This window comes from Cnephaeus nilssonii (assembly GCF_951640355.1).
Source record: "Cnephaeus nilssonii genome assembly, chromosome: 7".
NCBI classification, from domain to species: Eukaryota; Metazoa; Chordata; class Mammalia; order Chiroptera; family Vespertilionidae; genus Cnephaeus; species Cnephaeus nilssonii.
This window is the reverse complement of record NC_137078.1, coordinates 100341013-100597870: the sequence shown is the minus strand read 5'-3', so window position 1 is coordinate 100597870 and position 256858 is coordinate 100341013. Positions and strand designations below refer to the sequence as shown.

The 256858-nt window shown below is 58.6% G+C and overlaps 10 protein-coding genes across 27 annotated transcripts; 4 read left to right on the top strand and 6 right to left on the bottom strand.

The window, feature by feature from the left end:
* Positions 1-15953: 15953 nt before the first annotated feature.
* Positions 15954-18433, bottom strand: HES2 (hes family bHLH transcription factor 2). Its single transcript, XM_079776573.1, has 4 exons — positions 18299-18433; positions 18123-18218; positions 17670-17769; positions 15954-17568 (listed from the first exon to the last, which is right to left on the bottom strand). Exons 1-4 carry the CDS (start codon positions 18341-18343, stop codon positions 17312-17314), a joined length of 498 nt encoding a protein of 165 aa, XP_079632699.1. The 5' UTR covers positions 18344-18433; the 3' UTR covers positions 15954-17311.
* Positions 18434-23286: 4853 nt separating this feature from the next.
* Positions 23287-52552, top strand: ESPN (espin). 6 transcript variants are annotated; one of them, XM_079777286.1, is made up of 15 exons: positions 23287-23746; positions 26744-26937; positions 34496-34682; positions 34818-35000; positions 35146-35277; positions 37659-37860; positions 39247-39515; positions 41901-42059; positions 42150-42345; positions 43445-43471; positions 44577-44722; positions 44817-45080; positions 50165-50244; positions 50326-50337; positions 51638-52552. In XM_079777286.1, the coding sequence occupies exons 1-15, from the start codon at positions 23453-23455 to the stop codon at positions 51783-51785; spliced, it is 2493 nt and encodes an 830-aa protein (XP_079633412.1). In that variant the 5' UTR covers positions 23287-23452; the 3' UTR covers positions 51786-52552. The 6 variants fall into 6 exon arrangements, with proteins under 6 accessions (XP_079633412.1, XP_079633413.1, XP_079633409.1 ...); XM_079777287.1 differs by lacking the exon at positions 43445-43471; XM_079777283.1 differs by lacking the exon at positions 51638-52552 and having other exon boundaries at positions 50326-51277.
* Positions 52553-52826: 274 nt separating this feature from the next.
* On the bottom strand, positions 52827-57369 carry TNFRSF25 (TNF receptor superfamily member 25). Its single transcript, XM_079777289.1, is given in 10 exon segments — positions 52827-53366; positions 53520-53700; positions 54109-54146; positions 54514-54651; positions 54654-54772; positions 55402-55480; positions 55865-56032; positions 56363-56497; positions 56634-56754; positions 57243-57369. Coding segments are annotated over 10 exon segments (1350 nt in total). The 5' UTR covers positions 57285-57369; the 3' UTR covers positions 52827-53037.
* An 873-nt stretch (positions 57370-58242) lies between these two features.
* PLEKHG5 (pleckstrin homology and RhoGEF domain containing G5) lies at positions 58243-103119 on the bottom strand (the record flags this gene model as incomplete). Of its 10 annotated transcripts, none has more annotated exons than XM_079777278.1 (22): positions 102587-103119; positions 81396-81472; positions 68926-69055; positions 67455-67557; positions 67002-67062; positions 66594-66685; positions 66074-66210; positions 65665-65732; positions 64975-65166; positions 64698-64886; positions 64257-64352; positions 63624-63674; positions 63234-63383; positions 62818-62928; positions 62518-62667; positions 62300-62437; positions 62024-62143; positions 60519-60651; positions 60309-60424; positions 60013-60218; positions 58748-59524; positions 58243-58451 (listed from the first exon to the last, which is right to left on the bottom strand). In XM_079777278.1, the coding sequence occupies exons 1-22, from the start codon at positions 102651-102653 to the stop codon at positions 58442-58444; spliced, it is 3174 nt and encodes a 1057-aa protein (XP_079633404.1). In that variant the 5' UTR covers positions 102654-103119. The 10 variants fall into 10 exon arrangements, with proteins under 10 accessions (XP_079633404.1, XP_079633398.1, XP_079633403.1 ...); XM_079777272.1 differs by having other exon boundaries at positions 65665-65810; positions 102587-103118; XM_079777277.1 differs by lacking the exon at positions 102587-103119 and adding an exon at positions 82316-82436 and having other exon boundaries at positions 65665-65810.
* Positions 103120-103863: 744 nt separating this feature from the next.
* NOL9 (nucleolar protein 9) lies at positions 103864-117972 on the bottom strand. Its single transcript, XM_079777645.1, has 12 exons — positions 117132-117972; positions 116141-116360; positions 115178-115305; positions 113638-113773; positions 113432-113528; positions 112634-112731; positions 111547-111708; positions 111085-111382; positions 110652-110763; positions 108692-108869; positions 107396-107529; positions 103864-106645 (listed from the first exon to the last, which is right to left on the bottom strand). Exons 1-12 carry the CDS (start codon positions 117582-117584, stop codon positions 106496-106498), a joined length of 2166 nt encoding a protein of 721 aa, XP_079633771.1. The 5' UTR covers positions 117585-117972; the 3' UTR covers positions 103864-106495.
* Positions 117973-118168: 196 nt separating this feature from the next.
* ZBTB48 (zinc finger and BTB domain containing 48) lies at positions 118169-125244 on the top strand. 3 transcript variants are annotated; one of them, XM_079777548.1, is made up of 11 exons: positions 118169-118215; positions 118816-119509; positions 119959-120200; positions 121635-121746; positions 122337-122429; positions 122935-123021; positions 123196-123350; positions 123746-123882; positions 123973-124137; positions 124523-124611; positions 124681-125244. In XM_079777548.1, the coding sequence occupies exons 2-11, from the start codon at positions 118823-118825 to the stop codon at positions 124969-124971; spliced, it is 2058 nt and encodes a 685-aa protein (XP_079633674.1). In that variant the 5' UTR covers positions 118169-118215; positions 118816-118822; the 3' UTR covers positions 124972-125244. The 3 variants fall into 3 exon arrangements, with proteins under 3 accessions (XP_079633674.1, XP_079633672.1, XP_079633673.1); XM_079777546.1 differs by having other exon boundaries at positions 118196-118303; XM_079777547.1 differs by lacking the exon at positions 118169-118215 and adding an exon at positions 118227-118303 and having other exon boundaries at positions 118820-119509.
* Positions 125245-126531: 1287 nt separating this feature from the next.
* On the bottom strand, positions 126532-136482 carry KLHL21 (kelch like family member 21). Its single transcript, XM_079777549.1, has 4 exons — positions 135337-136482; positions 132782-133187; positions 129496-129568; positions 126532-128582 (listed from the first exon to the last, which is right to left on the bottom strand). The coding sequence occupies exons 1-4, from the start codon at positions 136355-136357 to the stop codon at positions 128286-128288; spliced, it is 1797 nt and encodes a 598-aa protein (XP_079633675.1). The 5' UTR covers positions 136358-136482; the 3' UTR covers positions 126532-128285.
* An 8977-nt stretch (positions 136483-145459) lies between these two features.
* PHF13 (PHD finger protein 13) lies at positions 145460-153106 on the top strand. The gene is made up of 4 exons (XM_079776250.1): positions 145460-145853; positions 148018-148119; positions 149745-150279; positions 150682-153106. Exons 1-4 carry the CDS (start codon positions 145815-145817, stop codon positions 150906-150908), a joined length of 903 nt encoding a protein of 300 aa, XP_079632376.1. The 5' UTR covers positions 145460-145814; the 3' UTR covers positions 150909-153106.
* Positions 153107-154291: 1185 nt separating this feature from the next.
* Positions 154292-159602, top strand: THAP3 (THAP domain containing 3). 2 transcript variants are annotated; one of them, XM_079777787.1, is made up of 4 exons: positions 154292-154421; positions 156391-156583; positions 157771-157872; positions 158138-159602. In XM_079777787.1, the coding sequence occupies exons 1-4, from the start codon at positions 154348-154350 to the stop codon at positions 158393-158395; spliced, it is 627 nt and encodes a 208-aa protein (XP_079633913.1). In that variant the 5' UTR covers positions 154292-154347; the 3' UTR covers positions 158396-159602. The 2 variants fall into 2 exon arrangements, with proteins under 2 accessions (XP_079633913.1, XP_079633912.1); XM_079777786.1 differs by having other exon boundaries at positions 154335-154421; positions 156331-156583.
* A 758-nt stretch (positions 159603-160360) lies between these two features.
* DNAJC11 (DnaJ heat shock protein family (Hsp40) member C11) lies at positions 160361-206504 on the bottom strand. Its single transcript, XM_079777288.1, has 16 exons — positions 206368-206504; positions 187598-187727; positions 185513-185586; positions 183025-183126; positions 175221-175349; positions 174351-174473; positions 173407-173480; positions 170704-170893; positions 168819-168904; positions 168404-168520; positions 164839-164994; positions 163933-164002; positions 163462-163519; positions 163187-163329; positions 161947-162076; positions 160361-161644 (listed from the first exon to the last, which is right to left on the bottom strand). The coding sequence occupies exons 1-16, from the start codon at positions 206437-206439 to the stop codon at positions 161619-161621; spliced, it is 1680 nt and encodes a 559-aa protein (XP_079633414.1). The 5' UTR covers positions 206440-206504; the 3' UTR covers positions 160361-161618.
* Positions 206505-256858: the final 50354 nt, after the last annotated feature.

Genomic DNA, 256858 nt, shown 5'->3' with positions numbered 1-256858 from the left:
GCGTTCCTTCGGGTCTTGCAGTCTAAAATGAGCCCCGAAAAGAAACCGTCAATAAAATAAAATGCGCCCCGAGAGGAAGTGGCAGGCGGCTTCCGTACACGGGCGTGCAGGGCCGAGCTGCTGTGCGGGTCCCGCCGGGAGGCACGTGGCCGCACCGGCCGGAAAGGCAGGGCCCCCGGGCCCCGCGCGTGCCCTGCGGCCGCCGCTCCGCTCCGCGCCGCGCGGGGTCGGGCTGGGGAGCCGGGGAGCCGGGGAGCCGGGGAGCCGGGGAGCCGGGGAGCCGGGGAGCCGGGGAGCCGGGGAGCCGGGGAGCCGGGGAGCCGGGGAGCCGGGGAGCCGGGGAGCCGGGGAGCCGGTCGGTCTGCGCGGCCGCTGCGAGCAGGCGGGGAGCCAGGCCGAGCCGCCCAGCCCGGTGCGACGGGCCCTGGAGTCTGCAGAGCAGGCGGCTCCTGGATGGCCGCCCGTGGCTGGAAATGGGGAGCCGGTCCCTCAGCAAACACATCCTGAGTCCTGACCCTCGTGCTGGTGGGTTTACAGGGTCCCTCTCCTTACAGTCTCTCTCCTTCCCATTTTGTTTTTTGGGTTTTTTTTTTTTCCTACTTTCTCAACCGACTGGGCCATTTCTCTCCCTCTCCGCAAAACTTCTCGCACCGCTGTTCATACAGGCACCCTCCCCCCCCTCCCAGCTCAGGAACCCGTTCCCTTCTGGGTTTTGAAACTCAGTTATCGAGATCACGGATTCCTTCCAAGTGGCTAAATCCAGCAGTGCAGGTCAGAAGCCATCTTGCGTCACCTCCACCAGCGCCAGCACCCCCATCCCTCTTCTTCCGAAACGTCTCTCCTTTGCCACCCCGGGCACCACACACTCCTGGGTCCCCGGCCCCGCGCTCAGCCCTCCCTGCGGTCCTCTGGGAACTGGAGAGAAGCAGCAGCGTTTGCACTCGAGGTCCCCACCCCCACCCCCACCTGCCCTGTCTCCTGGCTTTGGATCCCATCTATGCGACACCTGCCCCACACCTGCAGCCCAGGCTCCAAATCCCAGACTCCGGTGCTCTCACCTAGGCCACAGCTCACTCGGGTGTGCGCAGGGTTAGGGTTAGGGTTTTAGGGTTAGGGCTAGGGTTAGGGTTAGGGTTAGGGTTTTAGGGTTAGGGTTAGGGTTAGGATTAGGGTTAGGGTTAGGGTTAGGGTTAGGGTTTTAGGGTTAGGGTTAGGGTTAGGGTTAGGGTTTTAGGGTTAGGGTTAGGGTTAGGATTAGGGTTAGGGTTTTAGGGTTAGGGTTAGGGTTAGGGTTTTAGGGTTAGGGTTAGGGTTTTAGGGTTAGGGTTAGGGTTAGGGTTAGGGTTTTAGGGTTAGGATTAGGATTAGGGTTAGGGTGTGTGCAGGCATCTCACGCTCCCCGGAACGTGTGCTGCTCACAGCCTTCCCGGCTTGGAGGTTTACAAATCCTTCCAAGAGCTCGAGCTCACCTCAGACTCATTCTGGACACCCCTGTCCCTCGCACACTGATCGCAGATGATTGAATCAGTATGGGGTTACCTGCTGGTTGGGCATTCCATGTAAGCCTGGAATGGGGTGTCGTCTCCCCGGGGCATTCAGAAGTCTGCCCACACCTGCCTCCATAGTCTGGCCTCTACCACTGTCCCCCCCCCCCCCCGGTCACTGAGCTCCAGCCGCTCTGACCTCCCTGGCTGTCCTTCAATATGCTGGGACCCCTCTTCCCCAGGGACCCACATAGCTTACCCCTCACACCTCAGTTGTTTCCTCTAAAATTACAATTCACTGCCTGGGCCGTGTGGCTTAGTGGATTGTGCATCATCCCACATACCAAGAGGTCACTGGTTTGATTCCCGGGTCAGGTCACATGCCCTGGCTGCTGGCTCCATCCACAGTAGGGGGCGTGCAGGAGGCAGCTGATGGATATTTCTCTCTCATCGATGTTTCTCTCTTTCTCTCCCTTTCCCTTCTCTCTCTAAAATAATAATAATAACATTTTTTTAATTACAATTCCTTAACACTGCCTCATCCTCTTTATTTTTCTCCTAGCACTTAATAGCATTTAACACATATTTTACTCACCTATTTATTGTATCTCCCCCAACTGGAATGTGTGTTCCATGTGGGCATGTGTTTTTACTATGTTGTTCATTGCCATATCACAAGTTCCTGGAAAAGTGCTTAGCACATAATCAGTGCTCAATAAATACTTTACAAATGATTGGTCGGCTTCCAACAGCGATCTATTTAACAGCAGCGGGTATTTAATTTGCAAACTCTCTTTGGACTAGGAATAGTATCCACAAACTGTCATTTTAAAAACTTAAATATATTATTTGTGCCGAAACCGGTTTGGCTCAGTGGATAGAGCGTCGGCCTGTGGACTGAAAGGTCCCAGGTTCGATTCCGGTCAAGGGCATGTACCTTGGTTGCGGGCACATCCCCAGTAGGGGGTGTGCAGGAGGCAGCTGATGGATGTTTCTCTCTCATAGATGTTTCTAACTCTCTATCCCTCTCCCTTCCTCTCTGTAAAAAAATCAATAAAATATATTTTAAAAATAAATAAGTAAAAATAAAAACTTAAATATATTACTTAAATAATTTCTTCTAATATTTATGGAAAGATACTAAAGAAACTGTTGGTACCGGTAACCTTTGGGGAAAAGGACTAGGGGGTAAGGCCTTTACTTTTCATTTCTGTGTTTTTGTATGGTTACCATCTAACAGCTCATGTATTTTATTTTATTATTTTTAAAATATATTTTTATTGATTTGAGAGAGGAAGGGAGAGGGAGAGAGGAATAGAAACATCAATGATGAGAGAGAATCATTGATCGGCTGCCTCCTGCACACCCCACACTGGGGATCGAACCCACAACCCGTGCAGGTGCCCTGACCGGGAATCGAACCATGACCTCCTGGTTCATAGGTCGACGCTCACTCAACCACTGAGCCACGCCGGCCGGGCTGCTCATGTATTTTATATTTTCATGTCAATACGAGTATCAAACATGCAGCTCCGTAGTAGGAATATGAATGGCTACCACCTCTTTGGAAAATAGCTAAAGATAGTTACTGAAGTTGAAAATAGTCCTACCCTTTACCCAGCAATTGCATCTCTAGGTATACATCCTGTATAATGAGCATGAGCACACCCAGATATGCTTCAGACGGGGTTCACAGCAACACTGTGACAACCCCCAACTGGGAATGACTCACCGCCCATCCACAGTGGACTGGGCCAGTAAACTGTAATGTACTCGTCAATGGAGTGGCCGATGGCCATGGAAATCGATGGAGTTCACGTACGCACAACAGGAAGACTCGCAATGCGGAGGACAGGAGGGTCCGGGATGCAGCTGTGCTGCTACCACACAGGGGAGAGCAGGACCTGGCGAGGCTGTGGGAGAAGGGGACGCGTCTGCAGCGGGGAGGAGCGTACCTGGTGCGGCCGCTGTGGAAAAGTCTGGAAGTTCCCCCAGAACCGGCGTCTGACTCACCAGCCCCACCTCTGGGTGTGCCTCGGGAGGAAACAAAGCCGTTTTCTACGCGGCTCTCAGGCTCCGGAGGCCACTCATGCCGGTGCAGGATGGAGAGGGGAGCTCACAGTCAGCCCTCTGCCTCGGGGTCGCACCCGTGGCGACGAAGACTGACCACGGCGCTTGAGCATCCACCGCTTTTGGTATCCGAGGGGAGTTCCTGAAATCAGTCCCCTGTGGAGACAGAGGGATGGCCGCATATGGACAGACATATAATGGAATATTATTCAGCCTCAAAAAGGAAAAAGATCCTGTCATTTGTGACAACATGGATGAATCTGGAGGGCATCATGCAACGTGAAATAAGCCAGACACAGACCGTTACTGCGTGGCCACAGGCGTGGGTGGCCTGAGCTTAGTTCTTCATTCCCCTGTGCCTTGGTTCTCTTATCAGGAAAAGAAAATGGGGAAACAATAACATTTGCCCCATTGGGTTTGTGTTAAGTTTGAATTTATAACTCAGTAGGTATCCTTCCTATCTAATAAAGAGGGAATATGCTAATTGACCATCACTCCGTCACAAAGATGGCTGCACCCACAGCTGAGGCCAAGTTCCCATAAGGAGCAATCAGCAGGGAACTAAGGCTACGCCCTCCCCCGCCCCCATAGGGCTTGACAGGGGACCTCAGGCCACGCCCCCCGCCCGGTGGGGCTTGACGAGGGACCTCAAGGTGCATTTCCTGTCCTGGTGCTCAGCTAGGGGACCTCAGGCTGCTCTCCCCGCCCCAGTGCCAGGCTGGGGGACCTCAGGCTGTGCCCCCCACCAGGTGGGGCTTGACAGGGGACTTCAGGCTGCGCCCCCCACCCCAGCACCAGGCTGGGGGACCTCAGGCTGTGCCCCCCACCAGGTGGGGCTTGACAGGGGACTTCAGGCTGCGCCCCCCACCCCAGCACCAGGCTGGGGGACCTCAGGCCGCACCCCCGCCCCAGCACTGGGTCAGGGGACCTGAGGCTGTGCCCCCCTGCCAGGCGGGGCTTGACGGGGGATCTCAAGGCATGCCCCCGGCCATGCCCCCCGTCCTGGCACCGGGCCAGGGGACCTGAGGCTACGTCCCCTGCCCGGCAGGGCTTGACAAGGGTGGGAGTGGCCAGGTCTGGATCTAGCCCAATGTGGGGGGTGCCGGCCGGGTCTGGGTCTCACGCGATTTTGAGGTGCATGTAGGTGGGCAGGGACTTGACTCTGGGTCCCGTGGTGCGCCCCAGACTCTGACAGGAGGAAGGTTTTCATATACATTTTACTAATTTTCTTTCATCGCTGACACTTCTATTCTAGAGAAAGGGCAAACAGCAATATTAAATTATTTCCTCTAATTAATCCCCTTTTAATGTGCACGGATTTCGTGCACCAGGTCGCTAGTCACTTATAACTCAAAATGTGGAATCTAAAAAAAAGCAGACTCACCCTAGATTGTTTTGCTCAGTGGATAGAGCGTCGGCCTGTGGACTCAAGGGTCCTGGGTTTGACTACGGTCAAGGGCACCTGCCCAGGTTGCAGATTCAATCCCCAGTAGGGGGCATGCAGGAGGCAGCTGATCCGTGATTCTCTCTCATCATTGATGTTTCTCTCTCTTCCTTCCTCTCTGAAATCAAAACTTTTTTTTAAAGGCAGACTCTTAGAGAATAGGAGAATGGTTGCCAGGACCGGGGGGGGGGGGGGGGGGGGGCGGGGCGGGTTGGTAAAAGGTCTGAGGATCTAATGGAGAACATGGTGGCTATAGTTGATGGCACTATATTGTATCATTGAAATGTGCTAAGAACAGCGTGCTCTCCCTCGCCCTTTCCTCCCCGCCCCCCCCCCCCGCCCCCACTTCCCTCCTTCCCCAGGTGACTTACCTTTGCCTTCTCTCTCCTAAGCTCCCCGGGCCCTTTACCTCCATTACCTGCTTCCTGAGCCCACGCAGCCTGGCTGGCTCACTTCTGCTACCTCTGTAACTCTCCAAATAAACTTCCTCTTGTGATTTGAAAACATAATTCGCTAAGAACAGGTACTTCTCTTTGCTAGGAAAACAGAAGTAGATGGTCAAGTTATAGAGAAAAACAAGGCAGCCATTGTGACAGAAAAAGAACGGGTCCCTGCCCTGGCCCGGGGGCTCAGTCGGTTAGAGCGTCGTCCCGATACCAAGGTTCCATCTCCGGTCAGGCCACCGACAAGAAGCAACCAATAAATGCATAAATAAGGGGAACCACAAACCCATGTTTCCCATCCCTCTCTCTCTCCTTTCCTCTCTCTCTAACATCGATAATAAACAAACAAACCAGCAGTGGGTCCCTCTCGAAAGGAATGGAGAGGATTGTCAGGGCGCCCCACACGTGGGGTGAACGAGGGAGTATTGTTCCCCGTTTGACCTGAACAGGTTTCTAGTGATTTGTTTAGACCGCAGACATGCGCATCCCGCATGGTCTATCTGCTCAAAGTCACAGCTTTAATGTATCAGGGAGGTGGGGCCACGGACCCTGTTTTCTGTATAATTTTAGGGAAGTGTGAGCCGAGTGGTCACGGGGGCGTGAGCGATGTGGGTAAATGTCTGCATTCATGTTGTTTCTTCCCTACCAGCCTCACAGCCTTGGGCGAGTTGCTCCATCGGTAACGTGATCAGAGATGGGGCAGATAAGGGGTGAGATGCAGCAAGCGTTCTAGCACATTCGCTATCAGTAAACCGAATGCCTTTAAACATACTGAGTGTGCGTGTTTAAGCAGGAGTCTGGGCTTTGTGTACGTTTGTATTTCTAACTCAGAGGCCTAAGGAACACAGGGCACGTGCCCCCAAACTGCCCAGTTCATCTGACCCACACCTGGGCCAGGGGTGAGGCAGAGGCGGGTGGCCAGCCTGGGCCAGACCCCGGGGAAGGGCTCCCTGGAAGAGCGCTCAGAGCACCGGTGTCCCCCGGGAGGGCGGGGCCTCTGAGTAAAAGGGACCTTCGGTGACCCTGTGTCCAGTCGCACCGAAGGCCCTCACGGTGGCCCCATGGGCTGCCGGAGTCAAGAGACCTGAGACTGAAGGGAGAGGAGCCGAGACAGACGGGGCCAGCAGAGCGGGGCAGCCTGATGGAGGAGCGAGGGGGGTGGGGGGATGAGGGGGGCAGCACCCAGCTCTACTCCTCGCCCGCTCCCAGGCTGTGGGGCTAGATTAACTCCTTTTTAAAATATGTAAATCTTTATTGCTGAAGGTATTCCACGTGTCCCCCTTTCCCCCCATTGACCCCCTCCAGCCCGTCCCAGTCCCCGCCGCCTCTAGGTTAACTCTTATTCATCTGTGCCTGGTTCTCATACCAAGAGAAATGGGGAGACAATAGTATGTGCCCAGTAGGCGTGGGAGGAGTAACTAATTTGATGTTATCAAGCACTTGGCCCAGAGTAGGGCCTGTGGACTAGCTCTGGGTGCAGGCAGGCTGCCCGGGGCCGGGGGCTGCAGGAATGGTTTGACCAGGGGGGTTGGGGTCACCTTGGACTGGGCCCCGGAAGAAGACTCCAACTAGTGCAAGCCGGGCTTCCTTCTAAGGGACCTGGCCTCTGTTCACACAGCCTGTTTCTTCTCATGTTAATAAGATCTGGCTGTTTTACCAAAGACTGTGGCTTCCTCGTAAGAGATGCTGGACACCTCATGCATTGAGGGCCCAGAATGCTGCCAGCAGGAAACGGATGGAGAGTCGGCAGCTCCCACAGGGGCCACGGGAGGCTGCTCCGAAGACGGCCATCCCTCATCTGCCCGCTCCACGCACCGTTAGGGCCCAGCCCCGGTGCCGGCCGGCCGGCGGCTCCGTTGGTTGGAGCGTTGTCCGAGCACCAAAAGGTTGGGGGTTTGATTCCAACTGAGCGATGTTCTCTCACATAGATGCTGTTCTCTCTCTCTCTGTCCCTCCCCCTCTCTCTCAAAATAAAAAATAAAAATCAATTTAAAAAACATGTCCTCAGGTGAGGACTTAGGAAACACCAACCCTGAGGCTGTGACCCCAGAATGAACGACAAAAAGGAACCCTAAAACGGATCCTCAATAGGCGACCCCTTTGAAAAGCGGACCGTAAGCCAAGGACAAATGGGTCGTCCTACGGAGAAGAGAAACAGCCTGGGGTTTAGGACAGACATAGATTCTTCCCGAAGAAGCCCTCAGCCCTGACCGGTGTGGCTCAGTGGATAGAGCGTCGGCCTGCGGACTGAAGGGTCCCAGGTTCGATTCCGGTCAAGGGCATGTACCTTGGTTGCGGGCACATCCCCAGTAGGGGGTGTGCAGGAGGCAGCTGATGGATGTTTCTAACTCTCTCTCCCTCTCCCTTCCTGTCTGTAAAAACTCAATAAAATATTTTTTTTTTTTAAAGAAAGAAACCTAAAACTGATCCTCAGTACGAGGCCCCTTTGAAAAGCAGACCGTGAGCCAATTCTACGGAGAAGAGAAACGGCCTGGGTTTAGGACAGACGTAGATTCTCCCCAGAGAAGCCCTTACAGTCAGCTCTGCCACGCCCAGGGGTGGAACCCGCGGCCGGAAGGACAGCCACGCCCAGTGCGGGCACTCGGTGGGTGAGTGAGGTGCCCAGCGGGCGCCACCCGGCCCCTGGCCCTGAGCCCTAAGCTGGTGGCTCCACCTAGGGGCCGGGCGACTTCCTGGAGGCGCTTCGGGCCCTTTGCTCACTTCGGTGCCGGGAACCCCCTGATGACAACACCAGCCACGCAGAGCAGAGGCGGGTGACTAGCTCTCTCACACACCGGTAATAAAATACCGGGGTAATTACAGTGCTCACGGGCCCTGGAGCTGGTTTCATGCCTCAAGTAATTGCCGTGGGAAGAGCCCAGGGCCCTCATTAGCTGGAGAGGCTTCGGGGAGGGAGCCCCATCACCGCAGCCTCTGCCGGGAGCAGGCGCCCAGAAAGGGCTGCTTTCTAACCAGCCCTGCTGGCCAGGGGCGTGGGGGACCCTCTGCCAGGCACTTCCTGCTGTGTGGCCGCAGGTAAGTTCCTTGCCCTCTCTGTGCCAGCACATTTTCCTCCTACCTTCGGAGAGCATTACTCAAGTCTCCTCCAGCTTATCGATGTCCTGTCACTGCTTTACCCATCACTCTGATAGGAGTGTGGAGTTGCTCTCTATAATGATGGATTTGACGAGGTCTTTCCACTGTCAGTTTTTACTTTGTCTATCGTTTGAAGCCCGATCCCTAAGCCCATGTGCAATTAGGATTTCTGTCTTCTGGGTGAAGTGCCGTATCATTAGGAACTGTCCCGCTTTATCGTTGATAACATTCCTTGTGTGAAATCTCTTTGTTTGATAGTAAAGTGGCTACTCCAGCTTTTTTATTAATGTTAATATTATTATTTTTTTATTAATCAGGGCTCTCCAGGGAGACAAAACCAATTGGCTGGGTGTCATCCCGTGCCGAAAGGTTGCTGGTTGGATTTCGGGTCAGGGCACATGCCCGGGTCTCAGGCCTGATCCCCAGTGGGGGGCGTGCAGGAGGCAGCCAATCCATGTTCTGCTCTCGCATCGATGTTTCTCTCTCTCCCGCTCCCTTCCTCTCTCTCTAAAAATCAGTCTCTATTTAGATAGGTGGATGGATGGACAGACAGACAGATAGATAGATGATATTGGTTACGAGATCATGAGGAAGTGGCTGACATGATGATACGGAGGCTGAGATCCCGTGATCTGCTCTCTCTGAGCGGGAGACACGGGAAGGCTGGTGGTGTGGTTCATCTAAGCCCAAAGCCTGCGACCAGGGGAGCCCCAGGTGAATGCACCTCACACCGGGTGAATGCCCCCCACACCGGGTGAATGCCCCCCACACCGGGTGAATGCCCCCCACACCAGGTGAATGTCCCCCACACCGGGTGAATGTACCCCACACCGGGTGAATGCCCCCCACACCGGGTGAATGCCCCCCACACCGGGTGAATGCACCCCACACCGGGTGAATGCCCCCCACACCAGGTGAATGTCCCCCACACCGGGTGAATGCACACCCACACTGGGTGAATGCACCCCACACCGGGTGAATGCACCCTACACCGGGTGAATGCACCCCACACCGGGTGAATGCACCCCACACCGGGTGAATGCACACCCACACCGGGTGAATGCACCCCACACCGGGTGAATGCACCCCACACCGGGTGAATGCACCCCACACCGGGTGAATGCACCCCACACTGGGGATTTACTGAGTCTATAAACTCGAGTGCTGACCTCACTGGGAAACACCCTCACAGACACACCCAGACATAATGTTTAATCTGGGTGCCCTGTGGCCAAGTTGACACATGAAATTAACCACATCTTCTGTCTTTCTACTTTAACCTTTCTGTCTGTATTTAAAATGTGTTTCATGGAAACCCTCGGGCACTGCTGGTGGGAATGCACACTGGTGCAGCCACCATGGAAAACAGTATGGAGTTTCCTCAAAAAAATTAAAAATAGAACTGCCTTTTAACCCAGCGAACCCACTTCTGGGGATATATCCTAAGAACCCCAAAACACCAATCAGAAAGCATATGTGCACCCCTATGTTCACAGCAGCATTATTTACAATAGCCAGGCTCTGGAAACAGCCCACGCGACCCCCAGTAGATGAGTGGATTAAAAAGCTGGGGGACATTTACACGATGGACACTGTGCGGCATAAAAAAGAAGGAGCTCTCACCCTGGCGACAGCGTGGAGGGACCTGGAGAGTGTCATGCGGAGTGAAGTAAGCCAGGCAGAGAAAGACAAGTGTCACATGATCTCCCTCACAGGTGGACTCTAATGAACAAAATACACTGATGAACAAAATAGATCCAGAGACATGGAAGCATAGAACAGACTGTCAGATGTCAGAGGGAGGGGTGGGGGGACCTGGATGAACGAAGGTGCAGAGATTAGCTGGAGAACATGCACGCATAGCCCATGGACACACAATAGTGCGGTGAAGGCCAGAGCGGGGGCTGGGTGGAGGTGGGCAGAGGGGAGAAGCGGGCACACCTGTAAAAGTGTCAACAATAAAAAATAAAATACAGTGTGCTTCTTCACCAACTCACACTGGGGTTACTTACCGTTACAGTCAGGGGAGAGGAGAGTTTCAAGAAATCAATGAAGGTGGTTCGTTCTCCAAATCCCCCGATCATCTCTAGGCATGTTTGGCTTCTTCTTCCATATCTTTTTTTAAAATATGTTTTTACTAGAGGCCCAGTGCACGAAATTCGTGCACTCAGGGGGTCCCTCAGCCCGGCCTGCATCCTCTCGCAGTCCGGGAGCCCTCGGGAGCCGGCAGTCAGACATCCTTAGTGCTGCAGGGGAGGCGGCGGGAGAGGCTCTGCCACTGCCGCTGGGCTTGCTAGTCATGAGCCCGGCTTCTGACTGAGCGGCACTCTCCCTGTGAGAGCGCACTGACCACCAGGGGGCAGCTCCTGCATTGAGTGTCTGCCAGTTGTTCTGCTGTTTGGTCAATTTGCATATTAGCCTTTTATTATATAGGATTGTTTTTTTAGAGAGAAAGAGGAAGGGGAAGGGAGAGAGAGATAGACACATCAATGATGAGCGAGAAACATGATCGGCTGCCTCCTGCACGCCCGCCACTGGGGATCGAGCCCGGACACCCAGGATGTGCCCTGACCGGGAATCGAACTGGTGACCTCTCGGTGAATGGGTCAACTCTCAGACTTGACCGGATTCCTCCTAATTGACGTTTAGCTTCCTACTTTCTTCTCCACTGTCACCTTTATCGCTCCAGTCAGACTCTGGTGGTCTCACTCCAGACCCTTCAGAGCTGCACTAACCCAATCCAAACATGACAACCTCTACAAAAAGGAAAAAGGAACAGTGGGCTCAGGCGGAGGGCCGGGGGCCCTCAGAAGAAGTAAGCGTGCTTCTGGCAGAGCGGGGGCCTGGCCGTGCCGGGCAGCCGGACACCCCTCGCTCTGGCTGGGAGAGGCAGACCACTCCGGCCCAATGAAATGGTCAGTGTGCTTGGGTTAGGTCTAAAGTTTGCCATTTGTTTTTCTACGTGTTCCCTCTGTCCCTTACTCTTCCCTCCTCTCCTGGCCTCCTACGGATTTTCACGTGATTCCTCATCGTCCATCCCCACATCTGCTTCTTCACCTGCCTGTGCTTTGCCAGCTGTTCCAGGTTGTGCTCCGCGGACCCCTGAGGTAGGTCCCCGAGACCCTTACGGGGGAGGGGACACAAAAAAAAACGTATTTCACAATTATACCAAAGTGTGATTTGCATTTTTCTTTTTTTATACATTTGTGGGGGTTTTTAATCTTACCTTATAATAGAGAAACATGCAAATTGACCGCACCTCCGCTATGCCCACGATTGGGCCGGCAGGAGGCTGGGGCAGGACTCCGGGTGGCATATCCGCCGTTGAGAAGTTCAAGATGGCGGTGCCAAGTGGCCGGGCCCATGCCGCTGCTCCCCGGGGTGCCTGGGGCGATCGGCACCCCGGGGGGGCATGGCCGGACCCATGCCGCTGCTCCCGGGGGTGCCTGGGGCGATCGGCCACCTAGGGGGGCGTGTCCGGGCCCCTCCCACCCCTCCCGGCCCTCCCGGGGGTCCCGGGGTCGATTGGCCACCCAGGGGGGCGTGTCCGGGCCCCTCCCGCCCCTCCCGGGGGTCCCAGGGGCCGAGGCTTTCCTGGCCTTGGGCACCAGCGGGCAGCCTGCACGGATGGCAGGAAACTACTGGGGGTCGGCTCCTGCGATCCTTAGCAAGGATGTTGGGTGCCGCGGAGCCCAAGGCCACCGCCCAGGGCCAAGCCCCGACCCTGAAAAAGGCAGAAGGCGGTGGCCACAGCCAAGGCCTGGGTCCCTGGTGCCGGCAGAAAACTGGTGCAGGCAGCCAGGTGAATGAAGGTCTATTGCACGAATCTTCGTGCAAACGGGCTACTAGTATATATATTTTTTTTATTGATTTCAGAGAGGAAGGAAGAGGGAGAGAGAGAGAGAAACATCCACGATGAGAGAGAATCATGGATCGGCTGCCTTCTGCAAGCCACCACTGGGGACCGAGCCCACAACCCGGGCGTGTGCCCTTGAACAGAATCGAACCTGGGACCTTTCAGTTCGCAGGCCGACGCTCTATCCACTGAGCCACACCGGCCGGGGCTGATTTGCATTCTTCATGGTCATTCTTCCACAAACATATAGTGCTTTTCCAGAAGCGACATGGCGGTGATGACACTGTGATGAGTCACTATTTGGAGCATCCGCGTAACTCAGGGACTGATATTTGTCAGAAGACTAAACACACGCTGTTCCACAACCACACGGGGGTAGGAGAGTCGTTCAAAATGCCAGCAAGGTCTGCGCGGGCTAGTGAAGCAGCAGGAAGAAGTACATCAGGGGGCTTCAGGTTCCCACGGCAGCCGCTCGGAGACACCGCCGCGTGTTGGGTTGAGGTGCAATTCCAAAGAACACCATCCACAGCTTTCTGGAAAGGTGGTTTGTTTTCCAAACCCTCCCTTTCCAACTGTGTGTTTTTGTTGTTGTTGTTCATCCTCACCCGAGGATATTTTTCCACTGATTTTTAGAGAGAGTGGAAGGGAGAGGGAGGGGCAGAGAGAAACATCGATGTGAGAGGGACGCATTGATCGGTTGCCTCCTGCACTCACCCCGACCAGGGCCAGGGAGCCTGCAACCTTCAGTCCTCAGGCTGACGCTCTATCTACTGAGCCAACCGGCTAGGGTGAACTGTGTATTTTTTAAATATATTTTTATTAATTTCAGAGAGAGGAAGGGAGAGGGAGAGAGAGATAAGAACATCAATGGTGAGAGAGAATTATTGACCAGCTCCCCAGATCAGCGTGCCGGGGAAGCTTGCAGGCGATGACAGCGATGCATGTGTAAATATGTCCTTTCTCACATACAGCCCACCGTGAAGGGATGAAGAGGACGGAAGGCACGTATCTTGTGGTTCGAACAGATTCTGTCCAGTCTGTGCACGTGGGTTTTCTGTGAGGCCGATGAGAACTAAGCTTGGGGCTGCTTACTGAGCGAGGACAGAGCCCCAGAATGTTCTGGCAGCAGAGGGGGAGCTGGGGTGTCACCAAGAAGCATCTCTGGCCCGGCGGGTGTGCTCAGTGGTTGAGGGTCGACCTATGAACCAGGAGGTCACAGTTCGATTCTCAATTCCCAGTCAGGGCACATGCCTGGGTTGCGGGCTCGATCCCCATTAGGATGTGTGCAGGAGGCAGCCAATCAATGATTCTCTCCCATCATTGATGTTTCTCTCTCCTTCTCTCTTCCTCTCTTTGAATCAATAAAGATATGTTTTTTAAAAAATCATTTCTGTGTGTCTGGACTGGGATCGCCACTCTGCAGACAGCCCTGGTTGGCTGTGATTTCCATTTCTTTGTTCTGAGTGAGGGCTCCTTCTCATACTCAGTCTAATACATACTTCTGTGTTAGTTTTCTTACAGAGGGTCTCCAATGCAGTCCCCGGCACCCGGGCCTGCTCTGATTTCTGGGGTCTGGAACAGCTCCTCGTTCTCTGCGGACTTTGGGTGTTAGCACCCTGAACACCAAGGCAGACCAGCAGGGGGCATCCATGCAGCCGGGAGTCTCCCTTTTTCACAGGTGGGGTCCTGTGAGCAGCCGCCCGACCCTGCTCTTTGCTGCCCTCCAGTGGATCTCGAGTGACACGACACCACACACACACACACACACACACACACACACACACACACACAGGGCGTGCCCTCGGGTGCCTTTCTCACGCCTCCGAAACCTTTCAAAGCTTTATGATAGGTGCTGTCCACGCCTGGGCTTTGCCAGCGCCTCCCAAAACCCAGAGCGAAACCAGTTGCTCACGTGGAACCCGCAGTAGGCGGCTGCCTTCGCCCCCCTTTACACGCCAGGGCCGCTCTCTGCAGGCTGCAAGGGACCCGGGCACAGGCACGCACAGGCACGCACACGCGGCGCCCAGAGGCAGGGCCGCACGGGGAAGGGGCCCAGACAAGAAGTAAAGCCAAGGAGATAACCACTGGACCTGCCAGAGCAGCCTGGCACGTTCTTAAGAAGTAAATCTGGCCTCGACGGTGGGAGGAGGGGGTGGCTGCACGGGATGGGGAAGGGACCCTGGATCCCGCCACCGGCTTCACGGGTCGCCCTGAGGCATGGTGGGAGGGTTCTGCTGGGCCGCGGGCTTTCCCAGACCCAGCTCTTTCGGCTCCTGCTCCGGACGAACCAGGGGGAGACCCAGCGGAGTCTGGGCTTCATGGTTGGTAGATGTTTCCTGGAGCAGTCTCCTTGGCAACCTGCCTTTATCACCGATCTTGGACAGGAGACTTGACCCCGGGGGGGGGGGGGGCGGGCAGCCCCAGCCTGAGGCTCCCATGTGGCTCCAGGCGCTGGCTGTCACCCACAGGTTTGTAAGAACCCAGGCCCTTTCCTGCAACCAAGCGTGACAGCCAGTCAGTCCTGGGGCCATCACAGAAAGGGCCACCAACTGGGCACCACGTGGGCCTTGCTAAGAGTCATGGGGTGCTCCTGAGTCGGGGGCGGGGGCCTCCCTCCTGCACCAGAAAGGCCCGCCCGGCCCTGTGCCCACCTGGGGCGCCACACGGGCTCCGGGAACAGCAGGGGAGCTGCCAGGAGGCAGGCGTGCGCAGGTGCGGGTGGAGGAGGTTGGCTCCCGTGTCACAAGCCCAGCCCGAGTGCCAGCGAGGCCGCCTGGGCAGCTGGCGCCCCTCCCTGCTGGGAAGCCGGCTTCTCGTCTGGGCCCGGAGCCTCACCCACCTGGGCCTGCCTCCGCTCCCGCCGGGCGGGCGGGCTGCCCAGCTCAGTGCCCGGAACGCCTGGCCCCTGAGTCACTGGCCTGTCTCCACACCTCCGCCCTGCCCGCTCGCAGCACAGCCTGGCTGAGGTCAGGTCGCCGAGAGTCACAGAGCTGGACCCGGGCCGAGCTCAGAGCAGGAAGTGGCAGGTGCGGCCGGAAGGAGAGGGGCCTCTGGACGGCCAGTTCTCAGACGCTGCGCCCGGAGGGAAAGCGCTTCCTGAGGGACAAGGAGCCGCAGTGCACGCTGGACGTTTCCAGGGGCAACTTCACCCACCTGGGGGTGTGGGCCCGTAGCTACCTGCCCCCCTCCTGGCAGCTCCGCAGAGCAGTCCCAGCCTCAGGGCGCCTCGCTCTCCACACCCTCCCCCGCTGCTGTCCTGGGAGCCAGGCCTGCGGAGCCAGGCCTGCGGAGCAGATATTCTAAGTGACGTGAGGGGCCCCGGGTGGGAGTCGGGGCAAAGGCCAGGCTGTCCAGGGTTCAGTACCTCCTGGTCTGGTCACATCACCTGTTCGTTAGCCCCCCGTGTTTACTGAGCTCCCCGTGTGCCCAGTGCCTTGGGGTCACAGAGGTGCACTCAGCCCCGGCCCTGCCCTCTGGGAGCTTCCAGTCCAGTCGGCTGACCCCACAGAGCGGGTAGGACAGGACACGCTGCTGGGGGCTCACCCCGCTGTCTCAGCAGTGACTTCTTTAAAATGTTTTTATTGTTTTTTAGAGAGAGAGGAAGGGAGAGGGAGAGATAGAAACATCAATGATGAGAGAGAAACATCCATCAGCTGCCTCCTGCACACACCCTACCGGGGATCGAGCCCACAACCCAGGCATGTGCCCTGACCAGGAATGGAACCCGCAACCCCTTGCTGCTGGGATGGTGCCAAACCACTGAGCAACACTGGCCAGGCAGCAGTGACTTCTTCAATAACACCCACAGCTTCCCACGTCGTGACATCCAAATCAGTGCCAACGTCATCCCGGGTTTGGTGACCCTTCCCCTCCATCAGCTCCGTCTTCTGCCCCCAGTGCCCTGTCCCTCCACAGGCTGTGGGACTAGGCACGAGGGAAGGACTCCCTTCTTCGTGAGGATGCTCAGCAGACCCTCAGGAAATGGTGGGAACAGGACCAAGTGGGGCTCCCGCCGCGTCTTGGGCACCCAGTCCTGGGCCCCACGGCCCCGCCCTGAGTCTTCGCAGGCTCCCCCGACTTCCACAGGGAAGAAAGAAAAGTCTGAAGAACAAGTCGCTCCCGGTGACCAGCCCTGGAGAGCAGCCGGGAGCAGGCGTCCAGAGAAAACGAGGGAAGGTGCCTCCTGGCCCTTCACCCGCTGCCTCTCTGCTGCGGTGACCGGGCCGGCGCACCGCCCGGGCGCTGCTCTGCGCTGGGCTCCCTGGGGCCGCAGGGCACCCGCCTTCTTGCCCACCCCTTCCTCACACCCGGCACACAAACCAGGTTAGAGTAACGCTCGGGGAGTAAGTCCTCCCCTGCCCACCCAGCCATGCCCCCAGCCCTGCCAGCACCGAGCCTGGCTGCCTCCAGGCGCTGCCACTGAGGCTTTGGCCAGGAGGGCCCAGGCGGGGAGGGGATGGCTCCCCGCCTGCAGAGCCCTCAGGTCACTGCTCCGTCTGCCCAGAGGCTGCCCAGCAGAGCTGGCGAGGAGGCGGCCCGAGAAGGGCCGGGAGGGCAGCGACGAGCCGGAGCAGATGGCTGCACCTGGCTCCGGTGAGCTGGGGCCCAGCCCTTGGATTGGGGCCAGTGCCGGGACAGGTGTGCGGGCTGCCAGGGCGGCTGGGGCTGGTCCAGGCCTACAGCCACGTCCGCCAGCAGGGGTGGGGGCTTCCCCTTCTCCTGCGGCCCAGGCACCCTCAAGTTGGGGGTGAGGCAGGCTTCTCCCCTTATTTCTTCCAGCTGAGTCCCCCCGGCCTGCAGTCTGCCGCTCAGATCACAAACACCCGGGCTGCGGGCTGCGGGCTGATCCCTCCTGGTGGGAAGGCAGCTGCCGCCAAGAGCTTCCTCAGTCCCCGCGCCGTCCGTGGACTCGCCAGGGCTACCAGGGCCGCCAGAGGCCAGGGCCGCGGGGAGACGCAGGCGGCGAGGGCGCGGGGGTGGGCGGCGCGGAGGGCGGGCGTGACCCACAGGAGTCCTCAGGGCGCCCGCCGTCGGGGGCGGCGCCGGACACTCTCCGCCGCAGGTGCTCCAGCAGCCGAGCGCCCAGCGCAGGCTCCAGGGCGCCACAGGCGGGCAGCGCGCGGGTCAGGCGCGCCAGGCAGGCGCCGTAGCCCTCGCGGTAGCCGTCGGAGGGCGCTGCGGACGAGAGGCGCGTGAGGCGCGTGAGGCGCGGGGTGCGGGGCAGGGCTGGGCGGGGAGAGGCGCGGGGTGCGGGCAGGCTGGGCGGGGTCACTTACTGGGGGCTGCCGCCAGGCAGGGGGACGCAGGCAGCTCCTGCAGGAAGCGCACCGTCATCTCCAGGATATCCGCCTTCTCCAGCTTCGAGCAGCCGGAGCTCTGCGACCGGCCACCAGGGAGAGGGACGGAGAGACGGACAGTCAGGACAGATCCCTCTCCGGCCGGCCGGCTGCCTGGGTCCCCCCCAAACCCCCACTCGCAACCCGCTCTGGCCAGCAGCTGGGCGCGCGCGTCACGGCCCGCGGAGGGGCCGGCTGCCCGGGACTAGTCCCACCTGCGCTCGGCCGGCCCTGGGCGCCGGGCGGAGCCCCCTCGCAGGTTCCTGGGGTCGAGGCGACCAGCGCTCCCGCCCTCCTCGCTCCGCGCGCAGGCCCCACCCGGCCCCATGCCTGGCGCTCCCCACCCGGGCCCATGCCTGGCGCTCCCCACCCGGGCCCATGCCTGGCGCTCACCTCCAGGCCGAGCAGCGGCAGGATGAGCGCCCGGAGCTGCCGCAGGCTCTCGTTGATGCGCGCGCGGCGGCGCTTCTCCAGCAGCGGCTTCAGGCTCTGCGGGTGCGGAGACCGCGGTTATGCGGCGCACAGGCACCGCACACAGCACGCCCCCAGGCCCCGGGCCCGGCTCCTACCTTACGCAGCTCCGTCGGCGGTCGCGCCCTCCGAGGCAGCCCCATGCTCGACGGGGAAACAGCCTCGCTGCGGGCCGGCGCTCGGGAGACCTGCGCCCGCGTGGCCCTAGACGCGGAAGGAGGTGCCCGACAGCGCAGCCCCGGCCCGCGCCACTGGGGAGCGCCGCGCCGCCACCGGGCTTTAAGGAGGCGGTGCCGCCCGCCCCGCCCCGCCCCGCCCCGCCCCGCGGAGTCAGGCCGCCCGCGGGCCCCACCTCCCGCCTTTGTTCCCGCCCCGGGGAGCGGGTGGTGAAAGGTGGGAGGGGGAACGGCAGAGCCCCAGGGACCTCGCTCCAGCCCCTCGCGTCCCATCTGCGGCGGGGTCGCAGGCCCAGGGCGCTCCGGAGCCCGCAGGGTGTGTGTGGGCGGCACCGCAGCCTTCGCGGCCCTGACCCGGCGGGCGGGAGGGGCACGAAGGGGGCCGAGCCTCGCCCCGCCCGGGCTGCCGTCCACCTGGCCCAGCTCCGCCCTCTTCATTCATTCATTCATTCATTCATTCATTCATTCATTCACTCAGGTTCAGCGCCTCCTCCTTAGGGAGCTCCCAGGCGGGTTTCCCCTCCCGGGAGGGACTCGCCCCGCCCCCCAAGTTGCTCTGCGGACGCGGGTCCGAGCGGCAGGGAGAGGGGTCTCGGCTTTGCTCACGCCCGGCCGCCGGGAGCTGGCGAGGGCGGGTGGAGGCCCCGCCGGGGACGCCCGGCCAGGGCTCTGAGGACGCCTCGGGGCTCTCCGAGTCAGAGGCCACCTGGTTCCCCGTCCTCGGTTCTGAATGGTAAACTGAGGCCCGGAGGAGACCGGGAAACCCAGGGGCCCTCAGAGCCGTTTTCTTTTCATCTGGCGCCGGCTCCGCCCCCACCCGCGAGACAGGCGGAGCCCACGTGGCGGGCAGGCGCGGAGGTCCCGGGCGCTTTGGCCCCCGCGGCCGCCGGGCCCGCCTCCTCGCCGCGTGGCGGTTGGTGCGGCAAACTGGCTGGGCGTCCCCCGCCCATCTGCTCGGGGCCGCCCACCCCCAGCCGGCTGGCGGGGCAACGGCCGCCCGGCGAACGGCTCTGCGGACCGCCCCGCCGACCCTGGGCGGCTGAGGGCGCACCCACCCAGCGCGGCCTGGAGGAGGCACCTGGGGCGGAGCCAAGCCGGCGCTGTCCAGGGTGCTGACTGCCCCACCCCCTCCGCCAAGCCCCAGCTCGGCCCCATTCCTGTCCCTCGCCCCAAATCCTCCTGCCTCGTGCTCCCCCAGCCGGGCCCGAGGAGGCCCGCGCGTCCATCAGAAAGGGGGTGCAAGCGGCCTGGGCCAGAGGGCCCTCGGGCCACCCGTACCTGGACGTCCTGCGTGCCAAGCACAGGGCCAGGCGCTTTTTGGCCCTCGCGTCCATTAACCCCCATTACAGTCCTGATTAGGAGAATAAGTAATTCAATATATTTGGCCCGGCAGGGCCTGGGGGTGCCTGAGCCCCTGTCCCCCTTGCATTCTTGAGCCCAGGGATCAGAAAAGGACTGTGGGTCCCTCGCTGATGTCCACATGTCACCCTCCCCCACCCCAGCCACACTGGCTCAGGCAGTTCTGTGCCCACAAGCCCGCCCTGCACCAACCCCTACATTCTTGCTGGGAGTCCCTGATACTGGCTCCTGGGGGAAGGGGCTTGGGGGGAAGGTTCTTTCTAGAACACCCCCTCCATGCCTGTGGGCCACCATTGGAGGACCTGTGGGGGGAGCAAACGCCCTTTCCGGTGCGTTACCCCACTCTCCCTCCACTCCCCCGCTGCTGTGCAGGACTGTGACCAGCTCATGCACCACTGCTTCCACCGAGGATCCTGGCGGGGGGGGGGGGGGAGGGGGGTTGGGTTGCAGCGCAAACCTGGAGCAAAGTCATTTATAACCAGAACTTAGCTAAGTCAACTGAGTGTGCAGCATGTGTGGGTTCAGGCGTTAGGGAAGTTGGGGCCTCCTAGGGCCCAGTGGGTACACACTCCACCCCTGGCCCCTGCCCTTGGGTTTGGGCAGAGGTCTGAAGGGCACTTTCCACAGGACCGGTGGAAGGCCTGAGCCCCGCGGAGGGATGAGAGGAGGCCTGCTGGCTGCGGGGGGGGGGGGGGGGTCCATAAGTAGACATCTGGAGGGGAGAGTGAGCAGGAAGTAGGCAGAGGGAACGTCCGGTGCAGAGGGAAGAAGGCACAGCAGCAGCCGCCAGTGTGAGCTCTGCCCTTCCCATTTGTGTCGCCTCAGGCAAAATACATTCAAAACAAACAAACTAACCTCCCTGTGCCTCAGTTTCTCCAGCTGTGACATTGGAATAGTGGCTATACCTGCCGAATGGCATCCCTATGGGGAATAAAGGTGCCAGTGAAGACTGGCATAGTGCCCGGTAAGTGGCAGGACTTCCATAAACACGTTCTTGCTGGTGTGGGCTCTCTCTAGGGCTGCTGGGAGGACAGGAAGGTCTGGATCTCAGGCCAAGTCTGAGCGGTGAGCCTAAGAAAGGAGGCGAAGAAGAGGTTCAGCGAGGATGGGTACACACACACACACACACACACACACGTGACTTCTATGGAAACATTTCTCTTGGTGGGGGAGGGGTTCCAGGACGTCTTGCTTTGCTGAACACATTTTGGGTGGCTCCCAAAATGACAAAACCATGTGATAGATGGGGGTGTCCAGGGCCAGGAGAGCCACCTTGGGAGGGAAGGACTTGAATTGCAGCACACGCTTTCAGTCATGGAGGAGGCATGGGGGTGGGGGTGGAGGGTGCCCAAGATGCGTCATTTCAGCTCCTTGTCCCTGCAGCACCCCTGCCAGTCTCAGGCCTCAGGGTGTGCCTGTCACTGGGTGAGCTGGAGGAGGGCAGCCCCGTCCGTGGGCACATGAACCAGCCAAGCATGGAGGTTGCCAAGATAAGACTCCTCCCTTCCCGGCAGAGGAGGATGGGTAGGTGGGAAGAGATCAAGCAATGAACTTGCACACATATATGCATAACCCATGGACACAGACAATAGGGTGATGAAGGCCTGGGATGGCGGTGGGGGGGGGGCCTAGGAGAGGTCAATGAGGGGGAAAAGAAGACATATGTAATACTTTCAACAATAAAGATTAAAAAAGAAAGAGAGAAGCCTTAACCGGTTTGGTTCAGTGGATAGACTGAGGGGGTCCTGGATTCGATTCCAGTAAAGGGCATGTAGCTTGGTTGTGGGCACATCCCCGGTGGGGAGTGTGCAGGAGGTAGCTGATTGATGTTTAACTCTCTATCCCTCTCCCTTCCTCTCTGTAAAAAAATTAATATAATATATTTTTTAAAAAAAGAAAGAGAGAAAATAAATGTACACTTGAAACCTATTGATTTTATTAACCAACTAGAGGCCCAGTGCATGAAATCGTGCACAGGTGGGGTCCAGCCAGCCCACCCCGATCGGGACCCAGGAGAAGGGACCTCAGGCGGTTGGGAGGCCAGCCCTGCCCCCTGGTCGAACTCCCAGTCAAGGGGGCAATTTGCATATTAGCCTTTTATTATATAGGATGCCACCCCAATCTATAATAATAAAAGTGTAATATGCTAATTAGACTGGACGTCCTTCCAGACGACCTTCCGGATGAAGCCAGGGCTGGGAGGAAAGCCCGGGTCCAGGATGCCAGAGGGAGGGAAGCTGGTCCTGGCAGCGGGGGGAAGGAAGGCTTAGGCCTACTCTTGCACGCATGTCATGCATCGGGCCTCTAGTAGATTTAATAAAAAACAAAGGCAAGCCATCCGACTCCAAAATAAACTAAAATAAAAGCACAATGTAGCAACCTGTTCTAAGAAAATCAATAAATTTTAAAATGTGCCAACATTAAAAAATAAAAAGACTCCTGGCTTCCCTTGTCCACAAACCAGAGTGGCCACAGGTCCCATGGGGGGAGCAAGGCCGGTCTGGCCAGGTGGACGTCCCTGGAAACCCATCCCCACACGGGCCCAGCGCCTCTGGGGTCCTGGGCTCCTTGGAGCTCCGAAGTCACCGCACAGCGCCACCAGGTGGCGGCCCCGGGAATGTACGCGTGGCCGCCACAGGATCCCACGCTGGGACTCACGCGGTTCCTGAAAGCAGTGGAGTCTGCACTTGAGCGCTGACCGGAGCCGCTGGCGAGGCGCTGCGGGGAACAGGCCAGGCCCAGGCCCCTCGGGGCGGCAGGGAGGAGGCGGGGGAGGGGAAAGGCAGGCACAGACTGTTTCAAAGTCACAGGATGTGCCGGCTCACTCCCACGGCGGCGCACCCCCGCCTTCTGGAGCTCTTCCGCGTGTCCAGCCGGCTGTGCCCCCTCCCGCTCCAGGCGGGGCTTCTGGCCACGCAGGCGGGATGGTTTGGTCCACGTGCTGCCCTGGCCAGCTGCCCTCCTGGCGCTTCCTGCGCCCTCTGTGCGGGGTCCTGCCCCCCTTTCCTGGTGACTGCTCTGTGCGCCTCCCCACGCCCTCCGCCCCTGCATCCCCGCTTTCCCTTCTCTCCGCGTGGCAGCCACGGGCCCGCCAGCTCTGGGTTAACTCCCACCCAGACAGCAGCTCCTGGTGCTGCCTGAACCCATCACCCTCTGGATCAGAACCCAGAGCGCACCAGGCCCGTCCCGCCCTGCGCCGGCTCGGAGAGCAGCTCTTGGGGTCTGGTGGGCTCCCAGGGCTGAGGGCCCAGCACCAGGTGCACCCACTGGGGCCTGGGCCCAGAGCCCGGGGAATTGGGGCCTGCTCCTGCCTCGGCCTCTGCCCTTGTGGTCCCCCTGCCTGGACACCCCTGTCCCCCCAAACCCGGCCCAGGACACTCCTCAGGTGGACCTTTAGGAGTCAAGTCCCTGGGCCTGTCTCCTCCGCCAGGCCAGCCAGCCGCGGGGCGGGGCGCGGGGCAGGGGGGCGGGACGGAGGCGGGGCGGGGGCGGGCCCCAGGCTTAAGCCGGGGCCGCGGGGGCCGGGACCCAGAGCGCCGCGGAGGCGGAGCGGAGCGCGCGAGGGACTGCGGAGCAGGAGTCGGGCCGGCAGCCGCTCCGCCTCCCACCTGCTGGGCCCCCGACGGCCGCGCCACGGCCTCTCCCGGCGCCCCAGGACAGGCGCATGGCGCCCCGGGGAGCGCGCTGAGCGCGGGGCGCGGCGCTGCGGGCGGCGCGATGGCCCTGGAGCAGGCGCTGCAGGCGGCGCGGCAGGGCGAGCTGGACGTGCTGAAGGCCCTGCACGCCGCCGGCCGCCTGGGGCCCTCGCTGCGGGACCCGCTGGACGCCCTGCCCGTGCACCACGCGGCCCGCGCCGGCAAGCTGCACTGCCTGCGCTTCCTGGTGGAGGAGGCCGCCCTGCCCGCCGCGGCCCGCGCGCGGAACGGCGCCACCCCGGCCCACGACGCCGCCGCCACCGGCCACCTCGCCTGCCTGCAGTGGCTGCTCTCGCAGGGCGGCTGCAGGGTGCAGGTGGGTGCTCGCGCCCCGGGCTGCCCAGGCTTCCTCCCCTAGAGAGTCTGGCCTGGAGCCCCCCTAGGCTCCAGCGGGGGTGGGGCTGGCACCTCCCCACTGAACCTGCGTCCAGCTCCTCCCCAGGGCCAGGGTGAGGTGGCTCCTGGGTTTAGTAAGCACCAGGGCAGGTGCCGGTCAGGTCTTGGCTGCTGCGGGGTGAGCATCCAGGTGGTGGGGAACCAGAGGGACTGGGCAAACCAATGACTCAGGGGGCCGGGAGCCGGGGGGGGGGGGGGGGTGCACGAGGGCCTGGACACAGAATCATAAGCCCAGGTGGGCCCCCCACCAGGTCTGGAGGGGTGGGCCACGTCTTACAGCCCACTCCAGGCTGAGAGACAGGTGTCTCCAAGGCCCCACCTGGTCTCTGGTCCCCGGCTGGTGGGAGCCTGGCTCCTTCTGAGCTGGGGGAGGAGGCCGCTCAGGCCCTGGTGTGACTCTCCTGCTGGCCATAGAGCACCAACAGGTACGAGGCCGGGGGCTCAGGGGCGCTCCCGCCCCCCTGAAGCTGCCAGTTTACGGGGCAACACACAGCAAACCCACAGGCTAAAGAGTCAACCAGGCACCACCAGGCACTGCAGGGCCACGCGACGGAGCGCCTCGGGGAGCTGTTGGGCGAGGTGGCCCGGAAGGCCCCTCTGAGGGGTGACTGAGGAGGAGGAAGTGGCCAGGTGATGGTCAGACAGTCCCACCCCGCACAAGGAACAGGAAGTGCCCAGCTCCGGCTCACACGTGCCGTCCTGGGAGGAGCAGCGGGAAGGCCAGTGTCGGGAGGAGGTGAGGGTGGAGAGGCCACCAGCGCCCAGAGGGTCTCAGGCTGGAGTCCGGAGCCCGGAAGGCGTTCTGGCCGCTGGGCCCGCCGGAGGGAGGAACCAGACCTGTGGGCAAGACCGCTGGGTCCCCTGGACGTGGAAGAGGCAGAAGCCACTGAGCTGGCGGGCTGTGCCCTGGGGGTGGCCAGACCCCTGCCCCCCTTTTGCCCTCAGGACGGCACCCCCCCACTTCCGCCCTTCCTGGGAGATGGCCCGGCCTTATCTCCGGCTCTGTTATCAGAGTTCCTGGCACGCGGTCCCTGCCCACTCTTTGGGGAGGTGGCGTGCCTCCCGGCCCCGGTGTCCAGCCCTGGCCGGAAGCCTGCCTCGCCTCTGCAGGGGAGGCGGAAGGGCAGGTGGCCTTGTGCCCGGCTTATCTGGGCTCGGAAGTGTGGGGGAGGACGACCTCCATCCCGGCCCTGCTCAGCCCAGAGAGATAAGCAGATTTAGGGTGCCGGCCACAGCACACGAGGCCGGAGCTTCAGGGACAGGCCAGAGCCCCTAAGCCCGGGTCCTCTTCTAACTGCTACCCCCACCCCAGAGGCCAGAGCCAACAGGACCCCCTGGAGCTGCAGGCCCCCGGCCCCCACGGCCAGGAGGAGCCGAGGGCCTTTCTCGAGAGCTGGGCTCGGCGCACACGTCACCGTGGTCCTGCCTGAGTCACCACTAGCCAGCCCTGTCCCCCGGGCTCCAGGGACACACTGGGCCAGACTGGTCCCGCCTGGGTCTCAGGGTCACCCTCCACTCCCGGGGTTCACTCCTGCCCCCTCTGCCTTCCTCACTGCCCACCCCCCTCCCGGCCACAGCCAGTCCACCTGCGCCTGCCCCTCAGCCTCAGGACTACCAGCCACCCTGGGCTCCATGCCCTCCAGCCCCTCGCTGCTGCTCACCTTTCTCCCAGGAGCCTCTCCGCCCGCTGCCTCAGCCACACCTGTGCCCACCTGTGCCCACACCTGGGCGGAGGGGCCCCGCTTCCCCGATTCTAGCAAACCGTGCCCACGGTTCACTACTGCCCAGCCCAGCGCCCTCTCCCCTCCGTCGTCCCACGTGCTTGGCGCTGGGAGCGCGCTCCGTTCCAGAGCCCAGGTGCACCCTCCCAGCCGCCAGCCAGCCTCTGCGTCTCGGGGATTGTCCTCCTCACCCAGTCACGTGCGCAGCACCTGCCACCCCCTCCCACGCAGGCACACACCTGGATGTTCACGAGGACACACGGGCACTTCTGACCATTGCCCCACTCCCTCGGGGAGCCTGGGAGAGGGCTACCACCATCGGCTGACTGCCCAGGCCCTGCCCACTGCCCCACAGGGCCAGAAGGCAGCCTGGGGGCTGGGCGGGGCCTGGGCTGGGAGGCGGGGCCGTTCTCTCCGCTGACATTGGGCTGTTAGAGGGGCACCAACTGGAGAGCCTCCCCGTGTGACACCTGAGGGGGGGCAAGCGTTGGATGCAGAAGGTGCCCCTGATCCCGATGCCAACCTGGTGCAGCCCCAACAGCCCACCTCCCTGGCCCAGCAGCTCTCGCTCCCTCACCCACGTGTTCCTGAGCACCTGGGCGCCAGGCACGGGTCTCGGCCAGACCCTGGAGCGCGTGCGGGGACAAGGGTGCCACGTCCTGAAAGCCCGCGCCGTGCGGGCATCTCAGTCATGGCCTGCAGTTCTCAGAAAGCCCCCGGGGCATGGCTTCCTGGCGCCACTTTGGACCGCTAGGTGCCCGAGGACAGAGCCGCCCCATGGCCGGAGGGATGCGGGAAGGGCCTGAGCCAGACATGGGGCAGGACAAGACTGTGAGGCTGCCCTGGCCGGTGCGGCTCAGTGGATAGAGCACTGGCCTGCGAACTGAAAGGTCCCAGGTTCGATTCTGGTCAAGGACACATGCCCAGGTTGTGGGCTCGATCCCCAGTGGGGGACTTGCAGGAGGCAGCCGATCCATGATTCTCTCTCATCATGGATGTCTCTCTCTCTCTCTCTCTTTTCCTTCCTCTCTCTCTCTCTCTCCCTCTCTTCCTTCCTCTCTCTCTCTCTCTCTCTTCCTTCCTCTCTCTCTCTCTCTCTCTCTCTCTCTCTCTCTCTCTTCCTTCCTCTCTGAAATCAATAAAATATATATATATTTTTTAAAAGACTGTGGGACTAACGGACCCTCCCTCCACAGGACAAAGACAATTCTGGTGCCACAGTCCTGCACCTGGCTGCCCGCTTCGGCCACCCCGAGGTGGTGGACTGGCTGCTGCGTCACGGCGGTGGGGATCCCACCGCAGCCACAGACACCGGCGCCCTGCCCGTCCACTACGCCGCCGCCAAAGGAGACTTCCCCTCCCTGAGGCTTCTCATCGGGCACTACCCTGAGTAAGGACGCCCCTCCCGGGGGCTCGGTCTCGGGTGGGGCCGCTGGGGCTCGGGTGCTTGAAGTTTGCCACCCCCTCCGGCATCTGGGGGAGTGGCCGCGCCTGGGGCCCGAGGGCCAGGCCAGAGGCAGCTCCTGCCCAGCCAGGGCGTCCCCCCTCCTGGCAGGCTCCCTGCCACGTGCCCCAGGCCCTGCAAGGCCCGGGCATCCAGCCCAAGGTCACTGCTCCCCGGGGTGCTCCCAGCCTGCAGGGTGCTCCCTCCAGCCCCAGCCTCATTGGCTGCTGTGCTCATTTGCAAGGCTGTTATAAATGGGGGGCGGGTAAGAGCCCCAGTCAGGAAGGCGATGGGGGAGGAGCCATGGCACTTACCCAGAGGTGGAGGGAGAGGGCTGCCCACCCAGACTCCACCCCCCAGCCCCCAGCCCCCTCGCCAGGCCATCCACAGAGCAGCTGCTCATTTCCTGTGGCCCCTCAGCCAATCCCGACACTGAGGCGCTGGGGTCCCACACCCCAGGGGCCTCTGCTGAGTGGCTGGGCTGAGGAGCCCCTGAGCAGTGGGCTGGGACTCCCCGGGGCGGGGTGGGGCAGGAGGAAGAATGGGGCTCAATGCCCAGCAGGGGAGGCGGGGGCGGTCCTAGGGAGGAAGGGGGCCAGGTCTTCAGCAACTGGGGGAGACAGGAGCCCTGGGGGAAAGCCACCCAGACACGGTCCGAGGGGGGCACCCGTGGCCCTGGGCCCTGACAGGTGGGGTGACCTCTGTCAGTCCCAGTGGGCTCCTAGGACGTGAGCGGCCTCGGAGGACCCCGCCTAAGGACAGCCACCAGGCGAGAGGGTCATCCCCGGCTCACTCCTGAGGCACCCGCAGGGCCGCCGGCCACCAGGGAGCAGGGTGGCCGCAGCAGCCGCCTCGGGCCCAGGCGCAATGGCGTGGGTGTGGGCGCCCTCAGGCCCGGCCGGGCGCAGTGACCTGGCCAAGCAGGAGGCTCCCTGGTCTGGTCAGTGGGGGACCAGCTGGTGAGCCCTCGGGCCAGGGGCCACGTGGGCACGGGTCCGCACCACTGTCGCGTGAACTCTGCTTCTGGACCAGCTGGGGTTCGGGCCAAGTCGAAGGCGGTGGGATTTAGAGCAGGAGGCCCCAGAGACTCATGAGAACGGCTCCCGGCCTGGCACCGTCAGCACCCGGGGGTGGGGGGAACCAGCCCTGGGACATGGCCCCCACCTGGGCGACTCCGATGCTTCTTTCCCTCCCCCCCCCCCCCCGAGGACACAGAGGTCCTGGGAGGGGAGGGGCAGCTATGGCCACCCTCCTGCACCCACCAGCCTCCCCCTCGCACATAACGGGCCCCAAAAGCCAGGGTGGCGCTGATGCCAACCTAGCCCAGCAGTGAACTGGGAGGGCCCTGCCTGCCTCAGGACCTGGGTCAGGGGAGCCCCAGGCTGAGCCCCTCCTCACTAGGAGCCTGGGGGAGGCTCTGGCTGTGCCATGGGTCAGCCTGGGGGCTGGGAGCCTTGGGGACACTGACCCCTCCCAGGCCCTGCAGGTGTGGCCGGGATTGGCGGGTGGGGCTCCGTCCAGGTGGCCTGGACTGATGGCTGCCAGCCCCCAGGCCACCGTGAATCTCAGGGAGGTGACAGAGGGCTCAGCTCTATCCCTCCCGCCAGCGTGTGTCCTGGCTGATAAGGAGGTGCTTTGTCTTTTGTGTGGTCGCCGGACAGGGCTCAAGGCAGGAGGGGTGGCCGGGAATTGGGTGGGCACTGCCAGGGGAGGAGGTGTAGACCAGTGGCCACCCAGCGGCCTATGGGGATGGAGACTCCTGCTCCCCCAGCCTGGGGAGCCCGGCAGGGAGCTGGGGGGGAGGGAGAGGCTGGGACTGCTCCAGGCTGCAGGGCACAATCAGGGGCCCAGGCAGCCGGCTGGAGGCCGCAGCGCCCGCCCACCCGTGAGCCTGGCTGCTGTGGAGCCTGTGAATTATTCACGAGGGCTCAGCTCTCCCTGCGGGGGAGGGCGGGCGGGCTCCCAGCCCTCCCGGCGAGAAACTCGATCCCACCCCGGGAGCTGCATGCCTGGGGCCATGGCAGTGCTGAGCTCCGGAGGAGCAGGAGGGCTGGAGGGGTCCGGGGAGGGCCCAGCCAGTGCCAGGCCGCATTAGGGGGCATCAGAAAGGGCTGGAGACCCCAGGAACACCCTGCCCCCCCACCCCCACCCCTCCTCCAGTCTATCCCAGTCCACTGGTCAAATTCTCCCAGAGGCCAAGGAATGGTCCCAGCGACCTTGGGGTCTGCTGTCCCCGGGAAACCTCCCTCTGAGCCCTCTGCAGAAAGGGGGTCCCCACGCTGGAGGCACAGAGGCTGACAGGGGCTGGCCGGGTCGTCCCTCCTGGCCAGGAGCATGAGTGGCTGGTGGTGGGAACCAGTGGGGACAGACTGGGAAGTGGGAGGAGCAGGGCCCTCAGGGCACCTGACCACCTGCCCGGAGGGTCCTGGGACCCAGGAGCCACCGGGCTCAGCCAGGCCCCCTCCCCGAACCTGAACTTCAAGGCTGGGACCTTGGGGGGTGGGCTCTGGGCCCGGGTCAGAGATTGGAAGTGGCCTGGCCAGGAGCCAGGATGGGCTAGTGGCTCCCAGAAGCTGGCACCAAGCACCCCAGGCAGGGGCCCTGTAATCAGCCCATTTTACAGAGGGGCTCATCCACGCTGTGCTCAGCGGGAGTCTAAGTGCCAGGGACACTTCTAAGTGCCTCACGGAGTGACAGGTACAGAAAGGCGTCTCGTGGCCAGCTGCCTGCTGAGGTCCCCTGGCTCACTGGGCGGCCCTGGCCACCCCTCTCTGTTCTGTCACCCGGGGACTCCTGGCTGCTTCCACAGCCCCGCTGGAGGGGTTCAGGCAGCCCCCCTTCTTGAGCAGGGAGCCGAGCTGCTCACCCCTCAAGGACCCCAGGGACTGTCTTGCTCCCCCTTCGAAGGTAGAGGCTCTGCCTGGGCCTATGTCTGCCACAGGCAGTGAGAGTTCCTTTTTTCTGTTACCACGCCCAGGGCTACCCCAGTGCTTGCTGAGGTCCCTGGGCAGCAAGGCCTGGGTGGAGCCTGGGCTGGCACATCCACGTTGGGGACCCTGACCCAGCTGGAGGCTCTGAGAAAGGAGGGACCTGGTGAAATAGGGGGACCCCTCTCAGTGCGGACAGCCTCCACCTCCACCAGCAACGCCTGGTCCAAGCCGTGAGATCTGGAGCCCGGCGGCTCGCCCCGCCCTGGCCCGGCCCTCTTCCTGCCCAGCTCAGCACACCTTTGGGGACCCATCAGTCTCCCCATCACTGACGGGGAAGCCGCTTCCTTACACGGCCCAGCGACCCTCACTCTGGTCCACCCTCCCCGCCAGCTGCTCTCCCATCGCCTGCTCTGCTCCCACAGGCCAGCACCCTGCGGCCTTCGCCCTGGCTGTTCCCTCCACTCAGAGCTCTTCCCCACAGCGCCCCGCCCTCCTCAGGCCTCTGCTCCTCTCCCTCTCAGTGCGGCCTGCCTTGAGCGCCTTCAAACTGTAACGCGCCCCAGGACACACACCCCCTCCCCGTCTTCCCGCCTCACCCCCGGCACCCTCCCTGGCCCGGCATTGCATTGTGCATCCCTGTGCGCCCCTGTGTCTGCCTCCCGCCAATGAGAGCAGACCTCGTCTCCCCATCCTGTGTCCAGCGCCTGACACTGTGCGTTTTTGTTAACTGGGTAAGGAGTCTGGCATCCAGCTGTCGTCCGGCTCTCAGCATGTGGAGGTCAAGCCGCCTGGCCCATGCACAGGCTCAGGAGTGGGCAGAGGTGGGGAGGGTGCAGACTCCAGGTGCCAGCTGGAGAGAGACGCGCCCCAGGGCCAGTGCCCACCCAGCTGCCTTGGAGCCTGGGAAGTAGATGGCCTCACCAGGGAGAGTGCACTTAGAAAGGAGGCCCTGGGGCACCCCAACATTTGGAGGTGAGGCAGGCAGGTGTTGGGGGAGGGGCACCGTTAGGCAGTGGCCACGTCACGTGAGGATGGGAACACCTCCAGGCTTGGTAGCGTGGCCCAGCGGGCGGGCGAGGGGATGGCAGGTCACCCTCCCCTCAGGAAACACAACGTTGCAAAGCTTGCTCTTCTGTTCTCTCGCAAGAGGCATGGAGAGGCCAGACAGTTATCTCGCCCACTTGCCATATGTGGAAACTGAGGCTCAGAGGGTAAAGAACTCATGGGCCCTGTGCAGTGAGCTGCAGAGTCAGGGGGTGAGCAGAGGCCAGGGCAAAGGGCAGGGGCTGGGAGGGGGGTCCCCGCCGCAGGTTGTCCCTGAGGCTAGAACTTGATGGGCTGGATCAGGGTGTCCCCTGAGACCCCGCCCCACCCCTCTAGGCAGTGACTCCTGCTTGGTGAGGCCTGGATGCCCCCAGCCAGCAGCGCACCCCCCGGGGACACAGGGAGGCGGGGCCTGAAATGCAACATGGCACCAGGCGGGTGCTGAGGGCTCCCGGTTGGATGGGTTGGATGCCGCCTCCACAGCACGATGGCTTTGAGAAGCCAACACACAAGAGGCCAGACCTTGGCGCAGCCTGGAGGGCTCAGCCAGGTCCCTCCCACACCCAGGTCCTTCTCCGCCTCTCTCCCATTGAGTGCCCTTAGCCTCACTTTCCCCATCTGTAAAAGGGGAACAATGCTAACACCTACCTCCTGAGGTCACTTTACAAGGACAAGATGAGAGAGTGTGGGTCATGCTCGTCACAGTGCTTGGAACAGAGAAATCACTCAATAAACGGTACCTGCTACCACTGTTATCAATGATGATCATTGCTCCTCCCATTAGAAACCCATCTCTCCATCTCAGTTCATCCTTTATCTCCTTACGCTCGTGCAGACTTTTATAGCACGAGGGGGCCCATCCTGGCCTGCGGGCTGAGGCAGAAGAGGGTAACAAGGCTAGGACCCCCTCGGCCACCCTGGCCCAGCAGCGAACCTGCCTGTGTGCTGGGGTCTCCCAGGCTGGAGCTGTGCCTCCGAGCGGGGACCCTGAGCGCAGAGGCTGAAGGGCTAACAGCAACGGGGACGCGTCGAGCGTTTCCTGAGCACTCACTGTGCGCCCGGGACTCCGGCCGAGAGCGCCAGCCAGTGGCCAGGCAGGAGGCCGAGGGCACGACCGCCCCCTCCTGCCTGGGTCCTGCTCCGTTCCAGCTTCTCGGGCCTTCTCGGGCCGGTTGGGCACCCCCGGGTCATGGATACCTGCCAAGCGGGGGTTGCTGGGAGGGCAGGGCTCCTGGCAGGTCTGGCGCCCCGAGCTGTGTATGTGCCTCCGGTATCCCCAGGGAGAGTCCCGTGGGCCCGGGGTGGGGGCCCCCTGCAGCCTTCCACGCCCAGGACCCCAGCACTCGCTGTGCCTTGGTGACGGGGTGAATAATTCAGGCCACTGAGTGTCGGTCATGAAATATTAAACGGGCTGTTACTGACGCACCAGCATGTGAATGCGTGTGTGGGGGCGACGCTGGCACTGGGGCGTGGAGGCCAGTGGCCTCGGGCCAGTGTGTCGCCGAGGCGAGGCATGGGTCTCTGTCGCCGTGTGTGCCGTGTCGGCTCGTGGGCACCGCTCGACCCCGATGCTGTGGGGTGACGGAGGGCAATCAGGCCTGGTCCCTGCTGCTCCCCAAATGTGTGAAGTGCTGGCTCAGCATCAGCCCCAGCCAGGGGCAGCTCTGTGTCTAGGGCGGACAGCCCACACCAGGAGGAAGGAGTGCCCTGGGGTCAGGGGTCAGGGAAGTAGACAGAGGCAGGGGGTTAGGGACAGGGAGGAAGACATCGGCTGGGCGTTGGTGGGGGGAGTGAGAGGGAGGGGCCAAGCCATGTTGGCGGTGACAGGATGGGGAGAGATGGGCCGATGGAAGAGGAGCAGGTGGCCTGGTGCCTGTGTTAATGGGCAGAGGGGCTGGGGATTGGACGGGGCAGGGAGGGTATGGATGGAGGGGGGGGGGCATGGGTTTGATGAAGTGAGTGGACAGATGGGGGGAGAACTGCTCTTCCTGGGGCTCAGCATACTAGGGCACAGCACCTCCCCTGAGCTGAGAATCACTGGGGCTGCTGGTGGGCAGCTCCTGGGTCTGGGCCTAGATTGTGGTTCCACCTAGTGCCCAACTCCGGTAACTGCACCCTGGGCTGTCCAGGACCCACTGAGAACTCAGAAAAACTGAGGGTCAGCCAGTGGCCCTGCCGGCTCCCCTGTTCCCAGCGGCGCTCCAGCTCGTGGGGCGAGTTCCCTGTCCCCCAGTAAGGACCCTCTGTGGGAGCTGAGGGGCAGAGACAGGTGCAGGCAAGGCCCCAGGGAATGCCCTCTCTCCACTCCCTGTGTGCCTACTGTGCACCAGGGGCCGCATCGCACAGATGTGACCTCACTCACACGCCACGTACAGCTGTGTGACCTCAGGCCTGTCACAGCCTCAGCCTCAGCTGCCCCTCTGCCGATGGGAACGCATCGGCCCTCAGGGCGTTCCGTGAGAGCCTGCCTGCTGACTTCATAGCACAGCGCCCGGGAAGTGCTCAGTGGACCGGGCCATCCAGAGGGTTGCCAGGTTAACCACCAGGAGATCCAAACGAATGTTCTTTTCAGATGAACAACAAACCAAGTTTTAGTATAAGTATACCTCATACAATATTTTGGATACACTTACAATTTTTATTTTTAAATATTTTTTTTATTGATTTCAGAGAGGAAGGGAGAGGGAGAGAGAGATAGAAACATCAATGATGAGAGAGAATCATCGATTGGCAGCCTCCTGCACGTCCCCTACTGGGGATCGAGCCCACAACCCAGGCATGTGCCCTTGACCAGAATTGAACCCGGGACCCTTCACTCCACAGGCGGACACTCTATCCATTGAGTCAAACCAGCCAGGGCCATATATATATATATATATATATATATATATATATATATATATATTAATGATTTGTTGTTTATCTGATGTTCAGACTTAACTGGGCATTCTGTGTTTACCTGGCAACCCTATCTTTCTGTTCTCTGGGAACTCAACCTTCGGGGGAGGCAGGGGCCAAAATCAGTTACGTTCAACCAGGCAAGACAGGTGTCCACGGAGCGGGGCCAGGGCAGTATGGGGCACAGCGGTGAGAACGGTCTGCCCTGCCTGGGAGAATCAAGGCAGGCCTCATGGAGGAGGGATTTGTCCTGAGTCTTAAAGGGCAAGGAGGAGGAAAGGACATTCTGTAGGGAGGGAGCAGGCAGTAGGTACGGGGCTTACAGGGACAGTGGGTCAGTGTGGCTGGTAGGGAGGGAGAGGCCCGGTCAGGCCTTGGTAAGGGGTGGGCTATTCGCCGTGGGCAGGGCCGAGCTCAGTCCCAGGTGTATTATAGGAAGGAAGGGCTGGGGGAGGAGGGGCAAGCCAGAGGGGCCCCTGAGGGCGGCTGGCACAGGTCTGAGCCCAGAGGGAGCCAGGAACAGCGCGGCCTAGTGACTAGGCCCCCCAGGGTCCCCGGAAGGGACGAGGGTCTTGAGAAGGCCTCGCAGGGGGCGGGTGCTGAGAGCCTCCGTGGGTGCTTCCTGTTCGCAGGGGAGTGAATGCCCAAACCAAGAACGGTGCCACGCCCCTGTACCTGGCGTGCCAGGAGGGCCACCTGGAGGTGACGCAGTACCTGGTGCAGGAGTGCGGCGCGGACCCGCACACGAGCGCCCACGACGGCATGACCCCGCTGCACGCGGCGGCACAGATGGGCCACAGCCCGGTCATCGTGTGGCTGGTGAGCTCCGGGCCCGGGGGGCGGGGCCTGGGGGCGGGGCCTGAGCGGGGTGGGGCGGGGCCTTGGGGACGGGGCGGGACCAGTCAGGGCCTGCGCCCAGCCCCCGCCCCTCTGTCCCCGCCCCCTCCCGCCCAGGTGAGCTGCACCGACGTGAGCCTGTCGGAGCAGGACAAGGACGGCGCCACGGCCATGCACTTCGCGGCGAGCCGCGGCCACGCCAAGGTGCTCAGCTGGCTCCTGCTGCACGGCGGCGAGATCTCGGCCGACCTGTGGGGCGGGACCCCGCTGCACGACGCCGCCGAGAACGGGGAGCTGGAGGTGAGGCCGGGGCCGGGGCGGGACCTGGGGCGGGGGGGGGGCGCCCTCTGCCGGCGCCGCGCGCTCAGCACAGCCCCGGCCGGCGCGGGGTGCGGGGCGCGGGGCGCGGGCTAGCGGCGGGGGTGCCCCCTGCGTGCCCCTGCAGTGCTGCCAGATCCTGGTGGTGAACGGCGCGGAGCTGGACGTCCGCGACCGCGACGGATACACGCCCGCTGACCTCTCCGACTACAATGGCCACAGCCACTGCACCCGCTACCTGCGCACCGTGGAGAACCTGGTACGCCTGGCCCTGCTCCCCGGTCTCTCACCCCAGACCCCCTCGCGCCCCCTACAGGTAGGTTTTGTGAACCCTGTTAGCACCGAGGAAGCTGGAGTGCAGGGACGCGAAGGCCCTTGCCTGAGGTCACACGGGGAGTCAGGGCCCCCTCCATTTCCCCACCTGACTAATCAGCCGGGACCACTGGTCATTGAGGAGTGGGGCGTGGAGGCAAAAAGGTCAAGAGAAGGAGGACCGGGGTCGTCCCGACACGGGCGAAGGCTGGGAGAAATCACAGGACACATTCGCGTGGGGCAGCTCAGTTCATTCAGCTGGCCACAGCCCGCGTGGATCGCTCATGTCACTCTCGCCACCGTCCTCTGAGGCAGGGAGTGTTCGTGTGCCCATTTCAGGGTAAACTGAGTCTCGGGGAGGCCCAAGCTCACACAGTGTTAAGTGGTGGAGCCCAGTGGCCGGGCCGAGAGCCACCTCCGGACCACTCCACTGCATGCTCGCTCACAGTGAGCTGCTTCGGAGCTAGAAACCTGTGCTGTTCTTTGTAAATTACTTCAGCCTGGTTCCACGGCCGGCAAGTAACCCACCGGGACCCGGGCGCCGTGTGGTGGCTTCTGTGTCAGCCGGCGCCATGGCTGCTTTGGGACAAGAGGGAGGGGAGAGGGGCCATCACAAGGGCGCTGACCAGCTTCCAGGGCAGCCTGGCCCGGGAGGGGCTGCCGGAGGGAGGGGGTGGCCCCCTACCTGTGTGACCTTGGCTAAGCCACTGCCCTTTCTTGGGGCCACTTGGTCCTGGGGACTCGGGAGCGCCACAAGGCCCAGGATCAGAGATGAACTGGACCTGAGGAGGCGTCTCCCCGGGAAAGGGCCGCGCAGAGGGCGAGCGGGCCGGCGAGCAGCGCTCCCTGCCCCGGCAGCTAAGCAGGGCAAACACGGTGGCCTTTGGGCGCCGGGAACTCCTCCCACCGGGAGTCTGGCTGGCAGAGCCCCATGTCCGCTCCCGACAGCAGCTGCTCCGTGAGCACCCGGGACCGCTCCTCGCACCTGCCGCCGGCAGGCCCCTGCCCGGTGCTTCGGGGTAACCTCAGTCATCCCCGTGGCAGACTAACAGCTGATGCGTGGCTCTTCCTGGCCACCGTGCCCCTTCACTCACTTTGAGCATCATTTTACAACCTAATGGGCGGGCAGTACTGTTTCCCCGTTTCCAGATGGAGGAACTCGGCCAAAAGAGAGAGAAGTTACTTGCCCAAAGTCAGCAGCCAGTAAGTGGAGGAGGTGACATTTGAAGTCAGCACCCCAGGCCGCAGAGCCCGTGTCCCGAACCTGTTACCCGTGGGGTCAGGCCTGGCGCTCCCAGTGCCCTCTGCTGTCAGCCAAGAAAAGGGCATCTTCAGCTGCCCCGTTCAGCTCCTGTGGTTCCCCTTGGCTCCCGGGGTAGGCAGCAGGGATGCCCCCTGAAGTGTGGGGGGTGTGGGGCCCGGGCCCCTCACTCAGGTGGGCCCAGCGATGGCGGTGGCAGATCCCAGCCGCAGAGGACGCTGGCCCAGAAAAGGCCAACAGGCCCCAGAGCCCCTCATTACAGGCCAACGAGCGCGGCTGCAGAGCCGCTACCTGGTGCCGGCCTGCCTCCTCTCCCAGGGGGCCTGTGACACTTCTCGGGCAGGCGGGGCATGGGGCAGGGAGGCGCAGGCCTGGGCAGAAGCAGCGAGCGAGCGAGCAGGCTTCCGGCAGCAGAGCAGCATGGGCAACGTAAGCAGGGCCCCCACCCCAGCCCACGCCCGTGCCAGGAGGGGCAGGTGGGGGCGGAGCACGGACAGGGGTGGGGGGTGGCTGGCTTGGAAGCCTCAGCTTCAGATGCCCGCCTAGCTCAGCTGGGCCACCCCAGGCCCCTCTCTTTCCCCGAGGGCCCTGTCTGGAGACAGGGACTGGTGCTGGGATTTGCCCAGTCGGGCCAGGAGACAGGGCTTGCTGGCCAGGTAACGGGGATCAGTCCTCCCTGCAAGCTGTGGGCCCTCGCACCCCTCCCCTGCCCCCAGCGGCTGCCAGCACTCTCACCAGCTGCAGAGCCTGGGCCCCGCCCCGGAGATGCACTGGAGCCCAGGCCCTCTGCCCATTGAGGAGGAAGAAGGCGGCTGCCCTGTGGCTCTCCCCTTGGGGTGCACCCAGGGCCCCCCCTTCCCTCAGCCTCTCAACCCTCCTGAGCAGGGAGGGGCCAGGAGTGGGAGTTTCCCAGGAACCCAGGTCCTGCTGCTGGGGGCGGGGCTTGAATCTTAGCCCAGAAAGGGCAGTGGCTCAGCCAACGTCACACAGCGAGGGCTCTGAGCAGACCCTGCCCCGAGCTCCTGGCCTCGGGGCTGGCTGCCCTCACGCCTCCGCTCCTCGGCCAGAGTGTGGAGCACCGCGTGCTGTCCCGGGACCCCTCCGCCGAGCTGGAGGCCAAGCAGCCCGACTCGGGCATGTCCTCGCCCAACACCACCGCGTCGGTCCAGCCGCTGAACTTCGACCTCAGCTCGCCCACCAGCACCCTCTCCAACTACGACTCCTGCTCATCCAGCCAGTCCAGCATCAAGGGCCGGCGCCCCCCGCGCGGTGAGTGGACCGATGGGAGGAGGGAGGAGGGGGAGCAGCCCTGGGCCAACTCTGCCCACAGCTAACTGGAGGCGGCCCAGGCCACCAGGAGAGGGTGCTGGTTCTGGTGAACGACAGACACTCGTGTTTGTGTGTCCCCATCACAACATACATGTATATCCACACGTTTGCACATGCACCTCGCACACGATATAAAATCCTTACTCACACATGCACAAACTGTCCCCAGAACTTACACACTCACGAGTGCACACTTGTGCCCTAGCTGGTGTGGCTCAGTGGATAGAGCGTCGGCCTGCGGACTGAAGGGTCCCGGGTTCGATTCTGGTCAAGGGCACATGCCCGGGTTGCGGACTTGATCCCCAGTTGGGGGCGTGCAGGAGGCAGCTGATCAATGACTCTCACATCATTGATGTTTCCCTCTCTCTCCCTCCCCCTTCCTTTCTGAAATCAATAAAAAATATATTTTTTAAAAAGAGTGCACACTTGTGCCCTGACCAGTTTGGCTCAGTGGATAGAGCATCAGCCTGCGGACTGAAGGGTCCCAGGTCCGATTCCGGTCAAGGGCATGTACCTTGGTTGCAGGCACATCCCCAGTAGGGAGTGTGCAGGAAGCAGCTGATCAATGTGATGTTCCTAACTCTCTATCCTCCTCCCTTCCTCTCTGTAAAAAATCAATAAAATATATATTTTTTAAAAGAGTGCACACTTGTATGTGTGTTGCACACATACAGATATGAGTGCACAACCACATATTGAGCTGTGCAGACATACACACATGCCTACACTACACACAGGCACACAGCTCTCCATTCTATACCCTCGATGTGCTCACACACACCCCACGTCCACAGCCTAACACAGCACATTCATAAACACAAAGCCTGTGACTCACGCACTATCACACAACATGCACAAACGCTCACGCAGAAGCCAGACGCGCACGCACACATGCTGACCACACCCTGAGCACGGGGACCTCCACTTGCCATGCCTGCTTCGTGCCACCAGGTGGTGGCTGCAGGGATGGCGGGCACCCTGAAAAGACTGGGTGTGGCATCCGTATCCCTGCCACCTGCCCTGCCAGATCTGCCTGGAAAGCAGCCCTCCCCCTCCAGGTGGCTCAGTGCACGGGCACAGCTGGAGCCCAAAGCCCCGGGGCTCCCACCCCAAACCCGGGTGAGGTCCATGAGGTGTGGCCTTTCCCCGGCAGGTGCAGGGCTGTGGGAGGGCAGGGCCAGCACCAGGGCGGGGCCACGCTGGGCTGCACCCCTGAGGTCCACTACCCACTTGGCAAGTTGCTTGTGGACAGTAGAGGGTCTCAGCCCTGCGGACAGCCCCTCTGCCAACTCGCAAACCCAGCCCCCCCCTCCCCCCCCCCGCCAGGGCTTCCCAGAGCCAGAGCTGCAGAGATACAGAGCTACATGGACATGCTGAGCCCGGAGCTGACCCTGGCCCAGGGCAAGATGGAGAAGACCACAGCACCACCGCCACCCAGCTTCCCGCCACCACCCCCACCCCCGGGCGCCCAGCTGCCCCCTCCCCCTCCCGGCTACCCAGCCCCCAAGCCCCCCGCAGGGCTGCAGGCCGCTGACATCTACATGCAGACCAAGAGCAAGCTCCGCCACGTGGAGACCACGGGCTTCCGAAAGGAGGTAGCGAGCCTTCGCCCACCGCCCACCGCCTGCCTCCCGGCGCCCGGGCTGATGGGGGTCGTGGAGGCCAAGGAGTGCCCGGCTCCTGGGCACCCGACAGGGCTCCCTGGGCCAGTGGCCTGTTCAAGAGTCCATATTCCTGGCAGCCCCGTGGGGGCTCAGGGCTGGGTACTGGGGACAGAGGGATGGGTAAGACCAAGCCGCTGCCCTCTGCAGAGCTGGGGGGCAGAGAAGGGACTAGGACATACACCCAGACAGTGGGGCCTCCCGGGGCTGGGTCCCCGCCACCTCTCGCACAGAATGGCAGGGTAGTCACGGAGTGGCACTCAGGCGGGGCTGACCCCCGGTTTGGGGCTTGAGACCGGGCAGTGAGGTGAGGTGAGTGAGGTGGCGGGGCCAGGCCTGAGATGAGTCCTGGGGAGAAGGGAGGAGTCCCGTGTGGGCGTGTTGAGTGCCAGGTGCTGGGGATGGCAGGGCCTCTGGGGTCCTGGCTGAGGCTCCGGAGTGGGGCTGGGGGTCAGAGGGCTGGGCTGGGGGTCAGAGGGCTGGGCAGGGAGGCCCAGAGGGGCCCTGCCTACAGGCCCAGGGGACGGAGCACAGCTGCTCTGGGAGGAGGGCAGGGGCGGCCTGAGCCCTCAGGTGGTGGCGTGTGGGGCGGAGGCCCCGGAGGGTCCTGACCTTGCAGGTAGTTCTCTCTCAAGCCCCAGGCAGGCCACTCCAGGGCGAAGCTAAGTAACCAGTTCGCACAGGTGACCCGGTCACAGGCCACTGGGGGGCGGGGGGGAGGCACGCCTGCACAGTGACTGCACCGCCCCTCTCGTGCCACCTCAGACCAAGCTCCGGGTCGGGTTCCCCTTTCATCCCCAGGGGGTGCGGGCCCAGGACTATCCGGACCGGCTTGCGGGCCCTGCCCACAGCCACAGGACAGGTGGCTGGCCTCTGCCCCCTCCCCGAGCCAGAGCGCCCAGACCTCCGGTCCGTTCCCCCTCCCGGCGTGTGCGTGCCAGGCCGCAGGCTCCAGGCAGCTCCACAAAGGGCCCTTTGTGCCCGCGGCCCCCGGCCCGGCCTGGCTGCCTGACCGCCGCCGCGGAGCAGGGTCGCGGCTCTGCGCCTAGGGCTGCGGGGGGCGCGAGGGGCGGGCCGCCCGGGAAACAAATCCTGCGGTGTCCCGTTTCCTGCAACGTGAGCCGGGTCAGGCGGGGCGGAGGGTCCAGGCCACCGCGGGGACAGGGGCTGGGAGGGGGAGGGGGACAGCCCCCGCCCGCGGACTCGGCCTTCGGCCCCACTGCCTCTCGTCCTTCCAGAGCGGGGCTTAGTGGGGGGCAGCTGCGACGGGGCGGGCGCTAGCTGTCACCCGAGCCGCCTCGCGGCCCCTGAAACCCGAGGCTGGGGCGAGGGTGTCGGTGTCGCTTACGCGGATGGCGATGGTTTCCAGATGCGGCCTGGGAGGGCGGGGGCGTGACCCCGAACCCAGGGGGCTAACTGGGGGAGGGGCTCACTGTCCGCAGGGCGGCCTGGGTATTGTTTCGGAGGATGGAGGGGCGGATGGAGGGATGGAGGATGGAGCGGAGGGATGGAGGCCGGGCGCTCGGCAGCACCTAGCGGAGGAGGGAGGCGCAGGGGCGGCGTCACATCTGGCCCGCGGCGGGCGGGCGGGCGGGCGGGGTGCGGCGGCCAGGTGTGCGGAGCCGGCCAGGTGTGGCGAGCCGTGGGCGCCCCCGTTGCATCCCCCACCCCGAGGATTGGCGGGCCTGGGTGATGTCAGGACGACAGAGCTTGGGGCGCGGGCTGGGCGGTAACCCGAGAGGGAGGATCAGGTAGCGCAGGTGTCGGGTCCTTCCGCCCCCGCCGCCAGGTGCACAGCGGGGGCCGCCGGCACCGGCAGAGGTAGGCGCAGCCCCGGCCTCGGGCTGGGCAGCCGGGGCCCTGGGCAAGGAACAGCCTCCTAGGACTCGGGTTCCAGAGAGGGCTCCCTCGGGGCGGATCCCCGCGAGAGGGTTCGGCGGAGACTTGGGGCTGGGCGGGCGGGTGAGGGCGCGGGGACTGGGGTGCGGCTGAGGCTTCCGCGCCGGCTCAGCGGGGAGCGGCCCTGCTCCGGCTCCCCCTGGCGTCTGGGCTGGGCCACCCCGCCCCTGGGCCCGCCCCTTCTAGCCTCAGTGGGTCCTCTGCGCCCCTTGGCCGGTGCCCAGAACACCACCTCCCCGCAGGGCCCACCGAGCCTGCCCTTCCACCGGCCCGGGACCCTCGCCCCACCCCCGCCCTGAGAACAGGAGGGCCCAGGAAGGCGGCCGGCTGCACCTCGACAGCCGCGGGCCGTGCCCCCCGGGGAGGAGAAGGGGGGGAGCACGGGGACCCGGCCTGGAGCCCACGCCCGTCTCTCCGCAGCTGGGCTCCCGCGCCGGCCACAACGGGCTGCGGAGGCAGGACTCCGGCCGCAAGCCCCGCGCCTTCAGCAAGCAGCCCAGCACGGGGGACTACTACCGCCAGCTGGGCCGCTGCCCCCGCGAGCCGGCCGCACGCCCGGGCATGGCGCACAGCGAGGAGGTGCGTGCCCGCCAGCCCGCACCCGCCGGCCGCCTCGGACCCGGCCGGGCGCCCCGCTCCTCACTCGCTGGCCCCTCCGCTCCCCCGCAGGCGGCGCTGCTCCCCGGGAGTCACGTGCACAACGGCTGCGCGGCGGAGCCCAAGCCGTCCAGGGAGCTGCCGCCGCCGCCCCCGCCGCCGCCGCCGCTGCCCGAGGGCCTGAGCTCGCCGCCGCCCGCTCCGCCCCTGCCCTTCGAGGGCGCCGGCCCCGGCTGCGGGCAGCGCCGCTCCTCCTCTTCCACCGGCAGTGAGTAGGGGCAGGTGGAGAGGTGGGCGGCCCGCTAGCCCGGAAGACGGGGCGGGGGGGGGGAAGACCTAGACAACGCCCCCTCCCTGCTGGGACTGCCCCAGCGCCCCTTCTTTTCCTCCTGTTCTTCCTGCAGCCCCTCCCCCAGGGGGAGGCTCTGCCGTGGCAGGCCTGGCTGTGTGACCCGGGGCAAGTCTCCGTCCCTCTCTGGGCCTGCCTCCCATCCAGTGGGGAGGCCGCCGGGTCTGGTGGCGGCTGCCTCCGCTGAGCGGGAGCTAGAAGGGAGCTCTGAGAAGCAGAACCGACTTCAAGGAGGCAGGGCTGCGGCCCCCCTCCTCCCCGCCTCCCTCTGTCCTGAGTCTCTCCTAGACCCGTTCTCCGGGTCCCCCAAGCTAGCTACAGCCCTGAGCCCTTCCCAGGGCATCACAGACTCTTCCCAGCCAGACCTCCCCGGGGCCCCAGCCAGGAGGCCTGGCGACGGGGACAAGGCCATGACCCAGCATGCCTGTCCCTGCTGGTGACTGCCTGGCCTCCTTTTGTAAGAGCCAGACCGGCGGGTGGCCAGTATTCCTGAGTTTCTCTGCTGTCCTGGAGGCGGTCCCAGCCCAGCCACTGGGGCAGGGACCATTAGGCACCGTCCAAAGCTTCCTCTCCCTGACTAGGATGCAAGGGCACAGGTGGGTCCCCTTGTATTGCCCGGGGTTCCTAGGGAGCCCCAGCCCCTGCAGACCCCAGCTCAAGGTCAGTTCCCCCATCTGCAGCCTGGAGCAGGCCTGCGGCTAGGAAGAGAGGAGAGACCCTACTCCCGCCCAGTGCCAAGACGGAGGCCCTTGCTAGGGGACCAGGGCGGTGGCAGCCCCGTCCAGCCCTCGGGGCAGCAGCAAAGCTGGCAACTGAGCAGACCCCCCTTGTGGACCCCAGGGCAGCCCGAGCCAGGGTCCGACGGGCTTGCAAGTTCTCCTCCCCTCACCCCTCCTCTGCACATCTCCCTTCCCCGCTCCTGCCCGCCCACCCCTCTCTCGCTGTCCCTGCTCTCCCAGCCTCACCCAGCCCCTCCCTCCTCTAACTCCGCTGTCACTTCTCTCCTCTCGGTCTCTAGAAGTGAGAGTCCTGAGGCACAGGAAGAGTGAGTAGCTGCGTTCACGCTCCGGCTGAGGCGCGGGGTGGGGGGCAAAGCAAACGCTCAGGGAAAGCGAGGCCCAAGGGACGAGGGACCTGAGGCACGGGCAGAGCCGGGGCCTGCGGCCGGCGAGGGTCCTCGGTGCCACAGTGGGGGGCCTCTGCCCTCCACCTCCCCCCACCCCCACCCCCCACACCCACATGTACACATTCTCGGCCTGGCTGATGGGGCTGGCCCCATCCCTGCCCCTTTTTCCTCCTCCCGACACTGTGCTCTGGGGCCCACAGCCGAGGGAAGCCAGGAGCTGCTGGCCTGTTCCCCCCACCCAGCCCGGACCCCATCCTTGGGCTCTGAAGTCAGCCCTCCCCAAACCCCAGTCACCTCTGCTGGCCGTGAAACATGCAAACTCCCGCCGGGCATTTGCATGCCCCCGCCTGGCCCCCTTCCGGGCGGGCGGGCACCTCCATGTCCTCAGGAAGGGCGCGCTGTCCCGGGGCCCCAGAGCTGAGAGAGCCGAAGCGCTTGCCATACTTGTGCTCCGGGCTTGCAACCAGTGTGTCTGCACGTCTGTCTGTGGGTTTGGGGGCGGGGCTGGCTGGGTGGTGGCATCAGGGTTCCCAGTCCGAATGGCCAGAGAGGCTCAGGCGACTCAGTCCAAGGGTCACTGGGCTTTGCTGATGCGAGAGGGCCGGAGGCAGACTCCGCCCTGGCCAGTGGAGCCAGGGAACGGGGGACAAAGGTCGGGGGGCTGGTCCCAGGTCGTGTTTTGGAGCTAAGCAGTCAATGCGCGGGGTGGAGACGGTCACTGGAGTCCCCAGAGCCAGCCCACGAGCCATCATGGACTCCCAGGGGCCTCCAGGTGGGGGCCCCACGCCCCGGCGTGAGTAGAGCTGGGAGCATGGTGGGGGTGCACGACTTCCAGCGAAGGACCTGGCTCTGGGGTCCCCAAGAGCCGAGCCACCCGCCAGACTTGGCATCTGGAATGCTGCCCTCTGGGCCCAAGGGAAGGCTCCGATCGCCTCCTGACTTGGGGAGGGGACAGCAGAAGGGCAGGTCCCCACCGGCCCCCCACCTCACCCCTTGCCAGCGCCTCCTCTCCTGCCTCCCCCAGGCACCAAGTCTTTCAACATGATGACCCCGACCGGTGACAACGCCGAGCTGCTGGCTGAGATCAAGGCTGGCAAGAGTCTGAAGCCCACGCCGCAGAGCAAGGGGCTGACCACCGTGTTCTCCGGCAGCGGGCAGCCGGCTTCCCAGGTCGGTAGGAGGTCCGCAGGGGCCCAGCGCTGGCTCCCCGCCCCCGGCTCCCCACGCCCCTGCCCGTGCTCAGCCCCGCCACTTCTCCCCACAGCCTGACGCGCAGCTGCCGCCAGTGTCACCAGCACCGTCCCGGCCCCGGAGCCCCACCCCGCCAGCCGCAGGGCCCCAGCCGCTGCTCAATGGCAGCTTGGCGCCGGCGCCGCCCGCCACCCCCGCGCCAGGGGTGCAGCTCGACGTGGAAGCGCTCATCCCCACGCACGACGAGCAGGGCCGGCCCATCCCCGAGTGGAAGCGCCAGGTGATGGTCCGCAAGATGCAACTGAAGATGCAAGAGGAGGAGGAGCAGAGGCGGAAGGTGGGCTGGGTGGGGCTTCCCACAGGGCCCCGGGGTCTGCACCTGGGCCCACCGCCCCTCCCCCCAGCACCCCAGCCTGCAGGGCCCTGCCGCCTCAGGCAGCGCCCATGACCTTTGGGGGAAGGCAGCCCGGGACCTTGTAAACATGCTCCTCGGTTCAGGAGCTCTGGTGGGGCTGAAATTCGGCAACAGCCTCACGGGGAGGCGGGCCATGCTGTCCAGGGACCACACTCTGAGTAGCCAAGAGGCTCTTGGTCATAGACTGGCCCTGGCTCCTTCCCTGCATTTCCACCTGCCAGCCTCATCCAGCCTCAGTTTCCTCATCTGTCAGATGGGTTGATCACCACTGGCTGGCAGGATGGTTTGCCACCGACCCATTGAACATGTTCCCTGGGCGTCATCTGTATGGCCACACATACTGTAGTCCCTTGGGATTCGTGGACTAGATCAAGGTCTGCTCCTGAGGGGGCTGCAAGAGTGGGGCAGAGGGGTCAACCAGCAAGCAAACACGGCACCTTAGTGGAGTGATAAGTGCCCCCAAATAACTGGCTGTCTCAATATGGGCATCGCTGTGGTGGAGCATGCAGAGGGCGGGGGCAGCCGTAAGCCCCCCGTCCTGTTTGGGCTGGGGGTGGCGGTACGGAAGGAGACAGGGAGGTCTAAGGTAGACTTGGAGATGAGAAAGTGCTGGACGGGAAGCGTGGGGCAAAGAGCAAGCAGGCGGGAGGGGAGGGCTGGGAGTCCGTGGGCGTGGCTCGGGGACTGTGCTATGGGAGGAAAGGGGTAGAGCTGCGGGCGGGGGGGGGGGGGGGGGGGCGGGTTCTTGAAGAAAACGGACTTTCTCCTGCAGCTGTGTGTAGTCTGGGAGGGTAAGGCTGGGAAGTGACATCACTGGGTTTGTCTGTGGGGACTGTGGTGGGTCAGGATGAACCGGGAGGGCTGTGAAGAGGTGAGGGCCGCCCTCCACCCTCCACCCTCCACCCTCCAGGCTGGAAAAGCCTGGCACTAGAGTTGCAGCCTAGAGGTGAAGAAAGGCGAGGGAAAAATGTAAGCACAGCCTGGCAAGCCCGGCTCTATCAACTGTATTATTATTAACGGGATGAGAGGGGGGGGGGAATAGGAGTGGAAGCCACAGCTTCAGCCTCTTTTAAAAAAAAATTATCTATACTAATAAAAGGGTAATATGCTAATTAGACTGGGAGACCTTCCAGGAGATCTTCCGGACGTTCTTCTGGACAAAGCCATGGTGGCGGGGCCGAGGTAGAGGCGGTTAGGGACCAAGAGGGGAGGGCAGTTGTGGGTGATCAGGCCAGGATGGGACAGCAGTTGTGGGTGATCAGGCTGGTGGGGGCAATCAGGCCAGGGGGGGGCAGTTGGGGGTGAGCAGGCTGGTGGGGGTGACAGTTGGGGGTGAGCAGGCTGGCAGGCAGAGTGGTTAGGGGCAATCAGGCAGGCAGGCAGATGAGCGGTTAGGAGCCAGCCATTCCAGATTGCGAGAGGGATGTCCAAGGGGTCCCAGACTGGAGAGGGTGCAGGCTGGGCTGAGGGACACCACCCCCGCCCCCCCCGTGCACAAATTTCGTGCACCGGCCCACTAGTATATATATAATTAATTTCAGAGAAGAAGGGAGAGGGAGAAAGATATAGAAACGTCAATGATGAGAATCATTGATGGGCTGCCTCCTGCACGCCCCCTACTGGGGATTGAGCCCGCAACCCAGGCATGTGCCCTGTTATCCAACCAGGACCTTTCAGTCTGCAGGCTGACGCTCTATCCACTGAGCCACACCAGCTAGGGCCAGCCTCCTTTAAGAGCCTGTCGTTGGGACTAAAACACTGACAGCGTGGACTGAGAGGGCTTGGGCCACAGGATGAGAAGGGGTCATCCGTGTGGGGTGAGGAGAGGCCTCTTTGGGATCTGGCCTCAAAATCGCGGAGCTTGGATGAGGTGGGAGGGCCGCCTTGCGTCGCAGCTGCAGTGCCTTTTGCATGTTCTTCGGTGGTGTAATGAGCAACCGAGCCAGGCACGGAGCCGTCTGCCCGCCCCGCCCCTGCAGCAGCGCCCAGCGACCGGCTGTGTCCCCGCCAGCGACCACAGTGGACACTGCCCAGCGCCCGGAGCGGCGGCCTGGGCTGAAGCCTCACCCAACGTAATCGCCCGCCCGCCCGCCAGGCGCGGCTCGTCCCTGCAAACTCAGCCCCGCGGAGCCATTACACCACCTGGGACATGCAAAGGGCGCCCCCCGGCGGCCGCCGCGGGAGCTGGGCCAGAGGGAGACCCGCCTCCCTCCCCTCTCTTGTCTTCCCCGCCTTAGCTGACAGCCGCCAGCTCGTGCTGCTACCCCCGCGAGGGCTGGAGGTACTCCCGCGAGTACAACGGCATCCTCGGGCCCTTCGGCGAGCTCATGACCGAGGCCGACGTCCTCCGCATCGAGCAGCAAATCGAGAACCTGCAGGTGCTGCACAAGGCGCACAAGCTGGAGGCGCGCCTGAAGCAGCTGGAGCTGGAGCTGGAGCAGCTGCTGCCCATCTCGGCCGCTCTGTCGGCGCCGCGCTTCACCGTCGACCCGCGCCGCATGCACGGCCGCGCCGCCAGCCTGCCCGCCTGGTGCAGCAAGATCTCCGCGCTGCTCAAGAGCATGGCCACGCTGCTGGCCGCGCTCGGCGGCCGGCCCACGCACCTGGCCGAGCTGCTGGCCGCCGACACGGGCCAGCCGCTGGCGCCGCTGCCCGACGCGCCCTGGCGGCCGGGCCCGCTCTGCCTGGGCCGCTCGCACTCGCTCAGCTGGTGCCGCGAGGCCGTGGCGCGCGAGATCCTCGAGTGCGGCGTCTCCGTGCGGCACCTCCGCGCCGCCTACGAGCTGCGCGCCCAGGGCTCCGCGCCCCCGCGCGGCCCGCGCCGCCAGCCCTCGCTGTCCCCCGGCGCCCCGGGCCGAGAACCCATTCTCGAGGAGGACTACCTGGCGGCCCGCCCCGGCGAGCCGAGCGCCGCCGCCGCCCACAGCCTGCCGCCGGCCCGGGAGCCGCGGGGCTGCGAGGACCCGCCCGAGGCGCCGGGCCGCCAGGCGGCGCTGCCCGAGCCCGAGCCCGAGCTGCTGGCGCGCAGGCCGCCGCTGCCCACCGAGCTGGGCGGCGTCCAGGACTACATCGACCTGCGCAAGGAGCGCATCGTCTACCTCTTCCTGGAGCACTGGCGCAAGTGGACCTTCGGCGGCCCCGGGCGCCAGGCCCAGGCGCGCCTTCGCAGGCTGCTCCCCCGCGTGGTGGCCGCGGGCGCCGGCCCCGCCCCCGAGGTCGCCGAAGCCCCTCCGCCACCGGCCGGCGAGGGCCCCGACGAGCGGCTGCAGCGCCTGCTGAAGCAGCGGCAGGTGGTGGGGAAGCTGCTGGGCCGCTGGCGGAGCCTCCTGCGGCGGGTGCCCCCGCGCCAGCCCCGCGGCCCCGTCCTGGCGCACGGCCTGTATTGGCCGGAGCACTTCCTGCCGCCCCTGGACGGCGGCGCGCCCCCGCGCTACGACAGCCTCACCCTGGACCTCTTCATGCTCGGCTACTTCCAGCTGCTGGAGATGGGCCTGAGCCGCGAGGAGCGCAAGTTCCGCCACCTGCTGTGCTACGAGATGTTCGACCGGCTGGGCAGCCACCCGTGGGAGCTCATCCGCCGCTTCCACCGCGCGGTGCTGGAGGAGGTGGAGGCCGGCCGGCGGGGCTGGAGCGACGGCTTTGAGGATCTCAGGCAACAGTTCTTTGGAGACGGCCCGGACGCTCAGCGGCCTTGGGAGGAAGAGGCCGAGAAGGAGCAGGAAGGGGAGAAAGAAGAAGAGGAGGTGGTGGAGGAGGAGGAGAGGGAGGAGGAGGAGGAGAGGGAGCAGGCCCAAGAAGCTGCTACAGCTCAGACAGACTGGCCAGAGGGGCAGCCGGAGGCCCGGGCCCCAGCCCCGCAGCCCCCGCCCCCTGCGCCGCAGCCCCCGCCCCCGCCGGCCGAGCCTCCCCCGTCCTTGGACCCTCCTAGTTCCGAAGCCCCGGCTGAAGACCCCCTGGAGCTGTTGTCGGATATGGGCGAGTTCAGCAACGAGGACATCTGCCGCTATATCGACCGCAGCTTCTCCTTCTGGAAGGAGAAAGAGGCGGAGCTTTTTGACATCTGAGCAGCAGAATTCAGAATTTCCCTCAAGCATCTTAGCCTGGGCCTGGATATCTGCCTGGATGCCTGGATGGTGCGCTCCGAAGCCAGAAGCGATCCAAGAACCCTGGAGCGTGGCCTTGGAAAACCCAGGAAGCGCAGGACCAGGCCGCCTGGCCACTGAGGTCCCATCATGGCCGGCTGTGGGGAGTTGGCCGGATAGGCCAGCGTGGCACAGGGCAAACCAGGAGTCCCCTCTGGCCCTGCAGCCTTGCCTGGCTCTGTGTGGAGCCAGGTGGAAGGAGCAGCCCCTCTGGGCGAGGGACTGTGGGTCCCCTTGGGGCTGGGTGGCTCTCCACCTCTCTGGATTTCACTGGGGTTCGCAGCTACCTCTTTGGTTAAGGTCGGGGGAGCCAGGTGTGCAGTGTTCCGTGTGACGTGTTCTCTGTAACGTGCGAGTAATAAAACTCTCCGCTCTGAGCTGCCTGTGTTGGATGCCCCGCACTCTCGGTTGCAGAGTTCATGTCTCCTCCATGTGGGAAGGGCCTTCACGGTGGAACCAGGGCCCAGCCTGAGCCTCTCGGCGCTGGCAGGGTCTGCGGGGGCCCAGGTATGGGTCTGCCTGAAGGTTGTGGGTCACAGCCGTGGGGCCATCGGTCTACCTGCCTGCATGGGGAATCTCATTCCCTGCTCTCACCGCCTGCACTCGGCTCTGACCATTCTGGCGCCGCTTCTAGGACACAGGCCTGAGTTACAGGGGGAAAGGGACCTTCTGCCTCTCGCAAGGGGTGTGTGGCCAGGCTCCTCCATCCATTTGCCCCATAGAAAGGTATCAGAGGGTCTCTTCCTGGAGCTCCGTTTGTGTCCTGTTGCCCCTGACGCCTGCAGGTCCCCCCAGTTGGGGATGCACGCCCTCTTGCCCGTACCTCCCAGCCCGTGCTACCCTGAAGCTTTGTGTGTGTTTCAGGAGGAGGAGGAGGAGGCCCGGCTGGCCAACATGCCTGCCTGGAGGCGGGACCTTCTTCGGAAGAAGCTAGAAGAGGAGAGGTGAGCTGGGATCGGGCAGGGAGTCTGGATCGGGTCCCTGACGTGGTGGCACCAACTAATGCTGTCTCCTTTTCCTTCCAGGGAGCAGAAGCGGTGAGTGAGGGCAGGTCCCAACCTGCCTCCCCTCCTTTGCCCCTTCATCTGGTCCCATCCTGAGCTCATCCCCTTGTCACTCGGCCCTGTAGCGCAGCCTCTCTGCTCCCAGTAATGCCACCACCGCCCCCCCCCCCTATAAACTAGAGCCGGTCCCCAGAGTCTAGCTCTTATGCTGTAATGACCATGTCCCCAATTACCCAGCCCCTCTCTCTTATTAACCTAGCCTTTCTGCTCAGTTAAAAAAAAAAAAAGATACAGGTGAACTTAATTTTCACAAATATATTTTAAATATATTTTTATTGATTTCAGAGAGGAAGGGAGAGAGAGAGAAACATCAATGATGAGGATCATTGATCAGCTGCCTCCTGCACGCCCCCCACTGGGGGTCTAGCCTGCAACCCAGGCATGTGCCCTGACGGGGAATCAAACCGTGACCTCCTGGCTCACAGGTGGATGCCCAACCACCAAGCCACACCAGCTGGGCTACAGTATATTTTATATAACTCGACACATCAAAATTCAATTATATACTTCAGTGATTATAACGTTAATTGAAGTTATGTATTTCAATATATAATCAATATAAAATTATTAATGACAAGCTCTACACTCTCAAGTTTAAGTCTTTGTGATGCCAAGAGCATTTATGGCTGCAACACTCCTCAATCCTAACATTTCGAACCCTCAGCAGCCCCATTTGCTCAGTGGCTACCTTGTCAGCAGTGCAGACCCCCACACTTTTGTGTTTGTTTTTTTTCCTGGAAAACAAAAAGTGCTTTGTTTTTCTAAATTTATCTTTATTGTTGAAAGTATCACAGATGTCCCCCATATTCCCCCATTGCCCCACATTTTAACAATTTGTCCATAATTACCCAGCCCCTGTCTCCCAAAAATGTGGTCCCTCTGCTCCCCAGAGTCCATCCTCAAGCCCCAGTAACTCAGGTCCTCACCCCAATAATCTCATCCCCCGCCCCCATAACCACCCCTCCTCACCCTCAGCCACACTGTGATCAGCACCTGTTCCAGTAACCCCCCAGCCAGCAATAACCCAGCACACCCAGCTCCTAGGAGCGCCCCAATAATCCCAATCTGTCCCCAGCAATCCCCTCTGCCTGCCTGCCTCCTAACCCAACCCCTGTCTCCAGTCCCCCAGCACCTCTGCCCCTAGAAGCCGCTGCCCACCCTCCCACTCAGCAGTCCCTCTGCCCTCAGTGGCGCAGCCCTGGCCACCCCTGAGCCCTGGAGGCGCCGGCCCCCTCTCACCCTGGCCGCGGTTCTGTCCCGACCCCTGGTCTAGAAAAGAGGAGGAGCGGCAGAAGCAGGAGGAGCTGCAGCGGGAAAAGGAGCAGTCGGAGAAGCTGCGGACGCTGGGCTACGACGAGACCAAGCTGGCGCCCTGGCAGCGACAGATCATCCTGAAGAAGGGGGACATCGCTAAGTACTAGCTGCTGCCTCCTCCCGCTCCTCGGGAGCTGGGGGCGGGGTGGGCGCGGAGGAGGCGGCCCCTGCCCCAGCCTCCCCAGCCCGGATGGACCCGCTGGGAGCCATGCCACCTCCCCCCCCCCTCCGGCTCGGCACCCCCTCCCCCGACCCCCGCCCTCGCATCCCCAGCCCCGGAAGATGCAGGAGCGCGCCCGCCCGCCACAGTCGCCCAGAAAAAGTGCCCAAGTTGTTGACGCAAAAGATGCTGCTTATTTGCATGGCTATTTACATATATTTGCATGTTCGTTGAATGTCAACGTGTGCAGAGCTCTTCCCAGCCCCGTGGGTGGGGACTTCGTTTTCCTGCGGGACCCGGACCGGCTGCAGCCCCCTCCCCCGCACCCCGGAACCCGCGTCGCTGGCACATCCTGGGCGGAGGCCGACGGGGCTCGGGAAGGGAAGGGGTTTTCCTGCCGCCCTGACCTAGATCTGCGCCCGGCCCGCCGGGCCGTTTCCCATCCCCGCCGAGGGCTTCCTCTCAGTCATTTGTTTACCAGAAACGATAAAAACTGCCCGTCCCGGCGGAGCTGCCGCTCCCGGCCCCGCCTGCCTCCTGTGAAGCCCGCGCCGCCCCCGCCAGGCCCCAGGCCCTCGCCCCTTTCGCTGCAGTGGTGGGGTGCCTGGAGGACGAGGGGCCCTGCACCCGCCTCTGCCTGCTGCCTCCCGGCCCCGCGCCCCCGCCGGCTCGCACCCCATTCCATTAAAGCTCTCAGACGCCCGGCCTCGCTCACGTTCACTCTCGCTCCCCATCGCCGACGTCCTCCCCCTCCGGGGTAACGGGGCAACCCCCGCAGCGGAGCGGGAGGAGCGGGCTTGGGCGCCAGGGCCCCTCTGGTTCCCACCGTGCGTCCCAGACTCTGGCTGGCACGACTTCCGCCCTTCCGACGCCCCAGGAAGCCAAGCCTGGGCCACTTCATCCCCAGTCCCGTGGAAACACCAGTCTGCAGCTTTTCTGAATAGATTTAATACCACAGCCTCGGCCCCCTCAGGCTGAGCGCCAGCCGAGCCATTGCCTACCCCCCCCCCCTTCCCCGCTGCGCCTTTGCCTTAAGCAGCCCCCGGGGGGCGGGCAGGGCGAGGCCGGCTGGCGCTGCTACGCAGGGCCGTGCCAGAGGCATACAGAATAAGTGACATAAAATGTCTACACGCTTAAGTAACAGTACTTAGGGCTTGTGCAAGGGCCCTCGGGGCCCCGGCTGGCGGGTGGGCCCCGCGTCACGGGCCGCGCTGCAGGCGGCCGCGCAGGTCCTCGGCGCAGCCGTCCAGCCCCATGCGCTCCAGGGCGGCGTAGATGGCGCCCAGGCCCGCGGGCTGCTGCTGGCGCCAGCGCTTGAGCATCTCGTACTGCTGGTCGCGGAAGCGGCCCACCTCCACCTCCACCGCCTCGATCTCGGCCTCGCGCAGCCCCAGAGTCCGCACGAACTCCTTCCAGCGCCGCGCGGGCACCGCGTCCATCACGTCGTAGAGCTGCGGGCCCAGCTGCAGCGTGGCGGCCGCCGAGCCTGCAGGGGGCGCTGGCGGCGGCGGCGGCGGCGGCGGCGGGCCTGGGGACAGACCAGAGAGACCCTGGGAACGCGGTCTGCGGCAGCGGCGGGGAGGTCCTCCCAGTTCGTTAGCGGACGGGAAGTGGGCAAGTGGCGCCCCAGGAAACCGCAGCTTTCACCTGGGACCTGGGCGGAGGGTGTGAGGGCCCTTACCCAGAGCTCCGCTGCGCAGCCGGTCCCAGGACCATGGCACCTCCAGGCCGGGCGCTTCCTGGGTCTGGGCGCAGCCAGGGGTCCAGCTGCTGCCTACCAACTGGCCGGGGCAGACCTTCTCACTGCCGCTGGGTGGCACCAAAAGGATGTGGGCGCTCTCAGGGGGTAAGAGGTGGGTGGTCTGGAAGCCAGGAGAGGCCCCAGGTCAGCCCTGCTTACCGAGCAGGCCCCTCTGCTGGAGCCGGGCCAGCAAGCTCCCCCAGGGCCGCCTGGGGCGGGCCGTGTGTTCTCACCCGCCCCGGGGGAGGGCTGTGTCCTCTGCTGGAGTCGCAGCCCCTGCCCTTGCCATGGTGGCATCCTCCCCCTGAACGGTTAGCTGTTAACCTGAGGCCCGCAGCCCCCTGAGAGCCACCGCCCGAGGACAGGCCCGTGCTGCCCTCATTCCTGATAACTTGGCACACGTGTTTGTGAGGTCCACTCCATGCCAGCCACGCCCCGGGCGCCGGAGTCCTGATAAGGCCCGACCTCTGAGCTCCGGAAGGCTGAGGCCTGGGGACTTGCTCACCCACGTCCAGAACACGATTCTCACCTGCAGGGTGGTCAGGGCCTCCATCCCAGCTCCATCTGCTGAGAGACAAGAGAGTCTGACCAGCAATCAGGCAGGGCTCCTGGACCTGATGCTGGTCCAGCTGCGCCGGGGTTCCCTACACACACACCAGCCCCCCTCAGTTCCCTCTGCATCAGGGCTGAGTGGGCTCCGGCTACCCACCCTGACCCCAGTTCCTAGGAGTGTGTGCATGTATGCGTATGCATGTGTGTGTGCGTATGCACATTGTGGGTATGCACGCATATGTGGGTATGCATGTGTGTGGTGTGCACATGTGTGAGATACGCACACATGTGCATGTGCCTGTGTGTGCATATGCATGTACGTGTGTGCGCACATGCACATGTGTGGGTGTGCACGTGTATGTGCAAGTGTGCATGCACTTACCGGGAACCACGGGCTTGCAGGGCTGGCAGCGGCGGTATGTGTAGGTCAGGGCGGCACCGAGCACGAGTGGAACCACCAGGCCTGCCAGGAGGACCTGGACCCAGAACACTGGAAGAGCAGTTGGGGGGTGCTGGGTGTAGCCACCCCCAAGCTCCCCTGGGCCCTTCCCAGCTCTCCCGCCGTGTCCCCAGCACGCCACCTACTCTGCCTCCAGCCGCAGGCAGCCGCGCAGGGCTCAGGACAGCTCCAGAGGGTGCTCCTGCAGGGGCGGGGAGTGAGGGCCCGCACGGGGGCTGTCCGCGCTGCCTGACATCTCCTTCCTGAGGGCCCTTCCCTGCCAGGCCTCGTCCCTGGGAGCCTCGCTCTACCCAAGAATGTTCCCGAGGTACTGCTGGAATGCCCCGTGGCCCCAGTAACTAGATCAACAACCAGGATTTATCGAGCTGCTCCCAGACCCGATTGAGGGCCACTAGCATGTCAGCTCCATCCGGACCAGGACCGGCCTGTGGTCTCCCTCCGTATCCCCAGCACCTGGAAGGGTGTCTGGAGATGGCAGGGGCTCTGGGGGGACCCACTAACGTCCCCGTGTTCGGATGGGGAAGCCACACATCGGAGTGCAGTCCTTGCCCAGCACCCTCCAGGGAACAAGGGGCGGGTCCTGAGTCTCAGCCCAGGCTTGGGGACCACCAGCGCCCCTCTGTACGCGCCAAAGCCTCTTCCTCACTCCTGCAGCGTCCTTACCTGCCTGGCACAGGTGCATCCACGTCTCCCTATACCTGTTTGCCTGGAGGGGGCCCACCCCCCACAGGGCCAAGCCCCCTCCTCCCTGCCCCTGGCCCCGCTCTGCTCCCCGCTCCCTCCCTCTGCCCAGGGCAGCCAGGAAGTTACGTGGGGCAGGACACACAGCTGTTGCCATGTTCATAGAAGCCAGGCAGGCAGGCGCCACATTCAGTGTCTCTGCTGGAACCTGCAGACCAAGAGACGGGGGGAGGGGAGGGTCAAGGTGGGAGAGAGGGAGGCAGGGGGCGTAAATATGGGAGAGAGGGAGGCGGGGGGGGGGTCAAGGTGGGAGAGAGGGAGGCGGGGGGGTAAATATGGGAGAGAGGGAGGCGGGGGGGTAAATATGGGAGAGAGGGAGGCGGTGGGGGGGTAAATATGGGAGAGAGGGAGGCGGGGGGGGTAAATATGGGAGAGAGGGAGGCGGGGGGTAAATATGGGAGAGAGGGAGGCGGGGGGTAAATATGGGAGAGAGGGAGGCGGGGGGTAAATATGGGAGAGAGGGAGGCGGGGGGGGGTAAATATGGGAGAGCAGGAGGTGGGGGGGTCAATAGCCCGGGTTGTGGGTACTCACAGGGCACCCGCGTGTGGCGGTGCAGGGCCCCGCAGTCTAGGCACGGGTGGCAGAGGAAGGGCGAGCCGGCGATGCAGTGTGGCACCCGGCACTCCACAAACCAGCCAGGCGGGCAGCCACACCTGGTGTCAGCCACTGCCGAGCAGTTCTCCAGGGCCACCTGGGAGGCTGGGGGGGGGGTGCAGGGAGACGGGGGAGCAGAGGCAGTTAGGGGCAGAGACCCCCCCCCCCCCGAGAGGTGGGACAGATCCCCAGAAGAACAGAGGCGGGATAAAGCAGACAGGGCCACCCCAAGAGAACGGGCCAGGTCTGAGGTGTGCAGACAGGACGGTCGCCGGAGGGAAAGGGCGCAAAGGTGCCGCGTGGCAGGGTGGGGAGAGGGGTCTGAGGGGGTGACCACGGGCCCTCGCACCCTACGTGGCCCAACCAGCCACGCCCTTCGGGAGGAGGCGGGCACAGCCTGTCCTCGGGGCCCCACCAGACCCAGCAGCTCCTCACCCAGCTCGTCGCAGGCCTGGCAGCGGGCACAGCGGGTCTCGTGGTGGAGCTCCCGGGCCAGGAAGGTGCCCTGGGCGCACGGGACGCAGGTGGCGTTGCCACAGGGCTCTGTGCAGCGGGCCGCTAGGTATTGCCCTGTGGAGCCCAGGCTGGGTCAGAGAGTCAGCGGGGCCCCCGCCTTCCCTCCCGCCCTCCCCACCTGTGCTCCCTACTTCTCTCCAGCCTCCCCTCCCCCACCCCAGCCCGCCCCTCCCACCCCGCAGCCACGCACCGGCCGGGCAGCCCCTGCAGCAGAGCGGGCCGGTCCTCTTCTGAGAGCCGCGGGCACAGTCACACCGGGGGCTGGGAGTGCCGCCCCGGCCCTGGGCGCCCGGCAGGAGCAGGAGGAGGGCCTGGGGGACGGGGGCCGCTGGCTCCTGCGTGGGCATGGCTTCCCCCCCGCGGGGCCTCTCCCTGCCCAGTCTCCCCACCTCCAGAGGCCCCAAGATTCTGCCCTCAGAGCTGCCCCCTTCTCAGGTTCTTGAGCAGAAGGGGTGCCCATGGGCTGGGGATGAGACAGGGAGACAGGCCAGGCTGGGCAAGCGGAGGGCCCCCCCAGCCCCTCACAGGGCCCCACCCCCGCCCAAGGGACCCTGCTCTCTCCCCGGGGCCTCCAGACCTCTGGGACCCTAGCAGGGTGTTTCCTCTCAGGAAGGGCCCGCCCGGGCTGAGCCTCTAACTAGGTCAGAGGGGAGGGCCTGCCCAACCCCCCGCGAGTCTGGGAGCACGGTTCAGGGTTCAGATATTCGCCGTTCGCGGGACCCCTTCCTCCCCGCGCAGATCCAGGCCCAGAGACTTGAGGCCGCCCCCCACCCCACCCCACCCCCGGACCCCCACTCACTGCAGCCACCACTGCCGCCCAGCGCCGGGGCTGCTGGTCCATGGCCCGGCGCCGCGCCGCTCTGGGCCCTCAAGCGGGACTGGAACCCAGGCGTGTGCCTGCGGGGGCTTCCCCACTCTGCCCGCCCTGCCCACCGCAGTTCCGGCCCAGCACCCAGCCGCAGGGCCCGCCCCCCCGGGAGCCCGCCTCGGGGGTGGGGGTCGGGAAACAGCCCGGGGGCTCGGGAAGTGGAGCCCAGACCTGGGGAGGCGGTCCCCAGCGCAGCGGAGCTCACGGCCTGCGGGCAGCAAGGCGCACAGAGGGCAGGGCTGCCCGGTCCCCACGCCTGGCTTCCGGCCTCAGCCCTGAGACCACCGCCCCGGGGTGAAGAACTTCCTCCACGGGGTTTCAGAGCCAGGCCCCTCCAGGTACCGTAAGGTGTGGGTGCAGGGGCCCCTCCCCTGGAGAGCAGCCCCAGAGAGACTCCCGGGGAGCCCAAGCCAGGTCGCCCACCCTGGCATGAGCTCATGGGGCAGCCCAGGGCAGGCACCACGTGGCGCTGTAATGGTGGGCCTCCTGGCTGTGTCAGGGCATGGCTTGGTTTTGGGGTGTTGGTCTGGTGGCCTCTGCCCCCCAATTCACTGCTGCTCCCCACGGTCGCCCCCGGTGCCCCACCACAGATGGGGGACAAGAGCTCAGTTGCCCGGAGTCCTGAGAGGGGTGGTCCCAAAGCGAAGGCCTCCTCCCAGTGGAGTATGTACAAGTCTTTATAAAAGAACCAAAGCTCAATAAATATGCAACTTTACAGCGAGCCCCGCGGGCCTGGGAGGTGGAGGGAGGCGAGGGCAAGGGACGGTCCCACTCGGGGCCAGAGGAGAGGAGAGGGGGTGGCCCTGGAGTCCAGCGCAGTGGAGGCTGGCGACTTCAGGGAATAGCGGACGAGGAATCCTGCTGGGCAGGCGGCGGGCGGGGGGGGGGGGGTATGGGGGGCAGGTTAGTGACGGTGGGACTGTGGGGGCCATCCTGAGCCTGGGCCTCTGCCGAACCCTCCTCCATCTCCATCCGGTCTGGCCGAGTGCAAACGGCCCAGCGGCGGCAGGGGTCCTGCCCCGCACTGGGCTTGTGCGCACACAGGCAGCAGCCGGAGCGGGGGCCGCGCACCCCCGAGGCCTGCTGTCTGCTGTCCGTGGTCAGTGGCACCCTTGGGGGCCTCCCTCTGCTCAGACCTCCCTGCAGGGGCGGGGAGGGGAGGGGAGAGATAGTCCTTCCTTTGCTGATGCCACTCAGAGGGGCTCCAGCCACCCTCTCCTCCCCGCTATAGTTCTGACCTCTGACCCCTCACCACTGCTCACCGAAGACACCCTCAGCCAAGCTCTGGGGCAGGCCCCGGGCTCCCTCTTCCTCCATAGCCCTGGGTGCCACCTGCTCCAGCCATAACAGCGCCCCTACCCACCCCCAGGGCTCAGTGTCCCCAGTGCCCGCACGCTGGGCCACCTGTCCTCGCTGCCCCGGGCCAGGCCACTCACGAGGCAGTGAGCGTGGAGTTGAGCAGCAGGGTGGTCCTGATGCGGTAGAGCTGGGCCAGCGTCAGCTTCCTGTGCTGGGCAGAGATCCCGGGGGGCGGCTCAGGCTGGGCCCTGGGGGCGGCCCCTGAGGGCAGCTCTCTGCTCCTCCTGGCGGGCCCTTCAGGCTCCCCCGCCAGCCAGGTGGTCCTGCCCTCCATCTCTGATGGCTGGGAGCCACTGCCAGGGCGTGGTGCGCCCCCGCAATGCCAGCGGGGCCCAGCTTCGTGAGGGGAGCCCCGAGTCCTAGTGCCCGTGGCTGTGGCAGCCAAGCAGAGTTCCGACAGGCTGCGGCTGGGGGCTGGGGGCGCCCCCTGGGCGGCGGCCCCTGCCAGCAGCTGGAGGAGGCTGGCCTCAGATTTGGACTTGAGCAGGTGGGGCAGGCGGGGCAGCAGCTGGACAGGGGTGCGGCGGCGGAGGCGGGGCGAGGGCGGGGGTGAAGGGGCTTGTGGTGAATCTAGGGGCCGGGGCACTGGCCCCGCCGCAGGGGCTGGGGGCGCAAAGTCTTGCAAGGAGGTGGGGGAGAGGGTGCCGTAGGCGGAGTCCATGGAGCAGGAGCGGCCGTCCCCGGGGCCCAGGGCCAGCAGCTCGCTGGTCGGCGTGACGGATGAGGCGGTGGTACTGAGAGACATCTCGTCCGACTGGGAGCCGAAGGGGCCGCCCTCGAACTCGGGAGAGGACAGCGGCTCCCCGGGCTCCACCACCACCATGGCCAGGGTCTCCGTGGAGCCGTCCGAGGCGCTGCGGGCCGGGAAGGGAGTCAGCCCCGGCTGGCACAGCAGGTGTCCACAGCCTGGGCCCTGCCCGCTGGAGGCTCAGAGATGGCAAACACGGCACGGGCCCAGACCCCCCAGCGCCTGTGCCCACAGCGGACACCGGCATGGCACCCGTCCCCATCACGGACTCTCTCCCGTGGGACACAGCCTGAGAGCCCTCAGCTCGCTCCCGGCAGCTACTAAGGAAGCAGAGTTGGCGGTCAAGTTGAAAACCCTTTGCCAAACCGCCTGTGGCTGTGGCAGCCACGCTCCCACACCCGCTCCCACAGCCACGCTCCCACAGCCACGCTCCCACACCAGAACCCACACCCGCTCCCGGCTGGGTTCACATGAAGCCTTTCAGAGAAAGGGACTGGAGCCGGGCCCTGCGCAGTGTCTGCGGCCTGGGGGTCGGGAGCCCCAGGCTGCAGTGCCTGCCCGGCCGGGCCTGCCGGGGGTCCTGGGCACGCGTACCAGTGCTGGGAGTCCAGGCTGTTGCTGCTTTTGCGCAGGATGGTGGGGGAGCTGGCGGCGGAAGTGCTGCTCTCCCCACCCTCCTCTTCCTCCTCGTCTTCCTCCTCGTCCTCCTGCTCCTCGTCCTCCTCCTCCTCCTCCTCCAGGCTCTGCAGGTGCTGCTGGCTGCCCGCATGCTCCTGCGCACGCAGCTGCTGCAACTGGTTCTGCAGGCGGGGGCAGCGTCCGCCGGGGCAGGCGGGCTGTGAGCCACAGCCCCGACCAGGCCGCCAGCCCTCCGCCCGGCGTTCTCTCACCTGGGCATTGTAAATGGAGTCCACCCAGCCCCGGCACAGAGCCTGCCCGCTGGCCTGGAACGTGTAGGCCCCCACGGCGCTGTGGAACTCGTTCAGGTAGATGAGGAGGAAGGAGCCTGCTTAGGAAGGGCTCGGGTCAGTGTCAGCCAAGGCCACTGCTGGCCCTGCCCATCACCGCCTGGGCCCAGGGGCAGGGGGCGGGCTCCTCACCGGGGTCCCGCAGCTCCCGGCACACGATCTTGTCCACCAGCAGCGGCGGCCTGATGACCTTGGTCCTCTCGGCCTTCTTCACGGCCTTGGTCACCAAGAGCAGGTCCGTGAAGAGGAAGCAGTACACGTCCATCTGGGGGGGCAGGGGGAGCAGGAGAGGCCAGAGGTCAGAGCCAGGGTCCGGGGGCCTCAGGCAGGGACCCTCCGCCTGTCCGCTGCAGCGCCCTCTCCTGGGGGCACTCAGATTTGTCAAACACCTTCCCTGCCCCGACGGCCATGAACGTGAGAGCAGAATTAAAAGGAAGAGCAAGCCCTAGCTCAGTGGTCAGCAAACCGCGGCTCGCGAGCCACATGCGGCTCGCGAGCCACATGCGGCTCGCGAGCCACATGCGGCTCGCGAGCCGCGGTTTGCCACTCTGTTGACTAATGAGTTTGCCGATCACTGGACTAGACTAAATGTTACCGTGTAGTTGGAAGCTGTGAGGATTAGGCAATTGTGGCATATTGTGTGCAAAGAGGTAAAGGGTAGTATGTGACCGTGGTCGGCAAACTCATTAGTCAACAGAGCGGCAAACCGCGGCTCGCGAGCCGCATGTGGCTCTCGAGCTGTGGTTTGCCGACCACTGCCCTAGCTGGTTTGGCCCAGTGGATACAGTGTCAGTCTGCGGACTGAAGGGTCCGGGGTTCGATTCTGGCCAAGAGCACATGCCCAGGTTGTGGGCTCGGTCCCAGTGGGGGGCGTGCAGGGGGCAGTCCATTGCTGATCCTCTCTCATCACTGATGTTTCTATCTCTCTCCCTCTCCCTTCCTCTCTGAAGTCAATAAAAAAAAAGGAAGAACAAGATGATTTTCTTTCATTGAGCTATAGACTTGTGACTTATTTAAATTAAAACTTGATATTAAAGAGGAAAGGGAGGTAAATTTTATTTTATTTTTATTGATTTCAGAGAGGAAGGGAGAGGGAGAGAGGGAGGGAGAGAGAGAGAGAGAGAAACATCAATGAGAGCAAATCACTGCTTGGCTGCCTCCTGCACGCCCTCTACTGGGGATCGAGCCTGCATGTGCCCTTGACCAGAGTCGACCCCGAATCCTTCAGTACACAGGCCGGCATTCTATCCACTGGGAGGGAAATTTAAAATCCTGACTTGCAGGCTCTGGCTACATGACGCATGACGGATTACTAGCTCAGTGCAAGGGTCTGTTCCTGGCCTGCTAATGGAGTGTGCCCCTCCCTCCCTCCCACCAGAAACCACATGGCATCAAGTGGGCAAGACAGGCACCCTCGGGCCGTGGCCATGCTGCTGAATTTGTAAGGCGTAAACTGCAGGCAGATAATCATCCCTCAGAGACCACAAGGTCACTAGTTCTTGAATCACTGCCCAACTGACTGGGCAGCTGAGGACCACTGGCTCCACCCAGGAGGTGCCCCGGAAGGGGGGTCCAAACCTGCAGGGCCAGCGGGGGCGGGGCAGGGGCCCTGCCCACGGGGTGGCCCCTAGAGTCACCTTGCTGTCCTTTCCCTCCTTCATCCGCAGGCTGCCCTCCAACAGCAGCTGCCGCGTCTCCTCAGGGGAAGCACCCGGGATGGGCGCCGTCAGGTCCAGGTGCAGAAACTCCTTCAGGAGCTGCGGGGGAGGGTGCAGGGGAGGGGGGAGGGCGCAGGGGAGGGGGTCAGGGCTGGCCTCCCGGCTCAGCCAGGAGTCCCCACGCGGGACTCACTCCAGCACAGCCCTTCTGCCAGTCTGGCCCCTCCTCCCTCCCAGCCAGGCCAGGCCGCCCACCTTGTCCACCTCGTCGTTGCTACCCTCCACCGCCTCGTAGGCGTCGATGCGGCTCACCACGGCCGCCAGCCGCTGCCGCTCCTGCCGCTGCCGCATGCACGCGTTCACGTGGTGGATGAAGCGCTCCACGGAGCTGATCTGGGGGTGGACAGTGGCTGGTTCAGGCCCAGGGCCAGGGAGAGGCCCAGCCGCAGAGGGAACCACGCCGCCCTGGTTACCATGGTGAGGACGGCCTCCTTGGCGCGCGGCTCGTCGGTCTTCCTCAGCACGGACTTGAGCAGCAGCGGGTACTTGGTGAGCCGCTGGTGGGGCTTGGCCAGCATGTCGCTCAGCTTCAGCCGCTGGCACTGCTGGTGCTTCTCGGCCCACTGGGCGGAGGGGGCGGGGCTCAGGAAGGCTCCGCCCCGATGCCCAGGCCCCGCCCCGATGCCCAGGCCCCGCCCCCTGCCAGCTCCGGCGCCCCCGCAGCCAAGGTGGGCCACCTGCGCCCCTGCCCCCCGCCAGCCCGGCGCCCTCACCGTCACGTAGGCCCGGAAGAGGTCGTTGTCGCGCAGCAGGCTGCGCATGTACTCCATGCAGCCCTCCTCCTCCATGCAGTACCGGATGTAGGGCTTGAAGAGGGAGCCGAACTGGCGCCGGGAGGAACACACACCGGTCACCGGACGCCCCTGCGGGCCGGGCCCCGCACAAGCGCTCCCTTACGGCTCTTCCGCGACCACCCGCAGGCGACAAGCCTGTCTTCCCCCCCCCCCCCCCCCCCCAGGCAGCAAGGGCAGACGGCCAGGCGGGGTCAAACCCGGGCGACCGACTGGGAATTCCTCGCCTCTGACCACCAGGGATCGGGCGGGGCCGCTACTCCCGGGGAGGTGGGGTGATGAGCAGATGAGATCGGCGCCCCGGCCCGGCCGCCACGTCACCCCGGCGGGGTCCGTACCATCCTGAAGCCTTTGAGGAGGTCGCCGGGCTGCAGCAGCGCCCGCGTGCGCCGCGCCTTCTCCACCATCGGCGCCATCACGCTGCCCCACAGCCCGCGGTGCAGGCGCGCGATCTCGGGGACGTTGCTGAACAGGCGCTCCGCCTCGACCTGGGGGTGGGAGGTGCGCTCGGCCCCGCCCCCAGCCCACCAGCCCCGTGAGCCCCGCCCCTCCCAGCCCGCCTCGGTTCACCCCCCTCCTCCACCCCCGCCTTCTGAAGCCACGCCCCACGCCTCACCTTCTCCACTCGTAGGTCCTACCCTCTCCCAGCCCCGCCCATCCGTCTCCACCCCTGCTCCAGCCCCGCCCCCCTACCCCATCCCAACCCGCTCCCCCAGGCCCAGCCGTACCTCACACAGCAGCCCCGCCTCTTGCAGGTTCAGGAGGCAGCACAGGAACAGCTGTGGGGGTACGGGGCGCTGCAGCTTGGGGGTCCCACTCCCGACTCCCCACCCAGATTCTTAGGCTCCCCTCTACCCCTCACGCTTCCCAGGGGGCTCTGAGGCTCCCAGGGACAGAGAGGGTTCACCTTTTCAGAAAACGCCCAAACCCCACGGCCCGCTGGAGGGTCGCCCTGCCCAGGCCCCACCTGGAAGGAAGCTGTCCTCCACGCTGCCCTGGCTCAGCCTCTGAGTCTCAGCTCAGAGGGGGCCTTCCTGAACCCCCAAGCCCAGGCCAGGTGCTCCCCCCGAGATCAAAGTCCCTACCTACACATTCCCCAGTGCCTACCCACTGTGTCTCCACGGGTAGGGTGTGGGTTGCTGGGCACCTGGCACAGCAGGTGTTCAGGAACGGCCGTTGAAGGAGTGAATCAGAGCACGAGGCCTGTGTTCGTTCACTCAGCCCACTAACCTGCGGAGTTCTGCTTTCCTCCCACTTTGTGGCCTGTCAACTGGTCCTTCTCAAAGGCCCTAACTCTGCTGGGGGGGGGGGGCGCCCAGAGGAAGCAGATGGGGTGGCTCTGGGCCGTGAGCCCCACTCACGTTAGTGATCACCCGCAGTTTCTTAATGTAGGAAACCTCCGTGTGCAGGAGCTCCCACACCGCCTCCTGCTGGTGGCACTGCCTCCGGGTCAGCTTCTGTGGGAAAGGCAGGGTCAGCCAGGAGCTGGGTGCAGGGTCAGCCAGGGAGGGGGGAGGGGAGCAACCTAGATTGTAACCTCCTTTCCGTCCCCCCCTCCCCCCCGGTAGAGACCCAGGGGTCCCCCAAGTTCTGGGCCCTCCTCTACCACTAAGACATCTAAACGGCACACTGTAATTGCACTTTGCCTCAGTTTCCCCAAAGTGGGTTAGTGATGACAACAGCTTAACAGGGCTGTCCTGGGGACAACCTGTCACTGGGTGCTCAGAAGGGCCCAGCGAAGTGGGGGGATCATGTTGTCCTTCCCCCAGAAGAGGGGGGAGGCGGCTGTGGGTGGCGCCCACCTCATGCCCATCGATGAGGTCCCGCCAGCTGTCCTCCAGCCACAGGCAGGCGTCGTCCTCATCCTCTTCCTCGTCCCCCTCCTCCTCCCACGAGTCATGGTCGAAGCGCAGCCTGCGGGGCAGCCGGGGCAGCCCGAAGAGGCCGTAGGCGTGCAGCTTGCCCTCCAGCTGCTCCATCTTGTCCACCTCCTGGAAGGAGGCCAGCGTCAGGGTCAGGGTCAGGGTCAGGGGTCAGGGCCAGCCGCTGCCCTGCCCCCGGGCCCACGGGCCCACATACCCGGCCGAAGACGCTGGCACTGGGGCCCGAGCTGAAGAAGCCGCTGAAGCGACTGGCGGCCCGGTTCTTCCAGCTGTCACCGCCGCCGCCGCCGCTGGGCAGCGAGCAGCTGGAGGGCGCGGGCGGCTCCTGCCCAGGGATGCTCGCCTCGCCCAGGAACTCCGACATGTTCTTGCGGCGGCGGCCAGGGGCCTGGCCAGGGAGGGGGGTCACGGCCAGCCCTGCCCTGGTCCCCACAGCCCCGCCCCATGGGGGGTTTCCAGGACCTCGGGCCAGGCTGTGACGGGACAGGGTCTCTGCAGGACGGGTGGGTCCTGGAGGGCCACTGCTCCCAGGACCCCACGTGCTCTGGGGGCGGGAGGATCCAGACACAGATGCACCTGGACCCCTCCCAGCCTCCCAGCCACAGCGCAGAGCCGGCGGGGGAAAGAGTCATACTCAGTGCACTTAGGAGCACAGCTCCAGGGGATCCATCACACACACACACACACACACACGTGCGCACACGCACACACACACTCGCTGGGCACAGGCAGCCTCTCGGAGACAGACCTACCACCTTAGATCCAAAAAGGGCCCCCTATTCCCAGAGCCAGCCCGTTTTCCAAAGGGGAGATTAAAGCCCCAAGAAGGAGCGGTGAGGGCCCAGCCGACCTCCCGGAGGCCCTTCCCCACCCTCCCCCTCCTCACCAGGATGTCCAGGCTCTCCCGGCGGCTCTGGGGGTCCGCGCGCTCCAGGCCCGGGGGCCCAGCTCCAGCTGGCCGCAGGATGGGCAGACTCAGGGACTTGGAGTCCTTCACTCCCTGCTCCACCTTCCCCTCGTCCCCCGGCTTGGCTGGGGCGGCATTGGGGGGCAAGGAGAGGTCCTCAACACCCAGGGCTGGTGGGAGAGGGGGGCTCGGGTCCTCTCTCCCCCAAGGATCCAAACTAAGGCCGAGCTGCCCTCCCCGAGGCCCCGCCCTGCACCGCCCAGCAGACACCTGTATGGTAATGAGCTGCTCAGGGCCGTTGCCAATGGGAACCTGAGCCTGGGAGAAGGGCTCATCTCCAGGAGGCCCAGCCAGGCCCCAGCCACTCTCCACCCAGCCAGCTGCTCACCTTTGACCCGCAGGTAGTGTCCCCCGAACCTGTAGGCCTCGAAGGTGAGGGACAGGGGCGTGTTGGACTGGTCCAGGTAGATATCCACTTTGCCCAGTGCGATGCCCTTCCTTTCAAATATGGGCAGCAGCACCTCCCTGCCGCAGACGGGAGCTGTGTCTGTGAGGGGGCAGTCACACCCCCCACCCTACCCAGGGCCCCGGCTCCACCCGCCTTCCCAGTGGAAAAGCGAGCACCCACGGAGTCACACACAAGCACACGGACACACAGGTGCCTGCGCACCCCCCCCACACACACACCACAGAGGTGTGTCCTGCACGTAAGGGCCGACACTGCCCCAGGCCCGTCCACCCCCAGGGCCTGGGCCACGCACACAGGGCAGGACCGCTCACACAGGTGCACAGGTCTGTCACCCCACAGGGGTGGGTCCACCCACAGGTGAAGGTCATGCTCACAGACACACAGAGTCATCGGTGCAGGAGCCTGCCCCTGCCCCAGCCCGCTTCCCGCCAGGCCCCACCCCAGGGACTTCTTCTTCATGGCCGGCACAATCTCCGTCTCGATGTCTACGTTCAGGTCGAACTTCAGGGTGAAGCACTCCTTGCTTGGGTCCTGAGAGGACATGGGTCTCAGCTTCTGTGCCCCCTCTTCCTGCCCTCCCCACCCCGGGGTCCAGCAGGGGACCCCCAGCAGGGGAGTGACTACAGGGAGGCCCCAGCCACCTGTGTCCCAGGGAGGCGCTCCTACAGCATCCCCCGCCTGGCTAAGGTGGGCCGCGCTGGGCCACAGGGCAGGTGGCGAGGGAGGGACACACTGGGCCCACCCCTGGTCCCGGAGCTCAGAGCAGACAGGCCCAGGCTCGGGGACGAGGCAGAGCCTGCCGGGCCCTTCTGCCGGGGGGTGTGGGGGGGGGGGGGGGGGTCCTTACGTCGGTGTGTCTCCTCCTGGCTTTCTTCTTGGAGAGTTTCAGGCCTGTGCTCTTCCGGTCCCTGCAGGGAAGCCAGGGAGGACAGAGGTTGGAGGCACAGTGGGTCCTCACCGGGATGTGTGGTGAGTGGGCCCTGGCTGCCTGCCCACACCTCCAGCAAACACCCCAAGAGACCAAGTGACTCAGGTGCCCTCAGGCCGGCGAGGGCCCGGGAGGGGCTGTGCGCCCTCTGGCGGCCACCACAGGAATCACACCCAGGGGCACCCAGCCAGGTGAAGCCTGGAGGCTGGCCCAGGCTAGGTGGCCTCCTCCAGGAATCAGGCAGCCGCAGAGACAGGGAGGGGTCTCCAGTCAGCCCCTCGGAAGCCGGAAGCCGCTGGTCCCTGGATCTTTGATCTCAGACCCAGCCTTGGGACCCCGCAGTGTCTTCTCGCCCCCCTTCCCCTCACCTACCCTTTGCCATCCACTGTGCTTTCCTCCTCCTCCTCCAGGTCCACTGCAGGGCTGGTGCGTGGGGGGCATGACCGCGTGGACACGTTCCGGGCCAGGACAGAGCCTTTAGGGTAAAACGGAGTGGGTTGCGCCCTGGCTGGTTTGGCTCAGTGGATAGAGCGTAGGCCTGGGGACTGAAGGGTCCCGGGTTCGATTCCGGTGAAGGGCACGTGCCTGGGTTGCGGGCTCGACCCCCAGTGGGGGGCGTGCAGGAGGCAGCCGATCAATGATTCTCATCATTGATGTTTCAATCCCTCTCCCCCTCTTCCTTCCTCTCTGAAATCGATATAAAAATATATTTAAAAAGCAAAACAAAAACAAAACGGCGTGGGTTGTGCCTGCTCCCTCGCTGGCCCCCTCCCTAGCCTTCCAACACTGCCACCACGGACCCTGTGGCCGCCCCCCAACTAGCTAGGGCCCCTCGGTTCTGTGAGCTCGAGAGGTGCTCGGTCACTGCTTAGCACCATCACCCCCAGATTCAAAAAGGCACAAGGGCCCCTAGAGGACACTGCAGGGGATGCCCCGCTCTCCATACAAATCCACCTGCGGCCTCAGTTTACCCTTCTGTGAAATCAGGATGAGGAAGCCAGCCTCGGGGATCACCGCAGGAAGGGCCCAAGGTCCACGGCTCTCGCTCTCTCTCAGGCCTCCCCGCCCCCACCCGCGGCCAAACCCACGGTCCCGGGAGGCCTGGCGGAGGGGCAGTCTTTTTGTGCCTCTGACCAGCTGAGGAGGAGACAAAGGCTGCACCCCAGCACAGCCAGCTGGCAGTGGGCCCGGGCCAGGTCCCCATTCAGCAGGAGGGGTTTCTTGTTTCCGGCTACAAGTTCCTCTGACCTGCCCCCCCGCTCCCACCCCGCCGCTGGAAGATTTGCCCAGAAGCCCCCTGCCCGAGGACGAGAAGAAAGGGGCCTTCTCCTCGCTGGCCCCCGTCCAGGCGCAGGGCAGCGTGGAGGTGCAGACCCAGCCCCTGGCAGAGACAGGTCTGCTCCCGAGATGGGGCTCAACCCCCAGCCCTTTCTCTTGTTCAAAAAACTTGTAGAGCCAGGCCGGTGTGGTTGAGTGTTGACCTATAAACCAGGAGGTCAGGGTTCGATTCCTGTTCAGGGCACATGCCCAGGTTGCGGGCTCGATCCCCAGTGTGGGGCCCGCAGGAGGCAGCCGGTCAAGAATTCTCTCTCATCATTGATGTTTCTCTCTCTCCCTTCCTCTCTCTGAAATCAATAAAAACATATTTTAATAAAAAACAAAACAACTTTTGGAACAAAACGGACTGAAACATACTTGCGTTTCATAATTTACAGTCAACTCTTGTCCTTCTGACGGCTCTGTCATGGTGCCCCCAGGTACCAAGACACGGTGCCCCCAGAAAGGGATGTGGGGCAACCCTGGGAACTGCAGGGCCAGGCTGGGCACCCCGATCCGTACTCACCTTGCGGGGGCAGGTCGAAGCGGACGTGCCCGTCATAATGCATGGCGCTGTGGAACTTGCTGTCACAGGCTTGGCAGAGGTTGAGGGGTCCCCGGCGGTGCAGCTGCTGGCAGTCGGCGTGGTGGCATACCTGTGGGCGAGGATGGGAGGTGGGCTGTGGCCAGACCTCGGCCGGGCCCAGGAGGGGCCTCCTGGCCCCTCAGGCGCTGCCCTTCATTGCCAGCCATCCTTTCCCCACGGGTGCCTGGTGCTCGGGAATTCACTCGACAAACAAATGTTTCTCAAGCACTGACTCTGTGCCACTCTGAGGGACGCAGGGAAACCCCACGCCCTGCCCAGCAATGCAGTGCCCAGGGGCAGACTTGGAGTAAGTACCCAGAAGGCGGGGCCGCCAGGGCCTCTTCCTGGGGCGCAGGCGGGAAGGACACCCAGAGACGAAGCTCAGGCTGCCGTTCGGTTTGGCAGCGCCGTGTCTGAACCAGAAGGCCCCCGCCTCCCCCTCGGTTCGATGGCCTCGCTGGTCCTGAACCGCAGAGCCTGCCCGACTCCTAAGTCAGGAGGGAAGGGGTATGGAGGCACCAGGGACAGGTGTCGGCGTTGGGTGCCCATGAGGGGTCCAGGCAGTTGCTTAGTGACAGCCAGGCGGCATCTGCACTCGCCCAGCCGTCTAAATGGGCGCTTCCCCGTACCGGAGCCAACCAGGGTTTGGGCATGCATTTGGTTGTTTGGTTGTTCCTTTCAGAATAGATGCCCCTGTCCCGGCCGGGGAGGGGGGCTCAGTTGGCTCAGTCCTATACACCAGAAGGTTGCAGGTTTGATTCCCGGTCAGGGCACGTACCTAGGTTGCGGATCGATCCCCACATGGAGGTTTCTTTCTCTCTGTCTCTCTCCCTCCCCTTCTCTCTAAAAACAAAAATTGCCCTGACTGGTTTGGCTCGGTGGATGGAGCATCGGCCTGAGGACTGAGGGGTCCCAGGTTCGATTCCGGTCAAGGGCATGTACCTTGGTTTCGGGCACATCCCCAGTGGGGGGTGTGCAGGAGGCAGCTGATCGATGTTTTTCTCTCGTTGATGTTTCTAGCTCTCTATCCCTCTCTTTTCCTCTCCGTAAAAAATCAATAAAATATAATTTTAAAAATAAAATAAATAAATAAACAAAGAAACATGTCCTCAGGTGAGGATTTTTTAAAAATTGTTTTTAGATAAGAAGCAGCCGATAGTTTTTTTTTGCCGGGGGGGGGGGTGTCTTTTGTGACACAGGTGTTTTTTTGTTACTCTCACCCGAGGATACTTCCCATTGGTTTTATAGAGACTGGACGGGACGGGGAGAGACAGACAGAGAGAAACATTGATGTGAGGCACACAGACTGCCTCTCTCCCGAGCCCCAACCAGGGCCGGTGATCCAGCCTGTAAGTGAGGTACGTGCCTTGACCGGATCGAACCTGGTACCCTTCAGTCCGCAGGCCGACGCTCTATCCATTGAGCCGAACTGGCCAGGGCCACACAGATTTTTGAAGTGGCCGAGCAGGGAGCCCCTCAGGTGACTTTACAGAGGACAGCAAGGTCCCCAAATGACCTGGCACGTGGGTGCGTTGAGGCCACGCTGTCTTCCAGGCAAATCACCAAGGGGCAACCTTTTGGTGCACAGACGATACTCCAACCATTGAGCCACCCCGCCAGGGCACATGGCTCCAGATCCCAGGTTTCCACCACACTCCCGCCACCGCCTGGTGCCTGAGAGGGAGTGTGAAGGGGGAGGCGGGCCTGGGTCAGCCGGGCCACAGAGACAAGAGGAAGTCGCTGCTTTGGTTCCTGCGTCCCTCACTCCTCCCCTGGACGAGGCGTAGCTGGCAGGACGCTTGCTCTCGGGGCTCTGGCCCCAGGCAGGCGGCTGTGGCCATTCTGGCCCAGATCCGACGGCAGCCTTCAGCCCCTCTCGGCGCTGAGGTCGGGCTGAGGGCTCCCTTCAACCACAGCAGCTGTTCTATCTACTTCGTCTACAGGAAGGGGGAGAGCCACCGGCCTCCGCCTCCATCCCGCCTGCCCCCTCGGGGCCCGCCTGCCCACCTCGGGGGCCCACCTGTCACCTCAGGGCCCGCCTGCCCCCTTGGGGCCTGCCTGTCACCTCGGGGCCCGCCTGTCACCTCGGGGCCCGCCTGGCCCGCCTGCCCACCTCGGGGCAGCAGGGCGCGCTAACAGGGGGTCTGGCTTTGCCCCCAAGAATCCGGGGAAGGCACCTGCCCTGCTTTAGCCCTTCTCCCCAGGAGGCCCACAGCCAGCCAGCTCGGCAGCCCTCTGGCCCTCTGAGTCCAGCCTGGCACAGGGGCCCCTCTATTTCCCTGAAGGCTCCATTTGCTGGTGCCAGGCCTGCCCCCGCCCCATCACCAAACCACAGGGTCTCCCACAGCTCGCTCCAGGGGCGGGGTCTCCCCAGAGCAAAAGTGGGGCAGCCCCTTCCCCTTCCCTTAGACCAGGTGCCCAGGCCCCCTTCCTCTGCCCACCACCCCACCCTCTGAGGGCAGGGGGAGGGCAGCAGGGTCAGGGACCAGAGCTCCCAGGACTCACTCAGAGGGGGAGCCCCCGGAGGCCCCCCCCTCCACGGCGGACGGACCAGAACTTCACCGCAGAGGGGCCCTCGGGGAAGCAGGTCAAGCCGCTCCGTGGGGAGGGGGCGCCGGAAGTGCCCTCCCTCCTCACCCGCGGGCGAGGGCGGGGCCGCGGCAGGAGCGAGGGGTGTGGCAGGGCCCGGGCAGGGGGAGGACGGGGAGGGGTGCGCGGGGCAGGGCCCGGCCCCAGCGGGGTGCCCGGAGGCAGCCCAGACACAAAAGACCAGGCTGGGCGGTCCGCCTCCGCCTCCAGCCCCCGCGATGGCGGGAGGGGCACCCTCCTCAGGCCCCGGCCCCCCACTTCCCAGGTGAGCGCCTGGAGAGGGTGCTCGGCCCCCCACTTCCCAGGTGAGCGCCTGGAGAGGGAGCTCGGCCCCCCACTTCCCAGGTGAGCGCCTGGAGAGGGTGCTCGGCCCCCCACTTCCCAGGTGAGCGCCTGGAGAGGGTGCTCGGCCCCCCACTTCCCAGGTGAGCGCCTGGAGAGGGTGCTCGGCCCCCCACTTCCCAGGTGAGTGCCTGGAGAGGGGGCTCGGCGGCTGCGTGCGCCCCCCGCCCGGGAGCCGTTCCCCAGGCCCCCCGCGCCCCTACCTGGCCTTCCCGGTGGCGGGCGAGACCCCCGGCCCCGCAGGGCGCCGAGTCCCGGGAGGGCACCCCGGGGCCGGGCCTGGAGGCCGCGCGGCGCCCGGAGACGCCGGGCCCGGTCCCCATGGCGGCCGGAGGGAGCGGCGGGGTGCGCCGCCGGCCGGACAAAGCGCGGGGCCCCGCTTCCTGCCATTGTGCGGCCGCGCCCGCCCGCCGAGCGCTGGGACCCGGGGGACAGCGGGGGGCCGGGGGGGATGGGGGCGCCGGGAACCCCGCCCGCCCGCCGCGTCCGGCCCGCCCCGCGCTGACCCCCGGCCTCCACCCCGGAGCCAGGTCCTCGGCTCAGTGCCCCCCTAGGACCCGCTTCTCCCCGGGGAGCCCCCCGAATGCTGGTGGCAGAAGAGGGGGGGCGGGACAGGGGCACATTCCCCTCCGGGGCTCAGACCCCGCGCCCCGTCCAGCCCCGGGACGCCCCTCTGCTCTGACCTCCAGCTTCCCAGCCACATCCGGAGCCGGCGGCCGCTCCCTCTGCCCGGGCCAAGCGGCGGCGGCCGGACCGCAGGTGCCGCGGCGGGAGGGAGGAAGTGGGGGGGGGGGGAGCCCGGGAGGGAGACGGGTCAGGAAAACCCCAAGCCCAACTCGACTTTCCCCGAGGTCCCTGCGGCTCCAGCGGGGTGCACCCACGTGCCCCGCCGCCAGGGGGCGCACAGGGAGCCCGAGAAGCGGCCACCAGGATGGGGTGTGGGGACCCCAGCACCAGGCAGGGTGTCCAAGCGCGTTTACACTCCTCCCCAGGAGGTGGGCGCGGGCACTGGGGCCTCCATCCAGAGTGTGGGTTCACAGGGGCGAGTCCACAGGCAGGACCGGAACCGAGGCTCCTGACTCTGGGGTCCTGCAATGGCACTCCTCGGTCCCCATGGGTGAGGGGAACATGCCATCACCGCCCCCCACCCCTCAGACAGCCCCTCTCCATCTGTTCCACCGGACGGGGTGAGGAGGGTGAGGAGGGCTGGCCTCTGAGCACGGCCCCGGGGGGGGGCGGGGGGGGGCAGCGGGTGCTCAGGGGCTGGGAGGCCCCAGGGGCTGCCTCAGTCACGCCCAGAGCCTCCTCACGCCCTGTCCACAACAGGCAGACCTCCTGAACACTGAAGCCTGATCATGCCCCCCCCCCCTTAAAATTCCCCAGTGGCTCAGGACAGAACCCCACATGGCCGGACTCCCGCCTCGCCTCCGGGTGAGTCCCGCACGGTGGTCCGCCATGCGGCCTCCTCCCTCCCTCCAGCCCTCCCAGCTCCACGCCGCACGTCTGCCTTCTCTGTCTGGAACAGCATGTGCCCCTGACTTTCCAACGGCTGGCACTGCGCCCCAACCTAAAGGCCACCTCCCCGGGGAGGCCTCCTCCCTCCTCTGGAAAGAAAGAGCCCCTCACTGCCATCCCCAAGCCCCCCAGCACGGACTGCCGCCTGAAGTGTTTCTTCTTCTTCGGCCCCGTTTCCTGCGGGAGCGCCCGGTACAGAGGCCAGAGGCTCTCGGCCCACCCGCACCCTCCGCTCTCCCCAGTCCTGGCACACAGTAGGTGCTCAGTGCAGACTGGATGGCTGGATGGATGAGGCAGAGCTGGGTCTTCATGCCCGAGAAGGCCACTGCCGCGGGAAGTCCACAAAGCCCTCCCCACTGCCGGACCACAGCGGCTCTCCTTCCTCCTGGCACCCGTGACCGTGGGCCTGGACAGGCCAGTTTCCACCTCAAATCCTGGTGGTGCTGCCAGGCCCGCTGCCCCTGCTACCACCCCACAGGCCAGCAGCGGAGCCCTCCCAAGTGCAAGGCCTGTGCCAGGAGTTTGGGGCAGCCAGCCCTGTTCACTCTTCTCCAAGACCCTAAGGAGGAGATACTGTTACTATCCCCATTTAACAGACAGAGAAACTGAGGCTTGGGAAAGGGAAGTCACTTTCCCTAAAGTCACCAGCTGGTAAATGGGAAACGGATGCCTGTGCTTGGACCACTGTCTGTCTCAGGCACGGGCGGCATGAGGTGCTTCAAGACTGGCTAAGTGGGGGTTGGGGCAGCAGTGCCTTGAGGTCCACCCCCTTGGGGACAGGGCAGATTCCAAAGCCAGCTTAGGGGAACCCACTGGCCTGGGGTAACCAGGTCGCATCAAATGGAGACCACCGGGGCAGGCCACCGGAAGTGACCTGAGTGGCCAGGCCCCAGCCATCCCGGGTCACGCTCCAGCCAGGGAAGGGGCTGCCCCCGGCCACGGGTGCGGGTGAAGGAGGCTGCAGAGGTGGGAGAGGCGGCCGCCCTGCACCAGGAGGGGGTGGCCCTCGCGGGTTCCTGGTCCCCACCGCTCTCCACAAGATGGAGCTGAAACAGTCCAGCCCGAGCGCAGGCCCAAGAGGTCCCAGCCCCAGACTCGCTGGGGAGGGGCCCTCCCCGCCCAGCCCCAGCTCCAGGCTCATGAGTCAGGACCGGCTTGTTGAAACTGATACCCAGAAACCAGATGCTGGGGCTGATGAATAATGGAGTCTCCGAGGCAGGAGCCCCCTTCCCACTCCCCCCAGCACCACCTCCCCAGCCCCAGAAAAAGAGGCCTGTGGGCATCCCCACCCCCACTATGGCCGGGGGCCCCTCCTGTCTGCAGTGGGCGAGGGAGATCTCTATCCGGGGCAAGGTCTGTGCTCTGCCCACAGCAGATGAGCCTGGGATCAGGAGTTGGGGCTCCCTGGCGGGAGGGACACCCCTGCCCAAGGGCTTCCCACTGGGGCTCAGCTCCCCTGGGAATCTACCAGCCCCAAGGCCCCATCTGGCACCTGGGAGATCCAGGGGCGGAGGCTGCGTGCGTGGGCAGGTCAGCCAGGGCTGGGCCTGTTCTGCCAGGCTGCTCTCCCCACTCCCAACGGCCAGCCAGCTCCTCCCTCCCCCTGGGCCTGCCCCTCACCCCTTGTCCTCTGGGCCCTGGGCCCTGGGCTGTGCTGGGCAGAGGGCAGGGGGCAGGGAACCCATCCACAGGCCAGGCCTCTGCAACCAGCGCGGCCCCTCCTCCCCAGAGAGCAGTCGGGCTGGGGTGCAGCGCCAGGGAGACAGGCAGAGGCTGTGGTCCTGAACTCCCGCCCTGTCTGTCCCCGCTCAGATGTGCCTGAGCGTGGAGCCCGGATCCGAGCGTGGCAGCCAGCGCCTTCCCCTGGCACCTTCTCCGGCCCCAGACAGAAGGCTCCTCGGGAAGGAAGGGGGAGAGGACGCGTGCGGGGCTGTGAAGACCTGTGCTGGGGGGGAGGGGGGTCAAGGAGGGGGGCTACCACTGCCCTTGCCCAGCTGTGCCAAGCAGGCGCTGATCAGTTCTTAGGAATTTTCCGTCTAGGATGGCTGCTGGGCCCTGGCTGAGGGGCAGAGGAATTGTAAAACCTGCCGAGAGCCGCCCAAACCTGGGGAAGTGACTGGGGAATCTGGGGGCCCAGGGACCCCTGGCTGCCATTTCCCAGCCTTGGTTAAGGCGGCAGGGCCTCGCCAGGGTTCCCTGCTCCTCTCCCCTCCTCTCCCCGCAGCCACCCCACTGACTGAGGTGCCTCTCTCGCCCCCTGCTGGCCGCCAGTTGACTTTCTGCCTGGGACCACTCTGATCCCCAGGTAGGGAGTCCACAGAGACCTCCAGCCACCCCACAAGGCGCCCCCCGCCCCCAGCAACGAACTTCATCCGCGGGCTGGGACTCCGCAGGCTCCTCAAGGCCCGACCTCGGGGCCGTATCTCGGAGCAGATCACCCCCTAGAGCCGCGGGGGCGGGGGCAGGCCCTGGGGCCCATTCATTGCACCCTCAGAGGCAGAGCCCGTGGCGCCCACGGACACCCACCTGCGGGCCTGGGACTGCAGGGGACTTGCCACTCCGGGTCTGTTCATTGATTTAGGGGGAGACTTGGCACCCGAACTTACCCCGTCCGGACCCCAGCTTCCCTGGGAGACTCACCGAGGGACATGGGCCTCCTCCCCTATGGCTGGAACTCAGGCCAAGACTGGCCAATTCCCTTGGGCACACAGGGCGAGGGGTACCGGAGCCGTGGGGCCGGGCGGGCTCAGAGGATCTGTGCCGCCTTGGGGCGCCACACGTAAGGGAATTACGGTAGACGGCCCGGGCGCTACCACCTGGGCGGGGCGGGATGTACCATCATGCACCCCGGCGGGGATGGGGGAGTGCTGGGCCCAGGTGGCAGACCTGACTGGGCCCAGGGGGTGGCAGGAAGCCCCGCTGGCGCTCGGGGAGTGATCTAGGGTCCGGGCTGCAGGGAGCGGAAGGGGGGGGGCGGTTGTCTGTCCCCAAGGGGGCTGGCCCTTTACAGATCTCCGGAAAGTCCTAAGTCCCTGGTCTTGAACCTGGGCTGGAAGACAGGAGCTCGCCCATCGGGGAGGCCTGCGGCAGGAAGCTGTCTTGGCCGGCGAGAGGGGGCCCAGGGGTCCAGGCAGAGCCCGCCCCGGGAATCGCCCCAAGCCAGGCGCGCTCCCTCCCCGTTATAAACGGCTGGATTCGGAACTGCGCCTCTGTGGCGCCTGCGAAACCCGTCTGGCCGTCTCCGTGTCCCCCTCTTCTTTCCTGGCTCACGCATGGCTGCAAAGGGGGCCATTCCGCCCTTGGGTGGTTCCCTCTCTGCGAGGAACTTGGGGTGCAGGCGGTGCGTGGGGAGACAGGGCACCGCTGGGGAGGCAGCAGCTTGCCCCAGGCACGCCTTCCTCCTTCCCCTGAGGTGGGTGCAGGGACCTCGGCCCCAGGGCAGATCCTGGGCCCCCCTGCATTTTCCCAACCACAGGCCACACCCCTCAGCCCTCACCAAGCCCGCCTGGAGCCCCCTCCTGGCAGGGGCTGCCTTCCTGGGGGCTGGGTCCACGCCAGGGCAGCTGGTCTGAGCCCAGTCACATGGACTGGGTCCTCTGTCTCGCTCTTGGGCCAAGTACCCCAGGCCTTCACCTGTGGGTCTCTCCCCTCCCCCCACCCCCCCAATTACTTAGCCCAGTGGTCAGCAAACTCCTTAGTCAACAGAGCCAAATATCAACAGGACAACGATTGAAATTCCTTTTGAGAGCCACATTTTTTAAACTTAAACTTCTTCTAACGCCACTTCTTCAAAATAGACTCGCCCAGGCCGTGGTGTTTTGTGGAAGAGCCACACTCAAGGGGCCAAAGAGCCGCATGTGGCTTGCGAGCCGCAGTTTGCCGACCACGGACTTAGCCAAAGCCCAGGAGTTCCACTGGCATTGCTTCTCTGGTCCCACCCCTTTGGGTACAGACTGGACTGCCACCTTCTACAGCTGACCCGCATCTAAAGAGACCAGTTACCTCCAGGGAACCCCAGAATCAGGCCACTGGCAAGGGCACCCTGACCTCCACCTCTTATCCCCGAGAGTGCTGCACGGAGAATAGGTGACACCTCTCCCATCATTCACTGCATCCTGCTCACTCTTCCTCCACAGGGACCTCAGACCCCCCCTTCCTCTGCCCCGTGTCCACGCGTCTTCATCTGGCCGCCCCTCCCCTCGGCGCGCACACCCCCATCCCTGCCACCGCGCGGCCCCTTGTTCAGCAAATCCAGCTCCCACTCTCTCCGCTTGAATACTTCTAGGCAGGGGGTGCTCGCTACCTATCCGTCGGGGAACAGCTTCAGCTGCTGCTGCAAACTCCGGCCTCTACTGAACCCAAACTCACCTCCCTGCCCGGGCCCTTGGGAGCCGCGCGGAAAAACAAACCTCCCTTTCCTCCCGACAGCGCCTTAGCAGTGGGAGGCGGAGGACAGACTCGCTGGACCTGCCCCGGTTAGTCATCTCCCCCACCCACCCCACCCCCCCCGGCTTCCCCGTGTCCTGTCTGATGGAGGTGGGGTGGGGCCCACTGCAAGGCAGGGGTGTGAGGACCAGCTGGGGTCCCCTGGTGAAGCCGGACACAGGGCCCCCAGCTGAGTAAATGGTGGCCGAGGAGCCAATACCTTTGTCTGAGGATGACGCCTGGGGGCCACTCCAGGCATCCCAAGCTTCTGCCCCCTCCAATGCCTTAGCCCAGTGTCTCCGGGGCCAGCGTCAGCCCTCTTCCAGGTCTCCTTCAGCAACTCTGACCAGAGCCCAGCTCAGGGGGCCAGACCCTGTCCGGCTGGCGGGGCCCTTGCCGGAGAACGGGGACCCCCATCCCATCCACACTGGCCCTCCATGAGGGAGGGAGGAAGAGGACACTTCCCCAGCTCCCAGACTCTGAGCTCCACTTGCCCTTGGAACAGGACAGACGTACCACAAACCTGTGTCCACGGGGCAGGACTGGCCAGGGTCTGGGTGGCACCCCGGGTGTCTCAGGTCTTAGGGAGAAGGAAAGTGCGCCTGAGGCCGGGGGGTCTCTCCTCCTCGGTGGAGGGTGAGCAGGCAGTCGCTGCTGGCATTCTCTTGAACACCCACCGGGCGCCAGTCTGTGCCAAGCACTACACGCCCTTTCCGTCCTCAGCACAACTCATCTGGACACCGAGGTGGGGAGAGATGGAGTGACTGCCCGGGGTCATGCAGCTGGGAAGGAGTGGGCTGTGACTCTGGAGGTCACAGATGTGGGCTACTCTACACATCTTTAAAAAAACCCTCACCTGAGGACAGGCCGACCAGGGGTCAAACCATAAGGTCCGTGCCCTGATTCTGAGTGTCATGCACAGGATGGTGCTCAACCAACTGAGCCTCTCTGGCTGGACTACACATCTCCATCTGAGGCCCCCAAGGCAGATGTCCCTCACGGTGCTCCCACCCAGCTCTGCCTCCCTCTCCCCATCCCCCGGGCCCTGCTCACTCCCTCACAGCCCCAACGTCCCGCCAGCTCACTCAGCTTTCCTCCACCTCATAGCTCCGCACTCCTCAGGATGCCAGCCCTCGGCGTGAACTCCAGGGGAAGGAGGTAGAGGTGGGGCAGCTGATTCATCTCAGAAGCCTCAGCACCCAGGAGAGATGCAAACCAAACCTCCAGGGTGGGCCCAGAGCGGAAGCGTCCAGCCCGGTTGAAAGATGGCTTTGCCCCAGGGCAGCCTGGGGGCCAGTTTGGCAAAGCGGAGTCCTCACTTCCGTCCTCCTCCCAGGGGGACAGGATGTCAGCTCCGGAGGGCAGGACCTTTGTTTCCTGGACACCTCCAGGGTCTAGAACCCGCTGATGCTCAAAGCTGATTTGGTGAATGAATGAATGATGTCATCTCCTTCAGAGCTCATATATCCTGCCAGCCGTTCCTAGAACAGCCAGGGAGGAGGCTCTTGATCTCACTCCAGGCCAAGCTTTGCCAACCAAGCTGTGTGGTGCGGGCAAGTCCTTTCACCTCTCTGAGCCTCAGTTTCCTCACGTGTCATGAGGGAATCTTAATGCTTTCCTCCTGAAGTTCTCACAAGGGTTCAGTGAGGGCCTGACCCCCACCAGGCACATACACGTGTTCAGTCAGTGGTGGTTATTATCATCGTCAACAATAGGATAGTCTTGGCTCCTCCTCTCACCCCCTCCTCCAGCCACCTCATCTGCTTGGCAAGAACTGCCTCTGTACTCCTGCCTGTGGCAGTTCCCCCTTCCTGCTTGCCTATGGATGTTTTCACTTTCACCAGAGGCCACTTCCTCCAGGATGTCCTCCCTGACTAGCCCTCCTCCCTCGGATCACTCAGGTCCCTGAGGCGAGTCTGTGCCAATTGTCCCAAAGTGGGTCCCACCAATGACAGTGCTTCAGCTCTTCCCCCTGCAGGCTGGGCAGCCCTCTGGCTGCGGATGCCACGGTCAGCACTGCCGAGTTCCAGGAGGCCCAGGCTGGGCTTCAGTTAGGACCTGTGGCTGCCCCCCACTTGCTCTGAAACCAGCCCTCATCCACAGGCCTCACCTCTGCACAGTCCAGGCCCTCCCACGCCTGCCCCGGCTCCAGGATCTGCCCCAGGGGCAGCTGCCCACCAGAGGGGGCCAGGACAGTGTGGCCTGGCCCCTCTTGTCACGCCTCAGGGTCAGGCAGAAGCCCCAAGGCTGTGCAGGCCCCTGGCAGGTTGGGCAGTGGGGTAATGAGGCCCATTTGTTGCCAGGAGCCCCCATCTGGGAGCGAGGCAGCCTGCCAAAACCAAAGCGCCAATGCCAGGCACCATCCGTGCCAACAGATTGTCTGAATCACAGACACCCCCTTGCCTGGTGACTACGGCAACTGGAAGCCTCCCACCCGAGAACAGTCCTCCGCGTTCCTTCTGACTGTTCCTTCTAGCCGTGGCCCTCCTGTGCAGCATGTACGCTGTGGGTCTGCGTGCGGGGGGGGGGGGGGGGGGGGGGAGGGGGAGGAGGCAAGGGACCTGAGGGAGTGGCGTTTTTAATTTCCTGCAGCTGGCAGAGCCCAGCTACACCGTGGTTAGCCGAGCTACCCCGGGCTCTGGCATTACACAGATCTGGGCTCTGGGTTCAAATCCCAGCTCCACCACATCCCAGCAACACGTCCCTGGGTGAGCCACTACCTCCCTGAGCCTCAGTTTCCCCATTTGCAAACGGGAATGACGACAGGACAGATCTCGGCCAGAAGGAAGTGACCCTGAGTCCTCTGAGCCCGAGCCCCACGCTGGAAGCAGCGGCAGTTTCCACCTGTCGCTCAGATGCGTGCTGGGAGGAGCGCGACATGGGCTCAAACCCTGGCTCCCTCTCTCTTGAGCTGCAGGGCCTCCCAAGTCCCAGGCCCTCTCTGAGCCTTAGTATCTCCATCGGGGAAACGGGGCCACGATGTCTCCCCAGCAGGGCTCCCCCAGTGGCACATAAGGCGCAGAGAGCGCGTGGCACAGCGCCCGGCACGTCAGGGGCAGAAGCGCGGCGTCCTGTTGACCATGACCCCCCGGTTCCGCCTCACTCCCGGCTCCGCAGGCCTGGCACTCCAGGACCAGCCCGTCCCTCCCCTTCGTCAGCCCCAGGGCCACCGCCACGGTCCCAAAGCGTCCCTGGCCCGTGCCCAGGCCTGAAGAGTGGCCTGGTATTGCAGGGAGGGTGCCAACTGGCACTGGAACAGAACCCGGGGAGGGGGGCTTCCCCCTACAGAGTCTCAGCTGCCTCATCTGTGACATGGGGCCACGGCTCCTGTCCCCCCAGGGCTGCTGCACGAACTGCCGTACAGAAAAGGGCTCTGGGGCACCCCTCTGCCTCCAAAACCAGCCCCCGGGTCCCTACCCACTCCGGAGCCCCGGCGCACTGTGGCGACTCCGCTGCGCCCTTGCCGGGGCCTGGACAGAGAGGCCGGTGAGCGCCCTGCCCTCCGCAGCCACCCCCCCCACCGGCCTCCAGCTCCCTACCTTGGCCGCCCGCCCCTTGTCCATGCAGTCGGGGTTCTGACAGCGCAGGCCCTTCTCCTCAGCCAGGCTCCCGGCATCTGCAGGGGAGAGAGCAGGAGGTTATCAGTGGGGTGGGGCCCAGGGAAGGGTGCACCCCAGACCGGGCACCCAGGCTCCCCCAGGGCCCCGCACCTCCCAGCGGAGGATGGGTGGGGCCGTCAGAGGAGGTCAGTGTCCCTCTTCTTTCAATGCCAGCTTATCTGCTGGGATCTGCAGCTTTCTCCTGCCGCTCCCGGGGGAAGCTGTCCAGATTCCACCCGGAGAGGCTGCGCCGCCCGCCGTCCCTCAGGTCTGGGGGGGGGGGGGGGAGGGGGGAGGGGCGCTGCTCCCAGACCTGGTGGGGCCCCTGACTTCCTGGGGGGTCCTGCAGGACGGCTGGGGGGGGGGAGGGGGACCCCAGGGGTCCAACAGCTATTCCTACCCCTGCCCTGCACGTCACTCTGCATGGACGCCCCTCAAAGGCCCAGAGGGTCCCCCTTACCCACGGTCCATCTCTGACCCAGAACTGGGCCCCCTCCAAGCTGCCTTTCCTAAAAGAGCTGGGGTGCAAGAGCGGAGGGGGCAGGGGGCTGCCACCCCAGACAGCGGGCAGGGCTGGGGGAGAGGTGCTGCTGCCGCGAACCCCAACACGGGGGCAGGGTTTGGACCCCGCCGCCCCGATTCCGAGGCCGGCGTCCACCTCCCACCTCCAGCAGGCCTTCCCCAGAGGAGGGGGCGACCGAGCGCCCCACCGCGGAGCGGAGGGGACGGGCCCGGTCCCCCTCGCTCCCCGCTCCCCGCCCCCCACCGCGGCGCCCCTGCCCCCCCCCCCCCCCCCCGCCCCGAGCTGGCGCGGAGGCGCGGGCCTGCACGGCGGGCGCGGCCAGGGGCCCCGCACTCACCCATGGAGCAGGCGCGGGCGCGGGGACGCGGGCGGGCGGGGGGCGTAGCGGGCCGGCCCGGGGGGCGGGGAGCGGCGGCGGCGGCGGCGGGGCGGGGCGGCGCGGGGAGAGGCCGGAGCGCCGCGGCCGCGGGACCCTCGGCGGCGGGAGGCGGGGCGGGGCAGGTGGGCGGCGGGCGGGGCTGGACGCGTGGCCCCGCCTTCGGGGGGCGGGGCTCGGAGCCCCGCGCTGGCCCCGCCCCTCCCGCGCCCCCGCCCCGCGCCCCTCCCCCGCGGGGCGTCTGCCGCGAGCGCGCCGCGCTCCCCGCCGCGACCCCCTTGGAAATGTGGCGGGTGAGGCCGAAGGCTGTCCCTCCGCCCCCCTCAGCCCCGGCCCCGCACATGGAGCCGACCCCCCCCGTTTGGATGGTGGGGGACACTTTCCGTCTCCGGGGAAGGGGATCAGCATTCTACGTGCTGTTTCTCCGGGTCCAGAGGGGCCGTCTGCGTGGATGCAGGTCAGGACCGCTCGCTGCGCCTCACGCCCACCCCCCCACCGGAGACACCCCCCTTAGACATGGGTCAGGGATGGTCAGGCCCCGTGAACCGGAGTGGGCTTGGTGGCTCCCGCCGGCGTGCTGCCATCTCCGCGCTGGCTGGCATTGAAAACTTCATGGAAGTGCAAACATGTACAGAAGCGCAGCTAACATGAGCACAGCTTGGCACACACGGGCTCACAACACAGCCAGCAGCCGGTCAGGAGGCTGGGCATCCCCAGACCCCCTCCCACCCCAGGCTGTCGCCAGAGACCCAGGCATGGGAGGCCCAGTGGCCAGTGGCACCTGCGTCCCTCTCCCCAAGGCGCCCTTCTCCACGGACCTCTCAGCCAGAGCAGGTGCCTGCCGTACACGGTCGGCCCTGGGGACTCCCGGGTGGCCCAAACCCAGGCCTGCCCTCAGGACCTTCGGCAGAAGGAGCTGTGTGGGGCCCACAGCTTGTGGATTCTGGATCCACTCAGCAAACACACATGTGCCAAGCCCGGGGCGGGCCCTGGAGGGTCCCTGGGTCAGTGGTCCAGCTGGCCCCACCCAGATCGCCTGCAGGAGGTAGCTGGTTAAGGCTGGTTAAGGGAGGGGGCAGGGTCCTTTTTTGTTGGTTGGTTTGTTTGTTTTTTGGTCTTTTTTGCAGCATTCTCCACCACAACTCCAGCAGCCCCCTCCACTATCTGGGTTCCCATGGAGAACTGGGCCCCTCGGTCAGCTTTGTGGGGGGGGCGGTTTTCCCACGCACCCTACTTGGGGCCTATCAAACTCCACCAGACAAGATCTGGATCTTTTGACTCCAGATCCCTGGGTTCTGGAAATGCTGGGCATGAAGTCAAGGTCATACGCCCTATGCCCCAAGAGTTTGGGGTTCTGGCTCTAAATTCTGTGGGCTCCAGGCTATTCCTCCCCCATGGGGTCTGGAACTGCCTTCCCCGCTTTCTAGGTCCCGCCATGACAGCCACTGCAGGGCTGGACACCATGGCCACACCACAGCCACCCCGGGTCGTTGATGTGTGGGGTTCGGACGTTCTTCCAGGCACTGGGGCTCTACCCAGCTGACCTCTGGCCTCTAACTTGGTTTCAGCCCCTCCAAGGTGCTCAGCCTGCTTTCTACACCCTCCTCCCCAGACGGTGGTCCCAGCTCCCAGCTCCCCTGGGACCCAGCCTTCCGTGTGCTCTGAGCCGAGCATCAGCCTCCTGGGGCCTGTAGCTGAGCTTCCCAGAGACGCCAAACACCGGAAAACCGTGAGGACCCTGGCGGCCCCCGGGACAGGAAAGGGGCCTGTGGGGACTGGGGAGGCTCAGGCACAGGAACGGGTCTTCCCCACCAAAGCCTGCCGGGAGCCGCCCTCTGGCGAGCTGCTCACCTCCAGCCCTGCAGAGCGGGTGGGCCTGGTTAGGGGGACATGTTGTACCAGGGGATGGCACGACTTGGACAGAGTCGCTTGGGTCCAAGGTAGCCGCCTGGCCTCGTCCAGCCAATTAGATTCACTGTCTTGGGAACTTGAATTGAGACAGACGACTTCTGGGCCCTGGAACCCTGAGATCATGGAAAGTCAGTCTGAGTGGATACAGAACCCTGCAATTGTTGGGGAGCAAAATGAGGGGACCCACAGAAACAGCTGGTCAATGGAGAGGGCCCTAGAGCAAAGAGGGGGGTGGAGAAGGCAGCTCTGTGCCTGCCCTGGCTTCCCCCCAGCTCCACCCCTCTGATTTTTTTTTTTTACTGATTTCAGAGAGGAAGGGAGAGGGAGAGAGAGATAGAAACATCAATGAGGAGAGAGAATCATGGATCGGCTGCCTCCTGCACACCCCACACTGGGGATCAAGCCCACAACCCAGGCATGTGCCCTGACCGGGAATTGAACCCTGACCTCCTGGTTCATAGGTCGACGCGCAACCACTGAGCCCCACAGGCCGGGCTGCCCCCTTTGACTTGAGCATGTGTCTGGCCACTTGTCCTTAGCCAAGCCCCAGGCAGACCTGCAACCCTGAACTTGCCCCACCGCAGGGTGCCAGAGGCTGGGTCTGGGTCTGAAACAGCCCAGCTGCCCTCCCGGCTCCTCCAGCCCCCACGGTCCCAGGGAAAGCCAAGCCCCCCAGCCGGGCAGACAAGCCCCTTGCCAGCTCTGCCCACCCCCCCTGCCCCCATCTTGGTCACAGGATGCCTGCCCCTCAACATGATCTCCCCCACAACTGGCGACCGGGCGCCTGGGCAGATGCCGCCTGCAGACATGTTTGGTTTGGCTGCGCACGGCGCTTCAAAAGAATTTGAATGGGTTGCCAACTCTGAAAAGTCAGATTTCACATAAAAATCCAGATTTCTGGCTTCTCTGGACAAACCAGAGGAGCCTGGCAGCCCCGGGCCGTGTTTGTGATGGCTCCGGGTTCTGAGCCGTGTCTGCCTCAGCTGCCTCCGGCTGACACACACCCTGCACCCTCCGCGGCCCCCACCACTCCCTCCCGGAGCCCCTCAGCAGGTTCCTCACTGCCTCTCCCGGGAAGGAACTGAGCTCTGACCTTGGCCCAGCCCTTCCTGGTTCTGTCCCCTGTCCCCTGCCGCATCCTCCACACCACCGGCCCCTGACATCCTGCCCGCCTCCAAGGCCCAAGTCAAACGCGGAGAACTCAGGCTCCAGGAAGGCCCGTCCGCCTCAGCATAATCACCCCCCAGACCAGCCTCCCTCCTCGGCCCACTGTCCCGGGCGGCCCTGTGATTTGACCTATTCCTTTCGTTGTTGTTGTTAATCCTCACCCGAGGATATTTTTCCGTTTATTTTTTCTTTAGAGAGAGTGAAAGGAAGAGGGAGAGACAGAGAGAAACATCAATGTGAGAAAGACATTGATGGTTGCCTCCCACACTTGCCCGACCTGGGCCAGGGATCGAACCTGCAACCAAGGTCTGTGCCTTTGACTGGAATTGAACTCAAGACCCTCAGCCCTCAGGCCAATGCTCTATCCACTGAGCCAAGCTGGCCGGGCTACCCTTGACTTTTGACCTATCTTCCCCACCAGGTTGCTCTAGGAACGCTGCCACTGCCATAGCTCTGCCATAACTCACACCTGCAGGGCCCTCTGGCTTCCATGCTTGGTCTCAGCTCACCGCCTGACCCTCTGCAGCAGGTCTGACCCCAGATCGCAGCCACTGGCCCTGTAGCTGCTGAGCATGGGCAGTGAGGCGGCTTCACACTGCGTGCTGTATACACACTGGATTTTCAAGACTGAGTGCAAAAAGGAAAAAAAGGAAAGGAAAGAATGTAGCCCTGGCTGGTGGCTCAGCTGATTGGCACATCGTCCCGCACACCAAAATGCTGCAGTTCCATTCCCGGTCAGGGCACATACCGAGGTTGTGGGTTTGATCCCCAGTCAGGGCAAGGATGGGAGGCCACCGAAGGATGTTTCTCTCTCCCTAAAACCAATTTAAAAAAGAAGAATCAGCCCGGCTGGCGTGGCTCAGTGGTTGAGCATCGACCTATGAACCAGGAGGTCACGGTTTGATTCTTGGTCAGGGCACATGCTCAGGTTGTGGATTCGATCCCATTGTGGGGCATGCAAGAGGTTCTCTCTCATCATTGGTTCTCTCTCATCATTGATGCTCTAGCTCTTTCTCCCTCTCTCTTCCTCTCTGAAATCAATAAAAAAATATTTTTTAAAAAAGAATCAACCAATGAATTAATAAAATAGGTGGAACAACAAATCAGTGTTTCTCTCTGTCCTCTCTCTCTCCCTTCCTCTCTCTCTCAAATCAGTTTTTACAAATCCTATCTAATAAACAGGGAATATGCTAATTGACTGTCACACCCTCACAAAGATGGCGACGCCCACAGCCAATAAGGAGGGAATATGCTAATTGACTGTCGTGCCCTCAAAGATGGTGGCACCCACAGCCACAAGATGGCGGCGCCCAGCCCCCTCAGCCCCACTGGGGAGGCAGGCGCGCAACAAGGCTGAGCCCGCCCTGAGGTGGGTCCGGCCACTCCGTGTGCCTGCCTCCAGAGTCCCCCAGTCCCCTCAGCCCCCCAGCCATCCAGGGCCGGCCCGAGGAGCAGGCAAGCCTTGAATGGAATGGCAGCTACCCAGCCGCCCAGGGCCGCCTGAGACTCAGGTAACTAGGGCCGGCCGAGGCTTGTGCTGCCGGCAGTGGCAGCAGCAGAGGTGTGATGGGGGCGTCGCCTTCCCCTGATCGCTGGGTCACCTCCCGCCCCGAGGGCTCCCGGACTGTGAGAGGGGGCAGGATGGGCTGAGGGACACCCCTCCCCCTGCTTCAGTGCATGAATTTTCATGCACAGGGCCTCTAGTTAAAAATAAAAAGAATCAGCCAGTGAATGTATAAATAAGTGGAACAACAAATTGAAGAAAGCAGAAGCTCCCTGCCCACCACCTCCCAGCCCCAGGCCTGTCCACGCAAAGGGTGCCGCTCCCAGGAAGCAGCTGTGGCCTTGAGTGCCCCCTCCCACGCCGGCCCAGCCCTCCGGGAGCCTCTGCCCGCTGCGCAGCTGCTGCAGGCTGTGCCAGGACAGGACCCCTCACCAGGGCAAGATTTGGCCACATCTGGCCAAAAGCCAGAAGGGCCTGATCTGGACAACTGTCACTGGCCCCGGAACCATCCGCCCCTCCCCCCTCTGACACTGGGCCGAGCGACGTAGGTGGCCTGGGAAAGAAATGTGGTCCCCTTCCCAAGCCCCCGGGCCTCTTGGGGGAGGACTATCAGGTGGGCAGAAGAGGGCACGGACCATGGCCTCTGACGCTTCCCTGTGTGGAGACCAGAGCCATCGCTGGCATCGTCCCCCTGAGGCCTGGAGACTCCAACTATTGCCCTGCCGCCCACAGCCCTCGGCTCAGTGAGGAGAGGTGGGTGGACACATTCAGAATTCCTTCCTGGGGCCAGAGATACTGTCCACCCGTTCCTGCCCCCAGGCCTGAGCCAGCGGCCACTTCCTCTGGCTGAGGCTGCCGTGGGCACCTGCCCTTTGTCCACCACGGGCTCCCTCCCCAGGCCCCTCAGAGGAACCGAGAGTGGCCGAGGGGAACAGGAGCCGGGCTGCAGAACCCGGGTGTGAGATTCCGAGTCAGGACAGTCACTCTCTGGGCATGAGCCCCACCCCCATCACGGGACGAGCTGGCACCGGGGCTCACCACCCACCCTTGATGGGCCCAGGCCAGGGACCGGCTGGCTGCAGAGGACAGAGCCCACACAGACAGCTGTGTGCCTGGCTCACCCCCAGCCTGCCTCAGCTCCCCCGGCTGCTCATGCGCCGCGTACCCACCACCCACTGCGTGCTGGGGCCTCTCTCCCAGCGGGTGGAGTGGGCACGGGGACACACGGTGAGCAGGTGGCTCTGAGGCTGAGGGCCTCACTCACCACCCTGCTGAGGGGACACGAAGAATCGTCCCCATATTTCCCCAAATGGGGGAGACGCGACTGCATAATTTGTGGTTGTGGGGGACTGTGTAAAAAAACCCAAAAAAACAATTATCCCCACCCCCAGGGTGGGCATGCAGATGCCAGGAGCCAAGGCTTTCAAAAGTCTGGCACAGGACAAGCCCCCTCTAAATGCTCGCCGTGGGGGCTCCGAGGGTGCAGGGACCGTCCGGCCTGGGAACGCAGGAGCCGCCTGAGTTGGTGGGGCATCCCGGGCAGAGGCCCAGAGGCCAGCAGGAGCAGAGCCTGGGGACCCAGAGGCCCAGCAGGAGCAGAGCCTGGGGACCCAGAGGCCCAGCAGGAGCAGAGCCTGGGGACCCAGGAGGCCCAGCAGGAGCAGAGCCTGGGGACCCAGAGGCCCAGCAGGAGCAGAGCCTGGGGACCCAGGAGGCCCAGCAGGAGCAGAGCCTGGGGACCCAGAGGCCCAGCAGGAGCAGAGCCTGGGGACCCAGAGGCCCAGCAGGAGCAGAGCCTGGGGACCCAGAGGCCCAGCAGGAGCAGAGCCTGGGGACCCAGAGGCCCAGCAGGAGCAGAGCCTGGGGACCCAGGAGGCCCAGCAGGAGCAGAGCCTGGGGACCCAGAGGCCCAGCAGGAGCAGAGCCTGGGGACCCAGGAGGCCCAGCAGGAGCAGAGCCTGGGGACCCAGAGGCCCAGCAGGAGCAGAGCCTGGGGACCCAGAGGCCCAGCAGGAGCGGAGCCTGGGGACCCAGAGGCCCAGCAGGAGCAGAGCCTGGGGACCCAGAGGCCAGCAGGAGCAGAGCCTGGGGACCCAGGAGGCCCAGCAGGAGCAGAGCCTGGGGACCCTGAGGCCAGCAGGAGCAGAGCCTGGGGACCCAGAGGCCCAGCAGGAGCAGAGCCTGGCTTCTCTGGGTGAGAGATGGAGGGACCAGGAGAGCAGGGGCACAATCTGAGGAGGGGCCTCCCGGGCTTGTGGCCGGGACCCGCTAAGGGACCTCAGGCCAATCCCTGGCCTGTGAGGACCTCGGCCGCCTGACCTGCCTCGGGCAGACGGGAACCTGCGGGGAAGCAGGACAAGCAGGACAACGGGCAGGTGCCCACGGTCAGAGGAAGCGGCCGGCTCCAGGCCTGGGGGCAGGAACTGTGTGCACCGTTTCTCCGGCCCCAGGAAGGATGCCCCCAGCCGGCCCCCAGGCACACTGCCCTCCCTCCCCCACCTCTGCTCCTGAGGGAGCTTGCCGCAGCCTGGCCGCCCCCCCCCCCCCCCGCCTGCCCCTCCTCCATGCCCTGCCCAGAACCACGGCTCCTCCTCACAGTCCTGCCCTCTCAGCCCCCTGCACCCGCCTGGGAAGGTGCCCGGCGCCCCTGGGCCGGTGAGCACTGTGCCCGCCGCCCACTGCAGCCGCAATACGGGAGGCAGAGGGGGCTCGTCACACAGGGGACACCTCAGTCTCCCTCTGGGAGCCGCGTTTCTCCCTGTGCTTGGTGGAATCCATGCCCCACGCGGTCCCCTTCCGTGGGGGACCCCGGGCCTACTCATCACTCTCTGCCCCTTGTCCGCAGGGAGGGTCAGGAGGGCCCACCCGCCGGGGGACGCTGCACCGGGAGAGGCTCCCGCTCCTCCCGACTGGGCGCCCCCCCCCCCCCCCCACAGGAGGAGAGGCCCGAGGCCTGGACCACCCCAGCCGGCCGCTGCGGGCCAGACCTGGCTGCTGGGGTCGCCAGCCGGAAGCCACGTGCCCTGCGGGGCTGCTGGTGGGTTGGCAATAATGACATCCCTCAGGGACTGTGCCTGCTCTGTGTCACCCCAGCGAGTCCTCTCCCTGCCCAGGGCGCCGCTGGCATCGTTTGCGCGGCTTTCCCAACCCCTCGCGGCGGGGAGAAGGCCAGGTCGGCACCCGCATGCGGTCTGTGTGCCTCAGCGTCCCCACGAGCTGACCTGCCCTTCCCGGGCCTCCACCTGGCTGTCTGCAGGGGCCTGACGGGGAAACGACGGTGCCTGGGCCTCGGACATAAACGGCCCAGAAGACCTCGTCCCGTCGCCTGGAGATGGAGGCAGAGGCCGAGGCCCGGCCTGAAGCCCGGCGCCCTGGCTGCCCCGCTCAAGCCCAGCCGCCGGGGCCCACACTGCCCGGCCCAGCGGCTGCCGAGGCCCTCGGGGTGCTGATGCTGGGGGCCCCCTCCTCCGCCAGCAGCGGCTCTCGGGAGGGGCCGAGCGAGTGACTGACAGTGGCATGTGCAGGTGCCGGGCCACAGGCTCCGACCAAAGGGAGGCGGCCAGGGAGACCAGGGGGGAGCCCCCTGACCGCCCCCCCGGGAAGGGGCCCACACCTACCCCCGAGGTCCTCGATGATGTCCAGGGTGGAGCTCCACGAGAAACGCTCCACGGCCCCCAGCTCCAGCCCGGCCAGGGCGCTGGGCAGCGCCTCCAGCTCATAGGCACCCCGCTTCTTCCAGTAGAGAAACATGCCGAGGCCCAGGGAGGCCTCCCCACCAGGCCCGGGCCCTCAGAGGCGGGGCGGCCCCGGGGACCTGGGTCCCCGAGGCCTGGACGCCGAGGGCACAGGGCTGCCGAGGGGCTGCAGGGACCCTGGGCTGGCCTGGGCCGGGAGCTCAGCCTCCCCGGGGAGGGAGCCTGCCTGCCGGGAGCGGCCGGGGGCCCGGAGCTGACCAATGGCCGGGCCGGCCCCACACAAAGCGCCTTTCTTCCCCTCCTACAGCATTTCACAAATTTCCACTTCCCGGCCCCCTCAGAGCCCCCACGGCGGGGATGGGCCGGCGGCGGGGACGCAGAGGCCCGGAAAAGAGTGCGATTGTTCCGCGGCCTCTTTGCTCAGATAAGTTTTCAGAGGAGAAAAATGTGCTGCCCCAGGAGCAATCCCAGCCCCCTGGCCCTGACCTCTGACCCCAGCCCCAGCCCTGGCTGGGCCCTGCGGGGTTCCTCAATGAGGAGAGGAAGCCCCATGAGGGTGCCAGGGAGTGACCCCAGAGCTGTCTTCGGCTGCCCCATCAGGCACCCTCCCCGGGAAGCTCCAGGCGTGAGTCCCAGCTCCGCGGAGCAAAGGCCTGGAGGAGGCCTCGGGGTCAGAGGCCTTGCCCTCAGGCTGCCAGTGAGCCCCGAATCTGCCCTCTGGGCTCTGGTCCAGGGCCCCTCCCCTCCCTAGGCTGGCCACACGTCACCCGGCTGCCCGCCCACCCGTCTCCCTCCTTGCACTGTGTCACCCGCACCAAGGGCAGGGCCACGCAGGGAGCCTCTGGCCCCGCCAGGACGGAGCTTCGGCGCCCCCTGCACTGTGGGCGGAGGGTGGGAATGGAGGGGCGGGGCAGGAAGGTCGGAAGGGCTGGCAGATGGGGGGGTACAAGCCACCAAAAAAGAACCATAAGAAGAATAAAAAGTCCAGCTATGCAAAGCATGAACGTTACCAGTCAGGTTATTCCAAAGCCTGGTAAACACTGCACACTTGTATGTAGTTAGAAACTCAAAATGAGGACTGATGGCTGCCCTGGGGCAGACCTCTGCCCTGGTCCTCGGGAAGGCCTGGCCTGCCACTCCCCGGGTCCCCCACGGCGGGAGGACTGTCCCGCGGCGCAGGTGAGGAAAGGGGCTCAGCGAATGAGCTGCGGAACTTGGATCTGAACCCAGGAGCGTCTGGCTTCAAAGCCACCTCGGGGGCCTGGGCAGCCACCTAGGGGAGGAGGCTGGGTGGTCAGAGGGCAGAGGCCTGGCCTCATGAAGACCCGGAAATGCCATGTTGCTAAGCCGCCTCTGTCTGACCCTCTGTGCCCCCCAGCCTGCCAGGGCCCCGAGGAGCTGGCCTGGCGTTGGGGGCCGAGTCGGGGCAGAGGAGGGCACCCCACCTTCCAGGCACCTGGCGACAGGGAGGCACGGGGTCCAGGCGGGGAGAGCTGGCAGCAGAGGGTTCTGCCCTCCGGGGGGTCGCCCAGGGCTGCGGGGTGCGAGGGGGTGGGTGGCTGTCTAGGCAGCCTGCACACCCCTCGCTGAGGGCTGAGATGCCAAGAGGCAGCGGAGTAATTCAAACCAGATGCCCGCCCACCCTCCTCCCAGGCGCGGAGCCAGGGACGGACACACGCAGGCTCCTCGGTCCTCGATCCCTGCACCCACGTGGCCTGGGCTTGAGCCCACAAGAGGCTGGGGGTGCCCCCCTCGTGTTCACGGGCAAGTGGCCAGTGTGGGGGTGTCAGGCCGAGCTTGGGGAGTGAGACAATGTGTCCCCGGCAGCCACGGCCCCGTCTCGGTGCCCACCCACCTGAGGCCAGGGCTGCAGAGTTGGGGGTGGCCCCGGAGCAGTGACCCAGCCCCGACGCCCTGTGCTGGACCCGGTGGGGCGCTCTGGGTTACGGCGTCAGAACAACCAGCCCCGACGCAGCCTCAGGTGTGGGGGTGGGGGGCGGGGGGAGTAGCAATGATTCCTCCCTACCCTCAGCTCTGGGGTGAACACAGGAGCCCCTGCCCCTGCACACACCCAACTACAGAGGCCAGCGGTGCCCCCCCCCTCCCCCGCTTGCAGGATGCATGCGCCCCATCCCCAGCTCCTCTCTGTCCCCAAATGCTCCTCCTGCTTCCCACCTCCCCGCCTCGGCTACTGCCAGTCCTCCGCCTGATGTCCCCTCAGCGCCCACAGAGTCGCCCACTCTCCTCTGTCCAGGCTGCAGGCCCCCAGCCCCGCCTCCCTCCTTCCTCCCGTGCACGAGGGAGGCCTGCGGGCCCTGCACTGGGCTGGGGGAGCCAGGAAACCAGAGGGCTGGCGGCTGGCGATGCGGCTGAGACAGCGGGTGGGCATGGCTGACCTGCGCGCTGCTCTGTCCCCAGTCCCCCCCCCCCCCCCCCCCCCCGCAGAGTGATGACAGCTACGCTGACTCGGGCCAGAGGCCATGCTGAGCGCGGCTCATATGTTCTCTCCTTTAATCCTCACGTCAGCCCATGAGGCAGACGGGACTGTCACCCCAGGACCGGGGTGCAGAAGCTGAGGCGGGGCGGAGGGCAGGGGTCACTTGCCCAGGGTGCAAGGCACAAGCCACACGGCCTGGCCTCGAAGACACAGGCACTGCCGGTGAGCAGCCCGCGGCCTGAGTGAGCCAGGGGGTCCAAGCTGGGAGCCCAGCCTCCCGGCCCAGGCCCGCTCTCCTGCCCCCTCCTCCCGCCTCCTCCCAGCGGAGCCGGGAGGCCACTGGCTGGGACCAGGACAGACAGGGGGACACGACCTGGAGTGTCGGGGCTGCTTAATCCAGGGCCTGGCAAGCGCCTTGGGCGAGAGGAGGGGCGAGCCGCTTGGCAAGTCAGCTCTTTCCTTGAGGGCGAAGTGCCCGAGGCTGGAGGAGCCGCACAGGCAGCTGAGTGAGGGGCTGGAAGGGGAACAGGTGGTCCGAACAGCCCTCAGCCCCCCAACACCCCTCCCCCCCCCCCGTGTCTCTCAGCAAGCCACGCCACGGCCATCAGGGACCTGGCTGAGCCCCAGACGCCTCCCCCAACCCGCCCTGGAGACCCCTTCCCTGAGGGCAGCTCCCAAAGGGGTGGGACCAGTTGAGGGTCCTCCCTGGGCCTCACTGGCTGGCATCTGTGCGGGGGGGGGGGTTAAGGAGGAGCCCCCACTGTGCGGCTCCCGAGATCCTGCTCACGGGGCTACGCAGGGGCCTGGCAGAGAGAGGGGACGCAGACTTGGGGGGCGGTTCTTGCAGTCTGAAAAGGGGGCCTGCCCCTCTCACTCCCTCTCCCAGGCAAGGTCCACCATGACCCTCTGTGGTCCCCTGAGCCCCCCAGGATCTGGCGACCACATCCTTTCCTCCTCCTGGCACTTGGGGAGGCCTGTGTGGACCCCCAGGGCAGCCAGAGTGCCAGCTGTGTGTGTGTGGGGGGGGCTGGGAACAGAGCTGGCGCTGACAGGCAGTGCCCAGTGCCAGCCGCCAGCTCGCGTGAGAAGCAGCCTCGCGGCTGGGCCGTGTTAAGCGTTCCCAGGTGGGGCTGCAGACGCCGCCGCCAGCCAGCCGAGGCCCATTATGTAACCCAGCCCCCCGCCGCCGGCCTCTGCCGCCGGCCAAGCCCGAGAGGACGGGTCCCTGACCACCCCCCACCCCCCACCCAGCTCCGGGGAATGAGAAGACTCTGTCCCCACCTGCCAGGGGTGCTGGCCAAGGACCCTCCAGGACCACAGCCTGGTGGTGGCCCTGGGGGGTGGAGGCCAGTGCCCGGCCAGCAGGCAGTGCGTGTGCCCAGGCTGGCACGGGTGGAGGGTAAACAGTGGGCCGGGTGTGGGGGGCACAGACCCTTCCTTGCAGAGCAAACCATTCCAGAGACTGGAAACATGGGCCGAAGCCTCGGCCACCTGTGGGCCCGTCCACGTGGAAGGTGCGGGTGGGAATCTGGGCACAGCCACCTGGCCTCAAGCCAGCCCGACCCCTGAGCATCAGCCAGCCCGGGCCGCCTCCCCACAACCCCCCACCCCCAGCCCCGGCTACCATAGCCCCCGCCCACCAGACCGGCTGCAATCCCAGGCAGGGGGCTGAGGCGACCCCGCGGTCCTGTGCTGCCCACATGGCCCGGAGCATGAAAATCCATGCACTGGAGGGGGGTCCCTCAGCCCGGCCTGCCCCCTCTCACAGTCCGGGAGCCCTCAGGGGCAGGAGGCAACCCAGCGATCAGGGGAAGACGACGCCCCCATCACACCTCTGCTGCTGCCACTGCCGGCAGTGCAAGCCTCAGCCGGCCCTGGTTACCTGCTCCTCGGGTGGCCCTGGGCGGCTGGGGGGGCTGAGGGGACTGGGGGACTCTGGAGGCAGGCACGCGGAGCAGCCGGACCGGCCTGGGGGTGGGCCCAGCCATGCCGTGTGCCTGCCACCCTGGCGGGGCTGAGGGGACTGGGCGCTGCCATCTTGTGGCTGTGGGCACCACCATCTTTGAGGGTGTGGCAGTCAATTGGCATATTCCCTCCTTATTGGCTGTGGGCGCCGCCATCTTTGTGAGGGTGTGAGGTCAATTAGCACATCCCCTCTTTATTAGATAGGATTCCATTCTCCCTGGAGCTGGGACTACGTCCAGGCACAGCAGGGCTCAGGCCCGTGGTTTCTGCTCTGTCCCCCGAGTGGCTCCTGCAGGCTCTGGTCGGAGGCTCCCCAGCTGGCCACCCCAGCCCTCGGGGTGAGAATGTGCCATGGCCTGGGCCCTGCGGCCAGGGCAGAGAAGCCTGCACTGCTCTCATCTCCTCCGACGCAGAGGTTCCGGCTGGGCCAGGGACCCTGTCTCAGTGCTGTCTTGGGCTCTGGCTCCTGGTGGGCACACAGTAGGGACACTGACATTGCCGGCCCCCCTGTGTGCCAGGCCCTGTGTGCCAACGATCCTTGTCGCCGTGTTTTTTATTTTATTTTATTTTATTCTAGAGAGGGAGGAAGGGAGACCGAGAGGGAGAGAGAGAGAAACATTGACTAGAGAGACGCCAGTTGGTTGCCCCTCCCCCTGCACGAACTCTGACTCCGAGTCAAACGTGCAACCCTCTAGTGCACAGGACAACGCTCCAACCGACTGAGCCAGACGGGCCAGGGCGGGATCACCCCCATCTTACAGCGCAGGAAGCTGGGGGTCAGGCAGGAGGCGGGTGGGGCTGCAGTCTCCCCACCATGCTCCGTGTCACCTCCTGCCCACAGCCGGCAGCACCCTGACCTTGAGTCCGGAGCGCCTCCCTCCCCCAGGATCACTCTGGGAGCCCTTCCAGCTGGGACATCTCCTTGACCTTTAGGCCCACTGGCCACAGGTCTCAGGAAAGTGGGTGCCTCCCTGGGCTCCCCTGAATGTGGGGGACAGCCAGACAACAGGCCCCTCAGACCCAGGCAACGATGGGGTGGGAGGTCCAGTCACTGTTCAGCATCGGGCCTGACCATTGTCACCTGCCCGTTCACCCACCGCAGCCCGGGGCAGGTGCAGCCTGGGCCGGGCTGGCCACAGAGCAGCTGCCCACGCCATTCTCGGCTCTGCCTCTAGAATGCCCGGCCCTGGCCCCGGCTCAGGCCACCACCATCCTGTCTGGGAGCCCGCCTTGCCTCACTCTCGCCCCTGCCAAGTCAGCCTCCAAAATGCAGCGTGGCACCTGGGTTCAGGTCCCAGCGCAGCCCCTGCCAGCTGTGTCACCTCGGGCAAGTTGCTTAGCCTCTCTGGGCCTCCGTGCCCTCACCTGCCCAGCGGCGACCTCACAGGGTTGCTGTGGGGTCCGCTGAGCTGACTACAGCAGCAGCCTCACCCTCAGGTTTGCTCGGGCGCGGGCACCGAGGTCAGTGTCCTCCAGTCACAGCAAACATGCAAACCTGAAAGTCACTGCTTGGGCTGAACACCTGCCACCCGCCCTGGCATGGCCGCTCAGACCCCCTGGGGCCCAGCCCCAGCCACGGCTCCTGGCGGGTCAATGGTGTAGAACCCGCCCTTGGGCCCTCGTTCTGCTGCAGGTGACACCCTGGAACAGTGGGGTCTCGGCTCCATCTGGACTGGGAGCCCCTTGAAGGCAGCTGCTGGCTTCATGCTCCCCCGAATGCAGGCCCAGGTCCAGCTGGCCCAGGCAGGAGCCAGAGGAATGCTTGTGGACTTGAACTTGGACCAATTCTCCATCCACTGTTTCTCGCCAGGACTGACTTCCCAACACCTGAAGGCGTGGTCCAGCCGGGCCCACCGCAACCTCAAAGGCCAGGGAGGCAGGGCTCCCTGCCTCCAAGAAGGACCCGCTCAGAGGCAGCCCACGGGCCTGGACGCCAAGCTTGGGGTCAGATCTAACCCCCCCCCCCCTGCCCCCAGGAGGAGCCGAGACCCGGGCTTGACCCGGCGCTCCGCCAGCCGGCTGCCAGCGCTCCCCGGCCTGGGTGGGGGAGAGGGGGAGCGGAGGCCTGCTTCCCCAGCGCTGTCTGTGGCCGCGGCACGATGGCCACGGTCCAGCCTCCCCGCTGGCCGCCGCCGCCTTTTAAACCTGGCCAGACAGACTGAGAGGCTGGGCCTCCTCCAGGGCCAAGTCTGTCCGAGGAACAAAGGTTCTGGGCCAGGCCCCTGACCGCAGGGGAGGCAGGCCAGACACACAGGACAGCTGAGCTCCAAACGGCCAGCTCATCGCGGGAGCACGAGTCCCGATGCTCAGGAACGATCGTCACCGCCCCTGGGACACCCCCGCAGAGGCCCAGGTCGCCCAGAGAGGACCCCCGCCCTTCAGCCCCGGAGGCGGCCCAGCCGAGGGAGGCGGCTTCTGGGCAGGGCAGCTGCTGGGTCTCAGCCTGTCTGGGTGCTGTAGCGAAGGCGGGTCCTCGAGGTCCTGGACAGGTACTGACTGGGTCCTATTCACTTGCATCTTCAGAAAAACCAAGCGGGCGAAGGGCAGAGAGCGACTGTGTGTGTGTGTCTGCACGTGCACATGGTTTTGGACGGTCCGTGAGGAAGATGATGAGCAGAGGCGGGAATGATGTGAGGCGGGGCCGTTGTCTGGGAACAACAGCATCTCAGGCAGCAAGTGCAAAGGCCCTGGGGCCCTGGGGCCCAGCCTGTGTTCATGTTAAAGGGACCAGCTGTTCCATTTTGCCCCAGACGGAGAGGCTTCCCCGCACACTGGGATGTCAGTTCTGTTTTTATTTGCTTGTTAACCCTCACCAAGAGTATTTCTCCCACTAATTTTCCAGACAGACTGGAAGAGAGGGGAAGAGAGAAACATCGAAGTGAGAGAGACATATTGATGGATTGCCTCCCCCATGTGCCCCGACCAGGGCCAGGGATTGAACCTGCAACCCAGGTACATGCTCTTGATTGGGAATGAAACCACGACCCTCCAGTGCACGGGCCGATGGTCTAACCGCTGAGCCACACCGCCCAGGGCTGCAATTACAGTTTTAAAACCAGGAGGGGGTGGTTACCCTATTGAGGGGACCTCAAGGAGGCCAGTGTGGCTGGAGCAGGGTCAATGGGGCGGGGGGGGGTGGCAGGGGAGAGGAAGTCAGGCAGGTGACAGCGCATCAGGGCCCGGAGGGCCTGTGAGGACTTGGCCTTTCATTCTGAGTGAGAGGGAGCCGCTGGAGGCTTTTGCAGAGAAGGGGTGCGATCTGACTCGGTTGTTGAAAGGCTGCGATCACAGAAGCGACTGTGGAACAGGGGGACGCGAAGGGCGTCCTGGGGACGTCCTGACCCTCTGTGGCTTAGCTGCCACGGGAAGCCCCTGTCCCACCTCATTGAGTCTCCAGCCACAGAGAGACAGTGCGGCTTCGGGGGGACTGCTCCCTGCAGGGTGGGCTGGGCAAACGAGACCCAACTTCCAACTTGGGGAAAAGCATTCTTCAAAATCTTACAAACATCAAACCAGTCAGAAGGCAGAAGAGGGGCCCAGGAGGTTCTGCTGACGGTTTTGCCTTCCCGGGATCTTCCGTCCTGAAGGAAGAGTGGGCCCTGATGCGCTGTCACCTGCCTGACTTCCTCCCCCCCCCCCGGCCCCCTACCACCTCCGTTGACCCTGCTTCAGCCACACTGGCTCCTTGAGGTCCCCTCAATAGGGTAACCAACCCCTCCTGGTTTTAAAACTGTAATTCCAGTTTTCCTGGCCTTACAGGGAAAGGAGCTGAAAGTCCCCGGAGCCTCAGGCTTGAGTGGATCAAGGTCTTCTCAGACGGGTAGTGTCTCCAGGCATACGACACAAGCACATGCAAACCCTCTAGCATCCTAGGCCTCACATGGTTCTTGCAAATAATTTAAAAAATACAATGTCCAGCACACAGTCAAACATAACTAGGCACACAAGTAGATAACACCCCATGACTGAAAGCCGACAGAAACACACCCACGCAGAGGAGATCCTGGAATTATCACACAGACTCAGCTACCCCTCACCTGATCTCCACAATGACCCTGAGCGGTAGACATTACTATTATCTCCTTCCCAGATAATGAAATGGAAGCCCAGCAAGCTAGTGATTTGTCTAAGGCCCCACAGCCAGTGAGTAGGAGAGCTGTGATGCAGCTCGGGCCTGGTGCCGCTGTGACCTATGCCAGGCATTGCCCTGCACGCCCCCTGCCCTGCACGCTCCCCACCCTGCACGCCCTCCGCCCCGCACGCCCTCCGCCCCGCACGCCCTCCGTCCTGCATGCCCTCCGCCCCGCACGCCCTCCGTCCCGCACGCCCTCCGTCCCGCATGCCCTCCGCCCCGCACGCCCTCCGCCCTGCACGCCCTCCACCTCGAAAGTCCCAGAGGCCTGATGTCAGAGCCTGCAGCTGCCCTTGCACCTCGGCCGAGAGCCACAGCGTTTCAGGAACGGGAGTGACAGGGAAGAGGAATGCCTGGGGACCACGTCAGGGGACACCTGCCAGCCACCCACCCTCTGATGTCGGGGACAGGCCCACGGAGGTGATGACCAGACAGAGCACACCAAGGGCCAGAATATGGGCTGACAGGGAAATAGAGGCATCTGGGTGACGGCCTGGGGCGATCGCTTACAACGCAAGGTGCTCGCACCTTCCCACCCCGCAGCTCCCCTCGGGAACTGGTTCTCGGGGTGCTGCCTCACAGGGGCGCGGAGGGAGGGGTGAGGCTGCTCCCTGCGGCCGTTCACGGGAGCGACAACCCGGAACCGCTGTCCGCTCGCAGAGGGCCGGTGGGAAAAGTAAGGCACACCCCCATCTCACAAAGCCCTTAACAAAACGAGGTAGGTTTTTATGTTCTGGCCTTTTTTAAACGTCTAAAATAGAGTATTAATTGAAAAAAGCAATTGTAAAACTGCATACTTTCTACTAGTTCAAAAATTTCACACACACACACACACACACACACACACGTAGCATGTGTGTGTGATATTCATGGGGAAAAATCTGAAATACAACTGGAACTAACAGAAAGCCGGAGGACTTGTGGCTTCCTTCTTTAGGTACTGTTTGAACCTCTTATAACGAAAATGCATCAGTCGGAGAAGCAGAAGCGAGCGCTCGCGTGTGCGTGTGCGTGTGTGCGTGTGTGCGTGTGTGTGTGTGTGTGTGTGTGTGTGCATTTCATTTGTCTAGATCAGTGGTCGCCACCGGTGGTCCGTGAGGTCCGAAAGGCTGGCGACCGCTGGTCTGTATGCTAACAGAGGGCGCACACGACCACCTTGCACCTGCATTCCCGCAACGGCTCCTGACTCTTCAGCTCTTTATTTGCCAGACTCTCCTCCCCAAACGTCCCGAGTCCACTCGCCAAACTGCTACCAAAAAGGAGTTTCCTAAAAGGCAAGCAGACCATACCACCCACCCTGAGGAAACTCTTCAGTTCTCACTGCCGCCAGCGTGGAGTCTGGAGTAAGGTGCTCCCCCAACCTCTGCACCACCCGTCTCTGCCCCCTTCCCACAGCCCCCCATCCGTCCTCAGAATGTCAGCCCCGTCCCACTGCACACCCCCCCTGCCCGTCATTCTCTCTCCCTGAAGTGCCTTTGACCCCTCCCTTCCCCCCCCCCCCACTTCGGTTTGCCCTGTAGGTGATGTTACTGCTCAGAAAACCCCTACGACTGGTATCCTAAGAGGGTTATCATTCAGCTATGAACTCATCACCCCACAATCACTGTGTTTTACATGCAAACTACTTCTCAGTTCCTGTTTACAACCCTTATCTCTCATTAGTCACTAAGCTTCTAAGGCGGGCATTTACCTTGTTCACCAGCGTCTCCCAGCCCCTGCAATGCCCGACAGTAACTGCTCAATACGTCGGCCCCACACTGGAGGTCAGAGTTCGATTCCCGGTCAAGGGCATGTACCTGGTCTGCTGGTTTGATCCCTGGTCAGGGCCCGTGCGGGAGGCAACCAGCAGATGTGTCTCTCTCACATCGATGTTTCTCTCTCTCTCTCCCCCCCTCCCTAAAAATCAATGGGAAAAATACCCTCGGGTGAAGATTAACAACAAAAAAAGTGCTCAATAAATATTTGTTAAGTGACTAAATAACTATGACACATTCACATTTGTCCAATCAATAAATGGCTTACAGACACAATCAGGCCGAAGCAGAGTAGGTGGCCGTTTTCCGCCTCCCACGTGGCAGGTATGGCTTGGGGGACACTCCAAAAGGCCTGCAACCCAGCTCACCCACGCCTGGGGACAACCCCCCACTCCCCTCAGTGAGTGAGCTGTGCCGGGCCTTCAGTTAACCGGCCGTCGTCACTGGGGCTCAGAGATGAATGTCACCGATCCGCCAGGGTCCTCGGCACCTTCCCGTTCTCCGGCCGCTCCCGGGGGAGCCCAGCGGCACAGTAAGTTGCTTGTGGGGTGAGGAAGGAAGTCGGCAGCGCACACCCCTTCCTGGAGGGGGGGGGCACCCCAGCAAGGGGGGCCTGTGTGGGCGCTGGGAGAATTCTCCGTGACTCACTGTCGGCTTCATAGGTCTGTGCTGGGCCGGCCACAGGTGGGGTGTAGATGACGGGAATGGGGGTGCTTATTTGAGCACGAAGAGGTCAGTGGCCAGCGTGGCCAGGTCATTGCTCTGTGGTCAGGGATGGGGTGTCTGGGGCCAGGGCTCCGATTCTGGGGCGCTGGGAGGCTCTCTGATCCCATAAACACTAGTCCTGATCCCACTCTCCCAAATGCGTCGTGGCGTACGGCACAAACATCGACGGCTTAGGGGGAATCTCACGACCCGTTTCTTTGTTGCTGTTAACCCTCACCCGAGGTTATTTTTCCCATTGGTTTTTAGAGAGCACAAGGGAGGTAGGGAGGGGGAAAGAGAAACATCGATATAAGACAGACACATTGATCAGCTGCCTTGCGCACGCACCCCGATTTCGGGGGCGAGGATCAAACCTGCAACCCAGGTACGTGCCCTTGACCGGGCATCAAACCCATGACCCTTTGGTGTGTGGGCGGATGATCTAGCCATTCAGCAACACCAGCCAGGGCTCACGGCGCTTTTACAAATAGCTACAAAGGCCAAGCTGAGAACCTACTCAAAACACCCTCGTGACGGGACAGGGCTGGGGTGCACAGAACGTGGCCGTGTGAAGGGTCCCGGGCACTTGCCCACCGCCCCTCCGTCTGCCAGCAGACAGCCCCTCAGCAGAGATCTAGCGCTTTCTTCTTTCCGGGTGGGGAGGCCGACACGGAGAGCCCCCAGCTCGGCCTGCCCAGAAGACGGCGTCACCTGGCCATCCTGGCGATGGGGTCAGGCTGAGCGCTGACCCTCCCGGGCTAGGCCACCCTGCCTTCCCCACTTTCACGAACCCCCAGATCAGTGAGGACAAACCCGGCGCAGCCTGTAGGGGGGCTTCCTAAGACCGAGTCAGCAGGCGTGGGACCCAGTGGCCCTCCAAGCCCCCCTCCCCCGCGGCTCCTCTCCTGGCTCAGAGCCACCGGCTCCCCTTCCTGGACGAGAGAGGGAGAAAACATACTCACTGCTCCCCAGACGAAGGCTCAGCCAGCCGCGAGGCGGAGACCCGCACTTTGTGAGGACCGAATTCATGCTTGACCTCTGGTGACGCCTCGCCCGGCCCTCGAGCTGCGGGCCAGGCCCCCAGGTCTGTGTCCCCGTCTGCCCGGCTGCACCCCCACAGCGGAGGGCTTCTCCCAGCCTCAGCCCCGTCCTAGCTCCTCCGGGGGAACCCGGCTGCACAGACAGCCACGGAGCCCGCTGCCCGGCCCAGCCGCTTCCCGCCGACGCGGGCCCCCGGGGCGCTGTATGTTCTAACTACGGGCTTCCTGGCCGCGGTTTGCACTGCGCTTTCCCGCTGGTGGTTTTCTCCCCTTGGATTTTCCATTCCCAGGTACCCATTCGCCCCTGGAACGGGCTCCGCAGGCTGCTGGCCGCCTGGCCTTCCTTCCTTCCCGGAAGAGCAGCGCCGGGACCTGCTTTCTCAGCCCCAGCAGCAGCCCCGCTGGCCGCCTTGGCGAGGAGGCAGGCCTGCAAGTCCGGTGGCTTCTCCCTGCCCGGCAGCCGCTCACCCGGGAGAGCAAGTCAGTTCCAAAGCGTTAGGAAAGCCCAAGCCACAGTCTGCTGAGCATCAGTCACCATGGCAACCCCGGGCTCCCCAGCCCAACAGTGTCTGCCGGCTCAGCTGTTTGCTTACTCAGCTCCGCACTTCCAGGGGACCCGCTGCCCCGACTGGACTCCCAGTGCGGCTCCGTCCAGGCTGTGCCCGCCCCGCCCTCTCTACCCCTTTTCCTGGCAAAACCTGGAAATCTTTAGCTCAGCAAAGCTGTTCGTTCCAGAGGCCCGAGCATCACGTGGCTCCTTCCCCTTCTCGGCACAGATGGCCCCACATTTATTTCAGCCACTGTTCAGGCCCAGCCCTGGGAGGGGAGCCGGGAGCGCGGAGCGGAGCAGTTACAGCCCCAGCCCCGGGCTTCTCTTTCCTTAATTTGAGCTTTTCTGGGAGCAAAACTTTCTCCTTCTAATACACTCTCTAAGACAGCCAGACAGGAGATACCACCCTCTCTAAACTCACACACCTGGACCCAAACAGAAAAATTAAACTGCCACCGCATTCAATACTGCGGGGAAAGCCGCCGGCATTTGCCGGGCTCCCTGCGTCCCGCCCCGGCCCCCGGCCCTCAGCCCCCTCCCCTCCCCTCCCAGGGTCTTATTTTACCCGGTGTTTCTGCCATCATTGCTCCTAATCACTGAAGTAATTTCCTGGAACAAAATGGTCTACGTATGTAAGGAATTACACCAATTCATGTCCTCAAAAATATTTAATGATACAAAAGAGACGTAAGTGAAAAGAGCTGGACAGAAAACCACACGTACAGGACACCAACGTGGTACAAACGCCAAACACAATTTAGAAGGTGCCAGATGAGACAGCATCATGGCACCGACAGTGATTCTCCGTGCAGTGGACTGGAGCATGTTCTAAATGCGTGCACTGTTCATCCAAGTTCAAAAGCGCTAAACGGAGGTTTAGGAAAAACTCCCAGGAAGGGGTCCTTCGCGGGAGCTCTTTAGCGGGACACGTGGCCGGAAGAACAGTTTTAAGGTGAACCTGCTGGAGGGGGGCCAGGTAAGAGGTTTCTGATTCCAACGCTGAGTTTCTGCTTCGTCCCGGTGTGACTGCGAACAACCCGGTCTTGGTCCCTGCCTTCCAGACGGCCGCAGTCACTGCTCGCCTCTGAGGGCCCGGCCTCAGCGCTGCGCCCGCAGGGACCGCAGGGGAAAGCTTCCCTCCCATCTTAAAGGGGGAACGGGCTCCAGTGAGTGTCTCCCTCACAGCCTCACGGAGCCAGCGGTCCAGCCAGGGCTTGAACCCGGAGCTCTACCAGCACAGCCTGCTCTTACCACGACACTGCACATCCAAACCTAAACAGCCTCCACCAATCCATTAAAAACTCAGCACTTTTATAAAAGGAGCCGTGTGTCCACATCGCCGCGCCCCGCCCCGTCAGGCGGACAGCCGAGTGTCCGGCAGGGCGACCACCTGTCAAAGGGCCCAGTGGAGGCGGCGGGGCCTCTGCTCCACCTGGGACCTCCCCACCCCCGTCCTCCCCCACGAGCCACTTCCAGAGTCCCACCTCTGGAAAATCCTAATCCAAGGCACCTGAAGGGCGCGTCGCTGTCCCTCCCCCTCTCTAATCTCGTTTCCAGACCGGGGCCTGGGCGCACACGGACTCCTACCCCCAGGACTAGCAGGGTCAGGAGGGAACACTGAGCTGTCTGTTTATAAAATAAAATAAACCCTAGAATAAGCATGTACTACTTTGGAAATCACACACCGATGATTAAGAATAACTCAATGCAGACTCATTCCTACACACCCTGAACCACAACCGACTAGAAATAACAAGCCCAAACCACCGACATTGGTAAGCAAACGGACATCTACAGCCGGCCTGACCGGAGCCAGGGACCTGGAGGGTCTGGCCCTCTGACCACGGCCGACAACGCCCTCTAGTGGCCCTGTCTGCCTTCCTTACAGAGGGGCCCGGAGAAGGACTGGGGCCTTCAACGCCCGCCAGAGGGGAGGCTGAAGGCAGCCTGGAGTCCTGCAAAGGCAGTGCGACCTGCTGCTAGCGCCGTGCAGACCGCAGTGACTGTCACCGAGATGCAGGGCTGGGGGAGGAGGCAACAAGCTGACGGTGGTGGATTGTCTCACAGTTACTTGCAAAGTCAAAATAGAAAAATGTGTCCATGGTAAACTTAAGTATAAATAAGAGGCAATGAAGAAGTTAGACCTTAAATGGTCTCCCGAATCCTAAAATTCACCCGGTGGGACAAGGCTCCTGGGAGAATGTGCACGCTGAGGGTCTCTGAGAGCTTCAAGGCAGCAATCATCAGCGATTTCAATGGAGAAGATGGTAAAACCTGCGAATCCTGGGGACCTCCTCCAACATGCTCCACCAGGAAGTGACGTTCACAGTAAGTCTGAAATGCTGCCTCAGTTCGGTGTCCCGCTCTCCTCAGCGCAGAAATGGTGTGACCCAGATGGCTCCTCTCTGCCTCCCAAAACCACCCACCTCGGGGGTAAGGACTCGTGAGCACCAGGGAGAAGAGGACAGACTTCGCCTGGGAGAATGGCACCATCACCAGCTCCCGCGCTCACCAGCCCAGAGCTGTCCGCATGTTCAAGTTCAGGTCCAGCCGCCAATGGCAGGAATGGGCCCTTCTCAGAGCTGCCCTGCCAGGCCTCTCCCAGACCGCTCTGCCCAGGCTCGGTCTCGGAGGAGGAGCCAATCAGGGCAAAACCGAGAGGCGCCTGGATTTGAGAGCAAGCTTTTCTTCAGCAAAAAAACCAGTGGATTAAAAAGAGAAAAAGGCTTCTCGAGTCCAAACCTCCATCTGTTAAACCTTGATTACATTTAAAGATGAAACACGATCTTTAATACTTGTCCCACAGGAACGGAAGAGGATGGGAATCACGTGATCGGGGGATGGAACGACCACCAGCGGGTCCCGACCCCGGCCGGCCATCACAGGTGGGCAAGGGCCGAGGTGCGTCCCCACATCCTGTTACGCTCGGATCCCGCTGGCCAGCCTGCCTTCCTCCTTGGTTCATCTTTTGGGGCCCTTGTCTCCCTATTTTCACCCAGATTCCAACAACCAGATTCTTGAAGAACTTTGTTCTTTGTTTCAATGGCGTATCTTTTCCCTTCTGCTTCCTCCCTTTAGAAAATAAAGCATCGTGTCTGATGGGCCACACAGCAGGTGAGGGCAAAGCGAGGTCACGGAGCGTAAGAAGGGACTAAGTGGGTATGACTCCCACGAGCTGTGGAGCAAACGCTGCTCGCCAGGGCGCATTCACAGCGCAGAGCCCACCAGTCTGCTGCCGTCAGGCCGGAGACAGAGTCAGGCTTCCTCGCTCGTTAGAAACGTCAGTGTGCCTTTCGGTAGAACCTAGCTTTTGGATGTTGTCTCTTTCTATACGTCTCCTCAGCTTCTCTTGCTCCAATTTTCCCTGACGCTCCAGGAAGTTTAATATTGTAATCTGTTGTGACGTAAGGAATCGTCCCCTCGAACCCATGCTGAAAGGAAACAGAAAACATGCAAACTCCCAGTCCGCCCAGTCCTCCTCCCCCAGAAGACAGCATGGAGTCTGAGTGAGCCCCGCCCCCTCCTGAGCCCCGCCCCTCCTGAGCCCCGCCCCCTCCTGAGCTCTCTCCCCAAAGGCCTGGAAGCAGCAGGGGCGCCGGGGCCAGGTGACCGCCTCCTGTCTGTCTAGTCCAGTGGTCGGCAAACTCATTAGTCAATGAGCCAAATACCAACAGTACAACAATTGAAATTTCTTTTGAGAGCCGAAAACCGACTTCTGCGCATGGGCCACGAAGTTTCAATCACACTGTACGTGGTATTTTGTGGAAGAGCCACACTCAAGGGGCCAAAGAGCCGCATGTGGCTCGCGAGCCAGTTTGCCGACCACGGGTCTAGTCACCTCCACAAGCACACCCAACAGCGAGTGGTAAGTGTGGGTGTTTCCGTCCCCAACAAGCAGGTAAGAAGGGGAGGGGCAGCCAGGCCACCCACAGGCCCTGCAGTTCGGCTTGGAGGCCACACAGATGCTCTTGGCCACCATGACCTTCCCGTGACCTTCCAGGGCTGCGCCTGAAGATGGCCTCAGCCTCAGGACAGGGAATGGCTCTCCCACAGGCTGGTAAGCCCCTACAACCAAGCGTCCGTCTCCCCAACAATCACCTGCCCACGGCTCCTCCCATTTCGGGTTCTCCCTCTACCACGGACACAGCCAGCTCCCCCGGCTGTCCCGGAGCCACGCTCACCTGGCTCTTGAGGACACACTGTGGAATGGAAATGGCTCCGACCAGCAGACAATTCACATTTCTTAGTTCTTCCGGGGGCACAGGCGTGAGGATGTGGTAAAGCCGCTTCTCCATGTCGATCCCTCTGCAGATCCCTGGAAGACCCGGAGCGCACGCAAGTCACCCTCCGCAAGGCGCCAGGCCTCCACCACGCCCACTGCAGAGCAGCTTTTAAAACAGTTCCAGTTTCAACTGGGTTTTGTTTGAAAATACAAAGTGGCGGGAGACGGAGTGTGGGAATGCTGGAGGCCATGGTAGCGCCTCCCTGCTCGGCTGAGGCACCGAGTGGTCCTCGTGCCAACGTCCTAGACGGCGCCGGCGCGCCCGGGGAGACAGTCTAGTGGGGCAAAGGGGACTCGACCTGTCCCTTCCCCATTCCTTCCCTATGGTCTGCACAGAGTGACACGTCTCTGAAGATGCTTTGAGAAGAACAGTACTGTTTAAGTCAGAAACGTGTCATTACCGGAGGACTTGGCTAGTTTTGGGTCAACCTTCCAGAAACATCCGCTGACGTTTATTGACCTCATGAGCCCAGAGACCAACACCTCCGTGGGCTCTCGGAGGAGACGGGCCCAGGGCTGCGGGTGCCGCGCGGCCAGGCCTGGACCTGTGCTGTGGACACGCCAGGATGTCAGGACGTGACCGCGTCGCTTGTGCTCAGGTCACTCCCGAGAGTGGGGTCCAGTGCAGGGATGAGGATGCTCACACGGGCACGGGAGGACATGACACGGAGGAGCCTGACTCATTTCAAGAACAGAAGCCGCCTGACCTGGCGCGGGTGGGATGTGGAGAACGAGGCGGAAGACCAAACACCAGCGTGAATCTCTGAAGGACCGTTGAAGGACCTCGGGGACAGGGGGTGGAGAGGAGGGGACCCGGGAGAACACCAGGCCTGCGGACCATCAGGACCTCAGTTCTGGACCTGAGTCCTGGACGCCCGTGAGGTATCCGAGCAGAGTGAGTGCACCGGTAACACGGGCTCGGAACCCTCTGGGAGGTCAGCAGGAGACGGACTAAGAGCCCCGCGGAGGGCGAGCGGCCTCGAGGAAACACGCCAGGTGAGAAGGCGCCACCAGGCCTCGGGGCCCGGGGGAGGAGCAGAGGAAGACCTGCTTCCTGCGGCCCGAGGCCCACGGCGCGTGGAGACAGCAGCTCTCTGACCATCGAGCCGAGACAGCCCGCGGTAAGACCGCCATCTACAGCTGCCGAGGTGGGTCAGGTTCAGGAGGTTTATGGACACGTTTCCCTCTCACTCACCAAAGCCCAAACAATCGCAGATCGGAGTCTGCGTGAGCAGGACGGGCCCCTCTGTGTATCCTCCGACATCGTCCAGGATCTTGCAAAGGCCGACCCAGCTGGCGTTCACCGCGTACAGGATATGGGTAGGGGCGACATCAGAGTGAATGACCCGGAGGGCGACGGCACTGAAAGGGACCTGCAAAACCAATGGGCACCTCCCTCTGTTAGCTCTTTTTTTCTTTATTAAGTTCTTTGTGACGTGGGTTAAAAAACTCACGTAGGTTTCAAGCGTGCACTTCCATGATCATCTGTCTATTGCATATGTGTTCACCACCCAGACTCCAATCTTCTTCCGTCACCATATACATGACCTTCCTTCCCCTTTACTACCCCACCTCCCTCTATTAATTCTGAGAAACTACTTTTCATTTGTATCAGCTGACCGGCCAGCTCTCTAAAGTTATGTCTGCCAAAGTGCCTGCCGAAAAGCATCTAAAAGTATGGAAACACCAGCCAGCATCTGCTCGGTTTCACTGCTTTAACGGAGAGCCTGAGAACTTGACACCAAGTCCCTGTGCACCATCCACACTGGCTAGAAATCTAAACCAATGCCTGGAACTTTCTTGTCTAGAGAGACACAGCAGACAGTCTGTAGAGGTCCTACAGGGGTTACAGTCGCCGGAGACTGTGAAGACCCCGTCACGGAGGTCTCTAATGTAAGAAAGCCAAACCCACTCCGTGAGAAGAGCCGCCATTCATTCCCTAATGCAACATATTGAATTAAGACAAATGCATTACACGCCTGGAGCACAAGATAAAGAACTACCTTCAATGTAACCTTCTGGGTAACTTCAACTTCTTACAGTAGAAAAGTATTTTGTTACACGTTATTTAGATTTCAAAACAAATTTGAAGTAAATAGAAGGCAGGTTAGGTTACTGGCAGGTAAGTTCCAAATTCAGTTATACAGCTTCTCCAGGTGAGCAAAGCTCCCGTGAACAAACCGCCTCGGACTCTCAGCGGGGGACGGCTGGAGGCCTAGGGCCAAACGCGCCGTCAGGCTGAGGCACATCCCTGCCGGCAGGTCCGCCGCGCCTGCCTCGAGGCCTCAGCCTTGTCCCCTCCACCCGACTGTGCCCAGGTCGCTAAGCTGGAAACGGAACATACGAGCATCGCCCTCCCAGTGCCATGCAGGCACCAGGCCATTCCTGGTAACGAGCTTAGCACAGCGAGGGCTCAACACTGGACAGGGCATCCAGCGGAGGGCGAATGCTCTGGCCTCTGGAGTCAGGCTGCATGGCCTGCAGCCCAGCCCAAACCTTTACTGTGCCCCTTTGGGTCAGCTGACTCAATGTCCCTGGCCTCAGTCCTATCATCTGTAAAATGGGGATTATAACAGCCATTGTGAGTAAGGAGGAAACACAGGCTTAGGACACAGCACAGCCGAGTGAGCACTTAGGAAATGCTGCCTGTCACTATTTTATTCTTCCACCACCCAGAATTCTAGCATTAAGGTGGTTTCTCCCCCAAATAATTCTGGATCCCAAGATACACACACTCTGGTGCCAGAATCTCATGTTGACAATAACGTGCAAGGCTTTAAGAGTGCCCTCTGGGGGCCGGGCACCGCTGTGCACGCCCGTGGACTCCGCACAGCCATCCCCCAGGCCGGGTACTGCCTCGGCTCCACCAACGACAAACCGAGTCACACAGCTCGGAAGCGGGAGCGCCGGAACCAGACTGCCTGGTTCAATCCAGGGCCACCTCTGGGGTCAGGGAGGACATGCCCACTGGCCCGGAACCAGAGCTGTGCCCAGGACAGCACAGCCTGACGCCCGCTCTGCCACTGCCGCTGGATTCCTCAGCTCCTGTCTGCAAAACGGGGAGTCACCGAGCCCGCCCCGTGGGCTGGTTCTCAGGGTTACGAGGAGCTATAAAGCGGACAGAAGAGCGCCGCACACAGAAGCTCAGCTTGTACCTGATAGGGGGTCAGGCTGTGCAGGGGATGCAGCGGTTTCGGCGGGGGGGGATGCAGCTGGCCGAGGTAACCCAACAAGGCCAAGTCCCGAAGAACTCTGTTATGCGACTCTCTGAAAAGCAAACCAGGAGGAGGTGAGGAGCGGTCCCGACAGGCCCACCCCTCACTTGTCATTACGTAGATCCATTTGCACCTTGGAACCCCCACGCCCTGCCTTTCTCTAAGCCCGTGGGACACGGAGCGGGGAGACTCTCCTAGCGGGAGCCCCCTCTGGACATTCCCACAGGAAAACGTCTGACTGCTCCCCCCGCCCAGCCCACAACTGCGCTGGAGACGGAAAGTGATACAGGACTTACCGCTCTGAAGGAACGGAGGGCAGAAGGCGTGTTAAACTGAAGAAAACGGAATTCTCCAGCCACGACGGTTGACTTACCGATTTCTTGGAGTTTTTCTAAACGCAAAGTCCGACTGGACGCACATCAGCTTGTGTCCAGAAAATGCCACCGGACTGTCCTTTTCTTCGTCACCGAATTCCAAACTGTCTGCAAACTCTGGCACGTAGAAGCCTCGGTCTCTGACCTTGGCCTTGCTCTTTGTGTACAAGCCATCCATGTCGTCGACGTAGCTGGGGGTGAGTTGCGGCATGAATCTGCTCCGGCTAGAACTGAACTGCACCACGTGGCTGGGGGACAGCAAGCGGATCAGATCGACGAGGAGCAAAAGGCCCTGATCTGCGGGAGGGAGAGGACGTCAGCGTCAGTGCCCCAGAACAACGCCGTGTCACTCCGCGACAGCGCTCGGCCGGAGGATCTCCCCAAAACTGGCTCCAGCTGGTCTGAGCCGGGAGCTCACTCCCACTGGTCCTTCCCTGCCCCGTGGGCCTCAGTGGCCTTACCTGTCACCCAGCCCATTGTGTTGATGATGAGAGGGGACTCTCTCTTGTAGGAGCTGAACACATACTTGATGATCTCAATGTAATTCTCATAGTTGTTTTTACAAGTAGATTTCCCAAAATACACCATTTTCTGTGGTGTCCTCTGGTGGGTGAAAGGTGGTCCTAAGAAAATAGATAACAGGAATGAATCCATGCCCTGGCCAGTGTTCCTCATTGGTGAGAATGTTGGCCCAAGCACCAACGGGTCTCGGGTTTGATTCCTAGTCAAGGGCATAAACCTGGGGTTGTAGGTTCTATCCCCAGCCTTGGTCAGGGCGTGCACGGAAGGCAACCAATCAATGTGTCTCTCTCACAAAGATGTCTCTCTCTCTCTCTCCCCCTCCTTCCCTCCCTCCCACTTTTTCTAAAAAATCAATTAAAAAAACAATAAAAACAGCTCTAGCTGGTTTGGCTCAGTGGATAAGAGCTTCGGCCTGCAGACCGAAGGGTCCCAGGTTTGATTCCGGCCAAGGGCACATGCCCAGGTTGTGGGCTTGATCCCCAGTAGGAGGTGTGCAGGAGGCAGCCAATCAATGATTCTCTTTCATCATTGATGTTTCTATCTCTCTATCCCTCTCCCTTCCGCTCTAAAATCAATAAAGATATATTTTTTAAAAATAATAATAAAACAAACAAAAAAGCAATGTGGGATTCTGATTTGGATTTTGAACCAGAAAAAGGATATTAGTGGGTAACTTGTTAATTTTGAATAAAATCTATAGGTTAATAGCATTATATCAATGTTAATTTCCTGGTTTAAATCGTTGTATAAGGTTAAATAAGATGTTAATATTAAAGGAAGCTGTGTTTCTAACTTGTAACAAAATGGACAGTAGGTCCATTTACTAAAACGGAATCCCACAAAGTGTCATAGTTTATTTTTTAATTTTTGGAGGCTGGACAAACAGTTATGGGAAGACCATGATTTTGGAGGGGTATGCTCACATTTATATTTTATACTTTTATATTCTTTGATTTTTTTTTTGGTTAAGTATCATTACTCACACATTTTATAACACCAGAACATTTAGGAATCTACAATACGTACCTAGAAGTGGTTCTGTGATATTAAATAGAGAAATACAGCCTGGAGGAGTAAATTCTGTCTGTCCCAGGTCACATTCCAAATAGTCAACGCAGGAAATACTAAAAATTCAAAAGGAAATCTTAACTAGCTTTACTATGTGGAAAGGATAAATCAGATCTTAAGGGTTTTATGTGCTATACTAGAGGCCCAGCGCATGGGTAGGGTCCCTAGGCCTAGCCTGCAATCAGGGCCATCTTCTGTCCGCTCGCCAGTCCCCAGTCCCGCCCCACCGCCTACATCCACCCCGGTTCCCCGTGGTTCCCGTTCGCCATCCGGCAATTGGAGCCCTCGGTCCGGGGGAGGGACTGAGAGGTGGTCAATGCACCTCATAGCGACTGGTCGATCAGTCGTTCTGGTCGTTGGCCTTTTATTATATAGGATGATTTTGACCCACCGTAGGCAGGCTTTTGGGTGGACTGCTCAATCCATATGGGATGCCTAAAGAGGACATGTGATGGGTCACAGTGTCCGTCCATAATATGGTACATCGTCATCTTCCCTCTGGAAAAGAGCGGAGCTGACCTACTCTGTCTGAATCTCGATGTGGACAAATACAGATGCTGAGACCAAGTGACCCGCCCCGAAGCGCGCTGACAGGCAGGTCAGCACCCAGAGTCACCGCTTAGCCGAGCTGCTGGGCACAGAGTTGTAAGTCCTCTCTTCTGAGAAGCCAAGAGGCATCCCCATCCAGTTTCCTAAATCCAAACTCCTACTTCATGCCCCAATTCGAGCAACCTGTCAAAACAGGAACAGGCTTACCTGTTCAACAGCTGGTTAATCAGGTACCTATTAAAGGTGGACTTTCCGACGTCCTGAGAGCCACAGACCAGAATGATGGGGCAGCCGTCCGCTTCCTCTGGAGGTGAGACAAACATGGCCCTAGAGTTAGCCTCTCCCGGGGGCTCTCCTCACCCGGGGCTCAGGGCTCTGGCGGGAGCACTCAAACTTAGCAACGTCTCGCTCACCACAAGCGACGCTGACCAGCTCCTCCAGGGCCGAAAGGACACTCTCGGTTAACTGAAGGCCGTTTTTTTTCTTCTCTTTTTTAATGCCCACAGACCTCATGGCGAAATACTCAGCGTTAATCTGGAAAGTTGTCCTCTGAAATGAACAACATCAACTTTTAGAAAAGGTGAAGACAAATGCACCCTTTCCCCTCAGTTCTGAATTAATAAGCCTCATGCAACTGTGAGCTAAAGATGTGATCCCTCCCTTTTCCCAACCCCAACCCAACCCTTGCCAACTCTCCTCCTAAAGCACCAGCGCCTGTTCCCACCGCTTATGCTCACTTCCCAGCCGCCATCGCCGCCGAGGACACGTCCAAGAGAAAGAACACGCGTGGGAGTGATTGCCAGAAGGAAAAGGGAACTGGAGGCCGCAGGCCAAGAGCCCGCTGGGTATTTGAACGAAGTCAAGGCAATACCCCAAACAGAGCCAACAGACAGCATATACGCAGACAGAGCGGAAAGGGCGTGGAAGGCGGGTCCACGAAGCCCGGTGGCACCCTAGAAGCACCAGGAAACCGCGGGAAAGCCACCCGAGGAACGAGCCCACTCCCGCGGAAGCAGCTGGAGCCTGGACGGAACACACCACTGCGCGGAAGAGGATCACGGAAGAGACCGCCCAGGATCACAAGGAAAGGGCGTCATAAAGGAATGGGAACCCGCCTGGCCCTAAGGCTTGCTATCAGCAACTCTGGATTCTAGAAAACGAGGGAGCAGGCCTTCAGTCTGGACACCAACGACCACGCTGCTCGGTCTCATGGAGCCCAGTTCTTGGGAGTGTCTCGGGCTCAGACCTGGAACCCTCCCGTTTCTCACTCTATCAACTCCCTCGGTGCTGTTTTCCCACCCTGAGGCCTTTGGATCCTCTTCTGCTCAAAGCTCCAAATTTACATTTCCAACCTCTTTTCCGAATTCCAGACTCGACATCTAATAGGCACCTCAAAGTGCACACGTCTACACCCGCTCCTGTAGTCGCCCCGTCTCAGTTAATAGGAACGCCAAGCACCCAGGCATTTAGCCCCAAAGGCCTGGTTAGTCCTGGATTCTTCCTCACATCTCACCATCCAGTCTGTCCAACAATCTTATGGTTAGGTTCAATTTATTGGCTCATGGGAAGCAATTAAAGTAAAAACTGGACCTTAGGAAATTATCAACAGGGCCAGCAAAATACACAGGTGAGAAGAGAGAGCGGGGAGAAGGTGTAAGTACTTACACTGTCTCATGTTAATGAGTCAAGATACAAGATAACCATTTTTTTAAATGCCAAAAAGCACTTAACCGACTACAATATAAAAGGATGGCTTTTGCTGGGGAATGAAACGAAGGGCGGCCCTTTTCAGGGTACACCTTTCTAGTGACTGTTTTTACTGAGCACACGCACCACAGCCGGTAGGACACACAGCACGAGAGGCTGACCTCCGAGGGGAGCACCCTACAGTCATGTGAGAGGACTGTTTTGGCGAAAGTCATTTGCAAAACTCGGAATGAAAACTGGTTTTACCTCTTGTTCGAAAACGTAAGATAAGCCTGGATGGCTGGTAATGAAGTTCACAGCGGAGTTTTTCAGGGTTTCTAGCATCACAATGGAGCACAGAGGAGAAAAGTTCTTCATCACCCAACACCTGTCATCTGTAGAGAGAAGATTAAACTACCTTACCAACAGTAACTCCATTAAACTCTGTGCCCTTTAGGACCGCCATTTCCTCGGCTAAACTGTGAGCTTTTTGAGGGGGGACATGTTTGAGAGCCGTTTTCAGGGGGCCTTTCTGCATGATAGAAACACACCTGGGTTGAGAAGTCAGTCCAGGTTTGGTACCTACTAGCTGTGTGGCCTTGGGCAACTTTTCTCCTGTAAAATGGTGAAAACAGTATGGTGAAAAGTCACTCAGGACTTTTGCTAGGGTTTATTTTTATTAATTATATTCTTTCCATTGATTTTTAGAGAGAGAAGGAAGCGGGCGGGGGGGGGGGGGGGCGGGGGGAAGGACATGGATGTGAGAGAGACACATCAATTGGTTGCCTCTCGGACCTGCCTGGGGATCAAGGCTGCAACAGTGGCATGTGCCCTTGACCAGAATTGAGCCCGAGACTCTTCAATTGGGGGGTGATGCTCTAACCACTGAGCAAACCAGCTAGGCTGTTTAGAGAGAGAGGGAGGGAGAGGAAAACAAACATCGATAGTATGTGTCCTGACCAGGAATGGATCCCCTCGCCCCCATCCTTTAGTATAAACCAGTGTCGGCAAACTCATTAGTCAACGGAGCAGCAAACCTCGGCTCGCAAGCTGAGGTTTGACGACCACTGGTATAAAGGATGATGATCCAACAAACTGAGCCACCTGGCCAGGGCTGTGAGGGTTTAAGCAGATCTAGTAAAGTGGGCAATCTAGGCCATAGTACTCATCTAAAAGTTATTAGCCTCATCACAGCACACCCTCAGCAGATGCTCCGGTTCTTCTCATTACCCCGGTTAAGATGAGCTCTGAGCAAAGTTCGGGCTTCTCTCTTCATCTCCTTCTTGCTTTTCTCAGGCACCGAGTAATGAACAGCACTGAGAGCCAGGCGAGAGTGGGTGTAGGTAGAGAAGACATCTTGGGAAGGCTGGCCTTGGCTAATGGTAAAACCAAACACCTGCACCTGGCCGTAAAGGCAAGTCACGCGACAGGTCCCGCTGAAAGTAAAAACCTAGCAGGGAAAGAGAAAAAGAAAAGAAATAACATTGTGGATTCTGTTACTCATGACTGAATTTTCTAAAACCTTCATTGCTAGTCACATATCAAAAGGTGGCAGATTTCTAAATAACAGGAGACATTGTAGTGGGTGACTTTCAGGTACTTAATGTTTTTGACCTAAGATTACATCCCATGGCAGCTACAGACCGCTGGTGAACATGAACACATGGAAAACAAGGGGGTCCCACGAGCCCAGCTCTGCTGTCCTCACGGCTCCCTGCCTGCCCAGGTTCTGCGTGGCTGGCTTTTATTTCCCTCCTGCATTGGAGGGGGGCGTCCCAGGCCAGAGTCCAAGTGAACCGCAGGGACCCTGCAATCAGACTGAGGGGCTTTGGATCCTACCACCGTGTCCCTTTTGGGGAGTTCCCGAAGCTAACCCTCAGTTTCTTCCTCTGTCAACATTCACAGCAATCGCGGCAGTGACTCCAGGTGAGCTGGGAGTATTACAAGGGTTCAAAACAACCAAGACACGCAGAACACGCAGAGCCTGACGTTCCTGGGCACCCAGTAAATGCGACCTCTTATCAAAACCATCGCCACGGAAGTCCCTTTCAGCTCTGAAGACCTACATCACCCAAAGCGGAGTCCTTCTGACCCTCTGCTCAGCACCACCGCCTGGAGGACTCTCTCGACTCCCACAGAGGGGCCACGGTCTTCCCCGGGCCCGCCACCCCCGGGGCTGCGTCCCCGCCCTCCCCCTCCGCCCGCCGGGCTCTCGACTCACCTGTTCCCGCGGCAGCAGCAGCAACGCGCGGCCCGGGCCGGCCGGACGCAGCGGCGGGATGGGGAGTTTCGCGGGGCAACTCGGGGCGGTGTCCTCGTCCGAGGTCGGGCTGGAAGCCCGGCTGGAGGTCGGGCTGGGGACAGGTCTAGGGACCGGGCTGGGCACCGCGGTCTTGGGCCTCGGGGCAGCCGCCGAGCGCGACACCAGGCAGCTGCCCTCCCGCCAGTCCGCGCCGGCCGCCTGGGCTTGCAGCAGCCGCCGCCGCAGGAGCCTCCGGCCGCCCCAGCGCAGGAGCCGGAGCCGGCGGCGGGGCCGGCGGCTGAGGATGAGCTGGGGCCGGGCCTTGCGGGATCGCGCCCACGTGGAGCGGAAGGGCCCCCGCTTCTGCAGCTGCAGGGTGTCCGCCATGCTGGTCGCCGGCGCTGGCGGCGCGAAAATCTCGCGAGATCTCATCGCTCCGCCCCTCAGCCCGTGGAGCGTCGGAAAGAAGCGGCCTGGGAGCGGCGCGCGCCCTCTGCCGGCGTTCCTGAGCCTCCGCCGCCACTTCAAAGGCTCCTGCCGGCCAGCGGGCTACCAATAAAGAGGTGACCTGTGCCCTGGCCCGGTGGCTAGGCTGGTTGGATTGGCGTCCTGTGCACCAAGAGGTTGCGGGTACCAACCCTGGTCTGGGCGCCTAGGGGAGGCAGAAACCATTAAATATATCCTCGGGTGAGGATTTAAAAAACACACGTGTGCGTCTTGGTTGCGCTTCCAGGCTGGGCGAGCGTGGGGCGCTACCTCTTCAAGCCTGAAAGTGCAGCGGCGGGCAAACCGCAGCCGGAACCTCAGGACTCGGCCAGAACCGGAGGAAAACCCCGCGCCCAGCTTGGCGTTGCTAGGCAGCTCTGGGAGGCGGCCGATAACGGAAGTCCAGGGCCTGGCCCCGCCCCATTTCCCTTTCTCATCTCATTGGTCGTCTTTTTCGAGGCCCCGCCCCCAAATGCTAGCGCTAAAACCCTGCGCCTTTCAGGTGTTCCACCCCGGCGGGCGCGCCATGACGTCACGTCCGGCGGTGGCGGCGTCTCCGCTCCGTAGTGTGGGCTGGGTACACACGGCCCGGGCAGTTGGCGGGTGGGGCTGTGGCGTGGACGCGTCTGGAATCGGTGGGGTCGGCGCAGGGAGGACCGGCCCGGGTGAGAAGGGCGGGGCGCGGGCGAGAGAGGGAAGGGCTGCGGCCGCTTACGTCCGGCCGCTCGGGAGCCGTGGGAGCGGCGTGGGCTTCGCTCACGCGTCTGCAGCCGCCGCCCTCCGCTGCTACGGGTCCTGTCGCTGTGCCAGGCCGATCAGTTCGTGCTGATCCGCTGCTCCTTTCCTCAAACTTCAATCCCTTCCATCAGCGCCCCTTGACGACCCTGCCCTGTGTCCCACCAAGCCATGCCTCGTCCCCCCACCTAGCCCCCTTGCGCCCCGCCACCCACTCTCTGCCCAACCCTAATATGGGCTGCTCACCGGGGAAGCCCCGGGGAAGCTTTCGGTCTGTTCCTGTCTCTGCATGCACACTCTAGCCTCGATCTGAGCTCTCGTGGTGCTAAATGTGACTTTGAGTAGAAGCCACCTCCCCTCTCCCACTTCGCAAATCCAGGGGCTTTCTCTTACCCCCGGGTTGTGCTGGCCAGGATGTCACTTCTGCCTTCCTCCCCTCCAGACAGATCATGGATGGCTCCTTCATCCAGCACAGTGTGAGGGTCCTGCAGGAGCTCAACAAGCAGCGGGAGAAGGGCCAGTACTGCGACGCCACCCTGGCCGTGGGGGACCTGGTGTTCAAGGCCCACTGGAGTGTCCTCGCCTGCTGCAGCCACTTCTTTGAGAGCCTCTATGGGGTTGGCTCCGGGGGCAGCGTTGTCCTCCCTGCTGGCTTCGCGGAGATTTTTGGCCTCTTGTTGGACTTTTTCTATACCGGCCACCTCGCCCTCACGTCAGGGAACCGGGATCAGGTGCTCCTGGCAGCCAGGGAGCTGTGTGTGCCGGACGCTGTGGAACTGTGCCAGAGCTTCAACCCCAAGACCTCGGCGGGACAGGCACCAAGTGGCCAGAGTGGGCTCGAGACACCTGCCCCCCAGGATGAGAGCAGCCACCCCAAGGAGCTAGCAGGCATGGAGCAAGAGGAAGCTTCCAGGGCCGTGGGTCAAGTCCCCAGGGATCCGGAGCCCAGCGGCAGCACCAGCCCTCAGAGGCCCCAGCTTGGGCTCCCTGCTCTGATTGAGAGCCCGTCCCTGCGTGGGAAACTCAAGCAGGCCCTGAAGCTCTGTCCCCCAGAGGACAAGGAGCCTGAGGATTGCAAAGCGCCCCCAAGGCCCCTGGAGGCTCAAGGTGGCCAGCTGCAGGGCAGGAGCGATGAGGTACTGTATGCAGGGTGCTGGGAATGGGGGAAGTGGGTGTAGGGGGAAGAGATGGACACTTTCCTGGCGTAAGCCGGACCCCAAGGTAGAATCTCTGTTATGTGGGTTTAAAACAGGCTTTTGCCAAACACAGGAAGCTGGCTGTGCCCTGCAGCCTCAGCTGTCCGTGGTGGCCAGCTTCTTGGCGTGGAGTGGGCAGCATTAGGGTTGCAGGCGTTTCCCCAGGGCAGTGAAAGCCAGCCACTTCCGGTTCCCCACAATGGAGCCCCGGCCTGGAGTGCAGGATTCTGATGCTGTCCCCCCGGGGGCCCCGACGGGAACAGGCACAGGTCTGGGGGCTGGTCTGGGGATGGGCCCGGGTGGGCCTCGGGACGGAGCTTGCTGCATCCACCCCAGGGCCCCTGCTGATTAACTGGGTGACACGCCTCCTCCTCCTGCCTCTTCTCTAGTGGGAAGTGGTGGTTCAAGTTGAGGATGACGGGAATGGCGACTGTGTTTCTGAGACGGAGACTATGTTGACCAGGAGGAAATCAAACGTACTCAGAAAGCCCTGCCCTGCCGAGCCAGCCCTGAGCGCAGGCGCCCTGGCAGCCGAGCCCCCTGCGAACAGAAAAGGTACAGCGGTGCCGGTTGAATGCCCCACGTGTCATAAAAAGTTCCTCAGCAAATATTACCTAAAAGTCCACAACAGGTAAACACTCCGTTTTTCTATTTGCTTTTCCTGTCTGCCATTCCCGTGTCGGGGGGGGGGGGGGGGGCTGTGCTCCCCGCTTCTGGGCCATGTAGGGCCAGGGGCTCCGTCTCAGACCCACATAATAAGGGAGTGAGAACCTGGCCTTGGGTCGGATCCCTTCCTCCCCTCCTACTGTGGGCCCTCTGGTTGGAGAGGGTTTGTGTGCAACTGTCAACAGCTCCGCCCACCGTGAACCTTGACCTCCAGCTGGCTTCTGCCAAGGGGATGAGGAAAGCCCGTGAGGCCGCACATTGGGTATTTCTGCAGCCTGACCGAGTGGGCTCTGGGCCGGGATGGTACCTGGTAGGATTGGTGCTGCCGGCAGTTCTGGGAAAACCAGCCCGGGTGGCAGTGGAGCATGATACCGTTTGGCTAAAGCTGTAGTGTCCACTAAGGAGAGCGAATGCCACGGGAGCTGTTGTAACGGAAAATGGAAGTGCGCACGTGAGATGATGTCAGTCCCTCAGACGTGCCAGCCACGGCTCAGCGCTCAGCCCCCGCCCGTCGCTGCTGCCACGGGCTCGGAGCCTTCCCGTCGCTGCAGGGGCTTCTCGTGGAGGCCGCTGCTCCAGATGCTCCAGGGCCCCAGGGGTGGAACCGAGGTGACATGCCTTCCAGCCCTGCCACTCTCTGGCCCAAGGCATCACTGGTCCACCTGGTGCAATTGCTGGCCAGATCGGGCCACACGGGTTTTCTCAGTATGACACTCTGGGAAGCCACTGGCGACCGGCAGAGTGGGAGGAGGGAGGAGGGGCCGGGTCAGCTTGTAGTTGGGAAGGAAGATGTGAGCAGGCTCCGAGCAGGTGAGGAAGGTCACCGGGTGGAAGCTGGGGAGAGCTCAGGCTGAGAGGAGAGCCAGAGCAGGGGCCATGGGGTGGGGAGTGAGGCCAGCAAGGTAGGGGGCATGGCAGCTGTACCCCAGGCCTTTTCTCAGGAAATACGAGGCATTGGAGATCCTGAGCAGAGCGGCACTGAGATCTGCCTCCTTACGGCTCCTCCACCGGCTGCCAGGAGGCTGCTGTGGGGCTCAGGCAGGAGGCTCAGGCCAGGCCCAGGGCCCTGTATGGCCCCACTAGAGGGTTGCCGGAGGGGAGGCGCAGTGGTCAGCTCTGGCCACAGTTTTGAAGGTGGAGCCCACAGAAGTTCCGGGCAGATTGAGTGGTTCCTCCAGGGAATCTGGACCCAGAGATTGTTTCCGCCTTCAGAGAGGTGGGCACGGCTCCGGGCGGCCCTGGGCTGGAGCTGGGCTGGAGCTGGGCCGGAGCTGGGAGGGGGGAAGGTTTCCCTCTCCACCTGCAGGTTCCCCAGCCGCGTGGTGAGAGCCAGAGGGGGCACTGGGTGAGGGTGAGGCTGGAAGTCGCTCAGCCCCACCCCCCCTGTGGCTTCTGGCAGGAAACACACTGGGGAGAAGCCCTTCGAGTGCCCCAAATGTGGGAAGTGCTACTTCCGGAAGGAGAACCTCCTGGAGCACGAAGCCCGGAATTGCATGAACCGCTCCGAGCAGGTGCGTGGCTGGCCCAGGTGCTGTGGGCCGGGGCATGTAGCCTCCTCCGCCCTCGGGAGGGCCCGCAGACTTAGAGGGGACGGTCAATGCGAGAGCCGCAGGGTTCCTGGATGCCGTCAAGTTGGCTGCCTGGTATTACAGGTGGGGACACAGGTCCCAAGAGTGAAAGGGACAGCCCAGGAGGCATTTGGGGTTTGCCTGCCAGGCCCCTGGGCTTTGGAGAAGGGGTACCTTGGTGGGGGGCTGCCTGCTGGGAAAGGCCACCTGGCCACTCCCGTCACCCCCCTGGCGGGCCATGTGGTGGGGCAGCCACATCCTGCCCTTGTCTTCCTAGAGGCCTGTTGCCAGGGCCAGGGGCTGCGGGCAAGGCCGCTAAGCCCCTGCCCGCAGCCTGCCGGGTCTGAGAGGGGCCTGGTGTGGAGGGTGTGAACAGCCAGGCTCAGGGCAGGCAGATTACGTGTTCCCTCTCCACCCTAGCGGCCCCCTCCTCGGGCAGACTCCCCCGCAGCGAGTGGAAGCCCGGGCAGAGGCCGCCGTCGCCGGCAGAGGCCCCCGCTGATGCCGGCCCTGCTTGCCCCTCACACCGCCAGGTCTTCACGTGCTCCGTGTGCCAGGAGACCTTCCGCCGGAGGATGGAGCTGCGGGTGCACATGGTGTCCCACACAGGGGAGATGCCCTACAAGGTCAGGCTCGGCCTGTCCCCAGGGCCCGCCCACTGGGTGCCGCCCCCTTGCAGCTTCAAGGAGCCCTGCCTTCCCTGCCCATCCCGTACCCCAACCTTCAGGCTGGGCCACTGGTCCTTTTGGGGTCCTTGTTTCTTTCCATAGAGGGCAGGCTCCGCATCCCTGCGGGTATGGCCTGGGGCGCCTTCCCAGCTTGGGCATCACCCAGGTCAAGGGGCCTTCCAATGTCTCCGGCTGGGCCCTGCCCTCTGTCCCCCCACCGCCCAGGGTGGCCGGGTTGGGGTGCCCTGCCCTCTGTCCCCCCACCGCCTAGGGTGGCCGAGTTGGGGTGCCCTGCCCTCTGTCCCCCCACCGCCCAGGGTGGCCGGGTTGGGGTGCCCTGCCCTCTGTCCCCCCACCGCCCAGGGTGGCCGGGTTGGGGTGCCCTGCCCTCTGTCCCCCCACCGCCCAGGGTGGCCGGGTTGGGGTGCGGGCCGCCTCAGGTGCCTGCGGGCCTGTCTTCCAGTGCTCCTCCTGCTCCCAGCAATTCATGCAGAAGAAGGACTTGCAGAGCCACATGATCAAGCTGCACGGAGCTCCCAAGCCCCATGCTGTGAGTGCCCGGCGGGGCCGAGGGCGGGGCCAGCGCGCTGACGCTGGGACTGGAGCTGCTCCAGGGGGCGGCTGTGCGGTTTCTGCCATGCGGGGTGTCCAGGGGGTGCGGGCTCCTGGGCAGCCCCGCCCTGCCCTCACCTGCTCCCTATGTCCGGTCCTTTCTGCCCTGCAGTGTCCCACCTGTGCCAAGTGCTTCCTGTCCCGGACAGAACTGCAGCTGCACGAGGCTTTCAAGCACCGCGGAGAGAAGCTGTTCGTGTGTGAGGAGTGTGGGCACCGGGCCTCGAGCCGAAACGGCCTGCAGATGCACACCAAAGCCAAGCACAGGTTGGGGTTGACCCGTCTTCCCCCAGGGTCTGGCCCTGCGCCGGCTCCAGGCCAGCAAGTGGCCGGAAGGCAGAGTGTGCTTACACACGGGTCAGAGTGCCCTCCACCCTGTGTGGTGCCTGCAGGGGCATCAGAGGGCCGAGCAAGTTGGCCAGGCAGAGAGGGGTAGGGGTTCCAGGCTAAGACAGGCCCTGCACCCCCTGGGCAGGAGTTGGTGTCCCCTTGCTGGCACTGCCCATGCCCTTCCACCCGGCTGCTCATCGAAGCCTCGGCCCCTCCGGCGTGGCTCCGGCGGGCTGGCCCAGGCCTTGCTGTTGCCTTGGCTCGGGCCTGGGGTGGAGTGAAGGGGGCGCCTTCCCTGGGTGATGGCCTGTCTGTGTCCCCCACCCGGACAGGAACGAGAGGCCCTACGTCTGTGAGTTCTGCAGCCACGCCTTCACCCAGAAGGCCAATCTCAACACGCACCTGCGCACGCACACGGGCGAGAAGCCCTTCCAGTGTCACCTCTGTGGCAAGACCTTCCGCACCCAAGGTGAGGCGGGCCGCCCCTCCCGTCCCCGAGGGGAGTGTCCCGGCCCGGCCCGGCCCGGCCCGGCCCGCGCTGACTCAGCCGGTCCCACAGCCAGCCTGGACAAGCACAACCGCACCCACACTGGCGAGAGGCCCTTCAGCTGCGAGTTCTGCGAGCAGCGCTTCACCGAGAAGGGGCCCCTGCTGAGGCACGTGGCCAGCCGCCACCAGGAGGGCCGCCCCCACTTCTGCCAGATCTGCGGGAAGACCTTCAAAGGTACCTGCCCCCGTCCTTCCCGCAAGCCCTGGTGGAGGAGAGGGCCGGCGTCTGCACCGGGAGAGGCCGGGGCGGCGTGGCTCCCACACGCTCCTCCTCCTTAGGGACCTCTTGGCGGCGGATCTCCCAGTCCCCATGGAAGGTGTGGGGGTTGCCATCCAGCAGTGATAACAAAGCAGGGGCTCCCGCATTTAATCCTCGTCTCAAACGGGAGGGGGGGCCGGGGGGGAGCTCCCGGGTCCTGTGCAGTAGTGACCTCGGGAGGCGCTGTAGGTGGCAGGGCCCCAAGCAGCGGATGAAAACCCGAAGGACTCCCAGCTCAGGCAGGCCCCCGCCACTTCCCGTTTCCCGCCCTCTCATGCCTCCCCGGGGCCTTCCCTGTCAGCCGTGGAGCAGCTGCGTGTGCACGTCCGGAGGCACAAGGGCGTGAGGAAGTTCGAGTGCACCAAGTGCGGCTACAAGTTCACCCGGCAGGTAGGCCTGGCTCACCTCCTCCTCCCCCCTCGGGCCTCCCGGCCCAGCCCTGAGCCCCGCTCCCCCCAGGCCCACCTGCGGAGGCACATGGAGATCCATGACCGCGTGAAGAACTACAACCCGCGGCAGCGCAAGCTCCGGAACCTGGTCATCGAGGACGAGAAGGTGGTGGTGGTAGCGCTCCAGCCGCCCGCCGAGCTGGAGGTGGGCTCGGCCGAGGTCATCATGGAGTCCCTGGCCCAGGGCGGCCTGGCCCCCCAGCTCCCCGCCCAGAGACTGTGCACGGAGGAGAGCTTCCCGGGCGTCATGGAGCCCTCGCTGCTCATCACCGCGGCCATTCCCGAGGACTGTGACTCGTAGCCTCCACACCGCCCGTGGCCCTGCCCCAATAAACCACGTGGCTCCGCAATCTCGTTCAGCCCACCCGCAGTCTGTCCCAGGTCCGGCCAGGCCGTGCTCTCCCAGCCCCCCGAGTCCAGCCCTTCCCACCTGGTCAGACCTCAGCAGGGGACACCCTGGCGGGGAATTTTGGGGGCCACGCCTCTGGCCCAGGACAGTAATCCGTCTCCCAACCCTCGTTCAGTTGGTTGTAGCATGGGGAGCAGGGAACAGATCCCACAGGAACATGCCGACTTCCCTGAGCCCTGGGGTCAGCCCCCCCCTGCCCCCCTCATGGCCTCACTGGTTCGAGACTCCCGCCCAGGGAGCGTGCGGCCGAGCATAATGGGCCCGAGGAGGCCGGCTCGTGGCTAAGCAGCTCTGGACCCCGCGGGCCGCACACCACCGGGAGGAAAGGGCCCAAGGCTGGTTAGCTTGTCCAGGAGGCCTGGGCGTGGACAAGGCCAGCCGAGAGGTGAGAGGTCCCCTGCCCTGTGACACGGGGACAGGAGTGGGTGCTGCTCGTCATGGCGCGGGAGGCATTATTAGCACTGACCTGGGGCAAGTTACTAACCGATTCATTTTGTCTTTTATGGAGTTAGTAACAGTACACGCTTCATAGATGGGATTAAGAGGGAGAACCCCCATTTTGCTATCGCTGCTAGATAGCAACCCCCCAGACCTTCCCTGATCTGGAGCTGCTCTCCGGGCGGCTCACTCAGCCTGGCAGCTGGGGGCACCAGCAAGAGTCCAGCAGGCCAAACCTGCAGCCTCTGTGTCCCAGCCCTGAAGTCAGGGTCGCCTCTGCCCAGCCCCCGCCCTGGGGAGGCGTCAGCCTGTACACCTCCAGCGGCCCCCGGGGGAGTGCTGCTGCTTGGGAGGTGGTAGCCATGGTCGTGACCCCGGGAGCCTGTCAGGCCCGAAGACCCTTCCTTCCTGGAGGGTCCCTGGAACAGCCCCGCAGCACGCTAAGGCCTCCTGGGGTTTGAGGAACCCACCTCCCCATCTTTCGCTCCTTGACCACCGGGGAGCTCAGCTAATGGGCTCGAGTGCAGTGACTGACACCAGATTGTGAGCTGCCTCGAGAGAGTGAAAAAGGCAAACTGGCCTCAAAACGCCCCTCCCGGCACAGGCACCGGCCTTTCCTTGGGCTCAGAGGGCCTGCTCTTCAGCAGAGGTGGGTGCTCCTGAGCTTCTGGTCCCCAGGAATCAGTCCTTCCCGGGCACCCCCACCCAGGTCCGGGTTCACCCACTGCACAGAGGATCAGGCTGGACTGGGGGAGGGGCACGGGCGGAGTGCCCACAGGCAGGCAGCGAGGCCAATAGCAGCAGGGGGGCCTGGACACGCCAGCTGTGTCCTCACCTCATGCCCGCCTCCACTTCACACCTTGTGGTCATTCAGGATGAGAAAGGGCCAGAAAACTTTGCCCCTGGCATGGCACTCTGCCCTTGCCCAGCACCAGCCGCCTCACCATGTGGCCTCCAGCCCAAGGTGCCAGCAGAGTAAAGGCAACGACACCAAGTGTATAGGAAACATTTTTATTTCAAAAAGTATTGAAGGCGCCCTAAAACCTTACAGCATTCTGGAAGTGACATTTGCCTCCAGAACAGACAATAAATACGCACACCCACCCGCCCTCTGGGGCTGGCCTGGGTGCCGACGGGGGAGGGTGGGTAGTCATAAATACAGAATACGTCGAGTCAGCATTAAATACCATCCCCGAGCTCTCATAACTTAATTTGTCTTGGAGACTGGTAAAAGGGTGTGCCCCCAACACGCAGTCCCACCCCGAGTTGGTCCAGCCCTCTGTCCCCAAGTCAGTACATTCATCTGCAAGTGGTGGGGGCGTGCCCGACCTTGCACCTGCAGGCTTTTACCCACAGCCTGAACCCCGTGCCAGGGGGGCCCCAGGGCAGGGAGCACACGTCTGAAGGCTCGGTCTGATCCCGACCCCTACATGCCCTCCCACGGTGCCTGACCTCATAGTGGGAAGGACCCCAGGGGGATGGGAAGGGCTGGCTGTGAGCTGTGGCCACCCAGCAGGTGTCTGGAACACGAGATCTAACCCACCGCGATGACCACACAGCAGGGCCCAGCCAGCAGCCCTGGAGGCCACAGGCTTCCTCCCCAAACCGGGGCCACGGGCCAACGCAAGGTCTTCAGTGGCATCTGTGAAGTGCCGCGAACCCTTTCTTCTGGGGAGAACGTACAGACATGGCCCCTCCGCAAACATTTCACTTCATCGCACGAGGAAATGCAAACACTGTCCTCACCGGACGGGAGACCAACTCCAGCAAAGCTACGCCAGGCCTGAGGGGCAAGCCCACCCAATCCACGGAAACGCTCACACTCCCCGAGAAGCGTGCCCTGGGCCCTGGGCTCCCACCTCCTGGAACGCCCCCCAATCCCCCGCTGCAGAGGCCTGCAACAGATCACAGATCACCAGCGCTGGTTCCCGCCGCCTCTTAAGCCCAAGCTGCCTTTCAAACCTTGCAACCAACCCTGAAGCCATGCTGCCCGGGGCTGCTCCTGGGGCAGGACTCCTGACCACAGGCAAGGGCAGCCCGCCTGGCTGGGCGTCAGAGGCCAGCTCCCAGCACCCCCCGGAAGGAGCCCGACCTTGCACCCGCAGGCTTTCACCCACTGCACTGAGTCGAACGTGGAGAGGCCTCTGAGCCAGGGCGGAGGGAGGGCGGACATGCCAGCTGGTGGGGTGGGTGGGCAGGGACACCAACATCAGGCTCAGCCCAGTGCATGGACACACACTCAGCAGGCCTCTGGGCTCCAAGGCCACACCAGTCCCCTGCCCTGCGCCCCTGGGTCTGAGCTCAGCTGCTGGAGGCCCGTCCCTGTGGGGGTGTTTTTGTGCGCAACCCCCTTCATCCGGGGAGACGTGCGCTGGGATGCAGCCATCGCCTGCCCGATCCCCAATGCGTCCTGACCCCCTCCACTCATGCCCCAGAGTGGCTCTCCTCCCCCGGAGGTGGGTGCAAGGGGGTGACAGTGGGGAGGCGGGGGTGCAGGGGTGGTGGCCTGTTGGAGCCAGACACGTGTCGGTGAGGAGGCTTCTCTTCCTGGGCCAAGGGAGGGCCGTTCACAACTGGCGTTGACCCCGCAGCTGTGACTCAGAGTCTAGATGCAGAGGGTCCAGGCGTCGGACCCTGAGGCTTGCTCGGCAGCCCAAGAGCCGGTTCCACCTGGTGAGCCCAACCTGTCCTCAGGCACGAAGGAGGGGGTCGCCGCCCCCGAGGTGCTGGGTTACCTGCATCGAGGCCCTCCCTGGGCCAGGCCGGGGCTAGTGCAGCTCGCGGGGGTGCTCCGGTGGCAGCCGGGGCTGGCCCACGTCCATGTCGCTGCTGCTGCTGTCTAGCTCAAAGCCACGTCCACCCAAGGGCGTCTGGGGCATGAACTGGCGGAAGATGCTGACGCTGCCATGCCAGAAGGTGGGTTCGGGGAGCCGCCCCACCACGCTCCAGGCCCGAGTCTCAGGGTCATAGGCTTCTACCACATCCGAGAGTTCAAACGTGTTGTCATACCCCCCCGAGACGTACAGCTTCCCTCCAAGGACGGCCAGGCTGCCTCCCACGTGTACCTGTGGGTCAAGGGGGACAGGTGAGCGGAGGCCAGTAGCCAGGGCCTGGCAGAGCCCCCGCAGTCCCTCTCCATGGAGAAGGCGCCTGGGACCCTTAGGAGCGGCGGCCTCGACACTCCAGGAAGTGATGCTGGGAGCCAGGACCCGCCAGCACCCCACCTCGGAAAAGGGGCTCCACGCCTGGCCCTGCGGGGGTCAGGGGGCTGCAGAGGCGCCGAGTCTCCCTGGGAGCAGCACCGGCCTCTTCGGCAGGTGCGACCGGTCTTCCCCCCTTACAGATGGGGAACCGAGCCTCTGGGACGACCCGAGACTAAGCGCCGAGCCGTAAGGCTGGACCGTCGTCTTCCTCGCACTTGCCATGAGTACGTGTAGCTCACTTTGGGGAAAACGTCAAGTTAATTTCTTAAGGACAAGGATGTCACGCTATGATGCTGTAAACTGTGGCACTGCCACGCAGAGGTATCCTGAGAGCAGGTGTGTTAAGGAAGACAGAAAAGATGCAGGTGGTGCGGGTGGGCCTGGGATGAAGGAAATTTGCCCACGTGGCCAGATGCTGCTCCTGCCTCATGGCTCCATGACACTATCAGGCTCAGTACCTCACTCCTCAACGCGCAGAGAGAAGGCGAGACCCGATCAGGCAACAGCACCAGCATCAAGCGGGTGCCCTGCTCAGAGCACACAGCAGGCGCTCAATGAGTACACTGCCAAGGTCAGCCCCCAAAGACCTCCTGTCTGACCTTGTCCCCTCTGTTGTCAGCTTGCTCACTCTGTACCAGCCACACGGAGCTGAGACCTTGTTCTAGGAACCAGGCTCGCCGTGCCCCAGGGCCTTTGCACGTGCAGCCTCTGGTGAACTCTTCCCCAGTATGCTCTGTGCCTCAGGGCGGCCGGTGCTTCCTATGCAGGCACTTACCTGATTCATAGATGGGATCTTGTCCCATTCGTTCTTCCCGGGGTTATACACATCCACCTCGGCGGAGTCGTCCCTGTTGGGGGGACGAGGGGAGAGTGGGTGGGAGGGACTGGAGAGGAGGTCCTCCAAGGCCCTCACCTTTGGGGACTTCTTTGGTGCCATCTGACAGCCCATTACCTAGTTGGACCCTAGCCCTGATTTCAGGCCCCACCCCCACCTCTGGCCTAGGTTCCGAGGTGCCTGCACTCAGCCTTTCTCCCTGAACCCAAAGATCACACCCTCAGGTGCCTCTTTCCCTACCACCCAGCACCCCGCACGAACCCACTGCCCTCCCCTTGCTGCAGCCACACTGGCTTCAGAGCTTTAACTTATCGGGGTTCTTCCCATCCGCCGCCTCCTCCTCGTCCTTCTGACTCGGACTTGTGTCACCTCTTTAGGACAGTCTTCCGTGGCCGACCACCCGATCGCGCACCCCACGTGGCCCGGACCGATCCTCGACCACTGCCTCACCTCTGCTGCCAGCCCCTATCCCACCCCGTCCACTGTGCATCTTCAGCGCACAGCAAGGTAACCACGGCCACCGGAAGGAAGGTGCCCCCGAGCTACCCTTCCCTTTGGGGGTCACCCTGATTTGACACACTCCTGACCCCTGCATTAAAGGCTCCAAGGCACAGACTTGAAAAGCAAAGACTCCCCAAAATAGAATGATCGCAGACAAGGGTCGGCAGGTGGGCCGGACAGGGAGTATCTGAGGCCCCGCACTAGCGGCCACGGCACCTGCAAACAGAGGGGCCGGCTGGTTCCAATCCAGCTTCCTCGTGGGTCGCGGAAATCTGCAAGTTCACACTTTTCACGTCACAAAACAGTACTCTTGCCCGGCCGGTGTGGCGCAGTGGTTGAGCACGGACCCAGGCACCAGTCAGGGCACGTACCCAGGCTGCGGGCTTGATCCCCATAGAGCAGGGGTCCTCAAACTTTTTAAACGGGGCCAGTTCACTGTCCCTCAGACCGTTGGAGGGCCAGACTATAGTTTAAAAAAAACTATGAACAAATTCCTATGCACACTGCACATATCTTATTTTGAAGTAAAAAAACAAAATGGCAAAAACACCTGAATGTGGCCCGCGGGCCGTAGTTTGAGGACGCCTGCCATAGAGGGTGTGCAGGAGGCAGCCAATTGATGTCTAAGTTTCTTTTCTCTCTCCCTCTCCCTTCCTCTCTCTGAAATGAACAGAAACATACTTAGAAACAAACAAAATAGCACTCTTGCTTGGATTTCCCCCAAGTTACTTCAAAATGCAAAAGCCATTCCTACGTTGTGGCCCGTACATACCACGGTTGGTAATTAATCCTGGAAGCAGCGGGCTGTCGGCCCCGCGCAGAAACGCACACGCTGCAGCCAGCTGGGGCCAGGCTGGGCAGGGCCCCCAGCCAAGGAGCCGCTTAAATGGGGACCAAGGTGAACACGGCTGGGGGGGTGACAGGGGGGAGCCCTGCTCACAGCCTGGACGGGAGCAGGCACGGGATGCGGCCCCGACACAGCAGCCGCCTCCCCGGGGAGACACCCTCAGGAGCGGCCCCACGGGTGGCGCTCCGAGCAGGGGCATGAGGCTCAGGAGGCACCAAAGGGCACGACAGGGAGGCTCTGCGACCAACATTCAAGCGCATCAGAGCGGTGCTGCCGGCACTCAGGTGGGTCACGGCCGGACCCGAGGACAACCGGCTGCCTTTCCCGACCACTCACTCTCTCAGCCGGGCTGGGGGTGGGGGGCAGAGCTGGGCCCCCCTTCCCTAGCCCCCACCCTTAGGTAAACCCTTACAAAGGCTAACAATGCGGAGGCACCCGCGTGGGCGGCTGGGTAACGACAAGTGACTGAGACCCGGGGGCGGAGGACACTCCCAAAGGCACGCGGCCGGCAGAGCCTGCAGGAGGCTGGCGCTCTGCTAAGTTGTATTTATAGCCTCTCCACCCCGCTCGGAAGACACCACCCCGACTTCGGGGAGGGAGAGCTGGGTGAAGGGTCAGGTGGTGTCTGTAAGAGGACGCGGGGCTGGCGAGATTCCAGGGCTTTCTCGGAGCAGCCCCCAGGCTCTGGCACACGGAGATGCCTGGCCCCTCGGCCACCTGCCTGGATGCGCTCACCAGAAAGCCCGGGGAGAGGGAGCGGCAGCTCGGATGGTTCGAGGCTCGGGGGTCAGGGGGGAGCTTCTGAGGCTCCCAATTCAAAGCCCCAGCCGAAGGGGGACAGAGGGGACACGGGCGTGCTGTTCATACGGTCCCCTTCCCTCCTGGTCCGTATACGCAGGACGGCTCCAGGCCGGAGAGGGGAGCCGCGGGGACACAGCACAGAGGCTGTGAGCAGCGGGCAGGGGGTGCTGGCCCCGGGACACCCACCTGCCTACAAGGCGGTGGCACGTGGCTGTGACTAGTCATCGAGACCTGCGGGTACTGCCAGGCTCCAGTGGCTCCACACAGGGACCTGGGCATCCTCGGTTCACACCTTGTACGGCCACGTGAAGCCTGTGGCAGGAAGTCCCCCGCCCCGTAGGCCTTCTCGCCATCTGTGAAACGGGACAACGGGGCCCACCTCATGGGGGCCAACCATGCCAACGCCCAGGGAGCAGGCAGCACAGCGCCCGGCAGGTCCAGGCCCAGCGTGCGCTCCCACTGCCGTCATCCCCACAGACAGCGGCCTGCTCAGCACCAGCTCCCTGCCCGGCCCAGAGCGGCCGCGGGACCGTGGACAACAGCATTCGTTAGGCCAGAGTCATGGGCCCTCCCGGCGCCAGGCCAGGCGGGGAGGGGACAGACAGACCCAGAACCGGCAGAAGCGCACTGGATATGAAAGAGGGGGCGGGGCAGTCCAGCCACCTGGCCGCTGGCCCCACCTGCCTGAGTGGGGTGGACACTCTGCTCAGTGAGCAAAGGGCCGTTCTGTCAAGACCACAAGTTCCCCCAGGTCTTGAGTGTCCAATGTGTCCCCTGGTCTAAGATTCAGAATCCCTCCGACAGGACAGGGTCCTTCCAACGAAGGCCGTGCGGGAATAGCCGGGGCCTAAGGGGCTCCCCCAGGTGGGGGTCCAGGCAAAGGGCTTCTTCCATTTAGCGCCTAGAAGTTCCCTGGAAGGACCCAGCTCCACCCCGGGACCCCTTCCCTACGGAAACCTGGAAGCCCCAGACTCCGCCGTCAGCACAGAGGCCAGCCCTGGACCCCAACCCGGCCGCGTCTTCGTGGCGAGAACCAGGACGATGCGCCTCGCACGGGGCCTGGGCCCGGGGACTCACCTGATGAAGTACATGAGTCCGTTCAGAGTCACTGTCTTGGGGGCAAAGGACCAGGGCGGGAGCGGGCCACAGTCCACCAGCGACCAGAGGTCCGTGTCCGGGTCGTAGCACTGCATCACCATGGTCTCCTTGCCGGCCAGCGAGCCGATGGCGTAGAGCCGGCCGCGGCAGGCCGTGGTGGAGCAGTTGTCCAGGGGGTAGGTCATGGGCTGCAGGGCCTCCCAGGCGTCGGTGGTGTGGTCGTAGCGCTCCGTGCTGTCGGCCGCCACCACGTACAGCAGCCCGTCCAGCACGGAGGAGCTGTGGTACTCACGGGCCTTGAGCATGGGCGCCACCTCCGTCCACTCGTTCACGCTCGAGTTGTACCGCCACACGCAGTCGTACAGCCTGGCGCCGTCGGACCCACCTGCCAGGACACGCACAGCAGCAGTCAGTCCCCGCCCGCTCGGGTGAGTCACCCGCCTACGCCTTCCCGAACACCCCAGAGGGCATCTCCAGGGGGGGAATGAACCTCCCCGACTTTGATGTAAACACAGGACCTCCTGCGCCCAGGCCTGGGCCGGGGCTTCCGGCTGCGGCTGAGGCAATGCGGACGCTGACCGCGGCTCACTGCCCCCGAGGCGCCGGCTTCATGCCACACACACACCGCCAAGAGCTCTGTGGGCAAAGGCCCTGGGGCCACAGTCCTAAGTAAACAACCTGGGTCTGGACCCCACGTACACGTCAAGCACCTCAACTGGACCAGGGCATCAGGTCTCAGAGTCGTTCTCCTGGGGACACGGCACGGAGCGGGATGCACAGGGACTTGTTCCCCAAAGTCTAGGCTGCCTGGCCACCCCCCACTTCATGCCGCAAGCAGGAAACCCAACACAGAACGTAATGCCCGAGGGGCCGTCCTGATTGAGGAAAAACTCATCCAGTTGTACAAATACAGGGCGGGGCAAGAGTAGGTTTACAGTTGAATCCGCTTTCCAACACAATAACTAATAAATAATGACGAGAATAAACTTTCACACGCAGACAACTGTCAAACTACTTTCCCCACCCGGGACACATATACTCCTCTGTCTACATTTCCAAAAAGAACTGAAATAAAATAAGCATCAAAGCCCAACGGCGCTGACTGTAACCATAAAGTAAACAAGTCCACCCAGGACCCAGGACCTCCACGGACCCCAGGGTGAAGGGACCCCAGGACCCAGGGGCTGCATTCCCTGCCCCCGAGGCTGGCGCCACGGGCAGCACAGACGGGACATTCTATCCGGCTGGTGGCCCTGAGCTTTTTAAAGGGAGAAAACAAGTCGGGTAAACGTGGCGGCGTGCGGCAGGCCTTCTTCCTTCTACGGGAGAACCACGCGCCCACGGCAGCTGAGGCGCTCTCTCCCCGTGAAATTCCGACAGGCAGCTGCCTGGGGGGACCGGCCACCTGTCCACACCCAGAGGATCAGCTGCTCGGCTGAGACCTTCGGAAGGGTGTGCAGTCAGGGCCAGTCTGACCACTTTGGGGAGGGACTTCCCCTGCCAGGCTTGGGGGGTGGGGGGGCGGTTCCCAAACGCAGGGCCGACCTCAGACTGCAAAGGGGATTCTGGGGGATGGCAGCAGAGGCTGGACGGGAGCTGCAGGTCAGAAAGCTGTGGCCACAGAGTGGAGTGTCCTCAGGCCGGGAGGCCTCCCACTTGTCAGCTCAGAGCCCGCAGGGACGCTGCCCGTCTCAGAGCCGACTTTCTCCCACATGCCAGGCCCGGCCCGCAGCCTCACCGAGGGATCCCGGCCCGCAGCGGGCCCAGTGCACGCCCCGCCGGCTTCTTTCCTTATATAGCCCTCGAGGAGACCACCCCTCCTCGCCGCACGGAAGGAGGTAGCCTCCGGTTTGAGCCAAGATTTATCCTCCATAAAAAATGTGGGAGAAGCCCAACGTGGGCCCGCCCAGCATGACTCGGCAGTGTGTTGGGGTTTGAGCCAAGTCTCTGCAAGAAAACCTCCCAGCATGTGACTGTGTTTACAGTCACTGGGCGGCGAGCAGCCTACACACCATGTGACCGGCAGGCCGCAGCCCAGGTGCAGGGCCAGGGGGACCTAGTCAAGGGGTGACCCAATGCCAGCACCGGCGGCCTTGAGGCTGGGCTGGGAGGAAGCCCCGGGAGGGGGGTAGATGTGTCACAGGGCGTGGGCCCGGGCCGGTCGCTGGGTTCCCTAGGGATAAAAGAAAGCACCCATTGTGCGGGGTGAATGCCCCAGTCTCTTCCAACCGAATGGGGGGAGTGGCACTTCCTGGGGAAAAGAGTGGGCTCCCCAGAGAGGCCCCGCAGCGCGGGAAAGAAACCCACAAACAGCTGTGTGTCCCGCTCACACAAGAGGCCCTTCTTTCAGGTCGAGAGGACCGGCTTAGGGGAGAACCGCAGTCCAGCGTGCGGGGAAGGGGAGGTGCCCGCTGGGCGCGGTCCCCGGTCCAGGTTCTGTGGGTTGCTCTTGCTCCCACAGGGGCGCGGGAGGCCAACCCTGGAGACCCCTGCCGGGGGGTCGGCCGGCTCCGAGTCCTGCCCAGCCCACTCACCCGTCACGTAGATGTCGTTGCCAAGCGCCACGATGCTGTAGCCCCCGCCCAGGTGGTCCGGGAACTCGGCCAGGTAGCGCCACTGGCCCGTCTGCGGGTTGTAGCAGTCGACGGTGACCAGCTCGTCGCAGTCCTGGTCGCAGCCGCCCACGAGCACGAGGATCTCGGCGAGGCCGGTGGAGGGGCGCGGGCGCATGCGGGGGCAGGGCCCGCGGTCGTGGCGGTCGTAGCGCGCCGCCTGGAAGTCGCGCGCCTCGCGCAGCAGGCGCAGGCAGGGCGGGCAGCGGGCCACCAGCGGCTCGGCCTCGACGTGCGCCAGCAGGTAGAAGCGGCGCACGAAGGGCAGGCGCACGGCCTCCAGCAGCTGCGGCCAGTGCGCGGCGCGGCGCGGCGGGTCGGCGCGCACCCAGCGCAGCGCCAGCTGGTAGGCGGCCTCCTCCTTGGGCACGCACAGCCCGTCGTCGCGCAGGTAGCGCAGCAGGCGCGCCAGCGGCAGCCGCTCCAGCTGCTCGGCGCCCAGCTCGCCCACGTGGCGCAGGATGAAGCGCTGCGCCGCGTGCGCCAGCCCCGCGCAGCTGAAGGCCTCGGCGAAGTCCTGCATGTCCAGGCAGTTGGCCAGGTCGAGCTGCTGCTGCAGGAAGGCGCCGCACGCCTCCTTCACGGCCGGGAACTGCAGCAGGTCGGCGGCGCGCAGCAGCGGCTCGGCGTTGTCGCCGCTCACGGCCACGCGGCCCGTGTAGCTGAAGTCGAGCAGCAGCTGCAGCATGTCGGGCGGCACCCCGTGCAGGCGCACCCGCTCGGCGCGGCTCTCGCGCAGCTGCCCGGCGAACATGGCGCGGAAGTAGGGGCTGGCGGCCGCCAGCACCGCGCGGTGCGCCGGGAAGTCGCGCCCGCCCGCCGCCTCCAGGGTCACGTCCAGGAACTTGCGCTCGGCGCGCAGCTGGCTCAGGCCGCGGAGCAGGCTCAGCGCGTGCGCGGGGTCCGAGAAGGGCAGCACGGCCAGGGGCGCCGGCCGCTCCATGGCGCCTTGGCTGCGGGGCGCGGGGCCGGGACGCGCTACCGGGGGGAGGCCGCGGCCGGGGCCAGCGGGAGAGACGCGGCGCGGCCGGCGCAGCTGCTATAAATACGGCCGGGCGCCGCGGCCTCCGGGGGGCCGGCCTGGGGGGAGGCGGGGCGCCGCCGGCGCCGCCCACTTAACCCCTCGGGGCCCGGCGCCGCCCGCCCCGGCTGGCTCCCTCCCGCCCCCGCGCGCCCGGCTGAGTCACCGCCGCCCGCGCACGTCCCCTCCCCGCCCTTCCGGGGCTTCCTGCGGCCCCGCGCCGACGCCCGGGCCGGGCCGGCGGGTGACAAGTGTTCTCTCCGGGGGCGGCCCTGCCGCGCGCCGGGATGGGGGCCTCCCGGGCCCGCCCACGCCCCCCCCCCCCGGGCCCGGCTGCTGAGCAAACCCGGTGGGGGCGAGCGCGGCGCCCGGACGGCATCACCCTTTCGCGCCAGACTCCCAACTGCGTCCGCCCCGCCGCAGGCCGCTGCGCACAGAGGCTTTAACGCTTTTTCTCTCTCTAGTCCGGAGGGCTGCGGCTAACCCCGCCGGGGCAACATTTCCCAACAGCAGGGTCTGGACAACGGGACCGGAGCAGAGCAGCTCTCCGGGTCGGAGGCGGCTTTTCTTCTCGGCTCCGCACCCGGGGCCCGTGCCGGAATGCGCTCGGCTGGCTCCGCCGGAGTTTCAGGCCGGACCAACGCGGTCATTAACTTTCGTCCGCGTCGAGGCGCGGTTTCAGTTTTCCGATTCAGACTCGGGTTCCGGCGCTGCGCTGCGCTCCGAAGGGGGCCGGCCTGCTCCGGGTTTGGACACCGGGGACCCCCGGCCCCCCTTCCTGCGGATGGACGTGGGGAAGGCAGAAGACGAGGGCAGGAGAAAGTCCTAAGGGTGTATATACTATTAAACAGAAAACCGAAAGCACTGGAAAACAATGCCGGAGGGAAAAAAGCAGTTTTCCTGCTCCGAGAGGGGACACCAGGGGCCCCGGGGACAGTGCCTTCAGCTCAAGGTCAGACAGGAGACTGCCTGCCTTAAACCAGGAATGTGGCCCTTCAGTGCTATCAGGGTCACGGAAAGAGAAACCGGTCTTAAGAAAGGGATCTGTCTCATTTTGGTTCCAGTAGCTACAGTTCCTGGCCGGACTGCGTTTCCACACGAGCAGATGAAAAAGGCCCCTCACTGCAGAGCGTTTTCCTTCAATGAGTGCTTTGTGAGTTCTAGACAAGATCCCTATTTTGCCGGCAGCCCTCTGGTTTTGCAGATGAAACCAGGGTTTCGTATTTAATAGTGTCCCACCCCCTTGCCCTGTGAGCTTCACAAAAACATTCCTGCCCTAGCCGGTTTGGCTCAGTGGATAGAGCGTTGGGCTGTGAACTGAAGGGTCCCAGGTTCGATTCTGGTCAAGGGCACAAGCCCAGGTTGTGGGCTTGATCCCCAGTGGGGGACTTGCAGGAGGCAGCCGATCCATGATTCTCTCTCATCGTGGGTGTTTCTCTCTCTCCCTCTTCCTTCCTCTCTGAAACCAATAAAAATATATTTAAAAATACATATATTCCTGATGAACCCTCCCGCCTGCACCGGGGAGTGGCTGTCATTTCTTGCTTCCAGCCAAAGACATCTTGTTTTCCTTGCGGATCTGCAGGAGAGCTGCAGGCTCTCCCCTCTCCTCCTGACTCTCTCTCATCGGGCTGCCCGGAGAGTGTTTCTGGTCTGACTTTCAGCTTGGGAAGCACAGGCCTGAGGAAGAAAACAGTCAGGTACCAGCGCGCTGCCTGTTGCCCATAGATGGACTGTTCACACAGCTAGTAGCAGCGGCAGCAGCATTCCTGGGCCCAGGAGCCTGGCCAATCGCCTCCTAGCACAGGCTGTGTGACAAGAAGTCTGAGCAGCCAGGAAGTGGGATGTTTGTAGGGAAAAGTACCAAGGTCCCTCAGGTCAGACAGTACTCACCCACCTTGCATAAATCATCTTTCCGAAATCAGTCATGTTTCTATCGTTAAGAACTGAGCCCAGTTATGGGTTATTTCAGCCAATCGTGTTTGAGTCTGACTGTGAAGAATGATGTCGATATTTATTGAAATGGGAAGATGTCCATGCTATAGGATCAAGTGAAAAATGTCACCCACAATATGACCCAATCTGTTATGTTCAGATGCTTACAAAAAAGTGTGAAGGTAACGTTTTCTCTAGGTGGTACTAAATATATAACCTGTGTATTAAAGAAAGAATACAAGTTCAAAATAAAATTTAAAAATTCAGTTATTATGGGGGGAGGAAGCTATATTATTAATATCTCAGACCTAGGAGACAAGTATTTGAAACCAGGTGGGTATATCTAAGTCAATAAATGAATGTGGTTAGAAAAGAAAGGAACAGATTTAGACTTATCAGCTGTTTGGAATTTTTAATAACCTACCAACCCAGGTGTGCTACTTAGTTTTGTGGGTTTTTTTTCTCTCTCATCAATCTCCTAAGTTCAATACGGGAATGTAATGTGAGAAACTCACTCATTGCCGTATGACAGTGTGACAGATACAGTCACCAAACTATTCATTAAGGGGACATACATTCTTCAGACAGCACCCACCCCCTGGCCGGGTTGGAACACTACTACCAGTATTGTTGGGTGGCGAAGATGTTAACATTTGCCAAACAAGCAATAGTTTTTGTTTTTTCCAGTTTTTTTTTCCCCTTAAGATTTTTAAATTGATTTTTAGAGAGAGAGGAAGGGCGAGGGAGAGAGAGAGAAACATCCATCAGTTGCCTCCTGTATGCTCCCTACTGGGGATCAAGCCTGCAGCCCTGGCATGTGCCCTGACCGGGGAATCAAACCAGCAACCATTTGGTGCACAGGATGACGCCCAAACAACTGAGTCACACCAGCAGGGCGATTCTTTCCAGCTTTATTGAAAAATAATGGACACAAGCAATAGTTGGTGGGGAAATGTTTGTATTTAATGGTTAAACTTCAGCCATGAAAGTTTACCTTTTCTAAAAGGAGGAAAATCATCTTTGCCTAAGTAACTTCTTTATGCTAGTGTGATTTCACAAAAGATGGTGCTATGCAATTTTAAAAATCCAAACTACTTAATTTTGATATTTATTTTTAAATTTTTATTTGATTTTAGAAAAAGAAGGGAGAGAGAGGAACACTGACTTGTTGTTCCACTCATCCACGCACCCACTGGTTGACTCCTATCTGCGCCCCGGCCCGGAGATATTTAAATTCTAATTTTAGGCCGACAGGACAAGAAGTGACCGAGACCATTTTAAAGGCTGCTGTTATTTTTTCTTTCTTCTCCTCGGGGAACATTTGGGAACACATACCTTAGCATTTAGTCAAAAACAGACCGCACCTTTTCTTCCTGTTAGACACGGATTTTTCCCTGATTCTGGGCTGCCTACCGTGTGGAGTGTAACACACTTATTATACATCAACTTTTTAAAGGAATTTTACAGTATTCTCTATCCATTAAGCGCTTTATGATATGTAAATGAGATAGATACTATAAGCGAAAATATTTAAGGTGTTTGGCACACAGTGTTGCTGTTAATCTTTATATTTTTTCCTGTATGAACCGTAAGAAATGCATTTGAGCCTTACCGCGCTGGTTTGGCTCAGTAGACAGAACTTTGGCCTGCGGACTGAAGGGTCCCGGGTTCCATTCTGGTCAAGGGCACATGCCCAGGTTGCGGCTTGATCCCCAGTAGGAGGCTGTGCAGGAGACAGCCGATCACTGTCTCTCTCTCATCATTGACGTTTCTCTCCCTCCTTTCCTCTCTGAAAATCAATAAAAATATATTAAATGAAAAATAAAAAGAACTATAATAAAATAAAATAAAATAAAAATAAAACGGGAGGGTGGGTGGATAGCCCTGAAGAATATCAGGCTAGGTGGCGGGAGTGTTTAAAAAAAAAAGCATTTGATTCTTCTATGCATAGGTTACTTTCCTCAGTATAAGAAAAGTTGACAGTATATAATTTAGGAGTTATTTATTAATGGTTTTATTTATTTATTTGTTTTAATCCTCACCCGAGGATATTTTTCTATTGATTTTTAGAGAGTGGGAGCGGGAAGGACAGAGAGAAACATCGATGTGTGAGAAACATATTGATTGATTCCTGCATGAGACCCCAGGCCATTGCAACCTGCAACCGAGACGTGCCCCTTGACTGGAATCCAACCTGGGGACCCTTCGCTCCGCAGGCCAAGGCTCTCCCCACGGGGCCCAAACGGCTAGGGTCATTCATTTATTTTAAAAAAGCAAGAATTTATTGACCGCAGCAAAACACACTTAGGGCAGTGAAACGAGGAAGGGCATAGAAGCCACAGGAGCGCTTAGGCTGGGCTGCGTTGGCTCACTGGGAAGTGGGAGAAAAGGGGGCCTTGCAGACCGGTTCAGGGGTTCCCCCCCATGGCTCCCCTGGTTGTAAGTCTCATGGGGTCCCTCAGAGGTTAGGGGGTATGTGCCTGGGGGGGGGGAAGGAGAGAGGGAAGGGGATGGCATGGGCGTGCTCCCTGAGAGAGAGTGCTATTAATGGTTTTAAGTTATATCAATACAGTAGTCAAGGTACTAAAAGTTGAAATAATATTTTGATGGGTTTTCATTCTTTTCTTCTCCTGGAAATGGAAGTGAGAAAGGCAGGAAACTGAGGGTAGAAAAAAAAAATTCCGTAAGAATAGACTATTAAGTCCTGCCAGTAGCTCAGTTGGGTAGAGCATTGTCCCCGTATGCGAAGGTTGCGGGTTCGATCCTGGTCAGGACACATACAAAAATCAACCAATGAGTTCATAACTGAGTGGAACAAAAAACATCCGTGTTTCTCTTTCTCGCTCCCTTCTCTCTTCCTCTCTAAAAAACAAAACAAACAAACAAACAAACAACAGAACAAAAAGCTGAAACACCAGAAAATAATTTCAGGAAAAATAAACCCTTGGTTATGTTCATACCCACACTCAAACACAGAGTTAAAGTGGGAGGCGCAAACCTTCCCTGAATGTTCCCCAATCTCACTAGCGTAGTGAGATTTAGGAAGGTGAAGCTATATTTGGTAACCCAATTAAAGTAACTACATTCTCAAGTTACTTACTGGGAAACCGTGGTATTCTTAGTATTTTTAAACTTGTCACAACCTGTGCTAATGTTGGCTTTTTTCTTCCTCTTTCCTAAGTAACAATAATCATCGGAGAATTAGCATTCAAGCCGGAGGTGTAATTTATTTTTTAAAGCAAAAAACAAACAAAAACCATAAACTCCAAGGACCTGGCTACTGTGGCTCATGCTCTTGCATGAATCCTGGAATTCTAGTTGCCCTGGAGCCCGGGAGCATGGCAGCATCCCCGAGAAATAAACCACACACTGAAGACACCTACGCCTGTCGGACCGAGATCAGCTTCATTACCCACGCTCTATGCCATTGAGTGTGAGTCAATTACTGGCGTTATAGTCCTTTTTTTTTGAGTTTAGGGACTGGATGGTAAGTATTAATTCTTTTTTAAAAATATTTTTAAATATATATGTATATTTTAATTTCAGAGAGGGAGGGAAAGGGAGAGAGAGAGATAGAAACATCAATGATGAGAGAACCATCGATCCGCTGACTCCTGCACTCGAACCAGAAACTAGGGCGTGTGCCCTCGACGGGACCCTGCAATCCGCAGGCCGACGCTCTATCCACTGAGCCAAACCAGCCAGGGCGGTAAGTATTAATTCTATACCTTCTCCAAAGGGTGACATTTCTAAGGGAAATCAAAGGAAGGAGAGACAAAGAAGGTCCTTCTCCATGACGTTTTCTATTTCACTAGAGCAGCAATTTTTTTGTTTTGTTTTTAAATATATTTTATTGATTTTTTACAGAGAGGAAGGGAAAGGGATAGAGAGCTAGAAACATCGATGAGAGAGAAACATCGACCAGCTGCCTCCTGCACACCCCCTACGGGGGAATGTGCCCGCAACCAATGTACATGCCCTTGACCGGAATCGAACCTGGGACCTTTCAGTCCGCAGACCGACGCTCAGTCCACTGAGCCAAACCGGTTTCGGCTAGAGCAGCAATTTTCAGCTGGTGTGCCACGGTGTGCCGCAAGGATTTTGAAAACATGCAATACCTGCCCTGGCTGGTGGGGCTCCATTGGTTGAGCGTCTTCCCATGCACCGAGAAGTCACCAGTTCAATTCTAGGCCAGGGCACATGCCTGCGTTTCGGGCCTGATCCCTGGTAGGGGGCGTGCAGGAAGCAACCAATCGATGTTTCTCTCCCTTTCCCTTCTTCTCTCTAAAAATCTATCAAATCAAATAAAAAACACATAGTAAAAACAAAACAAAACATGCAATTACCTATTTAGTCAGAGGCTGATCTCTTTTCTCTTAGGCTGTCAAAAAAGTAACACCAGCCCTGGCTGGTGTGGCTCAGTTGGTTGGGTGTCATCCAGTACACCAAAGGGTTGCCAGTTGGATTCTTGGTCTGGGCACATGCCCAGGTTGCAGGTTCCAACCCTGGTGTGTGTGTGTGTGTGGGGGGGGGGGGGCGGGGAGGGAAGGGGGGGTGCAGTAGGCAGCTAATGGATGTTTCACTCTCACATTGACGTCTCTCTTTCTCTCCCTCTCCCTTCCTCTCTCTAAAAATCAGTACAAATATACATATATATATATATATTGTTATTATTATTTTTAAAGGCAACAGCCAATACTGTAATAGCTGTCCGGTGTGAATGCATCAGAATTATACCTATTATTTTTTGTCAGATTGGCAAAAAATGTATTTTTTGGGTGTGACACAGAATTTTAGTAGTTTATGAGCGCCATAAAACGAAAAAAGGTTGAAAATCGCTGCCCTAGAGTGTCAGGCAGGGAGATAAGCAGGTAGTCCTGGTCACATCCATGGGCTAAGAACTATTTACTAAGAGCTACAGGAAATAGTTATTGGATACCCGAAGAGTAAGAGTGATCACTGTCATGTGAAACAGTCCAAGTTGGGGTTTTTCTTTCCTTAGTGTGACTGAGTGGTCCCTGAGTTCTAGGCTGTTTTGTCTGCCATCCAGTCATTATTATGAACAAGTTCTTTATTTCAGTTTCTTAATGGAGGCAGTGTGTTGTTAATGTGTACGTCGTAAAAAAATGGTTTCATCCATAGGGAATAATGATCAGTTAAAAAAATTCCCTTTTGCCCTGGCTGGTGTGGCTCAGTTGGTTGGAGCATCGTACCATGCACCGAAGGGTGGCGGGTTCGATTCCTGGTCAGGGCACACAACCAGATTGGGTACCAGAGGCAACCAATCCATGTTTCTCTCTCTCCCTCTCCCTTCCTCTTCTCTAGAATAATAATAATAATAATAATAATAATAATAATAATAAAATTCCCTTTTCTCCGCTTTGGATTCCACCTCTACTAATTCTTCTTTGGCATCTGTGCTTTTAAACTACCAACAGGACAGTATCCTTCCTTCTTCAGGCAAACCAAGTTGCTCCTGGTGAACCTGACCCTGGTGATTAAGGCTCAAACTCAGGAGGAACTAAGGCAGTGGACGGACTCAGAACATGTGAAATCCCTTGAATAAAAATTCATTAACTTTAAATAAGGGTGCCTATGTTACAAATAATAAAAGCCCTTTATACTTTTTGTAAAGTAAAAAAAAAAAAAGTTGTCCATGCTGTTTGCACAGACCAAGCCCAATGTCTATTGTTATCTGGCTAGCTTTGTAAAGCGCCCAGTGCCCGTTCCTTATCACCTCTGGGGAGCCCTCCAATCTGCCAAGACAGTGCAGAAATAACGTTAAAAAATAACAATGGTCAACTACCACCGCCCGAGGCCAGTACTACCCTGAAATCTTTATAGCTTAGGAAACTGAGGCTCAAGAAAAGCATTTCTAAAATAAAGCCAGTCCCTTAACCACTAAATGTTTCTCTCAGAATTCTCGTAACCACCTTAACGGGCCAAGGCCAACCAACTAGCATTCACTCCCTCCTGGAAAATGATCTTATCTTCCGGGGGCTCTTCCAACCATCCTCCTGATTGAGTGTACCGAAAAGTCAGCTTTCTGATTTAAATTTAAAACGTTACGTTCCTCCTCTTTAACGTCAAGTGTCTGTCTTCGAAGCTACAGGATATGCTACCGAGTCACTGGCACATAGATTTTTCTTTAAAAATGTGGAAGGATGTCAGGCCTCCTCCCGGTAACGGGATCGGAGGAGTTCATTTTCAACAAGGCGTCCGCAGCCAACCAGCCTCCCACGTAAAAGTTGTAAAATCCGCGGCGTCGCAGCCTCACACGGCAAACGCCTCCGTCCAGTGTCGGTACCCAGAGCAGCCACAATCCCAGGACCTCCGGCACGTTTCTGCCTCAACGGCACCCTGTAAGGCACGGACTCCGGGGCCACTCGAAGGGAGCGCGCAGGGGCGGCCCGAGGTTGGGGGGCGAGGGGAAGCAAAGCCAACATCTTCCAAAACATCGGCAACCCCGGGAGGGGCTTTCAGATCCGTAACCCGACACCGCCAAGTGGGTCCTCCGGAGACCACGAGGGTCTCGGTCCCGCGGCCCCGGACCCCGGGCACGGAGGGCGCGGCCAGAAAACCCACGGCCGCGAAGGCAAGTTCGCTTCCCCGGACGGACGCGCGGGGAGCCAAGCCCGGGGGTGGCCCGACGTCAGCGCCGCCACCCCCACTCTCGCGCGGGGACCCCGACCCCACAAAGGAGCACGAACCCCTAATCCTAGAGGAGGAGGCGGAGGAGGAGGCGTCGGCCGCCGCCGCGCTCCCAGACCAAGGCCGTCAGCCCCGCCCCCACCCGCCCCCGCGGAGACAGAGGCGCTGCCGCCCGCGCGGCCCCTCCCCCACCACCCAGCCGGCGCGAGCCCCCGCACAGCCCCCAGCTCCGGCGGTCACCAGTCCCGGAGACACCGCCTCCGCAGCGCCGCGGAGCTCTGTGGGGTTTGGAGTCCTCGAGGCGGCCTTTGTGCGCCTCAGCGGCGGAGCCTGGGACTACGTCTCCCACAATGCGCAGCGCCCGCCCCCGCGCCCCGCCCCCTCCTTATCGGCTTCCCGTTCCTCTCAGACTACATTTCCCGACAGGCTTCGCGGATCTCCCGCCCTCCCTCCTGAGACACGAGCCGAACTGGGCGTCAGGTCGGGGAGCCGGTCGGGTTCCCGCTCGCCGCCGCCGCCGCCGCCCCCCGCAGCGACTCTCCCGCCTCTCCTGCCGCGCCGGCCGCGGGAGCTGCATCGCGAACTCTGCTCGGCCGTGGAGCCGCGGGTCCGGGAACACAGAGTCCGGGACGCGACACGCCGAGCCCCCCCATCACCTCTAGCCGGGGCGACCCCTCCCCGGTCCGCCCTGGTCCTACGCCGGCGCCGGCGCCCCCAGCCCCGAGCGGCCCCACCGTCCGGAGCCCGCATTCCGGCCCCGGCACTCCCGCAGCCGCCGCCCCCCACCCTGAACATGGACTCCGACTCCTGCGCCGCCGCCTTCCACCCAGAGGTAAGAGCTGCGCCCGGATCCCCCCGACCACCCCCACCTCCGTCCTTCGTTCCCCGGAGCCGGACCCCGCCACCCGAGCGCCGCCTCCTCCCCCAGCTTTCCGTCGTCGCCCCCCGGCGCCCAACCCCGCCCCCCACTGGGGCCCCCGCTTCGGCGTCCCTCCCGCGGCCGTAAGCGGCGACCCCTCCCGGGCCTCGGTAGCCTCGGGACCTGTCTGCGCTCCGGGCCCCGCCCCGTAGCCTTGCTTACCCCTTCCCCGCCCCCGGGGACTCGGGCCGAGCGCCGCCGCCCCGCGCTCTCGCTTCTCGGAGGAGCCCCCTCGTCCTCCTTCCGGAGGGGCTCAGGCCCCCCTCGGACGGGGACCCGGCTTTGCGCGCCCCCGCCTGCTCCCCTAATCCCCCGGGCCCAGTGGCCCGCGCCCCGCCCCCTGACTCGCGCGCGGCCCCCGCCCCCTCCGGCTCTGGGGAGCCTAGTCTTTCGGGGTCCCCACCCCTGCGGGGGCCCGAGTCGACCCCCCCCCCGGCCTCCGCGCGCTCGCATTCCCCTCCGGGGCCCCCGCCCCCCGCCCGCAGGCTCTGCTCGCCCCGCCTCCCACTCCTCCTTCCGGGGATCGGCCCTCGGTTTTCCCGGTTGGCGCCCCTGCCGCGGTCCCCTCTCCCTTCCCGAGGCCCGCAGGGTCCGGGGTGCGGGTCGGGCCGCGGGAGGCGGCGCTGGGTACGCTCTCCCGCCGCGCTGATGCCTCGGGGGTTTGCGGGCCCTGCCATCCCCGGATCCCCGATTCTGCCGGCTTCTCGCGCCCCCTCCCCCGCGGGATGGGCCCCGCACCTTCCGGGGCCGAGTGTCGGCGGGGGGCGGCTTCCGCGGGAGGACGGGAGGGGGCCGCACCGCCATCTGCTTTTCCTAAAGGCGGCGGCGCGGCGGGCGGGGTGGGGGCGGCGCAGGTCCCCCCGCCCCGCGCCCGAGGGCGCCGCCGACTGCCACTCGCATCCCGGCTCCTGACCCGCTTCTGCGCGTTCCCCGCCGAAATAAAAGTTTTCCCCGAGAGTTGGAGGCCGAGGGCTGCCGCCTTCCCACCCCGGCCGGAGGGAGGGCGGTCGGCGGCTCCCGGGGGCGGAGGCAGGATCTCCTGCGCTTCCTGCGCGGATCGGCGCGGAGCCCGGGGCTCCGCCAACCTGCGCGCCCTCGGGGGCCGGGGCCGGGGCCGGGGCCGGGGAGAAGGTGATTTGCTGGAACCAAGTTGAGAAATCAGTGGCGCCCCTGGAAGGAAACCCGCTGGTGCCGCGCTGCCCTCAGCCTGTCCTGGTGGCCGGAGCCCACCCCCATTTCTCCCTCCCTCGCCCTAGCGGGGCGCTGGGCCCTCGGGCCGTGGGGAGGGGGCAGGGCGGGGATGGAAGGCTCACAGAGAACCTCGGTGGGCCCGCTGGTACGAAACCAGAGCGAAGTAGGCTTTGCTCAGGAGCAAATAAAGGCTCTTCTCCTTGAGCGGCTCTGCTCTCGAGGGACAGTTCATGGTCGGCGAGGGCACCTTTAGATTGAGATTGAACGGACCGTCCGGGCTCCAGAGCCAGAACTAGGGTTCGTCTGCGGCAGGGAGACCAGCAGGACGGTCCTGCTCCGTTCTGGGAGCGGAGCGCGGGTGCCTGGCCTCTGGGTGTGGGAGTGGGAGAGGGAGCAGCCGGAAGTGCCCGGGCGGGGGGACCCGGGGAGGAGCCCCCAGCAGCCCTGGCTGGGGAGGGTCAGGCTTGAGTGAGCTGGGGAGGGTAAGAGCAGTGGGCTTTTGAAGTCACTCAAGGCTTCAGTTACAGCTGCAGCAGCAGCTTATTTTCAAAATGGAAAACCTGTAGCAGAAAAGTAGTTATTAGCACTGATAGGAAGCGAACAGATAACCAGAACATGCCGGCGAGAGCTAAGAAATGGGCTTTTGGACAAGCTTTTATCTCCTAGCCAGTTTCCCGGTATTGGCACAACACCCCCCCTCCAGCCTTCTGGAAAGGGCTTCTTCCTGACCTGCGCTTACCTGGTGTTGTGTCTAAGGTGTTGGTAAATCTTGCAGCGTGTTTTTGAGTTGCTGGCAGCCATAAAAACTCCAGCTTGCTTGCTTTTTTGTGTGATTCCGCCTACAAGTGTCTGCTTTCAAACACACCCCCTTTCTCCCTGCTCACAGGAGTACTCCCCCGGTTACAAGAGGAGAAGGACCGTGGAGGATTTCAACAAATTCTGCACCTTTGTCCTGGCCTATGCCGGCTACATCCCTTATCCCAAGGAGGTAATCTTCAGCACTTTGGGGACCTTTCTGGCAGTGAAACCGGGGTGTGTGGGAGGACTTCAGATTAGAGTTGGGCAAAAGTCTTCCTTGGAAACTTAGACCAGCCTGGGAAATGGTTCCTCAAACTCTGGTAGAAAGTAAAATGCAGGCTTGTCTAGAAATGACTTAGTAAACTTTCAAAGTTGGCTTGAAAAGAACTGTTTGCGCCCTGGCGGGTTTGGCTCAGTGGATAGAGCGTCGGCCTGCGGACTGAGGGGTCCCAGGTTCGATTCCGGTCAAGGGCATGTACCTTGGTTGCGGGCACATCCCCAATAGGGAGTGTGCGGGAGGCAGCTGATCGATGTTTCTCTCTCATCGATGTTTCTAACTCTCTATCCCTCTTCCTTCCTCTCTGTAAAAAAATCAATAAAATACATTTAAAAAGGAAAAGAAAATAACTATTTGCTATCAGCCTGCTCTTTTTTTTTTAATTTAATTTTTTAATTGCAGTTTACATTCAGTATGGTATCGTATTAGTTCCAGGTGTACAGCGTAGTGGATAGACAGTCAGTCATATACTTGACAAAGTGTTCCCCCTGCTATTCCAGTTCCCGCCTGATGCCGGACGCAGTTATTACAATATTACTGACTATCCCCTATTCTGTGCTACTATCTGCTTGCTCTTAACGGCCAGTATTTCTTGAGTGCTGACTATGGCCAGGCGCTGGGTTTGGCTCTTACAGTGTGAGGTAGGGGAAGTTATTTGTCCCCATTTTAAAGCTAGGACGTGGGCACAGGTAGGGAACGCCTTGCCCTGGGTCCCAGGCCAGTGAATGGTGGAGTCTGGAGTCTGGCGAGCAGCCTCCTGGTTGCTTGCACATCCCGTACAGAATCTGCGGGGACTTCGGCCCAAATCCCACGGGATCTCAGGGGTTTTCCCCCCGTTGCTGATAAATGGGCAGACCTGTGGAGCAGACTGCCATGGTCCTCAAACCTCAGAGCCTCGTTCACACTGACCGAGGCTAAAAGAAGGGACCCAGGACTCCTCGGGGCCAGGTCGCAGCTTGGTTTATCCCTGGCATCGCCGTCTCGGGATCATGCCTGCTTTGTGCCACACAGAACGTGGCCATTATTTGCAAATAAAATGCTTGAATGGTCTGAAGGAACCAGAGTGGAGCTCACTCACTGCTTTGGGGCAGTAATTACCCACTTAAATTTTTGCAATATTTTAGGATATCTCCAGTTTTTAAAAAGTGCACTGGGAAATTCTCAAAACTAATTTAAACTCCCTTAATTAAAAAATGCATCCTGTGGGAGGACAGAGGGAGGGAGGTGCTCCAGTCAGGGAAGGACCCTGGGCTGGAGAGCGGGTGTCCCCTCCGTTCACAGGGGTCCACCCAGCACCAGCCAGGCTCCTGAGGGTTCCGCCACGGCAGGAGGTCCCCTCTCCTGGGGGCACGTTGTCTGGAAGGTCGCAATGAAATGCAGATGCCATTGTTCCTAAAGAGCAGTGCTGAGGAGAGCTGGGAGCCTGGGGTTGTGAGCCCAAGGCTGCGGCCTGGCCCTGCTGGGTGCCTGGGAGGTCTCTGTGGGGCCGGCGTCTGGGGCCGTGGAAGTAACCGGAACCTTTGCCTCCGTCCTTTCAGGAGCTCCCTTTGCGGAGCAGCCCCAGCCCTGCCAACAGCACCGCGGGCACCGTTGACAGCGACGGCTGGGACGCTGGCTTCAGCGACATCTCGTCCGGGGTGCCCCTGCCGGTCTCCGATCGCTGCTTCGGCCACCTGCAGCCCAGCCTCCTGCAGCGCGCCAAGCCCAGCAACTTCCTGCTGGACAGAAAGAAGACGGACAAGCTGAAGAAGAAGAAGAAGAGGAAGCGCAGGGACAGCGAGGTGCCCGGGAAGGAGGGGTACATGGGCAGCTTGCTGAAGCTGGAAGCCGCCGACCCGTACGTGGAGACCCCCACGAGCCCCACCCTGCAGGACCTGCCCCCGGCCCCCGGCGACCCCTGCTCGGGCTGGGACTCCGACACCCCGTCCAGCGGCTCCTGTGCCGCCGTGTCACCGGACCAGGTCACAGAGATAAAGACTGAAGGCAAGCGGACCATCGTCCGGCAGGGGAAGCAGGTGGTGTTCCGCGATGAGGACAGCACTGGCAACGACGAGGACATCATGGTGGACTCAGGTGAGCGGTCCCGGGTGATGGCCACGGGCTTGGCTGTGATTGGAAGAGAGGGGTCGTAAGCCGCAGTCTCGGGGAGGTCCCTGCCTCAGTGCGCCCACCGCCTCCAGGGAGAAAGGTGCAAGACGGTGGGCCCGGGTGCTTAGGGAAGGGGTGATCGCCGCTAGAGACAGCCGGAGTCCCGACCTCGAAATACACAAACAGTGCGGCTCCTGGTGCCCCGTCCCCGTGCTCCCGGACCACGGCGCTGGGCGCCCTTTCTGCGCACCGACCGCGCTGAGCGCGGAGGCGGCACCGGGAGTGGAAGCGGGTTCTGTCCTGCTGCTTGTCCCACTGGAGGGCGGCTCTCCTGACGGGGAGGCTCAGGAGAGGTCTTCCTTCCTCTTACGTGTTCCTCTCTTTCAGACGACGACTCGTGGGACCTCGTCACCTGCTTCTGCATGAAGCCCTTTGCCGGCCGCCCGATGATAGAGTGCAACGAGTGCCACACCTGGATCCACCTGTCCTGTGCCAAAATCCGGAAGTCCAACGTGCCGGAAGTGTTTGTCTGCCAAAAGTGCCGGGACTCCAAGTTCGACATCCGCCGCTCCAGCCGCTCCCGGATGGGCTCCAGGAAGCTGTTTCTGGACTGACTGCTGGCGCGTGGGGAGACGGCGAGGCATCGGAAGGGACGGGACGGTGGGCTTCTTGGCCCCTTTCTTAGTTGAGCACAGAACTCTCAGACCCTGCCGTTCAGGTGCCTACGCAAAAGGCCAGGCCGTCCACGGTGTAGACTGTACACAGCCGGTGACTGACGCCAGTCCTGAGGCCAAAGCTGCTGCTGAGCTGCTCTGCAGCGGAGGCGGACGAGCGCCGGGCAGGGGTGTGGGTCAGCTGACAGTGCGGGTCGTGGTCCTGGTGAATCCTTGCTCTCCTTAACCACCTCCCGCCGATTGGAACAAGTGCTGTTACTCCTGCTTCCCCCGTTGGGGACGATGGTTTCCCCGGCCTGCTAACGAACAGCCATACGTGCAAACGTTTTCCTGAGTGTGTCTTCTACCATAAGTGTCTGTACCGCAGCCATCAGAGCTGCCCTCCCTCAGTGGTCCGCCCTCCCGGCCCGCTGTCCCCGGGGCTGCCTGCTGGACTCCTCGGCCTCACTGAGAGGAGCCAGGGGCGGGGGGCGAGCCAATGGTCCCTAGTTTTCCTTCTGTTTGTTGAAAGGGGTCGTGTGGGGCCACTTCTCTGTAGAAAGAGGGCTGGTTGGGAGATGGAAGTGGCCCGTGTTCATAACCGTTTCCCGTTTTGCACGATGTAAAAACTGTCTTTTTGCACGCTATAGCCAAAAGCATTGGCAGGTTTTTGCCTGGGTGCCCTTTCTCTCCAGTTGGTGTATGGGGGCCTGTGGGTGCCCAGGCAAGGTGTTTTTGAGGGGGGCACTTTGGTTCCTGCGTCTCTCCTCCCCTCACATTATTCCAGTAGCAGCGTAAAGGTGAGGCAGTCACGGGGGAGTGGGGGATGGGTAGAGGAAAACTCGGAGGAGGGCCTCTCCCACGGGTGATTCTTAGTGTCCCCTGACCGGTTGGCCTGCTGGTCCCACAGGCCAAGGTTAGGACTTGAAGCCTTGGTTTGAGTTGGTGAGTGAGACATGTTAACATTGGCCTCCAGGTATATACCAGTGAGCGGTGCGGAGGTCCTCGGATCTGGACTTGGGGGCACCCCTGTGGGCCCGGCTCCGGAGGAAACCTGCGGGGCTCTGCTCCAGGTCTATACTCTAGGGCTCCACGGGAGGAGGGCTTCAGCGCTGTCCCAAATGGCCATGGCGCTCAGCAGTTCAAATACTGGTTCTCGAAAATTGGTGTTTTTGTTTTTTTTGTAAATCCATGGGTGTGTTTTCATAAACCTTGTTTCTTGTAAAAGTGTGAAAAGGGAAGAATGCCCAGGTTGGTCATATTTGTTTACAGCAGGATGGACCCGTCTCCCCTCCACATTCTCACTGAAGCACCACGCGCTGAACCGTAGGCCAGTCAGAGCCCATATTTTGTCCTGGCATCATTCATGCTTGACAAGCCAACTGCCTTTGTTTTGTTTTTAATTCTGTTGCTTTTATTAACACAAAAATAGGCATAATTTCTGAAACCCAGTTTATTGTCAAGATCCCCAAAGGAGAAGTTGTGCAGTAGAGAGAAATGGTAAGAAGCTGGCTCAGAAACAACCTCCTCCCCAGACAGCTGGCTCTGACTCTGGCGAGGGCAAATGTGCAGGAGAGGTTGGGAGAGGAATTTGCCAAAGATCTGCCCCAGGACATGGCCTGTCCAGTGTCTTCATGAGAGTAGCCAAAGTTCCAAAGTGTTTCTCTTGTTTCTTTAAAAACAACGCCACCAAGTTTTAAAGGTGCACTAGGGGCACCTGTGATTTCACGTGGGACAGCCGGCGCTGGCGATCGAGATCTGCTCTTCGAAGGTTCAAGGCCTGGGGGCTCCTGGAAGGCTCGACATTCATCTCAATTTCTGTTTCTTCCTTTCCTTTTGGTTCTTTAACAGGTGCATCCCTGTGGGTGGTGTCTAAGAAGTCAAGACACCTCGTGTTTGTGTGTGTTGTGTTGATTGAGCTGGCAGCTGCAATCAGCTTTATGCAAATTAGGCATGGCCCAGCTAGGGCTCTTGGTTGGTGGCTGATGAAGTGAGGAGGGAAAGATGTCACCCCAAAAGCAGGTCCCTCCCATTGGCTTTGGCCAGGCCAGACACTTAACATCGTTTACATGGTTCTGTGTAATTGTAAAGTTTGTGTAAAAAGCGAAGCTGTTTCTGTGAAACTGTATATTTTGTAAATAAAGATATTGCTACTTTGAGGTTGATGTCTAGCTTCAGGTGTTTTTGTTCTGTGCTGAAGGACAATTGTGTTTCATCTGCCTTCATCACTTCCCCAAACCACGATGACAAGACTTGGGAAGTTAGAGTTCGGTTTAGCCGGATGAAGAATGCTCGCAGCCTTCAACCTCCTTTGCTAGTAAGTCCTCCAGAAACCATAGTATGAATAGACATGAGCAGCTCACAATTTCTTTTTTTAAAAAAATACATTTTATTGATTTTTTACAGAGAGGAAGGGAGAGGGATAGAGAGTTAGAAACATCGACCAGCTGCCTCCTGCACACTCCCCACCGGGGATGTGCCCGCAACCAAGGTACATGCCCTTGACCGGAATCAAACCTGGGACCACCCCCAGTCCGCAGGCTGACACTCTAGCCACTGAGCCAAACCGGTTAGTGCTCACAATTTCTTCATCAAATTGAATTTAAGCCCCAGTGAGTGGTTACTCGGCTTTGTGAAAGCTGCAGCCTCAGGTCCCCTAAGCAGGACTGGGATCTGGGGGTGCACATACCACCCCTTTACACCTGGCGCCCGTAGTGCCTGAGCCTGTTCTGTCAGCTGTATGGACCAACTAGTACCTGTGGTGACATTCGAGCAGCCCAAATCTGAGCATCTCCTAGGGCAGTGATGGCGAACCTATGACACGCGTGTCAGCACTGACACGCGTAGACATCTCTGATGACACGCGGCCGCTGAGGTGGCCGCATGCCGAGGATGAAACATTTGCTGCTCCTGAGGATGAAACATTTGCGAAATAATGTTTTTTCCTCAAAGTGACACACCACCCGAGTTATGCTCAGTTTTTTGGCGAAGTTTGACACACCAAGCTCAAAAGGTAGCCCATCACTGTCCTAAAGTCTTGCAAACACTGGCCAGGCTGGGCATGGAGCCTTTGTTTCCAGTTGTCTAAGGCTGTTGGTGGGTATAAAATTCGAGGGGCCCCGAACGGGGTGAGGGCGACGGTCCTCAGCGAACCGGGGTTTCACGGAGGGGAAGCCCATCTGACAACGCTAGTCGCGGGCAGCACGCAGGTTGCGGCCACGGAGCCGAGCCTGGAGCAGAGCCTGGCCCGCCAGCACCGCCCGGCGGCCCCGCCCCTCCCGCTGGCCCCGCCCCTCTCAGACCCGGCAACGCCCACCGCGCCCTGCAGGCCCCGCCCCCCGCCGCCCACGCCGGCCGCCGCCGCCATCTTTGTTGGGGGCGCCGGGCCTGGGGTCTGGAGATGCCGAAGTCGTGCGCGGCCCGGCAGTGCTGCAACCGCTACAGCAACCGCAGGAAGCAGCTCACCTTCCACCGGTGAGGCCGCGGGCGCGGGTCCTGGCTGCCCGGCCCGCCTCGCCCGGGCCAACCGGCCGCGGCCCCCGCGGGAGCCCGAGGCCTGGCGGCCGGGGGACCGGGACGGACGGGTCACGGCCCGGGTGCCTGGGCCGCCGGGCGCGTGGGAACGGGGGGAGGGCTGAGTAACGCCCCGAGGGCGCAGCCTCCCGCCCGCGGGCGGGGGATGGCGGCGGCCTGCTGGGAGCTCGGGGCTTCCCGGCGGCGCTGAGACGGGCGGGTCAGCCTGGACGAGCGGCGGGGGCGCCGGGGGAGCCGAGCCAGATACGCAGCGGGGAGCGTGCAGCCCCCCCCCCCCCCCCCCCGTAACCCGTCTCCCCGCCCCAAGGACACTTAGGAGGAACGGCGTGCACTTCCCAGATGGCACGGCTCCAGCTGGGGCCATTGCCAGCCACACCGGAGGGCAGGTGTGGGCATAAAGCTGATAGGGATTCTGTTGACTCTCCCTTAAGACCTAAAGCCCCAGCCTTCAAACGCCCTTAAAAACAAATGCCCAGCTGCGCTCTCCCGGGGCAGGCCCGCCCCCCGCCCCTCGCCCCTGGCTCCCCTCCCCCGGCTCCCCTCCCCGCACTGGCCGGCGTCTGCTAAACTCTAGGAGCTTGCAACCCGCACGTGCCCTGACGAATCCCACCGGCGACCTCTGACCTCTGGGCGCAGGAACGACGCCCCATCAGCTGAGCACACGCGCCAGAGCTTTGTTTGTTTTGCTTTCTCCTCACCATTATGTTTATGTCGATGTAAGAAATGACCAAACCTGTAGAGGGTTTTATAGGTTTCCAGGTTTCTTTGATGCATTTGAAATTAAGGAGGGAACGTAAAGATTACCTGAGGGTGGGAGGAAGCTAGGGGGGGTTAGGTTACAGGGTCGATAACAAGGTGTGTTAACTAGATGCACACAAATAAAGGACAAGGCAAAGGCAAACCTCTTACTAAAGAAATTACAGGTTTGGGGCGTGACTACCCAGCATGACCTGCCCAGTTAGGAATTTACGATCGGGTCACCTGGGAGTCTCCATAGAACCCCTTGTTTTTGGCCATAATTGTGAGTCGTGCTCAGTTGCAGTTCATTGCTGCGTAGTATTCCTCCGAGTGCAGAGGCCAGAATTAACTTGTTCTACTGAAGGGCCTTGGGTGCCTCGGTGTTTTGGCCACCACCACCGCCCGGCTCAGCATGTCTGCTGGGACCAGTCTTTCCGTGCATGTGTCTGTTTCAGGCAGGTATTTGCCTGGGGGTGGAGTTGCCCTCGGTTCACTCTCCAACCCATTCCACTTAGACTCTTGTCCCCCCACCCCCTTCCACAAAAGAGCTCTGCCAAGTCCTCCCCTCCTGCAGCGGCGGGCTGGGCTCCGTCATCACCCTCTGTCCAGATCTGCCTGAGACGCGTGTCCTTCGGTCCCACTCTTGCTGTCTCAGCCACATCTGCTCTGAGCGCTCCTTTAACCACCAGGCACACGCCTGCCGCTTGCTTTCCCTCCTGATACCCACACCCGTGAGCTCCCACACGCTTGAGCTCCCGCTCCCAGCAACCTCGGCTCGAACGACAGCTCTCAGGTGGCCGCCCCTGACCGCGTCCTCTCTCCGTTCCCACAGTCTACGTCCGTCCGTTAGCGCCCGCACTGTTCTGGAACGTTGGCTGCACGAGGCCGGGCGTCTTACTCCCTCCCCCCGGCGCCCAGAGCAGGCCCCGCACAGGGCGGGCTCCCAGGGGGACGGGTGAAGGCTCACCTGGCACATGCAGCTTTGGAATCAGCTCTTGGGCCACGTTCCTGGTCTCACGTTTCCTGAGGATGCTGTAGACAGCGTGACAGAAGCTTCCAGAAATGGGGTGTGGTTTAACAGAGAGGTTACTGGACTTTCCCGGTTGTCTAGATACCGTGTGATGATGGGAAAGTGCCCGCTCATTCCTCCCGCCGCCTCCTCTGGCCGTAGGTTCCCGTTCAGCCGGCCCGAGCTGCTGAAGGAATGGGTGCTGAACATCGGCCGCGGCAACTTCGAGCCCAAGCAGCACACGGTCATCTGCTCGGAGCACTTCCGCCCCGAGTGCTTCAGCGCCTTCGGGAACCGCAAGAACCTGAAGCACAACGCGGTGCCCACGGAGTTCGCCTTCCGGGCCGCCGGGCAGGTGGGTGCTCCGCCCCGGCCAGCCCGCGGGACCCGCCCAGCAGAGGCGTGGGGCGGGGGGGGGGGGGGGGGGGCGGGGTGGCGTTTCCAGGGACATCCTAGGCCGAGACCGCCTGCCCCGGGCTCCGTGCGTGGCTGCCTTTGGGGGGAGGGGGGGTGACAGTCCAAGGAGGGAGGCAGGAGCCCGAGGTGGAGTGGAGGGCAGCGTGCTTAGCCTCCGGGGTGGGGGCCCAGGCAGCCCTGATGGCCATGACCTTCGTTTTAGGAGATCCCCAACACAAAGCCGATTTAGAACTGAGTCACGCCTCACACCGGGAGGCTGTTGAAGCAGCGACTGGCGAGTGTGGCCAGAGCTGGTTCACTTATGCCTGGTCCCACGCGGGCTCCAAGCCGCGCAGCCAAGACCTAAGACCTTCCCAGGGGAGGCAGCCCCTGAGCTGCATTCGCACCCCTTCCTAGTAGCCGGCCAGGGTCTGGGCACCTGTGATCAGGAAGCCAGAGGCTGCCACTGCCACCCAGCACCTCTCCCCGAGGTCCTGCCGGGGCCGCGGGTGCTGGCTGAGAGCTCTCTGCGAACGAGCACCCCAACCCAGAGCGTGCTTGTGCCAGAGGAGTTAGGTCCTTTCCTGTGGTCCTGTGTGTCCCACAAGGGATTGCAGTTAACCACTGGGGGGGGGGGGGGCTGGAGATGTGCTTGGTGCCCGGAGCTGGTCTGGCCTGGGCGGCTTGGCTGTGACAGACTGACGGAGGCGGTGTTTCGTACCCACGGCTGCCGCTCATTGAGCAAAGTTTGAGGCACTACTACTCGCCTAGAATGCCAGGCCCTGGGGCGACACACGTTAGGTCCCTGGCTTCTCAGGGCCTCTGGCCAAGGTCTGGGAGCATCTTGGGAGAACAGATACCGGCGGGCAGAGGGGAGGTGGGCTGGGTTTCAAGGCCCCGGATCCCTGGATAAACATGGGCCTGAGAATGAGGTTCTTGGGGTGCAGGTCTCTCACTCACACCCCGACTGGGCCCAACATCAGGCCACTGTCACAGCGGCCCCGGCTCCCAGCTTGTGCGGGAAGACACAGACCTGCCGGCAAGGGTGGGAATGCCGACTCTGAGAAGGACAAGGCCGGTCTGCGCGCCCCGGGGGCCGGTCCTCGCCGGGGCCGGTCCTCCTGCAGCCTTGCCCTGCGTTTCCAGGTCCTCCCAGAAGCCGAGGCCAGGGAGCACGGGCCGGAGAGAAAGACGGATCCTGCCCTCGGGCCGCAGCCGCCTCCCAGCGCCGGAGACCCTGTGGGGCAGGTAAGGCCAGGCGCCAAGGTGCCACATGGCGGGTTGGTCTCAGCAGGAGGGGATGTGTTTCAAATAAAATGAGGAAAACCAGTGCCCAGACGGAGCCCTTGGGGTGCGGCCCTGACGTTAGGCCTTCCCAGTGACAGAAGCGCCACCAGGTGGGCAGACTTGGGGGCAGGAGAGCTGCGGGGAGACCGAGGCCCTCCCACCGCTCCTGGAGGCGGTCTGCGGGTCCGGGCTGTGGCCTCTGGGCTTACCTTCCGCCCGCCCGCAGGTCCTGCCGTGTACACCGGAAGCAGCTGAGGCCCCTGCTCAGCCGGCCAGCCCCCCGCAGCCGTCCGATCACAGCTACGCCCTTTTGGACTTGGGGGCCCTAAAGGAGAAACTGTTCGTGACCCTGAAGGAAAACGAAAAGCTCCGGAAGCGCTTGAAGGCCCAGAGGCTGGCGATGCGGGGGCTGTGCCGCCGCCTGGGAGCCCACGGAGCCCACGGAGCGGGGCGGCCGGGCCCCCGGCCAGAGCAGCAGAGCTGAGCCCGGCAGCCCGGCCTTCTCATCCGAGCCCAGGAGGTGGGCCCGCGGTTCGGGGGCTCTGGCCGTGAGCCTTTCAGTCCTGCAGCGGACGGGGGCAGCGAGGCACGCCATGCGGAGCCCAGCGCGGCCTCGGGTGGTGTGGCGGCGGCGGGCTGTGACCGTGAGGAACGTGGTCATCAGTGACTGCCCCAGCTGTCCACTCAGCACGGGCCAGGCAGCGTCCTCAGAGCCACGGCAGGCTGAGCAGAGTGGCAGACACCCCCGCGGGGAGGGACTCAGTGCAGGGGTCACTCCCACCGCACCAGAGGGGGGACAGAGGACTCGGGCAGCAGGCTGGGCCCTCCATTGCCCGGCCAGCTCCGGCTGACGGCGGCCTCTGTTCTGAGGATGCCTCCCCCCGGCCTGGTTTGATGGAACTGGGCGACCAAGCGTCTTCCTACACTGCAGGGAAGGATCGCAGCGTGCTTAGCCTGGCCAGGGTGCTCAGTTGGTTCGAGCACCATCCCAATACGCCGAGGTTGGGGGTTAACCTCCGGTCAGGGCACCTACTAGAAGCAACCAGAGTGCACAAATCCATGGGACAACAAACCCATGTTTCTCTCAATTAAAAAATAGTCCTGGGCCCGGCTGGTGAGTCTCAGTGGTTGAGCGTTGACCTATGAACCAGGTCACAGTTCAATTCCCAGTCAGGGCACATGCCCAGGTTGTGGGCTCCATTCCCAGTGTGCAGGAGGCAGCTGATCAATGATTCTCATAATTGATGTTCCTATCTCTCTGTGCATCTCTGAAATCAATAAAAAATACATTTAAACAAATTAAAAATAGTCCTGGCCGGTGTGGCTCAGTTGGTTAAGCGTCACCCCATGCATCAGAAGGTTGCTGGTTTGATCCCTGGTAGGGGGCTGTGGGAGGCATCAGATCCGTGTTTCGCTCTCACGTTGATCGATGTTTCTCTCTACCTCCCCCTCTAAAAGTCAATAAAAAAAAGTCTTTAAAGTTAAAAAGTGAAAACAAGCAATAATGCGAAGTTCGCTCTCCTGCTCGCTTTGGTGATGCTGCGGAGACTGACTTCCTGTCTCCCCTTGAAGAGCAGGCAGGGCATGACCGCCTCTGACTACAAAAAAGGTGATTTCAGTAAAAATGACCAGCAGTAAGCAAGCTGCCTGAGAGCTCCTAGCCCTGGACTCGGCCTCCGGTCCCCGCCTGGTGCGGACACAGGCCGGTGTCCCAGTGCAACCGCAGGGTTTGACGAGGGGTGGGCCGCGAAGGCTGAGGGGAGTGAGGCACCTCCCTCTGGTGGCTCACTCCACCTCCCCCCGCTCACTCCACAGTGTACAGATGCACGCCCACCCCCCTCTGCTCACTCCAGTGTACAGATGCACACCACCCCCCCGCTCACTCCCCAGTGTACAGATGCACACACCCCCCGCTCACTCCCCAGTGTACAGATGCACACCCCCCCTGCTCACTCCCCAGTGTACAGATGCACACCCCCCCTGCTCACTCCCCAGTGTACAGATGCACCCCCCCCTGCTCACTCCCCAGTGTACAGATGCACACCCCCCCTGCTCACTCCCCAGTGTACAGATGCACACCACCCCCCCTGCTCACTCCACAGTGTAGATGCACACCACCCCCCCTGCTCACTCCACAGTGTAGATGCACACCCCCCCTGCTCACTCCCCAGTGCACAGAACCCCCCCTCTGCTCACTCCACAGTGTACAGACGCATGCCACCCCCCCACTCACTCCCCAGTGTAGATGCACGCCACACCCCCCTGCTCACTCCCCAGTGCACAGAACCCCCCCCTCTGCTCACTCCACAGTGTACAGACGCATGCCACCCCCCCACTCACTCCCCAGTGTACAGATGCACGCCACACTCCCCCTGCTCACTCCACAGTGTACAGATGCACGCCACACCCCCCTGCTCCCTCCACAGTGTACAGATGCACGCCACACCCCCCGCTTTCAGGAAGTTTATTGGGGGGAGAGGCCTCCTGCACAGTCCCTTCAGGCAGAAGGAAGAGTCGGTGCCGAGGAGCCACCTGCTCGGAGGGAACGGGGTGGGTCCAAAGTCAGACTCGATAAACGCATCGCGTATTGCACGATTCACATCAGAGCAGCAGCTCAGAGGACTTTTAAAATGGAGATAAATATTTCATAGTTGGACAATCTGAATCGTTTGTAAAAACTGGAGGGACAGGAGGGAGGGGTTATTAGCGATTCCACTGGTACCAGCGCCGAGGTGAAGCCTGAAGCTGTGGGAACCACCGCCCACGGGCCTCTCATGACAGGTAACAGACCTGGCTGCTCGGCTCCTACACCAAAGAGGCGAGGGGGGAAGGAGGTCTGGGGAGCAGACACCCAGAAAGGAGTCTCCTGAGGGAGCTGGGCCAGTCGGGGTGCGCAGAGCAGCAGCGCCACCTGCTGGCCGAACGGGCGAGGCGCGGGCCTGGGAGCTGCTAGGGCGGGTTTGGCAGTCTGCGGCGGGTGGTCCAGGCCTCTATGCTTCCCCTCCGCCTCCTGACCCTCTTCACCCCAGCACTGCACCGCGGAGTGGGGCACAGGCAGGTCAGGCTGAGCCGCGTGGGATGGGTGGGCGGGTCCTGGAAGGAAGTGACTTGTGACAGGGATGAGCCTGGGAACAGAGGTCACTGCTCTGTCACAAGCCAGGTGCCAGTGGAATGATTGGAGAAGTTCTGGGAGGACAGAGGAGACTAATTAATTTCCCAAGCCATTTGTTCTCAGATAAAAAGCAGATTTATAAACCCACGCTCCTCCATATTCAGCAGGAAAAGGCGGTTTCCGGAAGTCGACCCCCCAGATGCTCGCTGGACTGGAGCCCTGTTCTTCCCTTCCTTTCCAGGGCAGGTGGTGTCAGGCAGGGCAGTCCCGGTCCTGCCTCAGTGAGGCTGGATGTTCCCGGGACCTCCACACAGACCGAGAACGACGGGGTGGCGCCCGGCCCTTCCCGCGGGGACATGATCCTTGGGAGACAGACACGGCTGTGCTGAGGTTCTGGTCCTGGCGGGGCTGCCTCCGTCGGCCTACAGCACCCACAAAAGCAGGCGTCTGTGTCCCTTCACATAATCGATACGGCACCACCTCCTTAGGAATAATACAAAATAAACTTCTCATGTCTGGGTTTCCCTGCTTCCAAATTTGTAGACTCCCAGGAAAAGATTGTTGCAGCCTCTTTTAATCCTTTTTCTCGAGCAGTTTATCCATCTGTATCGATCCTGTGAGCTGTAAGAGAACGGACAGGCTCAGTGCAGCAAAAGGCAACGGTTTCCACGGCCGGCCTCTACTCGGGTTCAGCCACCAGCAGACCAGAGGCCGGCGGCCAACGGATGGTTCTGGAACGTAAAGGAGCAGCTGGGAGTGCTTCATACCCTGCCACCCGAGCTGCAGTTCAAGGAAAGCGCTCCCTGTAATTCCACCTGAGAAAGACTGACCACCCCCCCCGGGCAGCGCATCCCAGGCCCGAGGGAGTGGCCCACGCCGTCTGCTCCCAGGCGGTAAGGGCGGCACCGCGGGCGGCTACTCACACTGCTTGGGTATCCTGAGCGCCTCGCCGTCCAGCGCCATCACCTGGTGCAGGACGCCCCGGAACTGGTAGAGCACCTTCAGGCTCTTCTCCTCGCCCACACACGGGTCGTAGAACCCGGGCAGCCCAGCCTGGAACAGAGACGCTGATTCGAGGGGGGCCAAGACAGGCGTCCTAATGCGCACGGCCACCGTCTGTTCCCCCCTGCCCCCTCCCCGCAGGTGTGGTGCCCTCGGAAGGGGCTTCCTCCCCGGAAGGCGCACCCTTGGCCGCTTGAGGAGAAAGAAATGAGAATCTGAAAAATTGCCTATTTAGTCCTAGCCTTCCCTCTCAACACGCCGCCCCCCAAATACAGCCCTGTCTTCACAGCAACCCCACCAAGACGCACACTGGAAGGCTTCCGGGGCCTAGAGCGCTTGGCCTTGAGCGCACCGGCACTTTATATGCATTTTGTTCATCCTCCCCAGAGGATATCCTTTCCACTGATTTTAGAGGGTGAGAGGGAGGGGGGAGGGTGAGAGAGAGAGAGACACATCGATTGGCTGCCTCCCACACACACCCTGACCAGGACCAGGACCAATTATTGAACCTGCAACCCAGGTCTGTGCTCTTGAGAATCAAACCCACGACCCTCTGGTGTGCAGGCTGATGCCCTAACCACTGAGCAACGCAGGCCAGGGTGCGAATCTGCACTTTAATTCAGTTTCGTTGTCCACACCCCAGGCTCCAGCGTGAGCTTCAGCTGTGCTAGGCGACCTCACATGCCTCTGGCACAAGGCGAGCAATAGCAGCAGGCGAGCTCCACGAGGGCAGGATGTATATTGTTTTGTTTTTGAAATTCTCAGAGAAAGCTCGTTTAGAGAGCACAGAGGTAGCGGAACGAGGCCGCTGGCCGCTGCAGCTCAGGAGACACGTGACAGAAGCACAGGAAGGGCCCCGGGTGCTCAGGAGGGACAGGCCGAGGCAGTGCACCGGGGAGGAGGGGCCCGCAATGCTGGGCGCGCTCCGGACAGGGAGCGGGGGGTTGTCTGCTGTCGTGACTGGCACACAGTAGGTGCTCAGTGAGGGCTTGCTGAGCGGATGGACGGGGGACAGCGTGAAGTAAACTGCTCCCATGTGGACGTAACTTGGGCATGAGCTTGGGCAGGATTCTGAGGCGATGAAATGGCCACATGGCCATTCCCAGGGGCCAGCTGCCCCCAAAGCCGTTCTGTCCGAGTCCTGAGGGGCCTGGCCTGTACCTTGGAGGCCTCTGTGAGGATGAGCTTCGAGTCCTTCACCAGGCACTGCAGCGGCACCGTCACGTCGATCACCTTCGCCTTCTCGCTCTTCCTGCTCTTGTCGTTGACGAACTTCCCGTACCAGGCGTTGACGATGATGAGGCCTGAGGACGGGCTCGGTCAGAGCGGGGCCCCGGCACCCTCGCTCCCGTCCACCCGCAGCTGGACCGCAGGAGCGGGTGCTCCTTTGAGAACCCCCTGCCCACCCTGTCCCGAGAGAGGCCACGCCTTCTCACCCATTCTGGATTCTTCTGCCTCGATTATTCTTCGGACAGATTCCTGCATCAACCGAACCTGCAAAAAAGGGGGCAGGCGGCCATGAGGCGCTCGCCGGGCTCCACTCTGTTCAGACGCAGCTCCCCTGCCCGCAGGGACCCGGCAGTGCTGCCACTTATCCTGGACGGTCTGTTACGTCACGTAAAACAAGTCACGTGAGGGGAAGGGAGAGGGGCACCACCCACCACGTGAAAACACCTTGCTATGCCTTCCGAGGGTCACCGAGTCTCATCCTCGGAACTGAGCCTGAGGTCCCGGAATGACCCGCCAGTGGCGACATAAAGACGGCGATGCGAGCGCAGCTGCGGGGAAGCGGCCCGAGCCCCGGCCTGAGGCCTGAGACCGAGTGAGGCCCGGGGCCCGGGGCCGAGGAGCAGTGCGGCTGCTCGCAGCGCTCAGGGCACAGAGCCAAGGACGGGCCGGCGGCTTACCGCGGCTTCTGCCTCTTGCTTCTTCTGCAGGACGTCGGTGGCCGTGCTTTCCCGCTGCTTCTCCAGCTCCCTTAGGCGACAAAACACAAGCCGCACGTGAGCGTGGTGCTGCCCTCGCTGGGCCTGTGCCCAGCACGCAGTCTGTGAGCTCACTGCACGCCTAGTCCCAGAACTTCAAAACTATTTCCAAGACAATCTCGAGCCAATCTGCTTGTCACCGGCCATGCAGCTCCGCCGTGTCCCTGGATGGCTCCGCCTCCTCGCCGGAGCGGACGGGAAACCACCGCCAGGCCCCGCGGAGAGAAGCCTCAGCTGCAGTGACTCAGGGACGTGGGCGGTCAGAGCAGGTGCGTCACGGGAGACGCCAACCTTCGGGGATTACCGCTAACATTCTGGGAAGGACGCGCACACGCCTTCAGAGCCATACATACACTCTCCCCTCGGCAACCACAGGGACCCCGGGCAGCGCGCACTGGTCCCGTGAGAAGCCTTGAGCCAGCACATCCTGTTTCAGCCTCCAGCCTCCTGGGAAATCAGGACCCTGAACTCCCTGAATTAACGCACCCTATGCCTTGGCAGGCCAGGCCACATGATTTCCAGGGCCTTACATGGCCTGCGGACTAGACGTTCCCAACCCCTGGTTTCAAGTCTCCACAAATTTGTAAACTAATCCTTTCTGAAAGTAGGAATGCATGATGCAGGCTAAGAGCAGCCCTTCCAGAACAGCCAACATTTACTGACTCCTGATTTTGGACCATGCCCCATGCTAAGCATTTTGCACACATTAAATATGTTTCCTAATATAAATATGGGGCGGGCTCTATTAGTATCATCTCCATGGGAAAGTCGAGGAAACTGAGGCACAGAGTTGTTTAGTGACGTCCCCGTGACACGGCTTACACTCACCTCTCCTTCTGGGCCCTGAGGTATGGCTTGATGATGAGACGGTGCATAGCGAAGTAGACCACGAGGGGCCCCACGGTGGCGTAGAACACGGCGCTGGGAAGCAGCTGATCCGTCAGATGAATAGGGAAGAAGTAAGTCTGACTGGCCCTGTTTAACCTGAAAACAAAAGCAAAGCAACAGGGAAGGCGAGTCAGGTTTCCAGGGAAGTTACGGGGTCTCCGCCCCAGGGAGGGAGCCTCTGACACACCGCACGCCAGGTGGAAGGAACCCCTCTCCTGTGCTGGCCCAAATCCACAGCTTAGCTGCGGGATCTGATGAATGTGACGGGAGAAAGGCCCAGCGCCTGCTGACCTCAAGGGCAGAGCCACAGACTGACGCTTGACCAGAGCAGATGTGGCCTCGGGGACAGGAGTGGGCACTCCGCCAGGTGCCCTGGAGACAGAGCCACTTCTCAGGCCTAGTCTACCTGTCCGCGAGAGCGTGTGAAGACACCCGAAGTTAGCAAGCTGAGGGGTTCTGCTCCCAGTAACGGCCGAGCGGCTCTCACTGGACCGATCATCCCTCAGGCGGACTGTCAGGTTCGAGGGCAAAGAGCGGGCTGGCGCTGGGAGAATGGAGCGGTTTCCTGGTCCCCCAGCTTTTAGCCTACGGGCACCTCTCATCTGTACCCCTTCATTGGCTAAAACTGGTTGCTGCCTGCACACTGCCCTTGAGTGGAACTGGACCTGGGACCCTTCAGCCCGCAGGCCGCCGCTCTATCCACTGAGCCAAACCAGCGCGGGCACAGGCGAGGGTTTAAAGTTTTAACTCTGCTCACAGGCATCTACATTCACCGGACGGCTCCTGGGCCACAGCGGACCCAGCTGAGGAGAGCCAGTGTCCGTGCGGAGGGACCAACGGCAACTATTCAGGAGGCAGAACAGAGAAACGCGGGCGGCCGGAGCAGGTGCTTCTATACAGGCTTTGTCTGCAGTCATCAAACTGTCAACAACGGAAACGGCTTTTCTTAAGACAAAGGGCAGAGCCTCCGGAACCTGCCGGAAGTAGCAAGAGATCGAATACAGCTCTCGCCGGTTCGGCTCCGTGGATAGAGCGTGGGCCTGCCGACTGAAGGGTCGCAGGTTTGATTCCGGTCAAAGGCACATGCCTCGGTTTCAGGCTCGATCCCCAGCCCCTGTTGGGGCACGGGCAGGAGGCAACCAATCAATGTGGCTCTTTCACACCACTGTCTCTCTCTCTCTCTTCCCCTCCTTCCCACTCTCTTAAAAAAAGAAAAAAGAGAGAGACCTAATATACAAGCGGTTAGGGCCCAGAGAGGAGAGAGAACGAGGCAGGATATGTATTTGAAGACTCCATGGCCTAAAAATACCAAATCTGAGGCAGCGCACAAGTTTACAAATGCACAAGGTTTACCAAAGCCCAAGCAGCAGACACAACCAAGCCGCACCCAGTACAGGGCAGTCAGATGCTGAAAAACAGGAGGAAAACGCAAGTCCAGGAGCCAGAGGAACAGACATTATACGCAGGTCCCACTGGGGAATGGGCTCCGTCAGAGTCCGCTGAGGCCGGGAGACAAGCAGAACATCACCTTTCGAGCGGAGAGAAAACCCGTCAACCCTGGATTCTATGTCCAGTGACAACATCCTTCAAAAACAAAAGCAGCTCCAGCATGATCAAGAACACTCAAACTCAAAAACAACCCCAACAACCCAGTAAGAACCCAGACAAAGGATTTAAATGCAGACTTCACTGGCCTGGGGCAGGTGGTGGGGTGGCCTAGAGGGGTTAGTGGGGGAAAAAGGGAACATCTGTAATACTTTCAACAATAAAGATAAAAAAAGATACACGGATGGCAAATATGCACATGAAAAGATGCTCAACTCACCATCATTAGATATTAGGAAAATGCAAGTCAAAACCCCAACAGGAGCCCTGGCTGGTTTGGTTCAGTGGATAGAGCAGCGGCCTGCAGACTGCAAGGTTCGATTCCAGTTGAGGGCACGTGCCCGGGTTGTGGCCTTGATCCCCAGTAGGGGGCGTGCAGGAGGCAACCAATCGATGGTTCTCTCTCATCATTGATGTGTTTTCTCTCTCTCTCTCCCTCCCTCCCTCCCTCCCTCCATTCCTCTCTGAATTCAATAAAAAGATATTAAAAAACCCCACAAAAAATCCATAACAGAATATACCTATACACCCACTCAAATAGGCAAAATTAAGACCGTATCCAAAGGCTGGCGAGGAAGCGGAGAAACTGGAACGCTCACGCTGCTGTTGGGAAAGTGAAATGAAACCTCCGCTTCGGAGGAGGCTGGGCACCTGGTGTGAAGTAAGCGCACACCTCCCAGATACCTCAGCAGCTACTCCTACTGTTTACCCAAGAGAAATCAAAACTCACTGTTCACACAAAACCTACGCGGGAATGTCTAATAGGCTTTGTTTGTAGTCATTAAATACTGTAAACAATGGAAATGTCTTTTTAAAAAATATATATTTGTATTGATTTCAGAGAGGAAGGGAGATAGAAACATCAATGATGAGAGAGAATCATTGATTAGCTGCCTCCTGCACGCCCCCTACTGGGGATCGAGCCCCCAACCTGGGCATGTGCCCTTGACCTGAATCGAACCGTGACCTCCTGGTTCATAGGACGATGCTCAATCACTGAGCCACCCGGCAGGGCACAATGGAAACATCTTTAAACTGATGGACAGACTGTGGACAGCTACACAACGTGATGCTGCACAGCAATCAAAAGAAGCACACGACTGACGCAGGCACCAACCAGTATGGACGTCTCTCTCACATCGACGTCTCCCTCCCTCCCTCCCTCCCTCCCAGTCTCTCTAAAAAAAAAATCAATGAAAATATGTGAGGATTAACAACAACAAAAGAGAAGTCTAAAATTAATAATCTAAGGCTTGACCTTAAAAAGCTGGAAAAAGAGGAGCCAATTAAATAAAAATAAGTGGAAATAAAATCAGAAATCAGTGAAACAGAAAACAGGTAAACAGTAGAGAAAATCAGCAAAGCCAAAATCTGGTTCTTTGAAAAGTAAAGTACCCATTGGCCAGACGGCAGGTCACAGGGGCCCCGAGGGACGCGGGCTTTTGCCCCCGCGGAGGCAGTGCCGGGCTTAAGCAGAGGGCGGCCTCCAGGCCTCACACCGCAACAACCCGTGTCCCCAGCACTCACACAGGAGGCAGCGCGAGGCCATTTCTCAGAAGCCACCGGCCAGGCCAGGCCAGAGGCAGCAGCGGCAGGACGGACCTGTGCTGCCGAGGACGCTGGAGGCGCGCGGTGTCGGTGAGGGGCGAGGAGCTGGCACCCGGCCGGGTGCCCAGGCCGCCGGGGAGGCGGGGCAGTGCGGACGCAGGCCGTGGAAGCTGGGCCTCACTAACGAGGGCGGTTCGTGGGCCCCTGACATCTGCTTAAACACCAAAGACAGAGAGGCAACCGCTCCTTTGAGAACATCACCCAGTGAAACCTGTTTCATCCGCACGTAGGTACGGCCAGGTGAGCACGGAAGCCAGGTAACCGGTGGCCACAAGTATCGAGTCCCACTTACTTGACTTTGAGAGAAACGCCCTGCGGGACACCGATGCTGACAGCGGCCCCCAGCACGCTGTGCCGGGAGATCTTCCTTTCCGCGCCGTACTCCACCACCGTCCCGAAGAAGCCGGCCCTGAGGGCGCAGATGCGACAAGGGCCCTCAGCGCCCGTCCACAGCACCGTCATCACAACAGAGGTGGGTCCCGCACCCGCCCGCCTGCCACCACCCACAGGGAGTGGACAGAACAAAGCCAGGACACTGACGATCCCGGTTGGCCGTTCGACCCCCAGTTCAACCCCTGGGCCCCCACAGGAGTGAATCCCACTGCCTCTCGGCAGGAGGCGCTTGAGAATGTCACACGTGACAGGTGGACAGAGCAGGCTCTTCCACCAACCAGCTCCACCTGCAGACCCCGTGGGCAGGCACTCACTTCAGGGACCCTTTCACGCGAGTCTGATCATCATCCTGGAATTTGTGCTGATAGCTGATCAGGGCGAAGGAGTGAGGGATTCCGAGCTGAGAAGACAGGGAAAGAGACATGGCCGGTGGCCGGGACCCTGTGGCCAGGAGGGCACTGCCCGTGACTGGCCGCTGGGCACACACCGCAGGCCGGCCTCTCGGCAGGGCCACCACCTGGCAGCCCCATGAGGTGTGGGAAAATTTACCCGTAGCCAATATTTACACAAGATTGCACATAAAACCCAGCTTCCTGCCTTCTCATGAGAACGAAGTCTACCAGCTGTATCGGTTAATAATGCGGATTTTTTTCAATAGGTGGAGTTACACATATGTTGATATATATGCGATTTGATATGTATGCTATTTTGTTGTATTGACAACAAGCTTCAAAACTTTGTATGTCAAATTTTCTGAAGGTGTTAACATCATAGATATTTTTTACGCTTAAAAAATGTCGAATTTTGTGCCAAAAGAGCATCTGCGAGAAGTTTTAATTCATTACTTTATTTTGAAGAAAAGTGCTGCTGAATACTTCGGGAAGCTTATGGTGAACATGCTCCATCTCAAGATACTTGTGAACGCTGGTTTAAACACTTTAAAAGTGATGGTTTTGATGTGAAAGACAAAGAACGTCTAGGTCAACTGAAAAAGTTTGAAGACCAACAATTATAAGCATTATTGGATGAAGATGCATGTCAAACTCAAAAACAACTTGCAGAAAGATTAAACGTTGCTCAGCAAACAATTTCTGATCGTTTACAAGCAATGGGAAAGATTTTAAAGCAAGAAAAATGGGTGCCACATCAACTGAACGAAAGACAAAAATGGAAAACTGAAAAGTCATCAGTAAAATGTTGCTTCAACGGCACAAAAGAAAGTCTTTTTTGCATTGAATTGTGACTGGCAATGAAAAGTGGATTTATTTTGAGAATCCCAAACACACAAAATCATAGGTTGATCCAGGTCAACCATCAACATCGACTGCAAGGCCAAATCGCTTCAGAAAGAAGACAATGCTCTGCTTTTGGTGGGATCAGGAAGGTGTGGAGTATTAGGAGCTTCTAAAACCAGGTGAAACCGACAACAAATAATCAATTCGAGCCACGCTTTGATCGTAAAACGACCAGAATGTGCCAGAAGACACGGCCAAGTAATTTTGCTTCATGATAAAGCACCATCACACACTTCAAAACCAGTTAAAGACACGTTAAAAGATCTTGCCTGGGAAGTATTAACCCACCCGCTGTATTCACCAGACCTTGCTCCTTCAGATTACAACTTGTTCCGATCGATGGCACAAGGACTTTCTGAGCAGCACTTCAAAACATATGAAGAAGTGAAAAATTGGGGCTCTGAATGGTTTACCTCAAAACAAGAAAAGTTCTATTGGGACGGTATCCACAAATTACCTGAAAGATGGGGAAATGTGTAGCTAGCGATGGACATCACTTTGAACGAAGCACTTTTGATGTTTCTCTTGAAATTACCGTGTTTTCTTTGATCACAAAATCCGCATTATTAACTGGTACACCTGGTAACACGGAGCTGCCCCTGAGGGGCGGCCTGTCTCACTCCCCTGCCCAGCCCAAGTGGCACCTGAGTGCACACTCTGCTCTGGGTCACCTACCAACCGGGGCTGCCCACCCCGATTCTGTGGGCGCCTCCCAGCAGCAGCTGTGACAAGGCCCCTGGCTTAGGATACCGGACACAGCTAAGCTGCCCTGGGAGCCTGAGAACAGCATTTCCGCCCCGAGAGGGAGTGATGGGGACACGCCCCGAGGCCCCTCCGGGCGCTCGGATGGGGCAGGCTGCCAGGGGCACGCGGAGGGAGCGGGCGGACGCGGACGCGGCCTCACCTGCAGGGCCACGGTGAAGTGGCTGGTTTTGGTGTCCCGGACGATGCTCGTGTTCATGGCCGACTGGATGCCCCACCGCCACTGCAGGTAGCCCACGGTGTTCTTGTCCAGGTTCCGAGCCAGGACAGTGGTGAGGCCAGGCCGGATCCCCCGGGACGAGAACTGCAGCGCACAGTTGGTCGTCACAAAGCTGGGGGGTGGGGGAGATGGGACAGAAAGGTCCCGGATGACGCCGGCTCTCAGCTGTTCCCAGCCCCTTCCTCTCTGCTAAGACCCTGCTCACAGCACGCCCATTACCCCAGCGTGGAGAGCAGGAGGCCGAGCCTCTATCATAAGAGGGAGACAGAGGGCGATTCAGTGGAAATCTTCCCGCTGTCGCCCTGCTGATCTGCACCCCCCATCCCACCCGTCCCCACTTCAGCCCCTCCAGAGGCACTGCCTGCCCCCAGCCAGGGAGCCAGGCCCACTGCAAGTCAGAATCGCCTGGGGAGCCGCACACTAGCCTCACCTCGAGTCTAGAGAACGCTGTGGGTGGGCTCCTGCCGGGGTCCCGGTTGGAGCGTTAAAAGCTGCAGGTGACTAACGGCAGCAGTTTGAGAACCACTGCCCTGAGCCCACCCAGACCAATTTAGCCGGAATGTCCGGGGGGCCCAGGCACGACAAGCCTGCCCACGGGATGCTGACGGCCACCCAGCCTGAAGCTACTTGGGAGCTGGTGCCCGAAGCCCTCCCTCAACATCCTCAATAGGTCCTGTGACTTAAGCCACACGACGGATAACGACACCAGCTTTGCCACAGGCTGATGGACACAAACAGGAGTCCAGTTCCTGCGCCATCTCATTAGTTACAAGGAAAGCGTGTGCGGCTGCGACCTCACGCCAGCCCCCGCACAGCGAGCCATTCCAGAAAGGCCTCTCAGCTTGTTTCCAGGGAGCCAGCCCCACCTTCTGGTCAGAAGGGGTACTTCATTTCAGAAGCAAAGGAATTCACACCATTTCACTCAAGGTGTTCAAAGGTGAGCAAACGGTGCCTTCGCAGCCGCAGGCACTAGATGGCCTAAATCTAGTTTCTCTCTTCTTCCCAAGCTCTGAGACGTCCCTTTTGCCATTAAAGTAACAAATGTGGTAACTCTGATCACATTTGCTCCTCTCACAGACTTCAACGGCTTCCCACAGCCAAGTGAATGAGCTCTGCCCTCCCCAGGCCCAACCTAACCTCCCCTCGCATTCAGCTCATCCTCAAGTCACACCCAAGGGCTACGTTTTCTGCTTTAGTCACAATTGGGAGTAAGCAGGAAGGGAGAGAAAAGTCACCCCTGGACTTTAAGAGAGTGACACAGTGACATTGAAAAGAACCAAAATATAAAGAGCGAGACCCTGTTGATTTTCACCCAGCACGTCCTAGAGAGAGACAGGCCTTGGGGGAGACCGGCAGGCAGGCCCTGCACGGGAGACCGAGAACCTTCCGCAGAACATGCTGCCTTTCTAGGGCCGATTCCACACAATCAACTTCTCATCACTGATGTGGACTCACAAGGAAGCTGAGCTGGGACCAGGGCGCCCTCAGAGCGGACACTGCACACTGATGGCCAGTGTCCTCGTTATGAACCTCCATCAGGTCTGCCGACCTGAGGCTATGCTGGAACTTCCACACCTGCAGAGCTGACGGCGAGCCAGCCCTAGACCCCGGGGACCGCTCTGTGCACACTCTGAGGCTCAACTAGACGAAATGGCCCATGGATCTTCAAGTGTCTCCTCACGTGTCCGATCCTCAGAATGCCCTGCTCTGCTTGCTCAAATTAGGGGTGGGGCAGAGGTGACAACTCTAGGCAGACAAGGCCAGGGCCACGCCGACACGCATAGACACTGCTCACCGGATGCTCTGGTTAAAAGTATGAATCCTGTCCCTTCCAGACCCTGGTCCAAGTCCTAGAGCAGAGGTGGGGAAGCCGGATTCTACCGATAGGCTATCGGGAGCCGGGAGCCCCTCCCCGCGTTCTCTGCCCAGGCCGCGCCCATCTTCCCACACTGCGCTCTGCTCCTGCCCCGGGTGGCGCCCTCTATCGCACACTCCCCTCCGCTCCGTGTGTCCCGTGTGTCGGATGGACCTGCGGAGCCGCTTTCACTACAGACCGCAGGGCAGGGCCGGTCTCCCCCGCAGGGTGGCCACCACCACCCCCATCGGAGCGAGCTCCACCCCAGGCCTCCTGGGGCTACAGGTCATCGCCCAGGAAAGAGCTGGTTTACCTTCCCCTCCATCCCCATCTGAGCTCACAGTACCCCGAGTGGAACGAGGACACCCCTGCTGGTCCAGAAGGGACAGGGAGGGGGTTTAGGAGTGTGACACTAGGGCCCCAGGGCTCAGAGCTCTGGCGCCTTCGCTCCACAGACAGGGGTCTCCCGAGCTCCACTGCTCAGGGGCCCCTTTCAGAGCTTAGCCTCATTCTCGGGGGCAGAGATGGTGCCCGAGCTCATGAATGTGTCCAGCGCTAACCAATGCCCCCTTAAGGCGCCTCCCCCCAGTCTCGGGGTCCTCCCAGCCCCCCAGAGGACTGCAGACCACCGGGCAGAGCAGGCCCACCAGGGCTCTGTGCACCCTGCTCCCACAGCCTCAGCGCCTGCCTAGGGACCGTGACAAAGAGCTCACACAGCCTGTTCTCCAACCCACAAAGGCCTCAAAGAGGGTTAATCTCTGTATATTTACCATCTCGGCGTGAGGTTACGGAACAGCTTTAGACCAAAGAGAGGGCCCTGCAGATCCCCAGCTCCGAATTCTAACTGTTCAGAAAAGGAAGAGAGAAGCGTTAAAGGTGGTTCTTCTCCAGCAGCAGCCCGGGTCCCAGGCCGGCACCGCTGTGATTCCTCCACCCGATGCCGTGCCCCGGCCCGGGCAGGGCTCCAGACTCACTGTCCCATCCTGACCTCCGCCAGACAGACGCCTGTCCACTGAGGCGTGTTTCAGAAAGGAGCCCCTCCCTCAGGCAGACACCGCCCCGCCCCTCCCCCAGCTCAGGGAGGAAGGGGAGACTGGCTCCTGTGTCCGCAGGGCGCCTGCTGTGCGGTCAGGTGGGCCCCCTGCATTTCCATTCCGCTCAGCTTCGCCACCCGCAGGCTCAGTGACTGGCGATGGTTCTCAGGGGCCTGACGTTACACCCGTGAGCGGTCTGACTCACAGCCCGGAAGCCGCCAGCCCTGGCTGCCTCATTTATTAGTCTGGGTGACTTTCAAGGCAACTCTTCAATGTTAATTGGATGCCGTTCAATTTGCTCGGCGGAACTGGCTGTTAAATGACTGCCAACTAGTGGACCAGGCACCGAGACAGAGGCCCTGCCTCTGGTTGTGTGGGGAACGAACTAGCCTACAGGCTTTGCTTAAAGGGAACAAAGCCCCGAGTTCCGGAGGTTCGCTGTCTGGAAGTGGGCGTCTCTGGGAAAGCCGCTGCGCCGGCCTAACGGAGCTGTTCGGCAGTCGGGGTTCCCTCTCAGATCGGAGACGTTTTTCTCTTGGGGAGTTCCCTTGTGAAGTTTGACACCTGGGACCCCGTACAGTGATGAGGCCAACCTCGGTCGTCTGAGGGCCGGCTCTCAGTGTACACGTTCCAAGTCAGTCTTTGGGATGGACGCCATGGCCGCCAGCCGACCTGCTTACCTCTCCCCATCCCTTCGCAGACGTGACCCGTCTGAGCGCGAAGTTAATGGAACCCCCTCCATTCCCATTCTGGGTCGAGAGGCTTCCAGAGAGGATGGCTGTGTCCGTCGCTGTCAAGGGTGCCTAGGAAATGACAGGGGCTGGTAACAGATGAGTCCAAGCAGCAGGAAGTGCCAGGGCAGCAGCCTAGGGACTAGCCTAACACGCCAGTAAGAGCAAGGCCCACGTGCAGGCGACTCCACCGTCAGGGGCGGGGGGAGGCAGGAGCACCCCGATGGCTTCACTTCTCCCCCTTCGCCATCTGAACTGCATGTGGCCACCAAGGTCATGGTTTGTAAAAGCTAGAATGGGCAGATGTCCACACACCAGGGAAACAGCAAACGCAGTGCTGGCCTTCAGTGTGCCACGGCGTCAGCTTGCTCTGTGTGCCTTCCCGTGGCCCCGACTGAGCCAGGCCCTCAGGTTCTGGGCTGATGCGCTTGAGAACAAGTGAGATGAGAGGCAGAGACCCGCTGTCCCCTCAGGAGGATGGCCCGCACTGCCACATCCAAAGAGCAGCCCCAGCGCTCAGCTGAAGAGTGTTCTCAGCACAGGGGAGTGTGGACCCGTCCTTAACTGCCCCCGAGGTCTGCTCTCTCCCCTAGAACCACCACGACCTTGGCGCCCAGGCCACTTGCACTTCCTGACCGAAGCCCTGAGCCCTCGGAGGCTAAGCCTCTGCCCGGCACTGGGGCTGCGGTACAAACAGGCTGGGACTACAGCTCTCTCTTCAGGGCTCACTGCATCCTTTCAGAAATAAAGATGAGAAAAACCCTGGAAGACTCCCTCGTTAACCCAGCCCACTGCACTCGGGGCGTCTGTGCGCTGTACCTCGATGGACTGGGATATGTGCATCTTGTTAATTTCAATCTGCGGAAAGCCACTGCCGGACACATCTTCGTACTCCTCCTCATAGCGATCGAAGAGGTCAGTGGCGTCGATGCCAACGCTGATGGTCCCCTGGGGCAGAGAAGCGAGCAGTCAGCACAGGGCAGGTGTCATGGAATGAGAAATGCACTACCTTCAGCAGTGCCCCTGGGTCCCGGGGCAGGACGCCCCAAGAGCACGGAGCATGGACGTCACGGCTCAGGGCAAGCAGCAGCAGAGCTCCACCGACTTAGTCGGGAAACCTGTCGCCTGCAGGTGAAGGGCATCCAAAGACAAGTGTTAGGGAAAGAAATAAGATCTCCACAGCGTGGCTGCGGGTTCGATCCCCGGTCAGGACACATACAAGAATCAACCAAGGATGTGGGGGAGGGGGGCAATGGGGGGGATAAGGACACACATTAATATCTTAATCAATAAAGAAAAAAAGAAGAATCAACCAATGAATGCATACGTAAGTGGAACAAAAAATCCATGTTTCTCTCTATCTGAAATCAGTCAATCAATAAAAAAATCTACACAATTTGATTTTCAGAGACCAAATAGGACCCACTTCATGGCTCTAAACAGATTGTCTCCAGATTTAATAAAACAAAACTAGCTACACGGATTGAAGATTTTCTTGTAAATATTCTTACATCACAAAACTACTTAAAAACATAAAAATACCTTCCAAGGTAAAGAAGTGCAAACAAAATAAATTTTGAACAAATGAAAAATTGTTTCGCCTGTGAACATTAATTTGAGAATTAAGTTTTGAGAAACACAACACCATATTCTCAAAAAGTACTAAGTTAAAATTTTGCTGACTGATAAAAATGCTCCTTACTCAGAAAATCAATGTTTATTTTTTTGTCATAAGACTTTTCAAATGGGCCTATCTTTTTATTATTATCTCACACAACATGTGTGTGTGTGTGTGTGTGTGTGTGTGTGTGTGTGTATTTTTTTTAGAGAGAGAGAGGAAGGGAAAGAAAGAGGTGAGAAACATGGATGGGAGAAACACCAATAGGTTGCCTCCTGTATGAGCCCCGATCAGGAATCGACCTGGCAACCTTTTGGTGTATGGATGATGGTCCAACCAACTGAGCCATCCGACCAGGGCCAGGGATTGAGCCTGCAACCGAGGTACGGGCCCTTGACTGGAATCAAACCCAGGACCCTTCAGTCCTTGGGCCAGCACTCTATCCACTGAGCCAAACCAGCTAGGGCCATACTGTAGGTTTAAAATATATATATATTAGGAGCCCGTTGCACGAAGTTTCGTGCAATAGGCTTTTCCTTCACCTGGCTGCTGGCGGAAAACTGGTGCCGGCAGCCACGCAATCGGCCACCGCGAGTTCCCCCACCAGCGTCTTCCGCAGCGCCGGCCTAAGCAGCGCCGGCTGTTTAAGCCAGCGGGAGGAGCGGGGGGCGGGGACTCGCGAGTCCCCGCCCCCCGCTCCTACCGCCAGCCAATCGGCCACCCTGAGTCCCGCCCCCCGCGCCTCCAGCCAGCTCAATCGTGGGCGTAGCGGATTGATGGTAATTTGCATATTACCATTTTATTAGGTATGATATATATATACACATTGCCTTGCCGGCGTGGCACAGTTGGTTGGAGCAGCATCCTGTACACCAAAAAAGGTTGCAGGCTGAATTCCCAGTCAGGGCACAATACCTAGGTTTCGGGTTCGATCCCCGGGTGTGTATGGGAAGACAACTGATTGATGTTTTCCTGTCTCTCTCTCTCGCTCTAAAAATTAATAAGCATGCCCCCCCCAAAAAATAAATAAAAAAAATAAAAATAAAAATTAATAAGCATGTCCTCAGGTGAGGATTTAAAAAAAAGCACTAAATTTTCACCTTCCCGGAAAGTTACTGAACTTTGGTAAGCTGACTGTTTCCCAGCACTGACCACCCAGTGCTAACGGCACACATGAACCCGCGTGGGCTTGCTCAGGCAGCTCCCCATCGCCGCCAGCTGCTCTTTAAGAACACAGGTGTGCTCCCTGGAACTGCGCAACGACTTGAGGGAGAGTCCGTGGTCGTTCCTCCATTAACTGCACTCACTTCCCCCTTAAAGTTTGACGCAGGAATTGAAAGGTGAAGCCACCGCTCTTTTATAAAAAATATATTTGTATTGATTTCAGAGAGGAAGGGAGAGGAAGAGATAGAAACATCAATGATGAGAGGGAATCATTGATTGGCTGCCTCCTGCATGTTGTATTGAGCCTGCATCCCAGGCATGTGCCCTTGACCAGAATCATACCTGGGGCCCATTGGTCCAGAGACCGATGTTCTACCCACTGAGCCACACCAGCTAGGGCGCCACCGCTCTTTCTGTGCTGGTTCTAGCAGGAGACCCCACGGCTGCACGTGACGCCCGAGCTCCATTAGATGCTTCAAACAGAAAACCAGTCGAGTTATCAACCTTCGTAATCACTGGGCCTATCGAGGGTGACCTGCTCCTATAAACTTGGTCAAGAAGTCCCACACTGAATGCAGACCTATTTTTGTGGTCGGACTCAGTACCAGCTTTGGGAGGTACAGCATCATGGTAAAATGTTCTTACTAAAGCAAGAAGCCCACGGAGCAGGGCACTGTTGGAATTAGCCACAGGGTGACAGTGCACGCCTGTGCCAGAACCAGCTGCGAGGGCCCACCTCTGGAAAACAGCTGCCAGTGTCAAACTGCACGAGCGTTTCTGTGTATTCAGAGCGACAGTCACCTTTGTGAGCTGCTTCTGAATACAGAAGACCTGCCGTCTGGCACTACGGACTGCAGTAGGCATGTCTGAGTCCTTGCAGAGGCCCTTTTAAAAACAACCACCATAAGCCTGCAGCTTTAAAAACATGTAAGGAACTGCAACCACTGCCCTGGCTGGTTTAGCTCAGTGGATAGAGCGTCGGCCTGTGGACTGAAGGGTCCCGGGTTTGACTCCAGTCAAGGACACATGCTGAAGTTGTGGGCTCGATCCCCAGTAGGGGGCGTGCAGGAGTCAGCCAATCAATGATTCTCATCATTGAAGTTTGTCTCTCTCTCCCCTCTCCCTTTCTCTTTGAAATCAATACAAATATATTTTTAAAAAAGAGAAGAAACTGCAATCACTGAACATAAGGCCTGTCGCTGAGAATACCCTGAAGTTCGTCTCTTGAGGGAAAACCCAAAGAGACAACGTGACCAGAGCTCCAACAGCTGGTGTGGCTGTGAATTCCACATGGCCTCAGGGAATACTTTAACTTTTGGGAGAATCTTTTGGAGGGGCTGTCATTTATACTTAGTTAAACTTATATTCTCGCCGAAACCGGTTTGGCTCAGTGGATGGAGCGTAGGCCTGCGGACTGGAAGGTCCCAGGTTCGATTCCGGTCAAGGGCATGTACCTTGGTTTCGGGCACATCCCCAGTAGGGGGCGTGCAGGAGGCAGCTGATCGATGTTTCTCTCTCATCGATGTTTCTAACTCTCTATCTCCCTTCCTCTCTGTAAAAAATCAATAAAAAAATATATTAAAAAAAAATAAAGTGCTTCTTTAAAAACAAACAAACTTATATTCTGTCTTGGAATGGAACAAAACTGAAAAAGCCTCCAGTTTTGTGGCATCTAAATTCAATGAGGCATCAAAAGATCACAGACGATTTATAAGAGATCTGTCAGAGAAAAATACTCCGAGTGGAGGCAAAGAGACAATGCCCGGGAAAGTACGTGGGCCAAAATATTTATAAGTTCTGAGTGGAGAAATTTAGAATTAAGACACTATTTTCTCAATTAATACTATGATGTGCAGAGAAGAGTCAATTAAATGTCAGAAACGTCACATTTAAATATAAACACAACTTTTATGAAGATGGCAGGCAGCGTTACGAAAGGAAAAAGGCCTTCAGTGACCCTGGAACCGAAGCAGCCTCGCCGGGGGTCCCAGGGGCCCCGCTGGCAGGGCCCTCTCCTCCGCTCTGCACTGGCCGGGACTTGCTTTTGCCCAACAGAAGTCAGTGGAGGTGACGACAGACTTCACGGGGGCCTTGGGGACGTGCCCGGGGAAGCTGGCCCACACGAACCCCCACGTGCCCTGGGGCTGCCAGGCTGGGAGGAAGCCCCAGCCGCCGCAGGAGAGGTCGCCCTGTGCGAGCCCTCCTGCCAGGACGAGGCCTGAGCCCGCCCTCACTGAGTGGAGTCAGTTGTTCTTCCACCAGGAGCGTTCCGTTCTGAACCATCTCCATGTTTATGTTTTGCTATGTGGCCATAAGGATAATGTGAGAAATTTCTGTCAAATGCAATCTCAACAGTAGCAATTTACTGATGGAAAATTCCACCGGAGAGGCAATTCCGTTCCGAGGCCACGTGACGCTCGCTCACTTTATTGCAGCAGATGAACGGACCCGGGGCGCCTCGGGTGACACCGGCTGAGACTCATTCTGAGATCCAAGCAGAACCTGCGTTCCCCAATATCATGGAGGCCCAAACGCAAACTTCACAGGTTTCTCAGAACAACTGGGTGCCAGCCGTACCCCTCCACCAGTAGCCCCACGTCTCCCCTCTGTCTGAGCGGCAGGCCTTCCGCCTACACCTTGTTACCAGAGACGATGCTCACAGGTGGGGGTGGGGCAGCTCTCGGGCACCTTCGCCAGCGCCCCACACTTTTGGCAGAGGCTCCACCCCACGTCACAGCACGTGCCCACGCTCGGTCCCTTTCTTTGTACGACAGCTTCCCAATCGCTCCCACTGCAGTCGCAGCCCAGCGCTGCCTGCGGCAAACGGCCCTCGGGCATCGCGCACAGCGAGCAGATGGGTTCAGGCCGCTTCTCCCCGATGATCCTGTGGCCAGCGCGGCCGTTTCTGACCTCAGGATCGCTTCCACAGAGCAGGCTGCAGTCACAACCACAGGCCGTTCCGATGGCGATAATCATTAGCCATGGCAACCAAAACAAATCTTTAAAAAGTCCTTTCAAATAACTGAGTAATGTACTCATCTGTCTTTATGAAAACATTTTGGGATTTAAAAGTGTTTTTATGGTTCTACGTCTTCCTTGATGCATGATTTAATTTTCTCTCTGACAGAGCTGGACTGTGTCTAAGCTGTTACAGGAACCATTGAGAAGATGGCTTTTAAAACCAGAGCGGATAACGGGGTGGTCCAGGAAACCCTGTGACAATCTCCATGAAACTGTACGGAACAGGGTCAACCCAGAAGGCAGCTCTGCCCTCAGACACACAATCAAGCTCCCCAGAGTCCTCCCGAAGGCTTGGCGTCACGCGGGCTCCGGGCAGTTCACCGGGATGGCAGCACCCGTCCCTCAGGGCTCCTGAGGTCTGTCTTCACAGACCCTCACCGCGGCTGCTGTCCCCGGAGACCAGACTTGTGGGTGTTGCCAGAGAAGGAACTGAAATAATCAAGATGAATGAGCCCGGCACTGAGCAGCCGCTGTCTGACCTTAGTCTCCTAAGGGCAGGAGAGGGGACGGAGTGCGCCGACAAAACAGACCTGAGACGGAGGGAGGTGGCGGGTGCCCCCATCAGGGTGGACGGCCCAGGAGACCCTGGACTCCTTCCCAGCCGGAAACGCAGAGGAAGTTATTCCCACAGCAAAGGCAGAGACTAGAGGCAAACCCCCTTTCACATGAAACTGAGCGAAGGCTGGAGGGCGGGATCTGACCCCAATCCAGAAGCTCTACCTCACTGCCTCCAGCGTGTGTGTGTGTTCCACACACTGGAGCTGGGGTTCCACTCATTCCAGTCCCAGAGTGCTATCCACGACCCCAGCCACACCCAGCACTCCAGGCCAGGGAGCCGCCTGACCAGCCAGCCAGGTGCTTCCCCGGCAGTGTTGCACGGAACACTAAAACAAAGCCCAGCTCCTAGCCTCGCCTGGGCCTAGCACCCTCCGCATTTATTAGCAGCTTGCCTTGCTCTAATAATTCAGTATCTGCTTCCTCTTTTTTCAACCATTTAACAACCTGGTGTGCTAGCCAGGTCACATACCCTCCTTTTATGAGTGAGGAAACCACACACAGTCAAATGCTGTCTGGGTCCCACATCACTTTCACATCAGAACTTCCGACCTACGATTTCCCCGTTCCTGGCATGCCATCCTACTGAGAACCCTGCCGACGGCCTCTTGTTGATGAAAATGGAGAGAAACAGCCACCTGGTTTCCGATGGCAGCTCACGAATGTTGTCTCATCTGCCGATCCCCACGAGCTGTGATCCTCCTGGGGGGTAAGGGGGGGGGGCAGGCCAGTGCTGAGCCTGAAGGGGTCCTCCTCCCTATGGTCTTCTTAAAAGAGATCACCCCTTTCTTTAGGATAAGAATGTTCTTACCCTTTCCACTCATCTTGAAAAGCAAAACACTCAGAAATGGGGCCAAAGGTCCAGTTTGAAACCCTCTTCAAAACACCGTGGAGCCAGCGCCTGGCCCTCGCTCAGCACTGCTGGTAGAAGACATCCTGTGAATTTGGAAGCAGCTCCGGCAGGACAAAGTGCTGGGGTTCCAGTAGCTGGCCTGCCTGTGGAATGGTCGCAGCTGCACCCCCTCATTCCACAGAACATGGCCCGGAGGCCGTCCCTGCGCGCACCCAGATGGCCGGTTCCATCGCAGGACAGGCCTTCCCCCTGCACTGCTCCAAATGCTGCAAAGCTCCAGCCAGAACAGCAGACTCCAGAGCCACAGCCCGCCCCGGCCAGGCTCCCTCCCATCCCCTCCGCCTCGCCTCCATCTGCCCACGCTGACCTTTCACCCAGACCCGCCCAGCACCAGCGGGAGAGCCGAGCAGGGAGCCACTAGCTCAGGGCGCTGGGGAGGTTCTCAGCCTCCTGACGACCTCGCACGCCCTGAGCTGGTGCAGCAGCGACTCCATCGGACCAGAGCCAGCTGTGCGCTACCGAGGCCACAGCCAAGGGAGGGGGGGAGGAGGCGCTGGCATGAGGGGTGGGGGGGGAGGAGGCCCCTGCACGCTGAAAGGCGGGACGCAAATAGACGGAGGTTTCTGAACCTCCAGTCCTTTAGACGCCGCGGGGCCTTCCGCCTTCTAGAACGTATCTGACCCGAAGTTCACATCCTCGTGCGCCCCAGCTGTAAACTCGCACCTGTTCTCCCCCACAGATGTTCAGGCTGCCTGCCAGGCCACCCCAGCCACACTGACGGAGCCCGGCTGCGGAGTGCCCTGGCGAAGCGCGGAACAGGATCACCGGGCCACGTGCCGTTAGCCGTCAGCCACAGGGCTGGGGCACGCACTCAGCACAATTTGCTTCCCCAACAAATCTAAGGAAAAGGACCGCATATGCCGGCCTGAAACGGAACCCCAGATTCAGGAGTCACTGATTACATGACAAAAATCCGCCAGGGACCTCATCGAGTTAGAGGGGCACCTCATCACTGACGAACAGCCTGGGACTGGCGACGTGGCACCGCTGTCCTGGGGTGACGAGCCTGGGCCCCTGCTTGATGCACTGGGACGTGGCCCAGCCCCTCCGCATCGCCCGCTCTCCGAGTCCTGACTGTACAAGGAACCTGTTGCCCAGTGTGCTCCGCGCTTCCTTTCCCGACACTGAACTCTCACTGATTTCCAGTCAAGGCTTCGTTCGGCAGGACAACCAGACAGACGTCGCAGAGAGCGAGCAGCGTTTCTGCTGGGGCGTCTCCTTGGCTTCTGGGAGAACCGGGGTGGTTTTGCCCTCCCCCCGAAGGGTGCTCTGCACGGTACTACTGTTTACACCACCAGCACCTACCGACGCTGACCTGGGCAGCCTCACCACACCTGGCAGGGGCGGCTCACCTTGGGGTTGGTTCGCTGCTGCAGCCTCCTCTCTTCCCGCTCTCTCTGCAGCCGCTCAAACTCTTCTCTGATTTCGGCTGGAGTTCTCCTCCTTTCCACAACCTAGGGCGGATCGGGGGGAGAGCAGTTAGGGACCCAGGAGGCAAGGAAACAGCCAGAGCTCACATCGTTAACCTGCTGTGCACCCCTTGTCCAGGACTTCGAGCGACGTCAACGAAACGGGGTGAGTTTTTTACAGCAGATGGCGAGCTTCACCTGCAGCCTCGCAGCTCTGCGCCCTGCTCATGACCAAGGTCATGGTTCCATCGTTTTAGTAACTTGTCTCTGAGGCTGCAGGAATCTTATAAAGAAAACACCACCTTACGTCTCAGTTTCAATTCCCTAACGAGTTCCAGATAACAAGTGTTAAACATCCAGACAAAGGCAAAGTGTCCACGTGGCACTGCCGCCGCTCCCGTGTGCGCGGCCGTCACTAGAGGTGCCCCGAGCTTCTCAGGTCAAGGAACCTCAAGCCCAGGTCTGGGTGTTTTATGAATTATGGGACTCTTCCCCCACAATATGACACGAACCTCAGGCTATAACATCAGTTACACTTTAGTATAAACAATACTTAGGTAATAAAGAGCAGACCACGTTAGCATCACTACCCAGGGATGCACAACGATGTCAAGCCTATGAGAAAATCAGGCCGCTCACCCTGGCCGCTCTTAGCTCCTGATGAAAGGAGACGATCTAGCTGAGATTCGAGGGGCAGGGAAAGGCCCAGGGGACCTCAGGGTCACATCTGTGAGAGAGGAAACGCACCACGTGCTACGGGCCCCAAACGCTACGGCCTGTGAGATACACTGAGAGAGCAGAGCAGACAGGAGGGAGTCATCAGACGGACGAGAGGGAAAAGACCAGCCAGCACATTCCGTGTATCAGTGGGAGACACAGGGATGTGGTGAGAGGCCACTCAAACAACACTGAAAAGGTGGGTGATGTGAGAAAAAGCCATCTTAGAAATCATAAGTTTAAAATTTTTTTAAAAAATACATGGTTATAGCAAAAAAAAAATCAAAGCAGTAGAGAAGGATACACCACCCTCCCTCTTCTCACAAGCTAACACTGAGTGTTTTGTGCGTGTTCCTACAAATCTAGGCATATGCATGTATGTGTACATATTTTAACATCATAGGGTCACATTATGGGTTTTTGTGCAACTTGATTTTACTATCAGCAATATAGAAAAATAAATACAAAAACTGGTCTAATCCAAAAACACTTTCAGGAAATTCATTCACTACTGCTTTCAGGAAGTACCTGGAAAAAAGTCCCAAAACCAACATTTTCTCCTCTGATAACCCTAGCCAAACCACTAATTACTAAAAAGGGCAAAGTGGTTCGTTCTTTCTCTCTCTCTCTTTCTTCTTTCTTTCTTTCAATATTTTTATTGATTTTTAGAGAGAGAGGAAGGAAGAGGGAGAGAGAGAAACATCCATGATGAGAGAGAATCACTGGTTGGCTGCTTCCTGCACGCTCCCTACTGGGGATTGAGCCCACAACCCGGGCATGTGCCCTTGACCGGAATCGAACCCTGGACCCTCCAGTCCGCAGGCCGGCGCTCTATCCACTGAGCCACACCAGCTAGGGCGGGAAGGTGCTTCTTTCAAAGGCAGTTTTAGAATAAAAACACTGTGACATCCATCGGAAAACGAACTGCAAGTCCTCAATGGCGGGCAGCGGCCACTCGGTGTACTTAGCTGAGCAGCACGCCCACCTGCTAGTTTTCACGAACTAAGGGCACGTGCACTCATTCGTGGCACGTTCCCGCCCCCAAAGTTACCCTGTCTGGGACAAAAAGCGAGGTGCAGTTTTGCAAAGTTTGCATTATCTTCTCAATCAGTCAGCCTCTTCCTTTATCAAAAGAAAAGAAAAATAAAGGCACTTCTGGGAAGTGTCACCAGCCATTCCATTTCAGCTTGAAGATCCAGAGAGATCAAGAAAGAATGGCTTCGAGCCTGTTACCATGGCTCATGCCCCTCAGACCCCCGTTCAGTGGCCTGTGGCTGTGGACCACAAGGTGCCGGGACCCCTGTCAGCGGTGACCTGTGCCTCACGAAGGACAAGGAGGGTCTGGACGGGAAGCGCCTGCTCCGGGCCCCGGCGCGGGCTGCTCCACCCGGATATTCATACGGGCATTCTGGTGAGCAGGACGATGGTGTTAAGAATGACATTAGACAAGTCTAATCAGCCAGTCGTGCAGACGCCATGAATATGCCCATATGATTACAAACACACACAGGAAGAAACAAACAGGTTTTTAAGGCTCCAGAATGAGGAGACTGGAAGCCAGGCCCAGAGGCCAGAACAGAACAGGCCTGTGCAGGAGCTGCTGCCTGGCGCCTGGGGAAGGGCTGCCGGTTCCTTCCTCCCAGGGTGGGGCGTGGGGTGGCTGCGTGCACGTGTTAGATGACCTTTCTGGGGCAGGAGACACGCTGGCTCTTACCTCCCATCCTTCCATCTCCAGTCCTCTCTTCCCATAGATGTCATAGATGGCCCGGGTCTGCGGGTCGCTGAGCACTGCGAACAGAAGCCGGACATGTTGACAAAGCACAGAACTCGCCTTCCGGTCCTGACAGCAGCATCCCGGCAGGTCCCACCCTGCCCGCCACTCTCTTCCTGGAGACAGACCCCCTCCTTCCCTTTGCGTCCTTCTCCTCATTGCTCTCAGATCCAACCTTGGCTGTGTTTGCTTACTTATTTTTCTTTCTTTTTTTCTAACCTGGGCCGTGTTTAAAGGTGGCCACGAATGAGCCCCTGTGAACTGAGCGGTGCACCTTGGGTCACTGAAGGACAGCTGTTTAAGAGCATCGGTAAGTTTGTACGTTCAGCCTGTGAAGTACCTTGGCCTGAAAGAGCTAACTGCACTTTCTGAAGAGGCGGACGTAAGGTTAGGGCAAGGTTCTGACCATGGACAAGTCTGGCTTAGTCCTTCTGTCCTTCCGTCCTTCCTCCTGCTCTCCTCTTTATCCGTAAGTCATTTAGAAAGACCCACGCGCGCCACTCTGACGCTGGCCACATCCGCTGAGCACACGGGAAAGGTTTCCCAGGGAGGCCGAGAGCTACTGGGAGGAGATTCACCCCGAATGTGAACCCAGGAAGCTCAGCCATTAGCTCCTGCTCTGCTCTGCCAAGTCCTGTCGAGACCTTTGAATCTTTGCTCCCGCGAGACGCCCATGTATTTTCAGGCCTAATTGAAAACGATGGAAACGGTCCTGTCCGTGTTCAAGTCGGGGGGCGGAGGGAAGTGCTGACCTCGGGGAAACGGCCGGCCCCTGGAGTTAATCCCCGGGTTTAACGAGGGCTGTCCGGTCTGTTCTGCGCGGGTCTCCCTCCGGGCTGAGCGGGCCAGGGCTGCGGCTGCAGCACTTTCACCCGCACAGGGAGGGCTTTCCGAACTCTCCCCAAACCTCCAGAACAACGTCCGCTATGCGGGTGATTCAGACAACAGAAAACTGAAAGCAGCCATGCGGACGACAGCGTCCTGTAGGACAGCGGTTGCCAACCTTTCGGACCATCGGTTGGCGACCGCGGCTACAGAAGGCCCAGGCCTGTGGTCAGGCCCCACAGAGTGGCCCTGGTTAGAGTGAATTCGGTAAAGACCCGATGCCGACTCACATATACCATCAGCCGTGGCCCCGGGTTCACAGTCATTAAAACCTAACTTCTTGGTAAAACGATAAAGTGAAGTGCAGCTTGTGTCTTATGTCTATAATAAGAAGCCTTTATTTTGTAAGGAAGCACATTATCTAATTTTTAGTCTAATTAAAGAGCAAATCACCAAATGGCTCTGGAATAACCAACTTATTCTACTTGATATACATCCTAAAAGTGATTTAACATCTTACAAATCTGTATCTTTAAAATTGCGGTAAAATATACGTAACATGAAATTGATCTTTTAATAATTTTTAAGTGCACAGGTCAGTGGCAAGAAGTACATTCACTTTGTTGTGTAACCATCACCATTTCATCATCGCAAACAGAAACTGTAACTATTAATGACTTCAATATTTTATAAACAAGCATGTCACAAAATGTTTTCTGAAATCCATAAGGTGTAAGTATAAAAGTCTGAATTACTTAGTTCTATTGCCTGTTAGCCTTCTTAATATGATCTTTTTTCTTCTGTTAGAACCTCTCCTTAACTGAATGCTACGGAGTCAATAAATTCACTTTCAGATGAAAAAATGTTCTCGTATGGTCGCTCAAAAAGACAGCAGCAAGCTTGTCTTACCGATCGGCCTTTCATCTCTAAGAGTTCCCTGTCGGAGAAACTAACTAGTCGACGATCTGAAAATTGAGTTTCCCCTGCAACTCCCTCCCGCTGGGTGGCCTCCCCTGAGCGCCCGGCTCCTACCGACCGGACACATATTGATTTCCAAAGCGAATCCTTCTCTTTCAAAAGAGCCTGTCAGTAGAAAGGCCCAGACTAACCTCCTCTTCTCCACACCTCCAAGGACTCTCTTTTGCTCTCCTCTACAAATCAAGGCTCTTAAAATCGACTGGCTGTCCTGGGGCCGGCACTGACCTTCATAAGCCTGGTGGACAAGGTTAAACAGCCGCTCCGCCTGGGACTTGAGCTCCGGGTCTCGGTGCTTGTCAGGGTGGTACAGCATGCACAGCCTCCGGTAGGCGGCTTTCAGCTCTTCCGAGGCGGCCTAGGAGAGAGGCCAGTTAGAGCAGCCACTGCTCGCCCAGGATCACCCACGGCCGCCTGCAGCGGGCACCTGCAGCCCCTCGCCGACCCGCGTGCCCGCTCCACACAGGACGCAATGAAGGTATGCTTTATTACCCCAATAAGCCTTCTTTCCCCCGTTAATAAAGGGATCGTTATGCACATTCATAGCAACTACGTGCCGCTGGGAAACGCTGCGATGAGAAGGCATGGAAGCTTGTCTCATCCCGGATCAATGGTGTTTGAGCTGAAACTAAAAACGCCCTGGGTGCCCGCTGACTCTTTACCCAAGTTATCTATAGTAATTCACCGCAAGGTGCCCCCCACAGGGCATCTGTTCAGAAGGAAGGAAACTATATGCCACGTGCCAGAAATGCCACACACTCCATCAGTGTTCTGTCAAAGAAAACGCAATGAATATTCACCCGTGAAGGTCAAAGACAAACGAGTAAAAGTGTAAAACCAACTCACACATCTAAGTCAACCCCTAACTCTGAAAGGCACCACATGAAGCAGATAAAATTGCCTCACTATCCTCTAGTTAAACAAAGCCCCCCAACTCAAGGGGCTCCCCAACAATACAGCTCTCCAATTCTCCTAAGCAGTCAATTGGAGGGGGGAAATGGGCCATACTAAGAGCACAGGTGACAAAGAGGACAATGTTTTAACCACACAGGAAGGAGGGGAAGGGGGGGGGCAGAGAGAGACAGAGGGAGGGAGGGAGGGAGGGAGGGAGGGAGGGAGGGAGGGAGGGAGGAAGGGAAAGAAAAACTCTGATGTGAGACATATTGACTAGTTGCCTCCTGCACAAGCCCTGACAGAGGCTGGGGAGGAACCTGCAACCCAGGAACGTGCCCAGGACGGGGAACCGAACCCGGGACCCTTCAGTGCTATTTCCTGGTTGTTAAAACTAAACTAGATACGGGGGGATAAGTGATGGAAGGAGACTTGACTTGGGGGGTGAACACACAACCCAACATAGAGATGATATATTATAGAATTTTATACCTGAAACCTATACTGTAATTTTATTAACTGTCACCCCAGTAAATTCAATTAAAAAATAAAGTTGAATTGGGTGACAAGGAAGTAGAATATCTAGGCTGCAAGGCCTTCTTTAATTGCAGTAATAAATGGCTTAATGTCCTATTGATTAAGTTCTAGAAATGAGAAGTTTCATGTTTAATAAACATCACATTCAGTAAAAGGTTAGATTAGGTCTTTCATCATAACAGAATAGCTAAGGTCACTGGTTCAATATTTCCTAAATGAAAATGAAAACTCTTTCATTATCATAAAAATAACTATATCATTTCAAAACATGTGCTATCAGTAAAAATGATACCTAAATTACATACTTCTAAAATTCTGTAATAAAATTATGAGATGCATCATGTTTAAGTATGAAAAGTTTCATCTCAATCATACTGTATTTTCAATGAAAAGTAAATATAAATCAACCTACACAGATCATAAATCCACAGTGAAAAGGCCCTCTGTAACCTGACGATCGAGCTTGGGGGGGAGGGGTTGTTAAAATTGCTGAATTATTTGCTATACAATATAAAAACAAAATTCCTGCAATAAGGCACCAGAAAGAAATAAAAGGCATACAGATTGGGAAGGGAAGTAGGACTGTATTTGCAGACACCATCTATATAGAAAACCATAGTCTACAAAAAAGCTACTAAGTGATTTTAGCAAGGTCGTGGGATACAGAGTTAATAGCAAACACCAATTTATTTCCACAGACAGAAAACTGAAATTTAGAAAGACAATACCATTTAGAGCAGTGGTTCTCAACCTTCTCAATACCGCGTGCGACCCTTTAATACCTCATGTTGTGGTGACCCCAACCATAAAATTATTTTCGTTGCTACTTCATAACTGTAATTTTGCTACTGTTAATGAATCGTCATGTAAATATCTGTGTTTTCCGATGGTCTTAGGCTCTACAGCAGGGGTTCTCAGCCTGTGGGTCGAGAATGGTATTAAAGGGCCGCACGCGGCATTGAGAAGGTTGAGGACCACTGAGTTAGAGGATCATCAACAAAGCAAACTACTTAGCAATCAATTTATCAAATATGTGCAGAACCCGCACACTGCAAACTACAACACACCTCTGAGAGATCAGAGAAGCCTGGAGAGAATGCAGAGAGAACCATCTTCACGCGACATGAGACTCAATATTACTAAGAGGTCACATTTTCCCAAGTGATGTACAGATCCAATGCAATCCAACGGAAATCCCAGCACCGACAAGAGATTCAGGACAGAGCAGAGCTCATATAAATTCAAATCAGAGTGTCAGACCTTGAGTATGTTAAATGTAACCACAAAGAAGATAGCTGTAAAATATATAAAAAAGGAAATGAGAAGGGGATTAAAACATTTCCTATAAGAAATCAGCTGACCAGAGGACAGTGATGTGGGAAATGAGGGACAAAAAGCTATCAGGTACATAGAAGACAAAACAGCAAAGTGGCAGAAATAAGGCCATCTTGTTTATAATTACTTTAAATGTCAATAGATTAGATTCTTCAATCAATTGGTAGACTCTGGCAGAATGGATTAAAAAAACATGGCCAACCTGGTGGGTGTGGCTCAGTGGCTGAGCGTCGACCTATGACCTATGAACCAGGAGGTCACAGTCTAGTCCCGGTCAGGGCACATGCCTAGGTTGCCGCCTCAATCCCCAGTAGGAGGCGTGCAGGAGGCAGCTGATCAATGATCCGCTCCCATCACTGATGCTTTTATCTCTCTCTCCCTTTCCCTTCCTCTCTGAAAGCAATAAAAATATATATTTTTAAAAAAAACATGACCAACTATATACTGTTTACAGAGATCCCTTCAGATCCAAAACCACAAAGAGTTAAAAGTGAAAGGAAGAAAAAAGACATTGCTTGCAAGCAGTAACCAAAAAGAAGAGTGGGAGTGGCTATATTAATATCAGACAAAATAGACATTAAATCAAAAAAGGTTACAAAACACAAAAGACATATGTCAATACAAGGTTCAATACAACAAGATATAACAGTTATAAACACTTACATACCCAATGACAGGCCATCAAAATACATGAAGCAAAGATTGATAGACTTGAAGGAGAAATACATAGTTTCACAATAATAGTTGTTGGAGACTTTAATATCCCACTTTCATCGATGGTGACAACAATCAGATAGAAGATAAGGAAACAGAGGACTTGGACAACACAATTAATCAGCTAGATCTACCCCAACAACAGAACACATTCTTCTTACGCGCACATGGGACATTCTCCAGGGTAGACCTTCTGCTAAGCCACAAAGTAAGTCTCAATAGGCTTAAAAATATACACCGAGTGGCCAGATTATTATGCGTTCAGAGATCACAATAATCTGGCCATTCAGTGTGTGTACCAAGGGCAATGGGATGAAGTCAGTTACCAGCAACAGAAAGGCAACTGGAAAAGTCACCACTTTGTGAATTAAAAAAACGTATTTTAAAACAACCAACCAATGGACCAAATAAGAAACCACAGGAGAAGAGGAAATACTCAGACACCAATGAAAACACACACAACACACGAAAACGCGTGGGGCGCAGAGAAAGCAGTGCTGAGGGGGATACATCAATAAATACAGTAAAAACCAAGGAGGATCGCAAATCAACCACCAGCTTCACGAGTGAAGGAACTAGGAACCCCTCAAAGCCGGAAGGAAATGATAAGGATGAGAGCAGAGAACAGGACGGCGGCGAGAACAGAACAGCAGGTAGGACGTCTCCACGTCTTCCCAGAGCGTTCCTTAGGGACTAACATTCCTCCGCGGCGGCTCTCCTCCCAGCGCTCCGTGCCCGGTTCGCGTGGAGGGTAGGCCTGGCCACACTCCTTCCTCGGCTTCCCATCACCATCTCCCAGGGGATCTTTCTGGGCGGGTCCCCCCTTTCCTGGATCAAATGCCTTTCTCTTCCCGCATTTTCTTCTTTATTTTAGTGGCGCTCGAACCCCAGCAGTGCCCTGCACAGTGGCCGGCGGGATGAAACAGCTGGTAGACTTTGCTATCTCGCATGCTGCCTGACTCGCCACAGCTGGCTGAGTATGGGATCGGCTTGGAAGCATTTTGGCTGAACATGGGATCCGGCTTGGAAGCATTTTGGCTGAACATGGGATCCGGCCTGGAAGCATTTTGGCTGAGTATGGGATCCGGCCTGGAAGCATTTTGGCCGAGCATGGGATCTGGCCTGGAAGCATTTTGGCTGAGTATGGGAACTGGCCTGGAAGCATTTTGGCTGAGTATGGGACCCGGCCTGGAAGCATTTTGGCTGAGTATGGGATCCGGCCTGGAAGCATTTTGGCTGAGTATGGGACCCGGCCTGGAAGCATTTTGGCTGAGTATGGGATCCGGCCTGGAAGCATTTTGGCTGAGTATGGGATCCGGCCTGGAAGCATTTTGGCTGAGTATGGGATCCGGCCTGGAAGCATTTTGGCCGAGCATGGGATCTGGCCTGGAAGCATTTTGGCTGAGCATGGGAACTGGCCTGGAAGCATTTTGGCTGAGTATGGGAACGGCCTGGAAGCATTTTGGCTGAGTATGGGATCCGGCCTGGAAGCATTTTGGCCGAGCATGGGATCTGGCCTGGAAGCATTTTGGCTGAGTATGGGAACTGGCCTGGAAGCATTTTGGCTGAGTATGGGATCCGGCCTGGAAGCATTTTGGCTGAGTATGGGATCCGGCCTGGAAGCATTTTGGCTGAGTATGGGATCCGGCCTGGAAGCATTTTGGCCGAGCATGGGATCTGGCCTGGAAGCATTTTGGCTGAGCATGGGAACTGGCCTGGAAGCATTTTGGCTGAGTATGGGATCGGCCTGGAAGCATTTTGGCTGAGTATGGGAACGGCCTGGAAGCATTTTGGCTGAGCATGGGATCCGGCCTGGAAGCATTTTGGCTGAGTATGGGACCCGGCCTGGAAGCATTTTGGCTGAGCATGGGATCCGGCCTGGAAGCATTTTGGCTGAGCATGGGATCCGGCCTGGAAGCATTTTGGCTGAGCATGGGATCCGGCCTGGAAGCATTTTGGCTGAGCATGGGAACGGCCTGGAAGCATTTTGGCTGAGTATGGGATCGGCCTGGAAGCATTTTGGCTGAGTATGGGATCCGGCCTGGAAGCATTTTGGCTGAGCATGGGATCCGGCCTGGAAGCATTTTGGCTGAGCATGGGAACGGCCTGGAAGCATTTTGGCTGAGCATGGGATCGGCCTGGAAGCATTTTGGCTGAGTATGGGATCGGCCTGGAAGCATTTTCCCTCAGGATCTCACTGTCCAGCTCCACTGGCTTCCAGCTGGTGAGACCTGTCATTCCAACTTCCCATCCCCTGTGGCCTGTTTGGGAACTGGTAGGACTGTCTTTCACCTGCGGTTTCCCTTCATCTCTTGGTGCTAGTTGCTTGACTGGCCTTTTTCATCGTCTCCCATCTTTTAATTCTGAGAAATTTTCTCCTATTAATTGAATAATGTCTTCCCCTTCATTTTAATTTGATATCTTATTTATTTACTTTATTTAATGTACGTGCCCTTGACTGGGAATCGAACCCTCGACTTTTCGGTGCACAGGCCACTGCTCTAACCACTGAGCTACCAGCCTGGGCTTATCTTATTAACTTCCAAGTGCTCCTTTTTAATACAGGGTATTTCAGGGGTCTTCTGAAAGTACCAGCATGCTCTTACGTCTGGCATGTATTGTCTCTCTGAGGACAATCTCGTTTCAAACCCCCCCCCCCCCCCCCCCCGCACCGTCCGCTTCCTTGCCATTTCCCCTCGCTGTCCGTGTGGGCTCAGAATTTCCCACTGGATCCTTCCCTCGCCGTCTCACGTTCTCTGGCAAGCGCTTCACCCGGAACAGGAGGTGCTCCAAGCCACCGGAAGCTCTGTGTGAACCGCCTGGTCTGGTGAGCTTCTCTGGAAGTGCCCGGGGGGGGGGGGGGGGGGGGCTGGGAGGTTCCCGTGGGAGCCTTCCTCAGTGACAGCTCGTCCCTTCAGGGGAGCGCCAGAGAACAAGTGGGAAGGGGGACGGCCTGCCTTTGCCGGGGTGCCACTCTCACCCCTACTGTGTCTATGTCTAGGCTCTAGATCAGGGGTCCTCAAACTTTTTAAACAGGGGGCCAGTTCACTGTCCCTCAGACGGTTGGAGGGCCAGACTATAGTTTAAAAAAAACTATGAACAAATTCCTATGCACACTGCACATATCTTATTTTGAAGTAAAAAAACAAAATGGCAAAAACACCCGCATGTGGCCCGCGGGCCGTAGTGTGAGGACGCCTGCTCTAAAGGCTCGGGTTGGGTTAACCAGGGCACAGAGCCCGCTTCCTGCCCCGGCGGCGAGCGCCTCTCACCTCAGCTCATCGGCACTGAGAGCTACCACGAAAAAGGAGAACTCTGCCAACCTGGAGACAAAGAAAGGCACTCGGTTTACTTATCTGATTTTCTTATTGATTTTTAGAGAGGAGGGAGGGAGGGGGGAGGAAGAGAAACACGTGTGTGGAATGGCACCCGCTTGTTCACTCGGGAGGGTGAGCCTTTTCCAGACATTATTTGCATTTTCGATTTCTTCTTCAGAAATAACCTATTTGTTTCCTTCGTACTGCGTTCCTCAGGGTATCCACCTTTCTTTCTGATTTCCAAGAGTTCTTTATAAAGATTAGAAACATGAATCTTTTATCAAATAAATACATTGTAGATTCCTTTGAGTCTTTTGTGTTTATGAGTTTTTTAAGGTTTTAGTTTTTTTCTGGTAACAAACTCAGAAGTTTCTCATTTTTACAAAATCAGAGCTATCAATTGTGTCTTTTCTGATTTGTGCGGTGGCATCGTGCTTGGAGAAGTCTCCTGACTCTCAGCTCATCACATTTGCTTCCCTTAAATTATTAAGCAACTGAAGAGGGTGCTCCATTTTCTCTTAGAATCCTAGTGCAGGGACCTCTCTGAATCAGTGTGACAGCACGTATTCCAAGAATATGCCCCACTCTGCCTCCCAGGGCAAACTGCAGCCGTGAGTGCCAGTGTCTGACCCGGGACGGGACGGGATGAGACGGGACGGGACGGGACGGGGCAGGCTTCTCCAGGGGGGCGCGGCCCCTGGGAGTCCCTCAGAGCCTGTCGGGGTCCACAGATGAAAACTCTGTTCGTAATAACACTGGGCTGTTTTGCCCTTTCCTCATGAGGCCACATGATGTGCAATGACATCATTGTTCTGATGGCTAATGAAATGTATAGTGTGTATCCTTACATTTTCTAGAAATTTCTAAAGTGGTAGCTGTAGGGTATAAAATGAGTTTTCAGAGATGAACTCAATTGGCTCTCAGTTATGTTACTGTGTACTTACCAGCTACTGGGGCTCACGGCTGCAGCTTGCTCTGGGGGAGATGGTTAGTCCAAGCAGAGTGGGGCATATTCTTGGAATACGTGCTGTCACACTGATTCAGAGAGGTCCCTGCACTAGGATTCTAAGAGAAAATGGAGCACCCTCTTCAGCTGCTTAGTTATATCTGCCGGTAGCTGCACATGTCTGTATACATTATTTTTCAATACACAGATATTTTGAAATCCTTAAGTCTTCCTTGTGCTTATTATACTGACATCTAAGAAGCACACTTTGTCTTGTTTTACAATATTTTACCAACCATCCAGTATAATTTCTAATTACATATTGTTGGCTATAACCCATGTACACGAAGCTCTTCGGGATCCACAGTAATTTAAGACCGTAACAGGGTCCTGACAGCAAGACGTCTGAGAATTGCTGGGTTTCAGGATGCTGTGGTAACAAAAACCCAAACATCCCGAAGGTTTACTTCTTCATCACGCACACGTCCACCTCCGCAGCTAGCGATCGGCTTGGCCATGTCCGCAGGCCCCAGGCTGACGGCCAGCCACCCTCTGGAACCACTGCTGTCACTGAGGCCAAGGGAGGAGCAGGACACCCCGGGGCTCACACCGGCATTTAAATGCCCCCGCCTGAGCTTGACACATGGCTTCCGCTCACATCACTGCTACAGCCAATCACAGGGCCTCCTGCGACCGCCAGGGACCCAGGAAGTACAGCCCTAGCGTGAGCTGGGCAGCGAAGACCAGTAGGTTGGGTGGACACACGGACAGCCACAAGGATGTCACCTCATCCAACACGGAAGACCTACCAGAGCGAGTGAGCAACAACTTAACAGCTCAGACCCACACCCTCCCGAGGAACAGCAAAGCCACCAGGATTTTTGCTGCTGACGCCTCTAATTTCAAGCTCAAACTTCCAGGCGGTATCTATATCGCTGCATTTCAGCAACCAAGTCCCCACAAACTATATTCAATTAGATTTTGGGACGTTTGCCTAATTACTGCAATTGAAGATTCATTACTGTCCATATGCTCCATGACAATCAGACTGACATAAGCTGCAGCAGCTAATAAAAACCTGTAATTTTTTTTATGATGCTTGGTACTCATACAATTTAAAGGAAAAAACAGACTCCGGCACCAATTAGCAGCGAGCCTGGGCCCCGGAGCCGAGGAGCTGCTGCCCAGGAGAAAGCGTGCGGGGGTGATCTGGCGTCACTGAGCGGGCACGAGTGTCACTACGGAGACGAGGCCACCACTCGCAGGCACTAACACGCACCCCTGCATCCCGTGAAGGTCCCCGCCGGCCTGAAGCTTCTCGCGGAGCCCCGCACGCGGACGCAGCTGCCCTGGTCACCGCAGCTCCCGCACGCGGCTTCGGCCTGCACTGCGACAGACCCCCGGCGGCACTCGCCTCTGCACGGGGCATGTGGTCGGGCCGCTCACCCTGGCTGACCCACCTCTGTAAGGAGCTTCCAGGCAGAACAGAAACTCCGGGGCTACCCCAGGTCCAGGGTAAAAACCCAGCTGTCAACTGCCACAAGCCCAAACTGGACAAGAAACCGATGCACCCGACACTGATTCACTCCCAGCGCCATTGCTGCTGCTCGATTAAGGTGGCCAACAAGCAACCCTTCGCCACTGCAACAAGGCAACCAGGGCAGACAGCCCACGTCTGGCCGACGGGGACGGGACAGGCCCCGCAGGGAAGGCCAGCATGGACCGGACTCGGACGGAGGCTCCCGGGCCTGGCTCATCTGGGCTCCAGCATGAAGGATGTGTTTGAATTTGCTCTCTTCCTCTTGTAACTGACTGTAAACAATTTTTAAAAGTGAAAACAAAAAGCCCCACACACGATTTAACCACAGAAATGCTAATGGTGGGGAAGTAAGCTCCGGGCAGTGAGAAGGCCAAGGAAACCTCACGGAGGCGGTGGATCTAATGGGAATGCAGAAGGTGGGTTCTGACTTGCTGAGGTACCAACACAGGCAGGGTATTTCAGGGGGACAAATGCCCTAAAGAAAGGAATATAAGCCCTGACCCGTTTGGCTCAGTGGATAGAGCGTCGGCCTAAGGACCAAGGGGTCCTGGGTTCCATTCCAGTCAAGGGCACATGCCTCGGTTGCAGCTCCTCCCCGGCCCAGGCCCTGGTCAGGGCTCATGCGGGAGGCAACCAATCGATGTGTTTCTCTCACATTGATGTTTCTCTCTGTCTTTCCCTCTCTCTTCCTCTCCCTAAGAAAATGGAAAAATATCCTTGGGTGAGGAAGGAAGGAAGGAAGGAAGGAAGGAAGGAAGGAAGGAAGGAAGGAAGGAAGGAAGGAAGGAAGGAAGGAAAGAAGGGAGGAAGGAAGGAAGGAAGGAAATAAGTAGACAGGAAGCAGGCAGGAAATGAATCCACCTGCTCATTGGTTCAGTAGACATCAGTAAGGGCCACGCTGTGCTGGGTTAACAGTGAGCCTTTTGACTGTCGGACGCCGTGGAGCTTCGTGGAAAAGGCAGAACATCACGAAGCAGGCAGAGTACCCAGCACCTGAGGTGCAGGGGCTTTAAAAAAGGAGCCAAGAGTAGACCCTGGCCCAATAAACCACGGGGAGGCACACAGGTTCCTGGGTAGGAAAATAATATGACCAGGACGCTTGGTTAATATTCACTTGGTACAGCTTAACTAAAATTGTCAAAAATCAAAACCAGAGCGACCGAAGAAAACTACAGCAGAAATGCAGGGTGGAGGGTGTGCAGGCCTAGAAATCACAAAGGAAAAGAAGGGATGAGGGGCTGGAGCGAGGATTCCTGACTGGGTGACCCGTGGGACAGCCAAAAGGGACCCAACACGACACGGAGAAGAGAGAGCAGAGGGCATCCCAGCTTCTGGCTCGGACGCCTGGGTTAGGGAGAAACGGGCGGCAGTCAGGCAGGGAGAAGCTGAAGTGACCAACTAAGCACAACGCCCAGAGGCAGATGGAGATGCTGGGCCAGAGCACAGCTTTAAGGGCGCCTCGGTGTGTGTGTGTGTGTGTGTGTGTGTGTGTGTGTGTGTGTGTGTGTGTGAGAACCTGGGGAATTCTGAGGACAGAGAATGAGCCCCGGCCCGGCAAGGTGACGAGGAGGAGCGAGGAGCACCTGGGAGCTGATCGGACTTAAGGTGGCCAATGATGTCACAAGTGCATCTATACAGACTGACAGCCAACAGAATACTTCCCCTGATGCTCCTCGTTCAGGACTAATAATCACACAGTCTTAAGGCTGGTGTTAGAACCCCCATTTTACAGATAAAATAGTGAGGACCAAAAAAGATTAAATGACTTGTCTACGATGCAGGAGTTTACCTGATGATGAGCCCCTGACCCAGAAGCTGGCTAGAAATTAATAACGTGTAGCCTGGCTCCAACCGAACTTTGGTTCATAAAACAGATCGCTTTTGGGGAGTGAAAGGCAACCTACAGAGAGGGATCAGATATTTACAAAACGCCTCTCAGACAAAAGACATCCACATTATATAAAGAACTCCAACAAATCAATAAAAGCATTCCTTGTAACTTTTATGCTCATGCTGGTAATGAAAATGTACTGGCATTTACTTTCCATAATAACGTGCCCATTGCTACGTTAAGCACCCTTGCTCAGTTTCCCCACAGCCTGACAGTGAACTTCTTGTCTGGCTCTGGCAGATAAAGAAACAGGCCAGAGAGGTGAGGGACTCGCCCCGACGAGGCTGCGAGGACGTCTGACTCACACCGACTGCGAGGGCTGTGCTGTCCAGCCGCCGCCGCGTTCCCAGCTCCGTGGCCGGCCTTTGGCCTTTCCAGGTCACCCCCACGCGCTCCCAGGCGCCAGCATGCGAGGCCCTGGGCTGGGGCTTCCCGCTGCCCCGCGCTGCGGCGGAGTGTAAGGGCGGGGGGACACCCTGCATCTCCGTGTTCTGGAAGCTGCCGCCTGCAGCCATTTTCAGGCTCTTCCCTGGGACAGGTGGGCGTGAGAGATAAACAATCACATCATGAATAAGCCAGGAAAGCAAAACAGAAGGTTGATCCAACAATTCCAGGTTTCTACAACCAGGAATAACCTTTGAACCTCAAGTTCCACTTAGAAGGAAAAAAAATCACAAAATTTACGGAATGCATTAACCCTCAAAATGTGACGTAAGCTCACAAAAGTACTAGGCCGCCCTGGCCGGCGTGGCCCAGTTGGTTGAACGTCGTCCCACGCACAGAAAGGTCACAGGTTCGGTTCTGGCCTGGTTAGGGCATGTACAGGAGGCCACGATTTATGTTTCTTTCTCTCTCTCCCTGCCCCCCTCTCTAAAAATCAATGAACACGTCCTCAGGTAAGGATCAAAAACAACAAAAAGCCCTAGCCAGTTTGGCTCAGTGGATAGAGCAAATGGGATGGGTCCCAGGTTCGATTCCGGCCAAGGGCACATGCTTGGGTTGCGGGCTCGATCCCCAGTAGGGGGTGTGCAGGAGGCAGCTGATCAATGATTCTCTCTCATCATTGATATTTCTATCTCTATCCCTCTCCCTTCCTCTCTAAAATCAATGAAAATAATTAAAAACAACAAAAAAAGTATTAGGCAACTAGTAATGACAGAACTCTATACACACTAAAAAAGCGTGACCTTTAAGGGTGATGGGCAGAGGGTGACCCCTGTCCTCCAGTGCACGTCTCTGCTGACCACAGCGTGTGAGCACGGTTGGGCCAAAACCGCAGAAATTCTGATTCCTGATCAGAGGTCATTCCAAGGGCCTAGGAAATACTTTCCTGCCACCGTACAATTTTGTTTTCATTTCTCTTCCTGGGCACGCCCTTGAGAAACAACACTTAAAAAAAAAAAAAAAAAGGCCAATGTCTTAGAGAAATGAGCTCAAGTTCCTTTCTGGGTCAAAATTAATGGTTTGGATCCTATCTCCACATCCAGAGCGTGGCTTATTTCTCCCTACGAGCCTGACCTTATACCTCCTCTCGTCCGTGTCCATCTGCTATACCTGCCCACGCGTGCCGACGCCTCGTGGTTGCTGTCTGTTGGCATTTTAACGCTGAGGAATGCTCTGGCTCCTGCAAGCCAGCGAGGGAACACTGTGCACTGAGCGTGCAGGCCCGGGTCCAAACAGGAAGGAGGCGCCACTTCAACTACGAGCTCCTCCAGGGGAGCGGGGGCTGCAGGACACGTGCCACGGCAGTGGTAACAACAGCCACGTTCCCAGCGGTCTTTTATTTTGTGTGTGTGGCCCTTTCAAACATTTATGCTATTTTATTTATTTATCCGTAAGTTGTTTTAAATCCTTTCGTGAACAAGGCAGGACATAAATAAAATACGTAAGTAAAATGAAAAGAAAAGTTTAATGAAAAAGTAAACACTAAAATTCCACAGCTGCACAAAACGTGCTGCTTGTATGCCCCACATTTCCCGATCCATTGTTTTATCACTGCACGCATGGCAAACAGAAAAGCTTTCAATTGAATTCTCTTTAAGAAAGCAAAAAGGGGAAAAAAGAAAGGTATTTGGGTAGATAATGCAGAACCAGAGCATTAAACTTTCAAGAGGCAATTGTTCGAAACGCCAAAGCAGCAGAGTAATAACTAGCTTATGGTTCATTAAAGAAAACACATTTTTCAATTTAACCCCTCGATGTTTGCTGATCACATTAGGAGATGTCAGCGGAACGCGCTGGGTCTCCCAACAGCTCCCTCCCCACCTCGAGGCAGGACCACCAGGCGCCCCTCTGGATGGGCCTGGCCCCTCCTGACCAGCTCTGCTGTCTAGTCAGGGCCTGGCAGAGCCTCTGCCTCCGGGAAGTCCTCCTCCCTGCCCGCCCCATCAGAGCTGATAGCGCCCACAGCTGTATCTTCGGGCCCCACTCTGCCTGTCTGGACTATGCCTGCACCCTACTCCCAGGAACCCCTTCCTGCACCCTCCAAGTCAAACTCATGACTTGCAGGAAGCAGAGTTCAGAACTGTTTTTTGAAGAAAAAACCCCCCAAAAACAAACAAAAACCCCCCACACTTGGTACTTTGAACAGAAAGAGCAAAGAAAGCTTTGCGAAGTCAGAGCCTGCTGCTATCCCTAAGTTCTGGTACCAGGTTTATTAGCACAACAGACGGACAGCAAATTTAGCCAGGACAAAGCATACCACCGCTTTCTATGCACATGAACGCCTTTTTAAAATCAGCGAAATCTCATGCTTACCGAACTTCAAAAACTAACAGTAAATCTCATCTGAATATCCGCTTCCGTCAGGCACTGTGAACATTTCCTTACTCCACTGCAATGCTCCCAACATCCAACATCAGTAAGTGCTTATTAATACTTTATTAGATGCTAACTAACACTTCAATGTCAAGGAAAAGGCAAGAAGGTTATCCTACCAGGGGCACGAAATCCCAGAACAGTAAAGGCGGGATTCACGCAGGCCTCGCTGCTGAGCCCCGTATACTCGCAATAGCTCTATGAAGGACAGCTGTCATTAAATGGAGACTTCACGATGACTTGTTCAAGGTCACCCAAGTGGCATCGTGGGCTACACTCCTGCTCCTCGGCCTCTTTTTTTTTTTTTTTAACCCTCACCCAAGGATATTTATCCATTGATTTTTATTTTTTTTTATGTATTTTATTGATTTTTTACAGAGAGAAAGAGAGAGGGATAGAGAGTTAGAAACATCGATGAGAGAGAAACATCGATCAGCTGCCTCTTGCACACCCCCTACTGGGGATGTGCCCGCAACCAAGGTACATGCCCTTGACCGGAATCGAACCTGGGACCCTTGAGTCCGCAGGCTGATGCTCTATCCACTGAGCCAAACCGGTTTCGGCGGGCTATCCATTGATTTTTAGAGAGAGTGGAAGAGGGAAAGACAGAAACACATCGACTGGCTGCCTCCCGCACATCCGGAATCAAACCCGGGACCCTTCGGTCCACAGGCCAACACTATCCACTGAACCAAACCGGCTAGGGCTCCTCAGCCTCTTGACTACACGACACCTTAGGAATGTGATCATCTGCGTGTTAGGTGTTTGGACAACCAGGGCTTGCTTACCACTACCTGCCCAACGCACTGTAACCGGGCTCCCTGCTATAAACGCGGAACTTCTGAACATACTGTAGATGGGAAACCCCCCGAGGAATGACCTTTCAGACCCATCTTTAACTGGCTCATGCAGACCCATCCCGAGGTTAGACAAGCCATGAGTGAATGAACACACGGCACCTCACTGCTTCAGCGGGACCTGTGTGTGCACAGGCCTTAGCTGAGCCCTTTGTGCTCAGTTTCTGCAGCGGGCCGCCCCATGCTGGCTGGGGCGTGGGTGACTTGGTGAGAAATGGCTTTCCTCCCATCTGCAATCCAAACTCAAATGTTGAGCCCCACTCCCTGGTGTGGGCTGAACTTGAGAAACCCAGACAAGCAACAACCGTGGGAAGAACAATGTGCCCTCTACCAGGGAAGAAAAATGCAGGAACTTTGGGAAAATGTTTTATTGGTAGGTCATGATTCTAGTTTCATCACTGTTAGGAAGGATGAAGATCCCAGAATGCTGATCTCAAGAAAGAAAACCTTTTAAAGTTTATTAAACTGTATGTTTTTTTTTGTTGTTGTTTAAAACTTGAAAAGGAATTGGCTCCTTTAAAGCTAAATTGACTGGGACTGAGATCTTAAAACTGGATATGAACATTGCTGAGTGATGTGTAAAAATGAAACTCTTTCAAAAGTAATTCAACATTGATAAGTAGAAATTACCCATTATTTAGAAATAAATTAGGTTTAAAATGTCTAAGAAAACGTACAAAGATCAAAGTAATTTTACTCCGATTTATTGTTCAGGAATCCTTTCTCCAAATAAGTTTTGGAGAATCGTCTCAGAAACCTCAGATTTTAGGCCCTTGTGATGCCTCTGACTACACTGAGGCAGAGACGCTGAGCTGGTTTTGGTGTGCCCAGGTAATGATAAATTATTCCTTCCCCTCAACGTGTGGCAGGCAATGGCCACTCTGTAAACAAGAGATCCAGAACACCAGAGAAAGGGAGTCATTCAAGATCGCATGCGTCTTTTTTATGGCACAACCTGGTGGTCCTGACTAGCTGCTGCTTCACTCTCTGGACCATAATTGAGGGGACGTTCTAAAGTTTAAAACCGGGGGTGATTCTTTTCTTTTTTTTTTCTTAAGGGAAACTTTTTCTTTAAAATATGTTTTTACTGATTTTTAGAGAGGAAGGGAGAGGGATAGAGATAGAAACATCAAGCCTGCGATCCGGACATGCGCCCTGACTGGGACCTGAACCAGTGATCTCTCTTGGTTTCCTGGGTCGATGCTCAACCACTGAGCCACATCAGCCAGGCTCTTCTTCCTTTAAAAAATTTGTTTTCATTCATTGATTTTATTTATTTATTTTTAAAATATATTTTATTGATTTTTTTTACAGAGGAAGGGAGAGGGATAGAGAGTTAGAAACATCGATCAGCTGCCTCCTGCACACCCCCTACTGGGGATGTGCCGCAACCAAGGTACATGCCCTTGACCGGAATCGAACCTGGGACCCTTCAGTCCACAGGCCGACGCTCTATCCACTGAGCCACACCAGTTAGGGCTAATATTTACATTTCTAACTAGAACTCGAAGGTTGCTTCCATTTGAGACTCCCAGGGAAAACTCTCTGAGCGTCCTGAGCACTGCGGGAAGGCTCTGAGCTGTCCGGTGGGAATGCTCTCACCTCCTCCAGTCACACACGCGGCATCAGGAGCCAGCAGCAAACAAAACAGGTGTCACTGTCCACTTCCAACCACACATGTAAGAAGTAAGAGGACTTCTAATTTTTCTCTCACTCTCCAACTAAACGTTGTTTTACCTTCAGGTTGCCCTCTGATTTCACAAAAAGGCCCTAGTAAATGTCAAGTCCAGAGACCACCCTTCAGAGCGTATCTTACAGAATCAGGATAAAGTCAGCACAGCACACCTTCTACATGGAGTTTGTGACAAAGGCCACCAAAATGACGTAAGCAAGAGGACACGTTCCACAGGGATTCGGCGTATAGTCATAAATGTGGGAAGTGCCTTCACTCATTGGTAGTAGTAAACTTTCTAAAAAAATTTTGGGGGATTTTATTTGATTTTTGTTAACCCTCACTCGAGGATATTTTTCCATTGATTTTTAGAGTAGAAGGGAGGGGGTGAGACAGAGAGAGAAACATCGATGTGAAAGAGACACATTGTTTGGTTGCCTCCAGGTTCAGGGATCGAACCTGCAACTGCGGTACATGCCCTTGACAGGCATCGGACCTGGGACCCTTCAGCTCAGGCACATGCTCTATCCACTGAGCCACACCCACTAGGATGGTAGTAGTAAAGCTTTTTAAAAGAAGTATTTCTTTGGCTCCCACCCATCAGTCCAGGAACGACAGGTCCTCAGAGTCCATCGGTTTCAAGATACACTTTTGACAAATGTTTACCTAGGAGTCTGGCTAAGCCTACTAGCATAGCTATTTCTGATTATTTGCAGCTAGTACTCTGTAAGTCTGGTAAACAGGTCAGTGGAAGCTAAATTACTGATACCCCAGACTAACTATAAAGGGATGGTAAGAAAGGATGACTCCAGAAAAGCTAGTTTCATTACCTGCTTTGTTTTTGAGAACTGCAGAAAGCTTAAAGAAGAACTAGCCAGACAGCTTCATTAAAAGGGAAAGAGCCCTGGCCTTGTGGCTCAGTTGGCTGGAGGGTTGTCCTGAACAATGAAAGGTCGTGGGTTCGATTCCTGGTCAGGGCACATACCCAGGTTCCGGTTTAGCCCCCGGTTGGAGCCAGTATGGGAGCCAGCGGATGCTCACATCGATGTCTCTCTTTCAAATCCATGAACATGTCCTTGGGTGAGGATTGGGGGGTGGGGGGGGGGGGGAGAAACCAAAGGCCAAAGTGATTTACCCAAAGCCTCGCTGTTGTTAAGTTACACCAAGCTCCAGGTGCCCTATGACAGCCTAACATGACTTCCAATTCCCAAAAATATTTCCCTGGGGTTTCAAAGTAGCTAACATTTGAGGGATTTTCACGCGGGGTTCCCCAGAACACAGTCCCAGAGCCGGCAGCTCTGTGGTCTGAGGGCCGGGAAGCGAGGGGGACAGCAGGGACAGCCCAGGGCTGAGCTCAGGCTCCGGCACCTCCCCGAGGTGTGCCTGTGGCCGAGACTTCCTCTCGCTCTGCCTCAGCGTTCTCCGCCAGGAGCCAGAATATCCAACACCTGCCTCAGGGCTCACGCCAGAACGACGGGAGGTAGTGTGTTCGCTCGGCAGAGTGGCCCTGCACAAAGTGGGCGCCGGGGACACGTGAGCTGCTGGGCACCAGCAGACCAGCTCTGCCCTGGACAGCCAACCCTGCTAGTTCCGATCCCTGGAAACCCTGAGCTGGCAGGAGGGGTCCGCCGGCGAGGCCGGGGAGACGGGACCCCGCGGCTTAGAGACAAACGCTCCACCTTCTGACCTGACCTTGGAAGCCTTCCTGCCCTTCACGCGGGGCTCGAAGGCACGAGGCAACAGGGACGCTTACGGGGCGCTTCCCCCGTGCCCGGCACCGCGCGGGCCTCTCTCTGTCTGTTGTTCGGAGGGGACGGGCACGGGCACTGGTGTGGGGATCGACGCGCACGCGAGGCCGCGCGTGGGGCTCCGCTCCCTTCCTGGCCACAGAGCTGCTTCCTACTCTGCAGCCCCCGAACCGAGGCTGTGGGTCCGGGGGGCTCCTCCTCCAGCTTCCGGGGAGAGGAGCGCGCCAGGCGTGTGTGTGCCCCGGAGCCCGGGTCAGTCCAGGGGCCCGACAGAGCCCTGCGGAGGCCGCCCGGGGGCTTTGACCTTGATACCCCAGACTCCGTTTCCCACCCTGCCGGCCGGGGGCGATGACACGACACGGCCCCTCCACCAGGGTGGGTGTGCTAGGCGCGCGTGGGCCCAGGTCCTGGGGGACTGGGACTCCCCCGGCGTCTCCTTCCCGGGAGCCCTGCGCCCTCCCGCGGGTGCGGGGCCCCGGCCGCGCCTGGACAGCGCACGCGGCGCCCTGGCCGCCGAGAGCAGGGCACAGGCCGCCGGGGCACCCCCGCGCGAGGGCCCGGGCGGTGGGGGCCGCCCGATCGGCCGGCGGTCGCGCACGTCAGACGGGGTCACGCGGCCTCCTCGCCGGCCCCGGCCTCCCGCGGCGGGAACGGGGCACTCGCCGCCAGCCCGGCCCTCCCGAACGGCCGGGCCCGGCCTCAGCCCTGACGGCATCCCCGCCGCAGGCCTCACCTCCCGGCGCACGTTCAGCAACGAGTAATAGTCTTCATTGTCCAGCTCCTCCTCGCTCAAGGCCGTCGCCATCTTCGCAACCTTTCACCCCGCCAAACCGGCAGGCCGTGCTCAAGAGGGACCGGCGGCCGGCGGCGCGCACAGCGCGGGCGGCCCGGCGGCGCCACAGCGGCCCCTGGCGGCCCGGAGGCGCGTCGCCGCCGCCCGCGCCGGAGAGCAGCGCGCCTGCGCCCTGCGCCCCCGCGCGGCCGAGGGCGGGAGCGGCGCCCGGGGCCCCGCCACGTGCTGCCCGCGCACCTAGAGCCCAGCCGGGCCGCGCTGGGACGGCAAAGGGAGACTTCGCAGTCACAGGAGGTGGTGCTCACCCTCGGGGCGCCGCGGAGCCAGGCCCCTGCAGCACCTCCCTGTCTGCCTGGCCGGCTCCCAGGGCGGGGCGCACCCGCTTCCCAACTAGCCCCACCGGGGCCGCAGCCGCTTGCCGTCTTGTCTCTGCACAGGAAACCTGCAAATGGGATTTGTTCTGCCACCACTTCTCTGGACCGTCCAGAACCTCGATCAGACGGCGGGCCTCCTCATTTCCATTTCTTGTTATCGCCCTGAATTCAGGAGCGTCGGGCCAGTTTTCTGCTGTTTAAGTGAAGAGTCAGGACCCACCTGGTCCTGATCTAATTTGTCTTTGGCAGGCGAGTGCACCTTCAGCCCCATCCCCGAGCCGCTCTCTTGTAAATTTCTACCTTATAATTTAGCGGTGGAGTCTAATTGATTTCAACCTGGTGCCTGCTGTTTGGTGCATTATTAAAGATGTCTCGGTTACAACCATCTAAATAATTTAAATGTCTTCGAACGGAGGCAGTTATCAAGAGAGGGTGGACCGCGGGGCTCCCGGGCTCCGGCCACCTGTGGGACCTGTCCCAGGCTCCACGATGTCCCAGGGACGTTTGTGGTGCCTTACCTGGCCAGAGGTGCAGACCACCCTTGTTGCCCTTCCCCAGCAGGCCTCCGGGGAGGCCCCAAACACCTGCCTGTGGATTTGAGAAGTTGATTTCTTTCTCTTCTAATTTTTGGCCAGATGCGTGCCATCTGGGCCTCTGCGCCTCCCTTCCCCGGGGCCCCACCTCTGAGGCTGTCTCTGGCAGCGTCTCTGGCAGGAGACTGAGGTGCCCTGAGCTGGGTTATTCAGATGCGCTGAGCCCCGTGTGCAGCGGCCTGCCGGCCGGGTGTAAGTGAAGAGCTATTTCTTTGGCTGTGTGAGGCTTCCCCACAATAGCTTTTCACAGATACTCACGTCCCATCTGCTATTCCAGCAATTTTTTAATGGGCTTTGCTTTTTTCTCCTTTGAAGAGCCGTGATTAGGCTCAACGGCAGGCTGACATTGGCTGGTCTTTAAGAATTTCTTACAGGGAGGCTGGGCGAGAGAAACGACAATGTTGAGACGCTCCTTTTTTTCCCCAAGGGTTGTAGACATTCATTGGGCCATACGCTTGGTTGTGGAGAGGAGTTCCCTTCCATCCTTCCCCTGCTTCGGCAAACACCGCCTCTAGGATTCACTCAAACGGGACGGAGCGTGAGTTTCAGGACGCCAGGTCTGTGATCCTGTGATTGAGGATGGCCTGCCTGTCGTCACCACTCGGACAAAAGAACAGTGGCTCCGGGAGGCTCCCCCTCTGCCCTCTCTGGGCCCACGATATGCGGTTTGGTGGCTCCTTGGAGAGTGGGCGTGTCAAATGGGAAATGAACTTAGATCCACACAGGCCTGAGAGTAGTTACTTCGGAGGTTGGCTCTTTTGGTTTCTTCCCTCCCAAATCTTAACCTGTGACGGGGAAAACGCACGAAAACCAGGAGCAGTACACATCCGTAAGTTCACACACACACCGACAAACCACTCTTGCCAGAGCAGCTGACAGAACTCACCACCTTAACTCACAGCCTCGCACTTTGTTTTCCTCTTGTTGGGTAAAGCCAGAAAGCACGTTGTAACTTAGCTGTAAAGCAAAGCCTAATATACTTATACTAGAGGCCCGGTGCACGACACTCGTGCACTGGAAGGGGGGAGTCCCTCAGCCCAGCCTGTGGGGAGTGGGCCTAAGCCAGCAGTTGGACATCCCCCGAGGGGTCCTTAGCGCTGCTGAGGAGGCAGGAGAGGCTCCTGCCACCGCCGCAGTGAGCTCAGCTTCTGACTGAGCACTGCTCCCCCTGTGGGAGTGCACTGACCACCAGGGGGCAGCTCCTGTGTTGAGCGTCTGCCCCCTGGTGGTCAGTGTGCATCATGGTGACCAGTTGTTCCGCTGTTCAGTCGATTTGCATATTAGCCTTTTATTATATAGGATGTAATATATTTATAATTTTGTAATATATACATATATTTTATTGATTTCAGAGAGAGGAAAGGAGAGGGTGAGAGAGAAACATCAATGATGAGAGAGAATCATTGATCGGGTGCCTCCTGCACGCCCCACACTGGGGCTTGGAGCCCACAACCTGGGCATGTGCCCGGGAATTGAACCCTGACCTCCTGGTTCATAGGTTGATAGAGCATCAGCCCGAGGACTGAAGGGTCCAGGGTTTGATTTCGGTCACGGGCACGTCCCTTGGTTGCAGGTTCCCTGGCCCTGGTTGGGCTGTGTGGGGGCAAACGATTGATGTGTCTCTCTCACATTGATGTTTCTCTCTGTCTTTCTCTCCCCCCCGCCATCCTCCCTCCCACCTCCCTTCCACTCTTTCTGAAAAATCAATGGAAAAATATCCTTGGGTGAAGAATAACAAAACAAAAAATAAAATTGGTACCGAGTTTCAGTTTCGGAAGGTGGGAAGGATTCTGAAGATCGGTCCACCACAGTGCACCTCACACTACGGAACCACACGCTTGGAAATGGTGATGATGCTCATTTTTCTGTGACGTGCATTTCATCACAATTAAACAAGGAGAAAAAACGATGTTTGGAGTCAAGACTTGCTTGTCTTGACTTTGTGTGGCTTTGGCATCTCGAGACGCTTTCCTGACCTCAGGGTCACCCAGCAAGCCGAGTGACGAGCAGATGCCGCCCGGGGGTCAGGGGCTGAGCGTCCAGGACTCAGCACAGAGTCTCCGCTGCTCGGGCCACGCCGGGCAGCCCCTGGGGAGGGCCCGCAGCTTGCGCGCCGCCTGTGGTGGCCCTCACGGAGGCTCGGCCCGCGGGAGGCAGCGGCCAGCCCAGCTCCCGCTCTCACAGGTAAAGCTGAAGTCACTGCCAGGCCAGAGCCGGTGCCCAGCCTCGGTGCGGTGAACACGCGGTGCCGGGCGAGACCTTGTGCGACCGCCACCCACCGGCTGTGACAACCAGAACGTCTCCAGGCATCGCCCCCAAACCCTTGGGGGACACAATCGCTCTGTTTGAGAACCTCGGGCTAGAGGTGATGGCACTGTTCGCAAACCCCACGGTTTAATACGTTTTTATTGACTTCAGAGAGGAAGGGAGAGGGAGAGAGAGAAACGTCAATGATGAGAATCACTGACCGGCTCCTCCTGCACGCCCCCCACTGGGGATGGAGCCCACAACCCAGGCATGTGTCCCTGACCGGGAATGGAACCGTGACCTCCTGGTTCATAGGTCGATGCTCAACCACTGGGCCACGCCGGCCGGGCGCTTTTTTTTTTTTTTTTTTTTTTTTTTTTTTTAAATATATTTTATTGATTTTTTACAGAGAGGAAGGGAGAGGGACAGAGAGCTAGAAACATCGATGAGAGAGAATCATCGACCAGCTGCCTCCTGCACACCCCCCACCAGGGATGTGCCCGCAGCCAATGTACATGCCCCTGACCGGAATCGAACCCGGGACCCTTCAGTCCGCAGACCGACGCTCTATCCATTGAGCCAAACCGGTTTCGGCCCGGCCGGGCGCTTTATTTTAGAGTTCCCGCGTAGACGCGCTGTGCCAAGATGCTGTCAGTGACCGCTTAGGCGGACGTTGTTCTATTGCCCGCTCACCAGCCCCGACTCCGACATAAAGTCTGTGACCAGGAGGCAAGGACGCGGCCTCCGTGGCAAGGGGCCCAGCGCCCTTCCTAGCTGTAATGATGCTCAGTGCCCCTTGACCAGCAGAGGGCAGACCTGGGTCCCCCCCACGGAGGCTTGTTCTTGGAGCAGAGACGGAGGTCCCGGGCTGAGGGCAGCTGTACCACCTGCTTGTCCGGGGATGGGGCCGGCTTTTATAACTTGGTGGATGACGTACTGAATTGTCCTCTTCTTTTCAAGTGCATAACCTCCTTCCATAAAGATACTATGAAGTGAAGTTAAAAGACCCCCTGAGCTTTGCTTTCGTATTTCTGACTTGTCACTATTAAGCTGATCTTGGTTTGCAACTATGGTGGGAACAAAAAAACGGCACAGTGCCCTGGCCGGTGTGGCTCAGTGGTTAGAGGGTCGGCCTGTGCACAGGGAGGCGGCGGGGTGGATTCAGGTCGAGGGCACCTACCTGGGTTGCAGGTCCGATCCCCACCCCCGGTCAGGGCGAGTGTGGACGGCAACCAATCCAAGCGTCTGTGTCACATCGATGTTTCTCTCTCCTCTCTCTTGCTCTCCCCCCTCCCTTCTCCTCTCTCTAAAAATCCATGGAAAAAATATCCTCCCGCCTCGGGTGAGGATTTTAGAACAGCAGCAGCAGCAGCAGCAGCACCGTAATGGCGAGCTGCCTTTCAGAGGAGGGCTCCCGCTGCCCCTCCTTGGTAGGCTCTCGCTCGGAGCCGGGGCTGCAATGTGGGGCCACGTGTTCAGACTCCCCAGGCCCCCAAGGCAGGACGCTGAGCCCAAAGGGGATGGATGTATTATGAGGCCGGTTACGCCGTCTGTATGTCACGAAGAAGGAAATTGTCCCCAGAACTCGCAGCCAAAACTCTCTGACCAGTACCCGAGCTTCACTTTTGTTTATTTATTTATTTTCAAATATATTTTTATCGATTTCAGAGAGGAAGGGAGAGGGAGAGAGAGATAGAAACATCAATGATGAGAGAATCATTGATCGGCCGCCTCCTGCATGCCTTCCCACTGGGGTCCATGCCTGCAACTCGGGCCTGTGCCCTGACCGGAAATGGAACCATAACCTCCTGGTTCAGAGGTCGATGCTCAACCACTGAGCCACGCCGGCCGGGCCCAAATCTTCACTTTTCCACACGCACGTGCGTGAAAATCCTGGGAAGGAGGCGCCAGCATCTCCTCCAAGTGGGTTAAGTTTCCTGGAGGAGCAGGTTCCCACCCACGCCTGGCCCTTCCCCAGCTCCTCACTCCCGGGCGCCCGGCACAGCCACGAGATCCTGACCCGCTCTTCCTGTAGAGACTGTCTCTGTCCTCCTGTCCCCATCCTTGTCCTGTCCCCGTCCGTCCCTGTCCCCATCCCTGTCCCTGTCCCTGTCCCCACCCCCGTCCTGTCCCTGTCCCCACCCCCATCCTGTCCCTGTCCCCATCCCTGTCCCTGTCCCCATCTCCGTCCCTGTCCCCATCCCCATCCCCGTCCCTTTCCTGTCCCCGTCCCCGTCCCTGTCCTGTGCCCGTCCCCATCCCCGTCCCTGTCTGGCCCGCAGCTCGGGGCTCCAGGGGTCCAGGACTCTGGAGCTGGCGCTGAGGTGGGAGTGGGAGGAGCATCTCTGTCCCTTGCTCACCCTTCGGTGCGCCTCCTAACGGGTCTGACTGCGGTTCAAGTTTAAGGCTGTTGCTAAGCCGAGGACATTGGCTCTTTGGGGAAAATCCTGAGAATGTCACAGACAGACTCCGGTCGTTTGAGGAAAGAAAGAGGGAAGTTCTGAGCCACGAGTTTCCTCCAGAAACAGCCCCGCCCCCCCTTGGATTCGCGTGTTTCCTGTGATGTCAGAGGCAGGAGCTCCTGGCAAACAATACAAAGGGACCAAAGTTTCAGGTTTAGAGTCACCATGGCAACGCGTCAGGGGCTCTGCTGTGCCCGGGGCTCAGGAAGAGAGAAGCTGGGCTGGCATCTCGGCAGGGGCCAAAGCCCAGGCCCACAGGCCTGCCCGGGGGTGCTCCCCATCTGGGGATCTCCCAGGCGAAGTTCCTGTCCCGTGGGCAGAAGGAGTGGAATGGTGTCCCCCCAAAAGAGGTGTCCACATCGAAATCCCTGGAGCCTGTGAACGTGACCTTATGCGGGGAGCGGTCTTTGCAGATGTCAAGGATCCCACGACGAGATCACCCTGCATTGAGGGTGGCCCACCTCCAGCCACAGGGTCCTTGTGAAATAGGGGCGAGGGGGGTTTGAGCCGGACACACGGGGAGGAGGCCACGGGGCGATGGAGGCGGAAACTAGAGCCATGCAGCCGCAGCCAAGGGGCGCAGGTGCCCCGGAGCTGGCCGAGGCAAGAAAGGCTCCCCGAGTCTTCAGAGGGGGCGCGGCTCCGACACCGGACTGCAGGCTCTGGCCTCCAGGACCTCGGGGGATAAATTCCTGTTTTGTTTTGTTAATCCTCACCCCAGGATATCACCCCAGGATATCTTTCCATTGATTTTAGAGAGAGTGGAAGAGAGAGGGAAAGACAGAGAGAAACATCTGTATGAGAGAAACACATCGATTGGTTGCCTCCTGCAGGAGCCCTGACCAGGGCCTGGGCCAGAGAGGAGCCTGTAAGTGAGGTACGTGCCCTTGACCGGAATCGAACCCGGGACCCTTTGGTCCGCAGGCCAACGCTCTATCCACTGAGCCACACCGACGAGGGCTTCCCATTGATTGTTAGAGAGAGTGGGAAGGATGGGGAGAGACACAGGGAAAGAAACCTCAGTGTGAGAGACACACCCCAGTTGATTGCTTTCCGCGTGCTCGCCCACCAGGGCCGGGGATCGAGGTACGTGCCCTCGACCGGAGTCAAACTGGGACCCTTCCGTCCTCGGGCTGACGCTCTATCCACTGAGCCTAACTGGCTAGGGCCACGAATTCCTGTCTTGTAAGCGCCCCCCGGCCCAGCTGTGTAATGGAGCCACGGGAGACGGAGGCCGCGGGGGCGTCTGGGCCCCCCCACGCCTGTCTGTGCGGAGGCCGCAGGACCCTCCGGTGACCGGCGAGCGCTCTTCTTTCTTAAGAAGACAAAACCAGTCCGTAGAGCAGTTTGGGGACGGGCCACCCAGCCAGGCAGAGCACTGGGATCTACTCTGGGCTCCGCGTGGGCTCCAAGAGCCCCCCCTGACCCCCCGGTCTCCCGAGAGCACCCCCTTCCTAGCAGCAGCTCCGGGTACAGCTCCGGGGTTCCCCCTGCCCCTCCCTCCACCCGGAGCTCCGGGGAACTGGAGTTTCCTTGCTCCGCCTCCTTTCCCACTCCGGGCAGAATCCTCCTTTGTGGCATCATCGATGGTTTCCATGGCAATGAAAGGTTGCGATAAAATGGTGTCGATGTGCACGTCAACTTCAGAAGGAGACAGGGGCCATTGTTTTGCCTGGAGCTTCATTCATTCTGGAGCTTCATTCATTCTGCAGGTGTCACAAGGGATCCGGAGTGTGTTCCCACAGCTTCCTGGTCTCCTGCCACCTTGCAGCCCGCCCAGCCGTGAGGAGGGGGAGTGGTGGGAGACCTGGGACCTCCAGCCCCCTCCCCCCGGCTTGCTATTCTTAGTGCGGGCACGTGTGTGAAAACGCCAACAGGTGACACGGGATTGTTGTAAATAAGCAGATGGTCCCTCCAGGGCCGGCGGTGGGTGAGCTGGAAATTCTCGCAGGAGATGTCACAGCCAAAGACGTTATCACTCGGAACCCGCCTTCCTGTAGTGCCTCAGACCCCGGACCGGCTCGGACCCGAGGCTGGGCGCTTGCCCTCAGGACCCTGGGGACACGGCTGGGAGGGACTCCTGCTTCCTGCCCGCACCACAGGCAGGGCCTCCGGCGTGCAGTCTTCTCCGAGATGCGTTAGTCACCGGGAGAAGCAGCTGTACCCAGTCCTCTCCTGGGCCCCCAGGCCCGGAGCCACGCACCTCGCCGGGGCCCCGGTCACGGTCACTGAGACTCCACGCCCTTGCTCCACAGCAGACGCCACCTGGTACTTCTTGCCTGGGACGACCATGTTGTCACCCAAACTGGAGCCCTTTTTGGAGTAAAAGGAACCACTATTCACCATACCAACAACATGGGCACGGTCTGGAGTGTCCCTGGAAGAGAGGGACATCTGGTAACCCCAGCCTTAGGCCAACCTGCAACCTGCACCCCAGCCTTAGGCCAACCCGCACCCCAGCCTTAGGCCAACCCGCACCCCAGCCTTAGGCCAACCCACACCCCAGCCTTAGGCCAACTTGCACCCAGCGCCACCATAGATCTTAGCCTTTTGCACTCGGATGTCGAGTGTGACTCGACACGGTTAGCATTAGAATAAAGGAATCGAGAAAAAAGCAAGCGAGTGCAAAGGGTTAGAGTTGGAGGGCCCTGGGGCCCAGTGCTCGGCTCTCTCCTCTTTACGTCTCACGCCCGCCCTCGACCAGGCCTCTCCGATGGGAGATGTGATGATGGACATGCTCCACACCTCTGCTGTCCAGGGCAATAGCCACCCGTCAAGTGTGACCACCGAGTGCTTGAAATGTGGCTCGTGTGTCCAAGGAGGTCAAATTTGTTTTATTATTTTTAAAATATTTTATTGATTTCAGACAGGAAGGGAGAGGGAGAGAGAGAGAGAAACATCAATGATGAGAGAGAATCATTGATCAACTGCCTTCTGCACACCCCCTACTGGGGATCAAGCCCGCAACTCGGGCATGTTCCCTGACCAGGAATCGAACCATGACCTCCCGGTGCCTAGGTCGATACTCACTGAGTCACACGGGCTGATCAAGGAGATAACATTTAAATTTAACTTGAATGAATGTAAATTTCAAGGCCACATGTGACTAGTGGCCACATTGGACAGCACAGACTAGGTGATTTCAGCCAGTCTGGAGGCTTGAAATACCGTCAACCGGCCCTGATGTCCACATTTGCATAACCTCCCCCATCTCTCCCTTAAAATCCAGGCCTGTATATCCAATCGTCCATTTGATATCTTAATCAAATGTGTCACAGGCACTTCAAACTTAACATATTCAAAGCTAACCTCTGCCCTAGCCAGTTTGGCTAAGTGGATAGAGCATTGGCCTGCAGACTGAAGGGTCCCAGGTTCAGTTACGGTCAAGGGCACATGCCCAGGTTGCGGGCTCCATCCCTAGTACTGGGTGTGCAGAAGGCAGCTGATCATTGATTCTCTCTCATCATTTATGTTTCTGTCTCTCTCTACCTCTCCCTTCCTCTCTGAAATCAATAAAGATGTATTAAGAACAAAAACCAAAAACCAAAAAACCAAACTAACCTTCTGATCACAACAAGATTCCACCTTAAATGCATTATAATGGCTATCTATATATATAAAAGGTTAATATGCTAAGTGTCTGACCATCAGGGTAATGGCATCACATAGCAACGCCTGGCTTCCTCTCCCTAGCAACTAGCCTCCTTGCAGTTTCTTCAGCCCAGGAATAGGACCTGCTTTATCGCCAGGTGAAAACACTTTACACTGTAACCAAATGTCTGTGAAGCATTTTCCGTGCCTCAGTCTCATTTGATCCTCACAGAAGTCCTGGAGTAGGTAGACAGGAGACTCCGTGGAATCCTATTTTCTTTTCATTAGCCGGAAAACGGAGATTTAGAAAGCTTGGAAACTTGACCCAACTGAAAAGAAGTAAGAAATGGTGGACCTTGAAAATGACTTCAGGTTTTCTCACTGCACAGAATATAGTCAAACACTGTTGCAGTTAAATATTTTACCCTTTGTTCTCCCTGCGTGATCTACAATAATAATCTGCTTCCTGCTGATATTTACTGCTGTGTTGCAGACAATTACCTGAAAGAGAAGTTGGGGTACTTCACTGGGCTGGAAAAAGTTTAGCTAAATCAGAAAGCAGGTCTAATTAAGCAAGTTTATTTTATATCTATAAAAGGCTAAGTTGACTCATGCTTGCGCGATACATATAAAGCTCTTGCTGGCACCAATCGCACGTGTGTGTTTCTATCTGTCATTGTCGATCCTGAATTTGGTTGACACTTCTATTATAGAGAAAGGGCGAATAGCAATATTAAAATATTTCTCCTAATTAATTTCCTTTCAAAGTGCACGAATTTGTGCACCGGGCCACTGGTTATAAAATAAACAGGAAATAAATGTGGGCAAGGATGTGGAAAAACTGGCCCCTTTGTGCATTGCCGATGGGACTGTCTAATGGTGCAGCCACTGTGGAAAATGGTAGGGCAGGTCTTCAAAAACATAAGCAGAAATACCATGTGACCCAGCAATTCCACTCCCAGGTGTATGTCCGAAAATTTGACAGCAGGGACTCAAACAGATATATCTGTACAGCCATGCACATAGCAGCATGATTCACAACAGCCCAAAGATGGGGGCAACCCAAGTTTCCATCAGTGGACGAATGGATAAACAAACGTGGTATATTCGTGTAACGCAATGCTGCTTGGTCTGAAAAAGGGAGGTGCTTTTGACCTGGGGCAACGGGGATGAACTGGAGGCCATGGTGCTCAGTGAAACAAGCCAGTCACCAAAGGACAAATGCCGTGTGATTCCACTTCTGTGGGTTCCTGGAGATGGAGGTCACAGAGACAAAGTGAGTGGTGATGCCAGGGGGGTGGTGCCACGCGTAAGCAGGACAGCGTGCCGCTGGGGAAGCTGTAAACGTCCCGGGAATAGGTGGTGGCGATGGTTGCATCACAGGGTGCACGTATTAAATGCCACAGGGCGGTGCAGGTGAAAACGGTCAACTTCGTTATGTATATTTCACCACAATAAAAACACCACCACCAGGGGCATGCAGGGGGCAGTGGATCATTGATGTTTCTCTCTCTCTCCCTCTCCCTCTCCCTTCCTCTCTCTCTAAAGAAAAAAACAAAAACACATAACACCTTCTGCTATTCCCTCCCAATCTGCTCCTTTTGCCAACTCCCATCTCAACGAATACCAACTCTAGTTTTCCACTTGCTGAAGCCAAAGCCCCCCTCTCCTCTCCTGGCCCACACCCAGCACATCAGTAGATCTTCACGGCTCTTCCTTCAAACACCTGCAGTGAGCATCTCCCACATCACACACCACCCGACAGCTGGTCCTCCGACCCGCCCTCCGCACACCCCTCCACTGGCTTCTCGAATCCTTCAGAGTGGCACCTGTCTGTACCACGACCCGCAAGCCCTGCCCCACCCTCACCTCGTCCCCCGCTGACATCATGTCCCACCTGCTCCTTGCTGCCGCTCGGCTCCCACCGCATAGGCCTCCTCTGTTCCTCAGACACCCCAGAGATGTTCCTACCTCTGTTCCTCAGACACCCCAGGGCCATGTTCTTGCCGTGCCCTCTGCCTGCAATGCTCTTCCCCCCAAATCTGCATGGCTCCCCCCACTTCTTAGGTGTGCACCCATAGCTCAGTGAGCCCTTCGCCGGCCACTCCGTGGAAAATTTCGGCACCTTCAACACTTCCTACTCTTGCTTGTTTAGGTTTTCTGCATTCACACATACCACCATCTAGCGTACAATCTATTTTACTTTCAGTCTTCTGCACAGAATGCATGATGTTTTTATTTTTATTTATTTTTTAAAATATATTTTATTGATTTCAGAGAGAGGAAGGGAGAGAGATAGAAACGTCAATGAGGAGAATCATTGATTGGCTGCCTCCTAATGATGTGGTTTTTTTTTAAGTTGATTGATTCTAGAGAGAGAGAGAGAAACACGGATTTGTTGTTCCACTTATACATGCTTTGGTTGATTCTTGTATGTGCCCTGACCGGGGATCGAACCCCCAACCTTGGGGTATTGGGATGACACTCTTACTGACCGAGCTACCTGGCCAGGGCCCCAAATGTGTGATGTTTAAGGCTGGGGCTTCAAAACCTCTTTTGTTCCCTGCTTTTCCCACAATCCCTGGATCAGCACCCCACGTATCGTTGGCGCTCAGTCACTATTAGTGAAATTAGGAGGGCCCCACCCCTTTCAGGGACCGTTCGGTTGATGTCTGACCGCCCTCCCTCTGTGTATGTGGTCAGTCCTCCAAGCGCCTGTGGAAGCCGGGCCTACTTCTCATTTAGGCCAGGGGTGCTCAATGGGGGGCAACAGTGCCCCAGGGGTCTCTGGCAATACCTGGAGGCACTTTTGGGTGTGACAAAGAGGGAGGAGGCATGCACCGGCATCTCTGGTTGGTAGAGGCCAGAGATCTTGCTACACGTCCTACAATGCACAGGACAGCTCCCTGCAACAAAGCATTTTCCTAGTCCTCCAAGTTCCTGGAGGGCTGTCTCAGGTTGAAATCTGTCTTTTGAAAAAAGGTATGTTGGAGTTCCAATCCCCAATCCCTCGAAATGTGACCTTATTTGAAAATAGGGTTGTTGCCTAGCCAGTTTGGCTCAGTGGATAGAGCGTTAGCCTGTGGACTGAAGGGTTGTGGGCTGGTTTTGGTCAAGAGCATGTACCTCGGTTGCAGGCTCCTCGGTCAGGGTGTGTGCAGGAGGAAACCAATAGATGTGTCTCTCTCACATGGATGTTTCTCTCTGTCTCCCCCCCCCCTCTAAAAATTCATGGAAAAATGTCCTTGTGAGGATTAAGAACAACAAAAATAGGGTCTTTCCAGAGGTAATCCAGTTAAAATGAGGTCATTAGGGTGGCCCCAGCCCTTGTCCAATGTGACGGCGTCCTTATAAAAAGAGGAGATCTGGACACAGACGTGCACCGAGGAAAGCCACGTGAAGACACAGGGAGAAGTCGGTCATGTGACTGGAGGGATGCAGCCACAAGCCAAGGGTTGCCGGCAGCCACCGTAGCTGGAGAGGCAGGAAGGGTCCCCTGTAGAGCTGAGTCCTCAGGGCGCCTGGCCCTGTGACACCTCAATTTCGAAGCTCTGGCCTCCAGACTGCGAGAGAACACGTTCCTGCTGTTTGAAACCACCCAGTTTTGGGCACTTTGCTAGGGCAGCCCTAGGAGCTGGTGATAAATCCAAACTTGGTACTGCCAGGGTCTATGCCCTGTGACAATTCAGTTAGTTTCTCAGAAAAAAATGGGAGATTTTAGTAGGGTGGTGGTTAGATGCCCATATGGGAGGACAGACCAGGGTACTTAGTCATTCGGCATTGTGAAAAACGTGAGCCGCAGTCAGCCAAGACCACTTGTATAATAGATGCTCAAAGCCACCGGTCGCCGAAGCCCTTCACGGGGAAATTACGCCAGCGCAGAGGGTGCTTGCGAATATTAACTTCGGTCCCATTTCAGACCCACGGAGGCCAAAGCCAGGAGGTGCCATCAATCCACTGAGCCCGTCAGAGCTGCCCCAGGGAGCTTCCTGCGGCTAAGGAGACGGCCGCCTCCCAGCGTGGATGTGGGTGGGAGGGGCCTGCTGGACCGCGTGTGGCTCAGGTGGAGACACCGGTCATGCAGTGTTATCTGAAGGTCTTCAGGCTGTAGAGAGGGGTGACACTTTGAATGTGACTATTTCTAGATAGATAGATAGATGATAGATAGATAACGAGGATAAAGTAAAAGTAAACAAGGATCGGATTTAAAGGCCACTGACTGTCCCAGGACCACGATCGATGGTGAGTGACACGTTTTTGAGAAGATCTGTCACCCAATGAGCCGGGCGGGGGCTCCAGCGAGATACTGTCTTTTCACACGTAAAAGAGGCCATCGATTTCCTGTTAGCATCCTCCCGCAAGCGTGCAGGGTGTGTGTCTGTGGAGCAGAGACCGTCTCCGTCACTCTCTTTATGGGAAGAGAATGGCTATTGTATGCCTTCCCATAAAGCATAATCTCCTTTCCTCTGCCCAATCTGCCCGTCCCTCGGGGATTCCCAGTCGTAATCTGTGGGAGTGAATTGGCTTTTGTTTCTTCGTGTGCTAGTGTTTTTACGTTCGGCGTCTCCACATGGTCATTGTGTCTTTTCCAGATTGTTATTCGAGCGTGTCTGAAAATTCTTTGTAAATCAGTGCGGTTGACACACACACACTCACACACACACTCACACACACACACACTCACACACACTCACACACACTCACACACACACTCACACACACACACTCACACACACACACACTCACACACACACTCACACACACTCACACACACACACACACACACACACACAGGCTGGTGGATGGCAGGTGTCCTGTACCTGCTCAGAGGACGCGCCTCTCCTTCATCCTCCACTAGGGTGAGTGCCCAGCAGGCACTGAGGTAGACAGAGGTCAGCTCGCGCATCCCAACAGGACAAAAAAGCAAAAAGCCAGCCCTGGCTGAGAGTCGGCCCGGGAATCGAAGGGTCTCAGGTTTGATTCCTGGTCAAGGGCACGTACCTGGGTTGCAGGTTCAATTCCTGCCCTGGTCCAGCTTGTGCGGTGACAACCAATCTCTCTCTCTCTCTCTCTCTCTCTCTCTCTCTCTCTCTCTCTCTCTCCCCCCCTTCCTTCCCTCCCTCCTTCCCTTCCACTCTCTCTAAAAATCAATGAAAAAAGGACCCTCTCATGAGGATTAACAACAGCAGCAAGGGTGGGGCTCTCAGGTGACCCCTGGGTTTCTTCAGGGTCCACCACGATTCCAGGGCAGAACCTTCACATGGAAGCGTCCGCGATGCAGCATGGCCCCACCTCACCTCGGAGGCCTGCACGCTGCGCCTGCCGTCACTCTCCGCGCAGTCCTTGCTCGATGCTCCTATCCCAAGCCTCCCCTCCCAGCCAGGTGCACCCCTCCACCAGTCTCTCCCTGAGCTCCCAGGTACAGATCCATCGCACCGACCCAGCCAGCTCTTAATTACTACACCTTCTGTCCTCTCTGCGGCTGCACGTGCCCTGTTACAGCCCTCCCCCCCCGCCCCCCTCCCCCCCCGCCCCTCCCCCCCCTGCCTTCAGGCTCCCTCCATTCTCTCTCTCCACTTCTGCACGCTGCCCACAGCCAACCAGTTTATTTTGCACTATTGCCGGATGTTTGTTTTTTAAAAAAAGCATATATAGCCCAGCCAATGTGGCTCGGTGGTTGAGCGTTGACCTATGAACCAGGAGGTCATGGATCGATTCCCGGTCAGGGCACATGTCCGGGTTGCAGGCTCAGTCCCCAGTGTGGGGCGTGCAGGAGGCAGCCGATCAATGATTCTCTCTCATCATCGATGTTTCTCTCTCTCCCTTCCTCTCTGATGTCAATAAAAATATACTAAAAAATAAAAAGCATATATATAAATACATACATATATAAAATACATATATATATCTGAATACATACACAATAAATATAAACCTCAATGTTATGGGCTGAAATGTGTCCCCCCCCTCCCCCCAGTTTTGTGTTGAAGCACTAACCCCAGTACCTAAGAATGGGGCTGCCTTTGGAGCAGGATCTTTATTTATTTTTTAATTGAATTTATTGGGGTGACAGTGGTTAATAAAATTATATAGGTTTCAGGCGTACAATCCTACAACACATCATCTGTACATTGCATCGTGTGTTTATCACCCCAAGTCAAGTCTCCTTCCATCCCCTTTTATCCCCCGTTACCCTCTTCTACCTCCTCACCCCCCCTTCCCTCTGGCAAGGAGACAGGATCTGTAAAGAGGTGGTTTAGGTAAAATGAGCTCATTAGGGTGATGACTGGTGTGCTTAGAGGAAGAGGCGATTGGGACACACACACACACACACACACACACACGCACACACACACACACACACACGGAAGACCGTGTGAGTTCGCAGTGAGAAGGCGGCCATCTACAGCCAAGAAGAGAGGTCTCAGAAGAAATCAACCTGCCAACGCCCCGACCTTGGACTCCTCGCTTCCAGAGCTGTGGGGAGAGGAATGTGTGCTGTTGACCTGTTCCGGTGGCCTTAGAACACGGATAAAATCACTGGCCGGTGACAAAGACAAAGGCCAAATTTCCTAGCTTGACATTCCAGACCCTCTATGTCCTTGTCCCATCCCATATTCCCAATCTGTCTTCTTCCTCCCAAATCGGAGCCTTTGGTCCCCCACTCTGGTCCACTCCCAGGCCCCTCCTGTCCCAGGTGCTCTCCCATCCCAGGCACCCCCCATTGCCAGGCACCCCCCCATGCCAGGCCCTGCCCACCCAGGCCCCTCCCATCCCAGGCACCCCCCCATGCCAGGCACCCCCCCATGCCAGGCACCCCCCCATGCCAGGCCCTGCCCACCCAGGCCCCTCCCATCCCAGGCACCCCCCCATGCCAGGCACCCCCCCATGCCAGGCCCCTCCCATGCTAGGCACCCCCCCATGCCAGGGCCCTCCCACCCCAGGCCCTGCCCACCCAGGCCCCTCCCATGCCAGGTACCTCCCATCCCGGCCCCTTTGCCCTGGTGCATTCTCTTCCTGGACAGCCCTCACCTTCTCCTCCACCCACGCAGACCCAAACCAAGGTCGATCCAAGTCCAACTTTCCCCTGCAGCGTCCTGCTATCCCACCAGCGGGGACAGAGACGTGGAAGCTCACAGGGGACCGTGCAGGGGTTTTCCAACTGTGCTCCCCGGGCCCGTCCTCGGAGCCGCTGCGGGCGGCGGTGGTGGCCAGGAGGAAGGCCCAGCCCCTCCCGCTGGCACCGAGCCGAGCTGCCTGGCTGCTTCTGTGCGGGATGTGCGGGGTTTTCCATGTGTTATTCTGAAAAGGGCCCCGCGGGGTGGAACGCGGGCTGGAGAGCACCACGGAAACTCCCACCCGGGATGTAAGGACGACAGAACGTCCCGGGGAGCTGGTGGTCCCTGCTCAGGACCCGGGAGCAAACGAAGCCCGCAGCGCGTTCATCTCGATTTCCTAGAACCGCCTCCTTGCGAGGGATAAACTCAATTATCAGAACTCATTGACTCCGAAAATGTAAGTCCCATGTACTCCTGCCCATTCCAATTTGTCAGACAGGCAGCTGCTCCGCCGTTAATGCGGCCACGGCCCGCCGCGTGATTAATCTGTTCTCCCGGGATGGAAGGGCGGCCGCTCGGGGCCTCCATACAGATGCGGGCGCTTGCCAGCTCACCTCTGGCCAGGGGTTTGCCGCACAACGACCTCGCGGAGAGGTCAACGCCTGTTCCCGCCAGGTGACCCCAGGGCCGGGGTCTCAGGCTCGCTTTCCTCTCTTGGGACATGAAATTAAGCGCCAGTCTTTGTGACGTATGCAGCCTCACTCCCCCCGGAAGTTAACAGCACATCGCACACGCCAGGAGGAGCGTCTGTAGTCATGGCCTCTGAGAATTCACCCAAGGCCCCTCTCCAAAGCTCGGGCCCTTTTGCTTTCGAGGCCTGGCCAGATCTCCTCACCAAGGGACTTCATGCTTTCTTTCCTTTTTAATATGTTTTTATTGATTCTAGAGTGAGAGAGAAAGGGTGGGGGAGAGAGAGAGAGATACATCAATGATGAGAGAGAATCACTGATTGGCTGACTCCTGCACGCCCCCTACTGGGGATCGAGCCTGCAATTCGGCATGTGCCCTGACCAGGAATTGAACCATCGGTGCTCAACCAACTGAGCCACACCGGCCAGGGCAATGCTTTCTCAAACAGGCCTTTCAATAGCAAATGTCACTCTGAGACTCTACGGACCCATTGGACACCCAGGGGCTAATCGTGTGGGGAAATCCTGCCCATAGAAATGCACCTGTTTTTCCTCATTGCCTGCTCTCTCCCCCACCCTTGCCAACACACACAACAGCTCGGGAGTCTCAGATTCCTGATATTTTTAGGGAGCGAGGCGATTCCCTCCAGCCAAGGTGAGGTTATTTATTCTGACGCAGATGGCTGTTATGTTGAGACGGGGACCCCTCCCTTCCCTCCGAAGGCATAATTCCTTTTCTCATAAAATTCCATCACTAGATGCATAAGTCAGTATCATCCGCTCCGATGACTGTTTCATCAGAGATCCCCGTGCCATAGATTTCCGATGTTTCTGATCAGTTACCATGGCTATGGCTTTGGCTACCTCAGCTCTCAGCACCTACGAGCTGTACTTCTGTGGTCTGCACAAAGCTCAGGATAAACCCCGTTTGTTTGTTTTTAATTCATTTCCGCGGGAGTGGAAGGACTGTGGATCCTGGGGACACGATGGGGAGGGGAAGTGAAACAAATTTGCCATATGCTTGTTTGTTAGCAAACTGTCCTCTCACCCACGCTCCAGGCATACATTGTGAATACGGTCTAAGCTTCGGAGACACTTCCCTCGGAGGTGGCTGCGCTTGGGGGACTTTCTGGATCATTTTCTCCCTCTTCCTTTCCTGCTCGCCACTTCACAGCACAACTGTCTGTCTTTCTCCTCCCTTCCGAACCCTGCAGCCAAGTCCTTGAGAGGGACGGACGTTCATCGTCGCATCCCCGGTGTCTGGCACGGTGGCTCAGGGCACAGAGTTTTCCACAAGTTGAATGAATGAGTGGTTCTTTTTTTATTATTATTATTGATTTCAGAGAGGAAGGGAGAGGGAGAGAGAGAGAGAGAAACATCCATGATGAGAGAGAATCATGGATCGGCTGCCTCCTGGGATGGAGCCCACAACCCAGGCAGGTGCCCTGACCGGGAATCCAACTACGACCTCCTGGTTCATAGGGCGATGCTCAACCCCTGAGCCCCGCCGGCCGGGCTGGGTGGTTCTTTTCTTGTGTTTCTCTCCTCGTTCTCAGCCAAGGAGTGCAGTTACCGGTACATCGAAGATCCCTTGTTTGAAAGACTGCAGGGGTGGGGGTGGGGGTGGGGGCGGGGGGAGGCCTGGGCCAGGTGAGGAGCTCAGGAAGAGCTGGGCGCGCAGACTTGGGGCGGCGGCAGCCGGGCTGCTCCGGAGCCAGGGCTGCGCTGGGGACCTGGGAGCAGGGTGTGGTGTGGGTATCCTGTGTTCTGCCATGAACAGGAGCCAGCCCGGCTACTCGGGGCTCTCTGTTCCCCGCTCTCCTGTTTCTCACCTTTGAAAAATATGTTTCCATTGATTTCAGAGAGGAAGGGAGAGGGAGAGAGATAGAAATATCAATAACGAGAGAGAATCCTGGATCGGCTGCCTCCTGCACGCCCCACGCTGGGGATCGAGCCCACAGTCCGGGCCTGTGCCCTGACCGGGAATCAAACCCTGACCACCTGGTTCAACCACTGAGCCCCGCCGGCCAAGTTCCTCACCTTTAGCGCCCACACCTCTCCTCTACGCTCCTGCCCACGCACGGACTCTTCTCCCTCACGACGTCGTTGCACAGGCCCACCGAGGCCTCTCCGACTTCTTTCCACGTTTAAACGTCAACGTTGATCATGAACTGCCCTCAGGCCTATAGTTTCTTCCTTCCAATGCTTAGAGCCACAGTCTGGTTCGGCTCATCTTTCTACGTAGTCAGTGGATTGGCGGTCCCGGTCAGGGTACCCGAGGTCCAATCAGAGACATCTAGTGGTCAATGTCACATGCGGGAAACCATGGCTTCCCCCGACAGCGCTCACCAGGGATGTGGGCGGGGCACCGGGGCGTCGTTTAGAGGTGTGCCAGCCACACCCTCCCTTGTGTAGCCCAATGTGGTTGGGGGGCTGGACCTCAGCCGAGGGCGAGAGGGCTGCGGAAGCCAGTCACAGCAACTGCACCTCCCCCATCCTGGCTACCTCTTGGTCACAGAACCCGAGGTTGGCCCAGCCGGTTTGGCTCAGTGGTTGAGGGTCGACCTATGAACTAGGAGGTCATGGTTTGATTCCCAGTCAGGGCACGTGCCCGGTTTGCAGGCTCAATCCCCATTAGGGGGCGTGCAGGAGGCAGCCGATCCATGACTTTCTCTCATTAACGTTTCTCTCTCTCTCCCTCTCTAAAATCAATAAAGATACACACACACACACACACACACACACACACACACACACACACACACTAGGGGCCCAGTGCACGAATTTGTGCACCTTGAAAGGAACTGTGGGCCGTGAGGCTGTGGTGGGCACAGGGGCAGGTCTCCGTCCATCCTCTGCACCCCTCTCCGGCCCCTCCCACCATGGCCCCTGGTCCCGTCTGCCGGCAGCCCCCTCCCGCTGCTGCTGCTCCTACACACTGACAGCACAGAGCGATTGGGGCCGGTGCCAGCAGCAGGTGCAAGCAGGGCCAGCGTGGGCAGCAGTGTGAGCACCAGGCGGGACCGTAGTATGTGGGAGCAAAGAATTTTCAGTAACCACCAGAGGCTCGCCCCAATGACAGCGACCGGTGCCCTGCCTTGGTCTGGTGCCCCCACTCACCTGCTCCACCATCTCGCCACAGCCGATGCCCGCCATGTTCCACACAGCCCCCTGGTGGTCAGTGCACATCACAGACCGGTTGTTCGGTTGTTCCACCGTTCGGTCTATTTGCATATTAGCCTTTTATTATATAGGATTAAAAAAAACAACAGCCACTGAGCTCCAGCTGTAAAAATCCCACTGTGTGATCTCAGCCTTTAAAACAAAGAGCCCAGGCCTGGACAGGTGCAGGGCGTTCCGGGGGTTTGTACATCAGTGCCATGTTGGCAGGGGACGTCCTCGCTGCGGGCAGAGCCGTGGAGGGAGGCGGTCTCCTTCCTGTGGACATTGCTGTGCACAGTGTTGGGCTCAGAGCTGTTGAGCCCTTCCTGCGTCCACCCCGAGGATGGCGTCACTGCCCCAGAGGGCAGAACCAGAGCCAGGCAGGGGAGCTGAGCCAGAGCCCGTGGGTAGGCGGGTCTGAAAGCCTACCCTTTCTCCTGACCTCCAGTCACGTGATGCAATACATTCCTATTGCCTAGGACAGTTTGCGTGGGTGTTTGTAATTTGCCGCCGGAAGCACTGACTGAGTGGGGTGGGCGGTGGGCAGGGCGGTGGGAAAGCCTTCGGCACGGGGGGCGAGGGGAGTATGCGTGCTTCACCAGGTAAATTCTGAATATCGGCAGGAGCAGGGCCGGCTTCACACCGGGCCCTGTGCGTGGCCTAATCTCGCTGCTGCTGTCTTGAAATTCCTAAACAGTTACAATGACAGCCTGGCCCGGCCGGCGGGGCTCAGTGGTTGAGTGTCGACCTATGAACCAGGAGGTCACGGTTAGAGTCCCAGCCTGGGCACATGCCCAAGTTCTGGGCTTGATCCCCAGTAGGGGGCAAGCAGGAGGCAGCCGCTCAATGGTTCTCTCTCATCATTGATGTTTCTCTCTCTCTCCCTCTCCCTCTCCCTCTCCCCCTTCCTCTCTGAAATGAATAAAGGTATTTTAAAAACCCGCAGCAGCCTGCAGTTTTAGCTGGCACTGGCCTCACAAATTGTGCAGCCAGCCCCGTGGCGCTATAATGCTGTGAGGAAGGGACCGTGAGCTGTGAAGCACCACACAAGGCATGTTTGCTGGTATTTACACGCCTCTTACCCCTCCCACAGGGGCCAGTGATATGGGGGCACCTCCTACATCTCCCGTCACAGGTCTTCCTGCCAGGAGGGCTCAACCCCACTGTCTGCTGCCTGACCCCCAATAACATGCATGCACCCCCTGGGTTCTCATGGGAATATGGCGAGAGAGGGGGAATCACTGCTGACAAGTCTCTTGCTCATTCCCGGGAGTTTGGGGGAGCATATGGCCAAAGCAAAAGTTTAACTGTTGGATTGTTTAACTGCTAAGCAAACCAGCAAAGCCAACACAGACAGATACAGACACACACACACACACACACACACACACACACACACACACACGTTTGCCAGTCCTGGATTAAATCTACTGGCCTATTTGCAATCTTCCTCTGCCCTTCAGGGACCTATCTCCCATCCACGGGCCAAACTGTCCTCCCTTTCTCCTGCTTGTGTGTGTGTATGCACAGCCGGCCGGGCCAGGCTGTCATTGTAACTGTTTAGGAATTTCAAGACAGCAGCAGCGAGATTAGGCCACGCACAGGGCCCGGTGTGAAGCCGGCCCTGCTCCCGCCGATATTCATGCGTGTATGTATGCACGTGTGTCTGTGCGCTCATATGTGTATGCACTCATGTGTGCACGTGTGTGTGCGTGCTCATGTGTCTCAGGTGGGCAGAATGGCTGTCTGCCTCAGCCTGCCATTTCGTCCTGCTAATGTTGTTACTGAGTGAGTGCTACTTGGGAGATAATTAATGTGTCCCAATTTAGTGCAAAAATATACCTTGTCCCAGGTCACATGACAAATGTAACCATAAAAAGTTTAAAATGCTATTATTTTAAAATTTATTTTCTCATAAAAACGGTCCCTGCAATGATCATCATTTGAATAACTTAGCCTGCAGTTAAGATGCATTATGCCCGGGCGCAGGTCCAGGCGCCGGAGCCGGGGCCGAGCGGGTCTCCGGGAGTCAGCTCCGCGGTCCCATCTCCATCACGCCTGCTTGGGGGCTCAGTTCTGCCTGGTCCACTTCGCGTCAGCCTGAAACCCGGGCTGCAGGCCATTCATCTGACACCCCTCCTGCCCCTCCAATGGCCTTTCTCCGTGAAGCTGCGGTGGCGGTGCAGGGGTTCAAAAAGCGGACTTTACGTCTTAGGTAAGGGACATGCACGACACCAGCTGAACCTTCAGGCCCAGGCCCCCTTGGGCCTCATCGGTGAGTCGACATCTTCGCTTTGGGGATGTCCACAGAAGGATGCCCGGCCCACAGGAAAGTCTTATTAGAGTTCCTTTGAGCCAGAAGCAAGATCTCAACGGACTAAGAAAATCCCCTGGAGAATGGCGGTTTTACAGTGTCATTTACACCAGAGTCAAAGAAGGGAACTAAGGAGGGACGTGACATCCACTGGTGGTAGATTAGGGAGGCGGGAGGGAGCAAAGTGGGGAAACCTCTAGGGTAAAAAGCATTATTATTATTATTTATTTTTAAAAAATATTTTTATTGATTTCAGAGAGGAAGGGAGAGGGAGATAGAAACATCAATGATGAGAGAGAATCATTGATTGGCTGCCTCCTGCACACCCCACACTGGGGATGGAGCCCGCAACCTGGGCACATGGGACCTTGACCAGAATCGAACCCGGCACCTTTCAGTCTGCAGGCCGACGCCCTGTCCACTGAGCTAACCTGTCTAGGCCGCATTCTTCTTGTACGTGGCTGACGCAGAATAGTTAACATTCAGCAATTGGGCGCTGAGCGGTGGTAAGCAGGCAGCCAGGTAACAGTGAGGTGCTTTGGTCTCCCGTTCACCACGTCTTGTGCTCTGTGCCTGCGGTGGTGCCTGCGAGGGTCTAGAGAAGAAAAATCACCCTGACGTTTCCAAGGAATGTTATCCTAGATGCACAAAGACGTGGGCAGGGCTCGCTCCGGGTAAAGACCGACCTTCGCTGAGGAAGCTGCAGGCCTGGGAGTGACCGCCTGCCATCCCTGCAGAAAGAATTACACCCAGACCATCCTGGGTGGTCGGCTACTTTTGGTCACTGAGCTTGTCAAGCCTGCCACGCAGCCCCTGACCTTGCTAGGTTCATTACAGAGCCCCCCTTTCATTTGCCGGGACCCTGCCCCCCAAGCTTGTCTGACCTCAGTCATCAGAAGTGCTTGGAAGCAGGAAGTCCCTGGCCGTCGCTTAGTGCTTAGGGTGAGGCTGAGTCGCCACCCCGCGGGGCTGCACCGATGTAATGACAGCAAAACAGCGGCCCGTCCCTGCTGGGCGCCCGCTGACAGCTGCGGCTTACCGAGTGCCAGGCACCGTGCTGGCAGCCGCGTGGATACATTGTTTCATGAGCCTTCGCAGCCTAAGCCTGGAAACAAGTGGCCTAATGACCCAACCTTACCCCTGACGGTTCTGGGCGAACGGTCACGCGGGTACAATCAAGGCGCCTGCAGACGGGCGCTCCTTCCGGAGGCGCCGGGGAGAATCCGTTTGCTGCTTTCCGGCTTCCAGAGGCCCCGCACTCCTTGGCTGGTGGGCCCTTCCCCCATCCTCCAAGCCAGGAGCACAGCATCTTGGAACCTCTCGCCCTCTGACCTCTGTTCTCATCGTCGCCTCTTCTCGTCCGACTCTGGTCCTCCCGCCTCCCTCGTCTAAGTCTCTTGTGATGGCATGGGCTCACCCGGCTATTCCAGGCCCATCTTCCCAAGTCAAGGTCTTTCACGTAGTCACACCTGCAAGGACCCTTTTGCCACATGAGGTCACACAGTCTCAGGTTCCGGGGATGTACCTCTTCCGGGGCCACTGCTGTGCCCACCACAGAAAGGCCCTATGATCGGTCCCACTTTCCAAATGAGGAAACTGTGCCTGCGAAGGACTCGCCCAGGGTCACACGCTGATGTGGAACATCTGGGCCTTGAACCTCCGTGGGCCAGACTCCCTGGCTTACCATGTGGGTCAGTGTGTCTATATCCTTCTGCAATGAGGCACTTCCCCCGAGGAGTTACTAGGTGCCAGCACCCCATAAACCCACAGGGGGACCTGGAACTGCCCAGGCTGCGTAAAAGGCTCCCACGTGGCAGGCATAAACTCAGGCGGTCAGGCAGCTCCAGGGCTGACCTGCAGGCAAGGCCCGGATTCAGACAACATCCTCCGTCCTGCAGGCCTCACCACATCCCAGCCGCCCGCTGCCATTGGCTGCACCTGCACCCCCATCCCTGTCTGGCCTCTGCGCCTGGTGGGGGTGTTTCACTCCTGCAAACCTGGGCCCTTGTTAGAAACAGAGCGTCTCCCCCTCCCCCACCTGCTGAATCAGCACCTGCGTTTTAGCCAGCTCCCCCGTGATTCCCGGGCACATGAAAGTTTGGGGGACCCTTTCGCACCCGGCTGCCTTCTTGCCACACCCCCTCTCCTCCCCCAGCCCCTCCGCAGGTGTCAGGGCTTTGGCCCCAGCAGCCCGGGAGCAGCAGGAGGGAAGTGTCTATGTTGCTCTTTCTGTCTGAGCTTCTGAGTTGGCAGCGGAAAAGGCACGCCTGGCACCGCTCCCCGAGCCCTGCAGCTGGGTGGGGGCGGCGACGCTGTGGCCGGCTGGCCTGGGGACCCCGCCAGGGCCTCCTGCTGCTGCCTCCGTCCTGGCCAGCGGCTGGCCAGCTGTGTGGGGCAGTGCTGGGCACCTGGTCCCGCCTCCTGGGCGCCAGGGAGAGGCGAGGGGCAGGCGTGAGATGCCTTTGACCTTGGTGTTGAGTCCGATCCGCTCGCTCTGAAAGGCTTCAACACGTTGGCCCGGTGCGTGGTGAGCGCCGTGGAGTTTTGGCACAGCGGCCGGTAAGTATTTTTAGTTCCTTCCTCCTTAATGTTGGCCAGAAAGCCACATCATTACTCAGGAGCAGGGCAGGTTCCTCCCTCCCCGGCGCCAGGAGATCCACGTTTGCCCTCCGATGCCCACCGAGCGGCCGCTGCCCTGGGCTTTGAGGCCAGCGCCGAACTCAGCGCCATGGTAACACCCACAGCAAAGCACGGCACTGTGCCCTCTTGATAGAATAAGCCCTAAGCTCGTTAAACAATTAATTTTGAAAACTGGAGTAAAATGTAGGCAATAGAAAGTTGCCCGTTTTAACCATTTTCAGTGCACGGTTCAGTGGCATCAAGCACATTCACTTTGTTGTGCGGCATCAATCCCCGTCCATTCTCAGAACTTTTTCATTTCCCCAAACTGAGTCTGTCCCCTTCAACCAGCCTGGCCGGCGTGGCTCCGTGGTTGAGCGTCGACCTATGAACCAGGAGGTCACGGTTCGATTCCTGGTCAGGGCACATGCCCCAGTTGTGGGCTTGATCCCCAGTGTGGGGTGTGCAGGAGGCAGCTGATCGATGATTCTCTCTCATCATTGAGGTTTCTCTCTCTGTCTCCCTCCCTTCCTCTCTGACATCAATACAAATATATATATATAAAAAAAAACAAACAACAAAACCCCACTAACCCGGCATCCCCGGCCCAGGCCCTGGCCCCGGCCCTCTGCCTTCTGTCTCTTGAAGTTTCCCTCCTCTAAGGCCCTCTTAGGAGGGGGCTCCTTCAGCGCTGTCCTTTGCGGCTGGCACGTTTCACTTTGCAGTTTTTTTTAACCGCTCATCTCAGTGCTGCAAGCCATGCTAAATCACAGCACACGTCCTTTTTTCGTTTTAGGCAAGTCGTTTCAGATTCGTCCTAGCGCATGTCTGCTGAGGCAGGCAGGGCAGCCGACGGAGCAGGGGCCGAAGCAGAGCCCCCTCAGCTCCTTTGTGGGAACCGGCGGCAGGGGCGCTGGCTTGGCACCAGCAGCCCGGAGCGTGCAGCCCCCGGGAGCCGGGCTCAGACAGCTTCCCACAAATGCCAAGATGCCCATTACCTCTGCCGAGGGGAGAGCGCCTGCATCCTCAGCAGCTTCAGTCCTGGTTCCCCGTGTGGGTCTCATGTGCAATGGCAATACCTCCGGACCACAAGGGACGAGGCTCCCCCACCCCCAAAGCTCTTGCCACTGGGTGGGCGTGGGGGTGGGGGTGGGCGGTAATGGCCCTCAGGATCCAGCTCAGTAAACACAGGGTTCTTGTGTGATGCGCTTTCCAAACACAGCGCACACTTTGGGATTAATTAAACTCCTTTCCAGCCGCCTGCCAGCGTAACCTTTCCTTTATGCCTCTTAGGGGGGCACCCGATGCAAAAAGTCAAATCTATTATGTTCACGACTTGGAGGGAAAGACCTGGGGCAAAATTACCTTCCACACCGTTAAAAACATTTTTTTTTTCTTCTGAATATTGGATCCCACGGAGAGCTCTCTCTCCGAGCTGTGCGTGAGCTAAACGGTAGATTCAACCCCGAAGAAGAGTGACTTCGAATGAAAGTCCCAGGGGCCACTGATGACCGTGGGAACCCCACTTTCTCGGCCCCCTGGGGGGGCGGACGTTAAAGAGGTATGCGCAGTGGAGCTACGCCTGTTCCAGATGTAGCCCACAGCCGGTTCCAATCCTGCTGCGAGGCTGAGTGCCTGACATTTAATTAATTAATTGTACAGTTAATTCTTCTCACCTGTCCTTTCCCGACAGCGTCACTGGCGGAGCTCCTGGCTGGTTGGCAAATCTCTGTATTCCACCCCCGCCCGCTCCAGCCCAGACGGGGTCATCGGGCGGGGGGGGGGGGGGGGGGGGGGCGGGGGGAGGGAGGCACGCGGGGCTGAGCGGAGGTTTCAGTGGGAGGCTGGTTCTTGGAAGAAGCTTGGTCCACACGCTCCACCTCGGGGTTCCTTGAGTCCCCATGGAAGCTTCCCTTTCCCTGGCCTCCATCTCTAGGAGCTTTAACAGATGCTCGCATTTTTAAGAAAAATAATTTTTTAGAAACACTGTATATCAAAGTAACACACACACAGTAACAAATTTAAAAAAGAAAAGATAACGTTAGAAAGTAGCATTCCTACTCCAGCCTCTTCCTAAGAGTGGCTCGAACTGTTGCTGGCTGTAGTTCTGGGGCACCCTCGGAGGGGCTATGGTTGTGCCCCTGTAGTTCGGTTAATCAACTGTGGGCGTTACCTTTTGACTTATAAGTAGAAAGGTAGAGATTTACTTCACTTACCCCACCCCCCCTCCCACTTTGCCCTTGTTAAAAAGAAAGGAAACCTCATTTAAAATGGAGTGAGGAAGCCCTGGGTGGCTCAGTTGGTTGGAGTGTCCTCCCATACACCAAAAGGTTGTGGGTTCAATTCTGGTCAGGGCACATATGGGTTTCAGGTTCAATCCCCAGTCAGGGCGCATATGGGAGGCAACAGATCCACGTTTCTCTCTCATGCGGTGTCTCTATCTCTATCTCTGTCTCTCTGTCTCAAAATCAATAACAACTTCTTTGCGTGAGGATTCAAAAACAAATAAATACAATGGAGCGAGGAAGCCCTGCAGGGGGCGCTCTTACCCGCGGCCATGCAGACCCCACGAGGAGGACAGACGGCAGCAGAAGGAAGCGCTTCCGCTCGTCCAGCGAAGCTCCCGCACCTCTGTCATCACCGGAACCTTACTGCCCTGGCCTCAGGTATGGATTCCTGGTTACAGCCCAGCCAACCAGGAGCCGCCACACTCAGCCAATGAGGAGCCACCACATCAGCCAATGAGGAGCCGCCACACTCAGCCATTGAGGAGCCGCCACATCAGCCAATGAGGAGCCACCACATTCAGCCAATGAGGAGCCGCCACACTCAGCCAATGAGGAGCCACCACATTCAGCCAATGAGGAGCCACCACATTCAGCCAATGAGGAGCCACCACATTCAGCCAATGAGGAGCCACCACATTCAGCCAATGAGGAGCCGCCACATCAGCCAATGAGGAGCCACCACATCAGCCAATGAGGAGCCACCACATTCAGCCAATGAGGAGCCGCCACACTCAGCCAATGAGGAGCCACCACATCAGCCAATGAGGAGCCACCACATTCAGCCAATGAGGAGCCACCACACTCAGCCAATGAGGAGCAAACACACTCAGCCAATGAGGAGCAAACACACTCAGCCAATGAGGAGTCGCCACTCTCTAACTGCCACTGAGGAGCCGCCACCCTCTAGCCGCCACTGAGGAGCCGCCAACCAGGAGCCGCCACATCAACCAACAAGGAGCCGCCACATCAGCCAACCAGGAGCCGCCACACTCAGCCAAGGAGGAGCTGCCACACTCGGCCAACCAGGAGCTGCCACACTCGGACAACCAGGAGCTGCCACACTCGGCCAACCAGGAGCCGCCACATCCGGCCAACCAGGAGCCGCCACATCCGGCCAACGAGGAGCCGCCACATCAGCCAACGAGGAGCTGCCACACTCGGCCAACCAGGAGCCGCCACATCAGCCAATGAGGAGCCGCCACATCAGCCAAGGAGGAGCTGCCACACTCGGCCAACCAGGAGCCGCCACATCAGCCAACGAGGAGCCGCCACATCAGCCAACGAGGAGCTGCCACACTCGGCCAACCAGGAGCCGCCACATCAGCCCACGAGGAGCCGCCACATCACCATTGAGGAGCCGCCACACTCAGCCAATGAGGAGCTGCCACACTCGGCCAACCAGGAGCCGCCACATCAGCCAACAAGGAGCCGCCACATCAGCCATTGAGGAGCCACCACATCAGCCAATGAGGAGCCACCACCCTCTAGCCGCCACCGAGGAGCCGCCAACCAGGAGCCACCACACTCAGCCAACCAGGAGCCACCACATCAGCCTATGAGGAGCCGTTACCACCCTGAACTGAACGTTTGAACCTCCCTTCCTACTTTCCTCCTCTGCCTGTAAAAGCCCCCTCCTTTGTTCCTCAGACTTGCCTATGGTTCCCCATAACTTCGCTTGTCCCAAATTTAAGGTGACCAGATGTCCCACTTTGGGCGGGACAGTCCCGATTTTTAACAATTTGTCCCGCCTCCCGCGGCGTTTTAAAAAAGTTCCAATTTTTGGAAAGAATGCACAACAAGCTAGGGAACGGCAGGAGAAGAAGGGAATATACGGTTTTCAGAGGCCATGTGGCTATTTAGCCAGGATATGAGTTTTATATTATTTTTGTTAATTTTATAATGTTAAACTTTAATAATAACAAATAATTGTTGAGAATTGATTATCGAGAACTGCTTATCGAAGTTCGCATTGTTGATCAGTTGTTAGAATTCGACCACCATTGTTTGGACTTAATGTTAACAATGGCATTTTTTGGGATTGGCAACGACAAAAACATTTTGTAACTGTCTCTCAAATGATACACATCGTACTGCGTGCTAGTAAGCTAGTTAAACAAGTGATGTCATTACAAATCAGCTATTCAGATAATTTAGGTAAGTAATTTATTTATTTATTTCATAAATACATAAATTTTCTTGAATTTAGCAGACAGTACTCTTATTTATATTTTATAGTGGCGGCAAAAAGTCTAGGGCCGGCCTTGAAAGTGACACTTACGACTTACGTTACGGCAAATTCAGAGGAAAAATAATACAAGTTAGTATTGTTATTATTTAGAAAGAAATATAGGATTAAAATAATTTTTAAAATATAGTTACTTTATAACAATCAAATTAATTTAATTTATAAACTAACAAAATATGTTCATGTAATTATGTACCTACTTACTGTGTTTTTAAGCAATATGTATATAATAATTTATAATATAATTTTAAATTATTTTTTTTAGATTTTTAACATAATGAGTAAGAAAAGGATGCAAATTCAACGATGATCTAAGAAGTGAATTTCCTTTTATTAAAAAAACCAAAAGTGATTGCAATATAGACCAAATTTTTAATCAAGAACCCCCCCAGGGCCGAAACCGGTTTGGCTCAGTGGATAGAGCATCGACCTGCGGACTCAAGGATCCCAGGTTCGATTCCGGTCAAGGGCATGTACCTTGGTTGCGGGCACATCCCCAGTAGAGGGTGTGCAAGAGGCAGCTGATAGATGTTTCTCTCTCATCGATGTTTCTAACTCTATCCCTCTCTCTTCCTCTCTGTAAAAAATCAATTTTATTTATATATATATATATATATATATATATATATATATATATATATATATATATATATATATAAAAGACACCCCCCCCCCGGGTCAATGGTGTCCTGCTTTACCAATGTTACAATCTGGTCACCTTACCCAAATTGCAATTCAATCTGTTATTCCCAAATAAACCTATTTTGCTGGTAAAAAGCATCGGCTCTTCTTTTTTTTAAGGCTAATACCCTGTTTCTCTTTCACTTTTATAACTGCTTTATTGAGCTAGAATTCACACACCATAAATTCACCCTGTTAAAGTGTATGTTAATGTAGAAAACATTACACACCTGTAAAGAATTTTGAGCCAAACTGTCGACCATTGCCGGGAAACAATCTCAGCGGATTGAGAGAATGCTCCAGAGCATGGCAGTTTTCCACCTTGTTTTATACATGACAATCAAAGGAGATGAGTAGGTGGGTCACCTGAAATCCATTGGTGGTAGATCGGGGAGGCGGGAGAAAGCAAAGGAGGCGGGGACCTCTGGGATTGGATGAAAAGTAAAATGACCTCATTTAAAATGGAGTGAGGAACACACTCCTTTTACACAGGTGGGTACAGGATACATACGAGTTAACAGTCAACAACATGACAACAGAAACAATGAGGGAATTTGTGGTCTTGCCCTGGTGAATTGGTTGTGCCCTGAGGGGTCAGGAAAAAGGGAAGTTACCCTGACATCCCACAGGTGTGTTATCCTAGATGCAAAAAGACCATAGGCTCAGTTAAGATCAAAGCTGATCTTTGTCAGGGAGGGTACTGGCCTAGGACCTGACTACCCACCGTAAACTACTTTTAGTTAAAGTTTTAATTTCTTTTGGACCACCCTTGGTGGTGACTTTCGGTCTTTGAGTTTGCAAGGCCTCCATGCAGGCTCCCCTGAGCCTGTTGGGTTAGCACAAGGCCCCTTTTCGTCCACGTGTACAGTGCAGTAAGTTTTTAGTATATTCACAGAGTTGTATAGCTATGTCTAAATCCAGTGAGCACATTCTCTAAACCCAGAACATTTTCTCAGTGCCTCCCCGCAAAGAAACCCCCATCCATTGGCAGCCAGTCCTCACCCTTCCTTCCTTCCAACCTCTGGCAACTATTAATTTCTTTATATCTAAATTAGGGGCCCAGTGCACGAATTTGTGCACCTTGAAAGGAACTGTGGGCCACGAGGCTGTGGTGGGCACAGGAGTGGGTCTTGGCCCATCCTCCACACCCCCACCCGGCCCCGCCTGCCACGGCCCCCAGTCCCCAGTCTGCCACAGCTCTGCTCCTTCCACCACTGCTCCCACACACTGATGGCGCCGGCCCTGCTCGCACTTGCTGAAGGCTGACGGCATGGAGCCATTGGAGCCAGCACCAGCAGCAAGTGTGAGCGGTGGCGGCTGCCAGGCCCCAATCGCCCCTCTGGAGCAGGGGGAGGTGGAAAAGCCTGAGGGGTGATCTGGGCTGGTAGCTGTGCTTGCACCTGCTGATGGCACTGAGCCATTGGGGCCGGCACTGGGCGCGAGCAGTGGTTCTGGCACTGGCAGCAGGTGCGAGCGCCTGGTGGGAGCAAAGAATTTTCAGTAACCACCAGAGGCTTGCCCCGATGACAGCAACCAGTGCCCTGCCTTGGTCTGGGGCCCCTGCTCACCTGCTCCACCATCCTGCTGCGGCCGATGCCTGCCATGTTCTGCGCGTGCCCCCTGGTGGTCAGTGCACACCATAGTGACCGGTTGTTCGGTTGTTCGGTTGTTCCGCTGTTTGGTCTATTTGCATATTAGGATTTTATATATATAGATCAGCATTTGTTATTGGTCTTTTAAAAAAAATTTTATTGTCATCCTAGTGGATGCAAAGTGGTTCTGATTGTGATTTTTGACTTGCAGTTCCCTAATTACTAATGATTTTGAGCATCTTTTCATGAGCATTTTGGTCTCTTATAGATCTTCTTTGGAGAAATGTCTGTATATGCCCTTTGTCTTTTTCAATTGGATCGCTTGTTAATTGTTGAGGGATAAGACTTCTTTATCTATTCTACTAGTAGATACTAGATCCTTATCAAATATATGATTTATAAATATTTCTCCCCTTCTATGGGTTGTCATTTCACTTTCTTAACAATGTCCTCTGAATCACAACATTTAGATTTTGACAAAGCCCAATGAATTTATTTTTTCTTTTGTTGCTTAAGCTTTTGGTGTTATATCTAAGAAACCATTGTCTTATCCAAGGTCATGAATATTGACTCCTATGTTTTCTTTTGTATAGGTGTAGTTTTCACTCTTATATGTAGGTCTCTGATAGGGATTATATTAAATCTATGGACCAATTTGGGGAGTTGCCATCTTAATAATATTAGGTCTTACAGTCAATGAACATGGATTCCATTTATTCAAGTCTTTAAAATTTTTTTCACAATATTTTGTAGTTTTCAGATTTGAAGTTGTTTTAAGTTGAATTGTTTTCTTAATTTCATTTGTAGATTGTTCATTGCTAGTATATAGAAATATAATTGATTTTTACATATCTATTTTATATCAGCCTTGTTTAATGCAATTATTAGTAATATATATATATATATATTTTTTTAATTGACTTCAGAAAGGAAGGGAGAGGGAGAGAGAGAGATAGAGAAACATCAATGATGAGAGAGAATCATTGATCGGCTGCCTCCTGCACGCCCCCTCCTGGGGATCGAGCCCACAACCCAGGCATGTGCCCTTGACTGGAATCCAACCTGGGACCCTTCAGTCCGTGGCCAATGCTCTATCCACTGAGCCAAACCAGTGAGGGCCATTTATTAGTTCTAATGGTGTATGTGTGTATTCTTTAGGGTTTCCATGATCATGTTATCTGTGAATATAAAAAAAGTAGTTTTACTTCCTGTTTTCCAATTTCGATGCCTTTTTTTCCCCGTGCCTAATTGCCTTGGCTAGAAGTTCTAGTACAGTGTTGAATAGAAGCGGTGAAAGTGGCTATCCTTGTCTTATCTCTGATCTTAGGGAGCAAGTATTCAGTCTTTCACCATTAAGTATGATGTTCACTGTGGGCTTTCCATAGATGGCCTTTATCAGGTTGAAGAGGTTCCCTTGTGTTCCTAATGTGTTAGGTACTATTAATGTAAAAGATATTGCATTTTGTCAAATGCCTTTCTGTGTGTATTGTGATGATTATGTAGTTTTTGTCCTTTATTCTATTAAGATGGCATAGTGCATAAAATCTTCCATATATTAAACCAACATTGCACTTTTGGGATAAATCCCATTTCATCACAGCATCCTTTTTGCATGATACTAAGCATTCTTCTTTACATCTTTAGTTATAGGACTTCTGTCCAGCTGGTCTGCAGGTGGCTCTCTGGGCGGCTGCTCTATAATTTAGTGGTAATTTCCATGTGGTCGTGGGAGGAGGTGAGCACAGTGTTGACCTGCGTACCACCATCTTGGCTGGAAATCCATTCAATCCTTTTTATTTGTATGTATGTATGTATGTATGTATGTATGTATGTATGTATGTATAATATGTTTTTATTGATTTCGGAGAGCGGAAAGGAGAGGGAGAGAGAGAGAGAAACATCAATGACATTTCTCTCTCTCTCTCCTGCACCCTCCACTGGGGATCAAGCCCATTACCTGGGTATGTGCCCTGACTGGGAATCCAACCGTGACCTTCTGGTTCATAGGTTGATGCTCAACCACTGAGCCACACCAGCCGGGCCGTACAATCCTTTTTATATGTTGTGGGATTTGATTTGCTAGTATTGTGTTGTGGATTTTTGCATCCATATTTAAAAGGGATATTGGTATGTGATTCCCCCCTCCCCCCACCCCCCGTGCTGTTTTTATTCAGTGTTAGTATCAGGGAATGCTGGTCTCAGAATGAGTTGGGGAGTGTTGCCTCTTGCTTTATGTGTTGGAAGAGCTTGTGATTGATTAATATAAATTCTCCTTTAAACATTTGGTAGAATTCACCAGTGAAGCCATCTAAGTGTGGGCTTTTGTGTGTGTATTGGGGAAGGGGAGTTTTTGATGACTAATTCAGTCTCTTTACTTGTTATAGCTCTATTCACATTTTTTATTTCTTTTTAAAAAATGTATTTTTATTGATTTCAGAGAGGAAGGGAGAGGGACAGTGTGATAGAAACATCAATGATGAGAGAGAATCATTGATCAGCTGCCTCCTGCACGATGGAGCTCGCCACCCAGGCATGTGCCCTGACGGGGAGTCCAACTGTGACCTCCAGGTTCATAGGTCGATGCCCAACCACGGAGCCCTGCCGGCCCGGCTTTTCTGTTTCTTTTTGAGGCCCTTCTTGAGTTTTCCTTCTTTTAATTTTGTTGATATTTGCATTGTTTTATATTCTTCTAACATTAAAAATGGGCTTATCTCTTGATTTTTTATACACCAATCATCCACAATTTCATTTGATCCTTCATTTTGTCAGATAAGGACATACACACTTTTTCTCCTCCCTCCTTTCTTGTGATGATATCTATTATTTACACTTTCGTGACTTCAAGGTTGGTAGCATTTGTATTCTGTCCTGACAACACAACCAAGTCTCGGGTGCTAGGTCTGCAGTTCACATTGGAAAGTTAAAAACCAGTAAGTGGCTTTACACTATAGCAACATCCTTGAAGTGTCCCATGCCTGGCCTAGGAGGGAACTGTGCTATTTTTCCAAATGCAAAAAAATTATTATATTCCATTGATTGCTTACAATTATGACTCATTCTGTTTGCTTTGTATTTGAACCATTATTTCTTATATACTTTTGTTTGTTTTTCCTGGAGTGTCTAATTGGCTTTCTCCTCCTCTTCCTTCTTTTTCTTTGTTGTTGTTATTTTGTGTGTGTGCTCGACTTGCCTTAATCCTATTTTCAATTCTTTTTCAAGCTCTCAATTATTCCATCTGTTTTCACCACAGGTATTCTTCCTGGAGTTCTCTGTTTTCCTGCTGGATTTTCAGCACTTTTTTTTTTTTTAAGAAAGATCTTCTTTTCCTTTTTTTCCCCTAATATTTTTAAATTGATTTTTAGAGAGAGAGGAAGGGAAAGGGAGATAGAAACATCCATGAGAGAGAAAGTCATCGATCGGCTGCTTTCTGCATGGCCCCCACTGGGGAATTGAGCCCCCAACCTGGGCAGCAACCTGGGCATGTGCCCTGACGGGGAATTGAACCGGTGACCTCTTGGTTCCTGGAGCAATGCTCAACTGCTGTGCCACACCAGCACTTTTGAAAGCAGCTCTCCCTGCTCCATCATTAACCGCTGAGCTCCCCCATCTTCTCCATCAGGTCATCTCGGCTCCTCTGAGCTCTGGCTTTTCCCTCCTCCCTGGTTAGTCTGTTCCTGAATCATTTCTTTTTCACGTTTTTCTTCCTGTCATCACGGAACTTTGCCTCCCTTCAGTTTTCCTGTCTCTCCAAGGAAAAGTCTAGATCATTCTAGAATATAACTTCAGCAGAATTCTAAAAGAAGGCAATGAGTGCCTATTGAAAATCTGCCTCTCGAACAATGCCCAGGAGAGAGAGGTGTGACACAGAATCAAGGAATCGATCTCATTGTTAATTTCTTGTGACTTTTCCCCGCTTTTGACTAATTACCCATCCTGCGGGCTAGATTAACTTCTGAATTTAATATCATTATGTAGCATTCAAACAGAAAAAGGGAGAATCAGGGTTAAAATTGTTGTATAATGAAGTCACAGGTTGCCTTTCCTCTGCAAAGGGGAATGTTAAGGATTTACTTCTTTAACATTAAAATTAATCCAAGTATTGATGAGTTTATCAGCATGTTTTTGAGGGAGATCATGGGCTGCTGAGCCCTTGTGAAGCGTAAGGCTGCCGAGTTGAGTGGGCACAATTTGTACTTGAATCCAGCAATTCACTGGAAAATTTTTGGTTAAATTCAACACATTTTTTTTTTAAAAGGGGAAAACAAATTGGATGTGCAAATCTTCTTTGCAAGAAAAGGGAAGAATCATTTTATTATAAGCAATAAATCAAGAAATCAAACTTTTACAGCTCTGCGCTTTAGGGGCAGGCTGAGTAGGTGCTTGGATTCTAACAGGTCTCGTGGTATCTCCCTTCCTCTTATGAAGCAAATGGCAGTGATTCAAGTTCTTAAATTTGCAGAAAAAATTTAGGCCAGACATGTATTAGGGGAACTTAAAGGACATCAACCTCAGACAAACACTAAGCTGTTTGGCATCATCTGTGACTTTTAAGATTTTCACGAAGTCTTTTTTGCCTTTATCAACACAAACCTTTGGACCACTGGGAGGTCAGATGTGTAAGTCACCACAAGGAAAATTGCCAGCTCATAAAAAATGCTTTACGCACCTGCCGGTCCCGCGTGCGGTAAATAAGGGGGGAAACCTGACCTTTGACCTCCCTCTCAGGCGAAATAGTTAATAGTTCTAGGCAAGTGGGCTATTTGTGAAGCGGAGTTCAGCGGATGCCATCCCAAAGATAATGCGTATCACTTGAAATTGACACGCCACAGCTTTCCCCTCTTAATTTATAGCGTCATAAACGCGGTAATAAATGCAGGTGCACTCCACCCTGGCAGAGAGTTAGCGTTTTTTACGATTTGGACAAGTTCACACGCCCGGTTTTACCCTCGCACTGTCCTGGGCTGGAGTGTTTAATATTTAACAATCTGTATCTATAAATAATACATGCGCCCGTCTTCACAACTGAAGATCAGCAGCTGATTTTATTGTTGACAAGAGCGACCATGTTCTCTCACCTTCTTAACTTTTTATGGGACTGTTAATTCCCCCTTCGTGGCTGGGAGTCGAGGGAGGAGGTGGGTCGTTCTGGAGAGAAATGGGCTGTAATAATCCAATTGGAACGGAGCGCCGGGAGAAGCTTGGAGAACTGCACGGCCACTCGGCAGTTTGAGGTCACGGACGCGAGCAGATGCTGGCGCTGCAACACACCCCGGCAACCCCCCCCCCCACCTTCCTCCACACAGGGAGGCAACCACAAGGCTCCCCCGCAAATCCTGGAATCATGCCTACCACGCGCCGAGAAGACCCTGCGGGGGAGGTGTTGGTGATGGGATTGGGCCAAGGTCACCTGGCTAGTATTGGAGGAGTGGATGAAATTCAAGTCAATTCAATAAATGCTTGGACGCCCTTGAGAAACAGAGTCCTGGCTCGCAAAATGTTTATACCACGTGATTCCCCCTGATGCAAATCCTACCCATGGACTTCAACCACCTTTATAATAAAACCCAACCTCCTCGCCCGGGCCAGCAAGTCCCCTTGAGTTCTGGCTCCTTCCTCCGCTGCCTGGTGGTCGTATCAGCTCCTTCCAAGCTCAGGGCCACCGTGCAGGCTGCGCCCCTGCCTCGGATGCACTTGTCCCAGAGGATCCCGCAGCTCCGGCTAAAACAGCACCCGCGCCCAGCACCCCAGCATCCCAGCGCCCACAAAGGCATTCTCCACCCCGTCTCCCTGCTTGGTTGGCTTCAGAGCATTTATCATGCAGGACACTACCGATGTGTTTGTTTTCTCTCTTGTTGTCCATCTCCTCTTTTATTGATTTTATTTTATTTATTATTTAATATATATTTTATTGATTTCAGAGAGAGAAAGAAGAGAGGTGGAAATATCAATGATGAGAGAGAATCGTTGATCGCCTGCCTCCTGCACGCCCCCTACTGAGGATCGAGCCCACAAGCTGGGCATGTGCCCCAAACCCAGAATTGATCCTGCAACCTCATGGTGCATGGACGATGCTCAACCAACTGAGCCACACCGGCCAGGGCGATAATGGAAAATTTGATGTGTCAGCTTGACTGGGCCATGGGATGCCCAGATTAACCATTATCTCGGGGAGTGTCTGTGAGGGTGCATCGGAGTGAAGGTAGCATTTGCATCTGTGGACTCGGTAAAATCGATGTGTGAGGGTGAGCATCGTCCAATCCACCGGAAGACCTGAATGGAACACAAGGCGGGGGAAGGCAGAATTCGCCTCCTGCGGCCTCCGGCCCGTCGGCTTCACCTGGGACGTCACATCGCATCGGCTCCGCCCTCAGACGGGCTTTTAACCATCCGTGCTCCTGCTTCCCAGCCTCTGGACGCGGAGTGAACGGCAGTGCTGCTGGGAGGCGGGTGACACACAAAGGCAGCGGAATGAATGGATTGGGCCTTTGGATTTTTGTCCTCATTGTCCTCACGAGCCATGAGCTTAGCGTCGGTGGCTTCAGTTTGACCTGCCTTTTACTCAAAAGGTGATGCTCACGACGCCTGCGTCTCCCTCTCGCTTTCCGAAGTCAGAATGAACGCAGCCTCGTTCTGTTACTTTAGCATGACGGGCTCCACAGGCTTTGCAAACCAGGACACAGCGTGGAAAAAACAAACAAACACAATGCCTTTGGGAAGTCTCCCTGAGGTGTGCAGGGCGGGCCTGGTTAATTCCTCTGCCCTCAAACAAGGGCAGGACAATTGCAAATGAAAATGCCTGGTCCTGCCGAAACCGGTTTGGCTCAGTGGATGGAGCGTCGGCCTGCGGACTCAAGGGTCCCGGGTTCGATTCCGGTCAGGGGCATGTGCCTTGGTTGCGGGCACATCCCCGGTGGGGGGTGTGCAGGAGGCGGCTGATCGATGTTTCTCTCTCATCGATGTTTCTGACTCTCTATCCCTATCTCTTCCTCTCTGTGAAAAATCAATAAAATATATTTAAAAAAAAAAAAAAGAAAATGCCTGGTCCTGACTGGTTTGGCTCAGTGGATGGAGCATGGGCTTACAGACTGAAGGGTCCCGGGTTCGATTCCCATTAAGGGCATGTGCTGGGTTGCAGGCTCCATCCCCAGCAGGAGGCAGCCGATCAGTGATTCTTTCTCATCATTGATGTTTCTGTCTCTCTCTCCCTCTCCCTTCCTCTCTGAAATCAATAAAAACATATTAAAGAAAGAAAAGAAAGAAAATGGCTGGCCAGCGGGAGAGCTGCGCGGATCCCGCAGGAGACAGAGCCACAGCTGCGGGGCCGCCCGTCCCAGGGTCGCTTCATCTTCATAAACTCTCACAGGTCGTCTCTGAAGTTCGAAGCAACTGGTGACACGCCGCGGTGGGAATGCTGGGCGTTTCCAGATGAGGAAAGGAGCTCAGGGCAGGCGGCTGACTTGGGCAATGTCGCCTGTCAGCTCGGCAGAGGCAGGCCAGGATCCAGGCCACGGGCCAGCGCCTTCCATCCAAACCCTGAGCTGTGCCCTCCCGGGGTCATGCCCGCACAGGGTGGGCCCCTGAGGGCGGGCGCCTCTGGACATGCTTCCCCCGGGCGTCTCTCTTGCCTCCCCTCGCCCTGGCCCTGGCCCTGGGTCCACAAGGCCGGCCGGCGGGCAGGCAGCGTGCTGGGCGGACAGGGCTGTGTGCGGCGGAGCTTGGTCACCGAGGCCCTGGGTGCTCCTCGGCATGGCCCCTCCGGGTGGCAGCGTCTCTTTTCTATTCACCTCCAGGCCCCCTCCCACCCTGTGTCCAGGAGCGGACTCCGTTTGTGCCCCGAGAGGGAGAGCTCTGACAGAGGGGCCTCCTTCCTGTCCCCAGAGCCTGGCATTACAACCCGGGACGATTTTCATCAAGAAAAAAAGGTGGGCTTTCGCCCTGAACGGTTTGGCTCAGAGGTTAGAGCGTCGGCCTGCAGACTGAAGAGTCGAGGGTTCGATTCCGGACAAGGTCACGTGCCTCGGTTGCAGGCTCCAGGCCCAGTCCCGGTTGGGCACGTGTGGGAGCAGCCAACCGATGTGTCTCTCTCACATTGACATTTCTCTCTCTCTGTCTCTCCCCTCACTTCCACTCTCTCTAACAAAGTCAATGGGAAAAAACTGCCCCCGGGTGAGGATGAACAAAACAAGAAGGAGGAGTTCTCCCTGACACAGACCCGGTGCTCACAGTGTCCTCTGCGACCAGGGCTCCCAGCCCTGGAGATGGGCAACAGCCGGGGCCTGTCTCTAGGGCTGATGACTCAGCCCCCACTGCTCACACGAAATTCCAGGCACAGCCTTTCCCCTTCCAATCCCAAGGACATTGCCATGAATGGCAAGACGGTCACGTGAGAAGGCTGGGCCACCAGTCCGTGGGACCGTAAGAAGGAAGAGCTCCACGTGGTTCTGAACACACGTGTGGACCGCGTGGCAGTGTCTCATTAAACATACGGCTGCACCGCTGTAAGGGCTCAACCGTTTATTACAAAGCAAGGAAGAGATCTGAGTTTTGAGGCGAGCTCAGAAGGGGTCCCCGGTCCCCGTGAAGACAGCCATCCGTGTGGAGACGCCACGCCAGAGGAACAGTTGGTTTTGTCTGGATCACACACACACGGGACACGTGAGCCTCCTGTCTGACGCGTGTTGGAAAAACAACACTTGGCATTGTTGTCACGTTTCTGAGAAACCTGTCACTGGCAGGAGAGGGAAAGGGTCCGATACCCCATTCTCGCCATTAGACACTGAGAGCCCTCTGGCCGCGTGACGCTCACAGGGCCCTGGCCACGTCGGCGTGTAATTGACTGAGAGCCCAGGACACGACGCGTGGATGTGGACCCTGCTGCTCCATGTGCGCGTTAAATAAGCAGCACCACTCTGGCAATTGAGATAGCTCCAGCCCTAACCGTATGGCTCAGTGGATAGAGCGTCGGCCTGCAGACAGAAGGGTCCCTAGGTTCGATTCCAGTCAAGGGCACATGCCAGGTTGCGGGCTCGATCCCCAGTAGGGGGCGTGCAGGAGGCAACTGATTCATGATTCTCTCTCATCATTGATGTTTCTCTCCCTCTCCCTTCCTCTCTGAAATCAATAAAAATATATTTAAAAAAGAAAGAAAGAAAGAAAGCTCCAGACAGGATGCCCAGAAGGTAAAGGCGTAGAAAAGCTCCCTTCCCAGCCCACCCTCCAGCTTCCTGGTGTCTACCCCTCCCACCGGGAGGGATGCCGGGGGTGGGCACGGAGAACCTGGGGCAGTCAAAGGGCAGTGTGTGTTGGAGTCGCCCACGATGGCTGGTCTCCTCCTCAGGGCGTTTCTGGCTCAGTAGGTCTGGAGGGGGACCCCGGGATCCGCACGTGTAGCAGTTTGCCGGGCCGGACAATGCTCAAGCAGCTGGTCCAGGGGCCCCCCACTGAGAACCACTGACCTAGAGGCACATCCCATCAGAAATGGGGCATCTCTCACTTAGGGGCACCCCCGCTCAGTGGTTGAGCGTCGACCTATGAACCAGAAGGTCACAGGTTCGAGTCCTGGTCAGGGTACATGTCTGGGTTACAGGTTCGGTCCCCAGTGTGGGGCAGGTGCAGGAGGCAGCCAATCAATGATTCTCTCTCATCATTGATATTTCTCTCTCTCCCTCTCCTTTCCTCCATATTCTGAAGGTGGCCAGGGATTTGAAGAACTGTCCACACGTAATCAAGAAAAACGGAGGTCACCCCTTCCCTCTTTCCTGGCACCGGAACCACCTTCACACCGACTCTCATGGGCGAGAAACGATGGAGCTGTGTTTTGGCTGCACCTGGTTCTGCCATAAAAGATTATTGATAAAAAGAAAAAAGATTATTGATAATCACCGGGTTTATTCTCCAGGTACTGGTGGCAGAATAACAGGAAAGTGCATTCTTAATGATGAGCGCGGGGACATGGCAGAGAAACGCCCATCCACACCTCCTCCGCGTGAAGCTGGGGCCCGGGGCAGGAAGGAGTCAGCGCGCCCAAGGGGGGAACGGCCCAGGGGACGGGGCAGCGTCGGGCGGCTTCATCCTCCTCCACCCACACGCCTTCCTTCTTGGACTCATTCCCTGTTTTTGGGTAAATATTTATTTCTCATTTGATGAAAGGAACATTTCAGAGAGGAAGGGGGAGGGACAGAGAGAAACATCAGTGATGAGAGAGAATCATGGATCGGCTGCCTCCCGTGCCCCACACTGGGGATTGAGCCCGCAACAGGGCATGTGCCCTGACCAGGAATTGAACAGAGACCTCCTGGTTCAGAGGTCGATGCTCAACCACTGAGCCACGCCGGCCGGGCTTGGAATCAATCCTTCTTGCCGCTTCTCCGTTTCCTGCATTCCACTTGCAACCTTCCAGCAGATCTAGATTGCTCTGCCTTCGAAACCAATTCAGAGCCTGACTCCTCCCCCCCATTTCCCTCCCCCATCCCCCCCCCCCCCGCCACTGTTCTCATTCTGGTGCGACACCCCCCACTCCCTCCCCCATCACCTCTGGCCATGATTGTGCAATTGCTTTGTAACCCGTCGGCTTTCCCCCTTGCCGGCCCCTCCAACTGTCTATTCTCCACACTGTGGCCAGATTGAGGATTCCAGCCCAGGCGTCGGGTCACGCCAGCCCTATTCCGGCTGCCGGCTTCCCGTGCACGCAGAATGAGAGCCCAAGCCCTCAGCAGACCTGCTGGCTCGCTCCTTTAAACTCTGAGCACATCTCCCCTGTGCTCCCCTGTGCTCGCTCAGCTACAGTGCTCCAGCCTCCCATCCACAAGGGAAGCGCTCGCCACAGGGCCTTTGCACCGGCTCTTTCCTCTGCCCGGGGTGCTGTCCCCCCAGAGACGCCCGTACCTGCTTTAGTCTTTGCTCAACCATCACCCGAGGGCTGCCTTCCCCGACTGCCCTTTTTGAAATTGCAGTTTCAACCCCCACTCTTGCTCCCCACACCTCGTTTTCCTGCCTTATTATTATTTTTTTTTTTCTGTAGCACCTACCACTGTCTGACATAGGCACTTAACTTCAAACTTCACTGTCTATCTCCTGCTAAGAGGGTGGTAAACTCCACAGGGGCAGGAATTTCCACCCCCTTGTTTCCAGGGCCTGCCATCTAGTAGGTGCTAAGAAATGTTTGTTGCATGAACTCCAATGTCAAATGTAAGGGTAGGTGGGCCAAGGAATGGGAGTGTTGGGAGGGCCACACGCGAGGGGAGGGAGGATGGGAGGTAAGGTGTGCGCGTGGGAGCTAGTAGAAAGCACACGGAGCTGCTTGGGCTCAGACAGCGAGAGGCCGGCCGGCATCCGCAGTTCTGGCCCCGAGAACCTGGTGGCGTCCCGGGCAGTTGGCCCTCCCCTTCTCCAGGAGGGCACTGGCTCTGCGTGTCTGTTTCTGACCAGCCTGGCGTGGAAGCCCCTGGGCCTTGTGTTTGAAAGCCTCGACCCACAGGGAACGGAAGAATGTTCCCAGGGGAGGGGAAGGGAGGGGCAGGGAGACTTGGGAGAAGCAAGAAGGTCCCTTGGGAGTGGGCATGGAGCCCCCCTCGGGCCTTGGCAGTGGCAATGATCCTGGCACCCAGGCATAGCTAAGGGCACAGAAAGGCCCGGGGATGGCTGACAAGGTGCTCCCACCCGTGAGCTGTCACCCCACTTTCTCCTACCTCTGTAGCCACCTGTGTCAGAGTCTTCACGTCTTACTGCCCCCCCCCCTTCCTTCTGTCATTCCTTAACCCCCGGAGTTGGGCTTCCGCCCTTTCACCTTCACAGGAACTCTGCTCATCGAATCCCTAGGAACTTCCGGTTGAATTCACATCCATCCTCTAACTTGATTTTTCAAAAATAAATTGTGGCACAATAGACATATAAGATGAAATTTACCATTCTAACCATTTTTAAGTGTACAATTCGGTGGCATTCAGCACATCCACCAGCCATCTCCCAAATGGAGACTCTGCCTCCATGGAACGCTCACTCCCCATGCTCCCTCCCCCGCCCCTGGCATCCACCACCCTACTTCCTGTCCCTATGAATTTGACTACCCCAGGGTCAGGAGTGGAATCATAGAGTAGCTGTCTTTGTGACTCGCTTATTTGCAACTTAGTATAATGTCTTCCAAGTTCACCCACGTTGTAGCATTGTCAGAATTTCATTCTTTTTAAAGATGAGTGGTGTTCCCTTGTACGGAGAGACCACATTTTGTTTATTCATTCACCCATTGATGGACACTTGGGTTGCTTTTGCCTAGTGGCTGTTGGCAATAATGCTGCTGGGAACACAGATATCTGAATAACTAACTAATTAATTAATTTTAATCCTCACCCGAGGATATTTTTCCATTGATTTTTAGGGATAATGGAAGGGAGGGAGGGGGAGAGAGAGAGAGAGAAACATCGATGTGAGAGAGGCACATCAATTGGTTGCCTTCTGCACTTGCCCTAACCCAGGCTGGGGATCGAGCTGTAACCCAGGTATGTGCCCTTTACCAGTAATCGAACCCAGGACTAAACCAGGCCAGTGCTTTAACCACTGAGCCAAACCGGCTAGGGCTCAGTTCCTGCTTTTAAATCTTTTGGGTCTATGTCTGGGAGTAGAATTGCTGGATCGTATGGTAAGTTTATGTCTCATTTTTGAGGAACCACCATATTACCGTCCACCACGGCCGCACCATTCACACTCTCAGCAGCAATGCATAGGGTCCCATCGTCCCACTTGCCAGCACGTGTTACCCTGTGCTTCCTCTGTCTCTTTGGCAACAGCGGTCCTGGTGGGTGGGTGTGAAGTGGCTCCAGTGACTGTTCTGCGGCATTTGACTCGACGGACACTTCCTTCTCACCCCCCCCTCCCCCCCCGCTTCCTCCACACTCTCTGGGTTTTCTCTTCTACTTTCCTGTTTGCTTTTTCCTCTGTGTCCCACTGCCCAGGGCCTCTCACTCGATGGACTCGTCTACTCCATGTACTCAAGTCCTCCATAGACTCATGTGCTCATAGACTCATGTCCTCTATGTGCTCATGTGTTCCATATGCTTGTTACTCCATACACTCATGTATCCCATATACTCATGTACTCCATGTACTCCATGTACTCATGTACTCCATGTACTCATGTCTCTATGTACTCATGTCCTCTATGTACTCATGTATTCCATATGCTTGTTACTGCATACACTCATATATTTCATATTCTCATATACTTCATATACTCATGTACTTTATATACTCATGTGCTCCGTGTACTCATGTCCTCTATGTACTCATGTATTCCATATATTCATGTACTCCATATACTCAGGTACTCCATGTACTTCATATAGTCATGCATTCCACATACTCAAGTACTTCATAGGCTCATATATTTCCTACTAGAGGCCTGGTGCATGAATTCATGCACCAGTGGGGTCCCTTGGCCTGGCCTGCGGGATTGGGCCGAAACTGGCTCTCCAACATCCCCTGAGGGGTCCCGGATTGTGAGAGGGCGCAGGCCAGGCTGAGGGACCCCACCGGTGCATGATCGGGGCTGGGGAGGGATGCGGGAGGTTGGCCAGCCAGAGAGGGACTGCAGGAGGGCTCCAGGGCATGTCCAGCCTGTCTCTCTCAGCCCCCATCAGCTGGACCCCAGCAGCAAGCTGACCTACTGGTCGGAGCATCTGCCCCCCTGGTGGTCAGTGCACGTCATAGTGAGCGGTTGAGTGGCCTTAGCATATCATTAGCATATTACGCTTTGATTGGTTGAATGAACGACCAGACAACCGGAAACTTAGCATATTAGGCTTTTATTATATAGGATACTTGTATACTCAAATATTATATACTCCATATCCTCATACTCCACATACTCATATACTCTGCTCTAACTTCATCGATATCCTAATCTCACCTCCTGCCTAGATGGTGTGAACTTTCAAATCTATAGCCACAATCCAGACCCTTTCCTGAGCCCCAGATTCATGTTTAACCACCTACTAAAAACAGAAACAAATACATCTGAAAAAACTAAGATTTAACTGCGATGAGAGGGTTGTAGGCAGCTTGTTTTTAACCATTGGACATTCTCGCCAACTCTGTGATATATTTTCTTTTGTAAGAGAACATTTATTTGGTAGGTTGTAGAGGTAGAAACAATAATTCCTAAGGAAACAAGTTCTAGAGGTAAAGGAAGGACCGTTGGAGCTTGGGAGTGAGGAAGCTAATGGTAACATGCCTGGGGCAGGGGGTGGGGGTGTGGCGAGGGGAAGGGAAAAGGGAAAGCATGGGTGGGCATGCTCTGGGGAGAGCCTGGCCAATCCAGTTACCAATCCCTTATTGCCACTGAGGAAACTGAGAAGTAACTTGCTCAAGGTCACTTGACTCCAGAGTCCATGTTTTCACTCCCCCATCATGTGACCAGTACCTGCTATTCCAATGACCTTCGATTAAACCCTTCTCACCCTGAGTTGCAATTATGTGTTTCATCTCTCCTTCTCTATCACTAGACTAGAGTATCTGAGCACAGGGACACAATTTTTTATTTTACGTTTTTATTTGGTTCTGTATGCACAGGTCCAAATGTATGCTCAGTGTCAGTGTGCAAGCCCAATGAGTGCTTGGTCAATATCTGAACCAGTGAGTGGACTGCGATCATCTCAGACCATATTCATTCATGACCTCCTAGTGCCAGTATCCCTGCCCCACGCACATACGTAAGCTTCCACTAAAGAAATTAATATCATTCCACTTTTGTTGTTCTAGAATTAAATTTTTTTAAAAATATATTTTTTTATTGATTTCAGAGAAGAAGGGAGAGGGAGATAGAAACATCAATGAGCCCTAACTGGTTTGGCTCAGTGGATAGAGTGTCGGCCTGCCGACTGAAGGGTCCCGGGTTCGATTCCAGTCAAGGGCATGTACCTTGGTTGCGGGCACATCCCAGTAGGAGGTGTGCAGGAGGCAGCTGATCAATGTTTCTCTCTCATTGATGTTTCTAGCTCTCTATCCCTTTCCCTTCCTCTCTGTAAAAAAATCAATAAAATATATATATTTTTAAAAAGAAACATCAATGATGAGAATCATTGAGCATCTGCCTCCTGCACGCCCCCTACTGGGGATCAAGCCCACACTTGGGCATGTGCCCTGACCAGGAACCAAACCGTGACCTCCTGGTTCATAGGTCAGTGCTCAACCACTGAGGCACACCAGCTGGCTAGAATTAAAATTTTATGATGAAATGTTACTTGCAGGGAGACTCTCACAGGATGTGAGATCAGAAGCATTTTATTTTTTCCTGGACAAGCAGAAGGATAGAGAGTAATTTGCCAATACCAAGAAGAAAGTTAAACTTCTAATTTCACTAGTAAGTAACTCATATTTAATAGTTATTGTCCAGTATTTCATGTTTTTCTTCAGAAGATCACTGTCATTTGAATAATGGTAATGGATGAATTTTACAATCAGGACGCTGCTTTGAAAAACCATGCTTTAAAACTAGGCAGTGCTTGTGTTGAAAACCATCAGGCCGGATGGGAGGGTTTACGTGGGTCTTCGTCCCTCCCCTCTCCTGGCCCCAGCCCTGATCTCAGAGGTGACCCTGTGATGGGTTTCCCGCGTATCACGCCCAAAGCATTTACAAATGCCTCCACACCTTTAAAAGAACAAATGGCAACACCTTGCTTCGTGCCTGGGTTTTTTCCCTTTGTAATATATCTTGGCAATTGTTCCATATCGGCACGTAGAGAGCAGCCTCATACATCTTCACAGGCATGACCAGCATCGCCTAAACTTTCCGACCAAACTTCCTTTCTTTTTTAAGAAAAGTATTTTTATTGATTTTAGAGAGGAAAGGAGAGGGAGAGAGAGAGAGAGAAATATCAATGATGAGAGAGAATCGTTGATTGGCTGCCTCCTGCACCCGCCCCACACTGGGGACCGAACCTGTAACCCAGACATGTGCCCTGACCAGGAATCGAACCTGTGACCTTCTGGTTCATAGGTCGACGCTCAACCACTGAGCCACGCCAGCTGGGCTCTACCAGACTTTCCACCTGGGGTGGCGGAAGCACAGGCCGCAGCCAGGACACACCTTATTTGACCTCTTTAGTTGTATTTGCATTTCACGCCAATTTTCCATCTCACTTCCTAATGCGCCTGCACTTGCGTGAATAGGAAGATCACATTCTAGAAGAGACGCTGTGGGAAGATGGGCCTCGTTCCCCCTGAGGTTTATACTCCTCTGCAGGCACAGGCACCCCGGTTAACACAGACACACGGCGTTGTGGGGCAGGAATTATTAAGACCTTTTTGAGATTGAGGTGACTGGGCTCAGCAATGTGGAGTGACTTACCCCAGGGGACCCAGCCTGGGGGTGCACAGCCAGGGGGTCACCAGCACCCGTAACACGTCCCACTGCCTCTCAGGACACAGAGGAAAGAAGACGGACAACCTGGGTCTTAAAGACAAAGTGCAAAGGCTTTACGCTGAGGGGTGCTGCATCACATGTGGCAGGAAATGGAACTCATTGTTAAAAATATTATTTTAGCCCCAGCTGGTATTTAGCCCCAGTGGCTAGAGCGTCAGACTACGGACTGAAAGGTTTGATTCTGGTCAAGGGCACATGCCGGGTTTCGGTCTTGATCCCCAGTAGGGGGCGTGCAGGAGGCAGCCAATCAATGAGTCTCTCTTGTCATTGATGTTTCTATCTCTCTCTACCTCTCCCTTCCTCTCTGAAATCAATAAAAATATATTTTAAAAAGATTCAACCAATGAATGCATAAATAAGTGGAACAACTCAATGTCTCTCCCTCTCTTAAATCAATAATGTGTTTAAAAAAATTTTTTTGATATATTTTTATTGATTTCAGAGAGGAAGGGAGAGGGAGAGAGAGATAGAAACATCAATGATGAGAGAAAATTATCAATTGGCTGCCTCCTGCACGCCCCATACTGGGGATGGAGCCTACAACCCGGGCATGTGCCCTGACCAGGAATTGAACCGTGACCTCCTGGTTCATGGGTTGATGCTCAACCACTGAGCTATGCCAGGCGGGCCATTGGTTGATTCTTGTATGTGCCCTGACCAGGGATCGAACCTGCAACCTTGGTATATGTGGACGATGCTCTAACCAACTGAGCTACCTGGCCAGGGCCCCATGCTTTTGTATTGAGAAGCAACAAAACACTGAGGTTTAGTCTGAATAAGTTGTGAGCTGAACTGTGTCCCCCCTGCCTCATGCGTGCCCTGGGTACCCTAGAATGTGCTTGCATTGGGAGATGGGCCTTGAAAGAGGTTAAAATGAGGTCACTCGTTGGGCCCCAATCCATCCCTAGAAGAAGAGGACATTTGGACACAGACAGACACCATGAGTGTTTGTATTCGGTGGGAACAGCAGGCGAGGACACAGGGAAAGATGGCCACCCGCAAGCCAGGGAGAGCGGCCGCCGGAGAAACAAGCCTCCGACACCGAGACCTGGGACTCAGCCCAGCACCGGGGGAACCCACTTCTGCGGGTCCAGCGCCCACGCGTCTGCGCTGCTCTGCTCCCGCAGCCGGCAAACAGCGCCGTGTCCTTCCAATGGCTACTTCCCTCCCCTCCCCTCCCCTCTTTTCCCCTCCCCTCCCCTCCCCTCCCCTCCCCTCCCCTCTTTTCCCCTCCCCTCCGTGTGCGTTTTCTGCGGAGCATTCACTCATCCACTCACTCCTTGTTCATAAGCCCTGCCCTGTGCCCGGTCCATTCCAGTGCTGGGCACCAGCAGTAAGTGTGACAAAGTCCCTGCTGTCCTGGAGCTCCCACCCCACGCCCCACCCCACACCCCATCCCCTACCCCACGCCCCACCCCACACCCCATCCCCTACCCCACGCCCCACCCCACACCCCATCCCCTGCCCCACGCCCCACCCCACACCCCATCCCCTACCCCACGCCTCACCCCACACCCCATCCCCTGCCCCACGCCCCACCCCACACCCCATCCCCTACCCCACGCCCCACCCCACGCCCCATCCAACACCCCACCCCACACTCCATCCAACACCCACCCCACGCCCCATCCAACACCCACCCCACACCCCATCCAACACCCACCCCACGCCCCATCCAACACCCCACCCCACACCCCATCCAACACCCACCCCACGCCCCATCCAACACCCCACCCCACACCCCATCCAACACCCACCCCACGCCCCATCCAACACCCCACCCCACACCCCATCCAACACCCACCCCACGCCCCATCCAACACCCCACCCCACACCCCATCCAACACCCACCCCACGCCCCATCCAACACCCCACCCCACACCCCATCCAACACCCACCCCACGCCCCATCCAACACCCCACCCCACACCCCATCCAACACCCACCCCACGCCCCATCCAACACCCCACCCCACACCCCATCCAACATGACCCAGAGACACGCTGCAAGCATGTACCAGGGCAGAGGGGGAAGGAAGACATTGCAAGTAGCTTAAATGACACAAACATGACTTCCAGAGGGACTTCTAGGTGGTTTGCCTGT

What these genes read in the sequence shown, in the direction of transcription:
- HES2 (XM_079776573.1), bottom strand. Translation starts at nt 18,343, where the DNA reads ATGGGGCTGCCTCGGAGGGCGCGACCGCCGACGGAGCTGCGTAAG. An exon ending in CGCCGACGGAGCTGCGTAAG is followed by an intron (nt 18,219 to 18,298) that starts GTAGGAGCCGGG and finishes CCGCACCCGCAG; the next exon opens with AGCCTGAAGCCGCTGCTGGA. An exon ending in TGCCGCTGCTCGGCCTGGAG is followed by an intron (nt 17,770 to 18,122) that starts GTGAGCGCCAGG and finishes GGCCGGTCGCAG; the next exon opens with AGCTCCGGCTGCTCGAAGCT.
- ESPN (XM_079777286.1), top strand. Translation starts at nt 23,453, where the DNA reads ATGGCCCTGGAGCAGGCGCTGCAGGCGGCGCGGCAGGGCGAGCTGGAC. An exon ending in AGGGCGGCTGCAGGGTGCAG is followed by an intron (nt 23,747 to 26,743) that starts GTGGGTGCTCGC and finishes CTCCCTCCACAG; the next exon opens with GACAAAGACAATTCTGGTGC. An exon ending in AGGAGGAGCAGAGGCGGAAG is followed by an intron (nt 45,081 to 50,164) that starts GTGGGCTGGGTG and finishes TGTGTGTTTCAG; the next exon opens with GAGGAGGAGGAGGAGGCCCG.
- NOL9 (XM_079777645.1), bottom strand. Translation starts at nt 117,584, where the DNA reads ATGAGATCTCGCGAGATTTTCGCGCCGCCAGCGCCGGCGACCAGCATG. An exon ending in ATTAACCAGCTGTTGAACAG is followed by an intron (nt 112,732 to 113,431) that starts GTAAGCCTGTTC and finishes TTGAATTTTTAG; the next exon opens with TATTTCCTGCGTTGACTATT. An exon ending in ACAGCCTGACCCCCTATCAG is followed by an intron (nt 108,870 to 110,651) that starts GTACAAGCTGAG and finishes TTGGTTTTGCAG; the next exon opens with GTCCCTTTCAGTGCCGTCGC.
- ZBTB48 (XM_079777548.1), top strand. Translation starts at nt 118,823, where the DNA reads ATGGATGGCTCCTTCATCCAGCACAGTGTGAGGGTCCTGCAGGAGCTC. An exon ending in CAGGGGAGATGCCCTACAAG is followed by an intron (nt 122,430 to 122,934) that starts GTCAGGCTCGGC and finishes CCTGTCTTCCAG; the next exon opens with TGCTCCTCCTGCTCCCAGCA. An exon ending in CAAGACCTTCCGCACCCAAG is followed by an intron (nt 123,883 to 123,972) that starts GTGAGGCGGGCC and finishes CCGGTCCCACAG; the next exon opens with CCAGCCTGGACAAGCACAAC.
- KLHL21 (XM_079777549.1), bottom strand. Translation starts at nt 136,357, where the DNA reads ATGGAGCGGCCGGCGCCCCTGGCCGTGCTGCCCTTCTCGGACCCCGCG. An exon ending in GGACTCATGTACTTCATCAG is followed by an intron (nt 129,569 to 132,781) that starts GTGAGTCCCCGG and finishes TCCCCCCAACAG; the next exon opens with GGACGACTCCGCCGAGGTGG. An exon ending in AGATCCCATCTATGAATCAG is followed by an intron (nt 128,583 to 129,495) that starts GTAAGTGCCTGC and finishes CTTGACCCACAG; the next exon opens with GTACACGTGGGAGGCAGCCT.
- PHF13 (XM_079776250.1), top strand. Translation starts at nt 145,815, where the DNA reads ATGGACTCCGACTCCTGCGCCGCCGCCTTCCACCCAGAG. An exon ending in CCGCCGCCTTCCACCCAGAG is followed by an intron (nt 145,854 to 148,017) that starts GTAAGAGCTGCG and finishes CCCTGCTCACAG; the next exon opens with GAGTACTCCCCCGGTTACAA. An exon ending in ACATCCCTTATCCCAAGGAG is followed by an intron (nt 148,120 to 149,744) that starts GTAATCTTCAGC and finishes CCGTCCTTTCAG; the next exon opens with GAGCTCCCTTTGCGGAGCAG.
- THAP3 (XM_079777786.1), top strand. Translation starts at nt 154,348, where the DNA reads ATGCCGAAGTCGTGCGCGGCCCGGCAGTGCTGCAACCGCTACAGCAAC. An exon ending in CCTTCCGGGCCGCCGGGCAG is followed by an intron (nt 156,584 to 157,770) that starts GTGGGTGCTCCG and finishes CTGCGTTTCCAG; the next exon opens with GTCCTCCCAGAAGCCGAGGC. An exon ending in CCGGAGACCCTGTGGGGCAG is followed by an intron (nt 157,873 to 158,137) that starts GTAAGGCCAGGC and finishes GCCCGCCCGCAG; the next exon opens with GTCCTGCCGTGTACACCGGA.
- DNAJC11 (XM_079777288.1), bottom strand. Translation starts at nt 206,439, where the DNA reads ATGGCGACGGCCTTGAGCGAGGAGGAGCTGGACAATGAAGACTATTAC. An exon ending in GGCGTTTCTCTCAAAGTCAA is followed by an intron (nt 164,995 to 168,403) that starts GTAAGTGGGACT and finishes TTTTGTTTTCAG; the next exon opens with GTTAAACAGGGCCAGTCAGA. An exon ending in AGCAAGAGGCAGAAGCCGCG is followed by an intron (nt 163,520 to 163,932) that starts GTAAGCCGCCGG and finishes CCTTTTTTGCAG; the next exon opens with GTTCGGTTGATGCAGGAATC.